This window comes from Gymnogyps californianus, chromosome 19 (genome assembly GCF_018139145.2).
Source record: "Gymnogyps californianus isolate 813 chromosome 19, ASM1813914v2, whole genome shotgun sequence".
Lineage (NCBI taxonomy): Eukaryota > Metazoa > Chordata > Aves > Accipitriformes > Cathartidae > Gymnogyps > Gymnogyps californianus.
The window spans coordinates 123,100-402,337 of record NC_059489.1 but is presented as its reverse complement, the minus strand read 5'-3'; the positions used below and the strand labels follow the sequence as shown (position 1 = coordinate 402,337).

Genomic DNA, 279,238 nt, shown 5'->3' with positions numbered 1-279,238 from the left:
GAGGGTAGGACAGCACATCCTGCATGCTGGCAGCGGTGTCCCCGCGCAGGGGTCCCCTCTCGAAGAGCTGTCTGCTCCTCAAGAGGCTGCGGCTGCGGCGCTCTGCGACCCACGCATCAGCTCTCTGCTGGCCTAGTGCTTCTCCTCTTCCAGTCTCTTCATGGCCTCCAACACAGCCAGCTCTTTTGCTTCCTTCTTCTGGTTCCTAGCTTCAAACTCCAGCCTGCATCAACCACAAAATGCCATGAGATTCTCATCCATCCATCTCTCTAGTGGACTAAAAGCACGTGGAGCAGGGGAGCACTGCCTTCTCCTACGCTGCTTTGTTCTGAGAGTGCTTCAGAAACCTCACCAGTAAGCCCCAGACTCCTCTTCGAGAGCCAGCACCCAGAGCTTCCCACAACTGTTACCATCAGTCCGAAGTCCTAGGCTCCCACACTGGTCAAACACTACTTATTTCTCCCTCTGCGGAAGACGCTGCTATTCCATGCTTGGTCTGTCCTGGGACAGACCACTTAGTGCCGTAATACCAAAATCAAATGTACCACTGACCTGAGCCAAGGTCACTGAAGGTGAAGGGCTCAGGCCTAAAAGAGCAAAGCTCTGAAAGCAGCAACATGCTTCTTTCCCCAAGAAAGCAGCAAGGAAATTTTATCATTAATAGAGGAGGAGGAAAAATAATAAAATGTGCTGTGAAGCACATTCTTACATACTAGAGTTTAGCTGTTCCTTTTCCTGTACAGTCCAGTACATCCACATTCAAGCAGCCTACCCGAGCTATGGAAGACGAAGGACCAGTTCACTGACTCTGTGCCTTTAGATAACCCCTTCTCTTCCTGTTTGATCCCATTAATTAGTCCTCAGACAAGCTGGACGGAACAGTATGCGACAGAACTGGGAGATGAAGTAAGCCAACCTGTTCTTGATGATTCTTTGCACAATTAAGTCCGTGGTGAGATTGCTGCCACTGTCCACCAGCTGGAAAATGCTGCGTCTCTTCGGTTCCTGTGAACAAACACAGCAGACTCAGCTGTGAAAAACACGCAGGACCTCTGGGTTTACAGCTCAGTAGTGAAAGCTGAGCAGAAGTCATGGCAGGTCCTATGGGCACCCAGCCAGGCACGACACAGAATGAACTCCTAGGAGGCAGAATAAATAACTGCTGAAAGCAAAGCTTCATGTATATGGGAGCTGAGCAAGGCTGCCCAGGACTGGCAAAGAGCAAAGACTACAGGATTTCTCACTCTGACATGAAAGCATCAGAAACAGGCAAAACAAAACAGTGACTACAGAATGGAGCTGTTGTGAATAATTTACAGGCTCTGCTCCAAGTAGCTACCCTCAGGGGTGGATGAAAAACAGCATCACCTGCCAAGGACCTGCTTGGGTAGCATCCTCTGCAATACAAATTCTCAGCTCAGAAATAAGAACAAGGCCATACCGTATCTATCAAATGCTGACAAAGCACAGACAACAGCAGCTAGCAGCTTACCTCGTACGGATCAGAACCATCCTTGTCTGGCACCACCTCAGTCATCCCATGACACACAAGTGTTACCTGGAGAAGGACACAAAGTCGCTGACAAGATCCAAAAGATGACAGGGACTTTCCTGCCACCACACTCACTGCAGCATAGCCTGGAGATCAGCAAAGCCACCCCTCCTGCCCCAGGCTTGGCAGTGCATCTGGAGCTCCCTGTAATCCTGCTGAGCAGGACCGTCTCTCTTCTATACCCCTGTGTTGTCCTGCCCCACTTTAGCTCCCTAAGCACATCACACACCAACATCTTCATGTCCATCTATGTGCAAAGACTCTCACCCTGAAGTGATCCAGCAGATCAGCAGTGACAGCGTAGGGGGCTCCTATCACCACTTCCGAGACATACTAGAAAAGAAACCAGGTAAGAAGTCAGATTTAAAACAAACAAACAAACAAACAAACAAACAAAACACCAACAAACCAAAACCAGAGGCCGGCCTGCTTCCTAAACAGATTTGAGCAGGTCATCTGGTTATAGAATTAGGAACTCAAATAAGGGAACAGGAAAGTGGGTTTAGCAGCCACTGCTTGTCACACAGCATCTTTTTGTTCCACTAGGAATCTTCTCCCCTGCTGCAGGAGCAGAGTTTTCTACAAGAACACGGCTGTCTTTGCATAGAGCAGAGCAGCACTCTGCAAGGCATCCTGCCTTTTCACTGCCAGTGGAACAGAGGTGGACGAGTTCAATAGCTCAGGTTAGCGAGGACGACAGAGGAGCCTAGTGATTCCTCCTGAGAGCACACCAGCACCTCTGGCAGCCTAAAGTGATCAGTCTTGTCTTTGCCTTCTCAGTGCACACCAAAGAACTCATGCAAGATTGCTGGCTACAGATGAACACCACCCAGCTCCAGGCAATTTCTGCAACAGTGCAGAGGCACCTACCCGACAGGCACTTACCCTACAGGCCAAGACACTGAGTGTTCTCTCATGGATGTTCATGATGGGATAGTTCTTCCCTTTGTAGCGATTTACTTCCTAAGGCAAAGCACCAGGCACAATTAGAAGAGAGACAAAGCAACCCCCTTTCCCTCTCACTTTCTCCCAACATGAAAATCCTGTTGCCCTGGTTTTCGGCTGGGATAGAGTTAATTTTTCTTAGTAGCTGGTACAGTGTGTTTTGGATTTAGTGTGAGAATACTGTCGATAACACACTGATGGTTTAGCTGTTGCTAAGTAGCGCTTATCCTAAGCCAAGGATTTTTCAGTTTCCCATGCTCTGCCAGCAAGCAGGTGTGCAAGGAGCTGGGAGGGAGCATGGCCAGGGAGCTGACCTGAACTAGCCAAAGGGGTGTTCCATAGCATGGAACATCATGCCCAGTATATAAACTGGGGGGAGTTGACCATGAGGGGCAGATCGCTGCTGGGGCATCAGTCAGCGGGTGGTGAGCAACTGCATTGTGCATCACTTGTCTTTTCTTGGGTTTCATTTCTCTCTCTCTTTGTTATATACCTTTTCATTACAATTGTTGGCTGGGGTCAAACCACGACACCTGTATTGGCCAATATATCCCCTTCCTGTCTCCCAGAGCACAGCCTGCTTGTTTCAGAAAGAACAGAGGCCAAGCTGCTCTGTCTTTGGACAACGTTATATACAGACCTGATCAAAGTGCAGCCCAGCAATGATGTACGGCTTCTCTGCCAGCTGGTGAACCTTCTCCAGGAAATCCACATGCCCAATATCTGTAGACCTGTTTAAGGAACTGAAGCTAACATGGAAAACAGGGAAAGGAAGACAGTAACACATACACTGAAAAAGCACAGTGGGAGACAGGAATCCCAAGGATGTTATTTTTGCATTACTCGTTGCCTATGTCCTAAGAACAGTTGCCTCCTTCCTCCTCAGGCTCCACAGGTTCTGGGCAACAGCCAGACACCTTTTCAGCTCCACCTCACATGGACTCAACTTTGCCTCTGTCCAGAATCTCTACCTGTTTCGGGTGTTCTGGCACAAAGCCTCACAGCCTGTCCCAGGGATGAGGGGTCTGCTCCAGACGCCCTGTGCAGTCACTTGGTCTATGACAGCCAGTCCTCAAGAGGGACTGGAGTGTGATGACTAGAGCATGGAGAGTATCCAGCTGTCCTCCTGAAATCCTCCAACAGCCACAAATCTCTCTAGAGAGGAGCTATAGCTCCTTTCTCAGTGTCCTGTGACTAAGACAGTGTCAGTAAGAACTCCTGCCTCCTCCCTCACATGCACACCTACAGAAAAGAAAAGAAGGAGGGGAAAAAAAAAAAAAAAAAAGAAGAGGCAAATATCCTAGTCTACTGCCTCAAAACATGAAAACATCAAACAGAGACCAACCTACTTTCTTGACAAAACATAATCAAGGATACGGAACAGGTCGAAGGCTCCAGCCACGTAGATGATAGTGTCTCCTGGCTGTGGTTCCTTCCCTGATGCAAACTGGATGATCTTCTGAGATGTCTGTAGGAACTGCGAGACACCAGTCCAGGGACTGTGACCTTTTGGCCCCTGGGAAAACACACACCACATACACGTTTCCTTTTCAGGCTGCAGGAGGGGGTTTGGACAACACACAGAATGCAGCTGCAGGCAGTTTGCTAGCAAGTATCACAACTCTTAGCAGCCTGGACGTTCTACATTTCCGGAATGAAATATTTATGCAATCTCACAAAAGCCCTTTTTGCTCTGTCAAACACAGTCTAAATCTTCCCCTCAACAGCCAGCTAAGGAGACACCGAGAAGAAAGCTCAGGAGGGAGGAAGGCAACAGGGCAGTCTCGGATTTCCAGGAGAGGCAAGGCTTACTAAGGGAGACAACACACAACCTACCTACGCTCTTCTCAAGCCTTAAGGCAGCCTACCCATTCACCTGGCCGATGGCATGCCAAGCTGGGAGGGGATCACCCACAGCTCCAGCAAGGGCCAGATCCCAGCGCTGGTGAAAGCAAAGACACAGCTTTATCCCCACCATGTGGCAGTTCTGGAAACAGCCACCGAGTCACCCGCTCCGCTCCCCGAAAGCCAGCTGCTCCACAAGACTTGAAAGAACAAAGACGAGACCAGGGCAAGCCATACAGCCGGCGGCATGCAGAAGGGGGGCTCAGCTGACGGGGTCATGCAGGGTACCTGGTGCCCAGATATTCTCCCCAGATCCAAGCACCAGGAAACAGCCATGCTGGAGCAACAGGCCCCGTAAAGCCTGCTCAAAAAACCCAGCACGGTGGGGAACAAAGAGGATGATTCAGCCTGGTCAGCAAACCCCTGTGAGTAAGAGAGATTTACTCAAGCTGTAGGTCCAGGTGCTCATTAATCAAGGACAATCCAACACCCAGGGGAAAAAAAGGAGCTGATGGCTTTTTAGAGGTAGCCCAAGACGTGAGCCGGACACAACGGCAGGGAACCCACGGAGGACTGCTCTGCTGCTTGAAGACCAGGCATGTGAATTCTGCAGTACAGCATGCTAGCTACGTGCCTGCTACACAAACGCTTCCCAGACCTAATGCAACACCTTTAAAAACATGAGCACTAAAACGAGCATCCACAGAGGCTGTCCCTAAGCTGGAGCTGCAGGCACTTGGGTCCCAAAGGAAGCAGCGATAAAGAATTTACAAGCAAGCCAGAAAAACAGCAAAGGCTCCATGGGTGCAGCAGCTCTACGGCACCGCTGAAGGACAGTTCACTCGCTGGCCCTGTGCGGCCACACCTGCCTATTTCACTGACTACGGTAGCTACTTTATGGGGGCAGCAGACATTTACTGAGGTTACTGCTAAATGTGGGGCAAAAAACAAGCCTGCAACACAGGCCAGAAAGCACATTTGGAATCCTTCTCAGACAGGACAACAACCAGACGTCCACGACCAGAACTCACATTACCTTCCCAAAGTTGTCAGTGTGCTTCCGATAGTCTAGGTCCTCATCCTGAAGGGAGATAAAGAGTCAAAATGTTTAAGCACTCACATAGCTCATCCAACCAAGAGTATGCTTGTGCGTGGCAGAAGTGCTGGGAAGTCCAGGCTCAGACTGCACACCATTGATCCCTGGCACGGAATGCTGACAAACTAGTTAATACCTAAACCAGAGTCGTGTCCCAGCATGAGTCACATGAAACGTGTCCTTATCTGATCCCAGCCTGGCACCACACAGTGACGGAGGTTCTTGCCCAACCTGCAGACCTCATAGCGTTGCACACCTATGTCCTCCCTCAACTACGCAAGTCCCTAACAGCACAGCATCCCTCCTTCTTCCAAAGACACTCCACTAGAGATGGGCTCAGATCTCTGCAGACAGCTAGCAGCACTGTGCCAGATCTTGGTGTGAACTTACATATTACGGCTAAGCCAATCTAACAGCTCAGCACACTAAAAGATCTCCCTCTACCCTGGAATTCTGGGTCCCTTGTCTTGTCTCTGCTGTTATCTAGGTGATTCCATTCACTGGATTGCTTGTTTACCAAGTCAACGCAACTCATTAACCAACATAAAACTACTTCCTTTATTTTCCTTTGGTTAGGTTAGCTATCTATCAGGTAGTGAGCTGAGGAGACTCAAGAAAGGTCTGATAAGACTAGAGACAGCAGAAGGTAGAAGCATGCAGCTCAGTGGGAAGGAAGAGGACTTTCCAGTTCTGGCAGCACTGGGCTGATAGATCAATGTGGCTGCACTATGTGGTTTCACACTCGGAGAAGCCACAGGCTAGCCTGTAGTTCCCATAATGTTCCTGAAGCCCGCGCCAATCACGAGGGATCGAAGCTTTTATCCCTCCACACCTTTCCAAAGCAGCATTGGCTGAGATCACACTGCGATCTCAGACAGACTGAAGCAAACATAAGCAGGTTGGTTTGCTGCCACTGATATAGCTTGCCAGTTCTCCATGCACCTAGGAGCCAGACCCAGGAGCTCTACTGCCATTTGGGACAGCAAAAGGAAAGAGCTGGCATATGCCCTGGACTCCAAACTCCCACCCAAAGCCCTCTGACTCACTATGTTGCTGTGGTGAGCCTTAGTCATGAGCAGCATGCGGCCAACGAGGTCAGTAGTGGACACACCTTGGGTGCGTTTGCATTCCCTGCAGGGAGACAAGCAAAGGATAAAGCAGAAGCCACAGAGCATATGCCTCTTTCTTTTCCACCATTACCCCAGGAACACCTGTGACACCTGATAAATCCAAACCAGGGGCCGTCCTGAGAAAGTCTTCCTTCTAACTGCTCTTGATATGAACTATAGCATTCATTTGCTGAGCCTCTGCATCTTCTTCACACCACAGCAACTGCTCACGGGAGGAAAACTTACCTTGCACAGACTTCCCAACAGAGCCAACTCCCAGTGAGGCTTCAAGACCAGAACTAGCATCTGCCAGGATCAGGAAGGCCCCGCCAGCCAGTTGCTAGTCTGCAACACTTCCCAGAAGCCAAAATGGTGGGAGCAACTGAAGCTCTGACACACGTTACAGCAAAATTAAGCGTGACCTGAAGATAGCTGTGTTTCATCTGACTTCCCTTCAGGGCACGAACTCCCAGAAACTCTGCCCGAAACAGGATAAGAAGGTAAGCAGCAACAGGTTACCTGTATCGCCCCGCGGTCTTCACTTCCTCATAGGTATCCTTGCCATCTATCGTTAAGGTGATGTCATCTGCAGAGAGAGAAAAGCCTCAGAACCGCGCCCCAAGCCTTCCTGCACAAAAGCTGTTTTAGAATGGCAGCAGCAGCAGCTGAACAGGTCCAGCACACACGCCAGACTAGAACTCCTGCAATCCGAATCCCTGTGCATACATGGGGGATACATCCTGCATCCCATGGAAATGCCAGGGGTTTGCAAGACTACCCTATCTGCGGAGACAAGCATATTCCTGGATGCTAAACACCATTAGCCATTTGGTCCACTGTTTTTTAGATAGTCTGTAAAATCTGAGCTGGTTGCCCTTGCAGTGAATCCAGCAGCAGGCAGGACTGAATTATTGTCTGAATGACAATAAAAAGCTACCATCAGTCTCAGTGTTAAAAAGCACCTTAACTTCTCTAGGACTGGTTTTAGCCGTTGGTTCACAGTACAACTTTTTCAGTCAATTAAACAGTCCTCCAACAGCCAGTTCTTCCCCTCAGTGATGGCGCTTCTATAGCGGCATCACGCTACCCTTCTACAGAGTTAACTCCGGTTCATCTTTGGCATGGTTCCCAACTCACTCTACAAAACCACCTCTCGCCTACTTTTAGTGATAGTATAAAATCTTCACAAGCAAAAACCTAAGCTGGCTTTCATTTGGCAAAACAGCCAGTTTACAGTGCGGGCGCTGGCAGTTCACGAGCGCTCGCTCTCTCTCAGGGTCAGGTCGCACACTCAGGGAAGCAGAGGAGTTGTTCTAAAACCCCACACCCTCACCTCAGGGCACAGGGACAGAAGAGAACACACGGCAAGCACAGCTCTGCGTGCCAGGAGAGAGGCAGAAACAGCAGGTTTGCTGTCTGTCACCTTCCCAGTTAAGCTCGGCTATTTCAAAACTTATCTTTTTTATAAACATAACCCAGCAAAACTGCAGCGTGCAAGGGTATTGTTCAGGTAGAAGTACTGAATGATTTGGCAGAGGGGATAAACGCAGGGCAACTGGAGCAAAGGCCACGAGTGCTTCTCTGTTGCCATAATCCCTCACCAAGTCTCATAAGGGGTCACGTAGCCCGAACACATTCAGGGCAGGCAATTAAGTTAACAAGGAATTTGATAATCACCCTGTCCACGTGAAAAAACGTATCTATCTTATAGAAGACTAACGATTTATTTACATTTAATGAAATACTTGGCTTATCGATAGCAGGTGGCTGGGATCAGATGAGGAAGGATACGTGAAATGAGTGCAAAGACTACTCCTGATTAAACTAACGAAACACCTTCAGAGGGGTAGGGAGGAGGTGCTGAGGCTGAATGAACATGACAAGCAGTCCCAGGAAGGGACAGAGTACAAAAGCAAGAATGTTTCCTCAACACCGGTTCTCTTCAGTGACTGTAAACTGAAAAGTGTTCATAATAAGAACCAGGTCTCTGACCACACAGTCAGCTAAGCCCTTGAACAGCTTATCAGCTGGATGAAGAGAGAGCAGCTTTTCAGATCTGATCTCATCCCAGGATAAATAGATATAAACATGATTGTATTTCTGCACACTTACCTTTTTAACAGCGTTTTTCACGTTTAAGTTTTGTAAATTACTTTCTCCTACGTACAAATTTCTGCTGGTGCCACGGGCAGCCTCAGGATAATTGTCAGACAACGCGTTTCACCTTTGTAAGTGAAAGAGCTGCTTAAAACCAAGGGATCTGGCCACTCGTAGGGTGCCTAGCACACAGACGTATTTCTCCAGAATACCGGAACAGAAGCAGCCATACCGCCCAGCGCAGGGTGGTAAGGCAGACCTCTGTACCCGCTGATGGCCAGCGCTGGCCAGAACATTCCTCAGCATCAAGCCCCGGAGGGCCTGTGTTAATACAACTATCGCCTCAGAATACCACTCACCACCGTGCACGCAGAAGTCACAGTTATATTTGTCCAGGGTTTCCAGTGTGGTGACATAGGGAGCTCCTGGAGCAATCTCATCCACCCACTTGATGGCTTGCACCATTTTGTACCTCTCCTCCTGTGTAAAGACAGGGGGGCCCTTGTGCTTGGCAATCTCCTCTGGGCGAGAAACAGAAAAACCCAGTTAGAAGCATGTACTGCAGCTACGAAGACCTACAGGAGTCTCACTCATTTCATGGGTAAGTGAACTTCACTGTGGGCCTAAACTCAGCTTGAAATTGGTTTGTGGTAGAGAAGGAGGGCCGAGCTAGCTCAGAAAGGATTTTAATTCAGTTGCATTTCCTAAGTGCGTAACGAGGGCCCTGGGATTCACTCAGAAGGCAAAAGGCGTCAGTGCCTCCCTGTACCCAGACAGCTCCTACTGGGGGGACCACCTGGGCCTCCTGGCAGCCCCCGAGGGGAAAATCCCCTTTTAAGCAATAGCTTCATGCTACGCTTGGTTCATGCTAGAAACTATGCATACATAAACCAATTTAAAATCCATCTTCACACGCAAGGACTAGTTCTCAGCACTTAACTTTCAGATGGGCTTGAAATGAATTTTCTCCACACAGTAATTTGTTTTGGAATATCAGTTCTGCAGTTTGCACCAGCAAAACCAGACTGATTTTCAACTGGTTCAACTGTTTTTACAGCGCAGAATACAGATCACCCCTCAAACGAAGCCTGCAAGCTCTGCAGTACCTAACCCTCACTCTGGAAAGCGTGAAAGAGGTGACTCCACTCCCTTACCCAGGGAAGATACTTTTCTTTTGGAGGCTGCTGCTCCCTGAGGAGATGCAGGAAGAAGCCTGCTCTGCATCAGGCTATCTCCGTTCTCTTGGGGTTAACGTTGCTGGGCGATTCTAGAGGCAGCATGAGGTGAAAAGCTGAGAAAACCTCTTACCATCTGTGTGGACTCCAACAATCAGATAATCTCCCATGGCCCGAGCCTGGCGCAGCTGGTTCGAGTGGCCATAGTGCACCATGTCATAGCTAGAAAGACAACGGTCCCGGTTCAGACTGGGGACACGAGGATGCACTTTGCTGGGAAGCTGCAGGAGGTGACCTTCCCCACGGGCTCAAAGGTTTAAAGTCTCTCTGTTATCCGCTACTACGCAGCACTGCCGCGTTTACAGCTAGTTCACCGGGGGCAGGCGGCAGCGCTCCATCACGCTGCCATAAGCCCGCCCCAGCCGCGGCCGGAGAGCCGGCTGCCGGCCGGGGCCGGGCGGCACCGCCGTCCCCGCCGCCGGCCCGGGAGGTGCCGGCCGCAGCCCCGGGCGCTCGGGACGGCCCCGCCGGCAGCGCGGGCGAACAGGGGCACGGGTGGCACGGCCCAGCCCGGCCCGGCGGCTCCGCCGAGGCCCGCGGGGCGGCGGAGCCCGAGGGCGCTCCCGGCTCCGGAGCGGTCACGTCCTGCTGCCGCAGGCACCGGCGCTACGCGGCAGCTCCGCGGGGAGGGACCAGCCCCGGGGCCCGGCCCGCCGCCGAGCCCAGCCGCGCCGCGGTCAGAGAGGAGCCGGAGGCAGCAGCGCAGCCAACACGGTTTATTTCTGCGGGCGCCGCGCCGGCCCGCCCGCCCGCCACACTCACCATCCGTCGCACCAGACGCGCACGGGCCGCCGCGTCGCCGCGCCGCCCGCCCCGGGGCCGCCGCCGCCCGCCGCCGCCGCCCCGTTGCGCAGCATGGCCGCGCTGTTCACCGGCGGCGCCGCCCGCCCGCCCGCAGCCGAGCGAGCGGGGCCGCCGCCCGCCCCGCCCCGCGCCCGCCCCCGCCGCCATCTTGGGGCGCGTCCCCGCCGGTGCCCGCCCGCCCTCAGTTGCTCTTCCTCCGCCGGGCGCCCTTGGCGCAGCCGCGGCCCAGCCAGCCGCCGGGGCGGGCGGGCGGCGGCTCCTCCTCCTCCTCCTCCTCCTCCCGCGGCGGCTCGGCGCCCGGCGGCGGGGCCACCGGCTTCCGCGAGTGCGTGCCTTCCTCCCCGGGGCGCAGCGGCTCGGCCAGCGCGAAGATGGGGTCCCGCGCCCTGCGGAGACAGGGCGAGCGTGGGAGGGCTGCCGGGCGGCCCCGGGCCGGGCGGCCTCCCCCCCCACCCCCGGGGCGCAGCCGCCGGGCGGGACCCCGGGGCGCTCACCGGTCGTAGCGCGGGATGTCCAGCCCCAGCTCCGCCATCAGCAGCCGCATGACGTCGTCGCAGCGGCCGTGCAGCTTCAGGGCGGCCAGGTCGTCCTTCGGGGTCCACTGCAGGGGTGACACCGGACCGGCGGCTGCAGGCATCTCCCCGCAGGGCGGCGGGGCTCCCTGCCTGCAGCCGGGCTCCCTGCCTGCAGCCGGGCGGGCAGGCTCACCGCACGCTCGCGTCCCTTTGGCCCAAACCCTTCAAACCCCGCGCAGAAGGCGCTCACCTGCAGGTTCACGATATACAGCTTTGGACGACGAGTGGGTGGCTTGCTCATGCACCAAAGACGTGGGTATTTTTTCAAAACCTGCCACGAAACAGAGCTGATCAGTCCAGCCAAAGGCACGTGTCACTGTGAACCGTATCAGCGAGAGGAAAAGGAATGTATTACCAGGAGGGGAAAGAGGGAGGAAGAGAGACTATCACAGATGGTGGGCGAATCCTGACACCAGAGTTTACAGTTGTCTGTTTGGGAGGAGACTGCTCAGCACCAAGGTGTATCACCAAGAGGGAATGCTGCTAACAATCTTCACCGAGTCTCTAAAGTTACCTTTAAGCTGGAACCCAGACAAAGAATCACATCTGCTTTGCTTGCAGCTTCTGTTGCTGCTTCCCAGTTCAGGGGCTGTCTCAACGTCCCCTTCTCCCCAAAGTGGACGATTGTATCTCTCAACTGTGCCCCACACTTGTGGCACATCCTGCCAGTGTGATGCCTGTGCAGGGCTGTGCGCTCTGTCACATCAAATACTCGCACGTACTCTCTGTTGGGTGTACAGGAAGTGCAGACCTGGTGCAGGATGAAAGCAAAAAACCCGTTACATCATGAGCATCTAGCCCGTGAAAGGCCAGGAGCCAGCCACTTCTCTCGGAAGAAAAGCACTTTTGGGGGACAACAAATTGGAAGCAGTAGAAGGGATCATCAGGGATCAGATGCTAACTCGGAAAAGTTTGCAAAACCTCAACTAGCAAGTGGAATTACAGGGAGCCTGTTGGCTATGCGATAGGAGGGATTTCAGAGCAGGTCTGAGGAAGAGCAGTCAGAAGCAGAAGGCTCTAGCAAGTACAGAGCAAAAGCTACAGAGTCGTACAGAACACTTTGTTTTGGTGCTTGCTAACTTGTTCACCCCAAGCCTGATGGCCTGAAGATACGAACTAAGCAGAGGCTAGCCCTTGTACTAATTCTTCTTGAGCTAGTGATAAATACATAATTTACATTATCTTCTTGTGAGGCCACTAGACAGTAACTTTATCCTGTTCTGGCCGCTCACCTCTATGTACATGTTGCCATGAAGCTCAGATATTGCTGCTCGGGGTAACCCACTCCGCAGGTGCAGCCCATCACAGTTTTGAGACACCACATGCTGCACCTTGAAGAGAACAACACACTGAGCTAACACACACACACAGAAGACTCTCAAAGTATTGCTCAAATGCAGGTGATGCGCATGTCTCGATACGCACTGAACAGCCCCGTACATCGGAGCAGAACCAACAGAAGAAAAGCGCAGAGAACAGACCTTTATGAAAGCTAAATGAAAAGACTCCTCCTGCTAAACAGAGCTCTACTGGGTCTGGCTGACTTTGTGGCCAGGTCCCCAGACCAGCCTCACCAGGAGGCAAATAGAAGGTGTTAAAGAAAAGGCACCAGGGGAAAAACTGCCAGAGCTACAGTCTGGAGGTAGCCTAATGACGACTCAGCTGTACGTGAGCACAGATGCTTTTTCCTACATGGATGTGTAGCCACCTGAGTAGAAACAGTAGTCAGGCAATCTCATTAAAAGCTTTTTTCCCCCTGTTGGGTTTTATTTATCATACTGAGACAGAGGAACACAAGTGAGGTGCGGAAAAAATATCTTACCAGGTTGTGCTTGTGTAGGCAGGCAATGCTCATATGGGTGAGTGTGGGCTCTGCCTCACTCAGATCGGTAGCCCTGACAAGAAGCAAGGGGAAAAAAAAAAAAAAAAAAGCTGGAATTGCCATTTCTCTTTCAGTATCAGCTTTCTGCTACACAGCTCAGAATTTGTCTCCTTACCTGATGCTCCTGCCCTTCTGCAGCAACGTCCATATGCCATTAGGGCCTCTGTAGTCTGGGATTGAAGCTGCCTGTGTTATCGGAGAGAAAAAACGAGGCCTGACGGGAAGGTTCATACCTCTTGTCCACAAACACATCAACCCGGTCTCACCCAGGACAACCAGATACACCTCATTCACGGGTGCTTTTTCATTCACGCCAAGTTTTCTAGCGCAGTGGTTCTCTAATCGCAGGAAAACCTTCTTTTCATATGTTTTCTCTCTCTCCAGCATCTCTTCTCCTACCTTACAGCTCTCATTTTCACCTCCAGTATTTATTTTCTCCAATTTTACCATTATGGAATCCCTCCAGAACTCTTTTTGACCCTTGCTACTTCCCATTTCCCTACACAGAACTCAGTTCTTGAACCCTTCCTTATTTTCACTAGGCTCCGATTTCTGGTCCCTTGCACTCAGCATTCTTTAGCAAAAATACTTGTGACATTAGCACTCATACACCCTGCCCAGAATCACGCTCCGTATCAGCGGAGACTGTAGAAAAGGGAAAGAAAAATAAGGTTCCCATCTCAGAGTTCAGGCAAAGGTGACATATATCACATTAGAAGAGGCAGAACCAGATTTCCACTGTCCCAGAGGCCACTGAAACCAAACATTTCTTAAACTGTCATTTATACGTTCTGACGACCACCAGCTATTCCTACTTGTCCATTAACGCAGACAACATTAATTAGCTAACTTGGTTTTAGGTTTTACACCAAAAATAATTGAAGAGACATGAACGAAGTAAGACTAGTGATCTTCTCGTTTAAGAAGGACGCTCTTCACACGGTCACAGAGGCGATGCCGCCTCGGAATCTCTCGGGCAGCAGGCACAACCCCGAGATGCAAACTAGCAAATGTCTTGGTCACAGTTTGCAGTGGAGCAGTGTTAACATAGCAGACTTGTAAGACGCATCACGTAGTCATTTGGAAACCACAAAAATAGTCCAAACAACATTGCAACACTCCTGAAGGAGCTCCCAAAGCTCCAGCCACTCACCCCCAAAGAATCCTACCGTACTGATCCCGGCTCCCGTATAGATGACAAGGTGCTTGGCATTCCGGACAGCAGCAGCCAGCTCAGTAGCCTTTCTCTTTAACTCCTCTGGTTCGTCACACACCTAGAAAATACAACTGAGCAAGTTCACATGTTTCTGAGATACAGTGCGTCACTGCATCGGAAGGAACAGGGAGCTCCCTGGAAGTTTTAATACGGGCGTAGCCTAGCCAGAAAAAGCAACACAGACGTTATCAGAAGTGGTTCCTAAATAAAAGAACATGGGTGCTGTCCCTGGCAGATCAAGGGAAGAAGCTTCCTGGATAGCAGCACACGCAGCTCCGTCCTCCCAAGAGACGTGCCCGCACACGCAGAAAACCACGTGCATTTGGAAAAACACACGGATCCGGCAGCCGCCGAGAGTAAGGCTGATGCGGAGACAAACCGAGGGCAGACACGGGAGGCCGCAAATTCGGGGGCCAGAGGCGTTCCCGGTAAGGCGGCACAGCCGCTGAGGCCTGCCGCAGCTCCAGACCTCCCCCCGCAGCAGCCAGCCTGGCGACCCCGGCCCCCCGCGCCGGAGCGCAGGGCTCCTCTCCCCGGCCGCGGCCTGCTCCCCACAACAACCGAGCAGCGGCTCCGGGGAGGCGCCGCGCCGCCCGGGGCTGCCAGCCCGCGGACCGAGGCCGAGCCCGCCGTTCCCCCGGGCCGCCCACCTCCTCCTGCCGCCGGCGCAGCCGCTCGCGCCGCTTGCGGCGCCGCTCCAGCTCCCTGACGATGTCCTCGCTCTCGCTCAGCACCTGGCACTCCTCGGGCTCCGCTCCGCCGGCGGCTTCCTCCAGATGCGGGACACCTGCCCGGTACACACGGGTGGTCACGGCGGCCCGCGGCAGCGGGGCGGGCCGGGCCGGGCCGCGCCGTACCTGTCTCCGCCGGTCCCGCTGCTCCTCCTGCTGAAGGATCTCGGCGCGCGCCGCCGCCTTCCGCTCCGAGCGGCTCAGGCTGCCGCCGGCCGCCATCGCCCCGGAAGCGCCCCGCTTCCGCTGCCGGCCGCCCCACCGCAGGGCCGCTTCCGCTGGCCGGCGAGAGCGGCCGAGCGCCACTTCCGGCGCCGCCGCCGCCCCGGGTGCAGCAGCGCCCCCCGCGCCGCGGCGGACCGCGCCCCAAGGAAGCGCCAGGCGGCGGCTGTTTGAAAGCGGTTTATTGTCACGTACAAAACAGCGGCGGCTGCGGCCGCGGACGGACACTATGTACAGCAATAAATAACGCCCGCCCGGCCCGCCGCCCCGGGCAATAACTTAGCAATAAATACCGCCGCCCGCCCCGCCCAGCCCCCGCAGCCCGGGGCCGGGCCAGGCCCTGCAGCGCGGCGGCCCCGGACCGCGCAGGGCGGGCCCTCGACGGAGCCCCGGCCGCCTCACCGGGCCGGGGGCCGAGCCCGCCAGGAGACCGCCCCTAGGGCAGCCGCCAGCAGCCCGGGGCTCCCCCCGCCGCGGGCGGGCAGGCCGGCAGGCAGGGGCGCAGGGCCGGCCGCGGACAGGACAAGTCCCTCCGGCCGGCCGCCCGCCCGCTCCGGCCCCGCTGGGCAGCCCGGCCCCCGCTCGGCCCGGAGAGCAATGCCCGCCGAGGCTGCGCACGGCGGGAGTAACTGTACACAATTCACCACAAGATACACAAATCCCCGGCGGCGGCGCGGGGGTACACTCCACGGGCTCGCTTTGCGGGCAGGCTGGGGCAGGGGCCCCCCTCCCCAACCGCCGCGGGAACGGCACCAGGAAAAGGAGAAAGAAAACACGACACCCTTCACAGCAGGAAACCAAACGGACGAGCACCTCAGGAACAAGAACTGTCACACTCCAGAACGCTATATACGAGAGAGAGGTCAGCGTGACGGCTCGGGGCAGGGGTCGCCTCGCAGGGGCACGGGCAGCCAGCCGGCAGGGGACCGGTTCCCCCGGAGCGGGACGGGAGACTCCTTGGGCACTGCAGAACTACATCACTCGGGGTCCAACACTTCACTGAGAACAAAACCAAAACCAACGCGCTAGCACAGGAAAGCAGCACGCACGAGGGGACCACGTCCCCGCTGACATCCAGCCCAGCACCCGCAGAGCTTCTTTACCACACAGGCGCCCTTCAGCCATGGCTTTGCACCTGCTCCCCCCTACACGATGGGTCCTCATTGAACACACTCGGCCGCTCGGAGCAGGCCAGGGCCACAAGCCAGCAAGCACAGCACAGGGGAGGAGAAACGACAGCGTGAACGTCTGGCGGAGTCAGTGCTGCCGCCCGCTCTGTCCTCCCGACTCACGGTCTCACTCCAAAGCAGCGCAGTCTCTTACCAGCACCAGCATGGCTGCCACCCAGCAGGCAGGGAAGGACCCGGACATTCCTTGCTGCAGAGCACAAGGGAAGCAAGTTCACCATGGCTGCAGGATTGCCCGTCATGGCCTGCTCTGTTGACGGGGCCCTCCTCACACCACAGCCTCCAGCCCCTGGAGCGCAGTTCCCAGTCAGCCCCATACACAAAACCTTGGCTGCTCACCCCACTGAGGTCAGGCCTCCAGCTGGGTTCAGAACAGCGCTCTAGCCAGGTTCCATCTCAGGCTGGCGCCAGGAGGGACTGGGTTGGGACTGACACCCCAGGCCAACTGGAGGTCTCCGTGTTTTGGAACATCTCACCTCTTCCAGGCACCACGTCACCAGCTGGAAGACAAACGTTAGAGCCCAGAGCTCTGTGCTGAGCGCTGCTCACTGCGCAGCCCGTCTGGTGAACGGCTGGGAAGCGGCACGTCGGACACTTCAGCTCAGAGGAGAGAAAGCCCAGGGCTCAGAGGGGGAAGCCTGGAAGCAATGTTCTAACCCGCTCCTCGTTCAGGAAGTTCACTGGGAAAAGCATCCCAAACAGCTTCTCCCTACACTCCCAATCAATCAGAGCAAAGCTGATCTCCCCCTCCAGCAGGAAATCCCCACCAACTATCTGCTCCTCTCCTGTCACCTTGCGGCTTTCATCAGGTTTACCTGCTTCTCAGCCCAGAGGACAGCAGTATCAGTTCAGCTACGTGAGAAACACATCACCAACAACCACCCAGTACGGCGAACCGCGCCTCCCCGCAAGACTGCAGTTTCACTTGTGCCACCCTGGTCCGTCCCCTCCGCTCAGGAGACTTTCAACAGCCAGGAGATCACATGGACTTCACCCCCACGTCCTGCTTCTCTTAAAACAACTCAGTAATCAGCTCAAATCTTTGGGGAGGGGAGAGGGGGATCAAAGTGTTTGTGGAAATGGAGCCTGGCCACAAATAGCTTCTCAGCTGTGTCACACAGCTGTAAGTCTAAGCACTCTTCCAACACCCACAGACAGAAGCTGCACCAGGAAAGACAGTAACCATGCCACAGCTTAATTTTCAGTAATACGCAGACACTCAGGACTAGCGCTGGTCCCGCACTGCCCAGACGGCAGGCAGACTTGCCCCTCTCGTCAGATGAGCCGCAAGAGCAACACAAGTTCTGACCACAGGATCCAATTCCAGAGTTAAATCCCATCAGCCTCCTCCTAAACTTGGACAATTCTCCCTTGTGTTACTTCTCTGCCAGCTTTGCTGGAGGAAGGAAAGCGCAACGTCTTCCCCATTCAGGTAACGGAGTTACCCGGTGTCGGCTGCTCAGCAAGAGGCCCAAGCTGCCCGTGCTCCTGCAGCACGCCTCTGCAGAGAAGCGTTTTCCGGGCAGGCATCACTACTTAGTTGCACCAGCCATTCGTTTTTGCCTTCAAGAACAGCAGCACCTTTGCCTGTGTGCCAGAATCCTTCTGGAGAATTCGGAGAGATTCCAACTCGATCTCTCAGTCGAGCTCAGGGAAAATGACGGCAGCGTGAAACGACAGCACACGGCAAAGGCAGCCACTGGCACCACCACACCACAGCGCCACGCGAGAGCTCAGAGAGCACAGAGAGCGCAACACAAGGGGACACAACGGAAGCCAGCAAGGTCGAGAATAAGTCACTTTTGGTACAATTGCAAAAAGATATCAAACAGGACTTGCCTCTTTTTTTGTCTTTTTCTAAGTTTTATAAATAAAGTCTGATAACTCTTTATAAAAACTAACCTCAGAGCCACAAACAGTTTGCGGGAGGTTCATGAGAAACTTTAAAATTATTTATTTATTAACTTTTAACTAGCAAAGTCTCCGAGAATATTTCCCCATTCACATGGTCAAATATTCTCGCCCTCTCAGATAAAAAAGCTGACTATAAATACGCTCTCTCTTCTGTCTGATTTTAATTTTAAACTTAGATAATTTAATAACTCTTAAAACGATGTTTCTCTCTTTAAATAAAGGGCTATTTAACCACATAAACTGGTTGTGTAAACCATCACACTAGAGACACTTGATACCCTCAAAACACGGGAACAACTAGTGATTTTGGTCTTGTTCAGTGCAACACATTAGGCACAAAACCGGCCTGCAGTCAACACGGTACCTTCCTTCCCTCCCTCCCCTGGGGTGCTGGGCCCCTGCGAGGGCCCTGTCCCAGCTCCTTCCCCATCGCTGGGGCAGAGGCAGCAGGGCACGACAGCTTCTTCCTTTCCACCACTGCTAGTTCACACGGCTAACGCAACGGACGTCTGAAGGAAACCCACTGTTAGGGCACAGAGGCACACCTAGAGAGGAATAAAAACCTATTACACAGAACACCCCAACTGCAACTACGGGTACCAAATGAGACAAAAGCAGCAGGTTCGGGCGCCTGGCAGTCAGGCACCGAGATGCACCACCTGGAAGAGTAATGAAATAAAGCCTTTGGAAGTGACCGAAAATTAGGGTTCCCGGCCCCCAGGAAGAAAGCCTCCCTCCGGACCTTCCCCAAGCCCTTCCGTCGCCCTGCCGTCGGCCACGCTGCACAGACTTTCTTTGGCTAGAAAACCAAGATCTCGCAGCCTGTCCCAAGGGCGCCCGAGGGCTACAGACCACTGGGTGGGAGGCTCTGCCTGCACAGGACAAGGGACGCATCACCACTGCTCATACCAATCTGGACACAACAAAATAAAACTGGAGTGATCAGCAGGCCAGTCCTGGGCCAAGTAGAAGGAACCCGGACCCATGTGGGGAGGGTTTGTGCTTTGGGGATTCCAGGCTGGTTTTGTGCCTAATTGCCCTGCACAGACAAGCTCAGGCAACACGCGCTTCACTAAGACCGGGCGTCCGTTTTGGATTTCACTATTGTGATGACACTAGTAGTAGCAACCTTGCCAGGGACGAGGGGCCCCATACTGGAGGTGAGAGGCCCCCGCGCAGGGGTCACGGGGCTCCGGGCCACGGTTCTGGCGAAGTTCTGGAGAGCCTCGTATTTGGAGCGGAGAGCATCGAGTTCCATTTTCATGCTGGCGTTCTCGGAGGCCAGCTTCTCCACTTCTTGCTGCAGCTCTGCCTTCTGCTTCTCCAGTTCCTCCTTCTGGGTAACACGCTTGACTCTGCAGCTGGCCGCGTAGCCCCGGTTCTTCAGCGTGCGCCGACGCTGCTTCAGCTGGATGATCTCCTCCTTCGACAGGCCCCGTAGATGCTGGTTCAGCTCCCGCACAGACATGGTCACCAGCTCCTCATCTGTCAAGCTGGTCCCATTCTCACCTGGCTCCCGCTTCACCTGGAAGAGAAGGCAGCACGCACTTGTGAAACCTGGAGCGGATGCCTGCACCCACCACCCGCACCCCTTTCCTCCACCTGCCGCTTTACCTTCAAGGCCTTGTTTCCTTTGTTGGGGGTCGTCATAACACGACAGCCTTGTCAATCAGGTTCTGGAAGGGAAGGAAGGTCAGGTTAGCCCCCCAGGACGCAGCAGAGCCCGCGACATTCCTGTGGCAGGGTCCAGCAGCAACGCCCCGTGCTGCTGCACATCCCACTCCCCCCTCCCCGGACGACACTCGACAAGCACCCGACTGAGCTGGACTCACAGGCGGCAGATTCTGTCCCTGAGCAGAAACTGCTGCCCCTCCACACCCCTACTCCCACGGAGACTTTGTGGCAATGCTGGGTTTTTTGCCTGGGGGGGGTGGGAATTAAAAAACTAGGAGGAGTCAGAATACACGGAAGCCACATTTTTAAAAATAGCCTGGCAGGCAGCAGGCTGGGTCCAGAGCTTGGCTGCTCCAGGCCAGTCATGCTGACTCAGCACCCTGGCACTCTGCGCCTCTTGCTCCCAGCCTCATCCTTGTCACTCCCAAGCAGAGCAAGGCAGCCAGTCGCTCCAACACACCCTCTCCAGCAGGTGCCCAAGCACAGCCCAGAAACTCCCCAGGACGAGAGTCCTACCAGATTCCAGGTGCCCCCAAGGACCCAAACCAGTACGGTTCAAGAACACGCGACCCTGGGCAAGGAGCGCAGGGGAAGCCTTTGCCTCCACAACACGCCTCGCTGGACATCCTGCAGGACGGGAGCACACCGCTGCTGCGCTCACGCCTCTCCAAACTTTTTTCTGCTTCCCAGGAAAGCCAGCCCATCCGGGCTCAAGTCAAAGTTCTGCACCCAACCCTTCCCAAGGAGCAGAAGGACAACCTGATACTGCAGCACAAGGAAGCGTTTGGGCACATTGGAATCCCGTCACAAATTTGGGCCGATGCCTCAGCACCTTCACCTCTCCCGGTCACGCAAAGCTGACCCCAAGTCTTTTCTGTGAGAAAGTCCCTGTCGGTCCCTGGCAATGCCAGGGCCCAGAACCACCTTCCCCTCCCCTATCTTCAGGGGTATGCTCATAAGAAAACAAAGATTAAGGGCAGCCAAAACCAGGGGAGAGCAGACTCCTTCACTGCCACGGCAGACAGGACACCAGAACTGGTAAGAGCAATTCCCAGGCCTGTTTTTACAGTGACTCATACCCAAGCTCCTGTTTCTGTCCCTACATACCTCCTCCCCTCAGGCTTTAGTTCAGGGTGCTACTACACTGCCCAATGAATTAGTCCGCTCAGATACTGCTCAACAGACATAGCTGTGCCTCGAACAGCCAGGAACTGCACACCTCCTTAAGCGAGGCAAGCGTTCCTGCGCAAGCGCAGTCTACAAACACCTCTGCACCTTTCGTCTCTTCGGTGCCAAACAGTCAACAACAATTTTGTTTGCTACTGCTTTGCTAAACGTAAGAGTCACTGATGTACAGCTATAGCCAAGAACGAGATGCACAAGTCAGCAAATACGAATTTATGCTCTTCTAGCAGCTGTGGCGCAGGCTCCCCGCAATGCATCTACCACCTATTAGAGGTGAACGGGGTCAGCATTCCCCAGGACACCGGCAGAGACGTTCCCAAAGCCTCCAGCCTGCCAGGAGGCAGGCTATTTATACCCAGAGGACAATGCTCCTTCCAATGAGATGTCCGCTACAACCTGACAGTGCTGGCGTAGAAAGGGTCACTTTGCCGTACAAGGAAGGTAGCTGCAATGGAGCAGGCTAACACAGGACGGACAGCACACGTGCCACTGCTTCATAAAATCAGTTCTTCGCTCTTTCCCACACCGTCGTATTTCTTGCCTCTGCTCCTACTTGGCGAACAACATGGCTGCCGGGAAAAGGGGAGAAGGAAGGGAATAGCTGGGGAGACCAATAATGTCACCCCTGCAGCACCTCTCTGCACCGTCCTCTGGTGAGCGTTAAGGAGCCGAGGGCAGGTACTGTCAGTGGGGCCACAGAAATTTGTTTGCCTTGTGGCACTGAAGAATTTCCAGCTGCCTGGCAAGCACTCAAGCTTCCTTCATTACAGCAGAGCCGGAATAAAACAAACAAGGCAACAAACGTGCTGCGTCAGGCAGGGCACTGGGAAGAGAGCTCCTTGGGGCAGGCTGTGGAATCAGCAGTGGTGCTCGCACAGTCCGGACCCTGCAAAGGCAGCGACGCGTCCCTGCCTTTGCACCACGACTTCTGCTAAAGCTGAGATGGGGGCGAGAGAGCTCTCAGCCGACAAGAGAAGAGGCTGGTCCCAGACCCTGACAACAGCAATTTAACTTTTCTTGAACTTTTAAGAGTCAAGCATTTTTACCCAGAGGAATCCAACCTCCTCAGGCAGAAGCCTCCCACAACAGCCGTCAAAGCTGTAACAGGAACGTCCCCAAAAGCCCCTGGTGATCCCAGCTCCCCTCGTCCCCCTTCCCAAGGGGATCAAAATGAGACGCGGCAACACACAAGTCAGTCAGCAGAATGGGAAGAACCCGGAAACTAGTTGTTGGCTATTTTCTGTGTCCCGTTTGAAGGATCAGAGACAGGGCTATTTGGCAGCTTGCAGAGAGGACACCCGGAGAACTGGCACCAAGACAGAGACCAAACTTGGCCTAACTCTCCAGACTGCTGATGGCTCAGCTTTTGATAGCTTCCTGAAGAAAGATCACACTGAAAAGTGCCAAACGCGATGACTGCAATGAAGAAAATGCAGCCTCAACACATTTCCCCAGAGCTCAAAAGGCCTGAACTCAGCACAAGCGCAGCCAATTCTCTCAGCTCAAAGGCAGCACAAGGGAGCTGACAGCACCGCGCATGATTCAACGCGGGCCCCATTCTCCACATTCCTGATCACAGAACCGTGCCACGAGCCCCGTGTAAACACGGTGACGTCACCCGTTCCAGCGCAGGCTGGCCCGGAGACAGCGCCGGGAGGGAAGGAGGCCCATCTGTAGGGACAGGGAGGCAGAGGAAGGGGCTGTGCTCCACAACGGGCTCGGCAGCACCGGGCAGGCGGAGGAGCGTGGTTTGCTGGCAGCGGTCAGGCATGCCGCGCAAGAACTCTCTCTCCCGGTGTGGATTTCATACTCTGTTTATTTGCTTTCTTGCAAATTAGCTCACACAGCCCTCCCAGGAATCTGAACAAATTGGATGACTCCCCCCGTTACATATGAAGTCAGGACAGTGCCTCTCCTGTGTCGTCCGTGTCCCCCCCCCCCTTGGGAGTCCCTGGTGAGCTTGCATCCAACCCAGGGCACTTTGACAGCAATTCCTCCCTCAAGGAATCTGCCCACCCAGCTGGTTTTAACTCCGCTCATACAGATAAAAGAAACGGCTGGCTCTCGGAGACCCCTTCCAGCCTCCTGGTAGTGCCTTCCTCTAACCACGCAGCTCAAACATCATGTATCCTGGGCACTCAGAGACATCCCCGGCTCTGGACAGCAAGATCCCCCCCGCACACACACACGCAGACGCTCCGTGTCGGTCAGGCGTTGCAGCCTGCTCCGCAGTCCCCCCGGAGAGGCTTGCTTCCCACGGCACAGGGAATCCGCTCAGCTCCGAGGACGCTGCAGACCCACAGCCCCAGCCCACAGCTCCTTGTGCCCACCGGGCACCGGGGGCTCCGGCGGGGCAGCGAGTCCGCAGGCCCCTCCGGAGCAGGGGCCAGAGCCTCGCAGCCGCGTCCCCTCGGCCGCCGGCTCGCTCCCAGCCGGCACCGGCCACGCCGAGCGGCGAGGTGGCGGCCGCGGGGACGCGTGGCTGTCCCACCCGCGGCCAAGCCGCTGGGCGAGGAAGCCAGCGAGACGCCTTCGCGGCCCGCCGCCCTCCCTAGAGCTTCGCCTCCTCCCGCCGGGAGGAAAATCGCCCAACAAGAAGAACGCCGGCGGCGAGAGCCGGGCGAGGCGGCCGGTCGCGGAGGAGACCCCCCCAGGGGCCGGGGCCGCCCGCCCGCGGCAGCGCCTCCGCCCCTCGCGGGAGCCCCGGGACTCGCTGCGGGCCGGGCCGCGCCCGGGGGCTCAGAGGGGCCGGGAGGGGCAGGCCCGGCCCGGGGGCGGCCGGTCCGCAGGGCGACCGGGGCGGGACGCGCCCGCGGTGCCCGCTGGCGGCCCCGGGAGGCGGCGGGCGGGGACGGGCCCCAGGCCGGCGGCCCCGCGCACCTGTTGCTCGGCCGCGGGGCGGGGGACCAGGCGGGGCGGGGGACCCGGGCGGGCGGCGCGACGGGCGGCGCCGGGGCGGCCGCGGCCCCGGAACCCTCCGCCGTGAGTCAGCGGCGGCGGCCCCGCGCGACACCCGCCGCCCCGCGGCGGCGGCGGCGGCGGCCCCGGTCGCCATCCCGGGCCCGCCGCGCCCGCCCCGCCCCGGCCCGCCCCCGGGGACCGGCCCGCCGCCCCGCCCCGCCCGGTGCCAGGGCCGCGCCCGCCGCCCGGGCCGCGCCCGCCACCGCCCGCCGCCGCCGTAGCCGACGCCGGTGGCGCTCACCTCCTCACGGAGCCGCCGGGGCCGGGCCGGGCGGGGAGGCCGCGCTGGGAGGGACCGGGACGCCGCGAGCCGCCGCCGCCGCCGCCGCTCACGGACGCGTCACGTGATGTTTGGGTCACGTGGCTCCATTCATGAAGCGCCCGGCGCAACCGCCCCGGGCCTTAAGGGGGACGCGCGTTTCTGTCGGAGGCGGCGCCTTAAAGGGGAGGCGGCGGCGCCTCCCGCCCGCACCGGCCCGGGGAGCAGGGCCCGCCCAGTGAGCCGCGGGGGCTCCCCGGCCGAGTGCCGGCTCCCCCGCCAGCGCGGGGCGAGCCCTGCCGCCGCCGCCGCCGCGCCCGCTGCCCGGCCAGAGCGGAGCGCCGCCCGCCCGCCCGGGCCTCGGTGGATCGGCAGCGAGGGGTCTCCTGGCACCTCTGGCCCCGGAACCGGTGGCCGCAGCAGCGGCCGGGGCAGCGGGGCTTGGCCGCCTCCTGCGGGCTCCCACGCGTGTTAGCGGTGCACAGCGAGGAACAGCCGCGCAGCAGGCGCAGGGGGTGCTGCTCCCCCCGGGGGTGCCCCCCTGTTCCGCGCCCTTCGTTTTCACTTGGCTCCAGTGCAGAGGCGAGCACGGCTGCCTGCTCCTGCGTGGCCAGCAGCACAGGCGCCCTCTCCTCCAGGAGGCCCCACGCTCCCTTTCAGCTGCTCCTCCTTGCTGCATCCACAGTTTCTCAGAGCTGCTGAAACCGCACGGAGGATCAGCAAGGTCTCCACCGAAAATGGTGACTTAAAAGAAGAGAGCTTTGCAGCAGCTCTCCTAGGCACTGGTGACAGTGCTGAAGCAAGCCCTGGCGTTGCTTAAGCAAGCGTTAAGGCCGGGGCTGGCTCTTCTGCTGTGAAATGCCGCCCTCCCACATCATGCCTGGCTTGCTCCAGGTGTTTCCACCTGTTCTGCTGTAACTGTGGGTCCGCAACACGGGAATACTGGTGCCTCCTGCACTCACTGCTGTGCTACAAGCAGAGCAGGGCTGATGAGTGCATCAGAGAAGGACGAGGGACAAACGGAAGGTGCAGCAATGAAACTGGGCATACAGGAGTTAAGGCAACATACATGCTCCTGAGGAGGAAAGAGTCTGGGCCCTGGGCACTCAGCAGCAGCACTGCTGTTCTCTGCTGTGCACGCAGGGGACCTGAATTTGAGTCCTGTGGGGCTCTTCCGTAGCCCTTGACAGGCTGGGTTTTCCATCTGCTGTGGCGGCCAGCTCAGTTACAGGTCTACAAGCATCTAGGAAGTTCACCTATAGCTCTGCCTCTCTGGGGCTGCACTGGGGCAGTCTGTAAGTCTCCCCGCGGAGGGGCTCAAGCTCAGCCATCCTACCTTTTATTCCGCATCGCACTTTATCAGCCGAGTTGAAACTCACTCTGCAACGTTCCCTTTCATTTTGCATCAGCCAGTACTTAAAGCCATCTGACTTCCAGCTGGGCCTGTCTGCGCGGGGTATTCACAGCTTCTGAGTGGGGGAACAGGGGAACATGCGGCACCCACTCGCCTCCCACGGAATCTTGTATGCAGTGGCAGAACCGCTAGAAAGCCTAAAGGGCTGGGATACTCTGAGAAGGATTAATGCTCCAAGTCCTTCATGTCAGATTTCAGCCAGGCGGCTTTCCTCCTTCTGTCCTCTTTATATCTCAAAAAACTGGTAGCACAGGGCCCTAGAATAACTTTTGTGTTGTTGCTCAGGAACCCTGGGTGACAAGGAGAAAGAGGCTGATACACTTCCCAGTCCCACGTCCAGACAAACCAGCCTCAAACAGGTTTGCAGCACACCTCAAGCACACTCACTGCGGGCAGCAAGGACCCGATGGCTACTGCCAGAGGCAAGAGATACACCCAGTCCAAACAGCTGGGATTAGCCACAGCTCTCTGTCAGAGAAGCAGTTTATTATGTAAAGAGGGAAGAGGAGTAACCATGTCATGCCTATAGCATCATACCCCGCTACCAGCCAAAAGCCTAACACTAAAAACGCTTTAACATTACTAGCATCTTTGGCAGCCTCTGCATCGATACCGAAATGCTTTTCCTGCACCACCTGTGTATCCAAGATTCCTCAGGAGACAATAAGCCCATCTCAAATGTCCTCCTTTTACCAGCACGCCCCCAGTATACGCCAAGGTAGAACACAGTACGACAGTTATCCACCCAAATCCATTCCATCCCCTCCAGCCTGTTGATCCCACTGCAGCCCCGTAACAGTGGCAGGGGCAGCTTGCATACTCTGTGCAGTTTTCTGGCTTGGGACAGGACTCGGGCTCTGGGAGGGAAGTAGAGAGGCAAGGAAGCCATGGAGAGACATTGGCTATAAAGAAATTGCAGAAAGCAGTAGACGCAATCTTCTTTGCTGCTCTTCTGGGGCTGGCTCCCAAGACTGCCTGAAGGAAAGGTTAACCGTCCTTCTAGATGACGGGCTGTAATCCACCTTCCATCTGATCACAGCGTTGGTCCCTTCCACCCTTGGAGTCTACAACCCTCGTTCATCCCTTCCGCCAAAGGGCCCAGGGAGGAGAGGTGCTGTGTTGCCCTCGACACAGCACAGTGCCTGCTCACGCCTGGCCCGCTGCTCGGGGCCGTGCGTGCCGGCAGGAAGGGTCGAGCAGGGCCACCCCCTGCTTGCTGCTACTACAACCCTGGCCAGATGCCTTCCCTCACAAATACTGGAGTTTCAGGGGCAGAAGGGACCACTGTTCCTAGACCCCATACTTCGCTGCTGTTTCTTGCTCATGAATTCGAGTCAGACTTGGGAAATTCTCCAGACCAGAACAGCAAGGGTCTTCCTCTTCTGCAAAAGCATAGTCATCTGGATGTGTTTCACCAAGCAAGTCCTTGTTGTTGGACAGGCATCGGGCATTCTCAAGTCCTCCCTGAACCTCTTTTGTGTCAAGCAAGGACTAACTTTCCTCCTGGGTCATGCAGGACAAGCTAGGTGAGATGCGACAAGATCTGAGCCACAGGCCAGACCAGATGACGCAGTGTTTCCCTTTAGCCTTGTATTCTAAAGAACTAGGAATGCAACTGCATGAAGCAGCCCCAAACATTTTTCTAGGCATTTTCCCCTTCTAGCCATTAGCAGCGCAACACCTTCAGAGAAGCAGGAAGAAAAAAGAAAAGGTCTAGAATATACCAGAGAGACATAACTGTGCCAACGTAAGGCGACACTGAGGGCTGCTGTGCCGGATTTCACCAGCCCAGGGGCTCTGCTGGGAGAAATGCTGTCTGGAAGGGACAACCCATCCACCACAACACAGCTGGATTGCACAAGCTGAAGCAGAGCAGCCACCGTCAACAGGCATCAACACTGCAGTCCAAGAAGGAGGTACAGCCTGCTGCAAGGAAAGGTGCTGAGGAAGAGTCCTGCTGCAAGGAAAGGTGCTGAGGAAGAGTCCTGCTGCCACACAGTAGCTCAGCACCTGGGTACAAATCCCTGCTTGAGTCCAAGGGAATAGTACAGAAGGCGGCTTTCTCTGCAGGTTGTCCTTGACTTCAACTCCGCTCCCAGCTGCCCGAGGAGCAGCGCAAGGAGCAAGGAGAGCATCAGGGAGCACAGTGACGCTGAAACATATCCATGGGCGTGTGGGAGCAGATTCTGCTCATGGAGAGCATGAAGAGGTGTCAGAGACAGAGGGAAAAGGGAGCACTCACTACCCCTCCGCCTGCCCAACCACCCGAGCAAGGCTAGCAGTAAAGGAGGGACAGCGAGAGCAGTTCACGGTTCCCCAAATGAGACAGAGCAGAGAGAGAAGGGGCGGCCGCCAAAGAGAGAAACGGAGTGTGGTCCAGAGGCTCATAGCATGTGTCTCTCAAAGCCAAGGCAGATGGGAGATGGGGCAGAGGCACTTTGGTCCCTTCTGAGAGGTGCTTTAGGGCCCAGCCTCTAATGTAGTGCGCAGCACTGCATTTGTGTGGCAGCATCTGCTCTAGCTAACAGACAGCAACAAGACACAAGCTCTGACAGCAGATGCAAGATGGGGCAAGAGGAATCCAGGCCGGGTTCAGACCTTTGAAGCCAAAAGGCATTCTGAAACCTCTTTAAAAATCCTATTAGAAACCATTTCTGCATGGGACACCACGAACGCTGCCCGAGTCCTAGAAGTATCCAAGGACAAACGATGCCCTTGATGAAGCTCTGATGACGGTATCACCCCTGCCCAACAGAGAACAGCAATGCCAGGGGCAGTTTGCACCAACCCCACTACAAGTTAAAAACCCTCTTCTACAGCGTTGCACCGCCCCACAGCTGCTGCAAGCCAGGAGCCAGGTATGGAGGACACCAACATTCAGAGTGAGCGTTTTTCCTTAGACAAAAAAGAAGGGGCATGGAGGAGACTGACGTTCAGCACAGCCAGACTACAGCAGCCTGGTCAGTTCTTCTTGCTGCTGGTGCTCTTATTGGTGAACAGACTGACTTTGTTGGCAGATGCCACGGACAGAGAAGGAGACTCCAGCTTCACCTTATCCAACAAAGTCTTCTTTATGGCTGCTGGGGAGATCTTCTCTTGGTTTGCCAAATGCTGCAGCTCCCTGCAATGGGGTGGTGGGAGAGAAAGACATAGCACAAGGAAGAGATGGGGAGTGTGGGGGCCAAGTTTTGCAGGCTTTTTAGGACTTCCTAGGTGCCCACCTTGTCCGGATGCAGGAAGCCTCCACAGCATTGATTAGGAGTGAGCGAAAGCCACCGCTCTCCAGGAAGTGCAGGGCATGGATGGTGGCTCCCCCAGGCGAGCAGACATTGTCCTTCAGCTGACCGGGATGCTGCTCAGATTCTAACAGCATTTTGGCAGCACCCTGTAGCGAGGAAGAGAAAACAGCTGCCAGAGCTCTGACTGAGGAACCGACTGTCAAGTACTCCTGTTCTCCACTGCACAGAGCAGCACCTAGCACTCACAGCGGGCAAAACTGGGCTCCTGCACGAGAGCCATCAGCAGGCTGCCAAAACGCTTTTCAGAGCTGAAAAAGCCTGCAGAGGAGTCATGGTTCCCCAGGCCCCAGCACCCACACCACCATCAGCGCCAGCAGATCGCTGCGGACACTTCCTACGTCCCCTCACCGGGAACCTGTGTGCAGTCAAACCAAACACGTTTTTTAAAGTAGATTCAGTAAGAGGACTGACATAACTTAAAACTGTGATGCGCAGAATACTCTGCACAGAGCAGGCACAGACCCAAACGTGTTCTGGAGGAGGAAATACTGACCAGCAAAGCCTGTGCTCCAAGTCGAACAGCCAGCCTGCGGGGAAGTCCCATTTTCACTCCCCCATCCGCCAGAGCATCCAGGGCAGTGAACGCCTGAGACCAGACAGAGGAAGAAGGTGACTGAAAGTCTCTACTCCAAGACTGACAGTCTCAGGGAGGAGAGAATCCAGGGCTCCAGGATCACACCGTGACTCCTATCGTTTACAGACTTGACAAAAGCCTCCCCCTTTACTGCATGGGTGCCATGCCAGGCTTCCCTCCCACTAGTTCCAGCTCAGGAGTGGGGGGAATGGGAGAAATTCAGCTTCTGGGACATACTAACTACAGGCCCACGTTTTGCACCATGGACACGTGGACACTGCACACTGGCTATGGACTTCAGGCTCATCTGACTGGTAACAGACTTCTGTTGTGGACCCAAACTGATTATAAACTGGATACCTGGATTACACGTCCCATCGCAAACATGAGTGATGAGAAAAACAAGAAATGACAAACTGAAATTGCACAGACCTTCACTGCATGCAAAGCCTACTGCTGTCCCCAAGACTGTCACAAGCTGAGGAAGTAGCACGTACATACGCAGGGCCACTGCCACTGAGCCCCGTTACGGCATCTATCAGGTCCTCTTCCACCTCGGTGCAGAAGCCGACACTGGCCATCAGTTGTTCCAAGAGCTTCCCATCCTCCACGTCCGCATGAGTCCCCGTGGCATAGACTGTAGCACCTTCCCGGACAATCACAGGGGTGTTGGTCATGCACCTGATCACTTTTGGTGTGGGGCAGAAGGCAGAGAGTTTCTTAGGGCAGAAAATTATTTGAGATAGAAAGAAAGAAAGCAAGAAACAAAGAAAGAAGGAAGAGAGAAAAGTGAGCTTTAGTGCATATTTGGCATACCAAATAGGCTGTCTAGGAAGGGACTCCCGAGGGCAAGAACAACACAAGCAGAGGGAAAAGAGAGACTCCTGTATTCCAAACTGCCTGCTCTGAGCCAAAGTGGCCAAAACTTAAATGTGAAGTCTTCAGTAATACCAGCAAATCGGAAGCTGGGCAGAGCTGCTGTTGGGAACGCCACCCTGAATGGCTCATTCCCACATCAACTCACGAGTCTCCAAAACAGCTCATGCAGACACTTAGCACAAAGTCTGCAGAACTTCAGGGGAGATGACCCACCTCTGTTGAGAGAAAAAAGATCTGACTGCACCTCATGTAAGAAAAGAGCTGGCATAAAGACTCTTACAGCTTTTTTCTGATGAGGACAGGCAACCAGTTGGCTGCAGCATGAATTTAGTCCTGGGGAGCACAAGTAACGCCTGTTCCTCGCTTCAACTCCTGGGGGGCCGGAGGAGCAGGACCGGATCAAGGCCGGCTCCCGCACGGTCCTGCCCTGCTGCAGACGCCTCCCAAGCACCGGGTGTCCGCTACGGCGCGGCTCTGCAAGGCTGCGGGCCCCAGCCTGGCCCCGCCGCCCCTCACCTTCTCGATGGAGCTAATGGTGACGCCGGCTGCGCAGGAGACCACGATGTGGCGGGGCTCGATGTCGGGGCCCACTTCGTCCAGGATGAAGGGGATGATGGGGGGCTTCACGGCCAGGAAGAGGACATCGCTGGTCTTCACCGTGTCCTTGTTGCTCACCGTGAAGTTCACGCCCATTTTCTGCAGCGGATGGGGAAGAAACGGGACCGCTGTCGCCCGGGGCGGCCCGCCGGGGGGAGCGCCGCCACCCGCCCGCCCGCCCGCTCGCCCGCACTCACTCACCCGCAACCCGCTCACGGTGGGCAGGTCGGTGTCCGGGGAGCTCGCCGTGATCTTGTGCGCGGCCAGGACCCCTGCGAACGGCACCGCGCGTCAGCCCAGGCGGCTCCGCGCCGCCCGCCCGCCCCCCCGCCCGCCGCGCCCCGCGCCCACCTGCCGCCGTGAAGCCCCTGGCCAGGGCGAAGGCGAGCTGCCCGGCCCCGATGAAGCCCACGCTCATGGTGCGGTGCGGTGCGGTGCGGTGCGGTGCGGAGCGGTGCGGAGCGGTGCGGAGCGGCCGGCTCTGCGCGGCCCCGCCGGAGCCCACCTGCAGCCGCGCTGCCGTCCACGTGGCCGCGCACCGCGCAGGAGGGGCGGTGCCGCGGGGCGGCGGGGCGGGGCGCCGGCGCGCAGCAAATCGGCGAGCGGCAGGGCGGAGCCACGCCGGCTCTCCGCCACTCAGGGACGAGGGGCGGCGCCACCGGCGCAGCCCTCGCCAGCTATTGGGGCAACCGGCGTTGGGTGTTGCATCATTCACCGCCTACGGGGGCCGCTGGGGGCCAGGGGCCGCGCCGCGCCGCCAGGCGGTGCTGTCCTCCCGCCGTCAGCCGCGGGCCGGCGGCGCGCGCGCCCTTCTGGAAGCTTCGGGCGCCGCCGCGTGCCCTGCGGGGCCGCCCCCCGCCGCCGCCGCCGCCGCCGCCGCCGTGAGGGCTCCGGGAGGGGCCCGCGGTCTGCTGCGCGGCGGGGGCCGCCGCCTCTCCCCTCGGGGCTGCCCCGCCAGCAGCGCCCCTCCGGCCTGGCGCCAGCGCGGGCCCGGCCCCGCGGCCGCCGTGCCCGCAGGCCGGGGTGGCAGCGGGGAGCGCGGGCTCCGGCCCTTCGCAGCTGCCGTCCCCGACGCTCCTGCCCTCGCCTGACTCCGCGGAGCCGGGCGCGGCCCACGTCGGGACGGCCGAGCCCCGCCGCGGCGGCCAGGGCTTGGCGGGCGGCTCTGCCTCCCCGCGTGTCCGTGCCGCCCGTCCGCTCCGCGCTTTGTGCTGCCGCTCCTGCCCCGGCACTCTCGCCCTTCCTCCCTCCTCCTCCTCGGCCGGCCGCGGGTGGGGAGGCCGGTGCCCGCCGGTGAGCGGGTGCTGCCTCCCCGGGGCAGGGTCCCGGAGCGCCTCGCTTTTCCTGCCCGCGCAGGTTCTGGTTTTGCTGGAGAACGGCTCGGGCAGCCTGTGCTCCTCGAACGGCTGCGTTCTCGTTTCCTCGGCAGTACCTGTGGGTTTCCCGAGGGAAGGGATGGGAATGCCGTTAGCCAGAAGCCGGGCAGGTCCCGCCGGCACCGCCGCAGGCACCCGCAGCCAGCCGGGCGGCTGCTGCGCGGAAGGCGTGGGCGCTCTCCGGTGGAGGCGTGTTTGGTCCCACGCGTGGCAGGAGCACCGACGCCGGCCTCGGGGAGATGGCCCGTGGCGTGGCTCCGCGCACAGCTCCATAGGAATGGGCTGGGAAGAGACCGAGGCGTTTTGAAATATGTCACTATAAAAACCAGGCACCAGGCAGTGCTTTTGGTTTCCTAAACGTAATCTTACCACACTGTTTTCTTTTTTTCTCTCCTTTGGCTCTTTTCTTACTCCTTTATTGACAGAAATAAATCTCAGTGTATCTCCTGGGGATGAATGTTCCTAAACGTTGTCTTTTGCAGATACTGAATCCCAGTCTTCAGAGAAGAGGGGGAAAAAAAAAAAACCCAAACCCCAACCCATTGAAGATTCAGATATTTTATACATATATATATATTTCAGGTTGGAGCCCTCTAGGAGCTGTCTAGATTGGCTGCAAACACAAATCTGTAATTCTAAATGAACGCATGTACATACTGACATTAGTTTACCAAAAAAGTTGATAAATGATTTGGGTCTTAGGAAGCCCGTTTTATGGTGAATTACTTGATCATGATTTATTACTTAAGGGGAAAGATGAGCTCTGGAAATAAAGGGTTTTCTAATTAACTGAATCATGACAGGGTTTGTTGTTAAAATCATATTAAGCAGATATCAGATGTTCTCTGTCCTAGATTGGGTAATCTCATAGTTTCCAATGGTTAGTGAGTGTTTTAACCACTGAAGCATGAGGTTTTGATTTTTTTTTTTTTCCCCTCCTAAAAGAGTGGATTGTTGTCCACACAATCTTTTTTTGCCATTTTGACCATGCTAACATTTTTTGCTCAGTCCTTGGCTGGCAGATGAGAAAGCTAAATCTGAACACACTGTTCTTGGCAATGACTTGTCTTTCCACTCCTCCAGTCAGTGGTATCATGATTTCCATGTTAAATTCTCTTTCCTCCTTATTGTGAAGGCACTAAATTTTACCCCCATTGTTTCCCAGTTACCTGTTTCTCTTGGGCCTGGCATCGACTTGTGTCATGAGCGGATTTTATCATATTCCTGCTAGTTGCTCCTACTTGGTGCAAAATCTTCCCGGCAAAAAGCAAGCAAACGCATAGCTGAAAAAAGTGTGAACCAGCCGAGGAGCTTTCTGACAGGCTTTGCTGCCCGAAAGACTTGCAGCGTCGTCTCTGGGGACAAGCAGCCCTGCCTGCGGGGCGCCTGCCGCTGACACCCCTCTCCCTGGCCCCCACCGGCCCCCTCGGAGCCGCTCCGGAGCCCACAGGAAGGCGCTTTCGTAAAGCAATATTCCTGGGTTTACAGTTGTAACAGAAGCCATGATGGTTCACAGTCACCTGTTTGAGTTTTAGTGCCCTGTAATAACAAAAAATAAGTGATTTTCAAGTGTGACAGCTTAATTTGTCCAGGTTGACGGGTTTCAAAAGAATACATCATAAATGCCCAAGGTTCCTTTTGTGTGCAATGGCTCTCTGTACGCTGCCTCCTCCAACACGAATGGATTTCTTTTCCCAGGTTAGCATTTCTTAGTTGTACTACCCCTTAATTTGTTTGGGTGGCAAGAAATAAAGCTCTCTAATATCCTGTTTTATATCTATCGTAGATGGTCTTGGGTCTTGCCCTAGAACAAGCTGGCCAGCCTCTTGTTGGACCGTTACCTTCCAGACCTCCTGCCCTTCGTGGGGACGTGCGGAAGGGAAACACCCCTCGGACGGCTGTTCAGTGCATTCCCTTTACACTGGATACGGATTCTCGACCTGTTCCGTGGGCTAGTAACTCCCACTGCTAAAGGCTGGTTCTTACTCCGTAGCAGAATTACCCAGCACAATCTGTCCCAACAATTTTTTCCTTGGCTTTTCAAACCCCATACAAAGCACTGGTGAAAAGTAAGTTTCCTTCCTTTTTCCTGAGTGACTCTGCTACAAAGAATGTCAGTCAGAGATCTCGGCTGTCTTGTGCGTACGCTTTTTGGGGGCTGCGTTCAGGCGTCGTACATCACAATAAATGGAGCTGCACTTTCTGGCAGAAAGCAGAAGGGCTATGTCTGGTGAAATAAAAGCTGCGTGGAGAGCAAGATGAAAGTATACAAATCTCTGGAGATGTAGTGTGTAAGTCTGCCATTCAGCTTTATTGTAATTTAGTTAAAAAATAAATCTGGCTTCTGACAGCTACTTTAGATTTTAATCAAACCTATCTAGTCTGCATGCTTTCTGCGCAAGTACTCAGATTGCTTTGGTTTCTCACTGGGCCAGAAATGAAGAACATTTCTTCCTATTAAGCTTGAAATCTGAGCTATGCAATGTGGGACTTCAGAGTGGGTGTTTTGTCAGGGATGGGTCAGAGAAATGCAGCTCGGCGGTGACGCAAAGAGCTCGGGAATTCTAGCGCCTGATCTGGTCTGAGGCAGTGCTCCCAGTTTGTTACCGTTGTACACAAGTGCTGTCGTGTCCCGTCCCGTCCCGTCCGTGCCCCCCCAGGTTTGGTCTTTTATGCAGCGCTGTGAGATCAATTCACCTCTGCATCCCCTTCCCCCCTCCCCCCAGAATTTATCTTTAAGCTTCCAGAAAAAAAATTCTTGACATCAGTATAAAGAAACGGTGGCATATGAACTGAGACAAAGCACGTGCCAAGGTACCTTCTGGTCCTGCTCGAGCGAGGATGTCAAGTTACACACAGTTACTTTGCAGCTCGGCTCTGCTCTGCACCCTGTTTCTTGGCAGTAAAGCCCTGATTTCGCAAATTTTAATTTCTGTAATGACTCAGTGTTTGCTAAATAGGAATATCCCATGCTTCCCCCCAAGACGCACGCTTGAGGATATTCTTTTTCTGTGCTAAACAGCAAAGGAGAGGAGAGGAAGGGAAAGGACTGGTAATCTTCAAAATACTATTACAGCTATGATGTCCTTCTCAGAAACATCCTGACTGGAATTTCCCACACTTTGCAAGCATTTCGTGTCTCACCACACAGCCCAAACTAACCCAAACTCTGAGGGATTGTTTTTCATCTCCAGAACTGGTGTTCCTTGATGCAGCTTTTAACTTTCCCACTTCCTGGGTAGTCACTTGGTTACGGTTAAGCGTTGGTAACAGTTTCAAAATCCTCAGTGTCTTTGCTAATATTTGGCTCAGTAATCCAGTAGCCTGCAGACCCGCTGTTGCGGCAGCAGGCATTTCTGCCGCCTGGAGATGAAAGGCCATTTTGCATACTTTGAGCTGCATCATTTCTTCGCTCTGGCACCAGGCGGCTGAGGCAGATGTTGAACGAAGGGGGAGGTGGGCTTTTCCCAGCATCAGCTGCAGCCCCCCCGGCTACAGGTCGTTAATTTGCTGGTCCAGTCAGTTGTGACCTTGAAGTTTGGTTGATGGTTCTTGCGCGCATGCCTGACCAGCGCCTCCCTGCCCCGCGTCCCGTCTCCTGCTGCATCCCCGACTCCTGTTGCTTACGGCGCTGGCACGGCTTTGCAGCGGCAGACCCGCATTTCAGAGGTGCGAGACGAAGCGGATGCGCTGGGAGTACGCCAGGTCCACGACGTAGAGCAGCAGGTTCACGTAGGTGAAGATGGCAATCACCAGCTGGCTGTCCCAGGGGCACTTGCCCTTGGCGCAGAGGCCAGGGCGCCGCGGGGAGCCGTACTTGCTGTCGAAGCAGAACACCGGCCAGATGACCGCTGCGCTCACGTACAGCAGCACGGCCCCGAAGGTGTAGACGACCACCGAGCGCTCGAAGGGGAACCACAGCAAGGCGGTCTTACCTGTGACGCTGAAGGCCACTACCACCACGGTCACCACAAAGCAAAAGCTGTAGACAGCCACACACCACTGCGTCGCCACGTGTTTGCCATACTGGCTGTCGTTCACCAGCGCCCCAAAGATGATGCAGGCCACGAAGGCCTGCACGATTTTCAGGAGCCCGGAGACGGTGGCCATGTAGCTGGTGACTTGTCCCGGTTTTGCCCTGGTTAAGAACACCTCGGCGGCATACGCAACGAACAGGAGGCCTGCGAAGACGCTGGCTGCGATGCGAAAGTCTCTCACCTCGCAGCCGATGGGGTAACAGCCAAGCTGGACAAAGTAGAGCGGGTAGATCACCGCGGCCGTGACGGACATGAGCGTGGCGAGCATGGCAAAAGCAGCAGTGAAGTTTCCCCAGGAAATGCTCAGGCAGCTGTGCAGATGCGTGAATTCGCAGGTGATGATGAAGACGGTGACGGCGAAACAGAAGGTCCAGACGAACATGCAGAAAGTGCCGTATGCTGCGCTGAATCCCCCCTGGTGGGCTACCAGGCTGAACGTGGTGCATCCAAACGTCATCTGCAGCAAACGAGCTATTCCCACAGGGGACGTCACAGCGGCGGTGTTCAGATACGGCCCTCCCGTGCTCTCCATCATCTTTCCAGCCCCGCAGACAATGCACTTAAAGGCCCCCCCAAACGTCCTTTCAGGCTTTTGCTCCTTTGTCCTGAGTCACACCTGGTACTGGATCAGTAGAGCGGCAGCTCGAATCCCCGCCTTGTCTCGACCAGTATGGGCAGGTGCTGCCTGTGACGCTGAGTGTGCGTTTCTGGCAGCCTCTCAGCGCAGACTTGCCGGCTGCAGGGAGGTTGCTGGCTGACTCTGCCCACCGGCTGCAATCTCAGGGTGCCGCGATCAGTTCGCTCCGCTTTCTCAGGTCTGAAATCTGCCCAGCGTTCTGTCCTTTCACCGTCTCCTTTCCGACATGATGGCTGAAAGGATCGCTTTCTCCCTGGAGGCTGACATTTATTCCAATTTAGCTCTGCAGCTGTAGCGCTCTGCTGCGCTGTTCGCAGGAACCTAGGCGTATAAATAGGGGCTATATTAATAGTTTTGGAATGAGTCCTGCCCCCCCCCCCGCCGTGAGCGGGTGTTATTTAACACTGAAACTGCGAGCTCCATCAGAGGCTCTTGATTATCCTTCGGCTGTTCCTCTAGAAAGGTTCGGGTCACTGGAAGGCTGTTGCTCTCCCAGCAGCTGCCCCACACCGTGGGGGCTGTCTGTGGAAGCGGGCTGTGATCTAGCCACGCTGCAGTAAAAGGAGCTCAGTCCGGCAGACCCACGGGCCCCTGAGCAGGGGCACAAGCCCAAAGGCATCACAAGCCCTATAAAAGGATTTAGGCCAGAGGCTATGATAAAAGCTGACTCACTTTGCTCCATTTGATCTGGAGCAGTAATATATTTACCTGCTGTGAAAGGCCCTGCTGTGCTTTGAGCATTAGTGAGAGCATGTGGCTGTGAAGATTTTGAGCACCAGCCCTCACTATCTCCTTAAACTCTTCCCTGTCTCTGTTTTACTTATATGGGAACCAGTTATTCTTGTATCTCTGAATGCTGAAACCAAATACAATTGTAAAAAAAAAAATTGCTTTGATATTCTTAGCTCTGTTTTGGAACACCGATTTCAATATATAGTGTCAAACCCTCCCTTCTGTTGGATCAAAGCTTTCCCAGGTAGCCATTTTTGGTATACATTTCCCCAGACAGTCTCTGCCCGAAAGTCTTTTAATTCTAACTCTAAAAGCCCCAAAGAAAATTTCTGATGTAGTTTCAGAATGGGAAAAATGAAAAACACAACATAGTAGAAAAATTCCTCACTTACCTCATGGCAGCATTACTGACTCCTCACCTGCAGACCAGCTCTCGCTGTGCTGGTCCCAGTATGGAAGCGGGATCATCCCAGGAGCTCTGCGCAGGTGCAGGGAGTCAGCATGACCGAGGGCCAGCCCAGCCCAGCGCCTTAAAACCGTTCTGAATGGTTCAAGGTAGTCAAAGTCTGTACCTTCCTAACTGGGAATTATAACAATAATATTTGCTTAATATCATTGTTTCTTATTCATATGTTAATGTAATGATGCGATACCCACCAATGAATTGCCACACGCAGTGCTGGATACTATAAAGAAGAGCTGACAAAAGAGAGCGTCTGCTCCAATTTATGATTTTAGCATGCAGTTCTGGGGCAGCCTGGGTTTGTCAGGTGAAGGACGCTGCTCCCCCTTCTCCCATGACCCTTCCTTGTGCTGCGGCTGGACGCAGGCGGGCCGGTTCGGGGAGCTCAGGCAGCTGAAAGCTCCCAGAACCCCTGGAAGAATACCCGTTCTCAGCAATTTGCTGCCTGCAAGGTCTGCTGGCACCAACGCTGCTGGCAGGCAGGACCACCGCCTGGGATGTGCGACTGCAGCAGCTCACGCTGCCGGGAAGCACGCCTTTACGCGAGTCTCTGCTTGGATGAAATGGGCTTTGGAGGTGACGCAGCGTGTCCAGTTTCTGGCTGCTTGTTCCCACCCCTCTACCCTCCTCCCTTGCTCTTACACATCTCGCCTACACAACTGTTCTGCAAGCTGGATCAGGATACTTATCTCAGATTTAAAAAAGAACAGCAGAAAACTTGCACCTGACAGGGGTTATTTTTAACCTGCAGTCATCACTGGCCTGATTTACACTGCAGATGTGCATGGTTGTATCCACACGGCAGTGGCATTGACAGACAGAGCAGCCAGGACCAGGGGATGGGATGGGAACTATTTAAGCTAATATTGCTGCTGCAAGTCACTTGTGATCCAGCTGTGGCTTAAGACAAGAGACAAATGGAGACAGACACAGGTTACAGCAGGATTGCTTACGGTGAAAAGCAGTGGCTACAGCACTCCAGCAGCTCACAGCCAGCATTTTGTAGGCCAGGGATAACTTTATGGAATGATTCGCATGAGACCAGTACAGATTTTGTGGATGTTAAGATAAAAAGTGCCTACCTTCAGCTGTGTCACCGTCTTGTAACCTCAGTGTCTCTTTCACGAAAATCCCTCCCATTTTCCTTAAAAAGACCTCTGGTGCTAAATGTAGAAAACCTGCATTCATTTGGGGTGGAAGTTGCACAATTAACATCACAACAACCAGGAAATGCAGCAAGAGAGCCAAGGAGCTCCAGGTGAACATGCTCTCACCCTGAGGTCTTGCCCTTCCTGGCTCTCTGTGATGTTAATCCTTCACCTCTAGCAGAAGTTTTCCAGACTTTACGGGCAGTGTGTTACTGTCTGTATTGTGGCATGTTCTGTAAAACAGAGGGGCTGTGTTACAAGGCAAAGCTACTGCTGCTGTTGGACTCTCACCCATCCTGTCTGGGGACACGGCTTTGCTGTCCCTGTGCAGTCTCAGCACTCCATCAGTGATGCTCTGGGGCATCTTAACACAGCTGAAATCACACTCGTCATTTTTCTTCTTAAGCCCTAGCAGGAGCCCCTCTAGATCTGCCCCCCTCCCCTCCCCATTTTAGCATTTGGCTGCAACTGTACCACACTGGCTACGTGGGGTCAGTGAGGAAAAGTTTATTCAATACTTGTTATGACAGTCAAGCAGCTGTACTGAAGTCCACAGTCGCAGGAGAAGAGCCATTTTACAGTTTATAGCCCACTGTGTTATTGCTTACGCTGTAACTTGCTGCATCACCTCCCATCTGACCAGGGGACCAACGCACTCACGAGCAGAGAGCAAGGGGACGCTCCATGTCAAGGCACACTTGAGGACAACTGCCTGCAAGGCCCTGGTGCCACAGGCTGATCATCACAACCCCTGCAGCTGCCCTGGGTGCTGTGACCCATCGGTGATGCCTGGGCTCAGAGCAGAGGTGGTCCTGCTGCGGGGCTTCCGCTTCCCGTGAGAAATGGTGCCGGAGAGACCTCAGCACCGGGAGGCAGAGCCGGCAGAGGGCAATGGTCCCCAAAATGAACAGCCAGCAGGAGCACTGCACCAGATGGACCACTGCCTTCTGCCGGCGTGTTGGGTTTGAATGTGCAGGTCTCTGGCTTCTGTGGATCCCCAGGGCCTCCGGGTGCTGCCAGCAGTCTCATTTCCCAGCATCATACAGATGCACTGCCAAAGCACTTAAATTTTCTTTTCACTTTAAAAACGCGTAAGCAGGTATCAGAAGGTCATGAATTAGAAACCCACCGCTTCTTGCACCCCATCACCTCAGGTTGTTGCACTGCTCCTTTGAGACCCTGTTCTGCTGAACAGGGAATACTCTGCCTGCACAGTTTAAGGTTTGTTCTGAAAGGAGATCCAGAGCTACAGACATTTGCTAGTGAATGGTATGGCAGCTTTGCAATTAAAATGAATGTTGAGAAGCCCACATACCCACGCATCAGACCAGTGGCTCCTAAATGGTAAGTCACAGCATCTTACAAAGTGAGACATTGATCGGCACAGAAGAGACCATGGCTACTTAACTGTCCAGATTTTTAGCCTGGGTTCCATGCGAGAGGTGTGCTGCCAGGTCAGAGTAGCACGGGCTAGCGTGGGGGGCAAAAGCTTGATCAGCTGCTCCACGGCTGCCGCAGACGCTGTGGAACTGAGGAAGCAGCAGCAGCAGCAGCAGCAATAACGCTGTCCCACTGCTACCACCCTCTTGCAGTGTTTTCACAGTAATGACGCTGCCTACACGTTGCTTGTCCAAGGAATGGGGCACCTTTCCCTACAGCAGTCCTTCTCTGCCTTTCCTCTCCCCAGCGTGGCACTTCCTCCTTGCAGCTGCCCCAGTCCAGCACGGAGCTCCAGCCAGTAAGCCTGGCAGAACGCAATTGTCCATGGTCTTCACTGTATCGTGGCTGGGTTTGGTGTGCATTACTTGATCACATCTGCAGTCCTCCTCCGTGAGGGCTAAAGAGTGGGTTATCTGGGCAAGAGTTAGTTTCTCTCAGGTCCTGTGCATTAGCAGCGATTCCTGTAGTGAACAGAGGCACAGGGTCTACCCTGCAGCTCGCGACTGACACCGCTTACGTGCCCGATGCCCAAGTGTGGACCTGTAGTCACGCAGTGCAAATCCATACATTCCGCTATCAGCTTTTGACTTCTTGGTTGCATTTTAATTCTGGCTCAATCATGTGATGCTTTTGGAGACAATTTTTCCCTCTGAGGGAAAGCATCTCATCTAGTCATAAGATCTGAGAGTACAAACACATGGTACTGAATTCTTCCAGTCTTGCCCTTTTTGCCACTGGCTTCCACACAGCAGATGTCACTGCGGATGAACTTAGAAGTGCCAGCTTTACAAAGGCTTAGGAAAATTATATTTATTGCACAAGTACAAGAAGTATAGAGCTGGAAATGTCTTCCTGGGTCACAGATTCCAGTTTCCAGCTACAACTTGCAACCACATTGTGTAATTTTTCTAATAAATTAGCCAAGTTCCCCTTTAAAAATATTTCTGAGATTTCTCCGTTACACATTTTAAAAGACCGTTGCAGAGGCACACTAAGCTAAAAGAGTGATCCCTGACTCCCAGGGATTTTTTCCTGCGCTTGCAAGGAAAATATCCCCTCCGAACATTCTTTGCCTTTTAGAAATTAACCTTTGAATTAATGTTTTAGATATACAGGTAACCAGTTCTGCAAAAAGTATTCCAAACTTCAACGGTGGTATTTATACTTTACTGTTTCCCAGTAGAAACAGATCACTGGACACAGCCTAGGGCACTTGCCATATCTACAGGTGCATCATCTTGTGTATAGTCATCCTGCGAACAACTGATACGCACAGTAGTTTCCCTTGGTGCTCCCAACTCATGAACTAGTGCACAGAAATTCTGGGTACTGCTCAAGTACCAGCACTTTGACTCTTACGTGACTCCAGCCCTCAAAGGAATCCCATCTTCCTGTATGCTTTTCCAAATATTGTCTGTACTGAAGAAGCCTCTCAAATTAGTGGCACGAAAAATGTAATCGGAACAATTTTACTTTTATACCCAAGTCATGAAAACATAAAGGGTATCTATAATCCCTAGATTGATCATAGGGAAACTCCACTGATAGTTTTCCTGCATTTCAGTTCTGCTAGGAGCACCGTTCATTTTCTCTTTAGCTACTTTATCCGAGTACTAAACCCATCTTGCACAGCAGGACGGCTGATTTCCTGTGAGGTACTGCCCGACTGTTTGCTGAAGTCCGTGACAAGTAACCGAATGGCTGCAGTTTTGTTCATTTTTAGGTTTACTCACCTAAGACAATGGATCTTACAAACAGCACTACCATTTTAAGCTGGCCAGACCTATCTTGAAAGTGCATGGAATTTTTCTAAAATTAGGCCATAATTTTCTGTGGCCTACACATTGTGTAACCATTTACACAAGTGCAAGCAAATGCGAAGTCGGTATCAAGAACTTCTGCAGAATGGATGTAAATTATGCTCCTTGTGCAGGTTTGTCTACACCGGCTGCAGTACACTACAGTATAAAGTTTTTCTGCAACTGCCTGTCTGCTTTCCCCCCCAAGGAACGGTCTCTCGCTCTCTCCAGCTTCAGCCACACATTCCGGATCCCTCCCTTGTTCTCCTCCCATTACCATCAAAGGGGATTCTCTGTGTTCTGAGGTGGGTGTGTTCGCAAATGACTAGAAGAATAGAAATATGTTGGTGCTTGTCTTGTGTTCTCTGCCTTTTATGTTCCAAATACTCCCCATTTTAAGACAGGCCAGACGGTCTGATCAAACATCTCTCTCGCTAGAAGAGAGGCCTTTGCTGCAAAAACAGATCTCCCTGCGTCTTAAAATGCAATGCCCTGGAATACCTGGCAAATCAGTCAAGCTGAAAATGCTGTGCAAGTATGCAAACATCAGATGCTGGGTGAAAATCTCTGTACTTAGACCTCATATTACCACCTCTTCATCAGAGACACAATGACAAAGCATACTGCAAGGGGAACACAGAAGTCTAATTAATACAAAATGTCAATACCACCCTCAGCCCTCTCCCAGGCACAAGTGATCATAAGGATAACCCATCCAAATGAGCAGCATATACAACTTTACAAAGACATATGTATGGTTCTCTGGTCAGCCCTTATAAATAGCGTTTTACATATTAAAATAAATATGTCCACGTTGCCAAAGTAGCAAGAGGTTTCTTCGTTATTTAAAAAAAATATGTTACAAAACAATATCATTTATATTTCTTGCTTAGTTTAAAAAAAGTAATAAAAAAGTCACTTTATAAAATAATATGAAAGTAAATTGAGTACAAGAGTGTCCATCCCTAGCATGTGTCCTGGGTTTGTACGTTACGACTCATCATGAGATGCTGGCCTCCAGGAAGTCATGTAATCATTCCTTCACTTCTAGTTGGACAAAAGAAATCCAGTGCTTGCTTTTTTCACCACTTGTATCAAGTCTATGATGTAAAATTCATGGCAAGGGAAGAAGTCCTAGATCTGGGGAAGGTTCTCATTGTTGCTATTTATGGCTTTGCTACTCCCTGTATCAGATTGCCCTGTGTAACACAGGAAGATGATGTGAATGGCCAAAACTGAGCCCTGGAGTTTGGAGGTAACAAGTTCCAGTCAAATAGTGTAATCAAGACATTGCTTTTTTTTTCCTTGACACATCCTAAGTGTGCAAGAGTGTGGGAGCACGTGGGTGTGTACAGGTTTGAGCATGCGTGGGTGTGAGCGTGCATCTGCCTGCATGAGCGTAAGGAAGATGATTAGAAAGTGTGGGAGAAGGGCTTAGAGTCTCCTCCTGATCTAATCTCTCTGCCCCTCTGAAGACCCCTTCCTAGTTACCACTGCTGAGCATCCCCAGAAGTTTACTGGGCTCCAGGCCCTGCTGCTGTGCCATCTTCTGAACATCAAAACCCATGTGCATGAGGAACTGGATCACATTCATCTCCTGCCCTGTGAACTGGTCCCTGATAGTGGGGCACGAGGGGTTGCAGTGAGGCCACGGACAGCTGTCAATCAGATGAATTGGGCAGCCTTTCAGAGGGGCCTTCCCATTTTTGTTGCTCTCATGTAGGCTCCGATCCCAACAGTGCAGGGCACGGGGTAATGATGTCCCCTTCACCTGGATGTCTGTCCAGTGACTGAAAAGACAAACCGTACAGATTGTATCAGAGGGGTCAGGCTGTCGGAACTGGTTAACTCCCCTACCGTTTCCCTGTTGACCTTCCATAGAATCTGCAAAAGCACTCACTTGCGTGTAATGATCTCATGAGACAAACAGGCAGGAGCAAAGCTAGCGCTAAAGGAAAAAAGGAAACATGGATTAGGTCTTCGAAGGACAAAGTAACTCCTGCTAAACAGAACCTTCCGGACTAGGTAGAGGGTGGAATTTTTGCTGCCCCCGGCAAGATTTTTAGAAACAGCAATGACTATCACGATATAAAACCTGACTGGTCCAGAAAGCATCCAGAAGAAAAGGGGTTCCATCCTGCCTAACAGTGCACATTTGCAACAAGAGACTCCTGCATACCTGCTCTTGTATGAAGCAAGTAAGGCACATTAACGGTTCCTCCTCTGTTGTCTCATCAACTCTCTGGATGTTTTATGATCAGTACTTTTCAAAACATCCCTGTGAGGTTAATGGCTGTGCAATGGCAAGGAGTCTCAGACCTCACCTTGGAGGTAGGAAAGAAAAAACCACGTTCCTATTGATAACAAAGGGTAGCTGATAATTGTGAAGCTGGAAATAACTTTGCACTTATCCAGAAATTAAAAAGGCAAGATTCTTGATGTAGACAAACTAATAGTTACGAAATTTACAACACTCGTTTCTGCAGAGATCTGAGACATGCTGCTAGGATACTGGATAAGAATGTCTCTTAGAAATAAACGTGCCAGGTTTTCCTCAATGAAATACTTACGTCACATCCTTCAAGGTGTTTCTCAGCTCCCTACCCAGATTCTGGATGTAGAGCCACTGCCCTTCCTGAACAGGCTGGCCAGTGAGGTGTACGTTGTCTACAGTAAGCTGGGCCTCATCAAAGAGCCACTGGACAACAAAGACTGGACCTAGGAAGACAAAAAATTTGGAAAAGGGATTGCTCTAAGTTAGCTGCAGATACAGAGGAAACCCTACCATCCATTTTTTACGTCTCCTCTGATACTTACATCGAAGAGTGGGGTAAATCTTGTATCCAAAAAAGCAATTCCATTCCTCTCCCTCTTTAAACTGCAGCTTACAGCGTTCAGGAACAATACCATTCCAATACCTAGAAGACAAAGCAGTAACAGAATGAAAGGCATAGCACAATCTTAACAACAGCCTTTCCATATCCCAGTCTATTTCTGTTCTGATTATAGTTCCAACTTACTGACACCAGAGTTCATTCTTGGCTGCATTGTCCCATCAACACATTTTAGAGCATCTACAATTGCACGCATTCTTTTGCATGTCTAGATTTTAAATTATCGTCTTTTCCAATAAAATCATTGAAAAACCACTGATGTAGAAGATAAATGCTCTTTATGTATGAAAATGAAGGAAGACAGAGAAGGAGAACAACTTCTCCACACTCTAACCTCTTATAAAAGCGTACTTTAAAGCATCTGATTGTACCTTATTCCTCTTCTGATGGCTTCTGTTGGAGCACACGTTATGGTGTCAATACAGTCAGTTCTGCGATACTGTTTATTATCCAGGAACCATCCGGAGTCTGCCAAGCCTCGAACCTGAATCCCTTGATAACCCATCTCCTCCAGCTGCTCTGCCACTCGATCCACGTTCAGGAGCACTCCTGTCCCTCCAGCACTGCAAAAGCAATGTTTAATACTGCAGTCATGAAGCACACACAGCTATTAAATGGCTGCCTAGCATACATATCCTCTCACAGCAGTGACACTCTACAAACAACTTCATCTATCCGCAGGGCAATCCGCTACTAACTTGGCAGTCACCAAGTTACCTCCTTGCTTTGCAAAGCGCTCAGAAATAAAGCCAGTGCTGAGTAACAATCTGATACCTCAGAAACCAAATCCTGTTCTTATTCTTTCTTCTGGGAGATATATATGCTTTGTATCATTTGCAAGGGGTTTGGCTGCTCAAAAACTGAAAGAATCTGAAGTGAGACAAATTCACCCTTTGCAACTTCTATATTACAACCCTGTGTAACATATGCTGAGTGTTCCACAGCTTTGCGCAACACAGCACGATTCAGAGCACCTGCGTCAGGCAAGTCTGATTTTTTAATTCAGATGTCCCGTATCTATTCACAAGAGGCATCTGTCTCATGGTGTGGGCCAACAGGAGCCAGCATTCTTGATGCAGGGAAGAATGAACACATTGCCTCCCTCTTGCAAAGCTTTTACCTTCTTGTTATTTTCTCCATTTTCTCCTAAGTGTACCTGGACCAAAAGCCGAGGAAATACAGGGGATGGTCCCCTCTTGTACCACTTCAAGGAGAAAACTGAGAAGAGATACAGGGTTTGCTGTGTTAGTGTTACCGTATTCCTAGAAGAAACTTTTCAAGAGCTGCCGAGACCTCCTCCCTAACAGCTTTCTACTGTCGAAATCTCCTGTCTTCACCACAGGAAACCTTGCAGATACCTACCTGCTCCCTGCTAGCAGCAACACTTTTGCAGTGCTAAGACCTTTTCCCACCAGCTCCTTTATAACCTCCTGAATGATCAGTGCTCCCATGAAGGCATATTCACCTGGAAGAGACAGCTCAGTGTCAACAAAACTGTTTCCTGTCCAGGCTAAGACTTTTCCTTCCTCTCCACAAATGCTTAAGAACCTTATGAAGAGATTATGAACCTAAAACAAGGCCCATTTTCTCCACCTGTATCAAGTACATCTAACAAGAGATACTCCCCCCCGTACAAAACTTGCTTCCCTGAAAGAAAGTGAATAGCGAGTGACCAAAATACACAATAACACAAGCACACCTTCCTACAACAGTGCTTAGGAACTGGTAAACTCAGAGAAGGAAAACAAGAAGGAAGGTGCCGGGTCCCTTTCTCTATACATGAGGAATACGCACACCTTCCTACCACCTGGAATCTCAGTTCCAGCTTACTGCATCCCTTTTTTCCCAATTCATAAAGCCAATTCAGACAAGCAATGTTTCACAAAATGTTACACCTACACGGACCGCTACTTCCTCGGCACCACCAGAAGGCAGACATGTTTGCTGAAGTGTAACTGCTTCACAGGAACAATCCTAAGCAGCTATGATGAAGTGAAAAGGTCCCTTACTGTGACAAAAAGTGTATCTGTGGTATTCACGAGCGGTCAGCTTCTCAATGTAAGAGTTAGTGAAAAGAGACATTGAGTGACAGAATGTCTGGTTTTAGGCCAGAACTCGCAGACCAACTCAGAGAAAAGCATTAACCTTCTGCCTTTCCAGTGCCACATCACCGAGCATCTTAGGCCAAATTCTTTTGTTCACAGCAGCGTATATCAACAGTAATTCCATTCTGGTCAAAGAAAACTCTTCGTGAACAAACGAGAGGAGAACTAAGACCCTGGTGTTTCTATAGACATTACTGCACCCAGACACCAATCCTGCTTAAGTTGGGAAACCCAGAGAAGTACATGAGGCAGAACAATTAATTTGCATGAAATCCAGCTTAATCGGGAAGAGGGCTCCTTTAAGCAGACTCCCAGAGTTCCGTCATCATCAAAATGACAGCCGATGGCGATGCATGAATTAAGATGAACTATTCTTCGTTTCCCAAAGAAACCTGCAAACAGCTTTAGCCTGACACACGACGGCTCCTTTCAAAGGCCAAATATCCTCCTGACAGAAATCTGAAACTAAATTCACTGCACTTGCCTCTCAGATCAGCAAAGCCAAAGTCGCATGCAACAAACCATGGTTCCTCGGCCACACCATTTAATTTGCTGTGTGCTGGAACCTGGAGATTCATCTAAAAGGAATTTCGTTCCTCTAATCCTTGCATACTGCATCAGTGTAACATCTCTGCAAGCAGTGGCTCTGAACTATGTCAAAACAGCCTGAGCTAAAGAGATCAGGATGTTTTATCTGGAAGTAGCTTGATATTCTTTCCTGCCCTTCAGCAAGAAAAAGCCTGTTCTTCATTCACGTAATTTTGCAGAAGTCTGGCCATATCCTTTAATGTGTGATGTCTGGGGCAGCAACAGCCCATCAGCAACACTCACTTTTCTCAGACTTGGAAGAGGCACCACTCCAAACATCACTTGAGCAATAAGGGATGAATCTGTAAGAGAGAGTTGTGTGAGCACTGACGTTCCTTTGACATGCAAGGAGGGGTGAGGATAGGGTCAAGTAACTGGAAGAAAATTAAACCCTGGGGAGGGCAAAAGGGAAGTTTCTTGTCCAGTTAGACAAACTTACCTTCTTGCACACCAAGTGACAATTATAACTGTCTTGAATTTTCTCCTGAACACTGGTAGTTTTACTGAGTTAAATCAATAAATAATGTGTCTTTTATCAATCTAATTGAAGCACTGAGCTCAGTGGACAGAACGATGGGCCAAGATTTTGCTCTTAGCTGTCCCACTGATATGGTGGACGGCCTGCCACAGGGAAACTCTCTGTGCTTCACTTTTTCACATGAAAAATGAGAAGACCTTGTCAATGCAGTGTAACTGCTGACTGCAACCACTGGAGGTTTTTGCAGGAATGAAGTTATCTTCCCATTTTTGTCTCCGGCTTGCAGAATGCAAATTAACATCCCTCTCTTCTGCTTTTCCCTCCTATATAGATGCATATATAAACTGGTGTCTTTCTCATTTCTCTTCTTTGAACCAGAAGAGCTGCTCCACGTTCCTCTCAAACTGGCAAGCGTGTAACACACTATCAGCCCACCACTCACAATAGTATTTGCCACTTCAGCTATTTGAGAAGGCTCTCTAAACTATCCCCAGTTTTTCTTCATTAGATCACCCCACAACTCCAAGGAGACTGGACTTAAGTTTCTCCAGACCTTGCCAGAGCTACTTGTTAGAGAGCTGAACTAGAACAAATGAGGAAACATACAACTTCCTCTCGCAAGTGTTAGTCTTAATCTGTCTTTGTAGCATTCTTGCTAGCCTAAAAGGCAGGAGATGCTGTTTAAGTATAAACCTATTTCCCTTCGTTGTCCCTCCTTACACCATGTTTGCATTCCACCAGTGGGGATTTTCTTCTGGCTGTGATGACAGGATCCCAGTTCCTGCAGATGGGCACAAAGAAAGAAGAAATGTACAGATGACAGTCTATGACTTCAGAGAAACCGTATGAGCCTCATGCAGGATCTCTGACCACACAGAAAACAAACATCCATGATGAAAAACATTGGTAAGGGAAGTGGAAGGAACATTTCTAAATTCGCCCTTAGGCAGATGTGAATTTCAGAATTTGATTCATGCTAGAGACGAAGCCTATCTAGAAGCCTCTTGTAGTACAGAAAAGAACCTGTGACACATACTTAAAACTAAGGACTTCCCCAAAAAACAAATCGTAGCAGGTGAATTCCAATATATGCAATTATAAGATCTGTGTGAATGACAGAGGTTTAGGTATTCAGAAAGCTGGAGCATAAGCAGTGAGAATCATTTCTGTGCTGACTCAGGAGCCCAGTGGCCCACAGCGTGTGCATCCGGGGTGTTAATTCCACCTTACGCATGACACTGAAAGACACTACAAACGCTTTACGTATGCACCAAATGTAAGCTTTCACAAGGATAATCACTGTAGTTGGTTAAGTGACATTACGCAATTGTAAACGGGGGGAAAAGGTGGCACCACGCAGCTCCAGGTAAAAGCCCAGACAGTTAATCTGATTCCTCCCTACGCACACAGGGCCAGTCCCACTACAGGCAAACACCCACCCACCCCCAGCGCAGGGCGCAAGAAAGCGCATCTGTCCTGATGAACAGACGAAGAGGCCCAAGAACAGTTCTCCTGACAGGATTAAGAGAAACACAAAGTCTCTTTGCAAAAAAAAAAAACTAAACCACAACTCTGAAGATCCCAGCAGGTTTGTCAGTACATGCCTGCATTTAAAATAAAGAGAGCATATTGGCCAGAGTTCAAAACACCAGTACTGTCTACCAGTGATAACCGGCCATCCAAACGCACGTGCACATCCGTGCTTTCCTAACTTTTTCAGAGCGCGCAGGCGCATGCTTGCTTGGGCGTCCTCTTGCAGGAGCAAGAACCCGTCCGTGCCCGCGACGCCGTGCTGGCACCGGAGCGGGAGCAGTCGCACGGCAGCGACCACGGGCCTGCGAGGATGCTGACGCCGCGGGCGGCTGCCCCGGCCTGGCCCCGTTTCCTCGGGGGCTGTCCCCACGGGGCAGAGGGGCACGACTCACCCACTCGGGTCGCGGGCCACTCCCTGGAGCTCATGAGCCTCCGCATGGTGTCGTAGCGGGTGTCGCAGTTCTCCCTGTTGAAGCAGTACCACCCTCCTGGTGAGGGGAAGAGAGGGGTCAGCCGCCCCGCCGCCCTGCCCGGCGCCGGCAGCCGGGCCCGCGGGCCGGGCAGCCCCCGAGGGGCCGCTGGAGGGGCGCGGGCAGGCAGGGGGCCGGGGGGCCGCGGGCGGCAGGAGCGGAGCGGGCGATGCCCGAGGGCAGGCGGCCCGCGGGGGCCGGGGCACCGAGCGCTGCCGCGGGCTGCCTCCCCTCTCCCGGCCCCCGCCCGGCGCAGGACGAGCCGCCGGCGCGGCGCGGGGGGGGGGGGGGGGGGACGGACACACACGACGGAGGAGGCGCCGGCGCTCACCTTCCAGGAACAGCAGCCACCGCCGACTGCCCTTGGACTCCTTGAGGTAGTAGCTGAGGACAAACAAACAGGCGGCGGCGCGGCGTTAGCGGGAGCCGGGCCCGACCGCAGCGCTTTGATGCCCGCCGGGCCGGGGCGCCGGGGCCGCGCCGAGTGTTTGGGCAGAGCGCAGGGGCGGCGGCGGCGGCGGAGGAACGGGCGCCGGCGCTCGCGCCCGCCAAGACCAGCGCCGCCGCCGCCGCCGCCGCCGCCGCCCGGGAGGCGCTCGCTGCACCTGTCGCCGCCGCGCCGCGCGCCGCCGCGCGGTGGCGCCACAGCCCTCGGGGCCGGGGCCGGGGGAGCGCGCGGCGGGCCGGGGCCGGGACTCGGGGAGCGCGCGGCGGGCCGGGGCCGGGGCCGGGGCCGGGGCCGGGGCCGCGGGGAGCGCCGCGGGGCCGCGGCGAGGCGGCGGCGGGCGGCGCGGGGCAGTGCCGGGGCGGCGCGGAGCGGGCCGGCGCGGGGCGCCGTGCGGGGGTCGGCGCGGCGCGGGGACTCACCCGGCCGGGCTGCCGTCGTTGCAGGTGACCGAGGCGTTGTGCAGGAGGTGCAGGCGCAGGTCGTGCGGCAGCGCCTGGGCCGAGCAGGGGTACAGCGACTGCGCCAGGCTCTTGACCTGCGCCATGAAGCTGTCCATGTTGCCCTCCACGGCGGTGAAGTCCAGCGGGAAGCTCTCGGCCGCCGCCGCCGCCGCCTCGCCGCGCTCGCGTGCCGCCGGGCCCCGCCGCCGCCAGCCCTTCCTGCCCTCGCCGCCGGGCCCGGCGTGCAGCAGCCCCAGCAGCAGCAGGAGGTGCACGGCCGCCGTGCCCATCGCCGCCCGCCGCCACCCGCCGCTCGCCGCGGCGGCAGCCAGCCCCCGGCGGCGGGCAGCGCCGCCCGCGCTCCGCCGCGCCCCGCCGCGCCGCCCGCGGGGACGGGGGTCGGCGGCGGGCGGCGAGGGCGGCGAGGACAGCGCCGGCGGCGCAGGCTCGGCGGCGCGGCTGCCGGCGCAGGAGCCCGCCGCCCGCTCCCAGGCGGCGAGCATGACAGAGGGGCACGGAGTGCGCGGGGAGCGCGCCGGGGGCGCCGCCAGCCCGGGCGCCGCGTGGGGCAGCAGCCGGCCAGCCCCCGCCCTGCCCTGCCCTCCGCCCCCTCGGAGCGAGGCGGAGGGAGCGGGGGGTCTGCGCCGCGCCGCACCGGCACGGCGGGCCGCTCCGTCGGGGCGCGCCCCGCGCCCGCCGGCGCCGCCATCGCCGCCCCTGCCGGCGCCGGCACCACGGCCGCGGCCGGCGGCGCCCGCCAGCCTCGCCCGCAGGGCGGCGGGGGCGCGGGGCGGCCGCTCGCCGGGGCCGGGGCCGGGGCCGGGGCCGGGGCCGGCCGTGGGGGGGTCGGGTCGCGCGGGCCCGCACGTGGCAGCCCCCCGCGGCGGCGCCCCCGGCCCCCGCCACCCCCCGCACCCCCCTCCCCCGCTCCCCCGCGGCCCCGACGGCGGCCCCTCCCCGGCTCCGCGTGGGCGGCGCTGCGCGCCCCACCCCGCGGGACGTGCCGCCCCCGCGCCCCCGAGCAGCGCTCGGCCCCGCGCCCGCCGGCCGCCGTCGGTGCGGGGCACCCCCTGCGGGGTGGCGGCGGAGTCCTCGGGGCGGGGGTGGGGTGGGGGCTGCCCCGCGGTGCCGGGCTCCAGCCTGGCCGCGGCCCGCGAGGAGCAGCGGAAAGCCCGGGGGACGGTCGTTTGGCCCAAGACGTCGGCGTCCGGTCCAGCGTAGGCGCCCGCGGGTGACCGGGGCGGGCAGCGGGTCGCTCCCGGCCCGGGGATGCTGCTGCCGGGGAGCGAGAGGGGACGCGGTGGCCCCGGCTGCCTTTAGAGGAACACCGGGAGAGGGCTCGGAAGCCGCGGCGGGGCCGCCTCCGGCTCGGTCCCTGCCGGGCGCGGGGGCCCCTCGCCCCGCCTGCAGCCCCCGGCCGGCGTGCGCGGCTCTCCGGGGCGGGCGGGCCGGCCGTAGCCTTCGCGCCGCAGGGCGGGGGGGGTGTGTGTGTGTTTGCCTTGGTGCTCTTCACAGCTCACGAGGTTTATCCCCCAGCAGCTCTCCCTGCTTAGTCCCTGGGGCTGGGACACGTCCAGCGATTGCAAGAAGAATCCTGGAGAAAAAGCCGTGTTAAGTCCCAGTGGCCAGAGTGCCTGTCATCTGTGAGAGCGAGGAACGTCGCAGAAATGCGGTCCTTATCGCAGACCTCAGTGTTAAAAACCGAGCAAAAACAGAGAAAATGCTACACTTTGAATAATTCCATCTTTGTTTGAATGCCAGAACGGACAGCTCACGCCCTTCGACGGCCCTCCAGAGAGGAGCAGGGAAACAGTCTGTCTTTACCGGGAGATGTAATCTTATCTGGGATCAGAAAAGGTGAAAATAGTATAATCTTAAAATAGTAAGTGGAGGGGGTTTTGTAGGGCAAGAGTTAAGGCTGTCCAGCTGCTGCAACTACATTTTTTACCTTAGCATGTTTGGACTTCCTAAGTGTATCCTCAACTCTGAATTTCCTGCGTACATAGCACATGGTTTTGCAATTTGCTTGACGTTGTTTTTTTTAATCTTTCAATTACTCTTATGTAGTCACAGGTCTTAGCTCTGTCCTCAGTCAGATTTTTACCTCCAAATGTTTTCTTTAAGTGCCGATAGTACCAATAGTATCTTTAAGCCAGGAAAAGCCACTAAATTGAACATACCCCTCCACACACGCACTGCATTCACCCCCTGATATATTTTTGGTCCCAGCACAATTCTGCATCATCATACCTTTTTCTACGCTGGCCTAAACATCCCTTCCTCACCGGCCATGACAGGTATGAGCAATTGATCACTAGGACTAGTTACAGCAAGTTAGAGAGCTTGTCCGGCTGCCTGAGCAGAGGTGCGGCTGGAAACTGGTTAGTTTGCGCAAAGTCTGAACAGATGAGTCGGTAAGTCCTCAAGAGTGCTTCAGGATCACTGGCACAGTCAGCATAAACAACTCCAGGACTTCATATTCCGCTAGCTACAGCAAGAAAACAGGACGGATAAGACTGCTGAGCTCCATCCTAGCTGCCGTTCATCTCACTGACTGGCTTCCGTTCTTCCTGGTTTCTGTGCTCCTTCTCTTTGGGGAGGCCTGCAGTTACTGGACTCTGTAGCCCCTTGTACCAGCTGGTGCATTAAGGGGTGACTGAATGTGATGTACCAATGAAGAACCTTAGGGCAAAGAGGAATGCATGTTAAAGTTGCAGATCTTTGGGCCTTTGTCCAAAGAGGTGAAGCAAAGAAATTTAAATTTTGCCTGTTGTGGCTTTACTGAGCCCCCTTCAGCTTTCTTACTTCTCCTGGTTCAGGTAACTCAGGAGGGTTTCTTTCAGAGCACTCTTCATCCATCCAAAGCCCAGTAAAATGTTCGTGTTACCTGTCATGAAGGAGCAAGCGGGCTGTTAAGAAGAGTGCAAGGCTGTGTGAGGTTATGGCATGACAGACTGCTTTCTTACGTCTAGACATTTAAATCTGGTATAGTTTAACTCTTCGACGTACTGAACTTGAGGGAACATCAAAGTGCACACAGATTTTAGAGAATTTTATAATACTGTCCTTCAGCATAGAGGTTCACTAAGTTTTAATCTTTTGAGAAGAGCCACCCGACATTGAATGGATTGGGCTCGGTATGGAAGGAAGCTCAGAGAAAGCTGTGGAAGAATCGGACTCTGGCTCCAGGCACTGAAGATTGGGCATTTTTATTGGTAGGAGCAAGGCACGTAGGAGGCCAGCGAGAGATTTTTAATGATTGTGAATAATGTTAAGGGAGATGCTGTTTTCATTTAATGCCTTTCAAAATGAAATATCCTGCATAATATCTTCCAGTATGTCCTAATGTAGTTCTATATGTTGAAGTATATTGGACTATGCTATACAATAGCAAATGGGATGGTTCTGAAATTCCCGAGTACTCTGCCAGGACCAAGGCAGCTCCAGGACTTACCCTTTTGATGTTTCCCTATCAGAAACCGAGAGGATTACACCTGGAGTCCTGTGCAAGGACTTGTGCCACAGGTATGGTTCCCCTTCGTAGCCAGCTCTCACGCCTGATTTAAGCAGCTCTGCAGCCCTGGCTCGCTTGAAGCTCCCTGGCTTGTGTCTCGGGTCTCGTGTTGATCAAAACTGTGTGTGTGTGTGGTGTAAGTTACCCCATAGAAGACCACTCACCAACAGATAAAATCGTGCTTTCGCGTAGTCACGCTACCGCCATCTCTTCTAACATCGGTGGCGGGTGGGGGTAAAGGGACTCTGATAGGGCAACGGAGCTCGTTTATACCCTTCGTACAAACATAACGCGCTGCGTGACGCTCTGGTAGGAAGCAGCCTCTTGAATGTCCCCAGGACTCTGCGTGAGCAGGAGCAGGTACCGTTGGTACAGAGGACAGGAGGAAATACTTTCCGGAATCATTGTTACTGTGATAAGTAACTATTTTTCTGTATCGTATTTTGGAACCGGTTACAACGTATTTCTAGATGTTCACAGTTAATTTCCTATCCATTTGAAAGAAAAAAAAAAGGGGGGTTTCCATGCTTTATTGAGAAGCAAATTTATGCGTTGTTCTCTGTGTGGGTGTGTGACAGAATGCAAACGCGCATAATGCCAGGGATATGTATTTAATGCAAAGCGCTAGCTGCCTAAAAGGTGATTATAGGGAAAGGTCATTCTACAGTTTGTTCACTGTAATCACTAATGAAATGCAATTTCTGAAAAGTTTTTAGCATGGTGGACGTTGTTTTGCTGAGGCTCACCTGGTAGATTTGCAGGCATCCTCTTGATCCTGACAGTGGCAGAAATCCGAATTGTTAAGGGTATTTTCAGCTATTCCCTAATGAGTTCCTCTTTCTTTGCAGCACTTTAATGAACTCCAGGTTGTAGTTACCTCCCCCTTCTTTCTCTCCTGATGCTTCTAATTTCAGATAAATATTTGAGATTAGAAGCGGCTCTGGGTATGAAATGTGACCCTTAACCTCCATGCAACTTTCTGATTATGACATGCCATTAAAAACTAGATTCATCTCTCTAATCCCGCAACTTGGAAATGTTCAGCTCAAATTACATCGGTGTCTTTTTAACAGGAGCAACATTTCTTTAAGGGATGTGTCACTTCCAAATGCAAAATAGGAAACAGCTGCCTGCTTCAGACATCAAATAGGAGCCACCCCCCATCCAGAAACGAGACCAATTTTTTGGGCTCCATGAAACCCAAAATGTATCTTTTAAAATTGAATGGCTGCTCCACCTCAGCAGCTGAGTAATCACTGGTATTAACATAGCCATTTTAATTGTTTCTTCTTCGTATCTTCTATGAAGGTATCAACTAGTGGAAGGACAGGATAGCTTCATTCTGTGTTAGATACTTGCAGAGCTTTGGATCTCTACCCTGTTTTAAAGACTAAAAGAACTTGCACACCATAGATATTTGTTGCACCTTTTGTAGGCAAAAGTGGGACAACTTTCAGAACAAACTTGCCCTGAAGTCCTCATGCCTCTTCACATATTTTACAGCAAAAGGCAATTAGAAAGGTAGGGAATTATAAGAAATATGTCTCTAGACTTGTGAATGTTACAGAGATGGTATCAGAGAATGATTAGTGATTGTTTCTTAATAGGAGCTGGGGAACACCAAGGAAGAAGTTCTAAAACAAACAAAATTAAGTACTTCTGTCTTACAACACAATTTAACTGTGGCATCCATTGCCCCATGATCCTGTGGGTGCCAAAAGCTCAGATGGGCTCAAAACATGGCTGGGCAAATTCATGTAAGAAAGATCCATCAGATACGATTAGATGTAAAGACACAACCTCTGACTTGGGAAGCCTAGAAGATGCAGATTGCTGAAAACTGGAAGCTGATACTGGGGAAAATACAATCGCAGTCTCCTGCTCTGCTGCTGTTCCCAGTTGCCGTCAGAGGTAGCGTTCTGATTACCTTGGTGTGAGCCAGTGTAGCCATTCTTACTAAGCAGCTCTTCTAAGATGTGGGCCTCTCTCCTAGAAAAGAGCATCCTCGAGAGGACGGTAAGTCATAACCTCCTTACGCAATGCTGAATTTCAGAGCATGAACAAAGTTCTTCGCTACATAAGCTGAGAACTGACAAGTAAAAGGAGGATGGTGGTAATACCTCCACATATAGCTATCATGATTATATTCGGAAAGTTCCATAGCTGCTTAGCTAAAATAGCAAAAAAAACCCAAACCTGCACACAGACAACTTACAGGGTATTGATATATGATTGAAAGTCATTCAGCTGATGTGGGCTGAGAAGTTACTAACCAGCTGTTCTGTGGTAACTGGCCATATATATATACCCCTTGTTCGTCCCAGCTCTGAAAGTAAAATACATCGACTTAAACCATTTTAATGTGTTTGGGAATTACAGACGTGGACTGGGATGGCAATATCCTGAACGCTGTAGCTGTGTAAGTGATATGACAATGATACTTCCCAAGGGAATGGAAAGAACACATGTAAAGACATTTTTAACCGTTATTTTTAAACAACGCGTTATACACCAGGACATCCTTTACTACTATTACTCCATCTTATTGAGCAGTTATGGTGTTGGGTGGACTTAGGAATCCACATGCATAAGCAAGGGGACGTCTCTCCATCATTAAAATTCCCATCCTCTCTTTTTCTCCCTCCTCTCACACTGCTGATATGGTAAAAATGAGCACGTGTTATCTTTTACAAAAGTGTCTTTCCTTAAAAGGATCTTTTTCCTTTATAAGCCAAGCAAAGCAGACATTTTTGTGGGCGCTGCGGGTGGCGATGGGGACTTAAGCTTAACATATATGATAAATATAGAAGTAGTAGAGAAAGTATTTGGCATGTGGTGACAACTTAGGCTAAATAAATTCCAGTGGTTACCCAAAGTAAAAGTTTTTTTATGATAGCAAACAAAACAGACTGTAGTTGAACCTCTGAGAGTGCCCTTGATGCTGAGAAGCCGGTGCTGAGAGTGAAGGGGAAGCTCATAAATGAAATAAAGTCTCTGAGAAATTTTGTGTCGTAAAACGTGAGATAATTGCTTCCCTAGCTGCAGTCATCTCATCTGAATGGCTGAGTTTGCAACACTAATCATGAGATGCCCAATCAACATTTTTCCTTTTTTTCTTTTTTTTTTTTTTTTGGCCAGAAGAAATGGCTTTCGAAGGCAGCAGGATGCTGTCATTTCTTACCACCGGCGTCCTGATTGTGACACTGTCTAGACACTCATCTGACAATGGGAACGTAGTAAGACGCTCCCCCCTTCTCTCTGAAATGTGGTTGTTGCCATAGCTTTTGTATTTTGCCAAGGAGTACCTTTCTTGTACACGTAGGTATTTTCGGAGTTATTAGTCACTGCCATCCCTGCTTGGTAAAGAGGCAGGAGCTTAAATCTGCAGAAGAGAGTTCTTGCCGTAAATTTGGCATGTGAGTGCCCAGCCCCCCGGACAGACCCTCCGACTCGGGGCGAAGAACGGCTGCCGCGTACGCAGCCTGCTGCAGAGCGGCGTTTGCTACCTTCGCAGGACTGCTGCGCTCAGAGGCGGGGGATCACCGCGTGCGCTGCCAGACAAGGTCCAAGTACAACGAAGAAACCTGTTTTATTTCCTCAGAGGTCAGGTGGCTGATCACAGCAGCGGAAACCCAGCGGCAGACGCGGCGCGCTGCCAACGGCGGCGGGGAGCGCCGGCCGCTCTCCCCTCCAGCTCTGCGCAGAGCTGCGGGACGGCCCCGGCCCCGGCCCGCGCCCAGCTCCCCGCGCAGGCCGCGGATCCGCCTCCTCTCCCCTCGGCCCAGCGGCCCGGGCCGCGCCGGGGGTCGCCTCCGCCCGCCCGCCCCGCTCCCCCAGCCAGGGAAACGGCCCGTGCCCCGGAGGGCGCCCCCGCCGCACGCTGCTCTGTCTGCCCGGCGTCCTTCACTCGGCTCCCCCGCCCTTGCTGCGAGTGCCGGCGGGACCGCAAGCCCCGTTCGCACCCGGGGAAACGCGAATGCCGCCCCGCCGGGATGCGGCGGGCAGCCCGCCCCCGCCCAGGTCCCGGCCCCGGCCGCGGCCCCGCACAGCCGCCTGCCCGCCGCGCCTCGGGCCGGCTCCGCCAGGCCGCCACTCGCCCGCACCGCTCCACCTGCGCAGCGCGGCCCGCAGCCGCCCGGCCGGGGCCTGCCGCCCGGCTCCGGTCCGCTCGGCTCCGCGGCGGGGCGGGGCGGGGCGCGGCCTGCAGGCAGGGCCGGCCCAGGGCCCAGCTCCGCCCCAGCCGCGCGGGGGCCGGCGCCGCGGCGGGAGGGAAGATGGCGGCGGCGGCGGCAGCGGGCGGGGGGGCGCCGTGGTGTCGGTGCTGGCCCCCAGCGGGCGGCGGGTCACGGTGCGGGTGGGGCCCGGCACGGTGCTGCTCCAGGTGGGTCCGGGGCGGGGGCGGCCGGCGGCGCGGCGCGGCGCGGCTGAGGCGCGGCGGCAGGGCCGCGGGCCGGCCCGTAACGCTTCTGTTCTCTCCGCAGATCCTCGAGGAGGTCTGCAGGAAGCAGGGCGGCAGCCCCGGCGAGTACGGCCTGAAGTGAGTCTCACCGCGGGGCCGCCTCCGCCCTGCGGGGCCGGCGCCCGGCCCGGGCCCGGCTGCAGGCCGCGCCGCCGGTGGGACAGGCCCCCGCCCGCGGCTGCTCTCCCGGGCCGGGCGGGGCCCCGCGCCGCCCGCCGCGTCGCCGGCGAGGCGCACGCCCGGTGCCCGCGGCCTGCCCGTGTCCCGCGAGGGCGGGCCGCGGCACGCGCGCGGGTGTGGCTGGCGGGCGGAGGTCTGGGGGGGTGCGGGGGTCCTTGCGCTGCTCGCCGAGGTCAGTCTTCGTTTCAGTCCTTGCCGCAGCCGTGTGGGTCTTGCGTGGTAACGCACGAGGAGGTCATTCACAGCCGCCCCTGGGGAGAGGGGGATCCACGGGTTCAGATTGTTCTCCAACAAAGCTGTTTTGTTCAAGTTAGTCTCCCCCGATTTCCCCGTGCCAAGTTCCCTTTGCTTTTGGGGTAGATACCGAGACCCTGTGTCACGTCCATGAAGATGTCCCTCGCCACACACGCGCTTCTGCTAGCTCACGGACTGGTAGGGCTTCATTCCTCTCTTACCTGGTGGTTTGACTGGATACTTTTACGGTATCATAACCAAGAGGTTATTTGTCTGAGTGGCAGTAAAAAAAAAAGTACCTTTTTATTTAACAGTGAACAGCAGGCTTGAATATGTGTTCAGTTGCTGTTTATCTCCTAAAGCCTGAGGAGGAACATGTATTTGAGTATTTTATCTGTGACTGCTGCAAACTACAGCTTTTTTGGTATACAGAATAATTTTTGTTGATGACTGTTTTCTGAAATACCAGTTGTGCATCGCTGAATCGTGCTCTATGGCTTCTGTTCAGCCTGCGGGGAATTCTCTTGCTCAGTACCTGGACTTTGCATTGTTGCCAGTCCCTGAAGTGATGTGAAGGTGGTATAGGATGGTTCCTGGTGTCCTCATGGGCTGTGTTCTTCTTTAGGTTTCAGAGGAGTGTGTTGGATCTCTCTTTACAGTGGAGATTTGCCAGACTGCCCAACAATGCCAAGCTGGAGATGGTGCCAGTCTCTAACAGAGTGGGAATTGGAAGCACGGTATGTTCATTTCGCAATGTGACCCAATTTATTCAGTTATCAGTTGTGCTGGGTATGATCTCGTCAGAGCTAATGAGCAAGAGCATGGTTAGGCTTGGCCAATGCTTGAGTGGAAGACCACCCAAAGACTGGTTGAGGTGTGGTGGAAAATGGTAATTTAGTAGCTGGAAGTCTTTGCTTACAGTCTGTATGATGGTGGAGTTCCAGCTGTGTGCTGGAGGATAGGGAGATCTTTTGGGGAGCTGAAAAACTAGTAATCATGAATGTATAAGAAGTTAAACATCGCTGATGACTTTGCTCGGCAGTTGAGCTACTAACTCGGTTCCCTTTCCTAATTTCTATTTCAGTTGCTGTTGTCTACCTCTGGATTTTGACTAAATCTCAAATTCTTACAGGATTCTCTTTTGCTTCTTTCCCAGCATGGCTGTTCACAGTGTGTTCAAACAGCTTTAGAATTATTTGTGACGTGTGCTGTGTTTAGCAGTTGCCAAATGTCCCTATTTAGTATAATTTGCAAAGGGCTTACGGATGCCGTGTTCTGTAGGAATTATTGTCACGTTTAGGAGATTTAAAAATCTTTTATACTTGTCACTATAACAGCTGGAGGCATAATTCTTAAAACAGTGCATAGATATTAATGAGCGTAAACATTTTATGTGGTAAAAATGATGTATGATCTTATTTAAGTGGCCTGGCAATGAAAATTTGTCTATCTATCACTAACAGTCATCTCTCTTCTTACTGACTCCCTCATATGGAGTTTCTCAATTTTTGTGAAAGTTTCAGGTCTATTAGCACTAATCTGTTAACGTCTGTCTGCCAAATTGTGTTAATGGTATTTTGTTACAGGCAGTTGCCTTAGCTGTCACAAAGGTAAACTGATACATACATTGAAAAGTGAACTTTGTAGTGTGAGAGGGTTTTGGAATCTCTAGTTCACTGTGGGTGTGCAATGTAGTTTTGGGGGTCACTGGTGTCCATGTTTTGCTCTTGAAAACTTCCATCTGCTTTGTTTTGGCACTAATGTTTTCTTTCTGACTTTGTGGTAGAAAGAAGTTTGTGCTCCAAATGACGTATTTAGTTAAAAAAATACCACAAGCTGGTAGCATCTGCTTAAAATTTTCAGTTAAAAAAAGTTGTGATGGTATGGAGTTCGTCTTCCAGAGGAAAATGTTTCTATTAAAATGGTGCAGTGATGACTTTATCTGACATTTGCATCCAGTTTGGGAGGTATTGTACTGAAGGAAAACAGTGATTCTGCCTTCCCCCCCGCCCCGAAGATACGTGCGGCATATCAGAAAGGGTGGAAGGACCGTGCACTGTAGGAGAGGGGTTATAACAGGAAATCACTACTTTAGATCACAAAAGAGAAGAGCTAATGAAAGTTTAAGTTGTTACTCTTTAGTTGTGTTTCAACAGAAGAATCTAGAGAAGCGAGGCTTCCCTTGGGGTGCTCATTGCTATTTTATGGAGTTGAGAAGATATAGCAAATATGCTTGTGAAGAGTGCAGTCTAAACAGAGCTGCTGTCCCATAAACTAAGAGCAGAGATTTCACTTGGAAGAATTTTACAGACAGTGTAAGAAAATACTTTGTACAGAACAATTGACCAAAAGAATTCCCTGCCACAGGGAACTAGTGTCAAATACTGTAGGAAGTTTAAAAGAGCCGGATAACTGTGACTAGAACTGACACTAGTATTATGCCCTCATACAGTGGCAGTTGAGATGCAGACTCAATCATGCAGGCTGGGCTGCAGTAATGTTGGGATGAATTTGGTTCTGTGCCTTTTGTTATTGTCCCTTTTATTGAGATAATGTGCATGGAAGTAGGTGTGCTTTCCTGTTCCTGTCCCTAGAGACAGAACACAGGTTTCGATAAATCACGAGTTTGTTCAGCAAATCTGATATTTTTAAAATAGAACGCTTTTGGATTTGCCTTCGCATGTAAAAATCGTTGATTCCCGTAAGATGTTCTTTACTGAAAAATTGAACAAATTCCCCTTGTGATGGTAGGTGATCTAGGGGTAGCATCAGTACAGTTCTAGCGTTAAAGTTGTTACCCTTTTGTTTATATGTTTGTAAACTTAGAAGATAATTGGCACTGGTCTCTATTATTTTATATAGAGCCCGGGATTTTTAAAAAGACTTTTCTAATTGACTGAATAGGACTTTCGTGACATGCTTAGCTTTGAACTGCTGCCCGAAAACTGATGCAACTGGTAGTCTGAATTTCTGGGCTGGATTCTTACAGAATGGTCATGTCAGCTGTCATCGCTCTCCTGTAGCTGAGAATAATCTAAGCCTCGTCTCCAGCATAGGAGAAACCAGGAGGTTGTGTTAGTGGTGAGATGAAATGACTTAGTTCTGTTGGCTAGTTGTTGATGATGCCACTGTTTCCTTTATGTAGAAAAATTCCTGTCTCCAGCAGATCACAATTTGCAGTCCTGCAAGGACTGGTAGGAGCAGAGACAGATGACAAACATATTCCTCCAAGGAAATCACAGTCGATTGCTGGAGTGTGTGGTGTCTGTTTTTCCCCATCTCTCTCTCCCCCCCCTCCCCCCCCCGCTCGCACAGAAATCTCGCACACGCATCTCGCACTCTCAGAGAGAGAGAGAGGATGCACTGAGATGGTTGGTAGGAACACATGAAAACACAGAATGAAAGAAAGCTTCTGTTGATGTCGTAGGCTTATGTCCTTCTCAGACTTGAATAAGGCCAATTTCTGTGGGCTTCAGAAAACCATAGCTGACTAGAGATACTAGGTTCTATCTAATAGGAACATTTTTTTGTAACTTTTCTTTAGACGGGTGAGCTAATTGGGAAAACATAGAGTTAGACATTTTGAAAAAGAAGGTGGAATATTCTCCAGAAGGTAAAGATAACACCTGAATTGCTCTGCCATTCTCCATCTCTTGGTCAGCTGCTAGATTTTTCCATTGGGACCATCAGGAGTTTCAAGTTCTCCAGGACTGTCCTCAGTGTGTGTTCATTTTAGAAATGCCTTGGATTTGGGGGGCGGGGGGGGGGGGGAGGGAGAGCAGTTCTCTGAAGAATATGTAGGATCTGCATGAGCACCTGCTAATGGATTGAATGTTCACATTTCCAGGTTGGAAAAGGCCTGTTAGAATAGGCAGCTAGCTTTGCTTTGCCTTTTTCTGCAGGTGTTTAAGAACTTGATAACTGAATGTCCAGAATTATTTTTGAGATTTTTGATTAATTCTGTCTTAAATTGTATGGCAAAATTTGGTGGTTAGGAAGCATTAGTCAGTTGCAAGTCATACATGTAGTCTCTTTGGACTGATAACAGTTGGCTAGGTCTTCAATAACTCAAAGATAGATTTGGACCATGTTCATTGTTTCTCTGTGTGGATGTGCAAGTATACTGTTTGTTCTGCCCCAGGGAAGTTGTTCTGCAAATTGATGCTTAAGTCAACAGAGCTCTGTGCTGGTGTTTTAGTTTATGCAGCTGCATCAATCCTGTCTGGGTTATTGGAATTCATTTTATATAGCTGCGAAGACCCTTACTATAAGGTTTCAGCTAGCGTAAAATGGAACATCTCAATTGCTTGTGATGACACGTTATTTGGGATGCTTGCATTGGCCTTTGTCTGAATATGTTTCAGTTCAGGATACGGCAGGGAAGAGGGGCCCAAGAAAGCTGGTTAATATTCAAGGATCGCCTCCTCCATGCTCAAGAGCGGTCCATTCCAACAAATAGGAAGTCAGGCAAAAATGCCAGAATGCCTGCATGGATGAACAAGGAGCTCCTGGCCAAACTCAAACACAAAGAAGAAGCATACAGAGAGTGAAAGCAAGGATGGGTAACCTGGGAGGAAAAGAGAAACCTTGTCCGAGCATCCAGGGATGAAGTTAGGAAAGCTTAAGCCCAAGTGGAATTGAATCTGGCCAGGGACGTCAAAGACGGCAAGAAGGGCTTGTTTAATTACATAGGTGACAAAAGGAAGGCTAGGGAGAATGTGGGCCCATTGCTGAACAAGGCAGGGGACTTGGCTGCACAGGACATGGAAAAGGCTGAATGCTTTCTTTGCCTCAGTCTTTACTAGCAAAACTGACCTTCAGGAATCCCAAGTCCCAGAGACCAGGGGGAAAGGCTGGAGCAAGGAGGACATACCCTTGGTGGAAGAGGATCAGGTCAGGGAATACTTGAGCAAACTGAACATACATAAGTCCATGGACCCTGATGGGATGCACCCATGAGTGACGAGGGAGCTGGCCGATGTCACTGCAAGGCTACTCTTGATAGTCTTTGATCGATCATGGCGAATGGGAGAAGTGCCTGAAGACTGGAGGAAAGCAAATGTCACTCCTGTCTTCAAGAAGGGCAAGGAGGAGGACACAGGGAGCTACGGGTGGGTCAGCCTCACCTTGATCCCTGGGAAGGTAACGGAGCGACTAATCCTGGAAACCATTTCCAGGCATATGAACGACAGGAAAATCATCAGGAGTAGCCAGCATGGATTCACCAAGGGGAAGTCATGCTTGACCAATAAGCTTCTATGATAAAAAGACTGGCCTGGTAGGTGAGGGGAGAGCAGTGGATATTGTCTACCTGGATTTCAGTAAGGCCCTTGACACTGTCTCTCATAAGATCCTCATATATAATACTCATATTCATAGCAGAATAGAACTATTCTAAATATTAACTTCTAAAATAATTGCTTGAATACCCATCTGCATTTTTAACTAATGTAATCCTTTGTAGCGAGTGTTTAGAAGGAAGTCATGGGTTTTTGGATAGCAGGTTCTAGAGATCACTGAAGTATTAAAGTTGTGGGGAAAAAAAAAGTTTTCATTCAATTTTCAGATTAATTCAGTGTATTTTTCCTACAGGTTCGGATTGCATTACAATTAGATGATGGCTCCCGTTTACAAGACACCTTTCTGTGTCAACAGACTTTGTGGGAACTTCTCAACCATTTTGCAGAGATCAGGTGAGCAATGCAGTGACAAAATACTTGTTCGGATGGATCTCTGCATGGCAGTAGTTAGTTGTTGTTACGGTGATCCAGCTAAATCCTGCAGATTTGTAGAATTTGCATGAATTTGACTGTGGTTTTTCCTTTACAACACAGACGTTTGCCTTTTCCTTGCTCTTTCAGATTTGACACGCCATAGTTTCATTATTATTTTTTTAATCCTGGAGTAGCACTCCTGATTCAGGGCCTAATCTGGTAACAAACTGCTAAGGCTAGGAAGAAACTATACTTGGATATATTGCCGCACCTGTCTTTTACACAAACTTGTTTGAAATCAAGTTACTGCCAGAGTTGAGATGGTAGCCTAGATTATCTTGATCACCAGTATTTCTGTGCTGCAGTTCCATGTGGTGGAGGGTTTTTTTTCTTAAGCGAGTTGCTGTTGCTTTTGAGGCTTGCTGTTGTGCACGTTCTTCAGGGAAATCTAGAGCTCTCAGCAGGCTAATGTGGAATCTTCAAAAGACTGATTAGATCCTGTTTAAATGGGAGAATTTCTGGTCCTACATTTATTGAATATATACATGGGTTAGAAATCTTATTATTTGAGTCCAGTCTACATTCAGTGCTTTCTTTTGTCTTTAGTTTTGACTTAAAAATACTGTATTGTTTTGAAATGTCAAGCTAATAAACTTTTCTCCAAAGACAGTTCTTTTATTTTTGTCCTGGCTTGGAAGATGAAGCCTTGAAGCTGTGACAGCCATTCTATTCCGAACAGAATTTCCAAATTTCATTTTTTCTGTTGTAGTTTACCATTCTCTTGATAAAATGTTATTTTCAGATCCTGTATTTCTAGCTTGTTCTTTCTCTTACATTCCTCACCTTCTGCTAGTTGCTCTGTTGCATTTGAATCTCTTGCTCGTCTGTACAGATGCTGTGCTATGGTATTGTGCAAATAGGAACTATTTTTGTTAATTTCTCAAACCGATTAAATACTCATCTAAAGAGACAGTAGCTTTCTGTGTCAAAACTTTTGAAGTCTTGTCCTGGTTTCGGCTGGGATAGAGTTAATTTTCTTCCTAGTAACTGGTACAGTGCTGGGTTTGGGATTTAGTATGAGAATAATGTTGATAACACACTGATGTTTTAGTTGTTGCTAAGTAGCGCTTATCTTAAGCCAAGGACTTTTCAGTTTCCCATGCTCTGCCAGCAAGCAGGTGCACTAGAAGCTGGGAAGAACATAGCCAGGGCAGCTGACCTGAACTAGCCAAAGGGATATTCCATACCATGGAATGTCATGCTCCCTGACTGGCCCATAACAAGATCAAAGGAGTGACTAGTGCTGGCCCGAGGGAGGGAGTTTGGATCAGGGGCATCTTCTGTGTGGCAGGAGGGGACTGAACAGTTAGCGCTCACTTCCTGCCCTCCTATCTAACTCCCCTCATACTATTTGTGCAGCTTTGTGGATAATTGGCTTAAGTAGCTGATTCAGCTGAAAAATAGTATTTTCCCTACATTATCTTTCAGGTAGATAAGTTTCCTAACCCAGTTAAGGGTTGTCTCTCATAGGCAGTTATGACAAGAAGCGTAGCACGTCTGGAAACAAGGATCCAAAAGGAGGAAGCAGCAGATGGGTAGGAATGGCATATGTCAGTTTTTCTACTCAACATGTTGTGTCATCAAACCATAGTTTGAGGAAACGCTTGAGGTAGTCTAGTGACTCTAAAGTGATGTAAATGAGTCTTACTTATAATTCTCTTTTCGTCTTTAATGGTCAGGGACCAGGTCTACACTGTGGTGTTTACTCTTAAGTGAAAAGGGACAGTCTTCATGTAAATGCTAGAGAGAAAAGAATTATTTTTCTTTTGATCGAGGAAAGAGGTAGGCAAGATAAGCCAGGTATAATTTTCCTGGGTGTTTTAAGGCCCCTCTTGTACCTTACTGCATACTTCGTGCCCTCTGGGAGGAGAAGAGTGCCTGTTGCAGTTTGGGAACTGCTAGACTGGTGGGGGTGGTAATTATGGACAGTGACAAATAGCCTTTGTGTGGCTTTCTTGCACATTAGTTGGTTATTTCTTTGGTTTAAATTTTGAGCTTTTTATATAATTTTGCTCCTTTGGAGTGGATTTATTTGTTACAGGTTATTTTAATACTAATAGTTAATGTACGTGCTGCTCTTTCTAAGCTTCTAACTGCTACAGTGTGCTAAGCGTTATTAACTTCATAAGACACAGCTGTTCTTTTCTGCCCTCTGGAAGCTGAGCTCAGATGTTTGGATGGACTTTGCAAACTTTTGATTTAGGTTCAACAAGCAGCAAAGATGCTGTGTGTGACTTAATCACAAACCAAGCTGGATCTATAGCCATCCATACAGATTTCATGGGCTGTGCTGCTTTTCAGTGTGTATTGACTCAGTTGACTAACTAGTCAGCTAGTTGTTGACTTTTGCTGAATCCTTCCTTTGACTTTCCAACTGGAGACGTTTTCCTGGAATGCTCAGCTGCTCTAAGTGCGTGAGGGGAAGTATTCTAAATCCACTGGAATTTCCCCCGGGTTTCCAGCGTCCATCTTGGCTAATTGGGTCTGAAGAAGGTCTGGAAGCTATTGTAAGGCTGCTCCTCCTCTCAGCGTGCGGCAGTCCTTGCACAAGATGTTTACAGGCCCTGTCAGATCACTACATGAAGGAATCTAATCTGCTTGCCGTTCCCCTTCTGAAGAACAGCACATCAAAGAAATGACAGTGTGTTTGATGTGTGTGCTTGCCTCAGTGAATGCATGTAACGGATTAACAGCAGCTGGAGGAGGAGCCTGCTGGCTTCCAAGAGTTATACAAAAATAAGTCTCTGGGGGATCTTTGCTTGGAGTCTGTTCTGCAGAGACTGGTTGAGGGCACGAGCATTGTATACCCTTTTAGCATGAGGCCTGGGAGAACTGTTGCTTTTCTGTCTCCCACTCTTGCCTGTCTGGCAGCTTCAGCAGCTTTGTAGACTGTTTTACGTAGAAGAGATTGCAGTCTGGACACTTGAAGACAGTTTTGACAATGACTATGACTCTTCGCTGCTTTTGTGGTATCATTCATTAAGTTCAGATATTTTTCATACATTTTTAGAAGACTCTTCAATCCAAATTGTTGCTTGGATTGAAGTGGAAAGCAGTTTTGGAAAGGTGAATGAAACTAGGTTGTGTAAATCAAATTGGTTTCTTCTCTTATGGGTCTGTGTGGTGAGGACGTGTGTTCCATTGTGCCTCGGCTTCTCTCCGCCTAAATGGTGATCATCCACCTTTCCTGATAGACAGGCAATTTGAGGTTCAAGCTTTTATTCCTCTAAGCTGTTTCATCTGCCTTTTCTGTGACTCTGTACTGTTTCCTCCATGTCTCAGCAGTCCTTTATCTTTTGTGCACTTTTATCAAGTATTCCTTTAGGGATACAGCTGATCCTGATTGGAAGCAAAAACCATTGAAAATCAGGTAGGGATGACTAGCCCTCCTGGACTGTCTGGAAAAGTCTGAGCGCACATAGCCTGCTGTGGTGTGCTAAAGGTAGCCTCTTAGGTGCTATTTTATTCCAATCTTCCGATCAAGAGACAAGATTTTTTTCTGCCTTTCCTCATCAAGCATTGGCCTTTGGAACTTATTCGGTTACTGCTGTGAAAGGAGTGAGGAAGGTCAGAGCCTGGGTCTTGAATCACAAGATTATGCTCATTCTGTATTAGGAGCTTAATCTCTTGATTCCTGCAGAGCATTGCATACGGCTTTCTGTCCTTGGCAGAGAATAACTAAAATTGCAGAACCGCCAATGGTGGCAGACCTGTTCTAGTGTTGTTTTGGTTGTTCATCTTGAGTTAGAAAGTTAACTGTGTTTAATAATTTGAAGCTTGAATGTAATAGTTTGGATGCTCTGGGTGCATCTGTCGCTTTCTGCACAATGAGATTTGGTGCGGTGGCTGGGAGAAGTGTTCTGAAAGAATAGTACTTCAGGACTATAAACCCCTTGTGATCTGTTGCAGCTGGTCTGGAAGTAGTTCTCAGCTCCTGGCTTCCCTAAACCAGACCCGACCCTCAGGACTGGTTTTACAGGCTAGTCTGTTTGGATTTGCTAACTCTAGCAAGTGGAGCTTCTCAGTTTCATTGTGACTCACCTTGTCCCATATCACCATGCTGTTGCATGCTTTATTTAGAAAGGCTTAAGTTTTAACTTTTAGATCAAGATGGGAGATAGACTGCTACAATTAAGCCAAACAGAAGTCTCAGTTCTGGTCTGTGCTTAACAGGTTTGCTCCCCCACATCCTCCAGCTGGGAATCTTTGATGTGCTCTTGCTCTTGAGGATTACTCAAGGATTGAGTATCATAATTTTCCAGGTGGCTCTCTCAATCCTGAGCGACTTCTAGTTCCAGCTATTTCACTTACATTTCATTGAAGTTGAATTTTGAGTCTAAATGTAAATGTCCTTGATGAATTTTCCCGGAACTTAATGGCTATTTCCCTTCATTTTCCACTCTGTCGGCTGGTTGACTCCTTCCCTGTTCAGTGTGTTTTGTCAGTTTGTGCTTGGCTAAATAGATTCATGTTAAAATATTATTCAAGACATTGATTGTATATATGTTCTTCTAAGCTGCTCATCTGTGACATATTTTGGACATAATAGAAAGACTACGTAAGATAATATTGGCAAAGCTATTGCTGTTAAGTAACTTTGAGTATTATGATGATACTTAAGGTTATTGGAACCGCTGCATTGAAAGTAGTAAGATGCATTTGGGTATGCAGACTCTTGTCTTCTGCTGTGCAAGCAGATTGCTAAAGTGCTAAGGGTTATTTTCTTTCCTTCTTACCTGAACAGAAGATGTTACCCCTGTCTTAAGGTGGTCTTTCCATAATGGTTGGGTTTATTGCATGCCTATTTGTGGGCTTACCAGCTATGAAGTAGAAGCCTTTCTAACAGCAGTAGTCAGTGTGGCCACAGCACAGACATACTATGTAATGTATGTAGTCACTTCAGAATTAGACTCTCGGTTGACTGAATGGATTGTGACTATTACTTAAGGGATCCTTTTCCTACATAAACCCTGGAGATAACTTTGTGTCTGGTAATATTGCATCTCAAAATACATATGTTTAAATTACACGATGCTGAAGGCAGAATGTTTTAAGTAGTGGAACTCTGTTCATTAAACTCCTTTCCAGGAAAAGTCAGAATGAAGCCAGCCTTGATCACTGACATCCTTTTCTTATAGTCATTGCCTGTTCCATCCTCCAGGTATGATGCTCACAAATTAAAGCACAAGATAGAGAATGAGTCCCTGAAGGTACAAGGGATACATGTAAGTGGTGCACTATATATAAGCAGTCTGAGTTCCTGCTTAAATTTTGTGACACTTGGACACCAAGTTGATGAATGTTTTGCAAATATATTTGGGAGATTGTATGGCTATGACTGCTACTGCAGAATTACAAACAATGCAGAGAAATGATTGATGCAGAAATATCTTTCCAAAACTTCTAATTTCCAGTGAAAAATACTGGATTTTTTTTCAGGCTGCCAGGGTCCTGCAGGTTTTGTTTTTTCCTGTGAAGTTCACTGCAGAGACTAGAAGCCAGTGACTTAAGAGGCGGTTAAGTGCAAATGTTCACATAACCCTGTGAGTCAGTCATTTGCAAAGCTCCTCATGAGTTCAGTAGTCAACACCAGCGTAATAGGGCATAAAATGACAAGTGGACTTCAGGGACTAGCTCCAGCCTCTTTTGTCAGAGGCCTCAGGAGACGAGCAATGATGTGTCGCTTTACGGGGCTGTCGGGTGGATTTCATTAGCTGGTTTGCAGAGAGGTGGTTTCTCTTCAAGTCACAGGTGACGGATGATTGTTTCCTGGTGGGGTGAGGCAAGTGGAAAGCCATTTCTTCCCCCAGAGACTGGACTCCAGAGAGCACTAAGATCAAGGGAGTTTACCATGAGGAAGAATTTCAGCTGTTTTGCTTTTGACGATGAAACAGCTGTTGCAGTGCAGATGGTATATGCAGCTCCTTACCAAGGGATGTCCTGGTGCAACTGCAGTGACAGAGAGCTCAGGACAGAATGTGCTAACAAGAGCTACTGGGGTGTTATGGAGAAGGATAAATCTCATCAGTTCTCATTGTGTTGATGGGGAATATCCTGGGGCAACTTTCTCACCTTTTGTTTAGTAGTTTCCCCTGCTAAGTTAGGATGAAACTTCTTAATCTAAAACTTCTGAAAAAAAAAAAAAGCTTGTGAGAGTTCAGCCAGTTATCTTTCTGAACCACCACTGTCTCAGGATGGACAGTGTTCTTCTGGTCACCTTTTGCCATTGGTGTGCTTGGGGGGGAGAAGCGAACTATTATTTTCCTTAATCTCATGTTTTACCACATACTCAGCTGACTTCAGTTTGAGTTTCACTTTGACTGCTGAAGGGGAGACCAGCATAAAAGAGTCTTCTGCTGTTGAATGTAATTCTTTCGCTGATTTCAGTGCTTCAGTGTAATGTACTGGTTAATTCTTTAAGGCTTTTTACTTTGCTACAGACATCTGAGGTTTCCTTGCTAAAAGTGTTAGTCCATTTTTTTTTTCCATTAAGAACACCCTGTTGTAGGGGTTTCCACGTGTGGTCTCTTTTGAACTTGCATGATCTGGGACGGATGGGAACTGAGACTTGCTGTGACAGGCAGTGATTGTCTTTTCCCTGTCCATCTTCTATGTTTGATCACGTGAATATTTAATAAAGCTTCTATTCTACTTGAATGCCTCAAAATTGCTTATCTAGAGGAAAATGGGAAGAATAGCATCTTGTCAAGAGTAGTATCTTACTGTTGTGTTTTTCCCCTTCTCCATGCTACGAGTCCTTCACTTGTGTCTTCCTCTGCAGATGGCCTGTCAGTAGTTTGCATCATTGCTAATATGTGTCCTAACTCACTGAAATGCTTAAATGTGGGTTGATCTTCACTTTGTCTACTGCAGCAGCCTTTCCTTTGGCTTTGTTTTGTCCCTGGTCTCCAGAATCTGAAAGCTTCTGCTGTTTCTTTTCTTCTTTTTTAATCTGTCTGATACTAAGACAGGCAAATTCTTTGTCCTCAGATTATTTGCTTTAGAGCAGTATTTCATTCTGTTTGTTGCTATGCATATATGGAAGGAAACTGACCTGTCCCCAAGGAAAGTATAGTCGAAACTGTAATAAACTATTTAACTTAGATAAGGGATTAAAAAGAGCGAGTAGTATTAAGTCATGTTCCAGATCGGGTACTGAGGCACATGAAGAATGATGTGCTCAAATTTATCTGGTAAGATCAACTAATTTCAGAATTAACTTTAATTGTTTCTCCTTTGTTTTTAAACTTTCAGGGCTGTGTTTAAGGAACAGTGAATGCATTGGAGCAAATTCTTTACCTAACGTCTAATACTGATTCTGTGAACTGTGTAATGATTGTTGCTGGAGGAACATGGAGGAGAGTGTTGCTAGCTAATTTCACTTCTTACTGTTGCTCTGCATTGGTTTTGGAGGGGGTAGACTGTTCTACAGATACTGCAGTATTTTGCTCTTTATTGCAGGGAGTTTATGGAACAGCATGGCGAATTCTCTCCAGTCTGTGTTTACATGCGAGATGAGGTAAGTCAGCAAAGTCTTCTTAACTGTCTCTTCTCCTTCTGTCCCTAAAAAATAAGAAAAACTCAGCTCTGCTTTCCAACCTGGAAAGTGTTTCTTTTGAACTTTCTTGAGAGGGGAAGTAGAAAAATGTTGGTCTTTTCAAAGCATGACGTGTCTGTATGGAAAAAAGCTCTCTTGGAACGTAACCCTGGGCCGTTTAGACCTCTGAGCCCATAAAATGAGCTCAATGACCTGTTTGTGTTTTTCTTTCCAACTTCTTTTAAAGCTCGAGTCAAAACAGTGGTTTCATTTTAATAAATATTTGCTTTTCTCTGTGTTTTGATCTTTTGCTATTAATGTTTTGTTTAATATTTTGTATGTGCATATTATGGAATTTGCTCTCCCTAGCTGTCCCCTTCACTTCCCACTGACCTCTGTGGACAGATCATCATTATTCTGGAACATGTCATTACAAGCAGATGGGAGGTGTATGTAATGAAATCGGCTGTCTTTCAGCTCTGAGATGTTGCCTGTGATTTAACTTCTGACATAAAAATAATGCTTTGCTGAGGTCGGATCCAATTTGGATGTATGTATGGAATGGAAATATATGTAGGTCATCTTCCCTTGGGATCATTTAATAAGCAGTGAATTTGGTAAAGCAGTACCATTGAGCAGGTCTCACTTCCAACTGCAGAAAGAGTGTGTTTTGAGCTGTTTTTGGTGCTGTGTGGTGTTTGTTTTGATACAGCCTTCTTTCTAGAAAGAGCACTTTAAACGCTGTCCCAGGGAGGCAGTTGCCATAATTACTTTCCTCTGGTTTTGTTGCAGATATCAGGAAAAGATGCCCTAGAGAAGACAACACTGAAGTCACTTGGCCTGACTGGAGGCAGTGCCATCATCAGGTTGGGAGGAGAAAAGTTTGGACTCTTTTTTATTTTTCCTTTCCACTCTGGTGGTGAATTTGTTTTGTTTCAAATACCAAAATAAAAAAGGCACGAAAAAAGTTCAAAAAGACAAACATCGCAGCACTCAGTAATTATTGCATTTGCCTGTTTATCTGAAACTGCTGCCCAGATGTGCTTCCCACAGCTGCAGATGCTGGCACTGACCAGTCATGTGCAGATTAAAGGGGCTTGTTTGTTTCTTTCTTTTTTTTTCTCTTTTTTTTTTTTTTTTTTTTTTTTTTTGCTGTGAGTGAAACAGACAATTCAAAGTTAAAAGTCTCTCCGAGAGGACAATCATCTAGCACTTCATTCTTCCCTGCTTTGAATTTCAGGCATTAAACTCCCAATCCCTGCAGTGCCTCCTGCTGACTGACTGGGAGGGTGCGGTGGGGGACAATAACAGCCTTTCTGTGATCTTCTAGCCAGTTCTTTGCAGTATGTACAGAAGGCAGGAGTGATTAGAAGCTGTGCTTTACAACTGACTGCTGTGTTTTCCTGGAAGGCAGTTTTCTTCCTGTGGAGTGGGTAGTTCCTGTTCTGTTTTTTTGCACAAACCCCCGACCCCCCACCTCTAACTTCAGAGCAACTGGAGCTTGTTCTTTGTGAGTGTCTGGAAGAAGCAGATCATTAAATTAGGGGTATATTTGAGTCTAGCTGTTGTCTTTGTGTCACGGTCACGTTGAGAATGGGGAGGGCAGTACTGTTAGGATAAATGATTTTGTTTTTAATCCTTTTGGTGTCTTCTTTAAGAGTTGTCATGAAGAAATGCAGTTCATCTGGTCGGGAGGAAGCTGTGGGTGCCACGGTGCGGTGTAATGAGCTGACAGTGAGGCCAGGCTCTATTGAAGGAGCAGTGGATGTGCCCCTACCTCAAGCAAACACATTCCCAAAGGACTTGGACCACAGGGATGTGGCCATGTCTTTAAACAGCTGCACAGACAAGCAGGAGTCGACTAGAGAGTCTCGTGCCAGCTTGGAGGAGCTGTGGCCTTCCTCAGAGCCCGACTCTACCCCATTTGTCCCTTTTTTTGGAGATGGACAGCGTCTGGGGGACTCTTCTGTAGCTGCACCCTCTCTTGGGTTAGATATGCCATCTTCAAAGCTGCCAACAACTTTTTCCAGCCCTGCAGGCCCTTCTAAGCCAAAGAAGTCTAAGAACAGCCAAGAACTGCAAAAGAAACAAGAACAGGTAAGGGAAAATTTGTTTGCAATGAGGGCTTTTTTTATCCTGCCTTGCCCGAGGCTGAGCTCCTACAAGGAAAAAGATGTTTCCATATTTAAGACTTTTTCCCCGTAATATAGGGTTAGGTGCCTTGGTGACATACAGTTCTGCCAAGAGTTCAGTAAGGAAATATTGCATTTTGGACAGTTTACTGTAGGTAATATGAAGGATGGGAATTTAAGAATTTGCTGTCCAGAGGCAAGCAAAGCTTTGAGCCTTGAGGTATCCTTGATGAATGGTTCTAATGGAGGCAACACAACTGCATTAAAAGCACAGTCCAGAAGAGCTTCAATCTCTGTGCCTCAAATTCCATGCAAATTTCATTAGCAGATGCCCGCTTTGTCACCTGAGCCCTGAGTACTTGTCCTCCTCTTAAAAATTGCTATCTGCTGTGTAGTTTTGCTAAAGATGAGCAGAGTTTCGTCAGACTTGTGTTTTATAATACTCTGAAGGTGCTTACTGCTTGTTGTGACTGACTTATGTCCCAGATCACGCAGAAGGTGTTAAGCTTGGTAGAGTTTTACATACGGAAAGGGATAACTTTACTAGCTTGTTGTAGGATTGTCCTAGGAGCAGAACTGGTGTTAATAGGTTTGTTGCAGCTTGTTCCCATGACTTCCAAGATCTGAGAAGATTGTCAGAGTTTCTAACTCCTAGGTTGTAAGGTATGCTCAGATTTCTCATCTGAGCCTTTCTGTGGAATGTGGAACTCCATAGTAAAGGTATTGTAACAGCAGCATCCCATGCTGGTAGTTTTTAACATCTGCTTCCTCAGAGTTCCTTCTGCCTGTGGTCACTCTGTCTTATAGTTTAACTCTTTTGGTGACACGTGTGGTAGAATGTAAGGGGTAAAGATCTAGGAAAGGAATTTTTCAGCTACAGTTGCATCTTACTTGCCAGGAGTTCGATATTTGAAAAAAAAAAAAAAACAGGTCCGGACCTCTTCTCTTCCTTTCGGTCTAGTCCTATCCCTTCTGTGAGTCTTAATTTTCTTAGTATTGCAGATGAAGCAGAAACTTTCCATCCTTTTCCTTCTCTACTTCTGCTTGCATATAAGTGTTTTCTGTCTTGCTCTAAAATATCCTGCTTCTTAAATAATGTCTACCTCTTTCTAACTCTTTTCCCAGAAAGACAAATTGCACATCTGTCATCATTGTTGGTGTCTCTGAAGTAAAACTGTATTGGTTAAAATTAAAAATGCTTTAGCCGTCTAGAGATACCACAACTGATGGCTCAAGAGTGCTGCGATGCCATCACAGGATGGCCTTTGAATGATGTTAAGTATGCTTTCTGTAGGGCAGCTGTATGGAATTGAATACCTCCAGCAAAGTTGGATATGTCTGGCAAGTAGCGTAAAATGAAGTACAGGAGGCATTAAATTCGTAACTTCACATTATTGTGCGTTGGGAGTTTCACATCCTGGATTCTCTTTCCCTTGCCCCTTCACTGCACACATCATCGCTAGGGCTGGCTTTAGTGTTCAGAGATCCCCCTCATTGTTTCCCACTCTTCAGTACCTCCTAGAGTTGGAGTTTTGTGTTTATCTCTGGTTCTGATCCAGCCACGGGATTAAACAATGGAAAGCCATAGGTAGAAAGAAAGGGTGCCTGATGAGGTTCAAAGGGAGCTCGATCCAGGAGGAATTTAGCAAGACTATGTGTATGCTCTCACGTTGATGTAGAGATTCTACCTTGGTTGACTTCTTTGTGGTTGCAGTCCATTCTTGATGAGTTTCTGAATTGTTTAGGAGCAGAAGCCAGACCCTGGAAGGACTCTGGAGCAGTTACAAATGTAGCAGAAAGAGGCCTTGCCAACCCAGTGGTGAATATTTCAGTATATTAGAAACATGTTTGGGTCCATCTAGTCAATGTTATTTAACCTTTTGGAACAGACCCTGAGTATGGAGAACTAAACAGTAGGCTGGGTGAGTTGTCCAGTCTAACATGTTGCTTGCTTCAATCACACTCTCACCTGTGAGGGATTTGGAAAGGAGGAGTTTCAATTGTGTCTGAAAAGGAAAGAAGGAAGAAGTACGAGGGTTTGTGGCGGTATTCTTCACCAGTCCTGTTGTCCGCACTTCTCCCTATGCTGGCTGGAGAGACAGAACTAATTTTGTCATTTTACTGGCTACAGCTTAATGTGAAGTTGTGCTGTTGGGCACAGAGCTGAACAGCGGTGGCCTAAGGACTCTCATAATCCGGCATCTTTCTCAGAATTGCAGTCCAGTTCAAACCACTCAGAGGCACTTCTGGAGCCAGCTTCCCTTCCAGTTTGAGAGCAGCTTTGGAAGCAGCTGCAGATTCTGTTGGGGGGTTCTGCCCTTGTGTTAAACAGCATGTGATTTTGACGGCTGCTTTCAAGCCCTTTGATCTCTGGTGCTTTTGCTGCTGATTGATTACATTTTGTTCCCTCCTCCATTCCTGCCATCCTCCGCTCTCCTTGCTCTCAGCAGCAACAGCAGAGCAGGGCTAGCCACATGGCATCTGCTTTTTGTCCCTTTTCAGTCCTGAGGAAAAAACCCAAAACAAAACAAATTATTTTTAAACATCAAAGGTCCATTTTTGTAAAAGAATCTTCCCATTAGTGCTTTGCCTGTGTGTGGTTTTTGAAGCTGAAGAGAGAGGCTGGATAAAATCTGTGCCGGCGTCCCTTCGTTTCTTGGGCTAAAGATGGTTTACAGACAGCTGCATGCTGACTTTGATGTCAGAACATTAATTATTAGAAGGTAACTTTAAACCAGATTCCCCATGAGATTAGAGCTCCCTGAGGTAGTGGGGAGGAGGTGGGTCTCCAGGGAGAGCTTGCTGCTGTGGAAAGCACAATAGCCGCTACTTCACTTAAAATGAAATAAAAGTTTTTCTCAGCTTACCTGCTTACTTAGGTCCAGAGTGGTGCCCATAGAGTGAACTACGTTCTTCCTGACACCTGGCTTTATCGCATAGACTGCAGTTACGTAGACTGCCTAGCAGACCCTGCTGTGAATAGATGGCTTCAGCCTACTGGTGAAAAGTGCCTAACATCTCAGCTTTGGTAGCAGAAGTAGAGACTTTGAAGAATAATGGTGACAAGCGATAACACGGCATCTTCGGCTCCTGCAAGGTATCGCTGACAGAAATATGACAGCAAAACGCACAGCTTGCTTTCCTCCAGAGTTACGTAATAGAAGGTAGAAACTGCCGTATGGTGACCATTTATTATTACAGGAGATGGTTACCTTTTGTCACGGTTGCAGAAAACACTAGATGTGTAGTGGACTGGGAAGCGAGTTGGTGTACCTGGTAGCCTCCTCTTTGTAAATCGCCACGGGAAGGTAGTTTTCAGATTCTGTCTGTGCTTGAGGATTGTTGGTGACACATTAAAATAAGGCTGTATTGAGAGTATTCAGATTGAGAGATGCCTAACTGGAATACCTAAGTGAGCAAGTGGTAATGGGTGAAGAAAGAGGAACAGGATGATGGCTGAACTCTGGGAAAAGAGAGAATTGGTGGAGCAACAGGAATGGATACCTCTTTCTCTCTGAAGAGTGTTTCTTATGTCTGTAAGGAGGCGAGATTTATGGTTGATTCCACGGGATGTTAAATACATAGCAGAAGAGATATTATGATATTATTATGACATGGCAGTCTTTGCATCCTCAGAGGCAAAGTGATGATGTCTTTTGGTTGCTAAGCAGTGCTTAGTAGACGCCTTGCGCTGCCCTTCTCTGATCAGACCCTGTTGTGCAATTCTGGAATTGGGTTGCAGAAACTCTGAAAAACAAGCTGAAACCACCTGAATTATGTTTCACAAAAACTCACTGATTACAGCTCTCTCCAGAGGTCTCACTCTGTTATTGGGGGTTAGCTGAAAATTGAATATTAGGGAATTCTTACTCTAATTGTGTATTTTTGCAGTCTTGCTAGACATGCACAGATCTGCTCCTTCTTCTGTACAGAAAAGTATGTTTCTTCATGTTAAGTAGTAGCTAAGTAATGTGTTTTGGTTTGGAAGTTAAGATATTCAGCATTCAGTGTTGGCAGCTGTGTGTTTGTGTGGGGCCAGTACAGGTATGCTGCAGAGAATTAAATGGGGACATTCTTGGCTGGATGTCAGTTGGAGGTCAAGAATAGGGCATTTATGTCTGGGAAGTAGTGGATTTTGTATCGCATCACGTAGGTAGTTCTGGTAGGCTGGGGAATGGCTCTAGAGGGGAAATTCCTGACTGCCCATTTGCAGTACCTTGTTGGCAACGGAGACCCATTTGAACAAAGATGTCTGGAAAGTGATGGTTGAATGGCAGTTCTAACATACAGTGGTCTGGAGCAGTGAACCCACAGTGAGGAAGAGGGGTGAACACTTAGGACTGGAATATATGTCTACCTTCTGCTACCTCGTGATTTCTGGTGTCTTGGCTGAAGTCTTTAGCTACTACCATGGTTTGGTCAGTGACTGACACTTTCCCTGTGGAATCCTGCTACTGTTAGGATTAGCTAAAGTGCTTGCTAGGGCCAATACTAAACGGTAAGTTTAGGATTTGCTAATGCAGACATTGGAATTCTCTCCATTGTATCCCAGTACCCTTCACAACATGCCATAGGATATGCCTGCTCAGTCTTCTGTTTTCTGTTTTGTTTTGGGGTGTTTTTTTTTTTTTTGGAAGAAGTCTGTTTTCAGTATGTGTGTGTTTAGAATGAAATGAAACTTAAGCCTGTTTGAGGAGATTGAAGTATACCTGATTATTAGGGAGGCCTGATTAATTCTCCTCTGGCCTCTGACATCGATCTGACCGTACCAGACCAGCTGTGGGCAGCAGTTAGGACCGTTGTGCAACAGTCCCTTTCCCAGAGGGTGGCTCTGCACGCTCAGGATCACTCCTGCAGCGCTGGGCATTCCTCCCCCCGAGCCCCGGGAAAGCTGCAATCAGGCTCCTTCACCCGCTAGTTAGAGCTGACCCTGCTCAACTTTCTAAAAGTAGCCAAGGGTCCCACCCACACAACCTCGCTCTTTTAATTTCTCAAATTACCCTTTAGTGCCCACAAGCAGAGTGAACATTGCCTTGTAATTTGTGTTGTGCTTTTGACAATTGAGGGAGACTCCTTCTGTTCCCAAGGGGCCCGTGCCTGGGGGAAGGGGGGGGGATGGAACAGATGGAGGGAGGACATTCGGGCATTAATTAGGATTGGAAAGAGTGTATGAGGGAATAAGGGGAGAAGAAATGGGCATCAGGTTTGTTCATAGAGCCTAGAGCTGTGTTAGGCTGGCAGCTGACTGTAAAGAAATGCTGTATTAACTATCAGTTTCTGTTCTCGTGGGGCTCTTCAGTCACGGACTGCCTGCCCCCCTGCATCTCCTGTAGCCTGCAGTACACTATTCTGTTTGTTCTCAAGCTTGTGCGTTTAAACATTTTTGTGATTTAAAAAGTTTGAATTGTTCAAGAGCCAATAGGTGTAACTGCCTCTTGCGTATTTGACTCCGGTGGTGGTTTATGTTCACATACTGACACAGCTGCTGCTTTTGACCTAAGGGAAAGTAGCCAGTATCTAACCTTTTCTAAACTGGGAGGGCTACATAATGTCATTCTCCCTTCAGAGACAGCGGGTGGTGTTTGTCTAATAGGTTGGGGGCAGGGGTTGGGGGTTTGGTTTGGGTTGGGTTTTTTGGGGGTTGTGGGTTTTGGTGGTGTGTTTTGTTTATTTGTTTTAATAACTGCGACCACAGTTATAGGCCAGGACGCAATTGTGCTGAAAGGTTTGCCATTGTGATATCCAGCTCCCAGTTCTGGGCTCTGGAGGCAGAGGGAGCAGAGCGGCCAGGCTGCCTGTGCCCTGCTGTGCAGGTGAGAGGGGTACCTGGGCTGTCTGAGGTCTGTGTGCTGCTTGAATGGCCTATCCTCAGCATCTGGGGTGTAGGGAAAGTTGCCAATAAATGTATTAAGTACCTTTATTGCAGCTAGTGCATACAGTGAACTGCTCCCCTCGCATCCGTCTGCTTTGCCTGCAACAAAGGCTGATTTCAGTGCTAAGTACTTTGTAAGTGCAAAACAAAAGGGTTTTCACTGTCTAGGGGAGCTTTCTGCACACCAGAAGCCAGGTTAAAAATTTGAAACACGTACAATGAAACCCGCAGTGGCTTAGTTCAGAGAACTCAACAGGACAAAAACTACCTTACCAAAACAAAGGATTGCTCTCTAGAGTAAGAAGAAATGGAGTGAGCCCTGGTTGGGAACTAGTGCCATTGGTTCTGTGGCAAGAGAATGGGAAGCGAAGAGAACAGAAGGCACGATGCGAGCCAGGAGTGCGTAGCAGATGAAATACTTAAAAGGGTGGTTTATAGTCTGTAGTATGAAGAATAGCACCTCTGTACGTTTTATGCTGCCTGTAGAATGGTAAGGAAGTGATTACATACTGAGAGAGGTTTGGAGTAGAGCAGAGAGAGGTAGGTTATGGTTTTGGGATAGGAGTAATTTCTGAGTACTTGTAACAAGCTTGTAACTAGCTAGAAGTATGGTTCAGCTGCAAAATATCATTGTATTGTAAGTGAAGAGGTTCCACAGGCACTCCCTGGAAAGGAGTCATCTCTCCTTACATTAGATGACTGCTGAGGTTAATACCCTGGGCTTCCTATACTGACAGTGGAGAGCAGCTAACTGCTACAGTGTGACTCATCTGACAGTATAGATTCCTACTGCTTGTTGGGAGGAATTGTGCCCCAAGCTCTATCAACTATAAAGAATGACAATGCTGACGACCTCTATATCGTTAGTCTGATCTTAGTGACATGAATTCCACACTAGTGATTGTATTTCAGTTTGCAAATACTGTCCTTTTACTTTTGTCGGGAACCTTATAGCATAAGCAAAGCAATGCATTTAAGACTAATCAAAGCTCATTTTTGTTCTGTAGCTTGTAGAACGAGAGCCACTTGTATGTCACCTAGACCTACTAGAACCACTTCCTACTGGCCCAGAAGAGCTTCCTGATGAGTTTTTTGAAGTCACGGTGGATGATGTACGGAAACGTTTGGCACAGCTGCAGAGTGAGAGGCAAGTTCCCTTTCTGCTGGCAACTGAGATTGCTCCGTATCCTTTTGTTAAGCAGAGTGACACTATGCACCTATAGCTGGCTGTGATCTCTGGGTAGAGGGTTGTAGATAAGTTACTGGGTGTGGAGTTAATAAATTAATGGTCAGCACTGGAAATCTCTACCCTTTATGCCATTTGAGTTCAAGGGCTATGTCCTGTTTCTGTGACAGAACCTATCTTTTTGTGTGAATCAGTTGAGCATTTGTGCATGGGATAATGGTTTCACGTGGATGTTGAAAATTTCATCGTGAAGTGTCTGTGATGCCTATGTGGTGATAAGTTTATCTGAGAACCTCAAGCTAATCAGGGATGGGCCCTCACTGAGAAAGGATTAAGAGAAAGATTCCTTCCTGTGTTCTGCATTTCAGGGAGTTATTCAAAGCCACTTGACACCCCACCTCTTTTTCTTTCTTTCATTCTCCCTTCTTCTGAAAGAGAAGCCACTGCCTTTGTAATTAGATGTGCTCTTATTTGCTAGAGGCCCAAAGCAGTGGTGAGCTCCTGCTATCTGTTTTGATCTGACTTCATGTTAACTATTGGGAATTAAATGGATGGAATTTGTAACTTGTGATGGACAAATATACGAACACAATGATCCAGCTTCATAAGAATAAGTCCCACTGACTTCAGTAGTAGCTAGTAGCATTTTCAGCCGGTAAGAAACACCTTGTATTTTAAGTAACAGAATTAACCTTTTATTAGACCTCATCAGAAAAGACCAACTTTGATTTTGCTTTATTTCCATTTGGGTATGTCTCAAACTTAGCTACAAATCAAGACATGAGAATGTTTGGAACACACACAAAGAGGGGGAAGAATTATAGGAAGCTGGACTAACTCTGCGTCTCACTGTTCAAGTAGCTTGCTGTCAAATACTTATGATTTTACTGTACTGTTATTCCAGTTCTGAACTAAAAGCTCAGATTAAGATAAACTAGCCTCCCTGTCACAACAGCATTTTGCTGTCTATAAGTTCCTTAAAGTGGATCATAACATTCCTTTAAACATTACAAGCACTCTCCGAGACTGTGGGACAGCCTACTTTACCCTGTAACCAAGTCTGAGTTGAACTTTTTACTTAGAGCTGATTTTTCTTCCCCACAGGCTGCTGAAATCCACATGAGTACACAGATTGGCCTGAAAATTGCTCTGCTGCTTGTGGGTCTGGAGTATTTAGTGGTACAAATGTAGGGTCATTTGGTTGGGGGTTACTGGAATACAGGCCCCTCAAAAAAAGACCTAATTTCCAAATTTGCTGATGCTTGTGATCCCTTTTACCCTCACAGCCAGGGATAAAAATAAAGGCAAGTTACACATGAAACTGATACCAGTTGGCTTCTGATCTCAGCTGGTGAATCTTAACAAAAACTAGCTGCATACAATGTGATTTTTTAAATGCAATTAGAATTTAATTCTGACTTCGTGAAGAGCTGAGAGTTGGTATGAATCAGCAATTGGTACACAAAGAAGGAATGGAGCGGGTTAGTTTCGTGTTTGCTTTTCAGATTGTGAGTTGGCACTTCCAGAGCATCTTGGAATGTGGTGTACCAGCTGACAGTTCTGGGTGCAGTTGGTGAAGTAAGCTTGTAGTTGTTTTGTTCAGCAGCTGTTCCGGAGATACCTTGGTGATTCTTAAAAATAAAAAGAGGTCCTTCAAACTGTATAGGTGTAAGAGATTAACTTGCAAATAGTTGTGCGGAATTACATGATCAAATGTTTCACCAAAATCTAGCCTAGTAAATCGTTTATTCAGAATTAAGTGCAAACAAGGAAAAGGGACTAAAGCCTGAACATGGGATCTGTTGGATCTAAGCTTAGTTCTTTACTTACAGGAAAATATATAATTGTTTTCTTGAATTTATTGTTTCATCTTAAATACAGGTAGTTTTTTGGGTTTGGTTTTTTTTTTGCACCCAGTACTCCTTTTAAAACACCAGTCTACAATGCCAGTTCTTGAATGATCTGAAACTTCTCATTTTTGTTTTGTTTCCCTGTTGCTAATTAATACTCATTAATTTCTTGTGCCAGCATTGTTTTTCAGCTTCTGTAGCTCTTCTCCCTCCCCGGAGTAATCACGTCCAACTTTAGTCTCTGTTTTATTGGATTAATAAGTCCATCTCTTCTTGAGTAGTCTGAGCAAACATTCCCCTGCTCTTCTTAGTATCTTTTCTGGCATCTGCTGCAGTGAACTTATTTTTACATGTGTACAAGAAAAGTAATTTTATACAGTATTGTTGCTGATGCTCAATAGTTCCATGTATGAGATTTTGGGGTAGGAACCACAGGAGGTGGGGAAAATGCTGTGAGGGATACATGGAACAGTTGAGCAGTTCTCATCAGTCCTGCTTGGACCTTTCGCTTTCTTAATAAAATAAAAATACATCTTAAAATTATGGAAGTGAAAGCTTGTCTTCTTCCCTTGTATCTAGGAAACGCCTGGAAGAAGCTCCACTGATGACAAAATCTTTGAGGGAGGTTCAGCTGAAGGAAAAGTTAGAGCGTTACCCAAAGGTAGCCTTTGTTATTTTTCCAATCCCTCTGGCTAGTCCAGACTTGGGGGTTGAGTAACTTTGGGAATCAATTGTGATCAACAGGATCTTGAGCTACTTACAGGAAGACTTTTCAAATTCCCATCCCTGGTAACTGTGGGACTCGCATAATAGTTGTACCTGTAACGATATGGTCGAGTGGCAGGCAATACAGCTCCTTGTATTTTGTTCCAGATGTTTCAAAACCCTTATGTTGTGCGCACGTCAGTCTGTATGACTGAGCTTTCCTATCTGCCTCTCCTCTGTAGACTCTTACATGTTGATAGTATCTCATTATAAGTTAAATGATAAGATGTTACAGATTGGAGATATCTTACTCTGTAAATACGATCCTAATGCAGTTTTTGTCTTTGGTGATTTATTGCAAAAAAATAAGAGATTAAGTTCCCAAGTTAAGTGCTTTCTGACCAATGCTGGAAATAGAATGGTACGAGTTACTTCAGATGTATGGCCGGAGGATTCCTACTGCTACGGACACTTCAGGGTACTGATACTCTGTACCTGTCCATGGGTGACTTTCTACTTTGTGCATTACTTAGCACAGGGAGCTCCTAGTCTCTGAGTAAGTGCTGCTGCATTGTACGTCATACTGTTTCTATAGATCAGCTCTCTTACAGCCTTTGAAAGCCAGACAGCCCATGTTCTCTGAGGACCTGCACAGTAATTGTTAGCCAGTATGCTCTTCTACCCCTGTAGAGTAAATATCTCAAATGTCCCCATTTAAAAAAAGAAACAACAACTTGCTCGCAAATTCTAAGCCAAGGACAGGTGTTACAGAACAGCCGTAAACAATTGACCTGATGTGCTTTGTCTCTGACTTAGGTGGTGTTGAGAGTCCATTTTCCGGACCGTCATGTTCTACAGGGGTTCTTCCATCCTAGTGAAACTGGTAAGAGCAATCTCCACTTCAGTCTGGGTAGCTGCAGCTAACCTTTCTCATCATTGATTAGTTGCATGACAAAAGAGAGTGGCTCTGGACAGATCTTTCTGCTGTCCAGGGAAGTAATACTGCTCTCAAAAAGCAGCAGTAGCTAGTTATGCTGTCCTTACAGGGCCCCTGAACGGAATGAGAAAAGAGTCTGGGGTAATTAACTTAGTTAAGGGGAGTTTATTTCCAGGACTACTTGATGGAGACTATCAGGCTACTTGATCGCAAAATATTTGTGCTCAGGAAACTGTCCCACTTGATATCCCCTTGTTTGTGTCCAAATGGTGTGTTACTGAGATGAGTTTGGACACTTCCTCTGTGTTAACGCTTAAAAAGTTTTGGGGGAAAAAAACAACAGCAGCCCCCCCCCCCAATGCAAAACAAAACCATAAAAACAGGAAGAAGAAAAAGGAAGCTTTGCCTACCGTAATAAGAGTAACAGGGGATGAATCTTTCTGCCTCCGTCCGTTCACGAAAGGCAGTCAGACCATACACCAAGTAGCTCTTACTGTTGTTAATGGAGATCCTCTTATTCTCAGCTGGCAGTGATGGTTACCCACATGGTTTTTTTGATACTTTTGTATGGAACAAGGACTAATAACTAGTTACCAGAGTCTCACCTGGCTGGTCTCTGCAAATCTTGCAGCTGCTATTGGATTTCCTAGGAAGAACTTCACTGGCATCCTTAGATTTTGCTAAGGGACCAGAATGTCTAGGTGGGTTTTTTTGTTTGGTTGGTTTTTTTTTCTCCAAGATATTTGTAATAGTAACAGTGGTTTTTTGAGGAAAAAAAACCTCTACAGCCACTGTAGAGGGCAGTTCTGCTGTTACAGGTTTGCCTTTTTGCCCAGCGTCTGAAGAAACAAAGGTAATTCAGCAAACCTTTCTCTCCTTTTTTCACAGTTGGCACTTTGAGAGACTTTGTAAGAAGCCACCTTGCAGATGCAGACTTGCCATTTTACTTGTGTGAGTGTGCTGTTGGTAATATTTGGCCTTACTTTACAAAGCCTATTCCTAGCTGTGGTGCATATGGGATCTTGTGATGCCATGAGGTATATGACCTGGGGAGGAATTCCTTCTCTAAATACAGCCTCAGAGTGCAAAGAAGGTGTAACCTGCTCACTTAGCCACATTATGCTTCTGCCTAATAAGAAGCCTACGTGGGCAATATGAATGTGTCACTCCTTTAAAGAGCCGTAATCCCTCCCATATCTGCTGTATTTATTGTTTTGGTTTCTGGGTGGTCCTGTTTTGTAACTTGTTTTTTAACTTCAGTTATTGCACCTCCCAGAATCATCTTGAACGATGAAAGTTTGACACTCTTTGAGGTAAGGACTCACATGTGTGCTCTGTGATTCTCTCTGACTTGCTGCTCCCCTTCACTCCACCATATGCTTTAGTTACTTTTAAAAGAAGCTGTATAATGTTCTGATCCCTGTAGGCTTCTGCTTAGCCAAGACTAATGGAACCAGGTGTTTTGGAGCACAAGCTCCTCACCAGAAGAGGTCCACCTTGTGCAACAATATGCACTGGCATATTGTGGAAGGGTTGGGGGGGTTCTCACTGTTTCATACGTACACTCAGTGCCTTATGGAGTCTGAACTGTATTTAACCTAGAAACATTATTACAAGAGCTGAGCTAATGTGAGTTTGCTGTATCTGTAGTTGGACTAGTATAGTAGGAGATGTGAGACTGGATTTGGATAGGTAACTGTTTTCAATTTCTACGGCAGGAGCTAGAGGCCATATTAGGCAAAAATCTGACCTTTTTGATAATCACTATGTGAGAATTTATTTTAAGCCAGTTTGTACATTGAGGAATATGTACTCTCTATGTATAACTTTTCTGAAAGGCTGAAATTTAGTTTTTCAAATCCAGATTCCTGGAGGTTTTTTGCAAATGTCAAATAAGGCTGTCTTAAAGTCTCTGACTAGAGACTCTCGACTGTGTATATCACACACACGTTAAGAGACTGATGGAGTGATTTTGCCAGTGACTTTGCCCCAAACCCACCCTGTTTAAAATGTGCTGTCATTCAGAACTTCATAGACATTTGTAGAGTGATGCACTGAAGATCACTTGCAGGGTAAAGGGTCAAGCAGACTGCAGTGAGAGTTTTTGGTTGATGCTTCTGAGGGAGCAGAAGGGGTGGGGCAGGGAGAGGGATAGAAAAAGGGACTTTTCAGGCAGCGTGGTGAATTAGGTAGGGATTAGCATGCCTCTGAAGTTGTTTGTAATGGAGCTTTCCAAATTCCACAACTTCCTGACCAGGCCATGTGGAAGAGATACACGTGCAGCTGCTTTTAGACTATTGGAATGTTCAGGGAAGCAAAGTGTGGATCTCTGTGTTCACAGTGGGAAGTCTCTCCCCTTCCTAATACCCTGTTAAGAATTCTTTGCTGAAATTTGAAGTTTTCGGAGTGGTTTTGTTGACATTGGAGTTCCTTGTATTGTCACCATGCCTGTGACAGGTTTAGCTTCCTAGGGGGTCCTCAGCCTCTGAGGGATCACAGCCCTGTTTGGTTCTGTGGTTCAGGAATTGCTATGCAGTAGCTCTTGGCCTCCACCCAGCTTCGCAGCCTGAGGACTGCTCTGTTGCTGTCAGCCTTCCTACTCTCTACTTGACCATGGCCTCTGTTTGAACGTGCAGTGTGCATGGCTGTGCTTCTCCCACCGACAGGAATGGGACAGTGTATGTGTTGGTAAGACATAATGTCATCGTGGGTGGGGAGAACAACGGTTTTTCTTTTCAAAGCCATTTTGTATATTTTAATTAATAATGCAAATACCAGTGGAAAGTGCTTTGTGTCTTTGAGCCAGGAGATTTTGCCATCGGGCATGAAGGCAGTTCTCCCAGCTTCCTCTGTCTTGTGCCATCTCACCCACATCTGCCACCCAAAACAATGTCTCAGGGCACACATGGTAGCCATGATGGGAAATGCAAAGGACAAATCTTGTCTTCAGATTTGTGAGAAATCCCACAAAGGGGAAACTGGCTGTGGTTGCATTGCTAATGATATATTTGGAAAACATTCAGAGGAAGAGCAGATAATAAAAAATGTTCTGCACTTGTTAGCAGTTCTGAGGCAAGGGAAGCAGCCGTAGAGCTGTGACTAGTACAGACTGGTCTGACATAGCACATTGCACACTACTCTCAGCCTTTCTCTGTCTCTTCCCCCCCCCCCCTTTCTTTTTTTTTTTTTTTTGGTCCTAACCTGTCATGTCTGAGCATATTCCTCACTTGGAATTCCTTTACACACATTTTCTAACATGCTTTTTGGAAAGCTTTTTTCATCATTCCAAAGCATGGTCTCTCTGCAGCTCTCATCAGCAGAGGTCTCCTGCATAAAATGGGTGTTTTTCTGTCTTTTTCTAAGATTTGGCTGGGATGCGTTCCCAGATTCCTGTCTCAGCCTTCAGACTTGTGTCCCTACAAAATATGCTGCTTTCTTTTCAGTGTCTCTGTAGGAAGTGATATTCTCCCCCACCCCGTATGCCACATTTTCCTCTAGAATCTCATGGACTTCAAGTTTTGGCACTACTTATTTTTTCTTTAAGATGGGCTTTTTTTTGTTTTGTTAAATACATCCTAGATGCTGAAGACTCACAATCTGCCTCTGTAATGAACCTTTTTCCTGTTCTCAGTTAATTTTCTATTGGATGTTTTGTTTTATGACTTGTTTCTTTGAATATCCTGGAATAATTAAGCCTTTAACTTTACTGCTTGTTAGGTGTTTAGTTTTTTTTTTTTCCAGCTTTATGATTTCATTAATAGAACTATTTTGTATGTAATTCTCCCAATTTTAAGGAAAAAAAATAGAGACTGTATGAGCCTTAGAGTTCTGGAGAAAACAGCTGATAATATCAGTGGAATCCGTTAGATTTTCCTTTGCTATGTGACATCCTGTGTAGCATTTCACATCTGTGAAAAAAAGATGCAAAGTATAAGCAACTTGTCTATGAGATGGTGTGTTCTATACTGTGCAAGTGATCATGTGACACATACAGGTAATGGAAAATGAATATGTGAAACAATAAGGGCAGTGCAGACTCCTTCTAACCAGGTGTCCTGCAGAAGCTTTTTTTGCATACTAATTTTTATTCTTTCTTGAAACATTTCTGCTGAAAGCCCTACAGTGGATGTTTGTCGTTTTAAAGGAACTTTATCTGAGTAATTTAGACAGTGGATGCATAGCTGCTGGTTACAGCCGAGTCAGCTGAAGAGACTGCTGCCCCAGTTATTCTCACATCTGTCACCTGGGCTGCTATCTATTTCATTCTACATGAGTTGGATAAATATAAACAGTTTAAATAACAGACATTTGCAGGCTCAAGTCTCTTGACTGAAGTGGATTAGAGTCTCATAACATGAAAATCCAAGTGGTTGTTAATATCTTGCAGTGGGTGGTAGTGATGGGCTGAAGAAAGTAACCTTTCCAGGGGCATGGTTTTAGCTGGAAGGGGATGTGTGTCTGCAACATCATGAAAGTAAAGGTTTTGCTCACTTATGTTGCTCACACTCTACAATAGTTTGCTGATGCAGTTATGCCAATGGACCCAAGCAAAGTTTTTCTGCAGGAGACCTTGCTAAAGTTCATGGTGAGTTTAAAGAACTCGCTTCTGAGTTTTTTATTTTTTTCTCCTTCTGCAGTTGAGTATATCAACCTTGCGAAGTTTATACTTGTAGTGTAGCTTGTCCCCATAGCCCATCTGGTGCAGAAACCTCAGATGGTTGGAAATGTGTATGCAGCTATAGGTATTTAACTTTCTGGATTTTTTTCACCATGCACATTCAGTGTGACACTTCAAAATGCTGTTGTTTTCAAAAGTTTATACCCAGAATTAGGAAAGCCCATCCAGTTCATCACAGCTGACTTGCAAGAATGAGTTGATGGTGAAAGGAGCAGGCCAGAGCATTTTTGTAATCAAGTTTTTTTTCTTAAAAAAAAAAAAAAAAGTTTTTTTAATCAAATTGTATTCAGGGAGGCTTTAGCCTTGACTGCAGGGCCCTAGGGCATTGGAAATGAGTGCATGATTTAACCCAAATGCTTGAGGCCAGCAACACTACTCTAATGAGGTGAGCAGAGTAGAAGTTTAGCAGTAAGGGAAGACATGTCACTGGATTGGCAAGAAACAGCAGGGGAATTGATTTGTTTGAGGAGCAGAGAAAAGCATGCATGTTCAGGGTGAGGTGTGAGAAGGGAGAAGGCTGCAAGAGGCTGAGGCAACTTGGAAGGATAAAACGGGGTGAAGAGAGGGAGCAGAAAGAAATGTGTGCCTGGATGGGATTGGGTTCCACTGCCTATTTAGAGTTTTAGATTTTGGGGCAATGGCTTCTGCACTGCCAGGAATGCGTGCTGGGGGACGGGCGCACGAGCATGTGCATTAAAGCCTTGAAGTTGTTTGATGCAGCTGGGTGTAAAATGGCCATTATGTAAAACGGGTTTGCAGATTGGAAGAGCTGTGTTTAATGCCAGTGGCCACGTAGCCTGTGTCTCTTGCCTGGGGCCCTTCAGCCCTTTCAGGTCATGGTCTGTTATGGCAGGAATGATTCTGTGTGTTTATAAACATTTTATTTGGATGAAGCATCAAACAAGAAAAAAACAATTCCTGCCGAGAACTTGTCATACCATTCTGGTTACCCATACTGCTTGTCAGAGACCACAGACCTCTAACTTACTGGGATGGTGCCTTATCGCAATTTAGGTCGGCTGATTCCAGGTGAAGCTTTGCTCCCCATTACCAGTGTAAATCCTTTTTCATCTTTACCTTTCGCCTTGAGTCAGTGAAGGCCCGATCCGTAATGTCTTCTGCTCAGATAGGCTTTCCCTTCTTCTGCCGCAGTTCTGAGTGCTTGGCAGGGGCTGAAGGGGGCTTTCTTCTCTGGGAAGAAACGGGTGCGGAAGTTGCTCTGGCTTTCGTGTCCCTGGCAACTGTGTTATTGTTGGATGCCCTTTTTATAGGCGGCTGTTACTAATCGGGCTGCTTTGCCTGAGCCTCAGTGCTCTCAGTAAAAATGACACCGGCCCAGACCAGGAGCAAGAGAGGTGATATTTCTGGTATTGGGCCAGGTGGGGCAGCGCTGGGGACAGGACTTGCTCACCACTTCTCACTTGCTCTCTAGTATTGCCTTCCAAACTATGAAATCTTCAGTCTGGGAAGAAGTTTGTGCGGGTCGGTATCCACACTCGCTGCAGGGTTGAGGGCTGCGAAGCAGGCTGCGGTGCCTGGTCCTGCACTGGGTGGGGTTAGGCTCTGTATGGGTGGGTTAGGTGAAGACTTTGTCCCTTTCGGGCATCATGTGGTCTGTGGAAGGGAAACCTTTTGTACTTCAGTCAGAGCTCCCTTTCCGTTCCCATTATCTGGAAGGAAAGAGATGAAAAGACAGAGCTGCTCTGTAAAGATAGAAGGCATATGGTTAAGGTATTTTGTAAAATGTGTGGGTTTTGGGCTGGGGGAAGAGGAGCTTTTATGCTAAGGTGACCTTGCAGTACTCAACATCTCCGCAGCGTGAGAGCTTGGTCTGGAATAATGCTGTGTTTTGGTACATAGGATGCAAACGTTAATGAAGTGCTGTGGAGCGTGCGGTTCTTCCGGACGTCGTAGTGGAAAGGAAGCACGGGTAAAGTAACAGAACAGCTAATTTCTCAAGCTTTTTTGAGGTATCTTTTTTTTTGAGGATGTGTGAAAGGTTGAGGAGGGAGGTTGTCTTTATCAGTAGTACAGCTCTTTAAGGTTGTCTGGTTGTATCATATAACTGCCAAAATTCATAGCTTTCGCTCCAGGTCCTCTGTGTCAGCAGTGTTAGCAATAGCCTCCTGGAATGCTTTGCACCTGATGTGGTTCCCTTGCAAAGCACATAACCTGATGCTTGATTTTAATGGACATTGACATGACACTTTCTGGACATTGACCACTGTCGGCCTGGATGTTTTAGGAACTTATTGTCATGGAGACTGCATGACTTCTGATGGTATCACAACCCCACCGTCTGCTAGGGTAGAGGGTAGAGTTGCTTCTTCTGTGATATGACTGGGAGTTGGTTGTTTGGGATTGCTTGTCCCATGTCAGACATGAATCATGGAGTTGCACCTAGCTTTCCCAGGTCGTAAGTTAGCAGTAGGCTATCCTGCACTCTATAGACTGCCTTGGTGCTGTCTATGAGGAAAAGTGGATGGTGTCTGAGGCAGTAATGCGAGCACATTTGAGCATTCAAATATTTATAAATGACTGAAATTTGTGCTGAAGCCAATAACAGGAGTCACTGCAGATGGTGGAGTACCGTATTATCAACACTTCTGCTCTTTCTCCACCCTCTCACTCCATTCAAGCTGATTGAGATTGGAACCACATTCATTAAATCTGATCGCTTACGATGAAGGGAGAACCTTTACGCTGCAAGCAAAACCGGGAAAAAAGACAAATATTGTCAACTTGTTTGCCAAGATACTTGGACTGAAAGAACTGTCTGAAGTGAATTCTCCCAAAATATGTGTGTATTTACAGTATAGCGAGCACACAGATTGGCAGCAACATGGAGTTTTTGGAACCCATAAAGACTTCAAGGCATTGCTTTGATTTTTTGTTATTGCTGGTTTTTCTGGCTGCCTTATCCTCATGTCCCTTGAAGTGTTTTATAATGTTCTGCTCTCCAGAACTGATCAACTGCAGGCTTCCCTGTTGTAGCACTTGGCTTTGGGTTCCTTATAGCTCTAGTTGCTTGTTTGTGTTTTTCTAGGCTAGCTGAGCTTTTCAGAGTTGCTTCTTAGCTTCTTTCTCCTCCCAGAAACAGGCACTTGTGTAGTGCATATCTGGGGTTATTTAGTGGAAACAATCATTGATTGCTGAGTTAATACTAGGAAAGAGTTAGCAGAAGGTAAGAATACCAGCCACTGGAAAAGTCAAGGCAGCACAGAGGGCAGGAGGCCATCATCTGTGTTCAGAGGAGCTAAAGGAATCCACAGGCTGCCACATAAATATTTAGATCGTCTAATCAGATCTTAGAGTGCATTGAGTGTTTCCTCTGGCATGTACCGTGGGGCAGAAATCCAGAGGAGCTGTTTGTTCCTTTCTTTGCCTTTGGTTCTGTTTCCATATCCTATTTGTTAATGCCAGTTTGGGCAATACATCTGGCATGCTTGTTCAGTGAAGCCGACTACGAATTGAGCAGTGTGAAGCCTTCCCTGCTTTTGGCAAGAGTCTAAATGCAATTTCAGAAAAAATTACTTCATCAGAGTCAGTCCGTCGGAGGTATTTCCAGTGGCAGGCCTTGCGGTTATTCCACTCACTAGCAAAGAAAATTGCAATTAATAGTGAAATTCATCCAGCCCAGAGGATGGCATTCACCTTCCTGTATGAAGTCTTAGCCCTTTAGGTATCTGTTCAGGATTTTCTCATCTGGCTTGATTTTGGTAACAGTCCTACCTTCTGTTTTTCTTGCGAGGTCTGTTAACCGTGCTTGCAAAGGCTGTCCATACTTGCTTCTTACACTGACTTCAAGTAAGGCTAGGCACTTCAGTCTGGATGAGGGCCTTCCTTGTATGACTGAGTTTAGAGTGGAAATTGTGCCCAAAATGTTCTCTCTACTGTCAATTTCAGAGCCCAGATCTTTCTGATCTAAGCTCAAGGGCTCAATGAATGCTCTTTATACCTGGATTCCTTCTTAAGTAGCCTTCTCAAAATAGTGCTTTCAAATCTTATCTTTGCCTTATGAATTTTAAAGGTCCTCTGCTCTAGCTGGATCAGACCTCCTCCGTATTGGCTGCAGAATATCCATCTTCTTTGGCAGTTGCAGTCCACATTGAGCAGCTTTGTTCTCAGGTTATAAAAATGAACCACTTAGTTTGCCCCTTTCACCATGACTGTAGTGTTTATTTCTGTTTCAGCGATGCTTTGCAGTCTTGCTGGAGAAGCTTTTGATCCACCGGCTTTCCGGTTGAATTTTCCAAAAGCTAGTTTATGTGTTTGGGGTGTGTGTACTATGCAGTATTTCATGTTGGTAGCTTGGGTTTCTCCTTCCATGCGCGTGTTCCTTTGAAGTGCTTATTTTCTTAGTCATCTTTTAACATCAAACTAACAGCAGACCTGTGGCACTCTAATCTTTTCAGATCATGTAACGGAAAGAATGTTTCTTGTTCTGGCAGCTGCAAGTTCCCCTTAGACAGCAGTCTCTGCCTGGTCTGAAAGCATCACTCTGTCAGTGAACAGAATAACTGCATGGTAATAGTGTACGTATTTTGCAATACTCTGTTCTAGGATTTTTTGAATGAGTATGTCTGGAGATACCTAGTGAAGGAAGAAGTATTGAGATGTTACTTGGGGAGGGTTCTGCCTGGAATCTTTTTTGTGCTCTGGAGAACAAGTTACTAAAACACGCAGTAAAACAAAGCAGAAATGTTTCTCTTGTGTATCGCAGCTGGGTTTGCAGGGGAATGTTGTTCTAGTGTAGATATTTTTATGATGGAACGCAAGATGCAGTAGCCCCAGTATACCACTCTGCAGCCAGGATGCCCTGGTGTCATAAACCACGCTCACCACTATGGTGTCTGGGTAACTGCACTCTGCGTGTCTGAAATAAAGCTTTGAGTTACTCAGCTACATAGTTCTAGACTAAATGTGGCTTTACGAGTAACAGGCTGGTCTTCAGATTTCAGAAATGGAAAGCGTTCATTTAAACTTCTGCAACTGTAACTAAGTAAATTGATGAAGCTGTGTTATTTAGATCTTTTTAAAATGTGAGGAGTTGGTCATTTGGAATGATACTCCTTAAATGGGGAGGACAGTAAGCAGGACATTGGCTTCCTCTGCTTCTTGCCTCATCAGTGACTTTCTGATCCCTTCAGAAGAAAGCTGTCCTGTGATTAAGGCCTTGGATGGGACTCTGGAGACTTACATACTTAGTTCTCATTTCTGCTACTGCCATCCTGTGTGACCTTGAATAAGCTATTTAATCTCTTTAGGTCTCAGTTTTTCATCTGTACCAAAAAAAAACCCCCCAGTCCCAAAACCCCAAAACCTCATAATTTCTTACATTTTTATTTATATTGCATGTTGCTGCTCATTACGTATATATAATTGCACAATGGGACACCATTTTCAATTGGATTTCTAGGTGCTGTTGCAATAAAAATAATAATCTAACTGTATCTTGTAAATATTCCTTGCACAGTGTGATTTGAACATTATAATTCGATAGATTAATAGCACCTGTTTTTCCAGTCAGACTGGCATGGTATCTTTGGCTGGAAATCAAAGCAGCAAGGAAGAGAAATGCTGGATATTTGAGTATAGTAACTAGCTGTTGACTCATTCATATTGTAGTAATTCTTCATGTATTACTGAACGGAGTTTTTTGAATATTTGTTTCAAACAGCCTGTGATTCTTTTGGTCAATCTGACAGGCTCAGTGTGACTCTAAGAGGTTTCTAAATCTGTTTTGATTCACAGATATTCTTATAAGAATCCTATGCAGTGAGGTTAAGAACTGCAGAGTTGTTCTTCTAGAGACATTGATATATGCATTAGAACAACTGCAAATGAGGAGATACCAGCTGACTTGAGAACACACTTTGCAGGTGATGGTCTGCCCAGTATTTGATCCTTGCATTCTTAGCAGTGTTAGAGAATACTAAAGGCTCCAACTTCGGGTTTGTATGTTTTCCTGGACTGCAGCTACTAAAGCCTTCTCATCTTTATGCCAAGACATTCTTTGGCCAGTGGGATCATTCCACTGCCTTTTTTTTTTTTTTTTTTAAATGTTAAATTGGTGCTCATTTAAATACTTTTGTGTTTAAAAAAAAAAAAAAATCTCAGACAGCGTTATGTCCTGCCAGTGACTGGCTGGAGAATTCCTGGGGTGATCAGTGAGATGTAACTAGCTGCCTTCTGTACTGAACCCTCAGTAAGTGCTGAAATTGGGATGGTACCTGAGAATTCTGCACAAAGGAAGCTAGACAGAGGGTTGTATGAATGAGCCAATAGTCTATTTGAATTGAAGAAAAAGAACTTATTGGATGTAAATTTGGCAAGAGGGGACTCTGTTGGCTGACCCCTAGGAAGGGATAGGATGCAGGGAAATGAGCCATGGGAAGGAGGTTGCATTCTATACACTTGTAGGCTGCTGTCTAGTTCCTTTAAGTTTCTTTCAATTAAAAGATTTTGAACTGAAACATTTGGACTGATGTTTTGCCAGCAGTAGGAAATGGTTGTGGACGTGGATCCTGAAACTTAGAACTATGGTTATTTGTCAACCTGTGAGTAAATAGGGTAGAGGTTTATATTGGGGCACATTCTGTTTGTGTGGTTGAGTGTGTCTGTCTAGCTCTTGGTCTGTCTTTCTCACTCTCTTTTTCTCTTTGTGCCTCATGCAGGCCCTGCCATGAATTTTCTCTGACCCCTTGGGGCCATTCCCACATGAAGCTTTGATGTGTGTGCCCAGAGCTTGATTGACAAGGAAGTTTCAGTGGCGGCAGCAGGGAAACGAAGAGAAAAGGGCAGGGCTTTGAACTAAAGGGCTTTGAGCTCTGAGATGCTGTGCTTACTTATCTCCTTCAGAATGTTAATTATTTACCAAGATAATTGGTTGGGAGGGGGGAAAAAAGAGAGAGGAGGTTATTAAAAAATTCCAACACTAACACGCTACAAAAACCTCATTTTCCAACTTGCAGCTGGCATGAAAAGGATGTTGTGTGTAAAAGGGCTTGAGTGTATGTGTGTTGGGGAGGGCCCCTTTTTAAGGCACCCATTTCCTAAATAGAGGGATCCCTTCAGACGAATGCAGCGGAAACATCAAAGCTCTTGCAAGAGTTTTCTCTGGGGTTTCTAAACCGTGTCTGGTACTTTTTAATTAAAAAATTTTATGGAGAGCCGTCTTTGTGACTGGAGCAGGCAACCTTAGGCCCTGTTGATTGAGGAATGAAATGTTAAAAGACCTAATAAATAATGATTTCTGCTAAAATGTCAGTTCAAGGATGTGAAGATGCCTGGCTACTTTAGCAGGAGCTGAGACTTGGAGTAGACTGATGAATGTCTCCTGCTTCAGTCTAACATGATGTAGCCATACTGTATGTGAAAGTTTCCTACAGCCTTTGGATTAATGTCAAAAAATTTGTAATACCACATACTCATTTGAAGTTTGTAGTCAGGAAGATAGGTGAAGCTGTTTCATTTTGCCTCCAGTTAATACAGTTTTATTAGTCCCTGTATTAGGTAGCAATCCACAGACTCCTCTGTGAAGATCAGGGTTCCTTTGAGTTCTGGTAATTGCTGTGCTGGATCAGGTCCAAGGACCATCATTCCAGTATCCTGACTGTGCTGATGGTGGCAACAGAGGTTCAAGAAAACTCAAGAGCAGGCAGCCTGCCCTGCACAACTCCTAAGCATGCATTAATGATGCAAAGAGGGGCGGTTGCTTGCTTTTATCTGTTTATTTATTTATTGGATCAAGGTGAGAAATTTAGTGTTATTGTTTTGCCAGGGTAAATGTAGACCATTAATCAACATTTTCTGTACAGTTTCTGGCTATGACAGTACTTACCTCTTTTACACTATGATGTTTTAGTTTCTTTACCTGTCTCTTAGTATAAGGCCTTCTGAAAGCTTAAAATAATTGTTTCAGCTAGTTTTTCTTTATGTAGTATTGTACTGATGTGTTAATTCCGGTAATAAGTATGATATTTTTCTTTCAGAGTCCTTACTGGTACAGCTGATTACACCATATCGTATTAATCTTCTGCGTATCACCATAAACCCTTTTAAAAATACAAGCCTGTGCTTGCAGCAGTGTCTGTGTTTAGTGCGAAGCTTAGTAATTTTAAATCTCTTACTCTGCAGTCCCTTGAGAACACTTGGATGTACCATCTGGACATGGTGATGTAGTGCTTTTTATTGTATCACTTAGTTCCAGCACCCGTTTTTCTACTGCTTCAGTTTCTTTGAGGATGTGGTGTCATACTGTAATCACTCTAAGTGGCAGAGCAAGCTTCATAGGTAGGTACCCTCCTCACTTACCTGCAGTTGCTTTTGTGATTCCTCGGTTGAACCAGTGAGACTGCGAGTCCAGTCTTACAGTTTCTCTGGTGCCCAGCGAAAGACCAAAAGATAATTAAGGGACTGATGCATCTGACATATGGGGAGAGGCAGAGAGAGTTGGGGTTGTTAAGCCTGGAAAAAGAGAAGGCTCTGGGGGGGGGTCTTGTCAACGTGTATAATAAACGTGATGGGAAACAACAAGGAAGATGGGCCAGACTTTTCTCAGTGGTGCCCAATAAAAGGACAAGAGGAAATGGACACGAATTACAGGAACTTCCATTGAAATAAAAGGGAAAAAAAAAACCCCAACCAAACCCACTGAAAGGGTGGTCTAACACTGGAACAAGTTGCCTGAGCAGGTTGTGGAGTCTCCGTCCTTGTTGATATTCAGAACGCAATGGGACATCATGGTCCTGAGAAACCTGCTCTAGCTGACCCTGCTCAGAGCAGGGGGATTTGGAGCGGACAGTCTTCAGATGCTCTTTCCAACCTCAACCGTTCAGTGATTCTGGGGTGGCAATGATGTTGCAGGGTATTTCTGCCCTTTTAGCTGCTCAGTCTTACCCATGTTGTAGTTTGTTAACCGATCGAGAACAAAGTTACTGTTCTCCAAGTCTCCCTGATGATGAAACTGATCCAAAGAAGTCATTGAAATTCTCTTCTTTAATTGGATTCCTTAATCTTAATAATTGGTGGCCCAACCAATTATTTTAGGGACTTCTGTTACTTGAACTTCTTACTGTAACTTTTTGTTCTTTTAATCCTTGAATTGTATTTTAGCGCTCTGAATTTCCTTCCCTACACCCATTCTGCGGTTTCATTCATTATTATTGACCTCAGAAGTATTAGGTAGCAGAGTTGAAAGATCTTTGTTATTTTTTAAATTATGGGTAAATGACAACATTTGCTAGTTTGCTTTAATGCTTGCTTCCTTGCTTGCTTTTTTTAGTTAGGGCTGCACAGCGTTTCTAAGACTCCATTTTTCCAAGTAATGTTTATTCAACAGCTAGGGATTCAGTAGCTAAGGATTTTACTTCCATTTCCCCTGACTTCCAGGTCTTTAATCAGCATGCTTAATTTTGTTAACTCTTTCTTTCTAAAATACGGTGTTTGTGTTAATTGTTCATATGTTTTCATTCCTTACGGTGTTGAATTTTATTACATTGTGATCGCTGTTTCTTAGTGGCTTGAATCTGATCCTACGTGTTACTTAGGACTGGTTGAAAATAATTTCTTTTCTTTAATGTTTACAGTTATTTGTTCAGTAGGTCATCATTTGAGCTACTGACAAATTACTTCTGAACAGTATAATGTCATTTAATGTGTTAGTAGGTTGAACATAATTCATATTTTGTATTGAATTTTATTCAGTATATATTTATGCAGAGGTAGTTGAATAAAGCTATTTAGCCATGACATAAGAGACTGAGTGTAAAGCAATGAAAGGAGAAGATGGTGAGAATGGCCATTGTCAACATAAGTTGTCAGAAGCTTCATCATTTTGATTTGTTGCTATTTAAAATCAGAGAAAAACAAGTCAGCTGCAATAAGCTGGATACTATCTGGTGCATTACATTTGAGTAACTTGAGAGACATCAGTTGCCATCTCATTCTTCCTGTGTGATGGGTATACACCTTAAAATGGGGGAAAATGAAGTATAAAGCAGTGTGGTAAATTTACAAACAGGTTAAATTAGGAACCAGGCCTGCTGACTAGAATTGTAGACATTTCCACTTTTTCTTTTCTTTTCTTTTCTTTTTTTTTTTTTTTTTTTTTCTTTTTTGCCTGCAGAGCGTGTCTCTTCTCTGTGGAGTGGTAGTTAATGGTAGAGTGGCAAAAGCTGACTCTGGCTTTATTGCACTTCTGGGTTGCAGAAGGAAGAGTTTTTTCTCTTAGATTATGAGCTAATGGGAACTCTGTCTAGTGTGTTTTTTGTGTATGCGTTTGACCAGAAATTGCTTGTTGTTGTGGAGCACTGAAGAGGTAGGCGAAAAGATAAGATTCAAGGCAAAGTCGTGCATACCTTTCTGGGGCCACTCCCAGTGAGAGAGGCATTGTCTCCCACCTTTCCACTGATGTGGTCAGCCAGGGCACTGTGGCACTATCTTTTTATCATAGGTCTTTCTATATGGAGACAGTACTTAAGAGATCACAGACTCAGTAAATTTACATATTTTAACTTACTTTCACTTGATTCAGTGCTTGATGACCTAGATGTGGGTTTTTTTTTAAGGTGTGCCCCACAGTGCAATTAAAGCACACACTATATGAGTTATGATTTGGCTGACTGACATCTCAAATAACAGAGAGGGATTGTTGAAAAACATAGATCATTTATGCTGGTGTTTTGCTGGAATTAGTTCTGGCCACACTCTGGTCATTATTTTTATCTGGTTTGGAGGCAGATATATAAATACAAAATAATCATTAATAACATTTGCAGATGAAATAAAGATCATCAGACTGATAAATGCAGACATGAAAAAGGCAGTCCTACAGTTATCTAGATCACATAATGAGCTAAATGGATGAAAAATATGTTTGAATATGGCAATTATTCTGATAAGTAGGAACTAGGAATTCAGGATGGATTTATAAAAGGATAGACTGCATCCTGGAAAGCTGTTGAAACTAGACAAATTCCAACTAGAGAGAGGGTATAAATGTAATAGAACAACCTAGAATAGATTTCTGCGGGCATAGCTGGATTTTCCTTCTCTTACTATCAGTCACTCAGGTCTCGGAAGATTCTTAATCATACTCACGTTATCTGCTCAGCAGTGGAGAATGTGGGTGAAATATAACGGCCTGAGATACGCGGACAGAGGAAAGCAAATGGCAGGTCATCAGTGCAATGAGCACTTGCTGTACAGGTCTTGTCATCTGTGTGTAGTAGAATAGATCATAGAATTTTGCTTCATGTCTTACTCTGAGTGCCCTGTGCTCTACACAAGTTTAGCCTTTTCTGTATTATAGATGGTTCGGTGACCTCAGCTTGAACTCCGTGAATTTGTCTGTAGCTGTCTAACCTGTCTCTAGTGCTCACAGTGAACTGTGAAAGCATCTACAATCAGTGATCTCTTCCCCTTTTGCTGCAGGCTAAACTCTTTCCAACTGCTGTCATTCATTTTGGATCTGAGGAGTGCAGGGGTGAGTGAATTTCCTCTCTTCTTCAGCTGACTGTATAGCTCCTATAGTAGACCCAGAAGAATTACATCCTTAGGTTCAGAGTTCTTCCGACAAAAGATAATGCAGCCCTCGAGAATGCTGGTAAATGTTCCCATTCCAAATGGCTGAAGCTCTTCAGAGCTAGCTTGGTCAGTTAGCTTGAGCACAACTGTAAACATAGTACCTTTCTCGTGAGATTTGTTAGGCTATGGAGTAGGCATTGTCTGCTGTGGGGACAAGAATGATAGAAGAATGACTCTGTAGAAGGAAATTCCATTGTTCAAAATGTTAACTAAACAAATTACTATGAAACACTTTTACAGACCTCCTATTGTAGTGGACTGGCTGGAGATGGGAGAACAGATCTGAATCGTTGATTCTTTGATACCTCGGGTTTATGCTTAGAATCTCTTTCTCCCAGAGATTAAGCACGCTCTGGCTTCACAGAAGAGTTTCTGAGATGCAGTGAGCACTGAAAGAAAATGTCAAGATCTTGAGGTTTGAATGATGAAATAGGGCACCTTGAGTTGTGAAAGAAACTGTTTTAAAGTGTCCTGTGTCAGTTGGGGAAGGTGATGGGAGATTTATTATAGTGTACAGCAGGTATTTGCTGAACTGAGAGCTACATGATTCTGTGGTGATTGATGTCTCTATGTTACCAAACAAGTGTTTGGGTTTCATTTTTAAACAGATTGTTACCTGAAATCGGACCTGCTAAGCTCTGCGGTTTCCCCTTCTGCAGCTGATTTATTAGTAGCCAGGTACGTTGGAACTGCAGGGTTGCAAATGGGTGAGTATTTCAGGGATGGGAAGTATGAAACGAGCCCATCTTACTACAAAGAAGTATGCTCTGAAGATACTAGGAGTTAATTTTCTCCTGAAACAGTCATACTGTCATACTTGACTTCATAGCTTTGCAAGTCCTTCTTTGCAAAGTAGTGATTTCAGTGACCAGATCAAGTAAATTCTAGGGCTTTTATCATGAAAAAGAAGAGCCTTTCCAATCTGACTTTAAAAGTTTAAAGGTGGTGGTGGTACAAGGGGCTATTATGGAAAAATGAAGCTTAATTCTACTTGCCTATTTTCTTCCTCAGATGCTTGTCCAAATCATTAGTTCCTTCTGCTTCGCCATCTTTAGAATCGACAGTTCCATCGCTATCTGAACCAGAAGTGGGAAGTGACAAAAAGACTGATGAGCGGCCAGAACCGGCAAGCGTGCACGAAGCTCCGCAGGTGTTGAGAAGGGCCCCTGGGAAAATACCCAAATGGCTGAAGCTGCCAGGTATCATGAAATCAGAGGAGAGCTCTTCTCATTCTGAACTCCCCAGAAAGGCAGGCTCCTCTGTGCCAGGCGTGTTGGATGTTGACAATATTCTTGAAGATGTCAACGTAAGGCTTGCAGGACATTTGGTTCAATGCTTGTCAATCACAAATCAGTTTGTGACTTACTTCTCCAGTGAAGGCTGAGGTTTATCTGAATGCAGGCTCTGGGCATTGTTGAGTCTGATGTCTAATCCATATGCTTGCAGCATTCTTAACTGTGTTCTGGGCTTAATGTGTTGAGTTCTTAACTATGCTAGTGTAGTTCAAATACTAATAGGCATGATATTCTACATACCAAGGGCCCATGTCATCTGTTAAATCTGTCGTTATTTTTCCTTTGCTGGTGTAGTCTGTTTTAGTACTTTCCTTTCTCTTGATTTTTTTTTTTTTTTAGTTGGTCTTTCTGTTTTTAATCTTCACTGCAAAACACTAGTGGTTTTCCATAGTTAAGATTGCAATGAAGTTTCCATTATGAGTTTTTTTTCTTGGTTTATCCTGATCAGAAAACTGCAACCTTGTTTTTAGTCCCAGAACCAATAGCTTATGGGTGGTTTTATATGAGAATTTATACAAAATATGAAGTAACTAGAAGAAGGATTCCTGAATTAAACAATTGGCAATATTCACTTTTTGATGCAGTGGCAAAGAGAAGAGGAGGAGAGGAGGGGAAAAAAAAACCCCCAAAAACAAAGCCCAAAAAACCACAAACACGTTCAGTCAACCTCCTTAACGGCAATAAAACTAGGAAGAATTATATGGATTTCCCTGGCTAGTAGTGCCAAATGTTAACTTCCTGAATGAGAATTTTAGTATTCGATTCTGGAAGATACTGTGGGGCCATCAGCTCCAGCAAGCAGAGCATAAGGTGTGAAATGATTGCTGGAAGGCTGCAAACTGTGTTTACTGCTGTGGTTGGCCTGTTTTAGACTGGTACTGGGATACTGATGCAGATCAGGTGGGAAACAGTGTCTTTACTGTTTCCCATTCCCAGTATGCTTGAAGCATTCCACTTAAGAGTAGAACTTTCTTTCCCAAGTAAAGATTATCTGGATAAAGTATGAAATAACATCTCACCTACCTGTGCAGGTTACTCATTAACAGCTGGTATGAAAAGTTAATAACATGCTCTAACATGCATGTTAATAATATGTAGGATGAAGTTCCCCGCTCCGAAAGTTATGATGTATTCACCATTCCATCTCCCTAAGAAGTGCTCCTGTGTGCTACCCAGCTGTTGCCTGAGCACAGCAGTGTATAGAACCCTCAGCAACCAGATCATGTTGTTGAGAAATGATACAGTGCAAATTACGTGGTTAAGTGTTTTAATGCTCTTATGTTTATTTTGTAGGTGGGAAGAGATGAAACATTCTGGGCTGCTGGATCAGTGAGCAGTCAGCTGTGCCCCTTTCCTGATGAACTTATTCAGAATGTGTAAGAAATTGTTGGTGGCCCTGGAGAGATCTAATCTGTATGAACATTAGTTATAAATAGAAAATTGCTATTTCAGATTTCACCTTTTGGAGGAGTGGAAGGCCTGTTTGTGGTCTTCGTGACTACAGAAGCAAGGTTAGAAGTTAAATTTAAGGTTTCTTGCATGCAAATAATATGAATAGAGAATTAAGGGGGAAATAATTCTTATATACTTTCTGTGAAGGACTTTGTTTCTATCCATATGTTTAAATTCAAATCTTCCCAGTTCTACCTTCAGAGATAACTTGAGTCTAGCTGCCTGAATTCTAGCAGCAACATACAATCCAATTCAGTTCTACCTATAGTTAAGTACTGCCTAGAACAAGGCATCTCTCTGCTTCTTGCTGGCTGGGGTTAGTGCTGCTGATAGTTCTGGGCATAGACGGCTGGAAAGTGAGTAAAGAGGAAGCACTTAAACAGTTCAAATAGGCTTTTCCTGTGAACCTCTTGGGCTGCTGCACTTGTATTGTTTTCAGTTGCCAGAATCTTGTTAACAAAGAACACAGGTATCTGTTAATGGAATGCACGTGGAGTTTGTTTCTGCCCCAAGCTCTGTGTTTTATTTTCACTACATATAATTAACACCAGTAATTACAGTTACAGTGAGAAAAAAACATCCAGTAAAAGGGTCTCTTCACATGACCTTCGATCTATGGACTTCTATGGTCTGAATGTTTCCCCAGCAGAGCAGCTGTTCTCTGCAGTGCAGTTAGTGTACAGAGGGAAGCACTAGTCCAGATCTTTGCCTCCTGCAGATGTGGTACGGGCATGAATATTGTTGGTTAGAATTGCGCTTATACTGGAGATGAACTCTATAGTGCCACAGTAGCCATGGTGCTGTATTTTATTTGAAGTCTTCTCCGTGGATCAGTGATTCATATTGGACAGCTGGGGTTCCATGTTACGGTAATAATATGTTTTCCATTTTCCCTGTATAGACAATTGTTCCCTGAACTACGTGTGCATCTGCACAATTTGTAGATGTAATAAAGCAGAGCGGCCATAGGAGGCCTTTTTGTCGGTCTCTTTGATAATATGTTTCTTCCCCCAGTACTCAGTTTCTCTGTCAGTTCACAGGAACCTGCTCCCTTTTCAATGGGCCTGTCATGCCTCATTCCCTTCCTCACATTTTTTTTCAACAAAGCAAAACGGAGCTTTGTACCATCTGAATGAACTTCAAAGTGGCTAGAAAGGGCACCCAGGGTTCCTGGCACTTGTCATTGTCTCCCAGCCTGGCCAACATTTCCCTTCAGGTCTAATTACTTCCAAATGCTCCCAAATGCTTTGAAGAAACTCAGAGGGAGGGGGAGGCATGAAAGAAAGGTGGAAGAGGAAGAAGGAGACTCAAAGTGGAGGGAGCAGAATGCTTTAGCAAAAACATTGATTGATTTCTTGTATGACACCCAAACATAAACAGGGAATGTGTGCGGCCGCTGGCAGTGGGGAATGCAAGAGCGCTGTGTACAGCTGCTGCTCTGAATCCTTACTGTGGAAAGCAAGCCCTTCTGGCACTTGACAGGCTATAAAAGACATACTACAGCAAAACAAAAGATACTAATGTTTAAAGTTTATTACTTCAGTGGATTAAGCGTGGGCTGAGCCTACACTACATAGGACTATCTGTATCTTGGTTCAGGTACTATGTCAGGTTTATTCATTTCACAGAAGTCAGAGGTAGACTGTAGCTAGAGCTGCTTTGCTGAATTTATGCAGGATATATCAGGGGGCAACTAACAGCCATAGCTAATAGGTGATGATATACTTGTGCTGGTGTTCTTGATTCACAGGGTTAGAATAAACAGAAGCAGCCTGGTCGGTAGGAAGTTGTAGTGTGCTTTCAGATGTGCTACTCTTATTTTTTGAAGAGCACAGGCAACATCAAATAGTACTGATTTGCTTAGCTATTTTGATTCCACCAGTTTTGACAAAGAGCTAGCACCATAACTATCACCTGCAAGTACCTGATACGGGAAAACAGACGGAAAAGTTTAGGGACACAAGCAGCAATATTATTATTACTGGGGCAGTTTCATGGTTTAAGTACAGGGGTGAGGATTAGGAGACTTCATATTGCTAACTATGTGCTTTACCTCAGTCAGTTCTGCCCATGCTTGTCCCTTGTGTAACTCAGCTATGCATCAAACCCAATTTAATCTACTTTTTCAGGAGAATGAAAAATTGTTACCTTTAACAGCTAGACCAGAGGTCTTATTCCCCTTTCCCTATGCAATGCAGAGTTAGTTTTAGCTGCTGCTGCTATTAAAATACTGCTTTACTACTAACATTCATATCAGCGATCCTCTTCAGTCAAGAATGCTTGTGTATGGACCAGGTTTGTCAGGGAAGTGAACTTGAGCCTTTTTAGGGCAGCAGCTTTGAGAGATCTATGTGTCAGTAGGAGTCAGAATGGGGGGAGAGATGAGGATTTGAAACCTGGAAAAGGCGAGAAAGTAGGAGTGAATTCTTTAAGAGGGACAAGATGCCCCGATATTTAAAACTACGGGCTCTTCACTAAGGTAGTTGCTACAAGGATTCCTACCCTGCTGCCGAACAATACATGCAGATACCTGATGAGCTGGATTTGTTTCAATATCACTTCTGCTATAGCAGCTGAACTCATCCCTGGGGTTTCTGGGCATTCAAAGGTAGTATTACTTGCATTTTTTTGCTATTGCCTTTTTTTACCACATGGTTGTGGGGCTGAAGGCTGAACTAGGTCAGTTCCTTCATTGGTTTCGTTGTACAGCTGCACAAACAGTTGTCTTGGCAAAGAGGCTGCAGCGCAGAGGGACGGGGCACTGCTTAAGCTGGTACTGTCATCAGAAAGAATGTGTATTAAATTGTGGTTTTAGTTGAAGTTTCCAAGTGGCTGGTGTCCTGAGTGATGACCTCGATAGCTCTCGGCTGAAAGAGTACAGTGACCTACTGAGCCTCTGCCTGCTACAGCTGTCAATGGGAAAAAAATTGCTCGCCATTACTAATCATGAAGACACAGATAGCCAACAGCAGAGTGTGCAGTCGTTAAGACACGCTGGTGTCAGCTGCTTTTCGTGCAGCCAGCTATATATTTCCCAACAAAGCCAGTTCAGTTGTGTGGGTCCTGCCTACATGTGTAAGGTTTCTTATTTCACAGCTTCCCCCCCAGCCCCCCTGCTGGCTGAGGGGCCAGGCTGTCCCATGATGTGGGATTTTCACACATGCTGTTTGTTATTCTGTCCTTTTTCCTTTCGTCCTACAAAGATTTAGAGAAGAGGGTGGGTGAGGGGGAAACTTTGCAAGTCTTTGAAGCAGCTTGACTTTCGATGATTAATTGCAGCAAAGAGCCTACACAAGGGAGGGAGATTCGGTTTTAATTTATTGATGTTTCTCTGTGAGAACAAATTTATAGCAGAGGGGAAGCAGCTTCTGAGGAGAATATCAAATGGTTAAAAGGTTCCAAGCATTCTTTGATGTCACAGCCCTGGAGAAATACTGGAAGGTAGTGAGGGACAGACACTGTTTATTTATAAAATAAAGATCAGTTACCTGCTTTTGGCAAGAGCCTGTGACTGAGCTCCTGTTAACAACCTATTCATTAGACAGGCTTGGAGCTGGACCTAAGGTTTCTGCCACAGCTGCCTGCTGAGGCGATGAGAGCCTGAAGTTTGGACGACATTTCCAGCCATTAAGTCTTTCCATGCATCTCTGTGAAGCAGCACTTGTTTCTCACATTAGCTGAGAAAGCAACAGCATCTTACCGTGCTGTGAAATACAGGCTACTGTTAAAGGAGTAAGGCGGCAAGATGGAAAGCAGTTACATACTTAGCCGACCAAAACAAGCGTGTGGCAGCCTCTTTTCAAAAACAGCATCTGACAGCATAGTTGCCTAGGGCTTTGTTGTGCTTGGTAAAGGAGAGAGGAAACAGAAGCAAAATGGCAGAGAAAGAAAAAGTTGAGACTGTTCTTCCTAGAGCTAGACTCTGAGGATGAGCCAGATGTTCACTGTCAGGTCAGGATCTTCTGCTGGCAGGCCACATGTGCTTCACGAGGCCTCTAGAAATCTAGAAGCTGTAAGGAGAGAGCAGCAAGCCAGTCAGCACATCTGCTAGGTCCCCGAAACATCTCCCAAAAGGAAGAGGATTAAGCTGCTTCAGCCCACATCCTTATCCTGTTCAGGTGCAGTTCAGCTTCTACCGTTACATACCAGTTGTGGCAGCACTTTCTCCACATGTTCAATATCCACTTTCTCCAGGTCCTCCGCCTGAGCCTGCCGTGCTGCTCGTGCCGCTGCTTCTGCAGTACAAGCGTAAGGAAAGACTCGTTAGAGGGGTCTTACAGATGTTACGTGTGCGGTCCCGGGGGCTGGCTTTCCAGGAGGAGGACGCAGTCCCGCGGAACGAGGTGGCCCAGCTCCCCGGAGGAGGCCGTTCACCGGCCCCGCCAGGCTGCAGGGAGCGGGGTCGGGGCTGCGGCGGCGAGGTGCGGCGGCAGAGCGGAGCTGGAGCACGACGGGACGAGCCGAAGGCTGGCTGGGTGCTGCCGGGGAGGAGACGGGGGTGCCCTTCCGCGGTGAGGCTGGGGGGGCGGGGGTCCCCTCCAGCCGGTTCGGGCTGACCCTGGGCCCGGCACCGGGAGCGGGCGCTGCGCGCTCACCTCGGACGAAGACCTTCAGCATCTCCGCCATCAGCAGCTGCGCGTCGCCGTTAACTGCAAGGACAAAGCGCTTACGGAAGGCGGGGGCCCGCCCCGCCCCGCCCCGCCCGGGCCCGCCCGCCGCCGCCGCGGTACCTCGGGTCCTCCCGTCCCGGAAGTGGAGGCGGAGCAGCCGGTCCACGGTCTCCTGCGCGGAGAGGAGAGCGGATGAGCGGGGCGGGGGCAGCCGCGGTCCCGGTCCCGGTCCCGGTCCCGGTCCCGGTCCCGGTCCCGGTCCCGGTCCCGGTCCCGCCGCACCTTCCTGAAGCCGCCGGCGCGGCTGTCCCGCTCCGCCATGGCGCCGCGCGCTGCCGGCCTCCGCCTCCCGGAAGCGCGCGCCGCCCGGGGGCGGGGCGGCGGCGCCGCGCCCGGTACCGCGCGCCGCGGCGGCGGCCATGGAGGAGTTCCGGCGGGCCTACGCGCGGCTGTGCGCGGCGGGCGGCGCGGCACCGCAGGAGGCCGTGCTGCGGCGGCTGCGGGAGCTCGGCGGGGCGCCGGGCCGCGGCCGCCTAGACCTGGCGGCGCAGAGCCTCTCGCTGGAGACGTGCGGCGCGCTGGGCCGGCTGCTGCCCGGCGCCGCGCCCTTCGCCGAGGTGGCGCTCGGCGACTGCGGCCTGAGCGAGGAAGGTGGGCCGGGGCCCGCGGCGGCGGCGGCGGCGGCGGCTTCCCTGGGCCGGAGCCTGGCCGGCCCCGGCAGCCAGCGGCCGTTGGCGGGCGGGGGCGCGCCTGCGGGGCCGGCCCCGCTTCCCCCCTCAGGCCGGGCGGGCGGCAGGCGCAGCGGGGACGTGCCCGGCCCCTGCGGTCCCGCCCCGCGGCCGGGGCCGCGCAGGCCCTCCGGTGGGCCGCGGACGTTTGAGCGCGGGGTCGCGGCAGCGCTGAGGGGCCGTGGTGCAGCCCGCGGGTGAGCGGGGGCCTGGCAGCCGTCACGGTGTGGCGGTGGATCTGGAGCCGTCAGCTGGCGGGCAGGACGGCTGGAGAAGAAGTAACTGGCGTTTCCAGCAGATGAACTTGCCTGGTGTGTGACTGGACGGGGAGGTGGCGGTGTAGTTTGAAGCTGGTCACGATCCCCTTGGTTGCCAGAGGTATTTTCCCTACGTCTTCGAGAGTACGTCTGCTGTGGTTGGCCTTGAATAGACGGGACTGGTGGCGGCTGCTGATGCAGGAGGATTCAGGCGATAATCTGCTAGATCTAATCGCTAGGTCATTAAATCTAGCAAGCGTTGAATGGGGATTCCGTAGGAGGGAGGATGATTCTCTGCTCGGTCCGTACTGCCTGAGCAGGGGTTAAGTAAGCCAGCAAGCATCTTGTCTGCGTGGCCTATCTGGACATGGGCTGTTTTCATAGCTGCATTAGGAAGGTGCATAGGGTGACATGCAGTTCTCTACCCAAGCACCTCTTTCTCTGAGAATATATAAAAAATCTCCTGCCCTAGAAGTTCAGACTCACGCTTTCCAGCAACAGTGGCCATTTACTAAGTCATATGTTTTATCATAGCAATGTCTTCTGAGCTGGCTGTTTAAAAGGATGCTTTCTCTTCCAGCTCAGGCAGAGGGGTACATGTATGAAATAAACAACTGTCTTTATTTTTCTACTCAGGTGTAAAACTTCTGTTGCATGGTCTTTGCTCCAACACCACAGTCAAATCTTTGGACTTGAAGGTGAGTCTGTTCAAATAAAATTAAGGCAAAGAGGTGGGGAAGGAAATAGGAGCACAAGCTTAAGCAGAGCTAGAAATAGACAGTCCTGGTGCAGGACTGTTCTGCAAGATGTGTACTACTGTAAAGTTCTTGTTCTCAAGTGACTCAGTCCTTGCCTCCTGAACACCATGTCACGACTTTTCAGTTACTTTGCAGCTCATCTTTGTCCGTTTTTATTCAGTTACTCTGTTTTGGTAGGAAGTTATTGCTGTATATCTTCTGTCAGTTGCTGCTCGGTCAGATGAGACATATGTGGGCTTTTCTTTGGGTTTCTGTATTAATCAGTGAGTTACTAGTTGTTTGACTTGCGCTTCTGTAGAGTTTATCCAGCCTGCCAGTGTCTTTCAGCTAGCCTGGGGCTTGGAACTAAGCATCCACTTTCAGCTGTGATGATCACTCTACTGAGAGAGTGACTTGCTGTCTGTATTCCTCTGGCACATAGCTATTCCCTTGAATCTACAGTCCTAAACTGCATCACACCTTTCTTTCTCATCCGTGCTGGTGTTAGCCGAGCCCTTTTTAATGAAGTGTGTTGAAATGGTTCTGCTTATCTAGAATCAGCATTTTCCATCCCATCGTGGGCCATGCTGATCCTGTGCTATCCTGTGATTTTTGTGAGCTCTCAGTCATGATGCCTCACAAGACTAGCGGTGCACGTATCCACTGTTCCTCCCGGGGTCTTTCATTTTCTGGAAGGCTGACTGGTATGTGAAGTAAATGTTACTCAGACCAACTTTGACAGACTGAAATCGGCATTGCAGCTGGGGTGCACCTGGTAGTGTTTGATGGGATAGCTGGACTGGGACAGGGCATAGCCTACTGATCACCTGGGACTTTTGTTTCAGGGAAATAACCTGCGAACCGTGGGAGCTGAGGCTTTGGGAAAACTTCTTAGGCAGAACAAATCCATCAGGAGGTAAAAAATTGTATCTACCTCTCTTTCTGTTATTCCTGCCAGATGGAGCACAACATTAGAAAAGGGTTGAGGGTGTTTTTTGTTGGGGTAGGAGGAATGTCAGGTGGTGCAATTTCTTGTGAGGGATGGGACAGGAGAAGGAGTGAGAACTGGAGGTGCCTCTTCGGAGGATGCAGGGCCCTAGCAGCATCCTGCTCCGTGAAACTGAGTCTATTAGCGGAGCTGGGTGTTCGAATGGGTACCGTGATCCAGGTATCATTCAAGCTCTTGCAACTGTCTGTTTACTCCATGAACTCCAGTTCTGTCTGATTTTCCCTAGCCTAATCTTGGAATGGAACAGCCTTGGCGTGTGGGAGGAGGGCTTCTCCTTTTTCTGCCAAGGACTGGGAGCAAACAACTTTCTCCAGCGGCTAGATCTGCGCAATAACCAGATCAACCATCAAGGGGCCGGAGAGCTGGCCGTGGCACTGAAACAAAATGCCAGCCTTCAGGAGCTGGGTAAGAGTGACTCGTTCTTTGCCCACCTACATATATGCATGCACGCACACATATATCTTCAGGTTCATTGCAGCCTGCCCTGATCTCTGCCAGCTGGTCAGTGTCATTCCCAATTCCTGTCAGTCTGGAGTGCTTTGCAGGCTTTGTGCAGGGAGTAGAGGTCATAGCCCCATGGCCTTTGGAGAGCGGGAACTGTAATTGGAATCTCTGGAACCAAACCTGCAGATGAAGATTGCGTGCTTGGAGCAGAACACTTCTTAGTGGAGGAGGGAATGGGTTCATTCCCATTTGTGGATGCTGTTGGTATGCCTCATGCCAGACTCTGAGACTTACTTCACGCTTGCTTTGTCCTTAGTAAGGAATTTTGCCAGAGTATCCTTCAGGAAAATGTGGCTCTTGGTGCCAGTTCTTTCTCATCCACAGATTGTGGTTGTGGAAGGAAGGCTCATGAGCTGAAAATGTGAGGGCAGACTTGTGTACCTTTTGAGCTGTAATGGCTTCCTGCACTTTACTGCACTTAAGATTCATCCTTGCCTTTCCTGCTTTGTCTGTCATTTTCCGTCCCTCTCATTCATGTTGAAAAGGGAGACAGTATTCACCTGTGTCTGTGCTGAGACCATCTGGGATTAGTTAGCCATGCTTGTAGATGTATAAGGAGCATGGTTTCTCCTGAGCCCCTGTGTTTTTCAGCAGATGTGTGACTACCGGGGTGAAAGTTTGCTTTCTGTATAGATTTGCGTTGGAATAATATTGGGCTTCTGGGTGGCCGAGCTTTGCTGAACTGCCTGCACAGCAACAAGACCCTGAAGAGGCTGGAGCTGGCTGGGAACAACGTTCCTAGTGACATCTTGAAAGCTGTGGGTAAGTACTACTTGTTGCACAGGAAAGAATCAGTAACTACTTTCCCATTTCAGCACTTGAGGGATATAGGGCACTTGCTGCTCCAGAAGAGAGCTATCCCTCCTCCCCTCCCTTTCTCAACAGCATTTACACAGTGCCCTACATCGCTTACTCTTGTCCTTTAATGAGGGCTGGTCAGGTTGGAGGTGTCACTTTTACCAGCAAGAAGAAAAGAATAATTTGGGTTGAATTAGAGATTACTATGCCATGTGAATGCGGGAGAACTTGGGGCTCTAGTTTGCCTCTGAGTAGCCAAGTTTGGATATGGCTAATGCAGCATGTCCTTTGTTGTTGTCCTACCCACAGTGGAGTTGAGTGGCTCTGCTGTGGCTGGGGTGTTGATTACCCCATATACACTGCTCTCTTCAATCCGCCCCACCTTGTGTCTGTAAGGTGAGAGCAGTCTCTCTACGTGGGCCAGCCTGAGAAGGGCTACTGTCCTGGTGCTTCTGATAGCCAGGTGTCATCCTGAGTGCTATCTCTTCCAGCAGTGCTTGCTGTTCTGTTGCTTTGGAAACATGTGCATGCTCTCCTGCTTTCTCTGCATCAGAACAAGCCATGGATCACAACCAAGACCGTCAGACTATCCTGAGCGAGACCCAGAACCGAACATACATACTCAGCAAGGAGGTTTTGAGCCTGAAGGATGAGAAGACCAAGCAGGTCAGCAATCTTACATGTTGGCAGTTAAATGGGGCAGCTGGAGTCCTATGCTTTCCCTCAGTGTCCCCATGAAACACTCAGTGACAGGATTATTGTGCACCTGAAGTTGCATGTACATCTTTATTGGCGGGCACACAGCATGGTTTAGTAAATTGGGTCCTTCCTCTGGGCTAGGTTGCCCAGGAATTAAATCCATGACAGTATGGGTATGGACACACGCCCTGCTGAACATATTCACTCTGGATTCTGGAGGAGTTTTGGTAATTCTTTCACCCATATTTGTGCTTTCAGTTCTTCTTTTGCAACTGGTTTGATATTTTCCAAGTGGTGAAAACCTAGAAATATGAGTCTGTTTTCCTTGTGACACCTAATGGTGTAGTTGATGACCTCAGTCAGATGTGCTAATGAACCTGTCAAACCTCCAGTTTGCTTGCTTTCAGTAGAGTGGCTTGACCTGTCTTCAGCTGTCGCTAGGAAGAGAAAGATGAGAAATATAAGTGCTTCAAGCTGATGCAGTTCATTTTGTCACTGATGTTTGCCTTGTTCACAGTTCTTGGATTTGATGGACACTATAGACAAGCAGAGAGAAGAAATAGCGAGGAGTGGCAGGTGAGTTGAATTTCTGAGTGCTTTCTGCTCTTTGATAGCAGAATTGGGCCCTCTCCATTTCCTGGCAGAAATCACCCACCCTTTTTTTTTTCCTTTCTTTTTTTTCCCCCCAAATGCAGGATGTCTGCAGTGCGAATCAGCCAGCTGCAGGAAGCGTTGGATGAGCAGCACTCTATTATGAATTCACTGAAAGCCAAGTATGGACAAGGAAAACCTTAGTCTTCCCACTGTTCTGTGCTGTATAGGCAGTGCTAAGCAGAGCTGTTAAGAAGGGGGATAATCTTGTAGAGTGGCTGGCTTACTATTTCGCTTAGTTCTGCAGTAATATCCAGAAATTACGGTCAGATCAGGCCTTTGGGTTTACCATGCTAGATATTTAGCCTGCTTTTAAGTAAAATTACAGTGTATTGGTGTAAGAGCAAGTGAATTACAGAGGGTGAAAAGGGGAAAAAAAAAAAAAAAGGATTGGGGGGGTGGGATGGGGGCATGTTCCTTGCACAGTTTACAGCCTGGCAAGAGTCTGTACCTGCTTCCCCTGGCAGTTCGCAGTATTGTCTGAGAACCACTGCAGATATGGAGGACCCTGACCAGCAAGATTGTATGCTTAGGAACAATGAGGTGGAGCTGCCCAAAAGCAGCGTGAGATTGTGTAGAGCCATATGCACATGGCAGTGGTTAGACTTCAAACACCGATGAGCCTGGCTCGTTCAATTCTGTCAAGTAAAGGTAGCTTCATTATGCCATGCCTCAGTGTGGACACGTCCCTCGTGTACAGAGTAAGCAAATAGCTTCTGCTACCTGTGTTTAAAATTCCGTCCCTAATTTTAAACAACCTTGCAGTGGTATAAAATAGCCAGCTTTGTTCTCCTGTGAGAGTGGGCAAATCCTGGAGGGGTCCAGGCAGGGAAAACAGCTCATGGAAGACAACGCAGGGGAAAATGCAATGCGGCACTAGAACACCAGGCTCTGAGAAGTCCAAGGTCACTCACTGTTTGCAGAGGCTGTTGGGTGCAGAGATAAGCTAGCCTGATTTCATCCACTGCCAGATACGTTTTAACATCTTGTACCATGTGGTGTAGAGAGCTCTCTGGAAGTGTCTCCCTTAGAAAGGACTCTGGAAGGTGTTTCTCTGTGTAGGCTGCAGATGACTGAAGCTGCCCTGGCTCTGTCTGAGCAAAAGGTGCACAATCTGGGAGAGCTACTGAATGCCACAAAACAGGAACAAACCAGCATGGCTGAGCGCCACTTTACGGAGCTCCAGCAGCAAAAGCAGGTGAGCTGGATAAGTCCTAGTTAGGTTTGTGAGCAGGGTTCCAGGTCATACTGGTTTGCATAGATTTGGGAGATGCTGGATGGAATAGGCAAGCATGATTTTTAGTGGGTTAACCACAGCTGCCGTGACAAAAATTCTTGTGTAAATTAGATAGGTGAGTGCTAGGTGTGGAGAGGAGGCATGGTGTTTATGGAGTAGGTTGGATTTAGTTGGGCATGGTGTTGGTTGGAGTAGGTTGGCAGTGCAAGAACTAAAGTGAGTACGGGTTTTTAATTTTGATTCTGTTTGCAGGAAGGTGCTGATCGGGAAGGCAAGCTTTTGCGTGACTTGTCTGCTGCCAGTGAGAAAAATCTGCTTTTAAGAAACCAGGTAGGAAAGCCAGTCCAAGGCTGAGAAGTGGGACTTGGACATTGTTCACTTCTGCTCTGTATATATGTCCTCTACTTTGATCCGTGTTTGTGTCTCTGCTGATTGTTCTGTACAGCCAACTTCCTCTGCTAATAGGAAAAGAAAATCCTTTGTGGTGATAATTTCCTTGTAGGTGGATGAGTTGGAGAAGAAGTGCAAAGTTCAGCAGGATCAGCTATTCCAGGTGAAACAAGACTTGACCAACACAACAGCAGAGCTGAAGCTGCGGGCCGTGCAGGCTGAGGGTGAGTGGAGGAGCAGAAACAGCTCATGGACCCTTATGGGTTGGGATTACTGTCCATGAGTCAACGGTGCAAGGCAGCCAAGGAGAAAGGGTGGAAGAGTTTGTGATAGAGTATAAATATAGCCTGTGTAGCAGGAATGCCATAATTGTGATATGCCTACTTTTAATCTGCAGAACGCCTGGAAATGGAGAAGAGAAGATTTAAACAAAGCCTTGAAGACATGGAATCCCTTCGGGTAAAAGAGGTAAGAATGGGGTTTCTGCAGTATCCCGAGCTTAGTCTCTCTTTGGTCCTGACATACAGGCGCCACTGTTTGCTGTCAGCTGCTCTTAAACAAGTTTAAAAATTAGTGGACTCGACTTACTGTGGGAATAATAGGCCGTTTCTACAAGCAAAGCCTAGCTGAAGAGGTCACAAGACATTCTACCAGCTAGTAAGATGTAGCTTGCAAGAGTATGGGCCAGAGTGGTACATGATTCTACAAAAGAGGCTTGGAGACTGGCCCTTGTGTCAGTCTTGCTGTGCATAGAGGTAATTATGAATAAGCAGTCTTGTCATGCTCACTGAAATAAAGATGCATTAATGGAGGAAATCAAGACATACATGCTATATACAACCAATCCTTTAATGGGGCTCAGCTTGCTAGTTCCTCCTCTGTTATGTTTCAGGGGGATTCTGTCTGAGTGTGGACAGGACAAGAGGCTGTGATCAACTCTCTTTGGAGTGTTTATTGAGGTGTGAAATCTCTCAAAAATAAAATTATACCAGTAGATTTCTCTGAAGATTTTGAAATCTTGTAAGAAAAGACATAGGCCAGGAAGATTTTAGTCACATTACAACTAGAAAATGAATCTCTGGTGTTTTGTACCACTTGAAGATGAGAGCTCGGACTCTGTGTCTTTCATCTTGGCCTGGAAGGGATCTCTCTCTAAAGTTCCCAGTTTCTAGAGGGCAGATTCTATCTGTATTACAGTTTCCTAGTGGAGGTCTGAGGGAGGTAAGAGTTTTTCTTTGGTGGTAGGTGGGTCAATGAGAGGATGCTCTTTCTCATGCCAAATGGCCATGCTGCTAAGCCTGGAGATAGGAGTGGTTTTCTGACACTTGCTTAAATGGTTTCTGCTGCTTTGCAGGTGGATCATATGACACAGCACATTGAGGCCAGTGAACGTTCCATGCAGGACAGGATCCAGAGGCTGGAGGCCATCAGGATAGCCCTGGAGGAGGTGAGAATGGATGCTCCAGGCGTGTTGGAACACTCGGGTAGCGGTGGCAGGAGAAGGCTGCCAGGAGAGCTTTGTGGAGTCTTCCATTGCTGACCTATGTAAAGATTGTCATGTGCCATAGGGAGGAACAGAAAACAGCAGTTTACCAGCTAAAATTATTTTTACTGCTTTGGACTAAGGAAGGGGAAGGTTCCAAGGAGAAACTTGTAGATTCTGATTGAACAAAAATGAAGATTCCATTGAACATGGTTAGATTCTTACTAGGATTTGACTTCACAGGTTTCCCATGTGGTCCCAAGTAGTGTAGCATATTTCTCCTTATCTGTTCCCCCAGCTAGATCCAGTGCTGTCCTCTCCTATTCCCCCATCTTTGGAAAGCTTCAGCCATTACTTGCCCTCATATAACTGAAATTCTCATTGAATTTAGATGGCAATCTTCAGGGTGAGAAAAGGTATATAATCTGGGTTTGTTTTCCCTGCCCCTGAGTGAGAGAGACAGCTGTGTCACGTTGTAGCCTGCGACTGGAAGCTGCTGATGTGTTCTGGTCAGTGTTGCAGTGATGCAGCTTCTCTATCTGGAACGATCTTTCATGTTTCTGTGGCAGGAGCTGAGCCAAGTCAAAGCAGCTGCACTCACAGAGCGAGGCCAGGCAGAGGAGGAGTTAATAAAAGTCCGGAATCAGGCACGGCTGGAGGAGGTAAGGACAAGACCTGTCTATGGGCCCTGCCTCTGCGGGAGGGAGTGGATTTGGCTGCCTAGCCTATGTTTTTGTCTCAGGGAACTGCTGAGTAACTCCCCGCTCTGGGTTTCACTGGCTTGCAAATAGTGTGATTTCTGAGGAAGGAGCCCTGAAAAGTCTGCTTTGAATTGTCTCCATAATGTAAGCACTATCCCCACCTGCTCTGTACTTTCCAGTAGTAACAGAATTGATGTGGATATTGCCGTAGCAGATTTCATTTAAGTTGCCAACTTCCGAAGCTAACAGCCCGATGTCGATCCTTCTGTTTAACAGCAGCTTTCATGGGCTGCTCCTGTTTCTCTGGACTTAGAAGAATTTCTGCAGGTGGCTACTGCTGCTGAATAAAAAAAGTCACTGTAGAATTCAACTTTGTGAAAATGGCAATGAAGTCAACACCCTGTGAAGGAGAACAAGAGATGAGGAAAATACACCAAAACTATTAGAATGTTTACTTATGTGTAACATCACAGAAGGAAATGCTTTACTGAGTTACAGACATACGAAAGCTGCCACGTGTGTCTGTGGTGGGACACACCAGTTGCTTAGCTGCATACAGTGGTGTTTCAGAGCTGTTTGGGATATGGAGGAAGTGAAGACAGAGCGTCAGTTGTAAACACCGGTGGTGGCATTGGTGCTTCTACTAAGGACGTGCCTCTGTTTCTCAGTGAGTGAGCTGGGCATTGCAGCGTCTCCATCAGAATGTTTTCCCTGGCAACAGAAAACAGCTTAGATTCACTCCTGAATGCAAGGGAGAAGTGCTGTATCTATTATGGCAAAGTCCTGTGCTGGTTCTTCAGTGCCAGTTGACTCAACAAAGGGTTCACTGTGTTGGGAACAAAAAGGGGAGAATCCCTTCACAGGAATGGAATAGGATTGATATATTTTCATTTTCCTTTGTGTCTTACAGCAGCAACGACTAGAACACCTAGAAGAGAAGCTGCGGCTGATGACTGAGTCACGAGATGAAGCTCAGAACAGCTGCCTTAAGCAAAAACAAATGGTTTCTGAGGCCCAAGCCAAAGCCAATCAGTTGAGCCTGCATGCTGATGGACTCAGAAGGCGGCTAGAGGAACTTCAGCAGGTAATTTGGACTGGAGTAGAGATATTGTCACTACAGGGGCAGAACAAGTTGCTGCAGGTGTTTGGTTATTCATGGATTTCTCTTTGTGTGTCAGGACCTGAACAGTAAGGAAGAGGAGAAAGTGACAGAGGTGAATAAAGTGAAAGTGGAATTACAGGAGCAGATTGGACACCTGCAGGCTGAACGCACAGCACAGGACGGGCTGAGAGAGAAGATTGCAGCCCTGGAGAGACAGCTGAAAGGTGATGGATCCTTTCATGCTTCTCAAATGGTAATGCTGAGTTACCCTACAGTGGGCCTGGAACTGAGCTACGCTTACAGGTAGCGACAACGGTGCTTCCTGCCTGTGCGTACAACCACAAATTGTACCCTCCGTCCTGATGTATTTGCAGGGATTCTTGTCCTCATTTTATAGAGACCAAGACTCAGATAACTACCCAAAGCTGCACAGCATGCAAAATGTTTGGATTTCCTAGACAGTGAAGTGTAGTATCTTGTCTGTGCAAAACCTCTCACATTGTCTCATGCAGCTTCTCTGGTGTGCCTGTTGATCATCCTGCTTCCGTTGCCTTTGGCTGTGCCTATAATGTGTTGTTCCTGTTTGTTCTAGGGACACCCTAATTTTCTTTACTAATGCTGCTCTTCTTTCACAGCCCTATCAAGTAATCACCGCGAGGCACTGCTGGACAAAGAAGGTGAAATCTCTATGCTGCTGGAGAAGCTGAGAATGAAAGAGGCTGACATCTCCAGGATGAGGGAAGAAGAGGCCCAGCGAGCAAGTTTCTTGCAGAATGCCATCATGGCATATGTGCAGGGCTCCCCCTTGGGAACCCACAGTTCTAGGAAATGAGAGCGTGGCTTAAAGAATCCAGATACTTGCTGTCAGGAAGAGGGTAAGCAACTCAGGCACAGCCCCTTCTTTCTAAGTGGGACAGTTCTGTGAGAGTGGGGTGGCACGAAGGCTTGCAAACACAGAAAATTGCTCTTGCTCTTCAGAAATCTTGCTCCTGACCGCATAAAGGAGAGGAGGAAACAACCATCCAGGGCTGGGATAGAGGCTCATGGGTCTGAGTTTGTGATGTGGAGCCCTTCCCCTGCACTGCTACAGCATTTGAAGTAGTTTCTGTGTCCTTTTATACAGCACCAGTCTGTCGGCACACCCTGTTGTTACCAGGGGGTTGTATGTTCCCTGGGCAGCGGTCCTTCTGAAGCATTTGTTTGAATGCCAGGGCTGTTCACAGTGAAACCTGATAAATGACGGGCCGCAGTGTTTACAGTTCCCTGTAGGTGAGAGCCATTTACGTTGCTCATGGGGTCCCGAAGCTGCTGGAAACACCAGATCTTACCCACCTGTGCTTTAAAGCCAGTGCTTACAGATGGAAGCAGCGGCTGGCAGGACTCACTTTGGCTCTTTTACCCTGCCCCTCTGTGGCTCTGGCTGTAGTGATGGACAGTAGACACGCATTCATTATAGATGGAAACAGCTATGCAGAGGGGGACTACTGTGCAGTGGCTATCCATATCCTTGTTGGACAGCTGGGCTTTGGCCATGGTTCAAGCCTCTACAACACCGACTGGCAGGGAAAGGGTGGGGTGGGGTGTTGGGGGTCAGCGTCTGTGCTTCCTCACTGTGAGCTGCAGCCCTCGGCTGGAGTTCTTGTGGCCAAAACGCAACGGGATTTCGTTCCACTGTGACAAATGGCAAAACTGTCCTGCTGGCTTCTCGGGATCCTGGAGCTGAGTGCCGTTTTCTGGGCCTTACCCTGGAGAGGAACGGTGCTTCTGACTCACCACTCGGGAGTTGCTTCTCAGAGCACGAAGGGGAGAAGGTGCTTCCTTTTCCTGGCAACACAAGTCCTCATGTGGCATGGAGAAAGGGAAGGGATGTGAGGGACTGAATCGGAGAAAGTGGAGACCTCTGTCAGGGCAGCAGTATGAGAGCCTCCTGTTAGTTTCTTCAGTGAGTCTGTGGTGGGAGAAATGAACTTCCGTACACATTTTAAGAGGCAACTGGAAAATGAAACTTTCTGTGTGGGCTGGTTGGTTTGTGTTTGTGGTTTTTCATATTGGGTTTTGCTCTGCTTTTTTAATAAAGAGTTTTTGCATTTTACCGTAACACTGGACAGTGACGAGCTGGATGTTTGGTTGATGTGGAGGGGGGGTCTGCTGCTGTGTTAGTCTCATGAAGATCCTGCTAGTCTGTCCTGGAGCTAAAAGGCTGTTATAGGTAGATAAGCTGTCTACAGATTTTGGTTCTGAACTAAGGTAAAAGCAAAGAAGCTGGGAAGCTATGCCCTGGTCATGAGGAGAGAGCCTGCGTTGATAGCTGGAGAGTCTGTGGATGCTGGGCAGCTCTGGAGACCAGCAGGTAAGGGAAAAGCAAAGCGTGTTGTTCTGAGACAGTACCGCTACACGAGTTATCTCCATTCTTGGTGGAGTAGTGGGAGAGGTGGAGGAATCCAAAAGCTATCTTTATGTAGGATTTTTGCTGCTGCATCTTTGTTCCTCAGCAGCTCTGGGCAGATGACAGTGAAATCTGCAGCTAGGTTTTAAAGCTTCATCCTTGGGCAGGTGGCCATACGGTGTGGGAACCGTCCTCTGCAAGTCTCTGAGCGACACCCATCGTGCTGTTTCAAGGGGCAGCGCGCAAGGTGACTTGCCGGGGGCGAGCAGCGGGAGCTAGCCGGTGGCTGCCTGGAGAAAGGGAGGACGGGGCGGGGGGGGGCTGGATCCCGCAGGAGGGCGGGGCGGGACGGCGCTGCACGCGCGCTCCGCCTCTCTCTCCCAACGCTCTTTGCAGAGGGCTCCGACGGCCCCGGCTGGGCCTCCGGCGCCGCGGCGGGGGCTGCGGGCGGCCCTCGGGACAGCGCCGGCGGCGGGACCGGCCTGCGGCCGCGGGGCGGGCGCGCGCGGGCGGCGGCAGACACGCGCCCCGGCGGGGCGGGCCCGGCGCGGCGCCCGCCCCGCCCCGCCCCGCCGCAGGGCTCGGCTGGGCTCGGCCGCGCTCGGCTGGGCTCGGCTCGGCTCGGCTCGGCCCCGCCCCGCCCGCGCGGGCTGTCACTGCGGCGGAGTCGCGGCGGCGCCGCCATCGCGGGCAGATGCAGGCGATCAAGTGTGTGGTGGTGGGCGACGGGTGAGTGCGCGGCGGCCGCGGGCGGCGGCGGGGCCGCCCCGGCCGCGCATCGACCCTCCGCAGCCCCGCACAAAGCGGGCCTGGGCCCGGCGGCGCCGGGGGAACGGAGGGAGGGCCCGGCGCGGCCCCGCCCCGCGGCCCGGCAGAGCCGGCTCCGCCAGCGGGAGGCGCGGCGCCGGGCGGCGAGGCCCGGCCCGGCCCGGAGCGCCGCGCCGCGGGGCCCGGGCGGGGTGGGGCGGGCGCTCGGCGGGGCCGCGCCCGCCTGGCCGCGGTGGCCCGGCCGGCCGCGGCCCCTCACCTGCGGGGCGGCCGCGGCGCCTGAGAGAGACGCGCCAGGCGGCGGCTGCGGCCGCCGGGTGAGGAGCCGGGGCGCCCGGGCCGCGGGCCCTGCCCCGCGCCCGCCCGCCGCGTCGGGGCGGCGAGCCGAGGCCGAGCGGGCGCCGCCGCCGCCGCCGTCTCCCGGCGGGAGATCGGGGCCTTGCGGCGGCGGCGGCGGCCGTTACGGTCCTGCCCGGCGCGTCCCGCTCCCTCCTTAGGTCATAAACTTGAGTCGTCGTCTCTTAACACTGTTCGGTTTCACATCTAGTGGTGTACTGCCTGGAAAACAAACACCTCTTTCCTTGGGTTTTAAACCTGTCTCCTCATTATTTCATTAGGTGCCTGGATTTCGGTGTGTTTTTCATCATACAAGTGTGATTCATCACAAAGTCCTCCCTAAAAATCTTGATGTTCACAGGTTTTTCTCGTATCTCCTTTTGTTGTTCGTGTTCCAAGGTGAAATATGTTGCTGTTTCTGATTTCACCATGTGCCTCTTGTCATCTTTCTTGCTCTTCTCTTTAGGCTTTTCCTATATGCTTTTTTCTGGGAACACATCTGTATGCAAGATGCAGGCAGGCAGTAGACTTATGGTGCTTCGTAACTTTTCCTAGTTTGTCCTGCATATTTTTCCTCATAATTCCTGTTTGCTTTTCTCATCACCACAGCAAGCACAGAGCTGAGATAGGGAGAACTAAATGTGGAATGGTCTTAGGCAGGGACTGGTCTTTCCACCTTCCCAGGCATGCCGCCCCCTCAAATACACATTTGGAGGGAGGCCTTCCGGGTTCTAGCCTGTGGGGGCTAAAGAGGGGAGCAGGAGAAAGAGCCACCCACCAAAACAGCACAGCCTTATTGTGGAGGGGAGAGCAACAACTGGGAGCACAGCATGTTGGAAATGGACTTCAGCTAAAGGTTTGCAGTCCCGTGTTTTGCTTTAAGAGCAAACTGACAGTGCAGAGACTAAATGAGCTCAGATGCCGAAACACTTTAATCATAGATACGTGTGTTTTTTGTGAATTACGTGACTTCCCGGTTTGGTGGGGGAGAGGTCACGGTTCAGGAGGAAAGTCGGGCCAGTCAGCGTAGCGGTTCCGTACACAACCTCCCTGTTCTCCAAGAGAGGGGACCTGATCCAGGGGGAAAGCTGGGTGGATTGCTGTTGTGGTTCTCGCTGTGCTTTGTGTCATCCTGGTGTAGGACTGTGGGGTCCCCTGGGGTCCCTCGCTTACTCCTGAAGTCTTTCCTTATGTCACTCCAGTTACAGAATTGGGTAGAGCTAACAGCTCTAAAAGCTAACAGACAGCTTTCCCTGTCACTGGCACTCACAGTCTGTTTCTCTGGAAGGTTGTCTGCAGTTCAGAACTTTCACAGTGATAAAAAGGTTGTTTACACTCCTGGTACTCCTCTGTTCTTATAACTAAGCTTTTCCCTTATGCCACAGGGCTAACTGAAGTTCACGTGCTTACCCTGTTGCCAACCAGGCCCAACCCCTGCGAGCTGCCACCCCTGGGCTGACCAATCCCCCCTGCCTTCAGCAAAGCCCCGAGCTGATATTTTCAGTGATCTACATTGATCTCTTTCCAAGCTGACAGTGGTCAATTTTAAAGTTCATTTTTATTTACAGATACTTATTTTTCCCCCTTTGTATTTATTGACATTGAATTCCTGTATCTGAGGAGCTCGAATAATTCTGTGTTGTTGCATGTTTTTTCACCTCACTGTTTACCCATTTTGCTAGATTATTATGGATGTGTTGAGCCCTGCACAGAACCCTAATTTATTCCCTCTCTTTTGGTTCCTGGAACAAATATATTTTGCCTGGTGTTTTGCTGAGGCTAAATGGGTGGGGAAAAGGAGTGGGAGAGAGCGGGGTCAGGTAAGTGCTCAGGCAAGGTGCACATTGTGAGTTCAGGCCTGGTCCCTGACAGCTAGAGAATTCCAGCCTGCTACAGGTTTGTTTTCTCACGTGGTAACTTTTTACCGAACCTCTTTTTTGGGTGGGGGAAGGGTGAGTTTTACTCCCTCAGTGCTTCATGCCGTACCCTTCTTTATGCTTGTCACTCTTATCCTCCGCAGAGCTGTAGGGAAGACCTGCTTGCTGATCAGTTACACCACAAATGCCTTTCCTGGAGAATACATCCCCACTGTGTGAGTAATGGCCTTGGGCTTCAGTTGCTTTTTGCTCCGTATGCACGTGTGTGTAAAAGTTGGTTTTGTAGGTGAGGAGAAGGCTGTCCCAAATCAGTCTATGAACTCCACATACAAGGAGGATGCTGGTGGTATGGCTGTGTATGTGAGGAGGGCAGACTGTCCCCACTGGCACTGTGTTGGGCACCCTCTCCTGATTCACTGCCCCCTTGGATTTCGTATAAAGAGATGCGTGGGTCAGAAGAAGATTGTCACTGATGGGGCCTCTTCCTTGGCAGGTTTGATAACTATTCTGCCAATGTCATGGTAGATGGAAAGCCAGTGAACCTAGGCCTCTGGGATACAGCAGGGCAAGAGGATTATGACCGACTGCGGCCTCTTTCCTATCCACAGACGGTGAGTGCTGGGCTTGGACTGGCTTGTAACTGCTCCCTCTTGGGGACAGGGAGGCTCACAAGGACAGCCAGGCTGCTTTCCTTTGAGGAAAGTCTAAGTTCCTGCAGCTGCAGCCATAATTCTAGTTGTTCAAGAAGTATCACAGCTGAATTTCTCCTAAGAGATTGTCCTATTCTAGTCCCTGGTTCGTAATGGTGTTTGAACAGTTATGCATGCCATAGGGAGGCTCAAGTGAACACAATGGTGTGGGGCTGCTGTGCAGCCGAGCCACGTTCCATATTCCCATTCTCTCTTGGCGGCACAGCTCTCTGTTGGGCTGCACTAGTAGTGTTTCCCTGGCTGTTAGCAATTCCTACGTGGCCCCCCTCCCAGGGGTGAAACCCATAGCACTGTTCAGGTATTTGTGGCTACAGGCTCTTAACGTGCAGAGCCCAGTATTGTAAAAGAAGATGAATTCGTACACTCAAAGTCCATTCCTTCCCTCTCTGAATTAGTTTAGCACCCTTAATGGCGAGGAATTTCTTACAGCCACAGTCCTTGCTTGTGGGAGGAGGTTGTCCTCTGTAAGGCTCCCTCTCCACCCTCCCTCCATTATCTCTAGCTGTTTCTACACGGCTGACCCTCTTGTTTCCGCACAGGATGTTTTCTTGATCTGCTTCTCCCTTGTGAGTCCAGCCTCCTTTGAGAATGTCAGAGCCAAGGTAAAGTATTCCCCTTCTGGGTGAAACAGTGGAAGGGAGGAACCAGTGACGTCCCCTGCCCCACCCAGCACCACACCTACGAGCCCAAAATTTCTAGTAGTCATGTTTTGATAGGGGAAGGTCATAGCCTGCAGGTTTTAAGAGGGGCCTACTTCTTATTCATGACTTCTTTGGCTAGGTTTTTGCCTTTTTGAATGTGCATCTTAAAGAAGATAATGGATGTCCTAGAAGCTAAAATGCAGTTAAGGGAAGCGCTGTGTGCAGAGTTGGCTGGCACTGTCTGTCATGATTCCATGTCTCAGTGCCTTCATTATTACATCTGCACCAATCTCTTTCTGCAGAGCATATTCAGAACTGTAGGCAGAAGTATCCTGTTCACGTGTTGCCACCATGTTAGATAGTAGTAAAAACCTTGTTCCTAATAGTACATGCATCCTCATGGTTGCATCTGCTGCTACAGCTACTTTTCTTACCATGCCTCTCTGTTTCAGTGGTACCCTGAGGTCCGACACCATTGCCCAAATACACCTATCATCCTGGTGGGCACCAAGCTGGACTTGAGGGATGATAAGGACACCATTGAAAGGTTACGTGATAAGAAACTGGCCCCCATCACCTACCCCCAAGGTTTGGCCATGGCTCGGGAGATTGGTGAGTCTCATGTGCTGGCAGGTCTCCAGGGCATTGAGCTTTTATCTTTTTTGGAGTGGGTGAGGGACCGTATGTCCTGGTAGGACAGGAGTGGTTGAGCTGGAGCTCTCTTTCCCCTAGGGTCGGTAAAGTACCTCGAGTGCTCTGCCCTGACGCAGCGGGGCTTGAAGACGGTGTTTGATGAAGCCATCCGGGCTGTGCTCTGCCCACCGCCTGTGAAGAAGCCCGGCAAAAAGTGTACCGTGTTTTGAGGGCTGTGGCCTAGGTGCTGGCTCAGCATGTTGTTGTCCTCTGACAGATTGCATATTAGCTGGGTGTTTCTGGAGGGGGCTGGGATGTGTAGGGCCCTTCATCATGTACGAAGTCAGTGTTTTTTAAATGTCTCTTTGATTTAACGTCAGTGTTGATGTGAAGGGGCAGTGGGGGCAGGAGACTAGCTGGGGGCTGTACAGCCCCCAGGGGAGGTACAATGGGGAAGGCAAGGTAGCTCCTTGGGGCAACAGGCTGTTTTGGCTCTCCTGAACTCCAAGCTGAAAGGGCTGAGACATCCATCCTGTCCTGGAAACACGTGGTTTCAACCTGCAGGTGAAACGGGTAGCGAAGATCCTTGTGGGAGTGGGGAGGGAGCCGATAGGAATGGTGCTGAATGCCGAGAGCAGCTGGGAGAGTGGTAGGGTCTCCTTGCCCGGCCTACTGTGGCTAATAGTTAACAAATTGGTGCTCTAGCAGATACGTGCCTGAGACTGTTAAAGAAATCATAACCAGCCCCAGAAGGGGGCGAAGTAAATGAGATATGAAGCTGAAGAACTAATTATTAGGTGCTTTATTGGGTACTAGCCAAACTCAGTGAGTGAAACAGCTCTGTGCAATCGATGTATTTGCCTTTTCGTGTGTGCACACCCTAGGACAGCGTGGTGCTGCTCCCCCCCATCAGTCTTTAGCAGGGCCTCCCCCCCCCAAATCCAGTCTCTGCAGAGCAGGGCTGTGGTTGTTGCCTCTGTTTTGTTTTTTTCTACTAAAGACAGCAAAGGAAGCAGTGAGGAGTCTGCTAACTTCTTCTTTCCCTTCCCACTGAAAGTGCAGGCAGGCTCTATGGATTTGGATGGAACAGGGAGAGCTTCTGAAGGGTTGTGGGGGGGAATAGGGTTGGAAGAAAGACAGGTCCAATTTCTAATCATCATGTAGAGTGACAAGATAAAACCTTATTTGGTGCAATAAACATTCTCCATGACGGCGTATGTGAGCTTTATTACATAGCAGCCTTCTAAAGGTAATTTTCTGCCTCACTTCTCATACAGGTTGCAGCCCTGCTCCCCCTCTTCTCCAGCAAGACTAGGTCTGTGTCGCTGTTTTCTATCCAGTTTACATCTATGCAGTACTAGTAGGAAAATTAAGGCCAGGTGTGAAATGCAGGTGTCATCTTAGGAGACAAGAAATCCCCCATCAACCATCAGTGAGCTGCCAGTTGTCATAGCACTCTTATCACTCAGCAGGAAGAGAATGCTGTTCACCACATCATCCACCTCTGGAATCAAACACAGAGAACATCCAATGCACCCTTCAAATTGTACTAGAAAAACACGCATCCCAAAAGGTATGCCTTTGACCTATACATGTAACTGGAGCAGGGAAATATCTCCGCCCCCAAACTGTGCTTGATGCAGTACACAGGACAGTGTGGCTGAGAGCTGCACATCAAAAAGTCCTTGTTGTGATCAAAGGATACTTAGTTCACAGCAAGCACCTATGCTCCCCTCCCAGTCATATTTATGAACAAGAGAGTAAGTGCATTTCACTGGTCCTAAGATGAGAAGGCTGTAGAAGAGGGGAGACAAGGTTGATTCTCGCCCTGTCTTCATCAAATGCTTCAGGAATTCAACCACAGCCATTCAGCAGAGTTGTGACTTTGCCCACAAAAGCAGCAAGGCACCTACGGCTGCGATGTCAGTTAGAGGGAAGGCTCGGATACAACCAGAGCGCCCAGGCTGGCAACAAATCTGCACCACTGACCTGCAAACTTTCCCAGCGGAATCCGATTAATCATGGCAGCAGATTTCTGAGGGTCACTCCAGTTAATTCTCCCCATGTCAGTCATAACCACTGTGGGGTTCACAGTGTTCACCCTAATCTGGGACCAAGAGCAACAAACAATCTAAACAGACTGCTCTGAGAGGAAATGCTTGGGTTCAGCTTTCACTCTTTTCTTTCTCTCAGAAAGAATCCTACCTTGTGGGGTCCCAGTTCCATTGCCATTACCTTGCTCAGCATATCCAAAGCACTTTTTGTGGAACCTTCAAGAGAAGGGAAGAATAGGAGGCATTTAAGTGCATAGCACTTGGTCTGGAACACACAGAAATATTTCACTGCCCAGAATTGGCAGCCAGCAGCTTGGTGGCTGTGGGTCTCCAGCTAGTCAAAAATGAGAGGGGCACTGCCAAAGCTACAGTTACTTACAGTAAACAGCATGATCCCGCAGAGCACGCTGAGATGCCTGGCTAGAGACATTTACAATAGCACCTGGCACCCCCTGTGCAATCATCTGCCGAGCAACAATCTGTGAAAGGGGGAGGGAAAAAAAAAAGGGATGCCAGAATCGTAACAGGAGAAATCATTATTTCATTCAGTAGGAATCTTGCTGGGCTATTATGGTAGCCAAAAGAGCAAAAACATCCAGAGGAACTAAGTCCTCGCCGCCTCCCACTTACAAGAGAGAGAGTCAAAGCACAAGAGTGAAGGGGCTGTACGCGCAAATTGTCAGGTTAACTTTGGATTACAGTCCCTTTAGCCCCCACAGTGGACACTTAACTCTCCCGTGTAGAACCACTTAGTCACTGCTGTTCATGGAGACAACTGCACTGACAATTCTTCCTCACCTGGGAAACATGAAGCACAGCCCGAAGATTCACATCAAGAGACCTACAAATAAATCAAATTTAAAAGTTACAGAGTGGTTGCGGGCCAGAGAGGAGTTGTTTTGGGAGGCAGCAGAGGACAAGTGCTGCTGGTATCTTGGAAACACTGGTGATACTCCAGAAGACGGACAGAAATGCCAAGCTGACTGGCTAGCAAGAATGATTAGGCATGCTTTCAGCAATAAACCGTTCACTGGATGTAAGCTATTTAGTGTGCAGGGGGAGAGGTGCACTCGTGCATCATCACACTTCTGGCAGGACTCTGTTCTTTAGCAGACTAATATAGTTCCTCTATTAAAGTTTAAACAGTGACCCCTGGGTCTCAGCCAGTGACCCTTCTTAGGTCAAACTCTTCACATGGCTTTAAAATAGCAAATCTGCTATAAGAGGGGTAGAAGCAGCTTTTCTTCTGTTTGCCACTTCGTCCTTCCTTGGTCAGGTTTTTACCTGCTGGTTCTGCAGAATGGTTGTAGTAGAATCCATACATTTTATATTCTAGTCACAAACGAATCCTTTATTATAGACGCACAACAGCCATTCTTAATGTAGGGACAAAGCATGACCCATCTTCTCAGAAGGAAGTAGACTCACCGTATCCTGTATCCTAAAGCTCACCCCCCAACTGGAACTATGGATCTTTTGAGAGAAAAAGATACCATGTTATTGCAGTAAGCAAATTTAATTTCCCACCATGACAGTTTTATACTCCCTTACCTGGCTTTGTCCTCTCTATATTTGAATTGTCTTATCGACAACTGCCTTTCAATTTAGCAGAGACTGAGTCGAAGCTAGACTGGAAGCTCTGAGCTTGATTAACAGCAAAAGGCACTCTTCTTTCCTGTGTAGGCTGGATGGCGTGTGCACACCGCCATCTAAGAGATGAAATTGCAGGTTCTGGCTACTCAGTAACAGTGTGGAACAGCGTCAGTGCTTTGCTTGGTTTCCTTTTGATGTTTACAGGGTGAAAGGTGATTATGTAAAGTATGAAAACACAGTAAAGAAAAGAAAGCAGCCATAAGCAGTAACAATCAACAAACCATTGAGAGAGGGACCGTTAGGCATTTCTAAAAGCGTGTCTGTCTGGTGCCTGTGCGCCAGCTGCTTCCTTTCGCAAGAGACACCAATTTCTGGAGCGCTTTGCCACAACTTTTCAGTTCGCAGTCTTGCTAAGGCTTAGCAGGCAGCACCTCTCCGCCCCGGGCCCAAAGCCCAGCCGAGGGCAGCGGGCAGGAGCCGCGGCCGAGGCACTCACCGCTCCAGGGCCGCCCGCGTTACCTCCAGGAAGGGCTGCAGCAGCGCCACGGCCGCGTTGTTCACCAGCAGCTCGAAGGGCCCCGCCGCGCCCACCGCCGCCTCCGTGGCGTCCCAGTCGGCCAGGTCCAGGCAGAGGGGCTCGATGCCGGGGCACTGCGGCGAGGGCGGCCTCCGTGGGTCGGGGGCCGCGGGGGAGCCGGGAGGCCCGGCGGGGGGGGGGGGCGGGCGGCTCTGGGTTATCCCGGGCGGGGGGCTGTCCCGAGGCAGGGGAAGGCGTTCCCGGAGGGGGCCCCAAGGCCGGGAGGGGGCCGGGGTCCCGAGGTGGCGGGGGGGGGGGGTCCCGGGCGGCGGCCGGTACCTCTTGCGCGAGGCTCTCCAGGTCCGCCGCGGTGCGGCTCAGCGCGGTCACGCGGGCCCCGGCCTTGCTCAGCGCCACGGCCACGGCGCGCCCGATCCCTGCGGGGAGACGGCGTCAGCCCCGGGCCCGGGCCCCCGCCCGGCCCCAGGCCCCCGTCCCGCCGCCCGGCCACCTTTGCCGGCCCCCGTCACCAGGGCCCGGCGGCCGCGGAAGCTGAGATGCGGTTCCATGCTGCGGGCTGACTGCGGCCTGGGCGGGCCCGCCAGACCGGGGCCGGGGCCGAGGCCGGGGCCGGGCGGGGCCCGGGAGCGGGGCGGCCTGATAGGGCCGGGGCGGGCAGCGGGATCTGCCCCGCGCTGGCGCCGGACGGCCCCCGCTTCCCCGGCCGGGGATGGAGAGCTGGCGGTGCGGGCCTCGGGCCTCGCTCAGCGCTCTGCCTTGCGGCGGGGCCGCCTCTCCCCCAAGGCGCCTGCAAGGAGAGCAGAAGGCAGGCCCACCCGCTGCAGGCCCACCCGCTGCAGGCCCTGGTTCCCCCGAGAGGACGCGGCGAGGAGCCATTTCCGCGCCCACCCAGCGAGAGACGGGCACGCAGAGATGAATTTTCTTGGCTCTGAGTCTCACTAAAGTGTCGTAGCGAGAGGCCACAGAAAAACAGGCTTTTTACCAGATGATGAAAAGACCTGCCTTTTCTGCCCCCTTGACTTTGCTGATGAAGTTTGTAGGCAGGCCTAGTCTAATAGTCACTGCCTGCAAAATCAGCTGCAAGTACGCAGGCACCACTTGCCTGCGGACCTAGGCATACAGGATTTCTCATGCAGCACCTGTGTGACAACAGCAGGGTGCTGGAAGGTACAACAGAAAAACAGGCTAGGGGTAGTTAAGAGGTCATAGATAACCTACTGCACCACAGTTTACTTCCAGTGATAGCATGGCAGTTCCAACTCCTGATTTGCAGAGCTGGCATTGTGTAACAGCAGAAGAGCAGAGACAATTATGTACTCTATTAACAGGTCTGTTTGTAATACTACCCAATTCCGACGTTGCTTTCTGAGGACTCTTACATTTAAGAGCTCCTGTGGCATATTTAGTAAGCACAGAAACAGAATAGGAAAGTGCTGTGACAAGTTTACAACGATTAACTAACATTCCTTATTTCAGTTCTTTTACTTAACTCTGTTAATCATCATCTGCAAGGATTCTTCTCATCCGTATTTGTTCCTCTGCACATCCAAGTCATCTCATGTGCTTTTTGGCCCTTTGGCATCACAACAGCCTGACAGGAGGCTCCAGTTTTCTGGATCACAGGGTTTATGGTCCACTGTTGGTGTAGAGAATGCGTCAGGAAACATGACAAACACAGCCTTTGACATATTTAAATATTTATTTTGTAGAATCACTTTATGTATGAGACAGTAGTTTGATTAAAAAGCTGCATCCTGATACATCCACGCAGCCTACTGTATTGTCAACATAAGAAACCTTAAAGAAGCTTGAACACATTGAACAGTTCTGTATTGCCATGCAGGAGAATGTGGTCCTTTTCAGTTTAATAAACACCCTACCAGCTCAGAGCATGCTGCCTCTTTGGCACACCTAGTTTAGGGTGACCAGGGACTACAGCGTGAAACTTCTACTACTCAGTTTTGCTGCCATCCATATGAAGTGTTGTCACTTTTGAACTGCAGTTTGCCACATAATCACTACCCAGTCCATGCTGTCTGTGATACCTTACAAGAGGCTGCTACCAGTGGAAGAGGAAGAAAAGCTCCAACAGAAGAGTTCAGAATCAGTGTTTGAAGACAAAATCTCATCGAGCTCATGGTTTCACAGCTTACTGCTACAGGAGGTTGAAAACAAGAACCTAACAAGTGTTTAAAAAAAAAAAAAGTATTTATATAGATACCAGGAATCTCCAGAGCTATTAACAACAAATCATTAAACCATAGGATGCCTCAGTTCTAGCGAGCAGAAGACCTAATAAAGAGGTAGAACATACCACAACCTACTATTCCACAAGTCCTCCTCTGTTTTCTGTAACAGGCTGTCAGTGTTGCAGGTGTACCTGTTATGGAACAGCCACTGTGCTAGCTGCATTCTCATTCCCATACCTCATGATCACCTTAGTAGACATGAAGGAAAGGAGAAATTGAAGAATGAGCTGCAGGACTGTAGCAAGTAGCAGTCAGCTTGTTTGCTCCTCAGTGGAATTAACTAAAATCATGCAGAGAGGACAACATACCCAGGTAAATGCTGAAAGGTTTGTGTTAAAAATAGAGTGCAGGGAACAGCGTATTTCAGGAGGCTGACACCTCTGCTAAGTTTCATACTTGAATACACTGCAGGCGTTTGCCTACGTTATACCACTTTTCAAATGGCAGGAAGTTAAGCAACTAGCTTAAGTCCACAGTACAGCTCAGCACAGCTGTTTAGAAATCTGAAACTTTTGCTAGGTCCACATTCTAGCCGTTAATCATAGTTCCAGGTTACACAATGTCATTCTGTTATTCTCCCCTTAATTCAGCCTCAGACTCTAGCACTAAACCAGCAAGTATTTTCTGAAGAGTTTGTGAGAGTAAGCAGTGGTTTTGCAAAGTCATTTTTTATGCTGTTCTTCATGTCAGGTAGGGATTGCACATGGCCAAAGTTTGGGCTAACAGAAAAATAAACATATGGAGCCCCATTTCTTCCACTTTCAAAACTAAGCTTACTTTATTTTAAAAGCAGCAGCAGGCGATACTGCTACAGCACTGAACTTCTGCCTTTGTGTGAGTGTGCAGTCTCCTTTTAGTGACTGCATGAACTATTTATTGAAACATTAAGGAGTAAAAATAAACACTGATCTAGACCCTAAGGTAATCAAAAGAGTATTGAAGAAGCTGAAGTGGAGTAACCACAGTCATACGATTAAAGGTCCTCAAATGATACCATCAAAAACTTCCTCAGGGCATTACAGCTATCTAGCATTCCTCCTCCCTCACAGACAGCAAAAGATACAGCACAACTTCAGAAACAGGGTGTGTTTCATCAGCCAATGAGCATGCTCTAGCTCATACAACCTGCTGTGGGCAAAGCAGGAGAAATGATTACTACCTAGTCTGGCAAATATTTCTTCAGTATCAAATATCAAGGGAATAGTCTTGGACCTGGCAGACCACCATCATAATCAACAACCACTGCAATTCAGCTGGTAAGGGAGCCAAGTCTGACAATCACCTCCATGGGAGGTATGCATGGACTACAGGGGAGAATGTAGTGCACTATAAGCAACTCTTATCCAGTCCTGAGTAAGCTTACCCTTCCACAGGGTTTTCCCATGACAAAGGCTTCCAGCCTTGTTTACCCTAGTGATTCCAGGATTTCTGGTGTTTACGAACAGACCCTGTTCTGGCCCACAGGTGGAGTTTTAGTATGGCAGGCCACAGAAGCTTTTAAATAATTCTGTTCCCAAAAAAGACGAGTGAAAACTTTCCCTCTCTTGTCACCATGGGGACTACAGTCTGCTATAGCACTCCAGCTTCAAGACAATGGCCTCTAAAAGCTCCTAACAGTAGTAAGAATGCTATCATTCCAAGTACTGCATTTGCCTAGGATGTGTCCAAGCACAGATTCACATGACATCAGATGAAAGTGTAAAGTGACTCGTACATGTATGACTGTAGTCACTATACGAAGACCCACTGGACAAAAGAACAAGGATTCTTCTTGGAGTGTCCCAGGCTGCAGCTGAACAAACCACACCTTCTTGCTTTTGTAAACAGAGTCTGTCTACCTCCTTTGTAGATAACCTCTGGTTGTCTCCCAGAAGAAGAAAAGAAAACCACCAAAAGTCCACCACAACTCCTGTCCTATGCAAACTAGACATAGTTTGTCATAGGTGTCAATGACTGGTCAAGAATTATGACATCTTCTTAGCAGGGCACCAAATAGTGTCAGGATAGAGCAGACAATGGACAGATTTAAATCTATGAAGAAAAAAAAGAAAATATTAGATTGGAATTCTCTAGACAAGGAACGTACTAGCATCGAATGTGCAGCAGTCTCACAGAGCAGAGAGGGTGGGTCTACCTGCCTTTGGCACAGCAACAAGAGCTGACATGAGAAAACAACCCCATTAGTGGGTCTGATCATCTTACAGTTGATAAACATGAACAAGGCACAGAGATCTTGTTTTGGAAGCGGACACTCACCGGGTTGGATCTTGCTGAAGGCCAAACACTCCTCCCACACTCACAACGTTGTGTTTGTTCTCAGGGTCCCCGTAACTTAGGGTTACCTGTAAAAGCAAATAAATACTCAGAAATTGTAACACTAATGCAGAAAACCAGAGAGGGGATAGCAGGATTATTAATGCGGTATGAAGAAAGACTCCAAGGATCCTGTCTAATCTGAAAGGTGGATTACATTTGAAAAACAGTGGTTAGTTTTGACATAAGCAATATTGGCACTGAATGGTAGCTATCAAATGGTAGCTATCAAAGACTGCTCATCTAAAGGCAATGTGGGAGAATAAACAAAGGAGCTGAAAGTTGCATTGCCCTGAGGGATGAGATGAGTTACAATTGGAAGCTTTGTAAGGGCATTAATCCTGCTAATGTCTGTACCTTCACTGAATAACATCTGTTCATCCCCACCAGACATTGCCGGAAGTCTGCAATAGTAGTGTCTTAGCACAGAGGGAAAACAGAAACATTTGGATGTTAAATGGCATGCAAAGGACTGCCATGTGACAAACCTGGCAACAAAATTTAGATCTCTGGAACTCCAATTCAGTGCTATTCTTCCACACAAACACTGTATTAAGAGATTTTTCAGGTGCCAGATACAAGACGACTTGTATTTTCTTCCTAATTGTAGATTTCCTGGATTTTGGGTTAGCTGTTACAGTCTCAGGGAAACAATGATCACCAACGAAAGGTGGTATTTGGCCTACAGTTAAATTCACTAACATGAAGGACATTACATCACGCTGGAATTTGGCCCCAAGTGTACATTTCTGCCGCCTAATACAATTGCCAGGAAAATATAACCAAGCAGTTTGTAGGGGCAAAACCGCACTCTCGTTTTTTCATGGTGCCAAACAGTAAGAGGCAGACAAAGCTTCTGGATAGCCTTACAGCTCCATCTACTGCCCATGAGTAAAAAGGTATCCCAGCACTTAAAAAACCTACTCGATTTTGCCTAAGAAACGTTGATTAAGTTTCTTGAGATTCAGACAAGTTATTCTTAAAAACAGTCAAACATTTAACTGTGTCTCAGTTATTGAAGAGGTACTTGCCATAGCTGCAACACTAGTCTTTTTGAACAGCGTGAATTAAGACTGAGCCTTTGTTAGGCAAAGACAGAAATACTTTCTTACGTGGCAGGCAAACTAAATATTGCCTCCTTCTACACTTGCTGCTACTGTGACTCATGGAAGGTCAGAGTTTAGAAGGAGATGGGGAACACCGTATATTAGGCTTAATGCAGCAGAATGTGTCCCCAAAGGAGGGGACAGCTATATGACCTGGCTAGGGTGACAGTCTGCTTTTTACCTAAGTGAAGGAATTGGACAGGACACAGCTCTGAGCGAGCCTGTAGACGTCCTTCTTTGCTGAAGAGTGCTAAGTCTATGGACGGTATTCTTTCTGATCAGATTGAGGCGCAATTACAAGAACAGGACATGAGGCTTAGCCCTACCTGCTGCAGCACAGACTCGCCTTGTAGTCTCTGCAGATTTTCTAGATGGGAATGGAACAACGGGCTGTGCAGCAGCTTTACCTCCAGCAGCCCTTCAATGATGTAGCCAATAGTGCAGTCATCGGGAAGACGCACTCTTTCTGCAGTACTGATGAAATTACCCAGGCTGTGAGACAGAGCACAGGAGACAAGATGAAACATGCTTTAAAGCCCACCAAACACATATTGATGGAGCTCAGCTAGGAACAGTGTTTACCTGGCCCAGGGACTCATCTTCAGGGCAAGACCTCTGCTGATACAGAACCCTGCTCCACCTGTGGCAAACCAGAATTTCACGGTTGTCTTCTGAAGAGCAACAAGAAAAACACACAGTAGTTACTGATAATCAGCTTTTTCCATTTGGCTGGGCAGGGAAGGGAACCTGTCGTTCTATTGGATATCACATACTGCACCTGAGTCAGAACAAGACACAGATTAATTCCTATTTCTTTAGGCTGCTGAAAGCCCAGCTAGCTGTTCTCTCAAATGAAACTATTCTGGAACTGACAGCAGGTGAACCATCAAGTCAGCAAAACTGAGGTAGCACACATGAAATGGGAAACTATAGTCCCACTCCTACCCAATTCCATCTGTCCCCTGGTCATTCTAGCCAAGGGCTCAGTGTTCCTGACAAAAAAGGTGGTCCATTAGTCACTTGGCTCCATGTCCAAAGAGACTATTTTGTTGTGCAGAGTCTTCCCTAACAAGCTGCTTTGTAACTGACTTTCTGGCCAGTGGACTGATTTATCTTTAGGCCTGTCAGTATAGGTGACCTGGTGAGGACTTGGCCTTTAGCACACGTATCTTGTGACTGAGATATGTTTGCTTCCACTTCTTGGAAACCTAGTAACCACTCAGTATTGGAAATGCCTTATATACCCAGAGAGCCTTTGTCACCCATCTGAGGTTGGTTCAGGATGATGACAACGTGATACTGCTCTCAAAACAAACCAACCAACCCACCCAAACCCCAACCCCCAAACGCCTAAAACAAGGAACACTGCCCCCAAAAACACTAAAGGAAGAGTCGAGATGTGGAGGCCCTACTCACCTCAGTGTGATGGAGAGCACCAACATGTGAGTAAAGGAAGAGAAACAGACACCCACCCAGGAGACAAATTCTATTGTACATATGCATACAAGGTCAGATCGAAGGTTCATTTAACCCAGCACGCTGTCTCTGAAAACTACCAGTGCCAGGTTCATTGCTTGCAGATTAAATCACTTCTTTTTTTATGGGGGAATCCTATGAACTCTCAAGGTTTTAAAAGCTTAGAAGGTCAGGATGTCTCTCAGACTAACTGCAAAGTTTCCTTACTGATCCATCACTTTGGACATGGTCAGCTGCTTCAATGGGATGGTCCAGACTCGGTCGCCCCACATAGACATCCTGGCTGTGTGAGAAGGCAGATAAGAGATGCAGGAGCGTCCGAGGGTTCACATAGTTGTCATCGTCCACGTGGCAAAACCATCTTCAAACAAAACAAAATAAGAAAGTTACTGCAGAACAGTGACAAAGAAATGAGTCACAGGTTTACAGCTGAGCCTTAGTCTTTCAGGCTTGGAGCAGAAAGTATTTCCCGTTGTCCTGAATTACAGAATTTGGAAGCTGAAAGCACCCACAGATCCTAATTCTGAAATTAATAACCCCCTTTAGATTACCATCCTTTCCACCTTTCAGGTGATGCTTGTTTATAAACACTGCTTCATGCTGTGCTCCCTTGCCTATGCTCACCACCGCGTTTTAGCTAATACTGCATTCCTTACTGGAGCAGAGAACGTTACTCAAGTTTCCTGTGAACACAGAACTGGAAGAAACAAAGTCAATCAGAACAACGTGTTTCACCTACTTTTGCCCAGATTCCAGGAATTTATCATATTCCACAGACATCTTGCAGCAGAGAGCTTGCCGGGTATGGACAGCAGAACAGTTGGTGTTGATCATATGATCCCCTAGAAAAATAAAGATCAGGCCTTTCAGGTTTGAGAAGCATGTGTAGTCCAAAAAAGACTACAAAAGAAGTGCACATTTGGCACTAATACTGTACATCTGAAGCGCATATGGTGCACACATGGAGAGTAAACTGCAGGACAGGCAGGGCTCATGGGTTATGCATATGGCATGCAAGCTGTAGAGTACATAAAAATGTGTGAGTGCAGGGTATATAAATAGTGCTATGAGACTGTGTACAAAGGAAATACCTAATTTAACTTCGGACCAGATAGACTTAAGCTTACTAACAGGAAGGAAGTGGGTGCAAAGGTGAACCCAGTATTCAGGAAGTTCCAGGCATCTTGTCCAGGTGGTAAGTAGGAACAGCATATTCTCCTGTGAAAGGAGAAGTTTTCTCCATTTTCTCCATCTTAACTTTCCTAATTGCTTGTACAGCATGAAGTAAGGACTTCTAGGGAAAGTATGACGGAAACAAAACTCAGTTATAACAGACGGCATGCACCTATGCTACACAGCTTACCTGCTTTCAGGCGTAGCTCCCGATCCTCCCAGTCCGTGAATATAAACGTCTGTGGGAGACAAAAATGGTGTGTCCACGTTTGAGAACTTCAGAAACTAATTTCAACTGTGCTCAGTTGCAGCCAGAATTCTGAAAGTTTTGTCTTGTTAGCTTATTTCACAGTAGCCATTGGGAGCAGGGTGGGGAGTGGTGGTGGAGAGAACCCCAGCAACTTCAGCCCTTGCCTTATTTGATAAGTTTTTGCACTGCAAACCAGAAGAGTCTCATTTCAGTAAAGCATCCAAGATCTTACTCCCCTCATCTCAGGGTACAGACAACCAATTTCCAGATAGGAATGACTGTCTTTTTTGGTAGTACCTCCCTCTGCAACTTCACCTCCTCTCTCTGGCTAGGAGTCATCCACAGCTGTTAAGCAAGCTAAAAGGAAAGAATGAAAGTCAGGGCGGAAAGTGCCAGGTGGTGACACTGTCTTGTCCCAGCTGCTGGACAAAATTGCATTAATATGCTTGAATGGACTGAAACTCCCCAACAAGGGAACAAATTCTACCTTGTTCTATGGAAAAACCTAAGTCGCTGAACTACTTAGTCCAAAATATCAGCTTAGATGCATCAGCGCTAGGGATCTTTCACTATCATGTAGTATTTTCCAGAGTCATACAAAAGTCAGCAAACTGTTTCTGCTTGGACCACTGATCCCAGACTGCAAGTAACCAGCTTAATCGACAAGGAGCTCTTTTGGAGGTAGGTTCAGAGGAACTATTTAGGCAAGACAGCCTTCCTCAGCCTTACAAGGAGAGATGTTTTTAGCACACACAAAGAAAAACTCTTTGAGAAAGCGCAGCGGCTGCCCGGGACCAGAGAGGGACGAGGCTCCGGGCCGCCTGTCCCAGCCCACCGGCGGCGCCTCACCTGTCCCCTCGCCTGGGAGATCCAGGTCTGGAGGAGCAAGTCCAGCCGGCTCCTGTGGTACTTCCTCGTGGTCTTCACCGCGATGAAGATGTCCTTCAGCTCCAGGCTCTCCCTGGCCGAGCCCCCGCCGGGCCCGAGGCGGCCCTTCCGCGCAGGCTGCGGGCTGCCAGCGAGGCCTCCGCCGCGGCCGCCCGCCCCGGCCCCGGCCCCCGGCCCGCCGCCCGGCTCCCCGCGAGAGCCCGCCCGCGTGCCGGGCACGCCGCTCCCCCCGGGGCCCGCCCGCTGCGGCGGAGGCCCGCTGGGCCCGGCGGCGGGCGGCGGGCGACGGCGGGGCGCGGCGGGGGGCTGCCCCCGCGGCAGCAGGAGGAGGAGGAGGGCGGCGGCGCTGACGGACAGCAGGAAGCAGGCCTTGCGAAGCCCCAGGCAGGAGCCGCTCATGCTGCAGCCCCGCGGGCCCCCGCCGCGCTGCGCGGCCGCCTCATGGCCCCGCGGGCGGGCGGCGGCTCCGGGCGGGCCAGCGCCGGGAGCCCGGCCGCCCCCCACCCCCGCGCGGCAGCGGCCGGCCCCGGCCAGGCGGCCACCGCGCTCCGGGAGGCGGCGGCGGCGGCAGCCCCCGCGGCCGGCGGAGGGGAGCGCCCGGGCGCCCCAAGGCCGCGCTGACCCGCGGGGGAGGCCGCCCCGGGCGGCGTGGCCCGGCGAGCCCGGCCGGGCCCCGCGGGCGACGAGAGCCCCGCGCAGTCCCGCCCCGCCCGCGCCGCCGCCCGGTGCGCCGGCGGGAGAGGCGAGACGGGCCGCGGCCCCTTTAAGGGCTTCACCTGTCGGATGCGGTCTGGCGGCGCCGCGCGACCCGGAAGTGGAAGCCGAGCCGGCGGGAGAGGCGGGGAGGTCAGCCGGAAGTGGCGGCCGCGAGGGGAAGGATGCCGCTGCCCGTCCAGGTCTTTAACTTGCAGGTATGGGGCCGCCGCCCCCCGCCGCCCCCGGCAGCGCCATCCCTCCGGGGGCCGCCGCGGCCGCGCTCGGCGTCCCTCCCGCGCGGTGTCCGACCGCGCGGCCCAGCCCTGCCGCGGCCCGGCCCGGCCCTGCCCTGCCGCGGCCTCCGGGTGGCGCGGTGCGGCCTTCCCCGTCGGCTCCGCGCCCGCGGCTTCCTCGCGGGAAGGGGAGCCGCTCCCGGCCGGCCCTGGGCCCTCGCTCGCCCTTCCGCCGGGTCCGTGTGCGTCGCTTCCGCCGCCGTTCGCGAGCAGCGGCGCCCAGCCGAGCGGCCTCCGGCACCCGCGGCGTCCCCCGCCGCTGCCGCGGCCCCCTTGCTTGATTTTCGCGTTGTACGTGCCGTAGGTAGGGCTTGGGTAGTAGAGGAGGGTGTAACGAGGTGGCGGATGAAGAGGAGCTGAGAGTCTGCAGCACAGGGGGAAAACCGCAGGAGCCCAGAGGGGGTCGGTGTACTGAGCCTGGACCTCCAGTAGCCGCACAGGTGATCCCTTTGCGAGTTAACTGTCTTTCTTCCCTTTAGCAGCCAGCAAGTTCTCTCTCAGGGCGCGGGGGTGCGGAAAGTCAGGACAGGATGAGGGGTAGTTCAGCATCCAGCTCAGCTTCTTCATCAGTGACAGATCTGTACTGCACCCCCTCCAGCAATAGGTCACACCTCTTCCTCCCGAGTACAGCAGGGGACTTCAGCTGGAGTGCCAGCTTATCAGCTTGTATGAGGCCTTATGAGCTACCTTCCAACAGGGCGCCCTTCTGGGCTCAGAAGATCTTGGGGAGTGAGCATTTTTTTTTTTTTTGCTTTGTGAGTAGTTCTTAAGTAAACCTTGCATCTTCCTTTCAAAATAGTTAGCTTGAAAATGTCCGAGTTTGCATGTCCTAGTGGGACTTCCAGGCCACTTGTTGTGTTTTTCCTTGTCTGGGAGTTAAGGGAGAAATGCAGAGTACAGCCTACCGGCGTAGCAGGACACGACTCGTTCTGTTCCACCAGCTGGAGTTACTGTTAGTTTCTGTAATGCTGATTTCTAAGGAGTCTATATCGGGTGTTTACTATGGTAGGCAAACACAGCCTTAAAAAAAGCAACCCTGACACTTAGTGTTTATTATATAAGAAAACAGATAAGGTAGATAAAGATGGAAAAAGTAATGGTCTCAATGTATGGTGACTTAAATGTTTTTACGCACAGTTCTCCTGAGTGGTGATCTGGACAATCAAACTCTCCTTTGCACCCTCCCTCCCTTTCCTTCACGCAGAGAATAACAAACTAGGAAACAAACTTTTATATGCTTTACTTGCTTTTACTTCAGATTTTGGGAGATTTCACATCAGGGTTGAGATACGTGCATATTTGGTACATACCAGTCTGTGAAAGAATAAACAAGGCTGTGGGTGAATACAAGATATATCAATTTTTAGAGTTAGGAAATCTGGATCTGCGCTGTTCCTCCTCAAAAAAAACCAACCCCAAAACCACCAACCCAACCCCCAAACTCCTCTATCTTTGATTTCTTAACAGACAGCAAAATCGATAAAAACATGGAAATAATTTGGTGTTGGTGGGGGCAAGGTGGTTGGCATTTTTGTCCTTTCTAAGGTCCACTCATGCAATTTACCCCCAATCAGGTGTTGCTTATGGTAATATCTGGACATATTCAGCATTTTATAAGAAGACATTCAGCTTGGTTTTCCTGAGTTTAAATCGCTAGTACCTAGGGGGAATGTTCAGCACACTTTTGACTAGGAGGAGGAAAAGAATTTCGTGATAGCATACTCATTTTGTTTGTGCGACTGCATAGTAAGTTGGTCTTAAATGGGAACACGCACAGGTATTGTATTGATGCAGTTGTACTGAGGTCACTGTACTGGTATGATTCCTCATGTGGTTCAAAGCAGTGCAAGATACACTGGGAGAATAGAACTCTGTTGTTCCTACAAATGAGAATCTACCTAAACAGTTGGATAACTGTAGTAGGATAGTTCAACTGATGGTAAATTTTTGCAGTGCAGATAAACTTTTCCCCAGTATTTGTTAGAAACTGTGGAATTGCCATTCTGCGTTCTGTTCTTTACATTTTTTTAATACTTTTAAAAAGCGTAACAGTTGTCGTCTTCCCCCCCTCAAATATTACTTTTAAGCATTAAAGCAGCTTTGAAAGGTTCTGGTGAACTTTTTGGGTACTTTTTTGACTTTTGGAGCTTCTTGAGCTGAGTGTTAATGCCTGCTCTTGCTCAAGGAAGAGAAATGCGATGTCATTTGGAATTTAGCATGCATGCCTGAGATACTTTGTAGAATCAGATTTATTGACCCCTTCGCTTTCTTGCTTGATAATCTATCAAACAAAATAAAACACTCTGTGGGAATGCTGAGCCTTAGTGCTGCTTGTTTTAGACAAACCATCATGCTGAGTAGTGGTGTTGCCAGAGAAAAATCCTAAACATGTCTAAAGACTGAGAAGTGTGTTTTCATTTTTAGAATTTAATGTGTATTTAAGCAAGTCCTTCATAGATTGAATCACATAGTTGTTTCCTGCTCAAATGTAATAAGCCACTTTTGACCTCATTTTGCTATTCTAGGGTGCAGTAGAGCCCATGCAGATTGACGTAGATCCACAAGAAGATCAGCAAAATGCACCTGATATCAACTATGTGGTGGAGAACCCCACTCTGGTATGTGCTGGTTGAGGGCTAGTGGGTTACATTTCTGGGGCATGGCCTCTTCCTTTAAGGTTTTTGAAAAACTCCCTCATTTTACTCCTTGTCAAATTGTTATTTAGAGATTAATAGATTCTCTTCAAAGCAAGGTGGAGTAGGAACAGCAGTGACCTCTTCTGTAGCTCCTTGTCACGTACTGACCTCTGCTGCACCTTCTGAGATGAAGGAGGAATTGCTGGTTTGTGACTTGCTGCGTGCTGCCTTTTTGACACAGTTTCCATTCTGAAATAGTTTAGTACATCTCTGATTACTTACAGAGACATCATTCCTTTATTCTGAGGCTTGTTCTTTGAGGAGCAAGGCTCGGGTGCTTTAAGTATATAATTAGGATAGAATTCTTCAATTGTTTGATCCTCTGGAGACTGACTAAAACCCACAGAGCTGTATTTGCTTATATCAGTTTCTTCAATTTTTAGTTAATGGTTTGAGATTTTGGCCAATTTTTATGTATCAGCTCTGTAACAGTGAGAAATGGGTGTTGCAGAAGAGAACAAAAATGTTAATTGGAAAAAGTTAAAGCAACATTAAAATTGCAAAATAAAGCATTCAGTTAGGAAGCTTTGGATCTCATATAACCTCTGAAGCTTTAATTTGTTCCTCTTGGCCCCGTGCCTTGTGACAGTTGTCACATGGTCATTCACTGTTTACTGCACAGCCTTCTTTTTTGTTGTTGGGTTTTTTTGTTTGGTTTTGGTTTGGGTTTTTTTCAGCATATGACCTGATACCTTGTTTGATTTCACTGCGTTTCAATTCTCTTACGAAGCTAGAGTGATGAAGCAATTATGTTGTGACCTTTATGTCTTTGTTAGTACTACAGCATCTAAGTGTTCCACAAAAATTAGTGATTTTCTTTTCACCGTAACTGATGTGAAGGACCATAATTCCCCTTTGACATTCAAAGAGCTGAGGAGTAAAGTGAAATTACTCAGTGATTTCAGGAGTATTGTGCACCATCGGGCATGAAACTGGGGAAGAAAGAATGCTCCTGCCTTTATATTTTTCAAGTTCTGTAGCAAATAAAGCAGGAATCCTAAATACAAATTTTCAGTGCACACGGTCCTGTTTTGGTCTCAGAGCAAGATCATTCTTGCACTGAATCAGGCAAGAATCATGTTAGAAAATGCTACCGTGACACCTATAGTGGTATCTTAATTTAGACATACAGGGGTGAGGGAGTCAGACATGACACAGGATGCATGTTAAATGTGGACAGGCAACTTGAACCTAGTGTTTCCTGCTGCCTGAATGCTTGGCTTTGCCCTGAACATTCTGCTATGGTTGTTTGCGTGTGTACTTCTGTCTTTAGGAAATCTCCTTGCAATGCCATATCATATCTTTACTAGACATTTTGTGCTCTTCTTCTCCCCGCCACCCCAAGGCTTAAAATCTGTTAAGTGTTCAGAATTGAAACCTCAGATCCTTCCTCAAGAGTAAGAGACCCTATTTGTTCTCAAAGGAGATGTTTTAAGAAATTAGTATGAGCAAAAGAATGCAAATTGTCATATGGAAACTATTTTTCAAGGAAAAACTACATCTAGAATGGTTGTCTGGTTTCGGAAACTTCAGCTCAAATGGTGGCATCTTGACAAAATTATTAACAGGTGATATAACCAATGCTTAAAGTGGGTGAGCTGATTAGCCTGAATGGACAGCATCACAACTGAAATAAAAAAAGGTAAATTGTAATGTACTGCGTATTTCTGAGGAAATTACTAACATTTGAAGAAAGCAGAAACAGAATAACCTTACCTGATTTTTTATTTGTCTGAGTCATGTTGCCCTCCATGAAGGGGTCAGGACTGCAGGAAAACCTGTGCAGGTCACAGTGTAGTAGCCGGATTTAGTGTTGCTGTCTTCGCCTTCTAAGACCAGGTTTTGTTTGCAGGATTTGGAGCAGTATGCGTCCAGCTACAGTGGTCTGATGCGAATTGAGCGGCTGCAATTTATTGCTGATCACTGCCCACAGCTGCGGGTGGAAGCTCTCAAGATGGCACTGTCATTTGTCCAGAGAACTTTCAATGTTGATGTGTACGAAGAAATCCACAGAAAGTTGTCTGAGGCCACCAGGTACTAAGAGATCATGGGAACGTCGGGAGCTTTTTTGACTGAGTTAAGACCAATGTGCCACAATGGGGGACTTTGCATGTAATAGTAGCGTGTTCCTTAAGCAAATTGTCTTTGCCCTTAGAATTTGATAGCAGTGAAATATGTGTGTGTTCAGGCCTAAGGTCTCATGCTTTTCTAAAAGCTTAAACACAGAAGACATTATCTCATTCTGAAGTCTTAGTGTTTTAAAAGGCTACAGGTAGATATTGAGGAGAGTTTAGTCCTTGCAACTGCTTGAGATATTAATGAACACAGGTTGTCTTTCCTTAGGTAGATTATGGAGATGAAGCCTCTTCTAGATGCTCTTGTGTTCATAAAACAAAACCTTATCTAACTGTTTGCCTTGTTTTGGTTTGGTTCCCCCTGCCCCGCCCCCCCGGCCCTGGCTTGCTGTTAAGGGTAGCCTTTGATACTTCACTTATCCATCCACACTTTCTGTCTTTGCATTATTTTTCTTGCTATGCATATTTGTTGATTTCTTGTCTGTTTTGCCCCGGGAGTCTTTACTATGTGTGACGGCATGTTCATTGCTTGCTTATATGTGAAAAGGACTGTTGGTAAAAAAAAAAAAAAAAAACCAACAAAGAAAAACCCCAAAAAACTCAGAATGTGTTTTTCTGTTTAAAATATTGGAAAGTGAGTTCAGTGCAAGTAGATATGTTGATCTGAGCTGGATGGAAAAAGAAGTTGGGTAGTATCTGTACAGTGTAGCTTTGCTATCAAGCCATTGCAAAATAGCTGGGGAGAGAACTTGTAAACATGTGCACCCTGTGACCCATATAGAGACGTTTGATTGGATTCAATGACTCTAAAGAGTCATTAAATACTTTCATAGAATGTAATAATTCATTGCAGCACTGTTACTAACTTGCTTGCAATTGATATATAGAGCAGGTTGTTTCTTTAAAATTAGCAATGACTTGCTTGTTAATAAAATACCTGCAAAAGATCATCAGGATAATTTTGAGAAGAATTTGTAAACATCTGTGGTGCTTATGTTACTGCTTTCACTGGAAATCTTCACAGTCTTTTTCTTTTTTCCCCACCATCCTTGTTTTCTCTTTGGTCTATTTTGTGCATGCAGTACTGTTTGTTAGGGTAACAGTGCCAGGTACTTAGCAGACCTCTGTTTTGAAAAGTTTGCAGCATAATAGCTCCATTCAAACTCTTTCAGAGAACTGCAGAATACACCTGATGCTGTCCCTGATAGTGGAATTGAACCCCCTCCTCTTGACACAGCTTGGGTTGAAGCTACACGCAAAAAAGCTCTTCTTAAACTGGAGAAACTCGACACAGATCTGAAAAATTACAAAGGGAACTCCATCAAAGAGAGTATCAGGTGAGATGCAGAAGGCTCTGCTGGAGCAAGGAAGAGCATTTTGCTCCTCCAGGCACCTAACACAGGATGTCATCTGCATTCAGTGCCTTAGGTCAGTGTGTTGAGTTACTTGTTTGGAACAAACTGACTGTGTCCCTTTCTGAGCACACAGTTCATTGGTATTTTAATTCCTGTGCTCCAGGAGAGGCCATGATGACTTAGGTGATCATTACCTTGACTGTGGGGACCTCAGCAACGCTCTCAAGTGTTACTCACGAGCCCGTGATTACTGCACCAGTGCTAAACATGTTATCAACATGTGTCTCAATGTCATCAAGGTAGGAAGGTTTGCAGGAAATGGTACTTGGTGTCTTTCTGATATCTGCTATAAAGTCCACCTGTACTTTGCTCTGGTTACACCTCTTGTGTCTGCAGTGATGCTGCTTATCTAAGTAACACCATTTATCCATGCCTATTCTACACTGTTTCTGGCTCTCTACAGGTCAGTGTCTACCTCCAGAATTGGTCTCATGTTCTGAGCTATGTAAGCAAGGCTGAGTCTACACCAGAAATTGCAGAAGTAAGGTCCTGCTTTTTAACTTGCATGAGTTTTCCCTTTGTTTTCTGTCTCCAAAATTTGTAAAATGATTTCTTCCTTTCTCCCTTTACGACTTGCTCCCTGTAAGACTCTCTTCATCTTACAGTCTGTTCTTCCTCTAATCCGGCCTCCTTGGCTGCTATACTATTTCATTTGAGATTCATTGTTGCTTTTCTCCAGTGATAGTGTGTAGGAAATCTGACTCATGGTAAAAACAGAGAGACTTCCCATCCTCAGTTCTTGCCATATTTCCCAAGACAAATAAGATGAAGTTATCTTGCTGTTGAGATTTGCAAGTTAATTATTAGGATAAAATATCCCAAGGACAGTTGTAATCAAAATGGTTTTCATACTGCTTGCTCACTACTGCTTTTTCTTATCCTTTAGCAAAGAGGAGAAAGAGACAGCCAGACACAAGCAATTCTCACCAAACTGAAATGTGCAGCAGGTAAGTGAATCCTTCAGCTTCCTGTGTTGTCTGCCCATCTTTCTGCCTGTCAGCTATCCGTAGGGCTCTTTGATGATAGTGTGTGCTTGGTTTATTTTTTCTCTCAGATTTGACAGACTTTGTATTTTCTCACCAGAAATGCAAAATTTAATAAAGCTGATGAGATGGAACTGCTGACTTGTTTTTGCCATTTCTTTCTTCTCCCTAAGTTTCTTCAGACAGGATGCCAGTGTGAGTCATCATAGTTCAAAGGATGCTAGATACTGTCTGAGAGTCTCATTTCACTTCAGTAGTGAAGGCACTAGCAACCATGTGGGAGCCTGTCCTACTCCCAGATTTTGCAATTTCTCCTCATTTGTATGCTATAAACAAAGGACTAACTTTTTCTGGTTCCTAGGCTTGGCCGAACTAGCTGCTCGGAAGTACAAACAGGCAGCAAAGTGTTTCTTGTTGGCATCATTTGATCACTGTGATTTCCCTGAGGTGAGGACCAAGAGGGAGCTGTGTGCAGGTCTTGGAGGGGATGTAATTCTTCTAAGTATTATGTTGTAAAATTCAGATATTGTAGTTATTCTCACAGTGCTCCTGTATAGTTTGGTGGTGCTGTGAACCATGTTTGTTTGTTTGTTTGTTTGTTTTAAAAAAAAAAAAAAAGTCTCTGTTCCTTGGGTTCTCTAAATGATCTACTCTAGATCACATAGGAATTACCTGTGAGATTTGTGTATCTCTGTAGCTCAATCAAGAGACTGGCTGTTGGAATTGGTTTCTGCTCTCTTAGCAGTCGACAATCACTCTTCAGGCTCTGGGTGAATGCCTGAGAGCATGCTGAGCGGTTCCACTGCATTTGACAAGGACTGATCTTGTCACTGTGTGAAGGAAAGGCCTGGGGTAGAATACTTAATTCCAACCTTCTGCCATTTTAGTAGTCAGTGACAGCTCTCTCTCTCTCTCTCTCTCTCTAGCTGTTATCTCCTAGCAATGTGGCTGTGTATGGTGGTCTCTGTGCCCTTGCTACCTTTGACCGTCAGGAACTGCAACGAAATGTTATCTCCAGCAGGTAAGTGATGCCTTGAGAGGAGTTCGTATGTACTGGACATCTTTTGGGACATGGGACTTTGGTTGAGCGTGGTTTCTGGCAGGAGTAATAGCTTTCTCATACAGGAGAGAAGGAATCACTGAGCCTTAGTTTGGCTATAGCATTAGGTGACGTTTCACTGTCTAAAACACAGTGTTTAATCACAACTGAAATTTTCGTAGTATAATGGAAGTTTCCAACCCAGGTCAAATCCAACATCTACGTAGCCCAATTTTCTATCTCCTTCAGCAGTCCGTATCAGATACTAAATCAGAGGGATAGAGTCCTACAGAAGGCAGCTGTAAGATAATTTGCCTTCATGTTACCACTTGTCCTGGTGTACGTTAATCGTATTAATACAATTTAATAATTGTTAATACAACTTGCAGCATAATCTAACTATGACATATACAAGGTTAAGAGAATTACAGTCTTTGGAAGAAAATGGATATTTGTGTGTCATAGATTGAATTACAATGATACTGAATTCCTGTCAGCTAAGTGTATGGAAGCACTAATTTTAAATTAATGTGGAAAAAGTGTTGTTACCCTGACTTTTTTATTGGCTGATTCATGCTGTACTTAGTGAAGGCTGTGCTTTGAAAGGGAACACAAAGCTGGCCAGCACAGACTAGGGTGCATGCACAGATGTGGCCTATGTTTTCTGGTGGTGTATCCTGATTTTGACCTATTCCCACTCATTTTTTTGTTTTGTGTGGACAAACACTTCCACTGCTTGATTTGTCAAAAGTCTCTTGCCTTCCTTCACCACAGCTCTGATGCTGTGCTGCATTTCTCTGTGTTCCAGGCTCCCAGCTCTGCTGAAAATGGGCTCTCTGGTCTGTTAGAGAGTAAATTCTTGGAATCTTCAAATGATAGTGAGAGTTTGTAACCTTGCAACTTGGAGCGATGGGGTTGTGGGGTATTTAAGTGGTGGGTTCCAATGTCTGATCACTGCCATCTTTATCTGTAGCTCCTTCAAATTGTTTTTGGAGCTGGAGCCACAGGTTCGTGACATCATCTTCAAGTTTTATGAATCTAAATATGCTTCATGCCTGAAGATGCTGGATGAGATGAAGGTGAGTTGCAGGGGAGCAGTGCAGAACAGACCCTAAAAGTTCCCTTCACCTAGCCTTTTGTGAGAAGCAGTGACTGTTAAAAGTAGCTAATAAGAGTGTTCAGCTCTTCTGTCTTCTGTCTCCTGACATGGTGAATGGAAACTGGGAGTAGTTTAGCAGTAGAGGGTGAGGAGAAATGATAAATTTTTTAAATATATTGCTAGTTCTTTTATTCATTCTTGTTTTATGGTATTGTCTTGCTGTAGTGTAATATCCTTAAGGTTTAAGTATATACACATATGCATTTCAGAACATAGGAATAATATATTTTTCCAGGCTGCTTCTCAGCTTCTGATGTGTTTTTTTTGCACAGGACAACCTGCTACTGGATATGTACCTTGCACCTCATGTCAGGACACTTTATACCCAGATTCGAAATCGTGCCCTTATCCAGGTAATTGTTCCTGTAATCCCGAGAGGTGGATGAACAGTGAGATAGGCCATCTCATTGTAATTGCTTTTCCCATGGTTTTTCAGAGGGTGGGGAGTACACTTAGCAACTGAGTTTTTTCTTCTTCCTAGTACTTCAGCCCTTATGTGTCGGCAGATATGCGCAAGATGGCCACTGCTTTTAACACCACAGTGGCTGCTCTGGAAGATGAACTTACTCAGCTGATCCTGGAGGGACTGATCAATGCCAGAATAGACTCGCACAGTAAGGTGAGTGCATCTGAGCCACAGATTATAGACTGAACAGCTGTACTAAGATTAGAAACTCTCCATTCCTGGGACACTTTGAAGTTGCATTCATCTGTTGTGACTTGTATTTTCAGTAGGGCTGATCTGTGTGTAAACTCAGGCTCCATGGTACCTTAGCTTTGTTCCCTTGCGCAGAAAGGGCTTTCTGCTGTGGAACCCTGTCATAGCTCCCGTGTACAGTTCTCTGTATTGGTTACAGATTCTTTATGCTCGAGATGTAGATCAGCGCAGCACAACTTTTGAGAAGTCTTTACTAATGGGCAAAGAGTTTCAGCGACGTGCCAAAGCTATGATCCTGCGAGCTGCAGTCTTGCGCAACCAGATACATGTCAAGGTATGGGAATATTAAATGTGGACTTTGAGACAGTGTTAAGATTTTTAATTTTTTTTTTAACTGAAACTATAAAAGTTGGTGAATTGAAGATTCTGGAGAGGAATGGATTTATTGTGCTCATGATTGGACAAATTCTTACAATAGTAAATACTAAATATATACGGAACAAGTGTTTATAGCCAATACATTGACCTGCTTGTACAATGCAGAATGTCCTTTGAAGTTTATATGCTTGGGTTGATTCTAACTAATTCATTCTGACTAATTCTTGACACACATATCTTTTATCAAAACAAAGATTGTTTGAAGTATTTTTTTTTTTTAGTAGAGGAGGTAAAAAATGCATTTAATTGCTTGGAGTATTTCTTCCAGGATGCAGTTCCTAAAGAATACCCTTAGGGAGGATAGGCCATCTGCCACAGAACGTGTTAAATTCTATAGTATGTTAATCCCTGTGATCACTAAATGCCAGATAGGCTTCAGCTTCTGGGGCCAACAGCACCGTGTACATAGTAAATAAGAGTGGCTTAGAAGTTCTGGTTTGACTTTTTTAGGAACAGTTCTTGTGAACTGTAACTATAGAAGTTGTAAACACAAAGCTTTTGCAAAGCCATCATTATTTGTGAGTTGGGGTTATGCTCTGCCCCTGCTGCTATCCTGCTGTGCTTCACCTGTGCTTCATTTGGTCTCTCAGGAAGCATTCTGCAGGATATTTGCACATCACTAACTAGGATTTTGGTCTTGTTGCAGTCTCCTCCAAGAGAAGGTAGCCAAGGGGAGCTTACTCCAGCTAACAGCCAGTCCAGGATGAGCACCAACATGTGAAAAACTTCGTGGACTACCAAAAGAAATGGTCCCTCCAGGACTGTACCCAGTGTCTCACCCACTAACTGCTGAGCTTCACAAACTGTCCCTGTCTCCCTCACTTCTTGCTTGGATTGAGAGGGTCAGGGCTGATGGTGGATAATATGAATATTCCAATAACTTCAATTCTCCTTGAAAAGTAATTCTTTCTAAAAACAGCATCCCTGCAATGGGTCATCATTTCAGTTTTGGTAGAACATCTTCCTCCATTCTCCTTCTTCCACCACTCCGTAAAGAGCTTGTCAGGTTATTCATACAGATGCTGATTTGAGAGTTTTTCAGCTGCTATTAGTTTTCTTGTTTCGAAGCTGCAAAAATAGTTAGTGGTAAGTTGAATGGACAGGCGTGATCTAAGATGAATTTCGCTGGCCTGAAAGTATTGCCTTGATTCTGAGCAATGCTGAGCTTTCTGTTTATTCCAGATAAACTTAGAAGTGCATTGCTCTCAATTATGGAGCTAGAGTTCTGATGGGAGAGGAGGTTTCCTTTGAGAAACTCTTAATGATTTTTCACCTACACCAGAAAACATGGCACCGCTTCCATGCATTCAGCCACAGGCCTTTATTTTAGGGTGTTACGTTTACCTGGATCCAGGTTCTTTCTCTCTGGTCTCTGTTTTTAAAGACCTGTTTCCTGATGTGTTTCCCACTTGTGCATGGCCTGGCTTTGGGGTCCAGTGTTATCATAGCAGTAAATCTCTACTTCATGCAAATATTGCTGCTTGTCCAGTCTTACTGCCATAGTGTGTGATGGTTTCCCAACATGTGCAAGAGTTGCTTCTGGTAGCATGGATAAATGCCATAAAATACCACTCGAGTCCTGTGGAAGAGCTGAAAGCAGCCAGTCTAGGTGCCTGCTCTCCAGGTGCATTTATTCTGCTTTTCCTTTTATAAAGGGATTAAAGTGGCAGCCCAGGTGTGTGTGTGTGTGTGTGTTCGGTGTTAATGAAAGGAGATACGCACTGAATTTTCTGAAGTCACTGCAGCCTTGCATTCATCTAGTTCAGGCAAGCTAAGAATTTTGATCCAGCCCTGACTGGTCTGGCAACTGACTACAGATGTTACTGTTAATGTGTTAATGCTTTTTTTTTTTTTTTTTTTTTTTTTAAAATAAGTTGTTATATCTAGTGCATTAAACAGCAGAATGAAAAAGCTTCTGAGTATTTGGAGTTTTGTGTTAAAGTTGGGGTTTAGGTATTTTGATCTCAAGCCATTGGTTTTTTGCTAAGCTTGATGATGTTCTGTAGGCCATTGTATTTTGCTTTCTGATCTGGTTGGAGATGCAGCTTGGATGAACTGTGAAGAAAGTGCAATTTGAGGGAACGTTCTAACAGCAAAATTCCTGAACTGCATTTGCACAGCTGCTAAATTGCAACGTGCTCTCTCCCTCTGGCTTTCCGTGCTTTTTATGACTTAGGTGCTGAAAATGGAAGCAATAGTTCCTGTGAGGTCTTTGGTTAAATGTCTTCCATTTGGAAGCATGGAAAAATTCTCCCATTTTTGAGGGGAGAAAGGAGAGTGCTAGTTAATCAAGAACTTTGAGTCAGGCATCACCGATGGCCAGTTTAGTGAGAAAGGCAAGTTGCGTCCTCAGGCAAATTGCTGTACAGCCTTGTAGAAATGCTGGGAAAGTCATTTTAATGCCTTCTGCTCATGCTGAAGGAAAGCCATTCAGTCCTATACTACTACTAAAACGTTCTTGCTTTCTTCCTAAAATGGGCCACTGATACCATTTCTAAGGAAAAGATCTTATGCTCTGCTCTGGAAAAGATGGGTTTGCAACCCAACTAAGTGCATCATGTCAGCTGGCTATCTTTGCTTACACACAGCTTCCACTCTTGATTTTATTAGATTACTTCTGTTCCTTCCTGGAGGCTTTCTACTGGAGGAATCCTCAACTGTAAATGGACGTCTTCAGCACGCTGACTTGAGAGTCTCTGCTCTTCCAGACACGAGCGCTTGTCTACTCTCGGGAAGTGGCTGGAAGTGCCTATCCTTTAGCAGTCGGCATGGAGCCCACGAGGTGGCAACAGCAGTTTCCAGCTCTTGCTGTGGCCCGAGGCAGTTCCATAGCTGGGGCAGAGGTGATCAGTTTCTTCTCTCCAGACAAAAATGCTTACAACCTCTTTTGGACAGATAGAGCATTTCTCTTTTATTGCTTAATTCACTGGCACTGTTCAAGCATAGTGTATGCTTTTGTAGAGAATTATTGGCATGTAACTCTTCCCTTTAGCCTGTGAAAGAAGCTGCTTTAGGATCTTGTAGATGTGAGTCAGGGCTGTCCAGGCATATTTCTTCTAGACATTGTTCAACGCCTGCTTCAGTCCTAACTACCTGCCAGTCCAAAAATCAGGAAATATAACACAGCACAGATACAGTTCTGTATAACTTGCATTCATAAGCAGTTTCCCGCGATGAAAGATTATTCTTACCTTAAATTTCTAAGTAATTTCCCAAGTAATAAATGGGAAAATAGTGACTCACATAGAATGAATTTCCAGTGATTCCCTGTGACCAACAAAGTAATTCAGTGGATGAAGTTTTGTGGGATCTGTAGCATGTTGGTATGTCTAGGATATGGTCAGAGGAACTTATTTAAGTGTATTTCATGAACTTGTGCAGCACCTTTTTGTTGATGAGGAAGGAGATGCCAGTGGTAGGCCATAATTGATGGTGTCCTCATGCAGTGTAAATCCTGCTTTCTTTACCTGATCTAGCTAGTGATAAAGGAAAAACAGTTGGAAAGAACCTGGTTCTTTTGGCAAAGGCAGTTTTAATTAGCACAACTAATTTTAGTGGTAATGTAGAAACTGCCATTATGAGATTCGTGTTGGACTAACTGGGGATGATTGGTAATTTTCTGGCCAGAACTTGTCCAGCATAGTGGTCTGCATTGCTAAGATTTGTAGAGGGAGGTCTATAAGAGGGGGAGATGATAATACCGCTTGGGCTGTGCCTGGGTGCAGCATCATCTGTAAGCTACTGTCATCTGAGAGACTTCAGTGGATGAGGGAGAAAGTAAGAGGGAGTTCTGTCTTTGCTCCATGCATGTATGATCTGTACGTTGGTTTCTGGGACTCTGCCATAACAGTCTCAGCGTTACTTCCTAACTTAGTTGAAATTTCAGCATTGTTCCGTCCTCTGGACAGCTCCCAAAACTGCCGCTGAATAGTGTATTATTTCTCATACATGCAATGTAATACAAACTTTCAGAAAAACAAATGAGGAAACTTTAATAATAGCAACAATGCTTCTGACAAAGACCCATCATGCATGGGTAGAAAGTGCTGGTCAAGCATTGATTTTTTTTTTTTTTTTTTTAATTTTTTTTAAATAGTAAAGTCTCAGCCAACTTATTTTGGCTATTCAAGGTTCTTGTGCCATCTCCACTACTTTTTATATGAAGCAGATGACAATGGGGGAGCAGTGTGCTCCACAGGACAGTGCTTAGTATTTTCTAGTGCCACCCCCTTGGGAGAGTTGAGACTAATACAAGTCAGCATTTCATTTTTTCAGTAGTCCATCAACTGTGAATTTGCAGTAGGGTGAGAAACACCAAACTGGTATGGAACTGACTTCCGCTTATCTCTGATGCTGTTAGGGAATAGGGGATGAATTACTCTCTGCTTTGCAAATGAGCTTTGTACTTCAACTGATATTATTTTGGCTTCTGTGTTCCTATGGATCTGTGAATTCCATTCAACATTTCATAGGGTCTGATAGAACAACCTAGCTTTAGATTATCTCATAGGATAACTTGATCAGGCTAAATTAATCAGATAGGGAACAGAAACTGGCTAATAGGGTATGTCAACCTCTAAGAAATGTATGAGATTCAGTAGTTAGAAGTTTGATAAATTCATAATGCAAGTAAGACAGTTTCTTGACAGCAAAGAATTCAAGCTTAGGCTTCAGCAGACTTATTAAAAGCTACAGACTGAAGGGTAGTTGCATTAGCAAAAGATGGTCTAATTCAAACAAGAATTCAAGTGGTAAGACCTGAAAATGTCTTACGTGGTAGATCAGGCTAGGTAATCTTGTCCTTGATCCCACAGATATCACTGTTTCAGTTCTCTAATACTTCTGCAGCTATAGCTTTGACTATTATACTCCATGTGCCTGTAGTTTATGTAACTGTGAAGTCTATGTGTACATAAAGTTTGTACCCTGTAAATACATGCTGAGATCCAGGGTTTTCAATCTTTGTTTTGATGTACTTCTGTCTTTTTTTTTAAATTCTCTGATCTCTCATCTTACAAGCTGTTTGCCAAATAAAGGCAGTTGGCTTTCTGTCAGGTGAACTACTACTACTTTTTCGTGTGTGCCTCTGGAAATGGATTTAGATACAAGAATCCAATCTCCCTCAAACCCAAAGACTGAGGATCATTTTCACCATCATTCTACATGCAGAGCACTGCCTTTTCCTCCCCCTACTCCCATTAAAATTAAATAGTATATATCTTCTTGAGGGCCTGTGAAACAGAAACAAAATAGGACATTACCTTGCTGAGTTGGCAGGCTGCAATTTTTTGATTAGAGACAAACAGGATAATTAGTATATTGCCTAGCCTGAAAGTATTCCCTAGTTAGTGTAGGTGCAGGTGTGCCCAGCATGAATGGTAAATGGCTTGGCTTTACTCATGTTGTAATAGTGCCTCCTAATTCACAAGCGTTGTTTATTATGAAATTGATACACTGGTCATATTTACCTTATTAATTGCAAGGTTATCATCTTCTAGAAAGTCTGTTTGAAAGTTCAGGTTGCAACTTTTTTTCCATTAGCGTGGTGATTTGTAGTTAGATGCACAAAGGGAGTTTTGTGTTGTAGTGCCTAACTGAACAGTATTCCAGTCCTGTGTTAGGAGCACTGCAGCCTTCTGCCATGTCATGGGACAGCAGCTAACAAGATAAGCGTGCATCTATCTGCATTGCCTATTAAGAAATGCCTTGGAAGAGGGGCTGGGACGAATATGCCTTAAATACTAATTCTGCATAGAAATGTGTCCAATTAGGATTCTGAAGTATAAGGCCCTTCCTGAACTTAGGAGCCTAAAGTCAGCTTGATCCTTTCTTCACACTGGTAAGTGATTCTCTGATGAGACTGTACTTGTGAGAGATGTGTTCTAAAATCCGACTGTGTGGTTAAGAATATAACCTGAATCTCTCACACAGCACCAGTCCACTACTATGTTGTAACAGTGGATGTTTCTCATGCAAACACCTTTTCTGACTTTGTAAATTTTCTCTGGCACAGCGAGCAGGAGAATGACTGAGCTTTCTGATGTTTTGGGGAAACTGTGTAAACGGGAAGGGGCCAGGTAAGCAGTCTGAAATTCCATTATAATGAACGTTTAGCTTTTTATAAGAAGAGGGGCTTTTCGAACAGACCAGGGAACTCAGAATACTTGACAGCTTTAAAGTGTATGCCTGTGCGAGGGAAGAAGTGGACTATTTCCACAGGAGGTGGGAGACACGGTTTCAAATTCCCATCTTTAAATAAGGCAGAGAAGCATTTTTCAACTTCGTTGTCCCACACTAATCACTGGGCTATTTGGTAAATGCCACACCCTTTCCCTCCCCCTCGGTTTCTGTGCTAGTTCCAATTCACAAGGCAAGCTAGAATAACACATACCAGCTTAGTGTCTAAACTTGATTTGAATACAAGGGTAGTAAGAAATTGTGAAAGCTGCTGAAAGTCTTGGTTAACAAGCTGATTAAGGTTGGAAAATGCTATTCCCAGAACATCGTGGAAAATATTTTGTTCAAGTAACGAGCAAATGAAATGGGAAGACTCAATAGGAGAGTTTGAACTACTTTTATTGTCGTAATCTGTAGAAAGCCACAACTAAATGTTAGGCAGCATTTAAGTCCAGGCTCCAAATGGATATGAAGTTCTTACCTCTTGTGGTCCCTCTAGAGGACTTAGTGTGAATGAATGGGAACAGCTAGATAAAAGCTAGCTAGATGGAGACAAATGTCCAAAGAGATTAAGCTGCACATGATCATGTGGTAGGGACGGTGCCTGAAGAAACAGCATGGAAAATTTGAACACAGAATAGAAGAAAGCGAGCGCAAGGGTGACTGACATAAGGGTAGGCCGAGGTATCTGCTTCACGTACGGTGCTCAGCTTTGTGATCTGTTAATCTTGCTTGTGGGCTCTCTTGTTAACGCTTTGAATGAGAACGTTTCTCCGTGGATTGAATAAGTCTACAGCTACTAGTAGTTTAGGGTGTTTTTTCAGCATACTGTTCCAGTCCATGTATGAACTCATGACTGTAAACTGTAACATGGTTTGTAATGCAGGTTAGGAAATAAAAACTGATCTTGCCAGGGCTCGAGGGGGTGTGTGCATGCATGAACACACACACACACATAAGCAGGGAATGGTTGTTGAGAAGTCAAAAAAAGGTGTTAAAAATGGTTTATAAAATAATGAGGGCATGCTGTTATCTCCCGATTCCTGAAAGTGCTGTGTTTCTGTCATTAAAAAAAAAAAAGTCTTGAGCCCCTCTTTTGATTGGGAGTGGGGCAGGGAAGGGTCTTCCCTGTTTTCAGAAATGCATGGTGCTGCATCTGTTTTCTGACCTTGGAGGCACTTTTGATTTTTGGTTTATTACTGTTCAGTAATCTTTCACTTCCAAGGCAAGGGCTCTTTCGTGCTGAGAAGACACTTTGCCACTGCTTTTATGCAGACCTAGTATTCTGGGTGCTGGGTTTCCTGTTCCTTTCCTTTCAGACCCAGCGGAACTTCCAAAAGGGAATATCTGACAGATTCTGACAGGCAGAGGAAGAATCTCTGCAATCAGGATTCTAGAAAAATAAATGTCAGCCAGATGACGCATCAAGGAAGGAAACCATACAATCTCCCTCCTGGCTTCTGTCCTCTCAGTTGTGTTCAAAACAGCTATACCATGTCCAGCATTGATGCTAATGACCGATTTTATTTTAAATTTGTGTAAGGTACACACCTAAGTCAGCTCCAATTTGTGGAGGTTCTGTTGCACAGGCTGAACATAAGAACACAGCACCAGCTAAAACAGGATGAGCTGTTTTGTTTGTGAAATGAAGTGCCCCCCCCCCCCGCCAAACCATCAGCTATTCAGAACTATAGACCAGAAAGTGAAAATATAGAGTATGCACTCAGAATACATTACTACATAGTAGTAAGATGGTCCACTTGCTAGACATTGTTGGTAATTTGCTTGCTTTATTTGCTTACAAAATTGACAGCTCGACCACAACCTGATTTCTTGTTACTGGCTAGTACAGTGCTGCAGTAGGCTGTTAGAGAAATGTTAGGTTACACATTAGTCTAGAATAAATTAAAACAAACAAAAAAAATTAAGACCAGTTATGAATAAAGCCTGCCTCCATGGAGGCAAACTTCCTGGCTTAAAACAGGCATACTTAGTCTAGCCAGCAGGGCATGCTCGTAAACATATGCCAGATCTCTTTCTTGATGGTTGGGCCGTGCGAAGCAGAGGTTTGACTTGCTGGGAGCAGGTCCTTGGATAGTGCAGTGGTTGGGACCTATACCCATCAGAGCCTGACCTGCTCTCAGTTGCAGGCAAGCCATTTTACATGGGCAGGAACAGTTGCTCAGGACCCAGGCCAGGCACATAACTCCGTGTCATCCTTCCCCCCCCAACCCCCGTTTCCTTCTTTCTCCTGCCCATTCCCCCACACCCCCCACAGCTTTCACCCCCCCCTTTTTTTTTCCTCTTTTCTCCACTTCCCTTGGAGGAACAGTAGTTTAACTAAAATTAGCAGGTCTTAAAGGCTCTAGTGCTATACAGGGGCTTGTTCATAACGTGCCAGCTTTGCCAGGCCAAGCATGGCTCCACAATGCGTCATTGCATTGTTCCCTTCAGTAGACTACATGTGACAAGAAAGCATTAACAGGCCTGCTGCTTTTTTAGCCTGCACGCTAAGAAGGTGCTAGCAGCTCTGCAGCAAAGATGCTCAGTCTGGAGCTGCAGGAAATGGCAGCATACCCTGGAGCAGGGTCACTAAGCATGCAGTGAAGTAAACTGCATTCAGAAAACAGGCCACAGGGAGATAAATTTTCAAAGCTGAGCTAAGCTTTATTTACTTATTCTAGCTTAAGATGGGATGGTTTGACTTCTGTTTCTTCAGTCCATTAAACAGCTGCATACCATTGGTGATTTTTCTTTTTGGCCGCGGACATTCTTTACAGCATACTGAGCACTGGAAGGCTACACTGACCGAGTGCCTAGGAGACACACAAAGCCCATGGGGAAAAAGCGTAAAAGCCAGGTCGGGGTCTTGCATGGGTAGACCTGCACCTGGTTTTGACACACTTCTCACAGAATTTATCAGGTAGGAAGGAGAAAGAACGATCATATAATGAAGTGTGAGACTTTGAGCAGGAAAAGGTTGAAGGACTTGGTTCTAACTTTGCACGTAATTTCAGACAACCCTCTCTATTAAAATAGAGATTTCATTTTCCCCCAACCTTTGGCTCATGGGAGACTGTGAAGCTTTATCATACTGTATAAAACTAATAATTGTTAATACACAATATGGTTTAGCAACATCTTATAGTTTTACATTCACATTTTCAATATACTGCTAGATTCCTTTCTGCACTGAAAACATGGCCTGCTGAAACTCAAGACAAATGTGACACATTTTCTGTTAGTGAAGAAGTCATTGACATCATTGCTATTTTTAGCGTGCCAGAAGGCTGTTCTAATACAAGACATTTATTCCCCAATATTAAAAACAGGACATGAAGGGTTAATGATCATACAAGAGGCAGATTGTGATCGCAGCTTATATAGGTTTCCCCCACCCAAAAATGCAGCATTTTCAGTCTTTAAAACACAGCATGAGAAATTTAATTGCATCCTTTTTATTTCAAATGCAGGATAATTCCCTGAGTAAGCAGCTTTTTACTTAAATAAAACTTTTCCAGAACTTAAAATAAAACTGTGGAACAAGTTCACACAGCTGACGGTGAGCTGGAGACGGCATGTTCTTTGGCCCAGGGAAGCAGAGGCCTGGCAGGAACTCTTTAACTATTCATTTCCAAAGCTTCACACTGCACTGTCACCAGCCTCCTTCAGTACAGCAGTCTCCCCCACATCTACATCTCCTCTCCGACTGATCTCTGGGTTTTGAATTACTCTTTGACTACTCTGCCATGAAAGGGATTTTTCATATTTGGTCTTAAAAAGTAATCCATGACCTGAAGAAGCAAGGATGGGGGGGGGGAGAAACAAAAAAACCTGAAATGAGATGACTGCACTGGTAAACAGAACAGCTCATTCCTTATAGTTATAAAGAATGGGTCCTCATAGTCTGGAAACTATGCATCCCACAGCTTTGGAAGCAGAAGAAATACTGTACATAGAAGGAAGAGCAAGCTTTTGAAATTGTACTATAAAATTTTAGATAGCTATGTATGTAGATTTTAACACCCACACCCACACCCCATAAACCAAAGATTAAAGTAATGAATATACATGGGAGATGAGACATTTGCGCAATGACTTGTAAGGACAGCTGCACTTACCTGGACAGTCTGCTGTCTCTTTGAACGCTCTTTTCTTACAGCATCCTCGGCACATGTTAAACACACATTTATTGCCCTAGGTTGGGATGGGGGTGTAAAGAAGCTTGTATCAGTGAAAATAAAATTATTATTGTTTACTATAATAAGCAACAACAATACAGCTCTGCACATTCAGACCTTTGGAAAAAAACATGAATGTGTATGTTAGGCAGTCACACCTCAGTCTAATGAAGATGACAGAGCTGATGTCATATGGGGGGGGGAGCCCCAGCTATCAACTGTTTGTACATAGGGAACAAAAAAAAACAAACAAAAAAATTCCACATTCAACTTCTGCAACATCAGTAATCTGTTGGGCAGCCTGAGTTACACAACACAAGCAGGCAAGTGCAATAAGCACTTTGGAACAAGCATTATGACATTTGTTGCAGGTGAGCTTGCTGTAGTTCTCTGCAAAAGCAGTATGTGAAACAGTGCCTGATAGGCTTGCTACCATCTGTAGCCATGCCTACAATAAATGTTACCACAGCAATTACTTCCCTACTTGCAGCTTAAAATATACCTGAGTATATATTAAAATACAATGTATGACCCTTAGGGGACAGCAGCAGTTGAGTCTTGGATAGTTGACAACTTGGCTGTACTAGACTGAGTGTCTGTGGTGCTTTGCCTCACACGTGCTGAGTGATCATTTAAGAAAGTGGGGTTTTGTTGTTTGGTGTGTCTCTCTGCACCCCGATTAAAAATTCCTTCATGTTTAGGGAGCCCTTGGTTGAACTGTTGTCAGTTTTGGGTTTTTTTTGTTCTCCCCCCATTCCATGACATATAGCTTAGAAACATATGACCTAGGAGGGGGGAAAAAAAAAAAAATAGAGGCCCAGTCACAAGATTTCAAGGGCTGCCTGCAACATTACAATGATGTAAGAGCAAAACAAAAATGAGACTAAGCCCAGCTTCAGACAATCATGGTTGACGCACCAAGCTGTGTCACCTGGATTAGCTATGAAACAGGATGGCTTTGAAAGCAGGCCAGATGAATGCTCAATGTTTTCCCAATAATGAACACAGCAAGAAAAACGTTTTCTTCTGTAGCTGCAGCTCCAAATTGAGCCCCAGCTGGCTGCTATTTCTAAGGTGCTGTAACCATGTTACAAAAGAGAGCACCACCACACGCCAGTGCCCCTGTCTCCCCCATAGCTGTAATGCTACTTTTTCAGCTAGAACACAAAATTACTCCTTGCATCTTACACCCTGCTTGTATGTCTGTGTGCACAGGTGTATTAGCAGCAATAAATAATACACTGCTCACTCAGCTCAGCAACATCTCCCTGTCAAGGAAACAGCTATGTTCCCCAAGGCAAAACAAACAAACAAAAACCCAATGAACTCTTTTCAAATATCAAATATTTGAAGTTTCATGTATAAAGTTTCAAATATATATGCTATACACAACCTGGAAAACAGCTGGCTTGTTTATCATTGCTAATGGTGAAAGTTGATGTTAATCCACTAGCAAAACCAGAGCTGAGAATGACTAGGTGCTTATTCTTCTTCTGATTAAGGGCATAGATCCAAACCCAACAAAAACCACAGCTGCAGATTGCTGCCTGACACTCACTACAGACTATACTGCGATGATGTTTTAAAGTATTTGTATTAGTACACCAAGAACTACACCAGTTATTAAAATTCTCAATCCTTGCAGAAAAACACAACCCACCACTAACCCTAGTAAGAGGGGGTTTGTTTTTAATTTCACAGTAGAATATACAGGTGTAATTACTGGAAGTTTGGAGATTTGTTTCCAAGAGATCTTGGGAAGTTCATCTAACTCACTCAACTCTCTTAGCAATAAATAACCTCAGCAGCAGTAAGACTGCTTTTTTGGAAAGGAAGGCAAATGATCTCAAAGAATCTACATATGTTAGTGATTTTTGTGCAGCACCTTCACCTCAGAGATTGGTTACAGTTAAGAGGCTTTTGCCTAAGTATGGACTTTTTTTTTCCCTCTATCAGCAGGACTTGGTATGCATGCATTACCAGACATTGGCATGGACCTCCCTCAGGATTCACAATCATTGAATAGAATCATAGAACAGTTTAGGTTGGAAGGGACCTTTAAAGCTCATCTGGTCCAACCCCCCTGCAACGAGCAGGGACATCTTCAACTAGATCAGGTGGCTCAGAGCCTCGTCCAACCTGACCTTGAGTGTTTCCAGGGATGGGGCATCCACCACCTCTCTGGGCAGCCTGTGCCAGTGTTTCACCACCTTCATCGTAAAAAATTTCTTCCTTATATCTAGTCTAATCTACCCTTTTTTAGTTTAAAACCATTGTCCTACTGCAACAGGCCCTACTAAAAAGTCTGTCCCCATCTTTCTTATAAGCCCCCTTTAAGTATTGAAAGGCTGCAGTAAGGTCTCCCCAGAGCCTTCTCTTCTCGAGGCTGAACAACGCCAACTCTCTCAGCCTTTCCTCATACGAGAGGTGTTCCAGCCCTCTGATCATTTTTGTGGCCCTCCTCTGGACCCGCTCCAACAGGTCCATGTCTTTCCTGTGCTGAGGACTCCAGAGCTGGACGCAGTGCTGCAGGGGGGGTCTCACCAGAGCAGAGTAGAGGGGCAGAATCCCCTCCCTCGACCTGCTGGCCACGCTTTTCATGCAGCCCAGGAGACAGTTGGCTTTCTGAGCTGCGAGTGCACGTTGTCCGCTCATGTCCAGCTTTTCATCCACGAGTACCCCCAAGTCCTTCTCTGCAGGGCTGCTCTCAATCCCTTCACCCCCCAGCCTGATGATAGCTATTGATACCAGGGGTTGCCCCGACCCAGGTGCAGGACCTTCCACTTGGCCTTGTTCAACCTCGTAAGGTTCACCCCGGCCCACTTCTCGAGCTTGTCCACGTCCCTCTGGATGGCATCCCGTCCCTCAGGCGTGTCACCTGCACCACTCAGCTTGGTGTCATCTGCAGACTTGCTGAGGGTGCGCTCAATCCCACTGTCTATGTCATTGATGAAAGTATTAAACAGTACTGGTCCCAATACAGACCCCTGAGGGACACCACTCGTCACTGATCTCCATCTGGACATTGAGCTGTTGACCACTACATGGTCATTTAATTTCCATTTAATGGAAATGCTTTAATGGACACTGGCACTGACTTACCTTAGGGTTTCCACATTGATCACATTTTGCATATTTGGCTGGAAAAGAGAGAGAGAGACCTGATTTCAGCAACGGTATTTTTATGTGGAAGAAGCAAATTAAAAAAAAATCAGGATCAGACAAAGCTTGGCACTCTTCTAGCCAGAGAGAGACTCTTTTTGAAATAAAAATACAGTACCTCGAAGAACAGTGCAAAGGTAAAGATACTTTGACTTTTTAAGTGCCTCTAAGCTAAATCCAAACAGAAAATTTTAATCCTCAAGTCAAGTGTAAAAGAGGAGGACATCTGCTTGAAATGCATATGAAATTTCAATTTCAAATACTAGTGACAGCTACAATTTAGTTTGTAAAGCATTTTGATCTTAAAAAGATGCTTATAGTGGATCAGTGACCTAATTCTCTGATCCTTGTCTTCTTTACTAATGAACATAATTTGAATCACATTGCCTACTACTGAAATTTCACGATAATCCCCTCTTTTTAAAGAAGTTTCAACAACTACATAAACAAGGAAAATAAATAGTGGCAATTTATGTCAAATGTGATATCAGCAACTTTCCATGCATTTATGCCAATAAATGGAACTTACGTTTTAAAGATGGATCAAAGCTTTTATTTGGATTTCTTAACTTCTTTTTTTGTTTATTCTTTGACAGAAGCTCAGAATTTCCATCTTCCTCCTCTTCTAGAGCACGTTTCCCTCGCACACCTTTTTCAGTCCCACTGGCTCCATTCTCCTTGCATCTCTCCTTTGGCCTGAAACAGTGAATATCATTGTAAGTTGGCTGAAGGGAAGAAGTAGGTGCTCCCTGGCCACTATTCTGGTTTACAGAAATCTGGGTAAACTGTAAACCTTTCTATTATGGCTAAATTACAAGGAAGTGTCATTGCCCTTAGAAGTGGAATAGAAAAACCTAACTTTTTTGTTAACATTGGCTGTTAGACACACTGTCAGATATATCAGTTGGAAAGTCAATGAAAGTTGGCCAGTTAAATTAGTTAGGCACCTGCTAACCTGTTATTCCCAGGTTTTGCTTAAGTATTTATTTAATTTACTTAAGTATTTACTTAAGTATTAATCTTGACACGCTTGTTCTCTTCTTCAGCCCAGTTTTCACAACAGAAAGGGAATAAGCTATCCGAAAAGCTCGTCCATACAACACAAGCATCCTTTATAGAATAAAATTTAGTTCCCATCTTTGCTACCCTGGCAGTTACCAGCAACATTCGTGTTACATATAACAATAAAGTACTGTCAGGTAGCATATTTGTTGCACATCAGGTTCTCTTTCTGAGCTGCAGTGGAATTCTTGGTTTTTACTTTCCAGAGAGAGAGAAATCTGAGGAGGATCTAAAGCAGAAGATGTGTACAATGAGAAACATCCCCAGGAACAAAGCAATAACCAGGAAAAAAACAAACCAGAATAAAAATAATCCGAAGTCTTCACTTACTTTCAAATAAATGTAAGCTCCTAGAAAAGAACTGGATGGCTCTGTACTGATAGTATGGGTGGGAAAGGCCTATGGGTACCTGTCCATGTTAGAATAGATAACTCACCCTGGCCTGATGTATGGCTGACAGATCCAGTGGAAAAAAGGCAACCCTTCTTTTGGCTTTTCTCCTTCTTTCTGATTAGCTATTTCTTCCTGCAGCATAGAGTTACAGTCAGTTTTCCTGGAGTTCTCAGGAAATACTCTAAATAATACTTCAAACTCTAGGAAACCACAAGTTGGAATTTAAACTAACAGTTACTGACAGTTAAATGTAGGCAAAAACCCTCTACTAAGACAGATGAATTGAAGCAGATTCGTAACTCCTAAATCAACTTTATCCCATGTAAAGCTGTTCAGGCTTAAGGGGCTGCTACTGTAGTAAACTACCAATATTAAGGTTGGTAAGTGTCCTGGTTTCGGCTGGGACAGAGTTAACTCTCGTAGTAGCTGGTACAGTGCTGTGTTTTGGATTTAGTGTGAGAATAAAGTTGATAACACGCTGATGTTTTAGTTGTCGCTAAGTAGCGCTTATCTTAGGCCAAGGATTTTTCAGTTTCCCATGCTCTGCCAGCAAGCAGGTGTGCAAGGAGCTGGGAGGGAGCAGAGCCGGGGCAGCTGACCTGAACTAGCCAAAGAGGTATTCCATACCATGGAACGTCATGCCCAGTATAGAAAGAGGGAGGAGCTGGCCGGGAGGTGCGGATCGCGGCTCTGGCGTCGGTCAGCGGGTGGTGAGCAATTGCATTGTGCATCACTGGGTTTTTTTCTCCCCCCTTCCCCCCCCTTTTTTTGTTATATTCCTTTTCATTACTATTATTATTATTATTATATTTCATAATTATTATTGTTAGTATTATATTTTACTTTAGTTATTAAACTGTTCTTATCTCAACCCACGAGTTCTGCCTTCTTTCCCAATTCTCCTCCCCATCCCACTGGGAGCGGTGGGGAGCGAGGGAGCGGCTGTGTGGTGCTTGGCTGCTGACTGGGGTTAAACCACAACAGTAAGCCACAAAGTTCCAGCGAAGTGACTAACAGACATCCACTGCATGACATACATTGTAAACTCCCACCAAGTGCGGACAGTGTTGTTCTGGGAGATTAGGGCCCATCTTGGTACCTGGCATCGTAGTTTCAGCTCCCTGTTGACATCTACTATGCCCTCTAGAGTCTTCACTTTTGCTAATTCTTCACGCAGCTGCTGGTAAACTTGAAGCCTGAGGCAAATCCCAAACATCAAGTCATATTTATTCATTATTGCTAGACTGAGGAGAGCAACTAAAAACGTCTTTATAAAAGCTTTTTATAGATTTTTCTTGCTGCACTTGCCTTTGGTAGAAGCTTGTCTTGTTTCTTGTAAATCCAGAGAAAAGCACACATACCTGCTCCTCTTTTCCAAATAAATACTTGGCACACAACCAAGGTACTTTGAGATAAGCTAACATGAATGTACAGTGCATCAGCTGCTCCTCAGTAACTGCCCATGGCCATGCTCTTACTCCACAATAAATGCAAGACAGCTTGCCTCACAATGAACAAGGAATTAGTTAACTCACGTTTGCCATGAAGTGCATGTGTGCATATGGGCAATTACCACATGGTAGCTGATGTGCTGTGAGCTCACGCCCTAGCTTATCTTGTGGTAACTTGTTCATTCCCCATGCCCTGTTTCCCAGATATGCAGTGAAAGGTAAAGGCCTCAGTCCACATTTTCTCCAGCCACGTCCAGGAAAAAAAATCTTGCAGCATACTAATTCTGGCCAAACAAATCCTTGTCCAGAAAAGCCAGACACTTGCTAAGCAGGACGAGCCCTGAAAACATTAAGAGTTCTCTGGAGATACTCACGTGTGATGCCAGAGCTTGAAGAGATGAGCCCTAACATAAGACAATGGACAAGGGTACTTCTGCACTATCTCCAGATACTCCTCAGCCATCTCCCACACCAATGGGTTTCGGCCCTCAAACAAAGCTGGGTTATGAAGATTACCTTCTAGGGAATGAAAAGAAATACTCAAACTTTCATTTCAGGATTGAAACAGAAAACAAAATCTAGGCTCTGGAGCTTGATCAGCTCTGTTGTGATTCTACCAGCCAGTCACAGACACATCACCCATGTACTCACAAAGAAGAACACAGGGTCCATAAAACTCTAGCCTAAGCTCAGGATACTGTATTTCACTATACAATTCTTGAGCCAAATAGCTCATATCTAATTAAAGTACATTTTCCAGAAAGGCATCCAATCTTGACACAAAGACAGTAAAAGAATTAATAAATAGAGAAATCACTGCTTCTGTTGCCCAATGGTTAAATACTTGGACAACGGGTGTCTTACCTTATGTCTGTATTGACATTTGTCTGGCCTAAGTTTACAGATACTGCTTCTCACTATGCTTTTCTCTACTAGCTTCACAAGTCTTTTGTTAACCATTATTTTCTAAAAATAAGAGTCTACAACCCCCCTGAAAATATGTTTCATTGCTTCAACTGTGTGAGTGATGGGAAGCTTTTTCTGATGTCTATCCTAGCTCTTCCTGTAGGAAGTTACGTCAATTCTTTCTTGTCCCAACCCAACATGAACCACCTGCAGGAATATTAATCAGTGGACGCACTTACTGCATCAAGACCCATTGAAAAACCATTCCATTGATTAACAGATCTCATGAAAATATTCCAGGACAACAGGATTCCCATGTGCCTTTGTCAAGTAATTTGAGCTGTCCAATCAATGGTACCACAAGTCCAACATAACAATTCTTACAAATCTTAAGTGATTCCTGGTCCTGGGAAGAGATGGCCAGTATAAGAGGAGAGAGAACGGCCACTCAGCTTTCAATCAAAGCTGTTCACCAAGTCAGTCTGACGTAAGCTTTTAATAAATGTATATAGGGCTGCTAAGAGAGTAAGAAACAGTTCATATTCTCATCTATTATGAGTAAAAGTTCATTTTCTTTACCTGCACTCATGACACCATGCACTCCTGTCTTACGGATACATTCTTCCACATCACTGAGACACTGGATGTTTCCATTTGCAAATACAGGAATGCTTACAGCTTTTCTATACCAGTGAATAAAACAGATGCATAAAATCGAGAATTAGAGTCAACCCAGAAATTCTACTCCTGTCGCACAAATTTGTTTGCTCTTCAATGCCACTGCACACTCCACTTAAAATCTACCTTCATAGCATGTTAGCAGAAATCCGCTAAGATTGGTACTGCTCACTAACCTGACAGCTTGAATGTGCTCCCAAGATGCCACGCCAGCAAGTGGTCCTTTCTGTTCTTTAGTACGGCCATGCACAGTCAGCAGCTAGAACACAAAGTTACATTTACTTTTCATGTGTATGAACCACTGGAACAAATCCACTGACAAAAATTTCCTTTCACCCCATACACTTCATGGATGCCACTGAATTCCCACTGCTATTTCAACAGTGCAGGGACTTTGGTAGCACAGAAAGATATCAGCAGCTCACCTACCATGGCATGGTCTTGGGCTTCTTTCAGCTTGCTATTCCACCGCATGACAAGATCGTAGCTTGGGAGAACCTACAGATTTCCTATTGCATTGGCTCCCATTTGTGATTCACTTTGGAATTTGTGATATATTGATCTGGCTTGCTCCTCAGCAGAAGGCCTGAATACTCTCAGCACTGGCTCTAACTACAGACCATCTCTTCCAATTTAACTGGAGTTAAATCCTAGAAGGCTGCCTATTTCTTCACTAGTGGTGGTCATCTTTGATACTGTTTTTTTCTATAGCCCTGTGGATTTCATGCATTCACACTGCCTCCTGCAGCACTATGTTAGACTGAGATGCTCAATCACAGTGAAGGATACCGCACTGTGCAGTGATTACAAGAGAGACTCTGAAATCATGATGTCTTCCATATCATACTATTGACCTGCTGCCTATGACTGCATATACATACAATCTCTCTGCATCCCGTTTTCTCTGTCTGTAAATCAATGTAGCCTATTCATCTCCACAGTACACCAAGATCTGGTCATCAGATGCTTTACATAGAGACACGTGTCCAATGCAACAGTACAGGGAGCAGCTGCCTCCTTACCTGGCAGCCAGCTTTCTCCAGCATCTGTGCATACTTCACTGTCTTGTCAATTTCTGGGAAAACGCGGATTTTGCATGTGATGGGAACAGAGAGCTTCTCGTTAGCCAGTAAAACTGGGAAAGATTGAAAAGACAGGTAAGTGGGCTGCACAATGCTATGAAAAGTGCCTGCTCTCCTCAAGGTCTAATACTGGGTGTGGTATGGAAAAAGCCTGAAAAGTTAATGCTATGCAGTTCTCACAGCTTAAACAATTAGCAATGTCCTCTGCAATCCTTATTGCATAGGTTAATCAAGTAATAGTAAAACACGAAGCACAAAATCTGCGTTCTAGCAAGAAGGCATAAAATAGTCAGCATTTAATAGCCCTAGCGTTTCCACTGCATCAAACCATCTCTTTCAAGGACCACCCCCCTCAAATCTCAATCATTGATACAGGTTTACTATCGTCACAGGCTATTGTACTCCTCCTGCTCTGCCAACAACATTAACACTTGCTTGTCCACCTTTCCTACAAGAGATGCTTTCCTTCTTTCCAAATTATCACCCAAATAATCATGACAAGTAGAGTCTTGTCCATGGCAAGCAGAGGCTTATCAAGTGAGGTAGGCTGTGGACCCAATTTAGTAAATGTAGGTTACAGAGTCAGGGTGAAATCTAGACCAACATGTCAAACTCCCATAGTCTTTACACAGTGCACGGAATCAGAAAACTACTAAAAAGAGAGCTAACAAAGACAGCCAACAGGAAAACACTGAGCAATGGCATGCCTGAAATTCTCTTCTCTTCCAGAGTTTGGATGTATAATGTAGGAAGTCACCTGCTGTCTTCTAATCCAAATCCTAGGAACTCTAATGACAGGTACTTCCTATCACCCTTTCAAAGGAGCAAGCAAGGTGTATACAGGTGCAAGCAGAAAATAGTACTCCATCATTTTAAAGAAGGCTGGGGGAGAAGGAGGAAGAGGAAGCTTTGCCCACCTTTTATACAACAGCCTAATAAGACAACTCTCTTACTAGACAGCCTGGGTTCTCACCCAACTAGATGACCTGGGTTCTCTTCTCACCTTGAGGCTGTTCTGATTTGCATCTTTCGCTCCTAAGAAAAGTGCCCTAACAACCACATTACATGCTGGGCAGGGAAGCACTCTCTATCTTTCCAGGTTCTCAGCAGTGTCTTTGTGCCAAACATCATTCAAGATTCCCTGGACCACAGGGAACACAAGCAGAAGTAACTTCTTTAACTTCACGGTTCAGACACTTGCTTTGAAGTGGAGTGAAGGCATATTCTCAGCTCTACGCAGTGACCAAAACCTTGCTTTTTAAATCAGTTCTGAATGTATTTCTTAAAAAAATATGATACTGTTCACAACTGCTACCGATAGTCTGAAATCATCCTACACAAATTAGGAGAGGAGAGGCATAACTTGCTATGGTGTGGACAGAAAGAGTGCGCTGAGTTGATCAGAAAAGGGCAACTGTGTCTTCAAGCAGAAACACAACTCCTGGCACCCGAGAACTTCAAAGTGAGAAAGTAAGGCACTGGGAGTTCTGCTTTTTCTAGAGTTGGAGAGCCACTAAGCCATCATTAGACTGGGACTTTAGTGACTCACTTTCACTTAAAGTCTGTTTCAGGTACTGAAGTCTTTTAGCAGATCTAGCACGAGTTTGTAGAGGAATACCACCAAGTATCTTGAGGGTGCCACTGGAATACAGTAAGTAAGGGGGGGGGGCAGAAATCCACAACCCTCCCCAAAGAAACATGCTGCACCTCCTTTCCCCAAAAATGCCTAAACCTCCTCTCAATGATGAGTTCATCCCATTCCCTCCAAAAGTGAAACCTCTCTAAAGTGAGGCCTCTCTAAAGACTTACTCATTCTCTGAAGAAGATCCCACTCCTCTTGCAGAAATGCTCCGTAGTGACCTATAATAAAATAGCATATGACAGACCTGTACAGAAGAGTAAGATTCTGAAGTATACAGCTTTCATAAACATTCACATACAAAGATCCAGATGCTCATACGCCTCACTGGCAGAAACAGAGTTGTTCTGTCCTGCCCAAACTGGAAGAGTTGGATCATTCTGTTCCCCACGCCACCCTAGATTTACAGGATAAACAATGAGTCCCCACACCTTACTTTCACTGCTACTCCCTAAGGCTGGTGTGTTGACACTGCCAGCTCGAAGTCCAGCTTTCAGGGGTTTATACCAGGTGTTTAAAAATTCCCTTCAGGAAAAAACCTGATCAGATTGAAAGATCTATTTGCCCTGTACACCACTGATCATTTCCTACTAGTCTTTGAAAGACATTTTAGAAGAGGAATGGGCAGTTACTGAACAAATCTTTCCTCAACATCCTAACTGATCCAAAATTTTCAAACACTGGTTCTGGTTTTCAAACATAGCCATCTTTGTAATATCTTTGAGGGATTCAGCAGGTGTTATCCTCTCATACGCTAATGTGAATAAACTCTGTACAAGTATCAAGGAAATAGGAGACGCTAAGTGCCTGCATGATATAATTTTAAATGCAGTTTTGCAAAATTAGGCTGTTTGAGCAACTGAAATCAGAAAGAAAATCAAGCTCTTACTAAAAATACTTTTTCTGAAGGATATTCTAGACATAAGAGCTGTCACTCAAGAGAAGCTGGAATTAATTATTAGTAAATCTAATTTTTGCTTTAGGTACTACAAAGCATTATCTGTTAAAGTGGGTGTAACTAAGTCTGACTTCAGCAGTACTGCAGCCACCCCCCCACACCAAGGCTTAATTTGGTCCTCCTGATGTTTCACTGCCAGTGTTCATGTTTGAAACATGCCATTTCTCTGTTTACCCAGGGTTCAGATTTGCACATACCTCTCTTTGCAATCATTTGGGGGCAACCCAAATTTAGGTCTATGGCATCACAATAATCCTGAGCCAACAGGGCTGCTTGGACAAAGACTTCAGGGTCATTGGCACAGAACTGAGAAAGACAAAGAAAAGTGGAATAATTAGACAATAGCTTTCTTCAAATACTGACAACACGTTATGACATAGTTATGAAGCAACTACTTACTACAGAAAACAGGCATAATATGCACAGTTAATAATAGCAAACACCATTTCTCAAAAAACCCAACAAACAAAAGCTGTGACACTTACCAGCTAAAGATCCTCAACCTTCAAATGACAAAATGAGAAGGATGAGCATTCAAGAGGCAAAGAAATATTTGTAGAATATTTTACATGTAGTACCCAAGAATAAGAGGGAATAACTCTTAAAATCCCCTGTAGAACAAACAGCTGTAGCATTTTAATATATAAAGGTGGTGCAGAAGAAAAGAGTTACCTGTGGTGTCTCTAGGTCTTGAGACAATTCAAACTTTGTAGATACCAATAAGCACCACTGCCTCTAAAATGAATTCACATCAGTGTGGAGCGTGAAATAGACACATTGGGCTGTTAGTCAAATGCTCAGTATTAAATATAATTAATATCGCATTTAAAGTGCAGTGCAAAAATCAGTTTGAGAAAAACTAGGTTAATTTGAAGCTGCTTTGTTGAAGAGGACAGAGCCAGACTATTCTTCTCATTTATGCTTTTAAACAGATTTTCTAAAATTCATTATTAACAAAAACAATTCTATCACATCTTCAAATAATATGGATTTAAATTCAAACACGTGTGAGCAGAAGGCGTTACTTAAACCGTGCAGCACTACCTAAATCACGGCTGACACCAACTAAAACCAGAAAAGGCATTTGCTTTCTCTGAGATGATTGAAACAATGGAAAGCCTCCAACCAAGACACATCAGTGAGGATTTTTACACAGTAAACAAAGCCCATAGAGCAGGCTGGGCTCAGATGTACCTCTGCCTAATCTATTTCCAAGAGTCTGTGACCAAAACCCAAGCCTGCCCAGAAATACTGCAGAACTCAGTAAGGATTGCCGTACTGGGTCAATCCAAAGATTAATCTAGTTAGTTCTGTGCCTTATGTCCAATAGCGACCAGTGGGAAGAAGAGTAATACAGCAAGCTCACAGTAACTGACACTCTTCAGGTAGGCTCGCCCAGAACGCACAGCTTACTGAGCTGAAGATCTGCGTTCAAAAGACTTCTGGCTTTCTAAGACTACTTAAATTTCTGCCACCTGTATTTTTCTGTAGCAAACGAAACTGCCTCCCATGGAAAAAGGAGAATATACAAAGCTGTATTGAGACAGACCAAAGGTCCACCTCATCCTGCTCTGATGATGGTCAACAACAGATGTCTAGGGAACAGCAGAAGCTGGAAAGCATCTTCAAGGACTTTGGAAGCAGAAGTGGTGTTTCCTGCGCCTAATGACCCTCAATAGAGTTTTCCTTCGTTTGCTTTCTAAACTCTTGTAATCTTTCAGCATCCATGGTAATGAATTTTGCAGTTTACAACTATCACTACCCTTACTTAACACTCGTTTCCCATTCGTCATCTTCAAGCCAGTCATACTTTCACAGACTTCTCTCATCTCTCCCCTCAGTGAGGGGAGATACTTCTTCTCCAGGGTGAAGAGTCCTCATCCATTTAACTGCTCCACATGTGGAAATCATGCCATTCTTCTGCTCATGCTGACTGTCTTCCCCTGCATTATTCTCCAGCTCCACAGGCCCCTCTCCCTCTTTGGGATGGAGTGAAGTACCTGTACCTCACACAGTACTCAAGAAGCAGAAGCAACACAAGCTTAAAAGGGTGTCCTATCTTCCTTGCATCCTTTATCTATAGCTAAGCACTGAGCTCACGGTTTCAGAGAACTACTCAAAAAACTGTGATCCTCCTTGAGCGGTATCAGATCTGGAACAACCCTTGACTCTAGAAGACCAGCTGCAATCTGTCTCTGAAGATGAGGTGTAGAGGACTGAAACCCTGTGAGAAGTCTAGTGCTCCAGGCCCCTGTGGTTAACACACCAAATCCTCTTCGCTAGACAAGGCGTAAACAGAAAAACACACTTAGCTTCATGAGCTAAGTACCGTTAGCAGTATTTAGGCGAAGAAAATGAGTTTCTGTCATCCTATATAACCACTTCAAAACCTGGGTGAGATGGACTAGGTTGAACTCATGCGCATTTGGAAACCGTCTGGATTTGTTAACACAAACGGGGTGGACGATGAGGGCGAGGGCGCATTTGGCAACGCTGACTTGCTTTTGTAGCGCTACCCAAGAGCGCACCGCAAGGCGAACCCCAGGGAAGCTCTTCCCCGCAGTCCCTGCCGCCGCTCCCGGTGCCAGCGCTGTCCGGGCAGGCGCCGCCGCTCCGGGAGCGCAGCGGGCGGGCCGGGGCGGGCGCCGGTGGCGTTCCGCGGGCGGTCGCGGCGCTCACCTGCACGATGAGCGGGCGGTCCTCGGGACAGGCCTCGCCGTAGAGGTTCTCGCGGCGGTAGTTGGCGTCCCTGAGGAAGACCTGGGCGTGCAGCATCGGTGTGTAGCAGAGCTGGGCGCCGTGGCGGCGGCTCAGCAGCCTCCAGGCCAGCTCGCTCTGGTCCACCATGGGCGCCACCACGTAGTGGGCGCTCCGCAGCGTCTCCCTCCAGAAGGCCTCCCCGCGCAGCTTCGCATCTCCCGCCTGCCCGCCCGTGCAGCGCTGCGGCAGCTGCCGCCCCGCGCCGCCCTACCGGGGCTCGCAGCCGCCGCCTGAGGCCCGGAGGCGGGCGCGATCGCTGGGCCCCGGCAGGGCACCGAGGCGGCCGGACGGTGCCACCGCCATCTCGCTCCGGCCGGCTCAGCAGTGCAGCTGCGCGCCGTCCCCTCCGGAAACCGCGGCGCTGCCATCAGGCGCCGCGCGCGGAAGAGTCCGGGCAGCCGCAGGGCTGGCGTGTGACGGGAGGAGGCCGCGCTCCCCCGGTTTCCCGTCGCGGCGGCGGGCACTGGCTGGGACGCTACAGGCCCCTTCCGCAGCGCCTGCCGGCGCTCGGACCCCCCCGCACCGGCCTCGGTCCGAGGCCGTGCGTAGCCGCGCGCGCCCTAGACCCGCGCGGCGCTCCCGCCTGAGGGGCGGCTGCCGTGACGACGGGCATGGGCGGCCTCCCCGCCGGCGAACGGGCACGGTGCCCCGGCGCGTGGGGCTGCCCCCCGGGCCGCGAGCCAGCACAGGCAGCCCCGGCCGCGGCCCTCAGCCGGTCCGTGCCTGGCGCAGCGCGGCCTGTGCAGCAGCGGCCGGCCTTCCCCTGTCCCGGAGCCCGCCCTGCATCCCGCTGCGGCTGGCAGCGCGCCCGCGCTCCCTGCCTCGAGTGTACGACTCCCGAGAAGCGTTTTCGGCTTTGCACTTTGGCCTCCGTCCTCAGGAGATGCCAAGGTGGAGCAGTTATTGAGCATTGCAAGAACCTGGACTAAGCGAGGGGGTCTCACCAGTCCTTGGTGTCAGATGATCGGGGCGGAGAGGTGGAAACGGTCCACGTAGCGGAACCAAAAATAACAATGTACGTGACAGAACTGTTCATTCTGCAGCATTCTGTAAAGCTACTGACCGCCACCGGCATGAGGGCAGTGGAGGATTTCCTCTTCTCATCTGCCAGTACCTTCCAGAACGTCAAAAATGCTGCATCTCTACTCCAGTCAAAACTTCAATGTAACTTTAGTCATAGGGCTTTAGATGTTTTTTCTTCAGAAGCGAAAAACTGAAACAAAATCATTTATACAACAAAGCACCAGAGCCTAAGCAGGGTTCCGTGTATAGTCCAATTATTCAGTAAGTCTGTTAGAGCCTCTCCATCGACAACCTTCACAGTTCAAGTTCACTTTCAAAACCTACATTTCTTTCCTCCTCTCCAACTTTCTACCACTCATGGCTGTGATGAACCCTGCTGCAAGAAATAGCTAAGCTTCAAGTTCTTTTGATTCTTTTCTACCATCTTCCACTACCTTCCAAAGGCCTAAACAACCAGTCCTGCTATTTTAAATACACAGCCTCTCCAACTCTCCTTCAACACTTCCATTTCCTCTTATGCAGCTGCTCCAGGTTTGTTTGTTTTTTTTTTTTTTTTCTTCTTTCGACCCTGATTTGCTGGCAAAGTGTCTGATCTTCAGTTATGGTAACTTAACTAATTGCAGGAGAAAGAAACACTTGCTTCCTTTATCACTATTCTACCTTAAATGTTTTGGGTTTTACTTGATCTCCATCTCAGCACCAGAAGGCTTCTCTACTTCTGCTGTCTGGTATTGCTGTTTAAAGTTACCAGTGCTGTTAAACTGCAACCATTCTTGCATTTTTTTTTTAATCTGTTGTCTTTGGCAAGAGAGGCGTATTTCTTTCCCCTCAGGAAGGTCATAGAAAAGGAAAATAATAGCACATGTAGTCATCAGCATTAAAGCTATGTGCCATACGTTCTCATTCTTCCTATTAAAGCTGTATTGCAGATTGAAGGTATACTGCCCACCATTTCAGAATAGCAATGTGAGTTTGTGAGCCTAAGTAAGTTTATAGGGCCAACAGGGGACTGTGTTTTTCAGTCTCAAGATTAAGACCAGCATGGTGTAGTGAAGCCTGTGAGAAGCTAGCTGAACAGGATGGAAAGCAAGTATCAGTTGACAAGAGACTCCCACTTCCATTTCACATAGAAGGGTAGATGTGAAGGACTTCACTTCTGCCCTTGTCTTCTCAAAATAAGCAACTGCAGTATTTGATTTTGCATTACAGTATTATTGTTCTGCCTATGTCTATCTGGCAGACTACCGAGAAACAACAAGCAGTACCAGTGCTAATAAGGTTTTTATTTTTGGCACACTGTATTCAGCAGCCAGTTACATAACGGGTTACAGGGCACCAGCTCATAATTAGACAATTATGGGGAAAAAAAACCCCAAAACAACCTTCTGCTTTTCAAATAACAACCACAAGAACATTGAGAGCATACAGGCTATAAGTAATTCTTGAGGAACTTCTATTACTAAACCAGTATCTTCAAGCTTTGCTTAGATGAGACCATGCACCTTTATGTTTATACAGAGAACTTGTCCAACTCCTGCTTCGACAGCTGGAACAGCATTAGTCCTTGCTCCCTCCACATAGCCCATTCAGACTTGTTAAACACTTTAGCACAGAACTATTGTACCTGTTTGCTTAAAGTTTAATCACTCCTTTCTTCTTCCTTCTAGGTTTTCAATACAACCAAGGCAAGTAGGATTCTTTCAACTCTTTTTTTCAGGCTCACTACAACTGCCAGTAGTTAAAACAAACCAACCAACCAATCCACATTTGTTTTATGTAGTAAAACAAGTAGCTAGGATGTGCATGGATAGTATGCAGTAGATACAATGAGGTCCCATAGCATGCACATATGCCCAGTTCACATAGCCACTCTTCAGTATTAGATTCTTTGCAGCTGTAAGGCACCTCACCCTCACACATTACCTGCTTCCCTCCTTCCATTACCACCTAACACCTAGTCATCATACCTAACAACTTAATAGCATTTATACCCATTGCCTATCTAACACTCTCAACGACCTTGAGGTAGATGCTATTAGTCCCATTTTACAGATGGGGAAACTGAGGCAGTAGTATTAATGGCTTGTCCAAAACAGCAACAATGGAACCAGAATTAGAATTTGAGTTTCCACTTCAATCTTGTGGGTGTGTAGTTTGGCTGTATCTAAGGTACCAAAATCATGGCAACAAGAAGCCATGCTCCAGAATAACAAGTCTTCTTTATTATTGTTGTTATTTCTACAGACTCCAAATCAGATATGCCAGCAGCAGTTTTTGCTTTATACCAAGAAATGAGAGATTCCAGATGAAACACAGGATTAAGAAATGGTGGTAGAGAATAAGACAAAAAGCCAACCAGTGATCAATTCTGTTTAATACTAGGAAAGCCAAAAGAGAAAAAGACACTCAGACCAAAAAGTAGTAAAAAAAAAAAAAAAAAGAAAAAAAAACGAACAAGACTTATTTTGGAAATGCTTTAAGCTGACATTATGTTGGTTTTATTTCAGATTTCACAAAAGAAATACTTTATAAAACTAAAACCAGTTAACCCAGCCACTATCAACAGAGGGTGGTATAAGCAAAAGACACTAGGTCAGAACCTGCAGTGAAGAGCCACCCATTCCTGTCACTGGAATGCTCCTGTACTACCAGGATACTTCACTGGGGGATGAAGATAGAGAGAACTGGGTTTTACAGCAGTTCCGAGAGGCACAATAGCTCCTCCTAGTTGGTGCTTTGTTGCTACCCAGGTCTCCTCTGTATCATAAGTGTAGCAAGGATTTACTGATTTCGGGAAAGACAGATCCAGCATAGCAAAGGCAAGAAGTTTAATTGAATTTTATGCAAGTTTCCTTTAAAAAGGTACTATAGCTTAAAATCATACCATCCAACTGATTACTTAGCTAACTTATGTGGGATCTCCAGTCTCATTACTGAGAGGAAAATGAATACACAAGGCTTAAGCAAGCCCTGTGCTACATGAAATATACAGGGGCTTTGGGTAGATGCTTGTATGTTTGCCTGAACTTTGGTTATGGAAGAGCAGGGGTAGGAGGATTTGTTCAGTTATCATTGAAGAATTCTATCTCCCCCCATCCCCGTTCCAAACGTCTGGTTGGGTGGTGAGACTGGAGGTGGGAGGGAATAAGGTAAAGCAATAGTCTTAACGCTTTACTAAGGTTCTGATACAGCAGCGCACAGAACCTTGCACAAATATAAACAAAGTACCTACCTAGGGACAGCGTTGCCTGTTTTTATCAAGCCTGAGTTAAGGCTGTTCAATACAGTGGCATCTGTCAAACCATCCACCCTTCCCCCCCACCCCCCTCTCTCCTCAAAAGAGTGGATGATGGCAAGAACACTCCTTTCTACCTTTTCCTTTCTGAACAGGGCAGGGCAGTGAGAGAAAGAGAAGAAGAAAAAACAAACAAACAAACAAACAAAAGAAACCAGACTGTTCCAAAGATGCACTTTGGTTTAACAAATGTGCAACTTCCCCTTGTAGAATAAACCTTCCCCTCCAAAAAGGGATGTTTCTTTTCTCCTATAACCCACGATAAATTAAAACCAAGTAAGAAGTCTCTGGTTTGACACAATAAATACTTAGAATATATCAAATTAAAAAAATATAGTTACAAAAGCCTCAATGGAACTCTCTTTCTGACCTAACTACAGACAGATTCTTCACAGACAAAAGGTATCTCCGAAATCAGCTGCAGCTCCTCTCCCTGCTCACTGGGCTTGGTCAACAAGTGCTATCACATACCCTTTGGAATACTGTTAAGACAAAACAATATAGAGCACAAGAAATCTACTCCTAAATTTGTTTTTCACACTGCCAAGGGTGTAGGAAGCAACCATCAGTGGGGAACCCTCATAGCAGTGCACAGTGACAGAGTCACAGCACTAGAGTAACATGGACAGGGATGCTAGGGGAAAACAAAGCATAGGAAGGGAAGGAGGAAAGAGAACGCATAAAAGTTGGGAAAGGAAAAGATGAGCAAGAGAGAGAGATAAAAAGACCAATCAAGTTCAGCTGGACTTCCCAGTTCTGGCAGCAGAGCAGATGAGATGTTGAACAACAAGAAGAGTTCCTTGGGGGTCTGTCATAACAAGGAATGTTGTTGGCATTTTCTTCACCACTGACAGTAAGCAAGCAGACGTTAACCCTCTCTGACACTGACACGTGGCTCTGCCAGTGAGCTGTGGATGATCCCAATAATTGATTCAACGCCATCTCCCTCCAATAAGGTGCGGTGATCCCCTTCAATAATATGGACAGATACTTTCCCATCGCATACCTGCATAGATACGAAAAAGAAAAACTTTACATTCACAATTTACGACCAGCTGGTCATCTAGCTCTTTTGGGTTTGTCAGTCTTCTAAGTTACTCACAGTTTACACCACTGTCTCTATCAAACTCAGCTGAAAACAGCACCAGTTTTACTGACACATTTTCATAAATCAGCTGCAGGGCATTGTTTGGAACCAGTGTTTTAAAGCATGATAGTTTGACCGCCTGGCATGTGATCCACTCAAATATAAGCTGGGCAGGAAGCCAACCAACCTGATACTAATAGAATAATTTACCTACAATATCAAAGAATGAATGATAAAGTAGCTACTTCTAAGCCCTTAAGAAAACCAAATAACCCTCCCCTCCACCTAATCTTTCTCCCACCACCATGAATCTTCCTTTAAGGTCATTATGTAACTTTAGTAACATACAAGTTAGCCTGGAATCAATAATGAATGTAAGTTAGAAGTCTGAAGGGATAGGAGATGCCAGAAGCAGGAAGGTAATTCTGAAAAATTGCTTTCTTTTCCCTGGTATCTGTACCATAATGTAAGACACTCAACCCTTTTACGTGAACAGGGGCTAAAGAACAGTGACCTGATCTGGACTATAGGCTGAAAACCTAATTTTTTTAGGCCCACAAGAAACCGACACACTAACTTATAAGGGGTCCACAAAAGGTAACTAAGAAAAAGCCGCCTCTATTGTCAGAAGGCTGACACTTACTCTTCAAAAGTCTGCCCTCATGCAGTGGACAAACTTTAGGGGTCTACAGTGAAAGGAGGAGACTAAAAGTTACTTCCATCATGTTACTCTCTTTTAACATCTTTATTATCTAAAGTCTATCTAGAGAGCTGCAAGAATCAGCTATAGAAAGTACTTACTTATCCAATATAGAGGCTAGACCTTCTCCTGGCCCTCACCACCCTGAGAAAATGCCTGGAACTGGAACCAATCAACTCATTTGCTTTTGGGGACTTTTAAGTCTTGTTAGAGCACAAGAGCTCCAAAATGATAATTTCTTTCAGGTTGGTTTCGTCCCTTCTCCCTCAGTAAGGATGATTTTCCATGCTTTTCTTTTGCTCCCCCAAATATCGGAGAACCTCAACAATCACCAGTGGGCCTCAGACTGACCTCTGAGAGTCTGTAGTCTCCACCCAGACCTTCTTCATATTCATTGTGAGACTTTGCCCGCATCAGTGTCACATTCCCATGATACTTGGACTCTGGTATATACTTGTCAGCAGCCTTCAGTTTATGGTAAAAGGAAGCAGCAGCAAAGCTGAGTGCTTCACGATTGATGTTTGTATGAATCTGAGTTATCAGGTCTGCAGCAGCATTCACACGAGCCTCCAGATCTTTCAGGGGCAGAAGAACCTCCAGCAGCTGGAAATATTAACATTTTTTTTCCCATTAGTCTCAATATCTGAGAATCCGTCTCTGTTAAAAAACCACACCCCTCTTGTGCAACATAAAGGGATATAAAAAAAAACCAAAAACCCCCAAAAGAAACATTACCTTATTGTATTCAATGCCTGTAAATTGCTGAACAAAGGCACACAATGCTTCAGTCTCCAATGCAGCCTCATTTCCTTGGGTCAGCTTGGCTCTGTAGCTCTGGAAAAGAGAAGAATAAAATGCAAACATGAGAGGGATATGCCTGATCTTGAATTTTAGATTAAAAAAAATTACAGAACAAAGGGCTTTGAACTGGGAAAAAGGAAGGGGGAAGAAGAAAAAAAGACAGACTGAAGCTTGGGGTGGGGGAAGATCCCTTCAGGACAGATTAGAAAGCAAATCCACAGGTGGCAATTGCCAGGAGCCTAGTATCCTTTAGAAAGTACAATAAAAATGGAAAAGAAGGCTTAAGCAATGTTTCCTAGCACCCCTACCTGAGGATCTTGGCTTGCAGGCTCCACGATCTTCCAGAAGACATACTAATGTTATGATTTATCATAGTAAGAGCAACATTTGTGTCCTAGCCCTCACCAGTTCATGAAGACCACCCCCCATATGCTTCCGCCCTTCAGCCATCCCTAAGCATCCACTGTCTACAGCTGTCTCGCAACTCCCCTGTCAAGGAAAGTCTATCAGCTTTTCAGATGGCTTATATCTAGAATAGTAAGCTCCCAGAACATGAGCCCTGATGACACAGGATGGTCCCCAGACAGACGATTTTCGTTCTGTCTCTTACCTGAGTATATGCTGCCACAAAGGAATGAGACCCATCAAAGAGGAATAGACTGTTGAGTGCATGGGAAGCATTTTGTTGTGCTTGCAGCTGGGAGCACATTTCAAAGGCTACACAGGCACCGAAAGAATATCCAGCAATGCGGTAAGGTCCTTCAGGCTGTATCTGCTTCATACAGTCAATGTAATAGGCTGCCAGGCTCTGTATGCTGTCCAAGGGAGCAGCTAGAACACGGAAGGGAGTTAGAAACAGACTCTGGTGAAAAGACACGGGCAGAGACAATTATGTTTTCATGAGCTCAGAAACAACCCTGTTGGAAACATCCAGGTTATTTTCAAGGTAAGTTTCTAAATTACAGTTAGCAACTTAGATTTTGGACAAGGAATAGTAATGCCTTGTTTTTCTCCTGCATGCTTATCTGCTGGCAGGGACTCAGTGCAACATCCAATTGTTCCCTTTCCCCATACATAAGCTCTTCAATCTAACCTAGTACTTCTCTTGTTACCTGGGGATGTTTGACACGACCCTAGGCAGACTATGGGTACTGATGCTTGATCCTCTGAGTTTAAGAGTCTAGAAACAAAGCTCTCTCTAAGGCAACTAAAAATTCAGAATGTTATGTTTACAAATTCAAGATGCTGAAGAACTGAGATACCTTTTGTGCACTGGAGCCCATAGCAAGGCATATGAAGTCTGGAGGCGAGAGTGTAGAAAACTGCAATGGATCCTTCAATGGGGTGAACAAGGAAAAGAGGGCGCTCTGTGCTCTGAACATCATTGAGACGGGTGATCGTTGGCCCTTCTGGGTTCACCAACAAGTTGTTCAAATCTAGTTTTGGAGGTTTGCCTGGGCCTGTCTTCATCAGTTGGGACGGCTTCAGCTCTTTGAAGGGAAGCACACCAAACACAATTAGATTCAGGATCAGTCTTGGTCACGTAGCCATAGTCCTAAAGGAGAATCTCAGGGCTGCTCTGGATTAGCCCATCGGCTCACTAAATCATCAGGGCACAGACATAGGGATCTTCCTATTGTCAGTTGCTCTGCAGCAACTGCATATGCTTTTAGCTCACATTAAGCATGACATTACATTGTTCATTCATTCCTCAGACAGATAAAAGGTCTCAGATTACGTCCCGCGCACAGCTGTGTAAAAGTAGTCATGCAGGCAGACACTAGCCAGGCAAGAAAGCAGCTTTCACGCTTTCTTATACCCTGCCCCCAGAACTGATGGGCCTGACGTAATGGTCAATGCCCTTCAGTGACATGTCTGTCACTTAAAAGCCTTTCAGCTATAACCTTATTCCATGATTTGATAGAGGCTTATGTCACTAGAGATGAAAGCAATGGATTGGGAGCTTAATTGTTTGGACTCAGGTGACTGGTAGCAACCCTAATCCAGACACTATACCCTCTGCTGTCCCGGTCTTGGAAGAAAGTTCACGCAGTTTGTTGATTGTAAGGAGTCGAATTTCTCTCATGGTCATAACGATGTCATAGTCTCTCTCCAGTGTCTGGCGCACCTCCACACCCATCAAGGAATCCAAGCCCAAGTCTGCCAAGGAACTCTCAGCATTCAGACTACTCACGTCACGGACACCTGAGAAAAAACAGCACACTAACAAAAGGCTGACTTCTTTTCAGCTCTAGGCCTCTCTAGCAGTCTTCTCAGCTTCCTCCTTTCTCCTAAAACCTGAATAAACTGCAGCTATAGAGAATTACCTTTCAGGATCATCTAATGCTTTCACAAGTCACCTCTTCTACAATGCACATCTGGTCATATGGGATCTGGTCTTTAGAGCAGATGTTAAACATGCACAGCTTTATGACAGGGCATACATCAGTCCCAGCTAAATAGCTGTGAACATTGTCACTTCAGCTCTAGACCAAGTTCAGAACAGTCAGCTAGAGGAATTTCACATACTGGAGGCTCTAACTAAAACTGCAGTCCTAAACCTAACACAATTAATCCTCAGCTAGAACATGAGATGAAACAGTTATCAGTGTCAATGATGGTTGATTGCAACACTTGATGTCTATCACATTGGAGGAGGAGGTGATTCCTCTCGTCTTCATCGCCTCTCCCCCTTCAAATTTCACACCGTTCAAGCCTCTCACCCTTTCCTTACCTGTAAAAGACTTCTCATAACAACACTTGCACCTACAGCTCTTCCTCCCCTCCTCCACCTTGTGCTGCCCCATATTGCCACCCTTCCCACCATTAGGTTTCTTACTAGCTTCTCCCTTCATTGTCTTCACACACTCTCTCCTTCCTAACTAATGCTACAGCTGGTACAATTTCCCAGACAATTTCTTATGACTTCTAAAAGCCACGTCTGTTCTCTGAGGTCAGATTTGCTGTCAGTTACTGCACACAATCCCTTAAGTAATATTCAGGAGACTGTAATTTATCAGTACCTCTTTTGGTAGAAAACAAAAGGATCAGTACACACTTCTGTCTGCAAAAGAGACAACTGAAGTGGGACATAGTAGATTTGACAGAGATTATTCACTTTCAACACAAGAACAGGGGACACAATGGTAAAAGAAAGCAGGTTCAAAACAGACAGGAGGATATGGCACTTCTTGTAATGCATAGTTAAGCTATGGTTACTAGATGTTCACATGGGATGACAGACAGAGCTGATAAGAGAATACATTACCAGTTAGTCACCAAGTACATAAAAGCTACTTTTTTCAGCATGGAGACATCTCAAGGTGAATGTTTGAAAGCTGGAATAGTACTCAGAAAGTTAGTCATGTATTTGCCCTATTAGGTGCTGTCCCAGAATTTTGCTCTTCGAGCTCTTTCTGTCAATTCTCCATTTGGAGAAAGGCACCAGTCCACTCTAAACAAAACCCAAGACACTGAAGTATGTGTGTGTGTGTATGTAAACACACTAAGGGAGAAAAGCACACACTGAAGAAACAAATTGATTATTGGAAAGAAGGAGCAGTAGAAAGGGCAAAAATAAAACAGACAGTCCCACAACACCACCACACCCACAACAGAGGAAATCAGGAGGAGATGCTGAACAGAGCACCTACAGCAGCACCACGGCTTTCCAAAACCATCAAGATGGCAGACACTGCCCAGCAGTGCTTGTCTGAGAGTGCTTACCCAGGATGTGAGCAACAGCTTCTACAAGATCCCGTTGACTGCTTCCTTCAGTTTTCACAGAGACCTTCTCTGCTAGGACAAAACTGGACATGACAGGATGAGGTTGATTCAGGAAGATATCAAGCACCTCCAGGCATGAGCTGATTTGCTGGGGAATGGTTCCCCCAACCACAACCTCTCTGTTTCCCATCGTCTTCAGAAGGATACCCACATCACCAATGGCTCCCCATTGGATTGCCAGGCCTGGAGGAGAAATCAGAAAAAAGAACACACTAGGCAACTAACTAAAGCACATAGCAGCAACAAGAGGGAGTTAAAAAACAGCTAAGCGACAGCCTGCACTTCCTTTGTGCTGTTAAATGGTCAGTGTTCATTCACACAGGAATGACTCAGGGTAACAGCTAGGAGAGGAAACAGCCTTCAGCATTCATTATCGTTCCAGACAAGTGCACAAGTTTCTCGTAAGCTGGTTCTCCTCTGGATGTTTGATGAGATAAATTATTCTGTGGAATGAGTAAAATCATCTTACCTGGGAGTCCATCATGATGTCGCTGCTCACAGATACGCTCCATGGTAGAATTGGCAAAGCCATAATTACTTTGCCCAGCATTTCCTCTTCCACAGCTTACAGAGGAGAACACAACAAAATAGTCCAGGTCTGGACACTTCTTACGAGTCACCCTTGAAGCAGAGCAGGAGAGAGAAACCCCATCAGAAAAACCTGCCAACTGCGTTACCGTGGAAGGCTAGCGCAAGACTAAAACGACTAAGTTTGATCAGCTCTGTGACCATAAAGGCAGTTCATATTTGTCCCTTCTACAGACACTTACCAATCCAAATGAAGGGTGCCCAAATACTTGGGCTTGTTCACCTCCCAGAAGAACTCCGGGGTCTGATTTTCAATCATGCCATCTCTAAGGACCTATTGGGGAGGGGGCGAGGGGGGAGAGAAACAAAAAAAGGTGCAGTTTCAGTATCTCCAGTTTCTCCATTTAAATTTGCCACATGGTTTGAGATATGAAAGGATATCACTACACAATGCATTTTTGTAACTTTACAATACAGACATATCCCGAATGTCCTGAAATATGACAAGGACAATATGGCTTTTGGTAAGTCTGCTTTTTTCAGTACCGCCACTGCAGCCTTCACCTGGCAAGTTTTGTATGGGATTTTTCTTGTCCCCAGGGGTCTTGGGCAACATTAGTCTTATCCCAGAACTGAGCGTGCTGGCCAAATACTGTTGCTTTCCAGGTCAAGGGGCCAGACCCGTAAGCCTTTAGTCACCAGGTAAGACCAAAGCAAGGTGTCCTTTGAAACACAGAGAGGCAATCTAAAACTGTATGAAGCCCAACTGCCCCCAGTAAAAAAGCCATTTGAATGGCTGCTGTCTCTTACAAGTCCTAAGCATTTTTGTCACTTACCACAGCCAAATTAAAGATGCCTCCAACTGGGCCAAGCTGCAAAGCTTCTTCTATCAATAGCTGTGTTCCTTCTAGTGTTCCAATATCACTGGTAGATACCAACACTTGGATTCCCAGTGCCTTCCACTCTCTAACACGTTTAGCCTGGTAGCCTACAAGAAATAAAGGTGAACAGTGCCTGGGATGAAGCATTCAAACCATAAGGCTTTGGTTAACCTGCTCCTTACGCTTTTCTGACTAGATAGGGACTGAATAGCTAAATAATTCCTGATTCATCTACAAGAGGAAAATTGGACAAGACTTGAATAGCAGATAGAAATCACTTGAGTTTCAGAAACATTCTAAATAGATCAAAGTGGAGAACAGAGTTGAGAGGGGGCTGGGTGGGAGGAAGAAAGAGTACAACAGTGAAGGGAAATTAACCTAACAAGAATTTGAGTACTGAGACAGGAAAGAATGGCTAGATTAGAGCAAGGCAACAGATTATAGCAGCACAACCAAAACTTGAGAAGTAGAAGTATTTGATCTCTGTGTTTGCACAAGTGGTGCAATTGTGAACTTGCCAATAGAAAGGAAAAATCTGTAGAGACAGAAGTTTCGTTATGACTGAATTTGTACGAGGAAACACTGAAGACTACCACTGGTAAGAAATCTCAATGCTGCAATTGTAATCAAACTAATGGCTTAAAACTGAGTAAAAATGCTTACTGATGTTATCAGATAATAGGGCACATCTTTACAGATGAGCTATCTGAAGGAGCAAGAGCAAGCATCCACACATATAACTTGAGGGACAGAGTATCTTTGGGCCTTTCCCTGTGGCATGTGATCTACCATGCTACAGCCGTTGGACAAGTCAGTGAGGTAGCCAGATACAGACTTTGTAGAGGGGGTAAAAGTAAGGCTGCAGAAAAAAAATCCTGGGTAAAGGAAAAAATGGGTTGATAGAACTAGGAAGCATAAAAAGAGGAAAGAAGTAGCTGGAAAAGAGGTCAAGTTAAAAGATACTTCCTCCTTTAGAATAAAGGGGACAACAGCTTGTTTGAAGTGAGAGAATACATACATTAGAGGACAGAAAAGAGATCAAGACATTATTATTTGCTGATAGGGCACTTAAAAATGGAGAGAAACTACAAATTGAGGTCTGTTGAAAGGCAGTCATGTTCCCTGTTCCTTTATGATTTTTGCTTACCAGTTCGTATGCCAGAACGAGATGTCAGTATAAGCTTCTGTGCTCCTCTCTCAACTAGCCACTGTGCCAACTCAAGCCCAAATCCTCCTAGGCCCCCTGTGATGATGTAAGACTTGGTAGGTGGACAGGAGGTTCGGGAGATGGCAGACATTTTAACTGGTTCAGACCTTTTTAAAGGATATTCCTTTTCCTCCTCTTGGACCTTCCCCCCCCCCAAAAAAAAGAAGAAAAAAAAGATAAAAGTAGTTAAGATTGGATACACAATGCATTTCTTATCTTTCTATGCTATGCTCCTCCAGTCAATGTGAATGAACCTTGTAGAATCAGTGACAACACTTGACAGTTACATTTGTTACAACGTCAGCAGTAAAAACAATAACCCTGCGCTGTCCTAGTTATACAACTTCAACTGGATCAAAATATCCAATATAGTCACCTATAGAGGATGACAGATGCATCAGAGAATCAAAAGTCATTATGTCATTACCTTGATCATAACTTTGCCAATATGTTTTCCTTGTGCCATGAACCTGAAGGCAGCTTCTACCTCTTCTTTGTTGAAGACTGTACTCCTCAGGGGCTTTACTACACCATCTTTTATGCCTTTCTTCAACAACTCTGATACTACTTCCCACTCTTGGTTTCCCTCCTCAAAGATTGCATCTAGTAGGATCCCATGAAATGCCACATTCTTGAGGAAGAGAGCCATTCCTAGAAAAAGCAACTTGGTTATGACCTGAGCCTGCTGACATTCCAAAACAGAGTCTATCTTCTGCTTCAGAAACATTTCTGTGTAGGTCAGTAGTGTACAACTGAGGAGTAAAGCAGTCATTAATTGCTAGAATTCTACATTTTCCAAGCTCATTCCTGCATATACTCTCTAAATACGGTATTAATTAGGTTGCTCTCTTACAAGCAGACCAGTTTAACAGAAACTCCACTCACAAAAGTTGTGTGTCAAGAGGACAAGCTATAACACGGTCAGTCCGACATTAAAAAGGACATTTTGTGTCTAGTGACAGCTGAGTTAGAGTCACAGAGGAGCTAGAATCCCATGTACATCCCATCCATCTCCACAGGAAACTCTTGCTCATAGGAAGTTTTCCATGATGCTAGGATCTTTTGAAATTTAATTAGAATAAGAAAGGAGACTGTCAACACTTGCTATATGCAATCATTCTACAACAGGAGAACATTCTTGTCATTTTTCATTAACGCATCACATTATAACATTCAAATTTGTTTTCCCATCCAAGAGAAATCAGGTTAATCTTGCCCCTGTGCCATCAAAAACTGGGAGGTGCTGTTGACTCTCTTGAGGGACAAGAGGCCTTGCAGAGGGGTCTGCATAGACTGGAACATTGGGCAATCACCAATGACATGAAGTTTAGCAAGAACAAATGCCAGATTCTGCACCTGAGACCAAGTAGTGCCAGACGCAAGTATAAACTGGGAGAGGAGTGGCTGGAGAGCAGCCCTGCAGAAAGGGACCTGGGGGTGCTGGTTGGCAGCAGGCTCAACAGGAGCCAGCAGTGTGCCCTAGCAACCAAGAGGGCAAACCGCATCCCGGTGTGCATCAAACACAACATAACCAGCTGGTCAAGAGAGGTAATTATCCCACTGTATTTAGCATTGGTGCAGCCTCACCTTGAGTACTGTGTACAGTTCTGGGCCCCTCAATTTAAAAAGGATGTGAAGGTACTCGAATGCATCCAGAGGAGGGCAAAGCTGGTGAAGGGGCTGGAAGACATGTCCTATGAGGAGCAGCTAAGGACTTTGGGTTTGTCTAGTTTGGAGAAAAGGAGGCTGAGGGGCAACCTCATTGTTCGCTGCAGCTTTCTGAGGAGGGGATGTGGAGAGGGAGGTGCTGATCTCTTCTCCCTAGTATCCAGTGATAGGACACGTGGAAATGGCTCAAAGCTGCATCAGGGAAGGTTCAGACTAGGTATTAGGGAACATTTCTTTACCAAAAGGGTGGTCAAATACTGGAACGAACTTCCTAGAGAGGTGGTTGATGCACCATGCCTGTCAGTGTTTAAGAGGCATTTGGAAAATGCCCTTAAATAATATGCTTTAATTTTTGGTCAGCCCTGAAGTGGTCAGGCATTTAGACTAGATGATCGTTGCAGGTTTCCTCCAACTGGAACTATCGTATTCTATTCAAAATGGCACAGATATTTAGGGAAGTAACAAATTAAGGGTTTCTCAAGATCAGGTTTTCTGTAGTTATCTGAAAAATTCCAATTACTTTCACTTTACAAATTACCAAGTTTACCCAGAACAGAGGGCAAAACTGTAGCTTGTATAGCTATGAACTTCATTTGCTAAGTTTTACACTGCACTCAGCCATTACAAATGGATATGTTACATCCCAAAAGGTTTGTAAGTCAAGTCTAACAGATCTATGAAATCTACAAGCTAACAGACACAGTGGTAAACAGTGCCAGGTGAAATGAATGCTGCTTCTTACTACCTTCCTATCCAAACACTTTGTGGGCAACATGTCCTATACTGATTTTAAAGAAAGACTTTGAGGAAGTAAACTTAATTATTTTGCATGTTTTATGCAGGCTTCCAGAAAAATGCTGAGTGCCATGCTTCTCCAAGAAGGTATTTGTTGAAAAGACCACATAAATTGTTAGTGATAAAAGTGAAACAAGTATTCCAGCTAAAACCTTTTCTAAATTTGAAGATTAGTCTGTGTTAAGATAGTATATAGGTTGCGCTGTCATGCTTGCTTAAACCTAATGAGATGTGTTTCCCGATGCCCCATCTTACCAAGCTGACTGTTGTTAGACAGATCAAATTTGCCTATTTCCAAAAAGCGCCCATGTCGAGCAAGACATCGCAAGCTGGCTTGGAGCTTCTCTTCTGCCAAGGAATTTAACACGAGGTTGACACCTGCGATGAAAAGAGAAGCAACGATTTAATAAACTCAACTCTGCTGAGAGCCTAACCTTGTTTTCTAGTGACTCATTTTGTCTTGAGAAAGTGCAACTGTGTAATGTGGCTGACAAAAGGAGGAAAAATATTCCTTGAACTTACCTTTTCCATTGGTAACTCGTAGTATATGTTGCTCAAAGGTAGCATTTCGAGAGCTGGCAAAGCTATTAGCATCCAGCTGTGGGAATCTTGCTTGGAGATACTCGCGTTTCTCAGTGGAACCTGGAAGTAGAAGACAGGTTGAATGATGCCAGTACTCTTACGTTAAATTTTTTATGATGAAACAGCCCATTTTCATCTGCACATCTTTTCTGAAGGACTGTAAGTCTGAGCAGTCATCAAGCACTTGCTTCAAAGCTCTCAGGCTCTCAAGGTGTCAAACCTTAGGACAAACGCTGTCTAGTTGTTACTGCTCATTTATGAGATAGAGCAAGAACCAGAAACAGATCAAGCCTTACAATGGATAGACATTCTTTGATCACATTACGGAATTTAAAATGAAGAAGCCTTGATCTTTTTCCGTACTTCTGATTATATAGTGTACAGAGGTAGATAAATTTGTCTGTGCTGTGGAAGTTTCAAGCGCATAGTCGGTAGCTGTATTTACCATGTATCCTGTTCTCAGTCCAGAAACTAGATCAAAGTTACAGGAGATCACATTGGGGGGAAAGAGTATATACATAAATATGTATTTTTATATATAAACAGATGTGCGCACAGACACATTTCCTCTCTCTAATTATTTTTTATATATATATTATTCCACACACCCCCCCATGTTGGGCCCTCAGTACTCACCTACAGTAGCAAAGACACGGCAGCCCATGCTCAAGGCAATGGCAATGGCTGCTTGGCCCACACCTCCTGAGCCAGAGTGAATAAGGACACTCTCACCCTTCTTCATACCACCTCGAACCACCAAAGCATAATAAGCAGTGGCATAAACCACAGGAACTGAAGCTGCTTCTTCCAGAGTCCTAAGAAGCAAAGTGAAAGAAAGAAGACGTCTTTAGCCTTGGAAAAGACTACTACATTCTCCTGATGAGATCTGCTTTTCTGCAATGGAAAGGTTAAACTGCCGAGATAGACCAAAAAGTATAAATGGTTCTCAATCATACAGCAGACTACCACAGCTACCAAGCTCAGACAAGAGTTTCATCGTTCTGCAAAAATATTTCAGTTAACTAACCAGTAACGTAACCAACACCGAAATCCAAGTGTATACTGAAACACATGGAGTTAAGAGCCCAAGAAAGAGATGAGAATCTTGTGCAAGCCACTGTACAAAAACTAGCACTCAACTCCTACAGCTGCTCAGGAGACTATAGCTCTACCCACTGTGCAGTACGCTGGTCTGATCAGGGCTGTCATCAGCCTCAGGCAGGAAGGCAAATCTTAACCACATACACAAACCAGAAGACAGAAGGTGACCTACCAGTTTTTAGGCACCTCCCATAGAAACCTCTTGTCACAGTCTACTGCTGTGGCCAGCCCCTTTGCTGGCAGCAATCCCATCACCCTTCTTCCAGCCAGGTCCCGTCCTGAGAACTCCATGCCCAGCATGCACTGCTGCAAAGCCCAGTTACCTGAAAGAACGTTAGCATCTTTTACAAGGGAAATTTCTCTTCTAAAATCCCTTGGTCAAGAATTTACTATGACAGTAATCCCTGAAAGTTAGAACCCCAGAGACAGAAAAAGTGCTGGGATTTATCTACTATGTACACAGTTCATAAGTCACCATAGCTAATTTCTTGCTACAAGAGCAGCGGAAAAGGACTTGGTCTCATTAAGTCTTACTCTGTATCCTTGGTGATATTGCTTTAGTTTCCAGTTCTCATCTGAGAAATTTCATGGAAACATCTTGTTTCAGAGGCAATTTTGTTCCTCTTTGAAAAAGAATGACACAAACTAGAAGGGATGGTCACAGCAAAAATATACTGTGAAACCTGAATTTTTGCAAACACCCATTTTAGGCAGAGACTAATCTCAGTCATGAAGGGAAACCCAGCCCTAGTCAAGTTGCCCATAAGAATCTCCAAACACACTTTTTACATGTTCTGCCCCCTCTCCTTTAAATAGAGCTTTAAAACCATTTAATAGGCATTACATTAATTCTTAACTCACTATCAGGCAAGATATTATCACCTCCATTTTGTAGACAGGAAATTATTTCAGCTTGCATTTTTCTCCCCTAAAAGCAAAGTACGTCCAGCAGCATGGCAGCACAAAACTTCAACATTCTCACCTTGGTACCTGCCTTACCCATCTCTGGAACCTCTAGCAAGTTGCTTCACCTCCCGCTTGATATCTATGCAATGGGGCTAGTAATGTTTCCTCACAGCAAGGTTTATTAATTTTGCCATATGAAAAATGGGACCACAACTGGAAGTAGAACTTAGGAGTTTTTGGTGTACAGTCCTGCAGCAGGACTATACTTCCTTTTCAAAAGTACGCTTTCTTGCTAAACAAAAACTGATATACACTTTAGCCAGTGCATAACTAACATTCAGGAGATTATGTGAATAAATTCTAGAACAGTAATACATAAATACTTTTTCTTCTAGTGTAATTTTAACTCACCAGGGATAGCATCTGGAGAAAGCTTTCCTGTGGCCAGCATAATGTCCCGGAAGTTGAGAGATGCATAATAGACTCTGCAGAGTTGAACATTGGGATTAGTTGTGCGGAAGTGTCGAAGTGGGGAGACAATCCAACGAAGAGATGAGAGGTCTCCGCGAGTCAACACATTTACATAGGCATATTCTGTCAACTCCTGAGGTTGTGCTGCAGAAGAAGGAACAATAAGAACTTTACACACATTAACACAGGTGCACACTTTCCAGAATGAGTAAATTCCTTGTGTAATTGCTACCTCCTCTTCCATTTGCCCTCCAGAAAGCCCTTTCTTATTCTGCAATACCACCCATACCCTACATAGCTCATCCCTCCTCCTGGCACCAAAGCACGCTACTGTTCACTCTGAGCTGGAGCAGAAGAATTCCAAATTATCCATTAAAAAATAGTAATAAAAAATAATTGTCAGAACAATAGCTACTCATTTTCTAGTCAAAGTCCATTCAGACTCAAGGCCCTGGAAGTGACGCTCAGATCTCAAAGGAGTTACCTTGCTGCAACGGGAGATGCCTGAAGGAGCCCCACTTCCCATCACGATACACATTCATCACCAGGTCCCTCTGAACAATCTTCTGCATCTCCGGGGAAGAAAGACTCGTGGGCGGGACAGCTGATGAAGGGTTCAAGTTGGAAACGAACACACACCTAGAAGAGTTGTCATTTTGTTTGTTTTGCTACAGGCCTGAAAAGAAGCTAACACAAAAATATCTCATCTCCAACTATGACTCAAGGGCATGCTTACGCACCTGATTCTGTGGCCTTCTGCTTCAAGGCGGAGGCAGTTCACCATTCCCAAAATTCCTGAGTTCCCACAACTGGTGGCAGTCAACCACACAGGCTGCTCCAATGGGTCAGCCAAGACTTCCTACAGGACAAACCCCAAACTGTTTTACGAGGAACCACAGAAAGAAGTAGCCCTTGTATCCTTAAGGCAGAGATGAATAACTTTTATTTTAAGAAAAGTCACACACACACACACACACCCCCACACCCCCTTTTAACACTGCTAAATATCTCATTTAGAAAGTGTAACTATCTGGAAATTCAGATATCCAGGACACAGGAATTCTCACCTTTAAGGATTCAACCCAGTTATAATGGGTCTCATCTATTGGCAGAAAAATGGGTGTTTTGGCAGGGGCTTGCCGGCGACACAGGAAAATAACTGAGCCAAAGAACGATTTCTTCATGGCAACCAGATTCAGCGAGGCTTTGCTGAATAAGCCCTCCCACTGTGCCTGTCAAATCAGGTAAGAGAACAATTAACAGGAAAGTCAAAAGTCAATTAAAAATACAAGTCACATCTGTACTTCATGTTAAGTCTCCTCAAAGATGGCTTTACCAGGAACAACAGGCACTGTCCACCTCTTTCTTGCTTTTGCTTGAAATCTTAGCATCTGTTCTGTATTGTCTCAGTACAAATGTATATTTGAGTAACATAACAGTATTTTATCCATGTCTAGACTATTCCTTCTTCCCTAAAAGAGCCTCAGAAAGCAGTAGTACAAGTATCTCGAAGCACTGGTTAGGGAACTAGTCTTACCACACTACCAGGTGTGCAAAAAACCAGAGCAGTGACCATGCTGTCAAATGCCATTGGATATTTGAACGTGTCTAGAATTTAATTCCAGCAGTAAGGCACACCTCCACAGACAAACACAACGTACAGATTCCAACACAGAAAATAACAGAAGTGGAAACACTGAGTTTAGATGTAACCAGTCTATGTCACAAGCCCTGTCTGCAATAGAAAAAGTAAAGCAGGACAGAGGAAACAAAAAAACAAGTCACCCAAATCCTTCAGCTGCAGGGGGGTAGGGAGAAGCAACCAACCACTAGCAGGGAAGTAGCACCTATACACGTAAGTTACATTGAAATAGCACTTCAGAAAAACAAGAGAATGGAAATGCATGTATGGCATATCCAGAAACACTGAGGCTTTACTATCTGAACGAAATAAAGATGACTGCAGGCTCTTAGAAAAGCATCCATTTGCTTTTCATATACCAGGCACAAAATGGCAGAGGGTTTTTACAGCACGATCCTTTACGTCGAGGACTAGGGACAGTGTCCCTATCTAGAAAACTTTAAGAACTATATTAAGTCCTGCCCACTCTCACCTGCATTGTATCATTTTCTTTAGATAAGGTGCATTCAACTCGCATGTATCTTATCCAAGGGATTCGCTAATACCAGGCTACTGACGCTTATGACAGATCTAGGTTTTAAGTTATCAGCTTCAGTAGCATCTCTCAGACTTCTTTTTATCCCCCTCTTTACTGGGTAAGATGCAAAGCCAAAGAACTCACCCTTTCTTCTCAAATCTCCTTGAAAAACCTTTGCAGAAAGTGAAGGGCTAGAATCCATGTCATTGCAAAATTCAAAATCCAACTACCACGCTCCGCAATTATAAACAAAAAAGTTAAACTATTAGAAGTGCTGCTCTCTTCTTATCCTTAAAAGAAGAGCTGAGAGGCTACAGCCCCTCAAATCAGGAAGAATGCATATGTTCTGTAGAGGGGCAGTTTCCCATTACTGCTTAGTCTAACAGCTGCCAAGAGACCATGACGTCCCAGTTCCCACCCTTACCCTAGCCGCTCATTCTCCTCCTCTTGTGCCAGCGTTGGCATTAGTTCATCTGCATGATATACTGGTTTGCAAATATAAAGCAGACACCCTACCCCCCCGACTTCCAAGGGCTTATTTTGCTGTATCTCATTATGGGATCAGATGAAGAAGGGAAGGAAGGAGGAAGAAAAAAAAAAGAAAAGTACAAGAGAAAAGCCTTTCTTTCTGGGAGCACTTCAATGTTAGAACTTAATTAGTTTGTAAAGTCTCACTCCCAGCAGTGATATCAAAAGGAAGAGAGATATTCCGATACGGAAGCATTTTAGGATCCTATAGTGATAAAGCTGTACCCCACCCAACAATGCAGAACATTATTTTAGCTATAAAGGAACTGTCCTGGCCAATGCTTTCATACAGATTATACAGATATACAAATGACAATGAATAATTTTCAATGCATTAAGAAAGGCTTTCCTGACTGAACTCACAACCTAACACGTGGAAATTCACAACTCTTCAGAAGTGTTTATTACATATTCCCGCAGAGGGTCTAAATGCAAAGTGATGTAAGTGATGTCTACTCAACATTCATCACAAAAGCACCTGCAAGCAGCAGACTCCAGACTACCCACTGAGAAAGTATTTGTCTTTCCAGGAGGCTTACCTCACTCAGGAAGCTGTGTTTCTGCTGTAGATCTGGACTTGTAAGGAAACTGACAATTTCTCCAAGAGTTTCTCCTTTAAGAAGGGTGTGTAGCAAAACAAACCCTCCTTCTTTCACTGCAGCTGCCAAATTAGAGAGAATTTCAGTGGTGTTCCCTAGAACACTTGTTGAACAGTTATATACCACCAGGTCAGCATTGGTCAGATTTCCAGAGGGAAGGTGAGATGGATCCCATTGGCTAAATAAAACTCCAGCATCTTGTAGCTCTGTTTCATTAGCTGAAAGAGTTTCCAGGATGGTGTCAGTGGCAATGTAGTCCACCTGCAACAGGGGCTGAGTATTCAGAATACTTTTGACACGAGAGAACAGATGTCCACTTCCTGCAAGAGCCTGTAAGAAAAGAAGGGGAAGGAAAAGGGGAAACCAAGTTGAAACATGAATGATATCCAGAATTGTAACTGGAACAATAGAAGTATGCGATCAGGTTACTGGAAGGCCTAGAAACACTAGCTATGGTCCCATCCCAGGCTTCCAGCTAACCTCTACTATCTTCATCCTGTGACTGGTCATGTTCTCCAATGCCACATCCAGGCAAGTCTTCAACTCTGAAGAATCTAGCAATCCATTGAGAAGAGGGTCATCCTGGAAGTGCACTTTCTCTTGAGTCACAATCTGTTCCAGCTCAGAATGGAGGTTTCCATTGAGTTCCAGATGGCATATTTCAGCAAGGATATGCTGAAGGCCCTTCTGTATGGGTGAGGACTCTGCAGCAGCCACTGCCGTTTCTAGTCCAGGGATGACTAATTTGACTCCATGCACTGCCACCTTAGCCTGTAAGTTCTGGATCAGATCTATGGAATAGAAGGGGAAATGAAAGGAAGAGTCAGATTTTCCAAAAATTTTTCTTCTCCTCTGCCTCCATTTGCTATACCAGCTGATGAGCACCACAAATTACAGCATCTTGTACCATTAGCCTAGCCACAGAGATATAGTGCATGCTCCGTACATTCACATGATTATGTATTGTGCAGCAGTTGCAGCCCCCAAACAAGTTGTCTTGGCACAAAGCCTGTCTCAAACACCAAAATTACCTGTGGCAAGACTCTGACTGAAAGAGGGCAACTAACAGGTAACTTCTGACTGATTTAGGGAGTTGTGGAGGTAAATTGTACATTTCTGCAGATACAAAAAATACTAAAATGCTTTTTTGCTTTATAACCAGATGGAAAATAGCTCATCCTGACTGAGGTCAGGAACAGCATCACGAAAAATAACATAAAAATCCCACTACAGCATAGGTAAAAAACTTTGAGGACAGTATTTGGACACTGCAGGAAAAAAAGAAATCTTTAAAATCTATTGCCAAATCACAGGATGAGCGTGAAGACACTTTACAATATAGAATAACAAAATTGCTGTCTCAAGATATAGCAAAATTTATCACTAGAGTAAAAACTTCAAAAAAATAGTAATTTTTTTCCCTTTGATGAAAAGGCACGTAAAGTGATGAGCTGAGTGGATGTCTCCCCATCCAAAGAACACTGTACTAGGCTATCAGTTTCACAATAGACTAAGCTGCTCCTACTCTATTCTTGCAGCAAACACAAACTTTTTTTGGCATGCCTCACTAAACCCCTTTCCCTCCTTGGATATGCTCTTGTGCCCATAACCAAATGGGAACAGACATGTCGGCTTACCCATCTTGGCAGTTCACAGGGAAAAATAAAACAAGAAAGCTGAAGACTTGAGGAAGTAGGCTCTCCTGTCAGTGTTTGAAGCAACTAGGCTGGACTTCTCCTTGTCCTGGTTTCAGCTGAGATAGAGTTCATTTTCTTCTTAGTAGCTGATACAGTGTGTTTTGGATTTAGTGTGAGAATAACGTTGATAACACACTGATGTTTGAGTTGTTGCTAAGTAGCGCTTATCCTAAGCCAAGGATTTTTCAGTTTCCCATGCTCTGCCAGCAAGCAGGTATGCAAGGAGCTGGGAGGGAGCACAGCCAGGACAACTGACCTGAACTAGCCAAAGGGATATTCCATACCATAGAACATCATGCCCAGTATATAAACTGGGGGGAGATGGCCATGAGGGGTAGATCGCTGCTTGAGCATCAGTCAGCGGGTGGTGAGCAACTGCATTGTGCATCACTTGTCTTTTCTTGGGTGTTATTTCTCTCTTTTTTGTTATATTCTTTTTCATTACAATTATTATATTTTTATTATTATTAGTTAGTATTATATTTTATTTTACTTTAGCTATTAACCTGCTCTTAACTCATGAGTTTTACCTTTTTTTTCCCTGATCCCCTTCCCATCCCACTGGGAGGGGGGAGGGGTAGGCAGCTGCGTGGTGCTTAGTTGTTGGCTAGGGTTAAACCACCACACTCCTTAAAGACGATGATTTGTGCCTTTCTGCTTGCAGAGGGGGTTGTGCCGTCTGACACTGCCTTGACTGTTATAGAAGGGTAGATGCCCATCCCCATGGCTTTACTCCTACCCACATTCTAAGAGATACCTCAGGCAGAAGTAGCTTTTAGCTTCTAGCAAGTGTATGGACATAGGACTCCTGCTGAAGTCTTCTACAGAGACCAACACTTGGTATTTCTTGGATGTTCTGAAGTAGTATGAACAGCTTCTCTCAGACATTTCTGTTAGGCTGGAAGATTCCCCCAGTGTGACAAGAAACCAATCCCACTCTACCTTTGCAGCGCTCCAGATAGGCATGAAGATGGACACTGGAAGACAAACAGTTACTCTCAGTATATGGCACAAAGCAGAATTTTTCCAGGGTGGGAGGGATCCGTTCCTGTTGTCGTCGTGGTGCCACAGAAGCATGAAGACCATTGATCTGAACACCTCCTGCTTTAAGGCTATCAAGACAGCGGTCCACAACAACGTCAAAAGCTGAAAGACAGGAAAGAAATCTAAGTTTGCATCAAACACTACAAGTATTTTATTCAAGATGATCAGATGAACAGTGCTATGTCAGACTGTTACGGAAGCTGCAGAATAGCAGCTTCTGTTACAGAGCTGCAGAATAGCCTGAAGACCAACAGGGCCCCCAAAGTCCATCCTACTTCTTAGGAAGTCACACATTCATCCACACAGCAGTCAAAGCAACTAGCAAAAGCCCAGGCATGAGAGAGACATTACCTTCTACATTGTCCTGGTATTGGCACACCTGCTCTTGATGCAGCACTGGGTCAATACACACTGAGCGAATCCTGGTGGGTAAGCGTAGACTGCGCCCAGTCTCAGCTAAGATTATCATGTGTAGCAGGGTGTCAAGGAAGGTCACCCAGTTCCCATTCCACAGAACCTTCCCTGTGCTTGCTGCAGAAGAAGAGGAAGGGGAAGCCTCACTGTGATTTCTGTCATTCAGCAGATGCCAGAAGTCACTGCTTATCAAATGCAAAGTCTGCTGTATGTACCCAGCTTCCCCTGTAAACTCCAATAGTCAGTTCTACATTGGAGATAGAGCATTGGGAAAGCTGTTGTCAGAACTCTTGGTTGTTCTCCATTATCACACGAAGTACAATTACCACACAAAGCACAGTCAGGTGGACTGTTAATACAAATGGAATTAAAAGATCAAATATTCATCATTACAATACCCATGCTCATCATTCTTCTATGGAAAGTAAATTCACCTTCGCTGTTGCATTCCAGAACGCCCTGGAAAGCTGGTCCATAGTTATATCCACGCAGATGCAGCTCTTGGTAAATGTCTTCTTTCAAGAGGCCAGACTTTGAGCTCATGTCTACTTGAGTCTGAAAGTCAACTGGCTGGTTATGGAAGTTCTTCAGAGCAGTGTTTTCTAGGAGGGAAATCTTCCCTGATGGGCACAGTAGCAAGAATAAGAATCATCAGCGTCCATAAACAATGGATTTTAGTAGGACAGCGCATACACTTACACTTCCTTCACTTACCACTCACAGCCAGATTTCCACTCCCCGACACCTCAAAGCAGTGGGAAGCAGGCATGAGTCTTACTTCCAGCTGTACCGATCCTGCAAGAACATTGAGGAAGACAGGATTGTAAGGTCATTCATTGCTACCATCCTCAAGCAGAGCTTTCTCTTTCACCGTCTCCAGACTCACTGCACACAACATGTAATAAAGATGACCTTAACATATTACTTGACTGTATGAATTCACTTTGTTCAGTCATGTTGCGCTCTTTATGTTCTTTCTCCTGTGTTCCTCCTCACTTTCCCGTTGCATTTCTTTCCTCCCACTCCCTTCATCTTCATTACACAGTTTTGCAGTTGTACCAGCACTCCTCACTCACCCTTTTTGGGAAGGATAGTCGCCTGATGAATTGTGACTTCTTCAAACATAACAGCCGTTTGCTCCATAGCCATGCCAAGAGACCGTGCCAGAGTTCGCCAAGCCAGTACTAGGTAGCCAGTTGCTGGGTACAGGACTCTGCCGTCAATGCAGTGACCAACCAAGTAGTGGTCAGGAGAGTCAGGACTCACATCTGTCAAAGAATAAAGAGCAGAATAAAAAAAATAATAAACACACCCTAAAAAAAGAGGTCTTTTCCCCTCAATGTGTATAAGAGGTTCTAGTGGTTTCCCCAACTATCCTGCCCGGCAACATGCAGCTCTTAAAACTACTGTGTCTGAATCAAGACAGTTTCCTGCTCTGTTCATATTCTTTCACCCCATTTCAGAAGCAGATCCAGTCTTTTTCAATCCAAACCAAACATGAAGCTTCAGAAGACGGCTTCAAGGATGCTGCTTTGAGTATCCTTTTCCTAGTTTTACAAAAGAAATGCAGAGGTAAAGCAGGAAAGAGACAAACAAACAAAAAACCCCAAAACAGGCAAACACACCAATATTGTAGACTGAAGCAGATGCAGAGCCTTTGGAACCTGCTGGAAAGTCTTCAGCTTTTGGAACATCCCAGTCCTGGCTGTGGTCCCATTTGATGTACGGAGAAATAAGGGGTGTTCCCACTGGGACAGGGTATTCCACAAGTGGGAACAAGTTATTTCCAAGAACATTTATCCTAGGAAGACAAAGAGGATCAAGACAATGGGGGGGAAGGAAAAAAGGGGGAAAAAATTGACTATAATACTTAGAGGTCAGACAGTAATTGGTCTTGGGCTCCATGTCTGAGATATCTTCAGGAGTACTGTGAACACTTAGTGCAGCCAAATTTGTAATTCTTACAGTCTACAAGATGCAAAGTTTATTTCCAAGAGCTAGTTCCAGGTTCTTAGGCCTCTAAAATGGGACTCCTCTTTAAAAGGCACCTTCCCAGCCCAAGCAGTCTCTAACCCAAGGCAACACTTCGTAAGTGAGCATGTTAAATATGTAAAACACAGATGTAAACCCCATTTTTTTCCAGGTTTGTCAAAGGAGTATTTCAATCCTTTTGAAGACATGCATGCTAGAGAAGAGACTTGAATTCTCTCCTAACTGATACCCCACTCACCCTCCTCCCTTAGTCTCCTTACCCAGTTAAATGAATCTTTCCAGTCTGTGTTAGGAAGAACTCCAAATTATTTTTGTGCTCTTTCTTCATCAAAGGTAGAATGGTGCAAGTTGGTTTCAAAGTTCTCCTCAAGATAGCCTGGTCAAGTAGAGTCCATAAATCACTGGCGGAAGGCATTACTTACTACTGTGCCTCTGAATTTTTCTCCATAGATCTCAAACCACTTCTGTTTCTGTGCCAAGAGTTCTGTGCTAGGTGCTAGAGCGTACACCATTTTAACAGGGAAGAGGAAGAGCAGCACAATACCCTTCCAGCAACCCAAGAAGTTGCACATCTGGTAAAGCAGAACCTACGTAATATTAATGAAATTCTGCCAAAACACAAATCTCCCTTTCCCAAGCAGATTGTCAAGTGGAATCAAAAGCTGCACTTCAGGAACTGCAAGATCACCCTCTCAAGCCTCCCACTCGTGCACCACCCCTGCCAGCTTAGGCCCTTACTCCCAGGAGCAGCCCTTTTTAGTCTGAAGCATCCTAGAGCATTTTCCAAGCAACAGCTATTAAATCAAAACATGCAGCCTTGAACATCTGACCCAAATTCTATCTTCTTTTCAATTTGATCCCAGTCTTTAAATGGGAAAAGGGAGGGAAGAGAAAACCAAAACACTCCCAAACCCAGCTGATGAAGTCTTTAGTCACTTGCATTAGAGTCCAGAATTGTACAGTGATTTTAACATGAAGTGTATAATCTTTTTATAGAGAAAAATATCTGCCTAATTTAAAAGCTCTGCTCTGATTCTCCCTTCAAGTCACTTTCAAAGCATAAATAAGACAAACATGACATAATAAATATACACTGGATTGGAACTCAGCAGCACTGTGTAACTATTAAACTTGACTCACAAGTAACTACGATTCTTCTTAAGACTCCTCCTCTTGCATGCAACAGACCAAATAAAATGAGACCAGTCCTTGAGACTTAAGGAACAGGCACAAGACCACAGCACTGATCTTGTGGAGCAAGTGCATCCTAATGTACCTCATGTTCTGCATCCTCTACTATGGAGCTAATTCCACAAAGATCAATTCTTACGGGGTGTGGAGAAAGGAATAATGATCTGATCATTAGGGGAAAGGAGTTTATGAAGAAAGCAAGCTCCTGTGGTCTCAGGCTACTTGGTCTAGAAGAGGGGAAAACACTACTACCAGCCACCACCTTCTAAGACAAGAACCTCAAACCAAATTCAGTGTACAGATGGTGATAACAGATTTTTCATACAGAAGGCCCGTTAGTCTTGAATTTCTCCCCCCAATCCAATTTTTGCACACACTCTCCATTAAATCCAAACAATGAAATGCTTTTCTTAATCATTGCACAGCTCAGAGTGCTGACTATCAGCTATCTGAAATGCATGGCAATGAATAAAGGCAACAACGTGAACGTCTGGATGGGGAAGTGTTGGGGTTTTGGTTTTTTTTTTTTTCCTTCAAATATTAACATACATCACCCCCCAAAAAACCCAAACCAAACAAAAGAAAAAAAAATCACACCAAAACCCCCACAAAAAACCCCATCAACAAAATGTTAAAACTGGGAGAGACTCAAAAGTACTGGAGGGAAAAAGTGTTCTCAGGAAGGCGGGGAGGGGGGTGGGGGGCAGTATTCCCTAGTCCTCAAACCCTCAATCTCCTTCCTGCAGCAGCATATCGACATAGTATCACACTGACACAATCAAATACAATACCTGTAAAAGAGCATGCGGAGCAATTTCTACTACAACAGCATTCTCTGGAACATGCTTCAGACCTTCATGGAACAGCACTGGATTCACTAGGTTGTTCACATGATACTCTGCAGAGGAATTCCTAGCCAGATCACTCTGCCACTGAGATTCAGGGATAGATGTACTGATCCATCGTGCTGAACGAGGTTTAGGGTGTGGAATGACCTACAGACAGACAAGGAAGAGGGACAGGAGGAAGAGTTACATGTCATAGATAACAATAAGACAGGCAAAAGCAGGCAGCCCCTCCTTTTCACAGGCTATTTTTCTCAGCTTGATTGCTCAGGACATCCTTCTGCTTGAGGCCACAGGACTCCAAACCTTAGGTCTCAGAGGTCTACATGCTCTTCAAGAGATTTCCTTCTCCTCCTAAAGAAAGGAAGCCCTTTAAGCTCTACAACACCTATACTCAAATCCTGGTGCTCAAGTGTAAGCCAAGAGAGCCACAGTTTGGCAACATTACCTTTTTCAGGGCACTGAGCAGCACTGGTGCAATAGATGCCATGTAATAGGAATGAAATGCGACTCCAGCACTCCGCACCTCCTTTGCAAACACACCATCCTTTTTCAGTTTGGCTACAAACTCATTCACAGAGTCCTAAGAAGAGGAATATAAGTGAACTAAAAATAAAAGCTCACAGCATATTTGGGATCTGTATGAGTCACTGTACTCCCCCCATGCCCTTCATCACTTGCCACTTAAGGGGACCCATATCTAGGATAAGGTTATTGCCCTTCTCAGTCTTACAGTTTATCACTCATTATGCCCATGGCTATAAGACTATTCAGCATAAGAGATCTTTTATTACTAGCTTACTGAGGCACTAACATCACTTCCTCTCACAGAACATTTGAGTGTTTAAGTTTATACAAAGCACCATGTCCCCTCCCACCACTTTATTCCAGCTCCCCTTTGCAAGCAGCTGAGCTTTAACTCAGCTTCACGCTTTCTTCAAACCAGAACTTCATGGGTCTCAATCACAACTCTGGTATACACCATATCAGTTTCTTGCTCACCAGAGGCCCCGAAACAGTGACAGTATCTTCAGAGTTGTGACAGGCTGGTACCACATTTGGAGGACAGCATTGCTTACATTCCTCCCATGTCAGACCTGCAGAAGGAAGACCTCAGGACAATACAAGTGTTTCTAGCAGTGAGCCTCATAAGGGGAGGCAATCTTAACGGCACAATCACTGTGCTTAATTCAGCATTTTGCAAAACTGGGAAGGATTCTTAAGAGAAAGATGGACATCCCCCCTTTCCCCAAAAGGGATTCTGCAAGAGCTAAGGATATTTATCTCAGGGCTTTAACATGACATTTATCACTGTGATATTGAGCACAACAACGGAAGACTGAATCTTTGTACCATCCCATTAAGGGATGGGGGGGGGGGAGCAGAACTCACACACTTTCAAAGAAGCTACAGAATTGGTTGGTTTGTCTCATCTTGCCCTTAGCAATCCAAGCTAAAACAGGAGAGGGAACACATACGCTTGACTCACAGAAACTGAGAGCCACAAAACATCCATAGAAATTAACAACTCTAGTGGCTTAAACTAGCTTAACACATGCAGCATCTGGTCCTACGTTACGTGGATACAAGCCACAGGAAGAACTTGAACTCAACATCAGATTACAAAAAACATTATATGCAGCACTCCGAGATAAGTTCTGTGATAAGTATCATGTATTTAATATCAAGGAAAAAAAAAAGCTAAATTAACTAATGCTACAAAGGACTACCTACCTAAAGTAAGAAGTCTAGGATTATAACAAGTGATCTAGTCAAACATACTGCATTAGACCTGCAACAGCTTTTCTCTTAAGTGTTTCAGTTTTTAATTGACTACTGCATTCAATAATAGAAACAGAAGAACAACAATGCTACCAATAATTATTTTATTTTTAAACATATAGGTCACCATGAAGCCACACCATGAAGAAAAACTGCTGGGTCCAAAGCTCAAAATTTCGCCCAATAGTGGGCAAAACTACATGACTTACAGAAACACTGAGCAAAGCTTGTTCAGGAGAAAGCTTCTTCCTAAGTGCTATTAGGCCCAAGTAAGTTCTAATGGCATTAAGTCCCACTAGCCAGTTGCGCACTACATAATAGTGGCTTACTGGTTTCACGTCTCATTACTCTTGCAGACTATCAGAAATCTCTCTCTTTTTAATAATTTAGTTATATATAAAGAGCCAAAACCCCCAGTGCCTTAGATTTTCACGTCTTTTTTTAAGGAGATTATTTATCAGGCCTCTGTCATTCGTCACCTATCAATAAATCTCTCCATTTCCACTTAGTTTTGGATGGATTACCAAAATTCTGCTGTATTCCAGGTCTGAGATTACTACCATTATATCAACTTCAATATTTAATAACCTGTTCTACATCAAAAGAAAAAGAAGAGGAAGGCAGCAGTAGCCAAAACTTTACAGACATGATTGTCTCCACCAACACATTTCAGAGCCCAATTTTATCCCAATGCCATACAACAGAGAGCAGATGTACTTTCCTGTATCACTCTTTTGGTAAGGGTATACCTACCAACAGCAGCCATTCCTCCTGGGGGCAATTTGGCCTCTTTCACGCATCGTCCCCGCCAATAAGCGGCAAGAATGGCTTCTTCTTGACTTAAGGAGTTATCTGCATAGCCACAAGCTAGTTCTCCCACTGAGTGGCCCAAAATCCCATCAGGTTGCAGACCTGCAGCCTTCAGCATATCAATCTGGGCAATCTGCAAGGAAAAGTAGGGTTAGTGATTCCATGTCAGAGTAAGCAGGTGTCAGGCTCAAAGGCACACGGCAGTAGCGAGTACATTACAAAATGGTTTTTTGGTACAGACGTTTTTCTTGGCCTCACTGCTTTCCCCCCGCCACCACCACCACTGCAGCTCCAGCCTCATTTCAAAGCAATCCCAAGAATCGTTATGCGACTCCAGTATTGTTTGGGCCTCTCCACTATGTAGCTTTCCACTGAGAAGCTATTTCCAACAACAGGAGGTTGCCAAGACAATGTCTGTACAAAGTAAGAGGCAAGACCAGCTTTCCAGATCACTTTAAAAGCTCTGCCTCCAGTTTATTAAGAAACAATGAATCCACATGGACACTCAGAATTAAAAAAGACTTCACTTGCATCATTTAGTTCATTTGCAGAACAAATTTTAGAAGGCATTCAATGGAACCTTGTTCCTTGACACAAACGTTTATATAAAACTTAAAGACATTCCTTAGTCTCTTAAAAAGGATAAACTGCCCCACATACACACACAGATACACATGCAAATCAGTTTAGATCAATATTCATCCAAGCGGGAGAGCCCAAAACTGTCAAGGGTGCAACACACTCCCTCCTATCAGAGGGATATTTCTAACAGCTGCCATTTGCAGATTACACAAAACAAGCTTCCATTAATCGGTATAAAGTGTTACTGGCCAAACAGAGACACTACCAGAGCATGCTTATGTGGATTGAGTCCATGACTCCCTCCACCAGTCATTTGAATCTTACCTGAATAGCAGCTAGTCCAACGAATGCATGGACAGTGTCATCAAAAGTATTCTCATCTGCTTGCAGAAGCAGGTCTGAGACCTTTAGGCCTGTGTTCTTCAAAGCCTCATCCGAGCGCAATATAGACTGGCGAAACAAATCCAACTTCATAAGGCTCAGGCCCATACCTTTCCACTGTGTTCCCATGCCTGCAGGATAGGTATGGAGAAAGTGAGCTTTAGTTACGCGCCATAAAAGGAGTGGACACCACACACTTGCTCTGGCAGTGAAAGAATTCTAAGAGCAAAACATAGTACATCTCCGACATCCTCTAAATTAGGCGCTGCTTTTTATTTTCCTGGACTTTGCTATCATCAGAACATAGCAAAGTTGGAAGGATTAGATAAAATACAGGAAACATGAGTCTCCTAGACATATCACAGCGCTGCAAGATATTTCCTCATGCTAGAGTGGAAAACAACATTAGAGCACATAATGCAATTCCTCAAGCCCCAGATATACAGAGGAATGCAGAAGCCTGGACCCACTGCTGCACACGTACCTGAGCAGATGTACCAAAGTGGTCTACCCGACGCTTGAACTTGCTGAACTTCTTTTATGTCACTCTCAGTGCCAACTAGTGTGTAGCCCCTGTAGGGCATGGAGGATACAGGAACTGCAGAGATATCACTGAGCAGGCTTACAAATGGGCTGCATCCTCCATGTTTTCTGCTCTCTTGAATTAGTATTTCCACAGCTTCCTGGGTTCTGCCACAAATTTGAACCAGTCTTGGCATGTTACAAGTCTCCAGAGGCTGGCATTTGTTCTCATTTGGCCTCAGAATGACATGAGCATTAGCACCTCCGAAGCCAAAAGAGTTGATACTGACAAGGCCACCTTTCACTGGCGTTGGTTTACAAACTACCTCCAAAGAGCCATCTTGTAAGGCAGGAATATCTGGATTTGGGGTATTGAAATGAAGATTTGGTGCCCACAGCCCATGTTCCAGAGAGAGAATGACCTGGAAGAAAAAACAGAGTGTTCTGTGCTCCACGTTTTCTTGTAACAAACATTCTTTTGTTGTTATTGTTTTACTATAAATGGCCATGTAGCATACGCTAAAGCAGCGCTCTATGTTTGGATAAAGGGACACTTCAGAGAATAGCATTATTGATGTTACTGAGGTAGTACCTGCTTCACCCAGGCACGTTTTAAGTCCATGCAGGAAGTCAACAGTGAAGGTGAGGGTGGTAGCTTTAAGTTTAGCTTCCAGACCCTTTCTAACTGGAAAGCCATGCAGTCTTGCTGGAAAAGCAGCCTGGCTACTAAGAATATCACATCTTCTTTCTCCCCTTTTAGATCCTGTCCCTTCATCACACACCACCACACACGCTCTTCCTTATCATAACGAATGCTTCCATTTCTGCCTTTGCTGCAAAAGAGCCAAGCTGAAGCACTGGTAAAGGAGTCTGCTTGCTGCTTTGCACCCATCTGTTGGAACAGCAGACTGGTCAGAACTGGCAGAGCCACAGGGAAGTACAGAAACAGCGTGAGAGTTAGAATAGCTGTGCCAAAAAAGCAAGAGCTCCGTTCTCTCAGCAGCATCTCTACAAACAGTCCATGACACCAAGCCCATACTCCTCTGTGGCACAAGTCCAGCAAATCACAGACTACAAGGTCAGTTGCAAACACTCTGTGCTCTGTATGTTTGGCAGTTCCTTCATCACCCTAAAATGGTCAGAGAAACAGATGTTGGTTTGGGAACTGTTCTTCCAAGTTGACTAATCAGACGTGGCAGCCTACCTGGGAGAACAACCAGCATAAGTGCATGATTTCAACTCCAGTCAGCATGTTTAGAGTTGCAGTCTAAGTATTTTCATGCACACTGTTCTACACCTACAATACTATGCACTATGAACTTGCTGTTGCTTTACACAGCATACATATTTGTACTTTTAAGTCTGCCATGGTTTCTACAAAAGTTTGAGAGTATAGTACAGTGAGCGTACACCAGAGCCACCAAGCAGCTTTGTCTTTGCTGTACAGCAAGTAATTAGACAGGCTGAGTAGTTCAAAGGTGCAGGTGAGTTTTCCCTCCCTTACTAAAATTTAACTAAAGTGGCCTTGGCAAGCCCTAGTTTCTTTCCTACCTATCCACATAATTAATGGATTCTCTTCAAGTCTGAAATCGGATACTTTCAAGATTTAATTTTCCTGACATCTCACATGTAAGAGCATTTTACGGAATTCCAAAAGAAAACATTTATGGAAACTGCAGACTTCCCGAGACAAGTTACTGTCTAAGAGACAGTGGGCTTGGTGTAGTTTCTGGCTTGGTCTCAAGGACACTTGATCTGCCACTCTGATTAACTTCCAAATCTTAAAATACCAAGTGCTGCCCAACTTTCAAAGAATCAAGAACAGAGACAGAGCTTCCAATATCGTTCCAAAGCTTCAGGTGCTTTCAAGATGCCAGATCTGGAAACAAGATCTAACACACCTTAATAAAAGCATAGCAAAAAGATATTCTAGCAGACATGATGGGTGCCATGGGCTTTTGCCTGCAGTTGTAAGTTCTGATACAAAGTGAAGTGAGAAAACTGACCAAAAAAAAAAAAAAGTGAGAAAACATGGTGTCAGAGAAGTCTTCAAGAAGAAATTGCGGCCTTTGTCTTTGCAGTTCTGCATCCTCTAAGAAACACAGACAGGGAAACAGTACCTCAAAGTTATGATCCTGTCCTGACAGATCACAGCAGAACTGCACTAAACAAACTGTTTATAACGTACAACACAGTATGGATGGAGAGGTTTATTTTACGACTCAGTTATCATTCCTTCTATGAAGAAGGTGTCAGTCCGAGAGACAGAGGTGCTAAAAAAAGTAAACTTTCCTCTACAGAGAGACAGAAACTGCTGTCCTCCATGATTTATTTGCACATGAGGCTATTCACAGCAAGTTGTATGTATTCAGGTCACAATAACCACTTTAAAGAGCATAAAATTCTAGCAGTGACAGTGTACGTGACTTCAATTTGCGTGGCTCTAAGGCTGTCAGTAATAGGCTTACAACCAAGTGTGAACATTAGCTAGCTCTCTGCTAAGCAGTTTAGCAGCCAGAGCCAATAGATGATTGTCTGCCTACAGCAGTAGTTAGCAGGCTGGTTGCTAAGACAACCAGTTATTCAAGCTGGTAGCCTCATCCCAAAGAACTCACCTGGCTTCTTGCCAACATGAGAGAGAAGAGGAAGAGATGATACATCCCTGACAAACAGCCAGAAGGATAAGCAACTCTTTCGGCACTGAAAGTCCACACTGCCTCTTATCTTTGGTCATTGCCAACTACTCCAAACGTTTAAATCCCTCTACTTGTACGCCCCTCAAACTCAAATGACTCACAGCAGAGTTCTGCTGGAAGGTCCAGTGTAAGGATAATCCATAAAGTGATCCCAAAGCATTTATTCTGAGCAGAGTTATGCTCCTGTAGAATTCAGTAGGAAGGGGGAACTAAAGTGTGCGTGCATGTCCACACTCGTGCGTGCACACAGCAGAGGGCCACCTGGGCATTCGTGTCCAGCTTGCAGAATAGCCACCTGAGCTTTTAAAAGTATTTGCAGGTGAAGCAAGAAGTAGATAATTAATGAGAATCACCTGAGTTGTTCTCATTACCAGTGAACATCTTATCCTGGATCAGTGCAAATTTTCCTTAAAACAAAGAAACATTAAAAAACCCACACACCATTGTGTTCCCCCCCTCCTCCAATTTTCCTTTTTAAGTCACCTGTTACCTTGGCTAATGCAGCAAGCCCAGAGGCAGGCTCTGGATGACCCATGTTTGACTTGGTTGATCCAATCAACAGTGGCTCTCTCTCACATTGACAGAAGACATTTACAATGCCATTTACTTCCTGTGGATCTCCAACCTAGTAGAAAGAATCAGAATGGCTATTAGCTAGCACTCCCAAAACACACCACACAAGAGAAATCTGAAAGATTAAGACGTCTGGGCAAAATCCAAAAATGGTGAAGCAGTACATATTCTAGTAACTGGTAGAAGGGAGAAATATAGCTCATTTTGGAAAAACAAAGATTGATTTGATGGAAAAGTGTGGCAAGTGATGCAAGGGAAGAAAATAAGGGAGAAGAAAACACTCCAGACCCCAAGGGGTCATGCTGACCTTAGTGCCTGTCCCATGAGCTTCAACATACTCCACTTCTCCAGGTTTGATACCGCATTCTCTGTACAAAGAGCTGACCAACTGCTGCTGCATTTCTCCAGATGGGAATGTCACACCTAGGACCAAAATTGCTGTCAATTCCTCTCTCCTATCAGATGCTTCCTGTTCCAATTTTAGCACCCTTTCAACTGCTTGGGGCTACCAGGTTCAAAAAAATCAGAGAGAGACTTTTTCAGGATTTACACCAATGTCCTTAGCACCAAACACAATAAGGCTCTCAGGCTCTTTGGAAGAAGAGCAGAGGAACCAGAAATGGACCTAAAGCAATGAGTTAGACTAGTGTGGAAAGATACTGGTTAACAGAATACTAGAAGATGCCTAGATCAAGCAGAACATGTGAAACTTGGCGTCTCCATAACCAGAGAGCAGGAGAAGCAGGACAGCAGTAGGGAAAGAGCCTTACAGTCATAACACCACCTACATTTCTACCATCAATGCAGAAGTTACTGCAGAGATGTCCTGAGGAAGGCTAAACTAGCAACAGGATATTCCTGTTACTTTGTACAGTAGAAACCACCACCTGTCTCCTTCAGCTTCTTTACAAAACAGGGTCCTGAACTTTGCATTACCAAAAGGAGAAAAGGAAAACAAACAAACAAACAAAAACCATTCACACATCTAAAGAAGAACCCCACAACAGCCCGTTTTTGATGACAAAGACTCTAGACTGAACAGTTCTGTAGATATCTCACTTTTCAGAGGCTCAAGGCTTACCTTGCTCCTTAAAGCCATCAGTGTTACTTCCAGCATTGACTATTGTGGCATAGATCCGCTTAGCCATAGATCTCTTGGTCAACAGAACGACAACAACAGCTTCAGAGCGACAATATCCATTTCCTGAGAGCAGAGAGAGAAGAACGAGTCACTAATTCCACTCTGCTTTGAAAAAAGTTGCAAAACACCATGCAGTAAGGTTATCTCATTCCTGAGCTACCGCTTACAACGGACCGCTTTGAGAGTATGACGTATCCATTTCTTTAAAAATAATTAATTTTAAAAAAAATTAATGTCCTAGAAAGGCTCACTGCTCATCACAAATGATGACAGAAAGTTTCCATCACGAGACAGCTATTTTCTCTCCCCAATGGCTGAGGAATGAACCGTACAGTTTCTTCCCCACAGTTAGTTTTTCAGGTTCAACGGAGCATTCAACACAGATAAAGTCCAGGGTATGTCCCAAACAGTGCACCTAGGAACAACTACGAGGCCAGCTCTTTGCTGTATTACAAGAGTATCTGGTCACAGACTCCACAATAAGTTCCTCTCATACAACATGAGAACCTTTTATACTAATGCCTTACCTGAAACATCAAAAGCCTTGCAGGCACCATCAGGACTAAGCATACCCAGTTTCATGAACTGCACAGAAGTGTTTGGTTTCAGCAAAAGGTTGACCCCTCCTACTAGGGCTGCACTGCACTGTCCGTGACGAATTGCCTTATAAGCGTTTTCCACAGCGACGAGACTAGAGGAGCAGGCCGTGTCAATAGTTATGCTTGGTCCTTAGGGAACAGAAAGGAAAAACAGAAAAGCTGGTTTTTACGGTTTATTTCCTAGAGTTGCTCTCCAAAGACTATAGGATGGGATCACAACAGAAGCATACTAAAAAAAAAAAAAAAAAAAAAAAGTTAAATAAGAGTTGCTTCAGAACATAACAGGTAATCCTGATACAATGGAAGACAAGAATCACCATCTCTGCCTGCTTACCAGGTAACAAGGGATGAGAAAGGTGGAAAAAAGTTGCAGTTTGGCTTTAAGGGTATTTTTAAAAATTCCATCTGTCTCCATCAAAAAGAGATACTGTAGCTTCACAGGCAGGTCTCATCTATTTCCCCATTCTCACCAATAAAAATCCCTCTCCCTTCGTGGTGCTACCCTTGCCATTATCTCTGTTCTCTGCTGCTCCTGAGAACAATTCCCATCCCTCCACTCTCTTCAATGCCACACATGGTTCAAGTCATGTCTATGCCTTCAATCACATCATTTTGGTGGCTCTCCCACTTTACTCAGAGCCAACTGTTCCAGTCAGTTTGTCTCTGGGCTAGCTGACTTCTACATAGCTTCATACCAAACAGCAGTCTAAACGCTGGAAAGGACCTAGGCCTTTTTATGAAGGCCTCCTGACATCATCATCTTGCAGATGAATGCCAGCTATGCCCATCAGCAGCAACTGAGTTAAAGCCTCACAATGAGTCTTATCACACAGTTAAAATACATTTTCTGCTTCTCGTATGCCTCCTTACAATAGTTGCATGCTACTTTCTCATCCCCAAAGGGGTCTACGTCACCATATCCACCCCACTCTGGTACCAGAAACTGTGGTACCATCATGCTCAAATTGGAATTGCTGATCAGGTTTGGGGGCACTTACCTGTTAAGTCATAAAAGTAGGAAATCCTGTTGGCAAACATAGCACGCTGGCAGCCAGTCATACTGTATCCCAAAAGCTCTTCTGGATCTTGGCTAAGGGCTTCAGCAGCTTCAGACCCACTGGCACCAATCCATACACCTGTGTCTGTGCCACGGAGGGTGGCTGGATTAATACCTGTGGGGATATTGGAAGGTAGATTACAGTAGACAAACTTATAATGAGGGGCAAACTGGGGAGATATCAGGTATGCTGGCACCACTTCATGAAATACTACTTACTGTCCCTTTCTGTCAGGCCTGCAGCATTGTTCCCTTACCTATAGTTACCTTTTATCTGTTTCAATTGCAGACCTTACAAGTCTTACTGCAGAGTCTACCAGAACTTTGGTATTGGCTTTTGGCCAGAACATACTGTGCCCAGAAACAGCTTTTCAGCTTAGCTGGGCATTGCTAGAGTCTTGTATTAAACAGTGTATCGACTATGAAAGACACAAATGCTGATCAGATAAGCTAACACCTGACTTCCAGTGCAGAGAAAAGGAGCAGACCGAAGGGGAGAAAAATCACAGCACCTGGAATGTCATGTGAGCACATGAGTATCTATCTCTAGCCACACACAAAGCCCAGATCTGGAGTACAAGACAGAAAGGAAAATTATTAAGCACAAAAGCCAACCACCAGAACGAGAAACAACTCTGCTCTAAAAAACCGCATAGCAAGCTCAACTTGCAGCAACCTCTGCTGTTTCTTCTCTGTGCTTCAGGAGTCCTGGAGACAAGCAGAACATTCAAGCCTCCAGACTGAGGATCAGCAGCAGAGGAGCAAGTGCTAATTTTAATAAGTCAGTACTAGTGAGGGGGTTCCAACTTTTTCCCCCCCATGTGCTTCTTATGTTCAGACATGAAACTGATTAACATGAAGAATAAACTTTTTGGCTCTGTGAGTAACTAACTCAAAAGCTCAAGACACTGGCAGTGATGGAGGAAAGAGGCTCCTATTTATGAAAGCACACTTCCTGGGCACGCCTTCTATAGAAGCAGATCAAGCGCCACAAATTCTCCATGAACCTGGGCAATAGAGAGGAATACATCAGGCCATCTGCCATTCTTTTAGACCATGGATGAGAATTTTAACCAAGTCATCTTCCTTTTGCACTACAAATACACCTTTAACAAAAGGATCTATTATGGAATATTACGGTACAGCAGAACATAGAAAAGCTCTATAACTGTTGACTGTAAGTGTTTCAGTCGTACTGGTTGTGCCATATGATGCAGGTAGAGATTTGCTGGCAGTCAGCATAGATTTCCTAGTTTGAGTTCGAGAGAAAACAGTTTTGTTCTAACCCCCATACCAGTTCTTTGGCCTCCTCTCTAATGTGATGGCTTTCTCTTGTTAGAAGTCTCATCACATAGGTGCATGTCTGCACCTGCTGCACAGACACAATACAGCACAACTCTCCCTCTTCAGTCATTCAGCTGCTTACCTCCATCCACAATAGCTTCATAAGAAACTTCCAACAGCAAGCGAAGTTGAGGATCCATCGTATGAGCTTGTTTGGGGTGAACCCCAAAAAAGGATGCATCAAATTTGCTTATGTCCTTGAGCTTTCCATTTCTTTTGGGCAGTCCATAAATCCCTGAGAAGAAAAATTCAACACTGAGTCACGGAATACATCAGTTTTGAAGCAGCTACCAGCTGAGACAAAGTACAGAATGACCACAGCAGAGTCTCGATTACATGTGAAACCTCACTTCCCTGTTGCAGTACCCAGAGTGCTGCATGAATATCTACCTACCCATCTCTCTGAATCTCATTTGGAAATGAGAACACTGCATTAACAAAAACAATTGTCATTTTTAAGACTCTCCCGAATATGGCAGCAAAAGACTTCTGTCTAGTTTAAGCATTTTTGCTTTGGCAAGTTGTACCAAGCACATGAACAGAGTCCAAATCGCTGGTTCCAGTCAGTCACCAGTTAGAAGAAAAACAAAAGCTACTTTTCACTTCTGCAAATCACTAGCTTGAATTGGATAGACACGTGCCAAATACTTCAGAAAGACAATCAGACAGAAAAGAACATTGTAAAAAGCCATAAATCACAGAACTGGAGTCCCTGTGCTACTTCTGAACCCAGAAAAATATCGGAGCCATCTTACTGCCACAGCTATCAACAGCAGGTACAGGATTCATGTTGCCTAGCTGCTCTGTCAGAGTGTTCTTTTATTTGGAAGTAAGCTACGTATTATTTCTAAGCTACTACTGCATGGGACATGACATTATAAAATGGATTGCATGAGACCTTCATAAAAGTGCTCTGTTCCTGAATGTCTTGATATACCAGAAGTGAATTCAGAAGCTCTGGCAGCGTTTCACATCTGATAAATCCTTTCCTTTCATAGGATAATTCCTCTAGAACGCTCAGAACTCAGGGCTCCAGAAGGAGAGACAATAAGCACTCACCTGGTTTCCACCTCCGATCATCCTCTGTGACCATATCAACTCCATTAAGCAGGTTCTCCCAAAACTCTTGCAAGTTCTCCGATTCTGGCAGCTTTCCTGCTATGCCTGCAATCACCACGTCCTCCATCTCTTAACTTCTCCCTGTTGCTGAGATTCACAAAGCAGTAACACTAGTAAGATTTCACACAGAGAAGGAGAGTATATGTGTCTCTTGTCTTCCTGACATGTTGTGACAAACAAGCATATTTGCAGGAGAAACACCCACACAGGAACAGCCCGTGGAGTCTCTACTAAGAAAAAGACATCCCAACTAATCAAATGGACCATAAGATCCGTGGGGTCAATGAGGATGAGAAAGCTGATCCTGAAGGATTGTTGGGCTCTGAGAACCACCAGTTTCTACATGACAACTAGAAAATGAACAGGTCTAGCTCTACTAAATGCAGAGCCTCTGTGAAGTCAGCAGAGAAGAAAGATTAACATGCTGGAGCAGAGGTGGGTGGAGAAATTATGAAATACATATAGTAAAATATATAATTACAAGGCAAACCTAACAGGTAGCAAAACAAGTTCTATGATCATTCCAAAGTTAAATGCTAACTTAAGAATCAATAACCAGAAAGTTTGTTGGAGGGGGGAAAAAAAAAAAACAAAAACAAAACCCAACAAAAACCCACAAAACAAACACAAAACCAACCAAACAAAAAACCCACACACAAAACACACACACAGAGAAAATCAACACAAAAGCACAAGGATTACAATACAACATAGCATCATTTTAAATACCCCAAACAAGAAGTAAGTTTTACATATAAAGTGTTTCCCAGTTGGACCCTGCACCGCCACACTTTTAGAGGACTGAGAATGGGGAACTGAGTACATGTGATAGAGAGTGCTGCTTTAAAATAAGAGTTGGCAGAACAGATCCAGATTCCAGATGGGATGAAAAACTTTAGCTGTTGTCCCAAAAAATTTGCATTCTAAGACCCCAATCTCAAACACAACAAGAGAGCATCATGCTGCGTAACACAGCATGGCAGGCCATCTATGCAGATGACAACACCAAATGATAGCTCGTATATTAGTCACCACACTCAATTTATTTTCTATTACACTAAAAATATATTAACAACTAAGCAGAGAGAAGGCAAAGTTAATCTGATGTTTCAGATAAATTCAAATTATAGTTTGTAGATCCTAAGTAGGCAAGTTAAAGGAGGGGGGGAACCCCCCCCATATATATATATATGGGTTATTTTTATATGTATATAAAAATAAATAAAGTGTGGTTGCAGGAACAAGAGAAGTAGTAAGCATTCACAGTACTTCCTTAAATAATCCTTCTGGTAAGTAGAGACAAAATATTCTTTACAGTTAACGTGTGGGATTTTAACAAGTAAAAACCACAAAGAAAACTGGGTATTCAAATAGCTAAGTCTGCCTTAATAACTTGGAAGGAAAGACTTTGCTATGGAAGACCTAAAGTTTGACTTCCATCACAGATCATGCTCCACAGTGCCATGCAGGCACTTTGCTTAAGTGCTGCTGGTGCTTGATCATCTCCTCCACAAAACAGCACTAATGGGTGTTCTTAGATGAACACTTCATAGCTGATTTTCCAACCCAAGACCTTTCCTTTAGGCATGGTTTTGCAGCCTCTTTCAGGAATTCCTGATGCTTTTGAGCAAGAAACAGGCCTCTCTCCCATCCACACGCTGCTCAGGCATAACACCTTCCTGTAGCTGAGAGGCTGGGGCACGCAGCGGGAAAGCAAAGCCCTCTGGTCAGCTGAGGTGTAGCCCAGCCAGAACACACCACCACAGAGGCTGCCCGACTTCTTTTACCCTTCTTCTTTCCTTCAGCAGTTATCTTGATTCGGATCTGTGGAGTAACTGCGGAACTATGCAACATGCAACACGCAACACTAAAGTAGAAGAGATGATTACCTCATCCAGTCCATCCCTTCTGGGAGCAGAAACAGAAGTGCTCCCAAAAGGACATCTTGGATTTCTCAGTCTTATGCTAAACACCCAGACAACAGAAGTTCCACTCCACTCTGGTTGTTCATTTAAAGAGGGAAACACTAAGGGCCAAACGTGCAAGGCCCTTACTGAGAAGCTATTCCCCAAAACTGAAGTCAGTAGTAATAGGCCCAGTCCACTCTGCTCTGAAGAGAAGCCTCTCAGTTTTTCTACTCCCATAAAACTGGTAAGTCAGTTTTATTATTGCTGTCACCACTGTACCTGGAAAACCCAATCAAGGGCCACAGCTCTGCTATACTTGCAGCAGTTCTGCGCCAGGGGCAGAGAAAGAATGGATCTCAGGCATGAAGCTCACGAACTAAGCATAAGACAAGAGACATACAAGATGATAATGTGATTATGATTCAATTTTATGCCTAAAATTTATGCCAATTTTAGCTCTTTGGGCTATGATCTCTAGGGAGAGAAATATAATCTGTATTTCAGGGGACTGCAACATCACTTCTGGGATTGTTCCTTCCCATCCCACATCTTTTTCCCTGGAGTATCAGAAAAACTCCATCCAGGTACGGCCAGTCTTGATGAAATGTTCTTCTGAGACAGTGAAGTAATGGAATTTATCAGCAAAGCAATTTTTGCCAACATGTTATGAATGTCGTTGAGCAAGACTGTGTCAAAGGTGGAGAAAAAGATGCTGCAATAATCAAAATGGAGAAGAACAAGAGCCAAGAAGTTAATTTTAGCTGCGTGAATGGGTAAGAAGAGCCACAACTTAAGGATTTTTATACACAAAGAACTGGAAAGATTTAGACTTGACACAAAGAGCTCCAAATGCCTACATCTAAGATAACATACAAATTACGGATTTAGCAGCAGACAGCAAAGATGATTTGCTACGGAAAACAAGAGTGGGAAGAGGAAAAACCATGAATATTAAGTCATCCCTGATTAAACAGTGATTAAAGTAGATGTTATGGCTACCAACAATGTCTTTGGTCTTCCTTGACAGATAATAAGCAGGTAGACCATTTTAAAGTCGACTGAATTTACCGCCAAATGGTGTATTTTATTATTTTACTATATTACAGGCTCATTTTTTTCTGTAGAGCATTTTTAGACTATACACAGTACATTGACAGATTTTGAAGTATAGGACATAGTACAGATCAAGAAAGAAAATTATTTCTACAGATGTTTCAAACGACATTGGACTACAGCAAATATACAGAAAAGATTGTTCCTACTACATTTGATGAGCAAGATGATCAAAAGCAACAGGTCAAAAAAGGAGACAAAAGATAAAGAGGGACAAACAGGATTCTCTGATTTCTTAAGACTGTATTTCACTGGATCCAATCAGACATCTAACATCCTTTTTCCTCTGTTTACCCCATGGTTTTGCTTGAATTGAATTCTGTGAATTCTTCCCAGAAAGCCTGCATTTTTAACTGAGGGGAGAGAAGCAAACACACACCACCCCCCCACCCCCCCCCGCCAAACATATCCGTCCGATAGACACTTCAGTTAAGCATAAACTACCACCTCACTGGATTTACACAATGTTTTTTGGCAGTGATATTGCGTTGCTGACTCATTCAGTTTGTGACTGGTAATAACTAACAATCCCTTCTGGTATTATTGACTAGTAACAACTTTCATCACTTTATACCTGTGCTCTGGTTATCTACCTCCCACATTAGCCATTTGACAACGTTGGTTTGTTTATTGATGCCAGTTCCTTTCTGCAATCATGTTACACCTTCTTAACCTTGTTCTCTATGTATTGGGTACCTATTGGTATCATGTTAGCTTAATGCTATTAACAAAGCTACTCTGAAGTTTAAATACTGTTCTCCATTGCATTTAAAACATTTGTTTTTCAGTATCTCACTAATACAGCACCAAAAATTAATCAAGAAGAAAAGTATTGATCATTGTTTTCCACCATCCCTGGCAGCTGTACAACTTTTTTTTTTTTTCTTTTTACAATAATTTTATCTACTGTTTCCCTACAAAAATATCTCTGCGTCCACTAAGTTTGTAAGCTTTTGGAGGGGGAAAGAAAAAGAAAGACAAGAAAAATAAAAAAGTGCAGGTAAAATTTGATTTCTTCTCCCACTCATAGCTGACTTGCCAACTGCTGAAGAGAATACTTTTCTTATTCTGCTGTACCTATGTGCACCTAAGGATCGGTGAGGAAAGGAGTGGGAGAGGGAGGGAAGAAGAAACTGTTTGCAAAGAAACAACAAATAAAACACAAATCTTATTTTGTCTGATGCACAGTTCTCTTTCCTAGGCAGGAGCACAATATTTATTTCACTGTTATTTTGATGGCTGTCATCACAGTGGGACAGAATCGTCAAAGCCAACTCTGCTACTGCTTCTAGGCAGTCCAAATCTTGGTCTTTTTTGGAGCTCCCATTATTGTAAAACGAAACATCCATGACTCCTCCATAGCTTCCTTCAGCACACATATTGACAAAAGGATTACTTTCTTAGTTTTTCAGTATGACTACATCATAATCCAGGTTTCCTAATATCTGACTATCATTTCTACAATTTATAATTAAAACTGTCATTACATAGGAACTTCACTTGTGAAGAGCTATAATGCCCGCCTTCAAAAAACCCTTTACAAAATAGAGGCAAGCACAGGCTGTTTTTCATTTTTTGAAAGCATCTGGCTACCATCAATCCATGTGCTATAGCTTAGATTTAACAAAGACCTTTTAACTGTCTCTTTCTGTTTCAAGGCTGGATTTGTCCCATTGACCATAAGACAAATGAAAAATGGTAGTGTGTTTTCATATTTAAAATGCACTGCTTAGCAGGAAACACAATCTGATTCGGAGCTGTTATTTGAGAAAAGTAGGTTAGATTTTGCTCATGGAATCAACACGGCTCTGTTGATTCCCAAATGATCAGAATTGATTTGTACAAAAATTTAAGTCCCTAGTATCGCTATATCAATGTTTGTAAAACATCTGTTCATAACTGCCCTCCACGTAGGGCCCCCATCCTCTAAATTCATCCACTAAATGCAGCCTTCCACAATGTACTCTTATTTTCAGTTTGTTTCAAGAAGCACGGAGGCTGCAGGAAAAGGTGACCCCTTTGCTCATGTGGCTTGAGGCTTTTCCTCCCTTTTGTTTTTTAAGGCAAGACAGGCTCCGACAGCCCCAACACTGCTCTCTGAAGGAGTACACAAGTTAGCATACACAGCTTTAACACTGCCTGTTTCAATTTAAGCATCTGAATAAAAGCTTTTAACTAGGAAAATATGCATTCAGTATCTCAAAGGGCCCTATGCCAGGGAAGGAATGCGGAATAAAAACCAAATAGGAGCAAAAACAGCACAAGAGAGAAGACGATCACCACGTTCCTGAGAGAATCACATCATCAAATCCAGACTGGTGTACGATCAATGGGTCATTTCATGTGGGCGGCTGGTTTACATCGAAGTGGAAAAAAGAAGTTTAGCAGTATATGCGGCACCTTTTTTGAGATGGTTTCCTAGTACCTACTGACAAGTCCCCTTTCGCAATAGCGAACGCCGAATCTCCTCCCGTACAAGCTTCCTTGGCCTGCCATGCTGGTGCTTTTACGCTAACCCACGACACCGCGGGAGAGCGCAGCGCCGTCGCCCCGCTGCCGGGACAGAGCGGCCCACCGAGCCCCGGCGCCCGCCCGGGACAGACCCGTGCTCCGCGCCGCTCGCTCGGCACCCGAGCTGCGGCAGCGCGGGGCCGCCGAGGCCGCCCAGCCCCGCGGCGGGCGCTGCTCGCTCCGCACCGGGCGCGGCCCCTCGCCACCCGCGGAGCCCTGCCGCCGCGGCTGGGGAACGGCACGCCGAAGCTCGGGGGAACGGCAGGAAGACTCCCGCCGCCGGGCGCGCGCGAGGCCTGCAGGCAGCAGTGCCCCTGGCCGCGTCCCCGAGCGCGCCCGGTCCGGCGGCGAGGGGTCGCGGCGGCGGCGGCGGCACGGTCCCCGCCCGCCGCCAAGATGGCCGGGCGCCAGCACCACAATGCAGCCGCTCAGCCTCCCTCCGCGCCGCCTCGCCGGGCGGGCGGAGCGGGAGGCTGCGGCTCGGTAGCCAGCCGCCGAGCTGGCGGGGACTCGCCTCGGCACGGCCGCACGGGGCCACGGGAAAGCGGCCCGCGGCAACAGGGCGCGGCGACCACGGCGCCGGGGCGCAGAACCTTCTGGTCGTGCGGGCCGGGCCCGCGGATCCCCCGCTACCGGCCCAGCGAGGCGCGGGCGCGGCCCCACACGGTGTGGAGGGCAAGATGGAGCCTCCCCGGCGCGCCCGCCGGGCGCAGCGGCCCGCGGAGGCTGCCGCTCTCCCGGCCGCGCCGCATCCGCTGTCCCGCCGGTACCTGCACAGGGGCGGAAGGCTGCGTGCTGGGAAGACTCTGGCGTCAGCTGAGCGCCGGACCGGACTGCTGCGGGGCGGGCTCTGCGGGTGGACGCGGGCGCTGCGGCGGCCGGTACCGAGCTGCGCGCGGCGGATGCTCCGCACTCTCCTCACTGTCTCCCTCTAGCTCCCACCGCTATTTAAGTAGTCGCCACCTCCGGCGGCCACGCCACATGGGCTGACAGTTTACTCCTCGCCGCAGTCCAATGAGAGCCGGGGCAGGGCCGCCCCGAGCCGGCCCCGGGGTGATGCCAACCCCTGCCCGCCGGAGCCGCTCCACGGGAGGAGGGGGCGCTGATCAGGCCGGGGCGGACCCAGGCGGGCCCCCGTGCCCGCGGCACCGGGCCAAGCTCTCGCGCCCCGCCCTGTACTGGAGGCCGTGGAAGGCCGGGCGCTGCGGGGGGGGGCGGGGGGGGGGGGGGGGCGCCGGGCTTCGGGCCGGCCTGGCCGGGGGCGAGGCAGCGCCGACCCACCGCTGGCGCGGACCTCCTCGTGTCCCTCTCCCACCTCCCCGCGGGTGTGCACACTGGGGGGGGGCGGGCTGCCGCCGCGCCGGCACCATGGCTCGGCGAGAGACGCGGGGGCTCGGCGGGCGCCGGGCCAGGCGACGCCGGACTGCGGAGCGCTCGCGCGCGCCCGCGGCGCACAAAGGGAAGAGACGCTGGGCCGGACGCGCAATCCCGGGCCGGCACCCAATCCGGAGGCGAGAGCGTGTGGGCGGGGGCGCGGCCCTGCCAATCGCGGGGCCCGTGGGGTGTTGCTAGGCTATAGGGCGATGTGGTGACGGCTGAGGGGACGGCCGGGGCCGCCGGCGCAGCGAGCAGCAGCCGCCGCTCTCCGGAGGCGGCGGTCGTTCACCCCGGCGGAGCGCGGTCCCGGGGTTACCACAGGGCAGCGGGCACGCCGGCCGGGGCTGCGCTGCCCCGTGCCCGGGCCCGTCGCCCCGCCGTGACTGGAGGCAGCGGAGCGGGTCCGGAGGCGGGGGGCGGGCCGCCGCAGGGGGCGGGCCGCCGCGATCCCGCGGGCGCCGGAGGCTCGCTCCGCGCCGGGCCCCTGGTACGGCCGCCCTTCCGAAGGACGGGGAAGGGGAAGATCGCCCAATTCGTTACATATTTTGGTCATAAGAGAAATATATGAGAGTTTTCCCCCTGTATCTAGTACACACTTAGCACAACCTCCCCACACAGGATTCAAGCCATCCGTTCACGCTATTTACTGTTATTATGCATACTTTGTTAATTTTCAGCATACTTACATGCTATGTTCTTGTAGTTACTCTGAAACAAATATACAATGATTGAACTACTTTTTTTTCTATCATAAATAAAACAAAGTGAAACAATCCAAGAGCTATCATCTTCCCTTACCTACAGTTGCCTTAAGGAAACCTGTTTCTCAGGGAAACTGAATAAATTAAAGCTGCATTTCTGGCAAGAGGTCTGCATGACCAGGCATGCCAGGTGACATACGGGGGCCGGGGGACACACACACACGACAGCACACCAAACAACCACATAAACCCCCCCAAAACTCCTCAAACAAGCAAACAAAAAAACTAAAAACCTGCAAAGAAACCTACACAAAGGCATTTCTGAAGTCTGCAGCCCATGAGCTTATATCCATGATGTAAGGAATAGAGAGTAATGTTTTCCAGGCTCAGATGCAGTGTTACAAAGATTATGGAACAAACTGCCATTTTTCTAAGGGCACACTGCTTTTAACACCTGTAAATGCACAGAATCTCATAGCACTGAAACACTGTGCATCTCCACAGTTCAATATCAAACATGGAATTGAAAATAAAAAAAAGTATTTTTCAGGATAATCTACAGCTATTAAGAACTTTGGAATTTACACATTGTGTTCTGGAAATAACCAGTAAGAGCTGTAACTGGTGTGATCTGGGCCAAAATTCCTGTACTTGTTAGAAACCACTATGCTTTGAGCTACAGAAAGAGCTCATTCAGGGTCTGGTTCAAGGGAACGCATCACGTTGTTCCGGCTCATGAACAATGTTAAATGTTGAATCCAATAACAGGATTTTCAAGTAATTAAATGATTTAGAAAGCAGCTCACAAGGTCTCTCAGACCTCGTATTGTCTTGGTAACATCTCAATGAAATTTATTGCAGATTTAGCATCTGACTATAATATCATAGCACCTTTGCACTAAAGCAAAACATTTTCAGCAGGGAGTAGAAAAAGAATTATTCAAATTCTCAGAATGATTACTACCACATTGTCAGATGCCAAAGAGAGCAGCTGTTTGCGAAGAGTACCAGGAAAGCATTTCTAAAAAGAAAAGTGCTACAGAAAAAAAAAGTGCTCACGGGTAAGTAGCTCCCTTCATTAATCCTGTTTAGATTTTATATGTTTTTAGCAGCAACTGAGAGGTACTATTCACTTCAGTGATACTACTCACAGAATCACTGAATCGCTTAGGTTGGAAGGGACCTCTTGAGATCACCTAGTCCAATCCCTCTACTCAAGGAGGGTCAGATGGAACAGGCTGCCCAGGACCACATCTAATTGGGTTTTGAGTATCTCCACAGATGGAGACTCCATAACCTCTCTGGGCAATCTGTTCCAGTCCTTGACCGTCCTCACAGTAAAAAAGGTTTTTCTTGCGTTTTTCATGTGTATTTCCTTTACTTATAGTAAAGTTCATCACTGTAAGATCCCAAGACAGCTCAGCATTACTGGAAATGTTACAAAAATACACTGATTACTTGTTTCAATGTCCTGGCGTGTTCATAACTATATAGATATCCCTCATATGTCACAACTTATTCAAGTTTTCTTTTAGTTTCATCTGTTGTAAGACTTATTTCTTACAATGCTTCTGTATGATTCTAAGTGTTGCTAATGAACATGTTTTTCACTGCTTTAAACTCCATGCAATCTCTTGTTAAAGAAAAATATAATTACTGGTGTGACAATAGAAGTTTAATTTTATACTCTTTCATGCTATCTGAACAAGTGGAAAGAGCTACAGAAGATGAGAAACAATACAGATTCAGGTGTAATCTTTTCAAACCCCTTTCTTTCAAGTTGAAAGATAGCTGCACAGGATTAACGGTTGCATTGTTAATTATAAGAAAACAAGTAGGTTGAGGCATCCCACTTTTAAGCTTAAATCACATCTACAGTTTCTCAACAAAATATTTGCTAAAGACCTGCAAGGCCTGCCTAAAGGCACAACGCTTTACATATGTATTAACTGGACATTTCTAAATCCATGACACAAGCAATATTTCACATATATAATTAAAATAAACCAGTATTAACAGTGAAGACTGTAATCTCGTAATGTACACAGATTAACCCTTTATTTTAGGGTTTGCAGTATGAAACAGGGTATTTGTTCTCTCTTCTGGCTGCAAACATCCCAACTCGACATACAAAAATGAAGCCGATATTTAGATCTGATTTATAGATTTCAAAGTAAGTTAATAGCAAATGTGGACCTGTAACTTGCTGCCAACAAAGAAATCAGTCTTTAATATTATAGTTGCGGATTTTTGCCATGTTAGAAGAGATTTTTGGTTTTATGGGATGAGCACAAGATAAATTCCTGGATTTTAACTTCTGCTGAACTTCCAGTCTGGTTCCTCTGACTATCAAATTTGCAGCGGGCATTTCAAGTTTATCCTTGGCTTTGATATTTTGCTGAGATTGTTCAGATTGCTCAGTTGAATGTATAACTTCAAACTCCACTGCTCAAAAAAAGAAAGAAAAACACTTTGTAGTTACGTTTGTATTTAATTATGAGACTGGATAGTTGAAGAGAACTGGTTTAATCTTTTTCTCTATATATTGCTGCCATAGTGCCACATTGTTGAAGTCCTACATGGAGGAACAGAACCATTTCTGTACATAGGAGGCACAGAACTGTCCATTAAGGCTTGCTACGCTGATGGTATAATACATCAGCATCTCCTGCTCAATCCTGGCTTCATCTGTACCTGTTCATTCTCCATTAGCATCAGACTGCTTAAGAGAAGAGAAAGAAGGACAGCTGGAAGGTCGGTGTAACTGTTCAAGTCAAGCACTACCTCTGTTCAGCTGTTTTTAAACATCACATTTTACAAGTTGACCCTTTGCTCCATTGTGAGAGAACATCTGCATCAATCAAGGCAATACCAACACACCAGACAACGCAATACAAAGTTAGACCTACCTATTCCCATATTGTGAAAAGGTGATAAAGTTGTTGGCTGCAATAGTTTGATCTGTTTCAAGAGATCACCAGCAGCCATAAAAGCTGCAGCAAAACTTGTTTGGATATGCATGGTCCAAAGGGCTCAAAGGCAATTCTGTGGGCTTGACAAAGCTGCACTACTACCATTATCTTTTGGGTTTTTTTTCATGTTCTCTCACAGAGGAAGGCATTTGCTGTGGAAATCTTCATTTTTGTTGTCTAAAATATCTGTGTGTACTAGAGAGGACTAACTCAAAAAGTAACATCTTGGCTGGGAAGCAGGGAGACTGGTCTTAATGCCAATCAGAGTCCATTCTGCAGCCTCTCGCCTAATTCTCTGAAAACCACTATCTCCAACTAACTCAACTTTAGTCTTATTACAGGTTTCGTTAGGTAAGATAAGTGGAATTGGTCAATCACAGTATTCATTGTAAGCTATAGTTAATATTTACAGGTGCTTGGCTCCAGCCACTTAATCCTTATTTTTCAAGGCACTGAGATTTTAACTTTAGATTTTCTATGGAGAGCCAAAGCAGACAGCAGAACTAGTCATAATATACTTGCGGCAACACACACTACAGCATTCTGTACTAGTTGAATTTTTTGAGCATGACAGGCTTCAGTTCCAGGTACTATTCCGTCACAGAGCAAGAATAAGAGGTGCACAAATCGACAAAAAGTAAGTTATTAGTAGAATAAGGTAAATTTTCATAGTCAACAGAACATGGTAGAAAGTTCAAACAAAATTTGACATGGAAGGAAATAAAAAATATTCTTGAATTATGGAATGAATTAATCTATTGAGGGTTTATAGCTCTATGCAAAGCATGGCACTGTGGCTAGTGTCAAAACATGACACTTTTCAAAATAATTTTTATGTTCAGGCTTAGCTTGAACCAGCTGTTCACTCATGTGTGTGCAATCTCTGCACTGAGTCTGCTTGGTGGCATTTGTCATTACAGGTGGCAAAACCTCAGTGGACTCTCGTGCTATTGATGCGAAATCATGTTGTTCAGCTTGCCACCTAGTGGTTACCTACAGATGTAGAAGGTATGAAAGAGGATGCTTGAGCCCATGGAAGACCTTTGGGTGTATTTTCCTGCCTGGAAAAAGGACTTTAATCATTACAGTGCATTACCCTAGACCTCTACCACAGCTGGCAGAGAATAAAGCAGAATTTCACAACATCAACAGTTTAGAACAGTGCAGGCAGCAGTGTCTGAAAGGTACTGGATACAGCTTCAAAGATTATTTTGCTTGAACAGGAGCTGCAGCAGAATGAGATTACTTCTTATTTGTGGTCTAAATAACAGCAATGAGCCGATCCATAAATAGCACACAGTCAACACTGCTTACAGACAGTCTGTTTTTTTAAATACTCCCTCCATTTTGAAGGGTCTTTTGTATTCAACCAAGGGGATGACTTTCAGAAATAATGTGGGAGGCCCTAATCCTGTAGATCCAAAGGCAAAGCAACCAAGCACCAATGCATCACATGCATCCCTTCCTCTGAAGTCTTCTGTATGCTTGTCTCTTCACATTAGTAGAGACACTACAGTTATAACTAGTAAAGACTACTTAGGTGTTTGGAACAACAACATAGAACACAAGCATTCTATATGGCTATTGTAAAGTTTTGGACTGTCAAAAATCCATGTTAATACAGAAATTTAAAACCATGGAATTGCAAACTTGTAAGGTTAGTTCTACAAAGTAGAAAAAGACAAAGAACCAATACCCCAGAATTAGAAATGCTATTTAAAGTGAAATATTCTAAGAAAACACTGAATAAGGACCTTCATATGTTACTGATTCTGCTTGGGACTGTTCACATGTGTGAAGGATCTTGAATAAAATGAATATGCACTGTGCAGTAAAATTTAAATGCAGTAGCTTGGTTTTCACAAACAAACACTGAAAAAGCACACCTAATTTACAAGCTTGTAACTTACTTTCAGAAGTGACCTTGGCAACAAGAGCTAGTAAGATCATAGTTAAGAGCCTAAACTGCTTTTGAAAATGGACCTAAATGTTTAGTGTATTGAAATGCTTAACATATCTTCTATTCGATGTGTGTTAACTACAGTCAGAAACTAATATTCACAGATTTTTTTTTTTTTTTCAGAACTAAAGAGATACAGGTAGACATGTTGCATTAGCAAACTGAAATTTCCCCAGATGGAAAATTTCATTTAAGAAACTTGTCACTAGATATTTGCTTATGGCTAACAGTGCTTCTGAAGGAACACCAACTCAAACAAGCTCCTATTCAGGAGAAGAACATTTAAATGAAGAAAATGTAACTAGGAGATTAGTTAATATTTGTGAAACACTTCAAAGATGAAGTTTTATGTAACGCAGAAAAGAAATCATGAGTCTGTCTCTGATTGGAGGCAGAATGAAGTGAGAGCCAAAGGGCTCTCTCTGTTTGTTAATATTTTGCCAGATTCTTTCTCTGGCCAGCTTTTTACCCACATGGATTGCTCTTAGAACTGTCAGTGATGTCAAAGCTGTTGAAATTCTGTCTAGTGTGGAAACACTTAAGATAACTTTTGATCCACAAAGCGTAGAATTTCAGACCACAGAGCTTTGCAAGTAACAGTAACAATGAGAATTATAGTAAAAGAAACTCCCCTAAGTTCTAGTAGTAAACCAGAAAAGTTACTTTGCTTCAAAGCAGCTCAATCTCGTTCCTTGTTAGGCTACAATGTAAACTCAAATTAATACGCCCAGTACACAGTTCCGAGTATCTGTGGAGGTGGGGTTTCTCAAGACGTACAGCGGGACCATCCACCACAACTGGGGCCCTCCTCTGGCATGGAAAATAGAAAGTTTCATCTACCCCAAAAGTGTATAAAACACGTGACTAGTGGGGAAATTCTGAGTGCAGATACAGCTTGCCTGACGCTTACTCCCTCTGCACTGATCCCAGCCTCTGTTGACCCAAGGAGATACAGCTGATCAGGAGCTTTTCACATGGTACCACAAAGCACCCTTCGCAGTATGGGCTTCACTCTAAATGTGGTCTTACAGTCAAACTTTAATAGGTGATGTTTGCCTTTCTTTCCAGAAAAAACTAGTAAGTGTCTCCAATGGCACGTAAAAACCTTAAGCTAAATTACTTGGGGGAAAAAAAAAATAAAATTCCAGTTTTCTAAATGTTTTACAAAACTTCCTCTCCTCCTGCCTAACATTTATTCTAAAATCAAAAAAGGCCCTATAGCCCACAGGTGAATAGAGAAACCTTGCACCATGTACAGAAGCTAATCACACGGTTGTACACGTGTGTCATGATTTTCAGGGGAAAGCATACAACTCTTCTGACAAGCGACCTTCCTTTGAGGATGGCCTGTCATCAGCGTTCAAGATGCATATGATATGGATAACCAACCGAAGTCTCCCACCTGCTCTCAACCTCTGGGATAGGGCATATAAAAAGGAAAGAAATACAGAAGCGTATTTCTTACTACTACAATATATGTATGTAACACTAATGCTTTCAATATCATCATGGCTTGCACCTGTCTACTTCTATAGCAGGATCTTTTTCTTTCAATAATACAGAACAATAAAAACACCTGAACAAGGAACCTGTGTTCCTTCTAAACCCTTTCTTTCTATTTATCTGCAGAATTAACATACAAATTATTAAATCTGTCTCATTCCTACAGTACAAACGAACAATCAGCAGGTAGAGTGAGGAGAGAGAAAATGAAAATATCTCATAGCCTTCTGACTTGCTTGGAAGCTTCCACAAGTTCTGAATTCGATAGTGAAATGAATAAAGTATATAACAGTCCACTTCAGTAATTCAGTGTTAACATGTAATCATAAACACTCCACATTGAGTCACTGAATTGTGTCATATGCTGGAAATACAGCAAATTGCAGAGCTTACTTGACATGCCAACCATTTTAAGTCCCAATAGGCTGTTTTGTACATGAAAAAAATGAAGCTGTTCAACAGGTTCAGAAAATCGTTGTCACGCTACAATTGTTTCTGTTTCACCAGATATGCCCATAAAACACAGCTACTGGTGTGACACATTTGTACAGAGTTGAACTTGTAAAAGAGATGTTTGAATAAGCAAACTAACTTGCTTTGTTGCAATTCATTTTTTGTTACTGAGCTTTCAAGTCTGTGTGTGCGTCACGTGTATCTCAAAGCCCAGTACTGCGTCACTCTGTCTTAATGACGGTTCTATCCACTGTAACCATGTGTTTGATGAATGTATTAAATTCAAGTGAGTGGTTTTAAACAGGAAAGATTGAATTAATTTTCTATAGCTCAGGCATGAAAAATAATGCAAGCCTCTGCTAAAAATCAGAAGCAGAACTCCTTGAAAATTTTGTATATTCTGCTCTGAGGTGATGTTCTTCCAAAAAAGAAAGATTTTGCTTTCACAGTCTTGTCTTCTGAAATGCAGAATTCAGTCTAGTAGAATTAAGGATACCATTTAGATGGTTTCCTGGAGGAGAAAGCTAAGCAACATAAAAGAGTTTTTAAAAGTCCTGTTCTTGCAATGCAGTATTTCAGGGCCTGCATGTTTGAGTAAGAAGCTCTGCTCAAGTATGCTTAGGGTAAAGCTGGATGCAGAGATCAAATTAAGGTTGTTCTCAGGAAAATATCACCCCTTATTGATGTTTCACTCGTTTCATGTTGGCAGTATCATCTTTCCCTTTTGCTATTCTCTAGATCCCCAAAAATCTACAATAAGTTTTGCAATGGTGGCTGGAAATTTCTAGACATTAAGAAACTGATGTCCTTGTAAGGCTGCCAGTGGTGTTGCATCATGCATACAGCAGCATGAAACTACATGGCACTATCAGTAATGTTTCAAAGACACCCTTTTGCTTATCCTGTCAATATAGGCCTGACCTGAAATACTCTTCCCAGCCCCACAGTCCCAGCCCCACAAAAAAAGCACATGAACCATGACTGTCAGCACTATGTCCATTCCAGTCCTACAGGTCTGTCAATGCACATCACTTTGTCCCTGCGATGCACTGTTGTTGTGAATAAATACACTTGTAATCCATTCTTCATTTTGAAAGCCCTTTTAAATATTTTTTTTTCTTGTGTGCTGCTAAAGATGGTTCATTGCATCTATACACTGGTTTAAAAATAGATGTAACGTAGGTTAGAAAGGACCTCTGGGTGAAATGTCACAGTGCTTCTCACTCCCTGCTCAGAATGTATCTTGACACAACTTGTGTCCATTGCCTCTTTTCTTTTCACTGTGCGCCTCTAAGAGTCTGGCTCTGTCTTCTCCAAAATCCCTCACTGGACAGTTAAAAAGCAGCAATCAGATCACTCACTGACTCTTTCTTTTCCACACTGAACAACCCAGCTCTCTAAACCTCTTCTCGTGTAACGTGTTCCAGTACCCTTGCCATCTTAGTGGCTCTCCATTGGACTCCAGTTTGTCAATCCTTTGTACCAGAGGGTCCAAAACTGGACACAGTACTCCAGATGTGGCCTCACAAACACCAAATAGAGGGGAACAAATCACTTCCCTTAACCCACTGGTCGCATTCTTGCTCCTGCAGTCTGGTATGTGGTTAACAGCACACGAGTGCCTATGTAATGGTAAAAGGCCACTATTAATATAAAACTCATTTGAAAAGGCTAAATGGCTGCCATATTACTCCACAGCTGCCATCAGCTCTCAGGAATAATGATGATAATAAAAATAGTAATATCAAAACCAAAAAACCAAAGAACCCACACAAGCCCCACAGCATTATATGAAATAATTTATTGAATGCTATGCCTCTTATTAAAAAATAAAAATCACCTTTACTTGGAATATTCTGGAGAAATGTTTGTCTGTCTATTTATAAAGACCTTTAATAAAGAAGAGTCTACAATCCTTCTGGGGAACATACTCCATTATTAGCCATCCTTAAAATTTTTCCAGTATTATAATTTAAGGCCATTACTTTTTGTCCCATCCACAGCAAGTGTTAGAACAGTTTTCCAAAGTTTTGCCAATGAAGGATTACTTCATGAACAGGCCAACAGTTTAGGAGACATAACATTAATCTGCAATACACTGCTCAACATAATGGCTACCATTAAAAAGTTCCTTTACAATTTGCCTGTGAAGAGGCTACACTTTACTGCACATATCTTACAAATGGCGCTCCTGCTAAAATTTCCAAGAACACATGGTGCTTTTTGTAGAAGTATAACATTGATTAATGTTTGGTCTATGACCTAGGTTTTACCTTCTACTCTCATCCTAACCCTGATACTGTCTGACATGTAAGGTCAGGGTGCTGTCTCACATATAAGAATTTGTGTCTGCTTTTATTTTTTTATGTTCCAACTTGTTGCACTGGACTATAAAAGTCTAGTGAATAACAATACCTAGTTCACTGTGCGCCCACAGCATACACCACATTATGCCCATGATCTCACTTTTGGCCTTTAGGTCTTAGGACGCTAAACAGTATTGTAGCTATTAGCCTGCCACAAAAATAATGATTAAGTAAGGATTTGCCAAATTACAATTTGATCTAACAGTCACTTGGCAACACATGAAGCGTGCAATTCTCAGACAGACACTTTCATATCTACCCCAGATAAGGTTTAGACTATGTCAAAACAGAAGGGTGTTCACATTTTCCAGGAGTATTTAATAAAAGGGGAGAAGTACTTGCAACAATGGCATTAAAACCAGAGAACTATATAGGCATTCCTCTTTATTCTTACTTCTGCTGGCAACAGTGAAATTCCCTTCATGTAACTCATTAGATCTTCAGATTCTGATTACAGGACTGTAACAACAGTAGCAGTCATGTAAAAAAATTTAGTGGAATGGGGCAGAATCCACTACCATACTTCCATTCTTCTAGAAGAGTCAAATACTGTGACTACTTTAAAAAGCATACTTACCTTGGTCAGTGTTCTTTTGAGGACTGAGAATAGAAGGGCTTGATCCCATTTCTAAAGTTTGCCAAATACCTTGGCAGAAATTATGTGCTCTGGATGAAGAAAGCTGGAACTGCTGGGCTTGACTAGGAGGACTCTGCCTTAGTTGCTGACTTTGAACGATCTTTGAGGATGTATCTGCCTTTTGTTGCTCTGGCCCATGATTTTCAATAGAGAAATCTAGCTGAACCTGTTCAAATTCAAACACAATCTTACAGAGATACACACTTTCCACATCAAAGACATCTGAAAATCGGTTAAATCTCATAGTGGCATCTTGGTCTTGGAAAGATAGGAGGTTTCAGCAAGAGGCAAGACAAAAGAAAATTATTATTTTTAATTTTGAAAGGTTGTACAAGATGATTAATTACATCATCATGAAAGGGATTGAGAAACTCTAGTTTATTAAGTGTTAACAAATACTATTTTGTACAGGAACAACGCATAACTTAAAAAATATATATTTTTAAGTCTTCCAGGAGATGACTGTTGAGCAACTGCAATTGAAAAATCCAAGTGAAGGCAAATTACATTGATGATAAAACTGCACTGTACCTCAGAGGATGGTAATTCTGTTTCTTCCCCACAGATGCTTGGAGCTTCTTCTTCCTTTAAGCTAGGGCAGGCAATTAGAGAAGAGATCCGTGAGGGATGCTGTTGCTTTGCATACTGCAGCTCCTAATACGAAATATTACATTGACACAAATAACTCATGGTCTCTAAAAATAATACATTTATAGCCCAGTTTGCTGTTACACTGCTAGATTTAAAATAATCAGTTATAAATAATATTAAACAAAATTATGTTCCCTTCAGATCAACAGAGCCAAACTACCCTCCTAATAAACCTCTCACTAAATCTGTTCAAAATCTACATTTCTTGCTGCTGTTACTATCATCCTGCTTGTTACTCAAGTTTATATTGTCAGGGTCATTCTTCACTTTTGTCTTTTCCCATGATTAAATTACAGAAGAAAAACTCCCAAAGAAGTCCTAAAAAACCAAATAAAATAAAGCAGTTATCAAAAAGTAATTTGTCAGCAACTAAAAAAACCTAAATTACCCCACAAAGTTTTACCAACTTGCAACATTTAGCAATTAAAGTGAGATTTGATGAAAAGTGAACTGCTTCAGCCCTGTCAAAGGAGATGAAAATAAACATCAAAGGCTTTTGCTATATGTTTAAGACTAAAGAAACAAAACATAAGGCTATCATATAAAATAATCGACACTGAAATTCCTGCAGGTATGATAGTAATAAATTCTCTCAGTTTTTGGTAAGGATGATGATCTTGAACACTGGAGCAAATGTAGCCTGGCTAGTAAGAGTGATTACCTAGAAGAAAAACACCCAAACTAGAATAGCAGTGTTTGGAAGCCCAATCTGGAGCTCAGCTTCGGTGCAGCAGCTGAAGCCTCAGCAGGTAGATTCTGGGTAAAGAGCAGCCTGGAATGAGACTACTGAAGATGAACAGCTTGGATATAAGAAGGGCTATCCTCCTTTCTAGTCTGGACAAATTCCAGCAGTAACAGAGATGGTTCCAGAGCTGGAAAGATCCTCAATGATAGCCACTTCAACCACGACCTTCAAGCAACCCATGAGCTGAAGAGGTTGGACTATTACTCCTGGAGTTTAGCACACCATCTGGAAACTCACAGTCAAATGCTACCTCTCCAAGAGCCACGGACACATTGTATTTTTAACATCTATTTATTCTTACAAAAGCAAGAACAATCTTTAATGATTTTAAAAAGAACATGGGAGACACAAGATGTCAGAAAAATAGCAAACACAGTACCTAGCTCATTAAAAATAAGGCAAGGGAAGACTGGGATGGATGAGCAATGAATATTCATTGGTCTCAATTAAGAGTCAGCTAAGTTCTAAGATGAGTTGTGAAAGAAAGAAAAATTAAAGAGGTGGAGAAGAAAAAAAAAATTGTAAAAAATGTGGTTTTGAATTGTGGCAATTTTGCCCAGATCTGGAAATCGCTTTTACATACGTTTAGTATAAGCATTTAGCTAATCCTTTTCAGACCTTGATCCAAGCGGTGCACAGATGAAACAAGCAGGCTACAAAAGGTCTACACAAATGCTTTGCTGGACCCTAATCTCCTTTGTAAAAATTATTCCCGGTGTTAGAGTTTGAGCTTAAGAAACAGTTCACTGAACTGATAGTTCAAGTGAACAAAGGATGCCAAGCTTGTGACTGTAAGTTAGCAAGATGTTCACAAGCATCGTGAACAAATTATATATCCACAAGCACGCTGAGGCATTCCACAGTAAGTTCACCTGTTGGCAGACCACTTTCCAGGCTTCCTGCACGCTTCAACAGCTGCCTCACCTATTTCCTTCTGAAACCCCACAAGAGGAGCTCAGAATCATATGCTCAGGACTGTCATCTAGGACCAGAGTTGACCTTTCACCTTGGAGTTTCATAAGAAGTTTAAAATCTCCTGCTCCAGAAGTAGCCCATACCACTGTCCCATAAGATGTATCATTGATATGCCAGCAAGGCTATTTAGTTAATGCTCCCCGATTCTTTTCTCTGAGGACCTTCCTCATGCTACAACAAGACGCTAATACTTCTTGTGACAGTGCTGCTGTCACAGCTCTTGATCAGGTCCTCAGACTGTCAATGAAGAGCTGCAAAACAGTGCTGCATTCCCAGACCTGTTCTCACAGAGCTCGAATGAATAATTTGAGCCTTCCCAGTCTCAGAACCCAGATGGCTTTCACTATGGTACGTCCTAACTAGTATTTCTGATGCCCTCACTAATACTTTTGATGTCAAAAGAACTTGATTAGATAAATTTGGTAAAATACACCGGATTCTCCAGCTCACATTGCACTTACTTGACTGAACTGTTACCGTTCTCAATTTCTGTTATCTTAGACTATCTGCTATATCTAAGGAAGAATAAGTCTCCATTAGCTCTGTAAAGGTACACCAGATGGCATTCTCAGTTTATCACTGTCTGATGGATGGTTTACAATGTTTGCTCACACTGCAACCTTTAAAACTTCTTCATTGACTAATGAGCAGTAAAGAAGAACAGGGGCTTATTTTCACTCAAGCAATCTGTTCAAATTTGGTTCTAATTGACTCTAACAGCATAGCCTTTTGGACTTCAGGCAACCTTTCTCTATCAAACAGGAGTGCCCCTCCTGCTGGATATCTTCTGTTAGGAAGAAGCTAAGAGAAATTCAAGCACCTGTGATAGGACGTCCAAACACAGAGTTCTTCCCTGCCAGGTTCGCTTAGAACATATTCCAAAATGTTGCCATAGATTCAATCGGATAGATTCACCTTAGCAGAGAAACGTGTGTACCCATTTTCTTCCCCCAATATATGCCTTTTCTGGCTGAAATACTGCTGCATACTTTGGATGTTTGGAGACCCTTTTCCTGTCATATTCAAGCATTTGAGCCCTCCAAAAAAGTACTACCTGTTTTGACTACTATTCTTTATCCAAGAGAATAGCAATCCTGTGCAGAAGCTGGATAACTGTCTGCCTAAAGACTTGATAGCAGAACACTGAACGTGACCCTGTCAACACTTGTTCTCAAACTTAATTGGTGGATGATCTTTGCACTTCAACTTTTTACACTATTTTCTTAAATCTACTGACCAGAAGTTTTTGTAATTAGTCCAGCTAACATCCCTTACGGGTATAATTACATGGGTAATCTGCAGCACTGTTTTACTTCACAGGGAAAAAAAAAAAAAAAAAAAAAATCTATTTTTGGCAGAACTAAATTGCAAATTGAAAGCATGTCATCCGCAGACCTACAACTTGTTAAATTAGTACCAGCTGAGTCACTTAACCTTCATTTACCTAATTTGTAGCACTTATTCGAAAAAACTACAGAGGTTAATATGTTTTTTTTCTTTAAAACCATTCTTAACTGTAAGAAAAATCAAATATTCTTTAGAATTTACTTCCACTGTCTCTTTTAAGAAACTTACTTTTGTCATTCAAACTGTCTGGCCAGATGGTTCATATATTTTGTAATACACCTGGGCCAACCAGATAACATCTGAAGAAATTAGTGATAACTTCAGGCTCAAAAAACCACAGGATGGTATGCTCAAAACGAATACATGGTTATTCCATCTGATCTTTTTAGAATATGTCTACATGTAAAAACTTTTAAGATGTTTTTAGAATGTGTTCAGGTGGTAAAATTTTCAAGTAAATGACTGACAGTTGTGATTTCTTAGTGTAATCTGACAACATGATAGGATTATCTCCTGTGTAGTTTCATATTATCACAGAGATCTTAGTATGTAAAAAGAGAAACATTAAACTTCAATCTCCTACATACTCCTGGATGAACCTTAGTAATCCACAAAAAGGCTCTTAATCTGTTCTTGATTTCAGTTAAGAGAAATAAGAATGCATAAAGAGAGAATTAAAAATAAACAGGATCCTCCAGAGGAGATTAGCTTTAATTGAGTTGATTTTTCCCCAAAGGCAGAGGAGATTGCAGTTTCAATCTAACAGGCTGGAGGCTGACTGCTTGGAAAGCAGCTCAGCAGAAAAGAAACAGGAAACCTGGTGGACTACAAGTTGAACATGAGGCAGCAATGCATTCTTGAGGCCCTCAGCCAACAGCATCCTGGGCTGCATCAGGAAAAGCATTGCCAGCAGGTCAAGGGAGGTGATTATTTCCCTCTACCAAGCACTGGTGCAACCACTTTTAGAGCATTGTGTCCACTTTTGGGCTCCCCAGTACAAGAAAGACAGGGACATACTGGAGCAAGCCCAGCAAACAGCCACAAAGATGATCAACAAACTGGAGCATCTGATATACGAGGAGAGGTTGGGGAAGCTGGCTTTGTTTAGCCTCCAGAAGAGATCGGTCAGGAGTGATCTTTTCAACATGTATAAGCACCTGATGGGGATAGTGGGAGGAGGTAAAGATCACTGAGCCAGACTCTTCTCAGTGGTATACAGTGGAAGAACACGAGGCAATGGGCAGAAAGTGAAGTACAGGACACTCCACTTAAGCATAAGGGGGGAAAAAAAACCCCAAACCTCAACCTTCTTTACTGGGAGAGTGATCAAACACTGGAACAAGTTGCCCAGAGAGGTTACCAGAGTAAGTATTTCCCCAACTGAACTTGGTTAATAATTCTACTGGAGTTTTATACCTTGGAGCAACAACCTCACCCTTTCTGAAAGAACATTGTTTACTGCCCTCAAAACTACAACGACAATCCCCTGCTCTGACTCAATCCTCACAGGAACAAATCTGCTGATCAATTAAGTAAAGTACATAGTGAAATCCTGACTATTGAAGTCACTGGGAGGTCTGCCACTAACTACTAGGGGAGCCAGGATTTACCCATTTGCCTCTCTGATGAAAGCTGCAACTTAACTATTAAAAGTTGTATTTTAATTACAAAAGATAAGAGACAGGTTAATTTTATATCCTGCTTTCATATATGGAAAATGTGCTATTAAAATAATTTGGACAAGGGTGCTTTAAAGTCCCACCACTGGACATTTGGAAATATGCTCACTGATTAATCATTTTCAAGTTTATCTTAGAACATACTGCAAATCCTTCAAATGGCCTACCTTACTTATTTAAAACCAAGCTTTATGAAACTCTTAATGTAGCATAAATGCAATCCTGAATTAACACAAGCGTTTCTAAAAATCCTTGGATGAAAATCATGTTTCAAAAAGTTAATTTTGAAGTCCCAAATATAAGCCTTTAAGTAAATGGGGTAACATCTGCCTGGCGGCCAGTCACTAGTGGCGTTCCCCAGGGCTCAATTTTAGGGCCAGTTCTCTTCAATGTTATCAACAACCTGGACACAGGAGTTGAGCACACACTAAGTAAGTTTGCCGATGATACTAAATTAGGACAACTCATTGATTCCCTTGAGGATAGAGAGACCCTACATCTATCAAGACCTGATCTTGATAGATTGGAGCGCTTGGCAATCACCAACCGTATGAAATTTAACAAGAGCAAATGCTGGATTCTGCATCTGGGACAGTGTAATCCTGGATGTCCGTATAGATTGGGGGACAAGAGGCTGGAATGCAGCCCTGCAGAAAGGGATCTGGGGGTTTTGGCTGATGGTAAGCTCAATATGAATCCACAATGTGCTCTGGCGGCCAGAAGGGCCAACCGTATTCTGGGATGCATTGGGCACATTATAGCTAACCAGTCGAAAGGAATGACTGTCCCACTATACACAGCATTGGTGTGGCCTCACCTTGAGTACTGTGTGCAGTTCCGGGCTCCACAAGATGAGAAGGACATAGAAATACTAGAATGTGTCCAAAGGAGGGCAACAAAGATGGTGAAGGGACTAGAGGGCAAGACTTACAAGGAGTGGCTGAGGATACTTGGCTTGTTCAGCTTAGAAAAGAGGAGACTGAGGGATGACCTCATTGCTGTCTACAACCGCCTCACGAGGGGGAGCAGAGAGGGAGGTGCTGATCTCTTCTTTCTGGTGTCCAGTGATAGGATGTGAGGGAATGGCTTAAAGCTGCATCAGGGGAAGCTCCTACAGCATATTATGAAGACGTTCTTCCCTGAGAGGGTCATCAAGCACTGGAACAAGCTCCCCAGGGAGTGGTCATGGCCCCAAGCCTGTTGGTGTTCACGAAGCATTTGGACAATGCTCTTAGATACATGGTTTAACTTCTAGGTTGCCCTACATGGAGTCAGGACTCAAAGATCCTCATGGGTCCCTTCCAGCTCAGGATATTCTATGATTCTATGAAATCTTCCAAGGTACCAAAGGAAGATTTGAACTAAAGTCAATAAAAGACATTTAAATGCAGAATTTTAAGGGAAGTTATATTCATGGAATTAGAACTGGCTTAAGTGCTCATTGTCACTAGATTTCAGACAGCATATTATTACCTGTGTTGTAAGCCTGTGCTGTAGATGCTTTAAAGCCGATAGCTGACACTGTGTTCTTTTGACAAGCTCTCTTGGAAAAAGACTACCAGAGGCAATACAAACTGTGCAGCGCTTAGAGGTAACAGGATGCCAAAGTCCTATAAAGGAGAGAAAATACTGAGGAAGGCATTCTCTGTTGTTATTTTGTCATCAATATTACATTCCCAGCAAGCGTTTATAGTGGATATAAATGAACCACAGAACACAGGCCTTCTCATTGCAGATGGATTCAATGCTATGCGGAAACAGGCCTTGCGTTTGTTTCCTTTGCTTCATTGCCAGAGCAATTGTTGCATGGAACTTAAATGTCCACGGTGAAACCTTCTTACATTATATATACCCTTGATTCAAGTTCACTCTATAGTAAGCTTATTCTGCTTTCTCTTCCACTTTCATAAAGCATTAGTTTTTATTCCAAGAGATAAACTACCTCTTTTCTGCTCTTAAAAGAAGTCTCAGTTCAACTTCCAGTTCCCACACTGACATCTAAGCAGTCATTCAGGAGTCCTTCATCTAAGATGTTCATCAACAAAAAGTTACTGCCTACAGACTCTCATTGTTCTATGTTAGCACCTCCTATCACAGGATAATCTTACTTGCAACAATTAGCACCGCAGTCTCACACAAACTATGCAGATCAAGAATCAGTCAGGTCCAGCACTTTGTTTTGATATTAAAGCCTAGCTCTCTCCAGCTCAAAGGATGAACTGTTTCCCAGGTTTTATTCTAAATATAGAAGCTAGCACTCTTCTGTAGAATAAATTTACCTTCCTTTAACACCATTCTGAGTTCTGCCCTGAGTCTGTTTCCCATTTCAATCAGCTGCTGCTTCTCTTGGCTCAGAATTGAGATTTTTCTTGCTGCTTCCTTCAGTTTATTTTGCATTCCTTGTAGAGCGCAGCTGACACCATATTGAACACCAACACCAGGACCTACATCAGGTAACTCTTGTCCAAGATCCACCATCTTTTCTTCAAGGACTTTGGGTTTTGGCCTCTGAAAAAAAACACATAGTGCTTATAATGAATATTTTGAAAGTGTGGTCTGCGGGTTGAGAGATTTGTGCAAACACGCATTAGAAGCCAGTTGAAGAAAAAGTGTAAAGTTGAAGTCTACAGCCCGTTTTTGAGGGTCCATTTTCAAGATTTTTTTAGCAATATAGGGCAAATTAAACCATGGAGCAAAACACTATAACAGCCTGGGACATTCTTACAAATATTGTTAACTGTAAATGTAAAATAATACACATAGGATAAACACTGTATAACTGTAAGTAGAGAGCAGTTAATTTTAAGATAAAATGTGGAAAAAACCCACTTTACAGCAGATAGCAAGCAACCACAAACCCTTCTTTGTGTAATCATCATGTGCATACATACATATGGGGCAGATATGACTTAAAACACTGTTTTAAAGAGAAAGGCTGCAGAGTGAAAAGTAAAGATTCTACAATCAGTTTTGTCTCTGCAAACCTAATTGAGTCCACTTGCACATATAAATTATGATAAAGTAGTTACCCAAAAGATCACATCCTTGTTTTTCAAGAGCTATATACTGTCCTCTTTCAGCCCCCTTACTACAGAGGAGACTTTTCAATATCCATTGAAATACTCATCAGTCACTGAACAAATCATCTCCCTATAGACTTTTTAAATACTACACATTGCCACAAGTATCTAAATATGTCACATACATTAAAATAGTTTTACAAAACTCTTGCTCATATATAAGTTTGCTCTTCTATATATAAACTAGTTAGAAGTGTACTACACTGTAATTGTGCAATCCCAATTAGTTTTAAACTAAATCACCCTGAACACTGCGATTCAAGGAGTACACATTGAAAGATGTTACCCATACTGACAAAAAACCCACACACCATTGCCTTAGTGTGTCATGCAACTCCCATTCTCTTATATCTTTGGATAGTTTTACCATAAAAGAGGAGGCCCTTGAGAACATATATGGAAAGCATACAGGTCCACAAACACTATGGGGGAGAAAGGTGGAGAAATTAGTGCAGGACTAGAATCCAAAAATATGAAGAAAGACACCAAAGTGAAAGAAAAAAGGAACACCACTTTGGCATAGATATAGCGATTTATATCAAAGCAATTAATACAAGCAGCCACAAATTATTACTTTCTACCCTCATCATATGAGCAGTGAAATTAACACACTGAGGCTTAACATAGAGAGAGGTCAAGGCAATGACCAATTACGGTACCACTGGTTGTCACACTATGTACCACCTTCACTGTACCAAGAGGCAAAAGCACATCACATGGCTGGGGCAGGAATACCATTTGGTTACACTTCTATTTTTCCTGAACTTTTCATAAAAACATTCAACAGCATTACACAGAAGACTTTTTTTCAGGTGACAGATTGCAAGCTGTAGAGTTAAGAGTGGAACTCAGAAATCTTTTTACCTTTAGATCCACGTCCAGAGTAAAACTCTACAATACAAAAGTGAGGAAACACAGAAAAGATAGGTACTAAAAGAAGGTGGGAGGAAAAACTCTCCTCAGAGATGATACAAAGAGAAAAGAAGAAAAATATACATACACTCAAAAGTCTACATGCCTGTTTTACTAGTTTCCACAATAAACTTTCCTCTTTTTCTTTAGCTACATTTTAGCTCTGGAGTCTATCATTTTAAGATTATGGTCCCAGAACCTCTGTTATATTAAATGGAAAAAAGAAAACTATCACTATGGCTCTCTGTATTGACTTCACATCTGCACCCCCATGTTTAGTCACCATTATTGCTCGACAGATTCTAAACTTCCCGAGGTAGAAATATTTTTGCCTGTAATTCACCACGGCCTTAAGTACATCCTTAGCATGCAATTAATAAATGTAAGAAGCACAGAGACAGTGTAGAAGAATGTTAAATGATAAGCACTTCTAAAATCCAGTAAGGAATTCTAATGAAGTTTTGCCCACTGTTTGTAAGATATCCTCAGGACTGTTTCCAGCTGCCAGTCTATACCTAAGAAGGCTTGTTATGCACTAAGGAAGATGAAATAAAGCAGACAGCAGAAATAGACAGGAAATGATAGTTCAACATCAGTGAAGACAGCGTTAACTACAATTCCAGCATTTTGTTCACTTCAAGTTTTGGCCTGCACATCTGCTATTTACTCCGTACCTATACATATGAAACACAAGTAATTCAGCATTTCACACTGACGATGCATATCACTGACTGAAAAATGTTCTTGTTCTCATATCCAGCCCTGAGCATTTAATTATAGTTTAGCATCATGAAGCACAGGATTAATCTCTGGCACAGAGAATGTTCAGTTCCTGTGTTACTGTCTCCAAGGCAAAGCCACTCTCTACTTTTCTTTTAAGGCTCTATCTCCACTTAAAGAATCGTGAAGAAAATGAGAATGCATCTTGGACAGTAGTTCGTAAAATATTTTCTGCAACAGAAAAGAACAGTTGGTATAAAATTCAGCTTTCACCTAATTCTAAAAGTCGCTAAGGATAAAAAATAGATCTGTATTGTCTATACTGGCACACAATGATTTCCTAAATACAGTTTGACAGCAGGAACAAACAAATCTCCTTCTATATTCATCAAAAAGATACAACTAAGATTAAACATGATCTGTGCCTGGTGGGTTGTGCATGTTTTCACACAACGTTCCCAAGGCTCCCAAGCTTTATTTAAACATTGATATTGCTTCAGTTCTTAAAGCTCTTAGCTTTTAACGTAACCAGCACCTGTCATCCTTATTTATTACTTAGCTATTATTTCCATTTTCTTGAACTTAGATAATTACTGCCGAGTCTTAACAGTAAGATTAAAGCATGAAACAGATATTGGTAGATTTTACAGATGACTTGAAAATTAGAAAACCCTTATTTTTTAATTGTATTTTAACCTATCTTACTTTAACCTCCATTTACTACACCATGAAATCGCTGGGAGACAGGAAGGGAAGAACACATAGTGACTTACTCCATACATAGTATTAGATATTTGTCCCAGCTTTCAATTCCTTTACTATTTTTCCGAGGGATCCCTCTGTCACACTTTAATGCTGATATTGTTCCCACCCTTTAAAACAGCACAAGGGAAATAACATTTGTAAACCCTAGAACTGAGTAAAAATGCTCCCAGAGCCCGTGAGTTTTTCCTTCATGGGTGGTGAGAGCTCCGAACTGACGCTGGCGCTCAGTTATTTCTCCTGGTCATACCGAGTCATTCCCCAGCAGCCTACGGGGCATGCACGGGAGCCCACCGCGGCCGGACGTCCCGCCAGTGGGGCTGGGAGCGGGCAAGCGGGCGGCCACTGTCCCCGCCAGCGCAGCCCCTAGCGCGGGCCTGGCGGAAGCGAGCCTCGCGAGCCGGCAGTGAGGAGGTTCTCCCAGGAAAAGCCACCCACCTCACTAACCGAGCGTGCAATCCCATTTGCATATCTATCTCCAGCCGAGGCTTCACAGGACCTTCTCCTCAGGGTTCCCTAGTGACACAGTATCTACAGCTTCATCTCTATTCACCTCTATTCACAAGGCATATTGAAAGATTTTTGGTATTTTAAAAAAAGGCCAAAATATGGATTTACAATGGAAAACTCGAAGACGTGATATACAGTAGTTTAAGAATTTGCAAGTGGAAAAAAATATCAAGAAGGGCTTGAAAGATCAGGAATGACTTGTGCCAGGGAATGAATAGTCAAAATTTATTCCCTAGAAAGAATGAGTGTAAGTTTGGCTGAAAAAATCATTGCTGGCTCTCATCTGACTTACACTCATTACTGACTGCATAAGCATATACTGCTTCAGTTTTTAATATTTATTCAAACAAAAATAATATGCTATGTATTTAATTATACACACACGTGCATACAGATATTTTAGGTAGTTTAAACCTCTTCATACCTTTTCTGTGTCTGGGTTTACTATACAATCCAAGCTAGTTGAGCTGACTTTGATATTGCTCAAAGTGGTTTCAGTTGAAATTTTGTTTGTGCACAATGAACCTAAAAGAGAAGAGGAGTATAATATGAATGTATATGTATTTATACAGAGTTTAGGCTTTCACAGCAACAGCTGCTTCAGAACTTTGTCTCATTAATACACATGTATACCACCTCCTACTGTAAACAGAGCTGAAGAAATATAAAAAATAGTAGTCTCCAAGTTACTCTCCCATCATCTCTTTTAGTGATTGAATATAATCTCCATACTTTTTTAAAAGGGATATAAGAAAGATTATTTTAATTGAATAAAGTATTTCAGCCATAAAGAAAATGGATAATACATTTCTGAAAACTTAAATTTATCAGCTGACAAAGATTATTGCTTCTCTTGGACGCTGCTAAACTCTAGCAGCGGTAAATCTTTTACATATTGGACTATAACATCTTCAAAAAGCAGCGGACTAACTTTAGCTGCCTGTGACAAGAAACTATGCCTGAATTTATTTTTTATTTAAAATTAACAGAGGTTTTGCTTTAATTGGTTATTAACGTCTCATTATTAACAAAGCTAGAATATGCTTATATTTATTAAAAATGCCTGCACACTTAATTAGCTCGTGATTTCACACTACTGTACAAATGACAGTTTAAAACTAACTCTGCAAACTGGTAACACACAGATCCAGTCTCACTGCAAAATTAAACCAGAAAAGCGTAATGACAGCAAAACAGTTGGTACAACAAAATACCTCTCATCAAACCCATCTTATTTTTTCTGAAATACAGAAAACAATGCATGGTGGCTCTGGAATAGTTTGAATCAATTAGAAATTAAATGTTTACATAGATGAGGCACAGAGATGCATAAAGCAGCTATCTACTCGCACTTATATAACTGGTAAAAGGTGCTAAACACAGGGCTACTTATTCCACAGAAGTAAAAGATGTCCTTGAAAAAGTTACACCTTGCCTATTTTTTTTTTAAAACCAAAACAAATCAGAGCTGGTTATTCCATTACCAAGTTACAGTTGATTTCCTTTCCTCTCTTCTCCAGACTTCCAAAAGTCACAAGAATGTTTATGAAGAAAAAATCCAGTTTTGTTTCTAAACAGGCCTGCATGAGAGCCAATCAAAACTAAACTTAAGAAATTTTCAGAAATTTACTACAAAATGTATCTAGTTGTAATGGACATACCTTCTGCAGGTTTGTTTTTTTTTTTTAATGTTACCAGCTTTGACTTTCCCATGAAGGCTAATGAAAAAAAAGTAAAAATGAAAGTGTAAGACATGATATACTGAAATGTTTCTAAGAGATGCTAAAAATCACCCAACTAATGTGTGACGATATCTGGTAAAGGGATGCATTTGAAATTATTATATATTTTTAATATTGAGATGTTTTTAAATTTTTAGCTTCCTGACGGAGCCACCGCAAAGGCCACCCGGTAAACACACTAACCAAGAAGGATCTCTCCTTAGTGCTCAGCCGTAGTAGGCAGGACAAAGAAAGCTTGATGGGTGCAGGACAAAGAAACGGTGATAATGAACTGACCTTCCAGGAAAACAGGAGTCGGCAACAACTATACCTGGAACTGATGCCCTATGCCCACTTATGTATCTACACCAAAAAGGTATAAAAAGTAACTCACTACCTACCCAAAATGAGTGTCTGCAAGACCCTCTCTGCAAGAGCTTCCCTGCACACGATCTCCTGGACAGACCGGACCCTCACTGGGGATGCGTGGCTGACTCCGGACTCAGTGATGTGGATCATCTTTGAAATGAGACTTTTTTTTCTATTGTCGATTAGCCCCACTTCTGGGAGGGGTTTAGTGAGTGCCATACCAGTAACACCTCAGATAATACATTTATAGGCATGTGCACAGGTAAAGGTTTGTAAGAAAGACATGGACCTGTTAAAGTGGGGGCCAATGAAAACGATCAAAGGGCTAGAATACCTCTCCTATGAAGAAATTTTTTACGATGAGGGTGGTGAGACACTGCAACAGGTTGCCAAGGGAAAGTTGTGGATGCCCCATCATTGGAAGTGTTCAAGGTCAGGTTGGACGGAGCTTTGAGCAATCTGATCTAGTGAAAGATGTCCCTGCCCATAGCAGGGGCGTTGGACTAGGTGATCTTTAAAGGTCCCTTCCAACCCAAACCATTCTGTGATTCTATATACTTGCTGCACTAGCTGGAATTCTGTAATAACTTGTAATATACATATACTTGCTTTACTCTTGCAATATATATATACACATTTGCTTTCCTAGTGGTAATTTTGCAGTGACTTACAGTGTGTGTGTGTGTGTGTATATTTGTTTTTACTAATAATAGTTTTGTAGTAATTTGTAATAAAGAAATTCTTAGAACCTCAGACCACTGTGTGCTTGTGTATTGTGAAATCCTGAGAACCCCACGGTCACAATCTTTGCACACCCATGGGTTGGGTAGCCCTTATAGGTCGTGACCATGAGAGCTACACTTCCTTAACTGCATTTAGAGTTCTGTGGCAAGAGTTGTTACCTTGCTCTGCAAGCTGTCTGTTTTCTGTCAGAGGAAGAGAGGACAACATCTGCTCATCAAGACTCTCCATTTCTTTCCTCATTTGTGCAATAGCAGCCCGAAGGTTGGCATTCTGCTCCTGCAGTTTTTTTATTTCCAGCGTAGGAATATCTTTGCTCAGATGATAACTTTTATCATCATACTGAAATATCTATAAAACAAAAGTACAACACAGTAACAACCGTTCATTAATGAGCAACACATTCTTTCTACAACACCACTCACAGAGATCCTAATACTTTCAATCCATGAACAGACCTGGGAGAAAAGAATCATAGGAAGAAAAGAGAGAGATCTGGTTATTCTGGGGCTTTGCCAGGGAAAAAAATGCTACATTGAGAACCTGAGATGGGGGAGGAGGCACAGATGAGGAGGAAGATGGCCACAGAGGTGGCTCTGTCTTACCACTGTTGTTCTTTGAAGTGTGCTATCTCTATCTCTTCCATGCATGGGTAACCCATCTCCTTAAAGAACTTACTGGCTCACCAGCAGTCCCCTTTCTGACCTGCCAAATACTTGAAAGTGTCATTGGAGATCATTTGTTCACAAGAACGTAAAGAGGCTGGACATCCTTTGCTAAACTGGAAAAGGGGAAGGAGTGTACAGATTACACCTAGACAACCTGGACAACAGACAACATCTGGAAAACCTCTAAGCACTTCAATTCTAAAATAAGTAGCAATGTCTTCCTTTTACGCATTTGTTACAGATAAAATAACAGCGAACAATGTAAAAGGAACGTTTGTCAGATAATGATTGAAGCTCTGCCTTCACAAAGGCCTTGAAGCCTGACTTTCGGAATTATACTTGGTGGAAGTATGAATTGATGAGCAAATGTCATTCTTACAGACTTCCAGAACTGAAGAGGCTGGCAAAACCCAGGTTGCCAAAGCTGCTGTAACTACTGTAAAAAACCCAATTTATATTACTAAAATATGAGCAGCTTGCTTATAGAGCAATACATCCCAGAATCACTCTATTTCTTAAATTTTTGAAGGGGAATTGCTCAGTGTTTTCTTCATGGGCTGCACACAGCCTTAAAGATTATCTTAGAGATTTAGTTTGGAAAGCTAGTGCTGTGTGAATAAAGTGATGGCCTAATCAGGACAAGAATGTGAAACATTCTAGATCACAAACTTTAAGAACTGCTTTACTCTGTTACACCAAAGGTTGCTAGCTCCAGAATCCAATTCTTGACAACAGTCAGCAACGTATGTTTAGGAAAAATATAGGAAAAGGACAAATACAGAAATGCTTCCTCTCATGTGCCTCCTCAATTTCCAAATTTGCAACTTTGGGGGAGGGAAGAAAAAGGAAAAACAGGTGTGACAAAAAAACCCCAAACACACAGACATTGAAGACACATTTCCTGGTCACTTGAAATTCCAGTACAATCTTCAGGAAAAAATTCTAGTAGGACCAATGGGATATAAGGACCAGGATATTAGGGTCTTGACATTATTTACTTCTGCTCTTTCTTCATTCAAAGTGTGAATGCAAACATTTTTAAAGAAGTTACATTAGACCAATGGCAGTGTATTATAACTGTGGTTTCATCTAAACAGAGAACGCAGAATTTAGATTCCAGCCCTGTAAAATCCTCTCTAGCTGATGGAAACATTTGTCATCAGCCATTTAAGAAATGCAGATACTATTTGGTACAGTAGTATTAGAAAGCCCTGCAATTGTGGAATATACGCTCCTGCAGTCACTAAACGAATCCTAATTTGCAGACTGTCCAGACCAGATGTTTTTGAAAAGGAAAAGACTGCCTAATGTGTTTGGAATATTTGTATCAAATGCTGCTAATTTATGTTTCTGAGCCCAAAAAACGCTTCTTTGTATTCAACCCTAACCTTAAATTGTTGCAGAGCAGCAGTTCTGCCTCTTGAGAGGGAAAGGCAATCCATGAGGCCCTGCACATAGGACACGTGTCAGCAAAATACTTCAATCTCAACATTTATGCCTTGCACAGCCTCAAACACTACTCCTTTTCTGTCTTCTCCATCATTCCCCACTTCCTTCAGTCCCCTTATTTCCCCAGTCGTAAGTCTGTTCTGTGGGTGTGATCTGAAAGTGTGATCTGGAACACTAATGGCCTTCAAATTAAGTTTCCCTGTCATAAAGACAATGGCCGCCCTACAGCCTCTTTCTCCTGTGGCTCTTTCTGCCCTAACAGTATAGGGTATGCAGAAGATGAGGATAATCTCTATTCTGCTTTTACAATCTCTCCAAGGCTGTTACGGTGAGGAGAGGGGAAAGGGAGACTGAAAAGGCATGAAGGGAAAGGCACCAGTAGGTACCAATACATCACCTAGGTGTGTTCTGAAATTTGAGGCCCAGAACTTCATCTCAACCTGTAACATACACATGAACCATCACAGTTTGAACCAGAAATACAACTGTTCCAGATTTTTGCTAGTGGAAAAGGGTCTAGACAGAAGACCACATAATCATCCAGAATTACTGCAAGCAATCTTTTCTTAACTGTGCACTTGTATGGTGTTATTAGCGTGCTCCAGTTAGGCAGACATGACCTAAGTCATACTCAAAATCAGTTACAAGCAAGATTTTCCAGGCTGGTGTGTTTCACATCTCTGTTGCTTAATTAAAGGCCAAGAATGACTACTGCAATATTTCTAGCACCCTCATGGGGTCTGAGACCAATCTGAAGAAAGGACCCGTATGTTGAAGATACCACACTAGGGTGTATTTAAACTTCAATTTTTCTTGCCTCAGTTGTCTGAACCAGAGGCTAGCCAACATACTATTCCTTCTTTAAGAAGACTCATTGACATAAATGTTATCAATTTAAAACTTTTAATCAGTTTTCCCCCTCTATTTCTTTACAATTCATTTTGTACAGAAAAATTAAGAGAAAAGGTTCTAGTTCAGAATAATAGATTTTGTTTGTTTGTTCGTTTGTTTTTTAAACAATGCCCCTTCACATAAATCAGAGACAAAAATGGTTTTGCTGAGATGGGTACTGCTTATGCTACAGGCCAAAAGTGCAAAACAGAGACAGAGTATATTAACAGCAGAAAGAAAAGTGTCACAATGAAAACAAAGTCTTGCCAACAACAGTAACAGTCAGTTACAGTGGAAGACAACAGTGAATGTGAACAGTAAAAGAAGAACCCCTCCCCAACCCTGATTCTCTTGGTATTTGAACAATCAATTTGCAAATCAGTCCAGTTTGAAATGAAGTTGGAAAAACAACTTGCTCCATAGTAAGTTTTTGCTAGCAGTCTACTTCTGTCTAATTTATTATAAAAATTGTTTTCAGGAAGTATCTTTCTGAATACAACACTTTCTGCATTCAGAAACCACTAGGCTTGCTTAACACTGCTTTTTCTTATCAGCAAGTTCTGTTAATAGACTCTTAACTGCCCACTGTTGAGCATCTGTAGCTGCCCAGTAGGGCGCACTGCAGCACACTCTTTACTTTCATTCTTTTACAAAAGACAATTTTCTACTCATAACGCATTATCCTTCAGCATGGCTTCAAACAAGCATTACGTTCACAATTTTGAATGGCTTTTTTTAATATATGTATTTTAATAAGTAGCAATGAAAGGAAAACTAGTTTGTGATACTAAAATAAAAGATATTATTTTAAACAGCTAGCAAATTAGTATTTTGAAGCATTGCCTTAAAATTTTAACTTGACAACTTTAAAATCTACCCTGAATTGCAACTAACACAGAGCCTCAGGAACATTCCAGAAATTAATTCTTCCCATTCTGACGGGCCATGATGGTACAATACATTGTCCTGTTTTGGAGCAACTGTCTACATCCAGCTTGATACTTTTGCCAGTGAGTAATGGATCAGAGCCATAATGAAGCCTGTGACACTTAATCTATGTGTATTCCAGACTAGATATGTCTATATTTTGAATTAAACATATGGAACAGATGAACTGCTTACAAGAAGTCCAGTGGAAACAAGCCCCATAAAGTTGTCATCTCGGAATGAATACATCCGAGTCAAGACATTAAGTGTTGACTAACCTGTTTCTCCCCTTCAGGTAAAATACTGTGATTAAATGATGCTTGTATTGTCTGTTCTCTCTCAACAGTCAAAGCAGAAAGAACAGTCTTCACTTCATGCAACGTGTAATCTGTTTTCTGTAGATCAGCTTCAACCTCGGAGGGAGGGAAGGGAAGGAAAGCAGAGGACACCAGTATCTCACGTACAAAGGGTGCAGGGATTAAGAAAAAAAAAGAGAAAAAGAAAATAAGGAAATCAAAGAAAAAGATATTTTAAATCACAGGACAGTGACTTAAAGCATATCCCTTCTGGCTCTGTCAAAAACCGCCTTCACAGAATAATAATTTGGCTTCATTGTCTCATCTTCTGTATGTGAAATGGACAATGCTGATTCATCTCTCAGATGTGTCCCTATGCTACACCTATTGACGGCTATGAATCATTTTGGGAATGGAACACCAGAGTAAATGCCTGCATTCTAAATTTTGTTATCAAGTGTTTCCTCTGTACCCGTCAGTTTACTAGGCAACTGGTCATTGAGAATTGTTGTTAGCCCATTGTGTAATACCCTCTAAACAATAAACATGTTTTTTCATTTTTCAGAAACAGAAGCTTGTACACTTCACAAAATAGGATTTGGGGGGTTTTTTCCATACAAAAATACTCTGAGTTTTCGAGGACTAATATTGTTCCTTTGATAGAGTTCAAGCTGTACCATGATCTGAAACTCTTTTTGGCCTGGGGCTGCTCTACCTAAGAGAGATCTTTCTTCTTCTGCTACAATTTGATGAACTGTTGTGCACAGTACAGAATTACTGTTTTACAGATTTTTGAAAGAAGACCGAAGTCACACCTCCCCTGAGAAACACCATGATGGAAAAACTCCATAGCTCTCTATGCAACAGACAGTTCCTAAACAGTGTTCATTTGAAATTCTCACCTGCTCTCCCGCTGAACACAGGCTTTGTGTTAGATCCTCTGATTTCTGATACCGACTACTTTCAGCATTCTCACAGAGCTGCTGCCAGTCCAGTTCTCCTTGCATTTTACTCTGTTCCAGAATCCATTCTTGCTCAGCTGCCAGAGACACTTGTTGTTTATACCTATGACACACAGAGCAAAGCTGTTGATTTCAGCAGGATAAATACTGAGGATGTTTTGTGTTTGTTTTTTTTTTTTTTTTTTAAATCTCAGCCTTGTTTGCTGTCCTCATCTTCTTTCCTTGTTCTATTTTCCAAATTATCTATTTTATTCTATTCCACTCTAAGTATTTTACTGAACAAAAGCATTTTAATTGCTTAGAGCTCAGCAGTCTCCTGGGTTCATCTGTACGGCTATTTAGAATCAGCTTTGAAGGTCACCTCAGCTCAAGTGGCATAAACTGCTCTTCAACAGCGATACTGCTCTTGGCAATACCATCCACAGCATGTTTCCCATTTGCTAATAACGGAAATGAGATACAAAAGAGCTAGGAATTAAAGTTGTTGGATTGTCAGGGTAAAATTCCTAAGCTCAAAGGCTGCTGCATGTACATACATTGAAAACAACCATGGAAAAAGAAGAGATAGGAGGTGCACAAAATGAGACAAACCTCATTTTCAGAATTTAAGGGCTTTCAAGACAGGTTCAATTGTCATATGGCTGAGCTTTTAAAACACAAAGCTGCCAAGACTTCAGGGCACTCTTAAGATTGATTGTAAATGTCACTTTAGACAAAGTCTTAGTTGTCTTTACCATTCTGCATCTTTCTGGAATTTGGCCAACTGTGCCCTCAACTTCTCTTCCTGTCCATGCATTGATTGAATTTGGAATTCCTTAGAGGCAGACTCCTTAGAAATCTCAATCAGATGAGAATCTTGGCCTGTTTTAAGTGCTAAAATTTCTTCTTGAAGTCTACATACAAGAACAACCTCCCTCCCCTGTTAATATATTCTTGCTTAAGACAATTAACAAAACGTGGTGCAATCTCGGATACAAAACTGTTCAATGAATTATGTCAATCATAAAACTAATATTTATATGCATTTATTGAAATTTTGCTACAAATTTTGTTGCAATAATATACATAGAACATAGAACTGCCCCGGTTGGAAAGATCATCTGGTCCAACCTTTCATGGGAAAGGGAGCCTAGATGAGATTATCTAGTACCCTGTTCAATCGTGTCTTGAAAACCTCTAGTGATAAGGACTCTACCATGTCCCTGGGGCAGTTGTTCCAGTGATTGATTGTTCTCACTGTAAAAAAAAATTCTTTTTTACATTGAGATGAAACCTCTCCCAGTGCAACTTGTACCCATGGCCCCTTGTCTTCTCCATGTCGCTCCTTGTGAAGAGAGTGCCTCCATCCTCTTTGTAGCTGCCCTTTATGTACTAGAAAACTGTAATGAGGTCCCCCTGAGCCTTCTCCAGGGAGAAAAGACCAAACTCCTTCAGTCTTTCTTTATAGCGCAGGTTCTCCAGCCCTTTGATCATCTTTGTGGCCCTCTCCAGTCTGTCCGTGTCTTTTTTCAATTGTGGGGACCAGAACTGGACACAGTACTCCAGGTGTGGTATCTGTTTAACCATGAATTACTGTGAGCTTTTCACATAAATAAGTTGGGCACAAAACTGGTAAGTATGATGTTCTGAATTTCTTTCATCACAGCTTATGAAACAAGATAAATCAAGGCACTCACTTTCTAATAAGAGCATCTTTCTCTCTCAAACAAGCACTGTGACTCCATTCTCTTCTGCATAACTCAATTTCCAGACTTTTGTGTCTCATCTGCAGTTCTCTAATCTGCTGCTTCAACTTTTTAAATTGTTTGATTTGGGCTTCTTTCACTGAAGCTGGCATTGCATCCTTTTCCTTGGCAGCATAAGCTAGTTCTTCATGCCTAGATGATGTAGAGAGACAGAATAAAGTGAGGTTTCAAGCAACACAAGCACATTATTTTTTAGTACTGTTGATTTCCTTTCTCATCAATTTCGTTCGAGCAAATTCAAAGAATCAGTTGGAAGCAGTGGAAACAGAAATCAATATCCGCTTGTCAGTGGAACAGGTTGCAGGAAGTTCTTTTGCAGCTGTTTTTTCAAACTAAGAATACCACTATTTAGTTGGACTCAGGACTAGGGCTGAATCCTTCTTACACCAATGCAGAGAGTTTAACTCCAATTTATCACAGAACTTTAAGTTTGTGATTAGCACAAAGAACAACAGTATTTCGCCTAAAAATGGTATCAGGGTGATCCTAAAAATTGTTTGGGTTTTTTTTTTTTTTTTTTTTTTTTTTTAAGATGACTTATAGAGAAGCTATTTTAACAGGTGAACTACTCCATTCAACATACTCTTTTACCATACCGAAAATATTCTTCACAGTAATTGAACAATTGGAAGACAGCTATTATCTGGTGGCCCAAATAAGAGACTGTAGGAATCCATGGAGCAAAAATGCTTCCTTGAATATTCAGTTTTCATTCACAGATTAATTTCCTAAGCATGCACTTACACAAAAATAGAGATCAGGTTTAAAATAAGACAGAAGTGAGTTGTTAGAAGAAAAGACCACCAAATAGTGCCTATAGAAAACTAAAATCTAACAGTAAATAAAAAAGGAGACATGCAAGTAATAGTTGTATAATGTTCTTACCCTCTGAAATTGACTGCATATAAATTTTCAAAATATATCCAAAATTTTTGATATAAAGGATTAAAGCAAAACAGAAGGAACAGAAACCTAACTATGCGTAAGTCTTATTTCTTAAATTTGAACTAGTGATGAATAAAACATAAAAGATAAAACCCCCAGTAATACTCTGGTTTGAATGAGTTATTTTCTGTCACTATATTCACAATCCGTCTGTAGCTGTGTGAGAAAGTATAAAGCTGTGACTGAACACACCTGAACTTACTGGATTCAAATCAAGTGTGTGAAATATGAGACACCAAAACTAGCCACATACTCTAGAAGTGGGATGAACTAAGTTTTTCATTATATTTACTGCTTGGAAGAGGTACTCCTTTTTGCAGTAAAGGCAGAAGGTACCGTTGAACCATTAAAACTTCTAAGATAAAATTTTATTTTTAAAGTGAGACAGGTTACATCCAGAAAGAATGTAGAATTAACCTGAATCCATGCGACTTAGCAAGTATTTCATACAAAGGGTTACCTCTTTGTGTTGTAACAATATATATTACTAGACCAATTAATTCACGTACACTATCCCAAGCTGCTGCTAAAATAAGAGTACGTGAAGAAGAGTAAGTTGAAAGTGTTGTGGAGTTGTAGAGTCTGTGAAAAGCAGTTTATTTCGATCATAATCAAAATCGTACAATACCAAGCATCTTTCACAGCAACAAAATCGTTGAACTGGTTTTCTTTCTCCAGTCTTGAATCAAACATTTCTGCTGTTTGCAGTGATTCCGATGTTTGCATTCCAGTCTCTTTGAGGGCCTCCAGTTCTCTGGTCAGCAGCTTCACCTTAGAAAGGAGGAGAATAAGACTTAAGAATTCTAATGAGAACCTGATACAACCTAATTTTTTAAGAGGTCCAGAGCCTTTATACAGTTGAAGTGTTAGCGTCAGCTCCAGAAAGAAACAAAACAGTATAGAAAGTTGTGAGGTGTTTTTTTTGGGGGGGTGGGGGTGGGGTCATTCTTTTGTTTGTGTTTTTTTAAATTTGTAAGTAACATTTTGCATGGTATAAGCATTAGATCAACAAAGCTCTTTAAAACACCTTCCCCATAACCTATAACCTCTGCTGTTATTTAGATTTCTACTCCCATATAACTGCTAAATATCCATTTTGTATCTTCTTCCTACACCTATTACCTATATTAACATTAATCCTGCATACTACCCCTTCATACCTCAAGGAGAAGAGAGGAGGAGGAGAGAGGAAGGAAAAGAAGCTTATTTTAAGAAAAAAGAACCCTCACCTTACAGACATTAAAGTTCAATTCCTTTACAGACATCTGAGCATTTGTACTACATCAAAGACTATCCATTACAGAAATATCTGAACTTTCTTTTAACTTTCTGAGGAGCAGAAAAGTGCTATATCTCCCCAGTGCTAAAAGTTGTGGGGTTTTTGTTTTGGTTTTTTTTTGTTGTTTGGGGGTGTGTGTGTTAATTTTTTTTTTTAACTGGACACTTTACTTAGCAAATGGGGCCAAACAGTCTTGAGCTATACAAAAAGAAACCGAATTAAGTTCAGCCTTTTTTGCCACAACTTAAAGTAAAATTTTAAATATAAATATAACTTCTGTTAATATTTGTTATTTTACATTATAAGCACATGAATAAAGGGATATTGATTATTATATACAATCTACTACAAGCAGTTAGGACATCCATCTTCTTATACACACACACACACATATATATTAATGGTGATAAACATTTAACCGTTTCTTAAAGCACAAAAAGCGGTCACTAACAAACCACATGAAAAAGATTTTAAAGATACATCACAGAGTCTTGTAATCACTAGTCTAAGCTTTTTGTTTAAGTTAAGCAAAACAATTCACTACTATTACAGGGGAAAGTTTTGGCTGCAGTCAAGAGGCTTTTAAGGTGAATACTTGCAGAACTACTAAAAAGCTAAGAAACTCTACCCTTGCTGAAAAGTTGTCAGAAAAATACTACCATGTTTTCCACTCTGGAGATAAAATGACAAGAGGGCTGCTGGGAGGCAGGAAGCTATGGGAAAGACTTCCCCCCGCCCCCCCCTAGCTGTTGAATTTTAATTTACAGGAAAATAATCAAAACAGTCATATTGTTTGTCATACTTGGGAAAACAAAAATCTGTTGTTAGAGGACTTCACATTTCAATCCCAAGTAAGAACAGTACTACAGAATGGTCATTCTGGTGTGAAATTCCTCCAAAGTAACATTGCAAGTTATTCAGAGTCCAATGCATGGAAATTAAAGACACCAGTGAAGACACCACTGAAGAAGTGTGAAACTCATTCTTCACAACACCTATGTTTCATAAGTGTATGAAAAACTGTTCATAAGGGAACCATGGATTTTCCAGAAATTAAACTGTTGCAGCGAGCGACCATTCAGGTACCTAGACTGATAAAGTATTAAAAAAAGTGTTTATGAGATACTACTTCCAGAAGTTCAATTGATAAATCACGATTGAAACTTGAAAACAAGAGGATGACGTCACAAAGGATTTTGGCTAATTGATGCGATATCATGTGTTAGGTTAAGGGGGATGACTGCAAAGAGACCCAATGGCAAGCATGTAAGATGTGCTTCTTTAGTTGTAAGTCATAAACAATGGAGATACCACACTGGAGGAGAAAAAAAGAAAAAACAAACAGAAATACTGTGTATTAGATGATGTGCCCTTATGCTTGCGGAACAGCAGCATTATCATTACAGCTTAACCACAAAACACACAAAGGTAACTTCTAAATTAAGTCAGTTATCAAGTATTGTTCAAGTGAGAAGTGCTCCTTTGGGTAGGTTCATAAACTGTCTTTGGGGAGCCCATCAGTAAAAGACACCTGGATGAAGACGGGTTATTTTAGCAGGACTACTATACTGAGGGCAGCGGGATTTGGATTGGCAGGTGTTGGGTGCAAGATGTAATTGCCTAACAATTTCTTTTACCACTTCCATTTATATTATATATTGGTTTGGTTGACAGGCCAAAAATTAACCATTCTAGTTCTAATGATTAAACACATTCATATGTAAATAATTAAAAGTCATTTTAATATCAAACACATTTTTATACAAAAACAAAGAAGGAAAGTTTTGTTGTTCTTTAAAGTTTGTAATATAGAGAGAGGTGGTATAATGCCCCCCTAAGGTATCACAGTTGAAGGTCAAATTTCACTGTGAGTAAGATTATCCTTTTATGATTAAATGACAGCAACATAAGAGGCAGAAGGGGGGAAAAAAAAGCCTTGTAATTAGGACTACAATAAACAACATACAATTACCCATCATTGCCTAAGGCTGCCTCTGCGTTCTAGATGCTGACCTTTCCTGCAGTTTCAAGGTCAACAAATTTAGCAGTGTGCTGTCTACATAAAATAATCTTACACAATCTCAGATTACTAAACACATTCTTAACAGTTCCTTACAAGGGGCAGCTGCCAGACAAGCAAAGCAACAGCTACTACACAAGTAGTGCATAATTTTCTAAACTGCCATTACAAGTCTCATCAATTTAAGCAAAAAAAGGCAAAAAATAAAAGCTTATTGAAAAAAGGATTGCTAGATGGCACTGCAGCAGCACAACATTGTTTCTCCATATTCTTATACCTGTTTCTGACAAGCAAGCTCTCCTTCCAGTCCTTGGATTTTTCTCTCCATGTGACATTTCAGGTTCACATACTCCTCATGCTGATGATCTCTGTGACTGTTCCTAGAGCTATAAACAAAAATAAAACAAATTTACATTAAAGAGCATCTCTAGTGACCTAATGAGGTATACATATGTAAAATTTTTTGAACAATAACACGTAACTATAAATACAAGATGCTATAATTTCCTAAAGAAACAGTCACCATAAAATTTTTTCTCATCAGTCAGCTGAAACTAATTATAACAGTATATCTCAATTCTCAAAACTATACTTCAAAAGCTAGTTGCATATGAAATATCAAGGATCTGCTGAAAGGTAGTGCAAGACTTCCACTTAAGTATAACAGAGTTCCTGCTCCAGCCAAAAATTTCTGTTACAGAGGAAGAAATTGCAAAACGAGGGTTGCCCAGCAGAAATCTGAGCTTTTAGATATGTTTAAATGTAGAAGCAGCTCCATATCTTTTTCTCTCCTCCCACCAGTATTTTTATTTGCTATCAACAAAAAAAGTTTCTCTGAGATACAGTGGAAGAATACCGGTAAGGCCAGCATTTCAAACAAATTCGAAGAGCTGATACTGCTACCATGACCAGTAAGTACTCTAATGATACACTGAACCTTTTCAAGCTTTGGATTCATCCGTGCAAGACTCAACAAGCTTGGTGCAGCCTGTTACATGACCAAACAGACCTGGATCGATATCGTGCAGTTCTGCAACCTTCTGATTACTTTCAACTCTGTATTACAGTTGTTTTATGTAGCTGAATGACTGCTGCATTTGGTTAGATAAGGTTGATCATATAATAACTACATAGACAGAACTGCAAACTAGAACTGGCTAGACACAAACAGCTAAATGCAAATTTACTTTCATATTTGCTAGATTTTGCTTTTAAATTTACACTTCACCTGAATTAATCTGAATCCTATAGCCAACGCTTATGCATATAAATAAAGTCTAACAGAAGTGTCGTCTCAGTGTAGTCTAGACAGGCACTTTTACACCTCCCTTGTTCATCACACAACTCTCCAGGGCAAGGCAGATCAGAAGAATAATTGCTGTACTGCTCAGTATCCAGCTCAGCCTGGCAAAGAGGCAATGCTGGGTGTAAAAGACTCAAACTCCTCCTTCCATTCCCAAAGGATACGCTCCATATAAAATTCCTGAACTGGCTTTAAATGAATTTGCATATGCTCCAGAACCACAGTAACGTCAATCAGTTAGTGACCTTTGAGGAATTCCAGATCCACGTCCAGATCACTTTTAATAACTAAAAAAAGTTATTTAAAACTTATCCAGCCATCTCTACATTATAAAAGCAGTTTGACCCAGAACACTTTACAGCAGTTACCATTTTAAACAGAGAATAATCCCAAAGATACTGTTATATCTGAAGACAGGAGTTCTATTAAACAAGAACGATGTGATCTCAAGAACAGATCTCAAGAAATAAGCGTTTATTCCGCCTCCCCGCAAGGTTTAGAAGTCTATACAGAATAATAAAAAATTAGTGAGAATGGCCAAACTAAAGTAGTGCATTACTTTAGCCATCTTCATCTTTTAATTGGTTGTATTAGTCACAAATCTTGGTCCTGCGACTGGATATGCCCCAACAGACTTCTTTCCTTCACAGAGGCCTATCAGAGAAGGTGGGACAAAATGTATTTAAGAGTGCACAAACCCAACTCCTATCGTAAGATGAGCTTGTAATGGCTTAAAATAGTTGAAAGGCTGAACCATTTGTGGTGAATCCACAGCAAATATAGCAACTAATGTCTAGTAACCTTAGATAATATTATTGACAATGGTTGATACCATTATCATTTGTCTCCTCACGTACACAGAAGACATGTGCATCTTGATATAACACACAGGAGACATATCACAATACTTTCAGATTCATCGCATTTCCCAGAGGTGTTTCAGCAGCTAAGGAAAAAGCATCTCCTTCTTACAAATCCTTTTCCGCTCCCCACGCTCTGTTTCCCTTATAATCATACCATCTCCACCCAGTCATATCGTCTCCCCAACACACCCCCTTGTCAATTATGTAGGGACATGCTGTATGTTTAAGAGCATCCTCACTTTCTCTTAATGCTATCCTTTCTCTAACATGTTGCCAGAAATCAGAGAAGTCACTACGGAAACCAAGATATAGGAGGTGTCAAGATAGCCCGAGTCACTTCTGTTAGTCCTCACTTTGTTCACATGCTAGGTGTTCCTCTGTCAGAATACATAATCGTATCTCCATGCTCAGAGTGCTCTCTACTGTATGATGTTACTGCTTTATCCCAATCCAAATATGTCTTAGAGAAGCTAAATTTCTCTTTTCCTGAATGCTATTCTAAGGAAGTCACATCTCACCTGCAAAACCATTCCAGCTCTAATGTATGTTCTTCAATGTGTTGTTGATAGTGATAATGAAGCTTGCGTCTTTTTCTTATTTCCTTGACAAGCATTTGCTCCACTTTACGCAGTTGTACTCTAAGATCACTAATCTCTGCCCGCTTAGCATTTTCAGATGTTTTCAGATGAGTGAGTATGACATCATAGTGTTCTAACTCTTTATCTCTCTCTTTTAAAATTCTTAGGTTATAGACATAATTTCTTTCAATTTGTTAAATATTACATGCATGTCTTGCAGTTGCTTTTTGACATCTTGCAGCATTTTCTTTTGACACAGCAACTGGCAAGCATGTAGCTCTTTCCCTTCTTTTTCTTTCCACTGAAGCAGATCATTTAGTTCTTTCTCCATTTGTAACATTACTATAAATCTGAAACAGGAGCTGACAGAAGACAGTTAAGGCTGATAACTAATACAAATCAAGTATTTCATCAATCCCAATCTACTGCATAGCTGATAATTAATTACCAGTGAATTTTAAGTTTAAATTGTAAAGTTTCCTGGACCATCAGGTCTTGGCCACTTCTAGAAGCAGAATTTACTTTTATTTATAGTCCTGCATTGTCCAGGGGTAAGACTTTCCAAACTAGTTATGAAATGCCACTAAATTTTGGGGTGGGAAAACTTAATTTTCTCCTTTCTTTATACAGATTGAAAATAGAGGCATAAAAAGATTTAGTCACTGTAAACTGCACGCATATTTCTCTTTTCTTGAAGACATTTATGACAAGTCAAGTCACAGTCCAGCCTTCTCTTATATCAACAATATTAACTGCTGTGTCGCATTTGTCTTCTCCTCCCACAATTACTCATGGGGCTACAAAGCTACTGTTCTGTCCACAGTCAAATCTACCTTGAAGTCACTTTTCAGAAAGGCCAACAGGTAGTAGGAAATAGCTGTATTTCAGTAACATATTAACTGTATCTTTAAAACTAAAAAGAAAATAAACAACATAGAGGTTGTGCTTTTACTGGTAAAACCCTTTACCTGCTTCACTTCCATCTCTTCCTATTGTTTGTTCTCCATAATTGCCTCATATCTAATTATAAACTCTGTAGAAGAAAAAACATTATTTCTAAGCACCATGGTTGTTTTTAAAAAAAAAAAAAAAAAAGGGTAATTTCTGCTCAGATCTCTCTCCAGAGATTTTGCAAATCTCTGGAGTCAATACAGCTTCTCTCACTGTACAGTATTATTCTGTGTCAGTGGTTACAGATAATCCCATCTGGATAAGCACAGGGATGCAGAGGACAAATCAGACAAGCACGCCTTTCAAATAGTGGCTCTTTAATCTCTTTAAATAAAAGAGAGATTTCCAAATCAGCAAACATGATGCAATCTCTCTATGCTAAAGGATGCCACAATTTAAACAACATTTTTATTCACAAACAAACTAGATAACTCTAATTCTCCAGGATCAAAAAATGAGTCTCTGATTGTTGAACGTGACAAGTATTAAAAAAAAAATTCAAAATTGCTCTTCCCAGGTACACTGAGTAACAAACACTGCTAGAGGACACAATGATCTGGTCATCTTTCAATTCTGCTGGCCTAGATTTCACATTTATCCCTAAGGCAATTAAAATAAAATTATGTTTTCTCTTCATATTCCTCTTCTTGTTGGCAATCTTCAAATCGTGCTACCATGTAGAAAATAGTATAAGTAATATCTTCTTCATTTGGGCAAGCAGAAATAGATACTTTTTGTAAAAGTCACTGTCGTGGATATTCATGAACAGTACTGCCTCCCTGCCTATAACATGCAACGCTAAGAAAGATACGCTCTTTCTATATCTTCCTTTCAGCTACTGTTGCTCCAAAAGCATCTGATGGCTACCACAGTTGAAAACATTAACTAAATCTGACGTCCTTCCCCCCTCCACCCCAATCATAAATACATTAAAGATAAAAACGCCTGTGAGATGCTTTCTGGACTCAAGGCACTGAAAGAAACTATGCTCAGTCTATACTCATTGAGGTATCAAAATACTTTTGTAAGTGCCTTTTAAAAACCTGATGTATGCTTCATTAGCTAAAATTAGCAATACATTATTAGACAAGACCTTTGTGTAAGGAATCAAAACCAAGACCACAGCTCCAGCCTATTACCTCCTTGAAATCATCAAACTGAAGTCACAATTTTTCTTGGAAAGAGGTGGTTAAGAAAAATGATACTTCTTTTACAATCTCTCCCTACAATTATCTTAAAATTAAAAGGCACCACACAGTTTCCTATAAAAACAACCTTCCTCCCTATCTCCATATATCTCACTTAAATTAATGGCACTGGTAAATTGAAAGAGGTATCCTGAGGTGAGTTTGGGTTACATATAACATAGGAATCACTCATTTCCTATAAAAATATGAATGAGCCTTCCTGTAATTTTAAAATATTGCTTTTCATCAGAGACCTGTATTTCTTAGAAATGCAATTTAATAGGGGAGAAGGGAGCATTTTGCCTTTGATAGCAGCAGTATTTATAATTGCAAGTTAGTTTCAATAAGGACCATAATAGAAATAACAGTGAAATTTTAAATACAAATTGCACCAATTGCCTGGATGTCTTACAGTCAAAAGAAGAATACTAAACCTATATGTGATGGCATTAAAAGATGACTTAGGAAACAGCACACATGTAAGCAAGAGACAACATCTTACAACAAGCACAGCTTACCCATACAACCTAAACAGCAAAGATACCCTTTACAATCCAACCACTTACTTCAAGCATATCCAGAAAGAGGTCATTGATTGGTACTCCTGTTCCCCCACATAAGGGCCTAATGGGACTCATATCAGCTTCTTTACCAAAGGAAAATGATGGCTTGGCTGTAAATCACACACAATTGAAGGTGGCTGGCATATCTGATTCAATGAAGATTTTGCAACTGTTACTACTAAAATGCTACTTCAGCAACAAGAAGTTAGATGCCATGTTTGAGCTAGTCACTTTTCAACCAAATAAGGAGAACAAGGCGATGCTGAAGAACATTTCAGAGTAATACTTGAGAACCTTCAGACTTCCATACAACCCCTATTTGTCAAAGAGGTGTAAAGCTTTAAAATTTTGTTCGAAGTATAAAGAAGCTGTACTTGTTTCTCGCTTCCTTGCTATCCTTGTAACATATCCTTATTGTACCAAGAATAAGATGTGCGTAACAGACCCACAGAGCTAATAAACCAGGATTGCTTCTCTTCCTTTCAAAACTACAGAAAAGAGGTTGAGAAAGAAAATACCACACAGCCAGTATCAGTTAAGTATCTCTAGCCACAACTGTTTTCCTTGATGAAGCAGTAACAGACAGAACCAAGACCACCTGACTATTAGCACAGCTATTTCGCTATGTGTTACAAGTCATGATGAGAGAAGCAACCGGCATATGCCACAGCTACACTGTTAAGTAGTTGTGTGGCAGCGTTGTTGGGGAAAAAAAAAAAAGGAAATCACGTCAACACAGTTCCAAGAAAAAAATTACGACAATCGGTGATACAAGTTAGCATCACCTGTGTGCTGTCTTTTTCTTTACTGCTAGTAGCTGGTTTGCTATTACCTCACAAGTAAGGTTAGACATATAAAACAGCAAATACACATTGTGCATTATACAATCTGATTAGAATAGATAAAATACAGCAGAAGCTGGGGGATAGGATAAGAACCAGTAACATACAAGTGAAACCTGGGATGTCAGGTACTGAGCAGAGACACACCTCTGGCAAAGTGTGGGGTACATGATAGCCTGACGTCAGGCTCTGCCATTATGCAGGACAGACAGAAGAGTAGGAGGCATAAGGGACTGCATAAGTAAAAGACAAGGTACGGCGGGAAGAAACAATTGCCCCTGGGACTGAGAAATGGGTACATATTCTAGAGAGCGTCCAGGAACGTAAATAGAGGGCAACACACCATGAGGAACACTGACACTGAGTCCCTAGAGCAAATATCCTCAGGGATGACAGGAAGGGACAGCCAGACGGATGGAGGAAGGGAATGCTACTGGCAAGCCAGGGATCAAGTACCCTGCAGGACTAGAGGTCTGTACACCTTAAGTGCAGAGAGGGATAGAAAGACATAACCAAGTGGGAGCGAAAGAAAACACTGGCAGTGGATAAGCCAGCAGGCAGGAAGCAGATCCCAGGAGGAGGGGTGAGAAGTTCCATAGAGGGCCTAGAGGGTCAGATGCTCTGAGGCAGAAGAGCAGATGGCAGGCAGACTGCCGAGGTCAAGTCGCTTAGAGGAAGGCAGTAGAGAGGAGCGCACGGTAGCACAAGATAACGCTTGGGACTCAGAGGCAGCACACAGAGGGCACTTAGCAGCAGGAAGGCTGCAGAAAGACCGCAGGTCCCAGAGAGAGAAAAGGGTGCAAGATGCACGGGTGCCGCGTCGGGAGCTCCGAAGGACGAGCTGCGGCACAACGGGATGCCGTGCGGCCGCTGTGCCTTCTGACGGCGCCCGCGGAGCGGTCCAGCCGCGGCTCGGCTCCTCCCGGCACGAACCTGCACGTCCTTCCGCTCACGGCTGCAGGCCGCGCCTCACGGGAACCGCGGCGGGCAGCGCCGGGCCCAGAAGCGGGCCCGTCTCCATGGGAACCGCGGCCCCCGCCGCCCGGCCCACCGCTAGCCCCAGGCGGGCCTGCCGGCCAGCACCGCTTGCGCCCAATCAGCGCTCTGCCGGCCCCGCCCCGCTCCGCCCCCGGGCTTTTGTTCACCCGCCCCGGCCCGCGGCGCAGCCCCGGGCCCCGCCCAGCCCCGGCGCCGCGGCTCCCGGCTTCGAGCCGGGTCCTGCTTCAGCCCTGGCTCTGTTGGGGACCGCCGGTTCCCCTCGCTGCCTCCCTTCTTGCTCAACAAACCAGCGCTTCTCGGTTCCTCTCACTGCATTCACTTGCAGGCACCGGTATCATATTCTTCTCCTCGTATTTTCCCCATTTTATCCTCTTCATTAGCATACAGCAGCCCTTCCTCCACGTTGTGTGAGCATGTGCGTGCTCCTTTGTAGCCCCGGTCTCCCCAAACACAGCTAACGCTTGTTTCATACTCTTAATTCTCATTTTCTTGTTCGCTTGTCTTCCTATACATTTTTTTTATCAGACTGTTTAGTATTAAACCATTTCTCCCTACTGCAGATCAGGAAGGAGAGTCTTGGCCTGTTTCAAGTGCAGCTGTTAGGAATGGGAGCAAACAGGGAACAAACTTCCCATTCTCTCCTAACTCCCACTGCATCGTGTGAAAAACTTTAAAAAGCTTGTAAAACAAACTCAGGCCAACTGCAACGTGAGGTCATGCAGCACAGATAAATAAGTTCTGCTACCCAGGCATTTAATTATTAAAAAATGTATCTATCAACTAAACCAGACTACACTGTCTACGTGAGACTGAGGAAGACGGTAACACATGAACTGGACGTAAAGCATGATTTTCCCTTAGTCACTCTAGATGACTTGCTTGTCTGGAAGTCATGAGGCAAACTTCCTGTAATGCTCTCTCACTTTTTCAGATGATGAAAGATGAGAGACCTTTCAGAAACCTGAATGTTGCATGAATTATATCTGAAGTACACTAATTTAAAGAAAATAGAGTATTATCAGTAGTTGTTACATATCTTTCCTTAGGTCATCAGAAGAGAAATGTATTTCCTAACCCCATGTCATCTAAAGAAAGGAGGGGTTTATTTGCATCGGTAACTATTACTGAAAATTAGAATCAGAACTAATAATTTGCCTTTTGAAATAAATCAAGTTTCATTTAGCCACATGAAGTGTTACCTACATATAATTTCAGAATACTACAATTATTAAAGGGATTTAGTTCATTTCTTTATATGAATCACCTCTGGTTTAAAACACAACAGTGAAATCTGGCCTGAAATGATTTTCCAAATCTGAGCACACAAAAATTATAGTGCAAGTCCCAGCATAATTTATACTCTGCAGTGGGCCTCTCAAAGCACTCATCAGAATCAATACACAGTAGGCGAATGTCTAAATCTGTATACCATGCTGACTGGTGGCGTGCTTCTTTTCCTTACGTCTTACCCCAGAGTTGCCTAACCTATCAACTGCATTATCTTTTGCAACCCTTCCTCCCCCCCCCCCCCCCCCCCCCCGCCCTTTCAAATTAGCTGTCTTCTCCTCCAAGGTACCTTCAGACAGTCCCTAGTCATGTAGTTAAATGCATGTCGGTTCCCCAAATGAGTAACTGATGGCTTCTAGTGATTCAATAGTGCCCAAAGTGGGTAAATTTTAATCTTAATGGTGAGTCAAAAAGATTACAGTCTACACAACATGGACTTTGGGATCAATGTAGAAACGTGTATAGACCTAAAATAAATGCAGAAAATGTCCTGGTTTCATAGATGGAAATGAAAGGAAACCTGTTTCCCTTTTAGCAAAAATGAACAGGAATTTAGAAGAAAGAGATTTTCTGTTCTTATCAAACGCTAGTGTGTTCAGTAAGATTTAGGCTAAAGGTAGATTTCAGCCACCTTTAGAACCACCTTCAGAGTCACAACTTCTGAACAGAAGTCTTTAGCCCCATCAGTGTACTGTGAAATAGCAACACTTACAAGTAGCTTCACAAAGAAAGAAAGAAAATGGACCCACACTCTGAAAATGCTGCATTTTAGAGAGGAAAAGCAGGGTATATCCTGGCTAGAAATACACTACTAGGCTCGAAAGCACTTTTAAGTTTCCAGTCCAAAGGCTATGTCCAACTTGTCATGGCTCAACTCCATAACAAGACAAGACCCAGGATTACACAAACTATTTATCTTGCTGTCCTCATTCTTGTTTCTATGGAAAAGCAGTTCCAAGACACAGGCCACACGAGAGCCATGGCACACTCCAAAGATGCTTACCTGGACAATCAGAGGAACAGATTTATGAGAAAAATTATGCAGGGACTCAGTAAGTGAATATGGACATAGTCTACCTTGATGAAACATAAAAATTGAAATGTGATTCAGAAAGGTCTTTCTTTCAAGTGCAGCTTTCCTTCAAATGAATAAACTTATTTCCACAGAACCCCGAGGAATGTATTTGGTATACAGTATACAAACAATAAATACAAAAAATTCATAACTAACATTTTAAAGATGATCATCTAAATAAAAGTGGCCTGCTTTACAGCTTGCAAAGGACTCCAGAGGAATTTTTTATCCCCTCTGAAATTTGGGTGCTGTTACTTAGGAACTAAATGACATATTTAAATTCCAGTTTCATCCAGGCTAGAAGAATTTGATTTCCGTGTCTCTCTTTTCCATGTCTACCTGTACAACAACTGTGGGTTCATATTTTTGGAGACTATATACATCTTTGTAGGTACAGTTCATGTTCCTCAACTGCATCTTGAGAGTCATATAAAAAGACCTAATTTTCATACTTGCTTTAGAAACAAACTAAAAATTACTGAAACCTCAACTCTGAATATTACTGGCCTTTCTGCAATAAAGACCTTACAAGGGCTCTTTGTACAACATGATCTGCTACATTTACCTTTTGAATCAAAGGCAGAGGTGTATGCATTGCACAGTGCACAGTTAGCCGTGTATGAAATCATTTGAAATCTTCAATGTTACTGTTAACATTCTTAAAAATACTGCAGTGAAAATCCACAATTATTACAACAGATTCCATTCAAGTGCAAATAAGAAAACATAGCCTTAAAAACAAAAGATCTGTAAAAGCTTAATAAGAATAAATGTTTAAAGGCACTTTTAAGGTAATATTTGGGACTCACCTAGAAACTGCGGGAACAGCAAAGAATACAGCTGGAATTTGGAACAGGAAGCAGCAACTACCCCAAACTGTTACGATACACAGAAGCATTTCTACAGTTCAGGAGGTGCTAGGGAAGACATTTGCCGTCAGAAGCCCTAAGTTCCAGAGCAATGAAGCTTTGTCCTAATGTCAGCTACCCTCTTCCTATTTATACTCCGTAACAACAGTTTCCCAGTCACTTCTGCCTTTTTGGAAGTCAAATCAGGCAAAAATTTCCAGCATTCTCTGACTGTCTTTACTGATGTGAATGGCAAACAGTTATTGGATTCACTACATCACTTTGTTTGTAATGGAAGCAGTCTAGGAATCTCATGAAGCTCAACAGAGGAAAATGTAAAGTCCTGCACCTGGCGAGGAATAACCCCATGTACCTGTACAGCCTGGGGGCCAGCCAGTCGGAAAGCTGAGGGTCCTGCCAGACAACGAATTGACCACAAGCCAGCAATGTGCCCTTCTATTCAGTACCCAGCATATCATTAGCCTTCCTTGCCGCAAAGGCACAAAATAAAAAATAACAAAGTCAAATGAAATATGTAAATAAAGAACACACCAGGATCCTTATTTATTTGGAAACTAGTAAGGAATTATGGAGTGAAGGACTTTTTAGTGGAGGGTTGGCAGAATCTAGCATCTATTAAGTATAACCCAACGACATTATACTTTCCTATTAAGAATCCCCTTTAGCAAGAAACTAAGTTGAGACTTTCACAGTCTACTCTGGACAAAGAATTTGCCTATTTAATGATTCCTCATGAGTTCAACAACACTTTGAGAATATCTGTAATAAGTGGCATACTTACAGATGAACAATACTAAGATGCAGAATTTTTTTTTTTTAATTTAGTTAGAACTGTAAAGAAGAATTTTTCAAAGCTCTTTTTGTAGTTAGGTGCCTTAAGTCACTGTGTTTTGAGTTCTCTTTGCTGCACTTTAATATTCCCTCTACTCATAAGTGTACTGCAGCATATTTAATGCTTAAACACATGCAACATAACTCCACCGAACAGGGGTTTTGTGCCTTCATCTCAGTTCCAAGTGTTTATGAGGTTATCCAGACTCTGTGCAGGCTTCTGCAAGCACAGCAACCCTGTGTTCTGCTCACTTACACTACTGCCTTGTTGAATACTGAATCAAATCCAATGATCTGGGTGCTGATGTTGGGGGGTGTCATTTACCCTGGCACGTCATCCTCTACGAACACGTCTCTTTCAGAAAATGCATTCTTCAGAAACAATAGGAGCCGTCAGCTACAAAAGTGAGACCACAGACCACCAGTCAGTTTTCACGTCCGCTTCTGAAAAACTGACCACCTGCAGTGACACTCTTCTGCCTCTAGAAAAAAAAACACTGACCTCTTAAATGGTGTGAGTGTTCTAGAACTGAACGCTAACCAGAGAGCACGTGTTGCACTCTGCTGACTAGGCTGCAGAGAGATGGAGGCTTTGGTAGGGGCAATGTTGACAGATGTGAAGGACACACCAGTCCTCTTTTTTGTCTTTTTAACATGTCTGGTTAACACCTCTTTCCTTATCTAGCCTCTTATATCATTTGAGTAGCTATAAGACATATTGATGTTTTAGGTATTTTGCCAACTTCACTTTCATTGTTACTCCTCTGTAACATTCTGTCACGTTTCTATGATGCAGTGATTCAAGTAAAGTGCAGTAACGAAGCAGAAGATTTTGCAGGATGGAACTGTCCTCCTTAAGAAATTACAGTCAGAGGGTCGTGACAAATAAAACTGTCTCCCTCTCAAAAACTGTAGGAGTTTTTCCAGTCCTTTGGGACTGGCAATGGAGACCATACTTCCTTTTCCTGGAGAACCAAGATTACCCGTAAAGACACGTAAATATGTCCTCAGCTGCTAGACTCCACCAATTCTGCTGGGCCTTAGACACTGCACTGCTTGCTTCAGAAGCTCCACAAGCATCAGTGGTTTTTGCTCTTCCGCAATTACCTTCATCTAGCCTGTAAGTGAATGGCCTAAATTCATGTAATGGTAGACCGTCAAAAACTGGTTTTACTGATTTTTAAGATTAGCAATGTATGTCTCATTGGCTGTATGCTATCTACCCAAAACAAACCACCCGGCCTTGCGCATCTTTGCACACTACTGCAACGAATCCCTAAGCAGGTACAAACGGGTACTACAGCAAAACTCAATCAAAAGCCAAAGGAAACGTAATGCGCAGGGAAAAGAAAAAACTATGGCATCAGAAGAGTTTCAGATTCTTCCTCTGTATTACCTGACTTCAGCAAGTAGATTCTAAAATATTGGAAGCTACTAATCTGTGCAACACCATAGCTCTCACAAGACAATACTGCATCCTACCTATCCTCTTCTAGTTAGAACCCTACCCCTGTGTATCTCCATGCAGGTGGTACGAATCATAGAATCATAGAGTCATTTAGGCTGGAAAAGACCTTTAAGATCATGGAGTCCACCCATAAACCTAACACTGCCAAGTCTACCACTAAACCATGTCTACACGTCTTTTAAATACCTCCAGGGATAGTGAATCAACCACTTCTCTGGGCAGCCTGTTCCAATGCTTGATAACCCCTTCAGGGAAGAAATATTTTCTAATATCCAATCTAAACTTCCCCTGGCGCAACTTGAGGCCGTTTCCTCTCATCCTATCACTTGTTACTTGGGAAAAGAGACTGACATCCACCTCGCTACAACCTCCTTTCAGGTAGCTGTAGAGAGTGATAAGGTCTCCCCTCAGCCTCCTTTTCTCCAGACTAAACAACCCCAGTTCCCTCAGCCGCTCCTTGTAAGACCTGTTCTCTAGACCCTTCACCAGCTTCGTTGCTCTTCTTTGGACATGCTCCAGCACCTCAGTGTCCTTCTTGTAGTGAGGGGCCCAAAACCGAACATAGTATTCGAGGTGCGGCCTCACCAGTGCCGAGTACAGGAGGACGATCACTCCCCTATACACTGGATCGTGTGCTGTAAGCACACAAAGGAATGGAGCACCTACTCCTGAATTTCCTAAGCCCTGAGTAGCCTAAGGAGTGCTACTTTCTGTATTGTACTTTAGAAGCCCATCACAACTTGCGTGGATGCTAAAAAATAGCAATATCAACACATACTCAGTTTTATAATTCAACATTTGTGTGAACAGCAGTAGAGCCACAGCAGACCAGTGCAGAAAGCTCACTTCATCTGGATGTAAAAGGAGAGATATCTCAAGTAGGCATATTTGCAAGTGGTGCTTCCTTGGTAAAGGACGAGGAGGGAAGCCTGTAAGTTATCTGCAAATGCACAATATCACAATCAAAATGACTAAAAAGAAGAAAAAAAAAAAGCAAGGAAGCTCTTAAGAGTCTTTCTTATGGGAGGAGACACGAAGAAACTGTGATCACTCCCTGGAAAACAGAAACAGCAGCACAGAACAAACCTCAACTACAGAAGCCAATTCGTACCGTTAAGTCCATCGCTCAGGTCCTGCTCCTGTCAGCAGCCGGGGCAGCATTCCACGCGGACAGGATCCAGCCCCGCGTGGCAAAGCTCCTGTCGGTGCCTTGTGCGCTAGCCTGCGCGGCCCACGGCGCCCACGGCGCTCCGCTTCGGGCGGGCCGGCGGCCGTCGCCCCTCCCGCGGCCGCGGCGCCCCTGCGAGCGCGAACCTGTGGCGGCGGGAAGGAGTCACGTGGCGGCGCTAGGACCCGGGCGCCCCCGCTCTGGCGTGGGAGGGGCGAGCAGCCACCGACCTGCCGCGCCGAAGCGCTCCGCAGCCGGCGGGACGCAGACGGGCGGGGGTGGGTCTGTCCGGGCGCACGGGGGAAAGGGGGCAGCGGTCCGGCGCGAGCACACCGGCATCCTCACGCTGAGGCGCGGGACGTGACTCAGGTACTGAGGCGGAGCCGTCGTGCGGGATGCTGCGGAGTGCTTGACTGGCGCACGGGGGTGAACGCTGTGGGGAGCGCGGGGGGGTCCGGAGCCGGGTGAGCCGACTCCGGAGAGAGCACCGGGCAGGCCGAGGGCGCATCTCTGCGTGGGGCTGCCCAGGCCGGCGTACGCGCTCGAGCGCGGCCGAAGCTTTGGGCGAGCGCGGCGCGGGCGTCGCGAGTTCATCCCTCGCCCAGCGGCCGCGCAGGGCGCCGGTGGGGCGGTGGGCACGGCGCGGACTGTCCTCGCCCCCCTGGGCGCCACCTCACGTCGGACGGCGCCCCCCCCCCCCCCCCCGCCGGCTGCGTTTCTCCCCGCGCATGGGGCCAGGCGGGCGCATTTCTTTCTCGGGAAACGCGCGCTGAGGTGCGGGTCGCCGAGCGTCCCCGCCGCCGTCGTCCTGACAGCGCTGTCCGGGCGCTGAGCGGTGCTGGCGACCGAGCCCCGCTCCGGCTGCTGCGAGAGAACGCTGCCTCCAGCTTCCCCCTTTGGCGGTTGGGTCACGCCTAGGCGCGCCAGCGCACGTACAGTGCCACACCGGCGGCCCGTGAGGCACCCGCCAGCTCGAGCTTTGTTCCCGCCATCGCTGGCTTCAGACCGGTACCGGGCGCCGAGGGTCTCCGCGTCCAGCCCCGCCTCCACGATCCCTTCGCTGCTGCTCACCTCTCATTTCGGTGTCGAGCCCCGGGGGGTAAATTTCGGAGTTCCCGTTGCCACAGCGGTGACAGTTCAGATCCGCCAAAGCGAGCGACGGGCAGCCTGAGGGACCGTCCCCTCATAAAGACACCGCCGCAGCCCCGGGCGTGAACTCCGTTACTCGGTTCTGCGAGCGCCCTGAGAACGGTGAGGCGCTCGGACGCGGAATCGCGCGGCCGCCTCTCTGGGCTGCCTGAGCGGCGGCGGCGGCGGCGGCGACCCGAGCGCTGCGCGGGAGCCGGCTCGGCGCGGGGCGGCGCGGGCTGCGTGCCCGCCCCGGAGCGCCGCGCGGGCGGCCGTGGCCGTGGCCGTTGGCGGCGCGGCGACCGCCACCATTGTTCTCCCGAGCTCGCTCCTGCCCGGCGCGGCGGGCCGCCGCAGCCCCTCTGCCTCTGTCGGGAAAGAGCCCTTTTTGGCTACCGCTCGTAATCCACGTGAAAAGGTCTTCGGCTTGCCTTATTCTAAACGGTTCTGTGGAGAAAAGAAAAAGCGCACAAAGGTGAGGTTGAATTGTAGCAGTACAACTTCCTCGCTGGCGCAGACCGTTGGCACCGGTTGTGGAAGCGCGCTCTTGGTCAGCGGGTTTGCATGCTTTTTGGGTAAAGCAGTTGGAAAACCGTTTAGTTTAGGATGTCACAGAGTGAAGTCACGTATGGTTTTCGCAATTTCAGAGGGAGCGGTAGTTTGTTAAGGCGTGGCAGTCGGCAGTTTAAAAATGTAAACCAGTATCTATTAGTACAGTACACCTGTTGTGGTTCAATCAGAAGTATAACTGAAAGTAAATTATAAAAATATTAAGGTGACATTTTAAATTGTAACTGAAGTGGGAATTCATGTATCTCGATGTATGACACCATGTTATGCAGCTGCACTGCCCAAAGTGATGGTGTAAAATGACACCTCTTAGCCAGATGATCTTTTCCCACTCTATTCAGCTACGTGTGCTAACCTAGCTTGAGATACAGTGCACATGCATGCGAGCATTTTATGTATCAGGGTATTCCACAAAAACAAGCATGTATGTCCAGCTGGTGATAGGAATGGACCCTTAATTAGTATTTATCTAGCTCTGTCACTTTTTGGTTTTATACTAGACAAAATAAGGACACTTCTCTACTATAAACAATTGGCAAGAATTTCTATTTTTCTAAAGCTCTGACACATTGCAAAGCCACCATAACTGCAGGGCTGAAATTAATTTTCATGATACATGAAGAACGAATTGTAAGTATTCAAGTGAAGTTGGGATTCTGCAACTTCTGTTTTTGAAAGCATACAGAAAGCAGTTAGATAATTCAAGTGCAACTGAAGGCATGTTTGTCACTTTTTCTGTGCACACAGAAAGGGCATATGCTGTCTGGTCTTAAGGTGCCGCTGTGATGCTGACATTAATGCACTTACGGTAACGGATGTGGTGTAAAAAAACCCGTAGGCTTTAGAAAAATAAGTCCACTTCTCCAGAAACTGGGCATTTGATATAGAGACAATAACTAGGGAGGTCGACAATGCTATTGTTATAGAACTAGTATATTTGTTTCAAAGGTGGTACCTGAGAAGATTGAACTGTTGGTTACTGTTGTATTTGTAATTAAAGAAAATATTTATGCAAGTATTTATCTCAAGATTAAAAAAGCTGTTTCTCTCTTGTTAAGAAGAAAGCCACATTAATACTTCTTCTTTAAACGTGAAGTTAGTATGCAGATCTGTGGCTTATTCTTTTGCTTACGGCCCAGTGTAAGTTAGGGGTACTTGTTGGTAACATGCTCATTAAGGAAAAATAAAAAAACCCCAAGAAACCAAAATGATAATATAATCTAATTTTCCCAGATAGTGTAAAGAACAGGGTTCTAACGTTTTGATTGTATAAATAAATAAATAAGCACAACTTCCCCTGTAGAGCACTTTACCCAGATAATAGAATCTACACTGATTACTATTATTTACTAATAAATTTGCACATAAAATTGCAGTGTGAATTTACTGTGTCATTGCAGTCTGCTAGTAACTTGTGATGTACGTTACTTACGGTGCTGTAGCAGTGAACACTAAAATAGTTTGAGGCTAAGTGGGGACTGGAGATTAGTAAGATAGTAAGTGTTGGTATGGAACATCACCTACAGCTACGGACAGCACAGAATTACTGTATGGTTTATCCTAGGAGTTTTGAGAGAGAGATGAGAAAATGGTGAAAGCTGGCAAACCCTTAAGAAAGGCAGATGCAGCAGAACCGGAAAACTGTCTCTGATAAAACAGAGGAGGCCAAAACAGGAGAGTGAAAGTCACTGCAGGGCCTTGCGGGCAGGACAGGAGGTCAGGGC

The 279,238-nt window shown here is 45.8% G+C and overlaps 15 protein-coding genes across 29 annotated transcripts in view; 3 read left to right on the top strand and 12 right to left on the bottom strand.

Annotated features, from left to right (window-relative positions):
- PCYT2 (phosphate cytidylyltransferase 2, ethanolamine) overlaps positions 1–10,736 on the bottom strand; it is an 11,794-nt gene extending 1,058 nt beyond the window's left edge. The window contains exons 1-13 of one of the 4 annotated variants that reach the window (XM_050908494.1): positions 10,642–10,736; positions 9,953–10,041; positions 9,004–9,165; positions 7,067–7,133; positions 6,485–6,569; positions 5,379–5,423; positions 3,875–4,013; positions 3,138–3,220; positions 2,438–2,515; positions 1,820–1,885; positions 1,493–1,558; positions 917–1,005; positions 1–223 (exon numbers count right to left, since the gene is read on the bottom strand). The exon at positions 1–223 is cut by the window's left edge and continues 1,058 nt beyond it. In XM_050908494.1, coding sequence (XP_050764451.1) covers positions 133–223; positions 917–1,005; positions 1,493–1,558; positions 1,820–1,885; positions 2,438–2,515; positions 3,138–3,220; positions 3,875–4,013; positions 5,379–5,423; positions 6,485–6,569; positions 7,067–7,133; positions 9,004–9,165; positions 9,953–10,041; positions 10,642–10,736 — 1,155 coding nt within the window. In that variant the 3' untranslated portion in view covers positions 1–132. The remainder of the gene's footprint in view (positions 224–916; positions 1,006–1,492; positions 1,559–1,819; positions 1,886–2,437; positions 2,516–3,137; positions 3,221–3,874; positions 4,014–5,378; positions 5,424–6,484; positions 6,570–7,066; positions 7,134–9,003; positions 9,166–9,952; positions 10,042–10,641) is intronic. The other 3 variants (XM_050908495.1, XM_050908498.1, XM_050908496.1) reach the window with 3 other exon arrangements.
- Positions 10,737–10,864: 128 nt separating this feature from the next.
- Positions 10,865–15,309, bottom strand: SIRT7 (sirtuin 7). Its single transcript, XM_050908373.1, is given in 11 exon segments — positions 10,865–11,069; positions 11,178–11,284; positions 11,449–11,529; positions 11,773–12,009; positions 12,491–12,589; positions 13,081–13,153; positions 13,256–13,326; positions 14,310–14,414; positions 15,007–15,107; positions 15,110–15,143; positions 15,214–15,309. Coding segments are annotated over 11 exon segments (1,209 nt in total).
- Positions 15,310–15,783: 474 nt separating this feature from the next.
- MAFG (MAF bZIP transcription factor G) lies at positions 15,784–24,532 on the bottom strand. The gene is made up of 3 exons (XM_050908543.1): positions 24,472–24,532; positions 20,025–20,086; positions 15,784–19,935 (listed from the first exon to the last, which is right to left on the bottom strand). Exons 2-3 carry the CDS (start codon positions 20,058–20,060, stop codon positions 19,483–19,485), a joined length of 489 nt encoding a protein of 162 aa, XP_050764500.1. The 5' UTR covers positions 20,061–20,086; positions 24,472–24,532; the 3' UTR covers positions 15,784–19,482.
- Positions 24,533–28,779: 4,247 nt separating this feature from the next.
- On the bottom strand, positions 28,780–31,742 carry PYCR1 (pyrroline-5-carboxylate reductase 1). Of its 3 annotated transcripts, XM_050908573.1 has the most exons (7): positions 31,604–31,742; positions 31,454–31,524; positions 31,172–31,351; positions 30,274–30,495; positions 29,696–29,788; positions 29,125–29,288; positions 28,780–29,024 (listed from the first exon to the last, which is right to left on the bottom strand). In XM_050908573.1, exons 1-7 carry the CDS (start codon positions 31,668–31,670, stop codon positions 28,865–28,867), a joined length of 957 nt encoding a protein of 318 aa, XP_050764530.1. In that variant the 5' UTR covers positions 31,671–31,742; the 3' UTR covers positions 28,780–28,864. The 3 variants fall into 3 exon arrangements, with proteins under 3 accessions (XP_050764530.1, XP_050764531.1, XP_050764532.1); XM_050908574.1 differs by lacking the exon at positions 29,696–29,788; XM_050908575.1 differs by lacking the exon at positions 30,274–30,495.
- A 4,549-nt stretch (positions 31,743–36,291) lies between these two features.
- MYADML2 (myeloid associated differentiation marker like 2) lies at positions 36,292–37,200 on the bottom strand. Its single transcript, XM_050908623.1, has one exon. The coding sequence runs from the start codon at positions 37,198–37,200 to the stop codon at positions 36,292–36,294; it is 909 nt and encodes a 302-aa protein (XP_050764580.1).
- Positions 37,201–43,508: 6,308 nt separating this feature from the next.
- On the bottom strand, positions 43,509–52,145 carry NOTUM (notum, palmitoleoyl-protein carboxylesterase). The gene is made up of 11 exons (XM_050908626.1): positions 51,820–52,145; positions 51,284–51,336; positions 50,875–50,970; positions 49,670–49,730; positions 48,715–48,773; positions 47,141–47,243; positions 46,150–46,341; positions 45,702–45,802; positions 45,455–45,602; positions 44,785–44,832; positions 43,509–44,674 (listed from the first exon to the last, which is right to left on the bottom strand). Exons 1-11 carry the CDS (start codon positions 52,128–52,130, stop codon positions 44,368–44,370), a joined length of 1,479 nt encoding a protein of 492 aa, XP_050764583.1. The 5' UTR covers positions 52,131–52,145; the 3' UTR covers positions 43,509–44,367.
- A 7,561-nt stretch (positions 52,146–59,706) lies between these two features.
- Positions 59,707–106,202, top strand: ASPSCR1 (ASPSCR1 tether for SLC2A4, UBX domain containing). Of its 3 annotated transcripts, XM_050908224.1 has the most exons (16): positions 59,707–59,735; positions 59,836–59,891; positions 60,853–60,964; positions 65,820–65,920; positions 73,463–73,520; positions 74,331–74,404; positions 75,197–75,635; positions 82,550–82,689; positions 85,158–85,239; positions 86,100–86,166; positions 87,109–87,171; positions 87,481–87,533; positions 102,335–102,386; positions 103,096–103,165; positions 103,499–103,686; positions 105,076–106,202. In XM_050908224.1, the coding sequence occupies exons 3-16, from the start codon at positions 60,926–60,928 to the stop codon at positions 105,087–105,089; spliced, it is 1,440 nt and encodes a 479-aa protein (XP_050764181.1). In that variant the 5' UTR covers positions 59,707–59,735; positions 59,836–59,891; positions 60,853–60,925; the 3' UTR covers positions 105,090–106,202. The 3 variants fall into 3 exon arrangements, with proteins under 3 accessions (XP_050764181.1, XP_050764179.1, XP_050764180.1); XM_050908222.1 differs by lacking the exons at positions 59,707–59,735; positions 59,836–59,891 and adding an exon at positions 60,396–60,425; XM_050908223.1 differs by lacking the exons at positions 59,707–59,735; positions 59,836–59,891; positions 87,481–87,533; positions 102,335–102,386 and adding an exon at positions 60,396–60,425.
- Positions 106,203–108,534: 2,332 nt separating this feature from the next.
- On the bottom strand, positions 108,535–110,186 carry CENPX (centromere protein X). Its single transcript, XM_050908225.1, has 5 exons — positions 110,127–110,186; positions 109,965–110,016; positions 109,830–109,883; positions 109,381–109,469; positions 108,535–109,244 (listed from the first exon to the last, which is right to left on the bottom strand). The coding sequence occupies exons 1-5, from the start codon at positions 110,163–110,165 to the stop codon at positions 109,230–109,232; spliced, it is 249 nt and encodes an 82-aa protein (XP_050764182.1). The 5' UTR covers positions 110,166–110,186; the 3' UTR covers positions 108,535–109,229.
- A 77-nt stretch (positions 110,187–110,263) lies between these two features.
- On the top strand, positions 110,264–127,891 carry LOC127024156 (ras-related C3 botulinum toxin substrate 3). 3 transcript variants are annotated; one of them, XM_050908608.1, is made up of 20 exons: positions 110,264–110,495; positions 111,466–111,527; positions 112,412–112,482; positions 112,802–112,980; positions 113,713–113,841; positions 114,431–114,543; positions 115,094–115,152; positions 115,272–115,349; positions 116,290–116,425; positions 116,717–116,794; positions 116,967–117,078; positions 117,252–117,322; positions 118,209–118,301; positions 118,907–118,972; positions 123,236–123,255; positions 125,651–125,722; positions 126,001–126,118; positions 126,757–126,819; positions 127,311–127,470; positions 127,591–127,891. In XM_050908608.1, the coding sequence occupies exons 1-20, from the start codon at positions 110,264–110,266 to the stop codon at positions 127,719–127,721; spliced, it is 2,043 nt and encodes a 680-aa protein (XP_050764565.1). In that variant the 3' UTR covers positions 127,722–127,891. The 3 variants fall into 3 exon arrangements, with proteins under 3 accessions (XP_050764565.1, XP_050764563.1, XP_050764566.1); XM_050908606.1 differs by lacking the exons at positions 123,236–123,255; positions 125,651–125,722; positions 126,001–126,118; ... (1 more) ...; positions 127,311–127,470; positions 127,591–127,891 and adding exons at positions 119,949–120,122; positions 120,217–120,364; positions 120,776–121,702 and having other exon boundaries at positions 118,907–118,999; XM_050908609.1 differs by lacking the exons at positions 110,264–110,495; positions 111,466–111,527; positions 112,412–112,482; ... (9 more) ...; positions 118,209–118,301; positions 118,907–118,972 and adding an exon at positions 126,280–126,295 and having other exon boundaries at positions 123,196–123,255; positions 126,001–126,171.
- An 807-nt stretch (positions 127,892–128,698) lies between these two features.
- On the bottom strand, positions 128,699–132,246 carry DCXR (dicarbonyl and L-xylulose reductase). The gene is made up of 8 exons (XM_050908610.1): positions 132,167–132,246; positions 131,995–132,092; positions 131,635–131,789; positions 130,344–130,386; positions 129,925–130,024; positions 129,697–129,761; positions 129,481–129,598; positions 128,699–128,995 (listed from the first exon to the last, which is right to left on the bottom strand). Exons 1-8 carry the CDS (start codon positions 132,222–132,224, stop codon positions 128,892–128,894), a joined length of 741 nt encoding a protein of 246 aa, XP_050764567.1. The 5' UTR covers positions 132,225–132,246; the 3' UTR covers positions 128,699–128,891.
- Positions 132,247–133,356: 1,110 nt separating this feature from the next.
- On the bottom strand, positions 133,357–141,548 carry RFNG (RFNG O-fucosylpeptide 3-beta-N-acetylglucosaminyltransferase). Its single transcript, XM_050908499.1, has 8 exons — positions 141,093–141,548; positions 140,184–140,232; positions 139,560–139,662; positions 139,028–139,181; positions 137,927–138,015; positions 137,671–137,836; positions 136,182–136,267; positions 133,357–135,956 (listed from the first exon to the last, which is right to left on the bottom strand). Exons 1-8 carry the CDS (start codon positions 141,528–141,530, stop codon positions 135,890–135,892), a joined length of 1,152 nt encoding a protein of 383 aa, XP_050764456.1. The 5' UTR covers positions 141,531–141,548; the 3' UTR covers positions 133,357–135,889.
- Positions 141,549–142,002: 454 nt separating this feature from the next.
- GPS1 (G protein pathway suppressor 1) lies at positions 142,003–154,419 on the top strand. Of its 6 annotated transcripts, none has more exons than XM_050908549.1 (14): positions 142,003–142,042; positions 144,646–144,738; positions 146,669–146,850; positions 148,064–148,228; positions 148,410–148,545; positions 148,710–148,787; positions 149,193–149,253; positions 149,651–149,736; positions 150,216–150,310; positions 151,302–151,407; positions 151,760–151,840; positions 151,969–152,106; positions 152,345–152,479; positions 153,230–154,419. In XM_050908549.1, exons 1-14 carry the CDS (start codon positions 142,010–142,012, stop codon positions 153,302–153,304), a joined length of 1,464 nt encoding a protein of 487 aa, XP_050764506.1. In that variant the 5' UTR covers positions 142,003–142,009; the 3' UTR covers positions 153,305–154,419. The 6 variants fall into 6 exon arrangements, with proteins under 6 accessions (XP_050764506.1, XP_050764507.1, XP_050764509.1 ...); XM_050908550.1 differs by having other exon boundaries at positions 148,052–148,228; XM_050908551.1 differs by lacking the exon at positions 142,003–142,042 and adding an exon at positions 142,465–142,560.
- Positions 154,420–162,197: 7,778 nt separating this feature from the next.
- Positions 162,198–178,107, bottom strand: DUS1L (dihydrouridine synthase 1 like). The gene is made up of 14 exons (XM_050908639.1): positions 178,096–178,107; positions 176,952–177,239; positions 174,470–174,578; positions 173,485–173,535; positions 171,616–171,728; positions 170,770–170,852; positions 170,495–170,598; positions 169,384–169,528; positions 168,658–168,754; positions 167,602–167,690; positions 166,633–166,799; positions 166,044–166,081; positions 162,882–162,957; positions 162,198–162,554 (listed from the first exon to the last, which is right to left on the bottom strand). The coding sequence occupies exons 1-14, from the start codon at positions 178,105–178,107 to the stop codon at positions 162,403–162,405; spliced, it is 1,524 nt and encodes a 507-aa protein (XP_050764596.1). The 3' UTR covers positions 162,198–162,402.
- A 3,279-nt stretch (positions 178,108–181,386) lies between these two features.
- FASN (fatty acid synthase) lies at positions 181,387–225,292 on the bottom strand. The gene is made up of 43 exons (XM_050908201.1): positions 225,240–225,292; positions 218,879–219,025; positions 217,902–218,054; positions 216,417–216,590; positions 215,347–215,547; positions 214,760–214,882; positions 213,986–214,101; positions 213,596–213,730; positions 210,372–210,831; positions 209,831–210,018; positions 208,868–209,057; positions 207,335–207,429; positions 206,781–206,915; positions 206,279–206,482; positions 204,557–204,672; positions 203,930–204,105; positions 203,381–203,572; positions 203,019–203,099; positions 202,739–202,924; positions 202,242–202,421; positions 201,789–201,992; positions 199,630–199,940; positions 199,090–199,479; positions 196,931–197,095; positions 196,604–196,722; positions 196,348–196,502; positions 195,804–196,007; positions 194,659–194,809; positions 194,022–194,200; positions 193,326–193,445; positions 193,059–193,181; positions 190,768–190,991; positions 190,281–190,482; positions 189,089–189,240; positions 188,495–188,586; positions 188,194–188,345; positions 187,665–187,907; positions 185,955–186,143; positions 185,201–185,428; positions 184,549–184,769; positions 183,873–183,971; positions 183,489–183,740; positions 181,387–182,356 (listed from the first exon to the last, which is right to left on the bottom strand). Exons 2-43 carry the CDS (start codon positions 219,003–219,005, stop codon positions 182,219–182,221), a joined length of 7,545 nt encoding a protein of 2,514 aa, XP_050764158.1. The 5' UTR covers positions 219,006–219,025; positions 225,240–225,292; the 3' UTR covers positions 181,387–182,218.
- Positions 225,293–228,449: 3,157 nt separating this feature from the next.
- CCDC57 (coiled-coil domain containing 57) lies at positions 228,450–264,916 on the bottom strand. Its single transcript, XM_050908638.1, is given in 14 exon segments — positions 228,450–228,992; positions 236,379–236,604; positions 236,970–237,092; positions 243,309–243,445; positions 244,115–244,343; positions 248,244–248,344; positions 250,812–251,001; positions 254,864–254,998; positions 255,784–255,946; positions 257,520–257,721; positions 259,127–259,304; positions 262,110–262,218; positions 264,517–264,757; positions 264,760–264,916. Coding segments are annotated over 14 exon segments (2,415 nt in total). The 3' UTR covers positions 228,450–228,768.
- Between the last annotated feature and the right edge of the window lie 14,322 nt (positions 264,917–279,238).

Bases quoted from the DNA above. Each gene is read 5' to 3' on its own strand.
- MAFG (XM_050908543.1), bottom strand. From the start codon at position 20,060: ATGACGACCCCCAACAAAGGAAACAAGGCCTTGAAG. The intron at 19,936-20,024 runs GTAAAGCGGCAG...CTTCTCTTCCAG, and splicing joins AAGGAAACAAGGCCTTGAAG to GTGAAGCGGGAGCCAGGTGA.
- PYCR1 (XM_050908573.1), bottom strand. From the start codon at position 31,670: ATGAGCGTGGGCTTCATCGGGGCCGGGCAGCTCGCCTTCGCCCTGGCC. The intron at 29,789-30,273 runs GTACGTGCTACT...GTCTGGTCTCAG, and splicing joins GTGGCAGTGGCCCTGCGTAT to GCGTTCACTGCCCTGGATGC. The intron at 29,025-29,124 runs GTGGGCACCTAG...ACCCCATTGCAG, and splicing joins GCTTCCTGCATCCGGACAAG to GGAGCTGCAGCATTTGGCAA.
- MYADML2 (XM_050908623.1), bottom strand. From the start codon at position 37,200: ATGATGGAGAGCACGGGAGGGCCGTATCTGAACACCGCCGCTGTGACG.
- NOTUM (XM_050908626.1), bottom strand. From the start codon at position 52,130: ATGGGCACGGCGGCCGTGCACCTCCTGCTGCTGCTGGGGCTGCTGCAC. The intron at 46,342-47,140 runs GTAGGTATCTGC...TTGCTTTTGCAG, and splicing joins TTGCTGCTAGCAGGGAGCAG to TGCTGGAGGGACAGGAGTGC. The intron at 45,803-46,149 runs GTACAATCAGAT...TTTGTCTTCTAG, and splicing joins GCCATCAGAAGAGGAATAAG to GTATTGGAATGGTATTGTTC.
- ASPSCR1 (XM_050908224.1), top strand. From the start codon at position 60,926: ATGGTGCCAGTCTCTAACAGAGTGGGAATTGGAAGCACG. The intron at 65,921-73,462 runs GTGAGCAATGCA...TCTTTATTGCAG, and splicing joins AACCATTTTGCAGAGATCAG to GGAGTTTATGGAACAGCATG. The intron at 82,690-85,157 runs GCAAGTTCCCTT...CCTTGTATCTAG, and splicing joins GCACAGCTGCAGAGTGAGAG to GAAACGCCTGGAAGAAGCTC.
- CENPX (XM_050908225.1), bottom strand. From the start codon at position 110,165: ATGGCGGAGCGGGACAGCCGCGCCGGCGGCTTCAGGAAG. The intron at 110,017-110,126 runs GTGCGGCGGGAC...CTCTCCGCGCAG, and splicing joins GCGCCGGCGGCTTCAGGAAG to GAGACCGTGGACCGGCTGCT. The intron at 109,470-109,829 runs GTGAGCGCGCAG...CTTGTACTGCAG, and splicing joins GCTGAAGGTCTTCGTCCGAG to AAGCAGCGGCACGAGCAGCA.
- LOC127024156 (XM_050908608.1), top strand. From the start codon at position 110,264: ATGGAGGAGTTCCGGCGGGCCTACGCGCGGCTGTGCGCGGCGGGCGGC. The intron at 117,079-117,251 runs GTGAGTGGAGGA...TTTAATCTGCAG, and splicing joins GCGGGCCGTGCAGGCTGAGG to AACGCCTGGAAATGGAGAAG. The intron at 117,323-118,208 runs GTAAGAATGGGG...GCTGCTTTGCAG, and splicing joins AATCCCTTCGGGTAAAAGAG to GTGGATCATATGACACAGCA.
- DCXR (XM_050908610.1), bottom strand. From the start codon at position 132,224: ATGGAACCGCATCTCAGCTTCCGCGGCCGCCGGGCCCTGGTGACGGGG. The intron at 131,790-131,994 runs GTACCGGCCGCC...CCCTCGCCGCAG, and splicing joins TGGAGAGCCTCGCGCAAGAG to TGCCCCGGCATCGAGCCCCT. The intron at 130,387-131,634 runs GTGAGTGCCTCG...ATTTATTTGTAG, and splicing joins ACGCGGGCGGCCCTGGAGCG to GTCTCTTGATGTGAATCTTC.
- RFNG (XM_050908499.1), bottom strand. From the start codon at position 141,530: ATGAGCGGCTCCTGCCTGGGGCTTCGCAAGGCCTGCTTCCTGCTGTCC. The intron at 138,016-139,027 runs GTAAGGAAACTT...GTTGCTCTTCAG, and splicing joins ATGTCCAAAGTGATGGATCA to AAGACAACCGTGAAATTCTG. The intron at 135,957-136,181 runs GTGAGTGTCCGC...TTTTCTTCATAG, and splicing joins CTTCAGCAAGATCCAACCCG to ATTTAAATCTGTCCATTGTC.
- GPS1 (XM_050908550.1), top strand. From the start codon at position 142,010: ATGCCGCTGCCCGTCCAGGTCTTTAACTTGCAG. The intron at 142,043-144,645 runs GTATGGGGCCGC...TTGCTATTCTAG, and splicing joins TCCAGGTCTTTAACTTGCAG to GGTGCAGTAGAGCCCATGCA. The intron at 151,408-151,759 runs GTGAGTTGCAGG...TTTTTTGCACAG, and splicing joins AGATGCTGGATGAGATGAAG to GACAACCTGCTACTGGATAT.
- DUS1L (XM_050908639.1), bottom strand. The intron at 173,536-174,469 runs GTATGTGCAAAT...ATTTTATTATAG, and splicing joins CCAAATGATTGCAAAGAGAG to GTCACTACGGAGCATTTCTG. The intron at 166,800-167,601 runs GTGAGTTATCTA...TCACTGTTTCAG, and splicing joins CAGCCATACATCAGGCCAGG to GCCAAAGGAGAGATGCAAGG.
- FASN (XM_050908201.1), bottom strand. From the start codon at position 219,005: ATGGAGGACGTGGTGATTGCAGGCATAGCAGGAAAGCTGCCAGAATCG. The intron at 194,201-194,658 runs GTAGGTCACCTT...TTTGCTTCTTAG, and splicing joins TGGGAGGTGCCTAAAAACTG to GACTCTGGAAGAAGCAGCTT. The intron at 185,429-185,954 runs GTATAGTGTCTG...TTCCCTTCAAAG, and splicing joins CAAGACCGGGACAGCAGAGG to AGCTGAAGCCGTCCCAACTG.